General features: G+C 35.6%; 2 protein-coding genes and 3 non-coding genes across 5 annotated transcripts; 2 read left to right on the forward strand and 3 right to left on the reverse strand.

Annotated features, from left to right (window-relative positions):
* Window positions 1-19,169: 19,169 nt before the first annotated feature.
* LOC148943770 (small nucleolar RNA U3) lies at window positions 19,170-19,379 on the forward strand. Its single transcript, XR_016143017.1, has one exon. It is a non-coding gene; the product is annotated as a small nucleolar RNA U3 (small nucleolar RNA).
* A 12,641-nt stretch (window positions 19,380-32,020) lies between these two features.
* Window positions 32,021-32,230, forward strand: LOC148943771 (small nucleolar RNA U3). Its single transcript, XR_016143024.1, has one exon. It is a non-coding gene; the product is annotated as a small nucleolar RNA U3 (small nucleolar RNA).
* A 44,633-nt stretch (window positions 32,231-76,863) lies between these two features.
* LOC148943772 (uncharacterized) lies at window positions 76,864-77,283 on the reverse strand. Its single transcript, XM_089101234.1, has one exon. It carries the CDS (start codon window positions 77,281-77,283, stop codon window positions 76,864-76,866), a length of 420 nt encoding a protein of 139 aa, XP_088957360.1.
* Window positions 77,284-80,344: 3,061 nt separating this feature from the next.
* On the reverse strand, window positions 80,345-229,590 carry LOC148943773 (adenine DNA glycosylase-like). Its single transcript, XM_089101235.1, has 13 exons — window positions 229,333-229,590; window positions 228,608-229,026; window positions 226,559-226,821; window positions 120,035-120,220; window positions 119,220-119,407; window positions 108,098-108,286; window positions 96,965-97,074; window positions 96,145-96,260; window positions 93,815-93,863; window positions 91,562-91,683; window positions 86,821-86,990; window positions 83,862-83,975; window positions 80,345-80,510 (listed from the first exon to the last, which is right to left on the reverse strand). Exons 1-13 carry the CDS (start codon window positions 229,588-229,590, stop codon window positions 80,382-80,384), a joined length of 2,313 nt encoding a protein of 770 aa, XP_088957361.1. The 3' UTR covers window positions 80,345-80,381.
* LOC148943774 (small nucleolar RNA U3) lies at window positions 204,497-204,710 on the reverse strand. Its single transcript, XR_016143029.1, has one exon. It is a non-coding gene; the product is annotated as a small nucleolar RNA U3 (small nucleolar RNA).
* Window positions 229,591-252,025: the final 22,435 nt, after the last annotated feature.

Raw genomic sequence — 252,025 nt, forward strand, 5'->3', positions numbered from 1 at the left:
TTAAAATCGAATGAGCCCTTTTTGAAGTTTTTACGACAACACGTTCAGTAAAAACCTTATAGGCCCCCAGGGCATAACTTACAACCCTTACCCTGTGGGCTGTGGGGGACTGTCTTCCTCAAATACATAATTTATATCTGGAAATCCACAACACTCAACATAATGGCTATCTAAAAATTTTTCTTGGATGTGTTTGGGGAAAAGGTTGGTGGGAGACGGGGGATAGTGTCCCTCAAATCACTTTTGACTATTAAAAAGGGCACTAGACCTTTGAATTTCCAATCGAATGAGCCCTTTTTAAAGTTTCTACGACAAAGATTTAAATAAAAACTTATATTTCCCCAGGGCATAACTTATAACCCTTGCTCTGAAGACTTTGTGGGGAGTGTCCTGCTTAAAGGTATAATGTGCTGAACTTTAACTGCGTGAAACAAAATGGCTATCTCAAAATTTTGATTGGATGTGTTTGGGGAAATGGTGGCCGTGGAAGGGGTGTTAGTTGCCTTCCAATTACTTTCGACTATTAAAAAGGGCACAAGCCATTTAAATTTCTAATCGAATGAGCCCTTTTTGAAGTTTCTACGACAACGCGCTCTATAAAAACTTTATATGTCGCCAGGGTGTAACTTAGAACCCTTGTCCTGAGGGCTGTGAGGGGGTTGTCATCCTCAAAGACCTAATTTCCAAAACTTAAACTTTGTTGGACAAAATGGTTATCTCAAGGTTTTGATTGGATGTGTTTGGGGAAAAGGTGGGCGTGAGAGAGGGGTAAGTTACCGTCCAATCACTTTCAAATAGTAAAAAGGGCACTAGCCCTTTGAATTTCAAATCGAATGAGCCTTTTTTGAAGTTTTTACGACAATGCCTTCTATAAAAACCTTATATGCCCCCAGGGCATAACTTAAAACCCTTGGCCTCTGGGTTGTGGGGGAGTGTCCTCATAAATGATATTTTCTATCTGGAAATCACCTACGCTGAACACAAGGGCTATCTAAAAATTTTATTCGTTTTCTTGGGGGGAATGTGGGGCGGGGGGGGGCGGGTAGTTGCCCTCCAATTTCTTCTGACTATTAAAAAGGGCACAAGCCATTTCAATTTCTAATCGAGTGAGCCCTTTTTGAAGTTTCTACGACAACGCGTTCTATAAAACTTTATATACTGCCAGGCCATAACTTACAACCCTTGTCCTGAGGGCTGTGAGGGGGTTGTCATCCTCAAAGACCTACTTTTCAGAACCTAAAACTATTTTGAACAAAATGGCAATCCCAAAATTTTGATTGGATGTTTTTTGGGGAATGATGGGCAAAGGGGGGGGGGGCTAGTTGCCCTCCATTAATTTTCGACTATCAAGAAGGGCACTAGCCCTTTGGACTTCCAATCGAATGAGCCCTTCTTGAAGTTTCGACGACAATGCCTTCTATAAAAATCTTATAGGCCCCCATGTCATAACTGACAACCCTTGCCCTGAGCGTTGTAGGGGCGTGTCCTCCTCAAAAGATATTTTATATCTGGAAATCAACTACGCTGAACAAAATGGCTATCTTAAAATTTTGATTGGATATGTTTGGGGGAATGATGGGGTTGGGGGAAGGGGGGGGGTTGTAGTTGCCCTCCACTCACTTGCGACTATTAAAAGGGCAGGAGCCCTTTTAATTTACAAACGAATGAGCCTTTTTTGAAGTTTCTACGACAACACCTTCTATAAAAACCTTTATGCCCCCTGGGCATAACTTAAAACGCTTGCCCCGATGGTTGTAGGGGAGTGTCCTCCGCAAAAACATATTTTCTATCTGGAAATCAATTACACTGAACATAATGGCTATCTCAAAATTTTGATTAGATGAGTTTGGGGAAATAATGTTCGTGGGGGGCCTAGTTGCCCTCCAATCACTTTCGACTATTAAAAAGGGTACTAGCCACTCCAATTTCCAATCCAATCGAATTGGATGTGTTTGGGGAAATGATATTCGTGGGGAGGCCTAGTTGCCCTCCAATCACTTTCGACTATTAAAAAGGGCACTAGCCACTCCAATTTCCAATCGAATGAGCCCTTTTCAAAGTTTCTACGACAACTCCTTCGATACGAAGTGCCCGGGTATGGAGAAAAAAAACACATTGTGCCAACATCGTTCTTTACTTAGGCAGCGCTAGCGCGCTGCCTAAGTGAGCCCCAATGAAATGAATTTTGAAATTTCTACAACAACTTTCTATATAAACCCTATATGCCCCTAGGGCATAACTTACAACCCTTGCACTGAAAATCATCCTAAAAGACCTAATTTCCAGAACTTTTGACTACGTTGAACAAAATCAATATCTCAAAATTTTGTTTGGATGTGTTTGGGAAATGGTGGGCGCGAGAGGGGGTTTAGTTGCCCTTCAATCACTTTCGACTATTAAAAGGGCACTAGTCTTTTCAATTTTCAATTGAATGAGCCCTTTTGGATGGTTTTACAACATCGTTTTCTATAAAAACCTTACACGCTCCCAGGGCATAACTTAAAACCCTTGCCCTGAGGGTTGTGGTGGGGGGATGGGTTGTCATCCTTAAAGACCTAATTTCCAAAACTTTCAACTACGTTGAATAAAATGGCTCTAAAAATGTTGATTGGATGTGTTTGGGGAAAAGGTGGGTAAGAGAGGGGGGTTTATTGCCCCCAAATCACTTTCGACTATTAAAAAGGGCACTAGTCCTTTGAATTTCCAATTGAATGAGCCGTTTTTCAAGTTTCTACGACAAACCTTTCAATACAAACCTTATATGCCCCCAAGGTATAAACTATAACCCTTGCCCTGAAGACGTTGGGGGGAGTGTCCTGATCAAAGCTATAATTTCCTGAAATTTATACTGCGTGGAACAAAATGGCTATCTAAACATTTTGATTCGTTAATGTTTGGAGAAATGGTGGTCGTGGAAGGGGTGTTAGTTGCCGTCCAATCACTTTCGACTATTAAAAAAGGCACTAGCCATTTTAATATACAATCAAATGAGCCCTTTTTGAAGCTTCTGCGATGACGCGTTCAGTAAAAACCTTATATGCCCCCAGGGCATAACGTACAACCCCTGGAGTGTCCTCATCAAAAACATAATTTCTATCTGTAAATCAACAACACTGAACAAAATGTCTATCTAAAAATGTTGATTGGATGAGTTTGGGGAAAAGGTGGGCGAGAGAGGGGGGCTAGTTGCCCTCAAATCACTTTCGACTATAAAAAAGGGCACTAGACCTTTGAATTTCCAATTGAATGAACCCCTTTTCAAGTTTCTACGACAAAGATTTTAATAAAAACTGATGTGCCCCCAGGGCATAACTTATAACCGTTGCTATGAAGACTGTGGGGGAGAGTCCTGCTGAAAGGTATAATTTCCTGAACTTTAACTGCGTGGAACAAAATGGATATCTCAAAATTTTGATTGTATGTGTGTTGGGGAAATGGTGGGCGTGGAAGGGGTGTTAGTTGTCTTCCAATTACTTTCGACTATTAAAAAGGGCACAAGCCATTTCAATGTCTGTTTGAATGAGCCCTTTTTGAAGTTTCTACAACAACGCGTTCTATAAAAACTTTATATGCCGCCAGGGTATAACTTAAAACCCTTGTCCTGAGGGCTTTGGGGGGTTGTCACCCTCAAAGACCTAATTTACAGAACTTAAAACTACGTTGAACAAAATGGCTTGCTCAAAATTTTGATTGGATGTGTTCGGGGAAAAGGTGGACATGAGAGGGGGGTTAGTTACCGTCCCATCACTTTCGACTATTAAAAAGGGCACTAGCCCTTTGAATTTCCAATCCAATGTGCCTTTTTTGACGTTTCTACGACAACACTTTCTATAAAAACCGTATATGCCCCCAGGGCATAACTTACAACCCTTGCCCCGAGGGTTGTGGGGGAGTGTCCTCCTCAAAAAAATATTTTCTATCGAGAAATCAACTACGCTGAACAAAATGGCTATGTCAAAATTTTGATTGGATGTGTTTCGGGGAATGATGGGCGTGGGGGCGGGGTAGTTGTCCTCCAATCACTTTCGACTATTACAAAGGGCACAAACCCCTCGTATTTTCAATCGAATGAGCCTCGTTTGAAGTTTCTACTACAACTTTATATAAGCCTTATATGCCCCTAGGGCATAACTTAAAACCCTTGCACTGAAAGCTCTGATGGGGTTATCATCCTAAAAGACCTAATTTCCAGAACTTTCGACTACGTTGAACAAAATAAATATCTCAAAATTTTGATTGGATGAGTTTGGTGAAATGGTGGGCGTGAGAGGGGGGTTAGTTGCCCTTCAATCATTTTCAACTATTTAAAGGGCACTATCCCTTTCAATTTTCAATTGAATGAACCCTTTTGGATGTTTTTTACAACATCACTTTCAATTAAAACCTTACATGCTCCCAGGATATAACTTAAAACCCTTGCCCTGAGGGTTGTGGCGAGGATGGGCTGTCATCCTTAAAGACCTAATTTCCACAACTTTCAACTGCGTTGAATAAAATTGCTATCTAAAAATTTTGATTGGATGTTTTTGGGAAAAGGTGGGCGTGAGAGAGGGGTTAGTTGCCCCCAAATTACTTTTGACTATTAAAAAGGGCACTAGCCCTTTGAATTTCCAATCGAATGAGCCGTTTTTCAAGTTTCTACGACAAACCTTTCAATACAAACCTTATATGCCCCCAAGGTATAACTTATAACCCTTGCCCTGAAGACTTTGGGGGGAGTGTCCTGATCAAAGGTATAATTTCCTGAACTTTAAACTTCGTGGAACAAAATGGCTATCAAAACATTTTTATTGGTTAATGTTTGGAGAAATGGTGGTCGTGGAAGGGGTGTTAGTTGCCGTCCAATCACTTTCGACTATTAAAAAGGGCACTAGCCATTTCAATTTAAAATCGAATGAGCCCTTTTTGAAGTTTTTACGACAACACGTTCAGTAAAAACCTTATAGGCCCCCAGGGCATAACTTACAACCCTTACCCTGTGGGCTGTGGGGGACTGTCTTCCTCAAATACATAATTTATATCTGGAAATCCACAACACTGAACATACTGGCTATCTAAAAATTTTTCTTGGATGTGTTTGGGGAAAAGGTTGGTGGGAGACGGGGGATAGTGTCCCTCAAATCACTTTTGACTATTAAAAAGGGCACTAGACCTTTGAATTTCCAATCGAATGAGCCCTTTTTAAAGTTTCTACGACAAAGATTTAAATAAAAACTTATATTTCCCCAGGGCATAACTTATAACCCTTGCTCTGAAGACTTTGTGGGGAGTGTCCTGCTTAAAGGTATAATTTGCTGAACTTTAACTGCGTGGAACAAAATGGCTATCTCAAAATTTTGATTGGATGTGTTTGGGGAAATGGTGGCCGTGGAAGGGGTGTTAGTTGCCTTCCATTTACTTTCGACTATTAAAAAGGGCACAAGCCATTTAAATTTCTAATCGAATGAGCCCTTTTTGAAGTTTCTACGACAACGCGCTCTATAAAAACTTTATATGTCGCCAGGGTGTAACTTAGAACCCTTGTCCTGAGGGCTGTGAGGGGGTTGTCATCCTCAAAGACCTAATTTCCAAAACTTAAACTTTGTTGGACAAAATGGTTATCTCAAGGTTTTGATTGGATGTGTATAGGGAAAAGGTGGGCGTGAGAGAGGGGTAAGTTACCGTCCAATCACTTTCAAATAGTAAAAAGGGCAGTAGCCCTTTGAATTTCCAATCGAATGAGCCTTTTTTGAAGTTTTTACGACAATGCCTTCTATAAAAACCTTATATGCCCCCAGGGCATAACTTAAACCCTTGGCCTCTGGGTTGTGGGGGAGTGTCCTCCTAAAAGATATTTTCTATCTGGAAATCACCTACGCTGAACAAAATGGCTATCTCAAAATTTGATTCGATTTCTTGGGGGGAAGGAGGGGCATGGGGGGGAGGGTAGTTGCCCTCCAATTTCTTCCGACTATTAAAAAGGGCACAAGCCATTTCAATTTCTAATCGAGTGAGCCCTTTTTGAAGTTTCTACGACAACGCGTTCGATAAAACTTTATATACTGCCAGGCCATAACTTACAACCCTTGTCCTGAGGGCTGTGAGGGGGTTGTCATCCTCAAAGACCTACTTTTCAGAACCTAAAACTATTTTGAACAAAATGGCTATCTCAAAATTTTGATTGGATGTTTTTTGGGGAATGATGGGCAAAGGGGGGGGGGGCTAGTTGCCCTCCAATCACTTTCGACTATTAAAAGGGGCACTAGCCCTTTGAATTTCCAATCAAATAAGCTTGTTTTGAAGTTTCTCCGACAACGCCTTCTATAAAAGCCTTATATGTCCCAAGGGCATAACTTAAAACCATTGCCCCGAGGGTTGTAGGGGAGTGTCCTCCTCAAAAGATATTTTCTATCTGGAAATCCACTACGCTGAACAAAATGGCTATCTTAAAACTTTGATTGGATATGTTAGGGGGAATGATGGGTTTGGGGGAAAGGGGGGGGGGGGTTGTAGTTGCCCTCCAATCACTTTCGACTATTAAAAGGGCAGTATCCTTTTGAATTTCCAATCGAATGAGCCTTTTTTGATGTTTCTACGACAACACCTTCTATAAAAACCTTTTTGCCCCCTGGGCATAACTTAAAACCCTTGCCCCGAAGGTTGTAGGGGAGTGTCTTCCGCAAAACCATATTTTCTATCTGGAAATCAATTACACTGAACATAATGGCTATCTCAAAATTTTGATTAGATGAGTTTGGGGAAATAATGTTCGTGGGGGGCCTAGTTGCCCTCCAATCACTTTCGACTATTAAAAAGGGTACTAGCCACTCCAATTTCCAATCCAATCGAATTGGATGTGTTTGGGGAAATGATATTCGTGGGGGGGCCTAGTTGCCCTCCAATCACTTTCGACTATTAAAAAGGGCACTAGCCACTCCAATTTCCAATCGAATGAGCCCTTTTCGAAGTTTCTACGACAACTCCTTCGATACGAAGTGCCCGGGTATGGAGAAAAAAAACACATTGTGCCAACATCGTTCTTTACTTAGGCAGCGCTAGCGCGCTGCCTAAGTGAGCCCCAATGAAATGAATTTTGAAATTTCTAAAACAACTTTCTATATAAACCCTATATGCCCCTAGGGCATAACTTACAACCCTTGCACTGAAAATCATCCTAAAAGACCTAATTTCCAGAACTTTTGACTACGTTGAACAAAATGGATATCTCAAAATTTTGTTTGGATGTGTTTGGGGAAATGATGGGCGCGAGAGGGGGGTTAGTTGCCCTTCAATCAATTTCGACTATTAAAAGGGCACTAGTCTTTTCAATTTTCAGTTGAATGAGCCCTTCTGGATGTTTTTACAACATCGTTTTCAATAAAAACCTTACACGCTCCCAGGGCAGAACTTAAAACCCTTGCCCTGAGGGTTGTGGGGGGGGATGGGTTGTCATCCTTAAAGACCTAATTTCCAAAACTTTCAACTGCGTTGAATAAAATGGCTATCTAAAAATTTTGATTGGATGTGTTTGGGGAAAAGGTGGGCGTGAGAGGGGGGTTTATTGCCCCCAAATCACTTTCGACTATGAAAAGGGCACTAGTCCTTTGAATTTCCAATTGAATGAGCCGTTTTTCAAGTTTCTACGACAAACCTTTCAATACAAACCTTATATGCCCTCAGGGTATAAGTTATAACCCTTGCCGTGAAGACTGTAGGGGGAGTGTCCTGCTCAAAGGTATAATTTCCTAAACTTTAAACTTCGTGGAACAAAATGGCTATCAAAAAATTTTTATTGGATATGTTTGGGGAAATGGTGGGCGTGGAAGGGGTGTTTGTTGCCTTCCAATCACTTTCGACTATTAAAAAGGGCACTAGACATTTTAATATACAATAAAATGAGCCCTTTTTGAAGCTTCTGCGATGACGCGTTCAGTAAAAACCTTATATACCCCCAGGGCATAACGTACAACCCCTGGAGTGTCCTCATCAAAAACATAATTTCTATCTGGAAATCCACAACACTGAACAAAATGTCTATCTAAAAATGTTGATTGGATGAGTTTGGGGAAAAGGTGGGCGAGAGAGGGGGGCTAGTTGCCCTCAAATCACTTTCGACTATAAAAAAGGGCACTAGACCTTTGAATTTCCAATTGAATGAACCCCTTTTCAAGTTTCTACGACAAAGATTTTAATAAAAACTGATGTGCCCCCAGGGCATAACTTATAACCATTGCTATGAAGACTGTGGGGGAGAGTCCTGCTGAAAGGTATAATTTCCTGAACTTTAACTGCGTGGAACAAAATGGCTATCTCAAAATTTTGATTGGATGTGTTTGGGGAAACGGTGGGTGTGGAAGGGGTGTTAGTTGCCTTCCAATTACTTTCGACTATTAAAAAGGGCACTAGCCATTTCAATTTCTAATCGAATGAGCCCTTTTTTAAGTTTCTACGACAAAGTGTTTTATAAAAACTCTATATGCCCCCAGGGCTTAACTTACAACCCTTGTCCTGAGGTCTGTGAGAGGGTTGTCATCCTCCAAGAACTAATGTCCAGAACTTTAAACTACGTTGAACAAAATGGCTATCTCAAAATTTTGATTGGATGTGTTTGGAGAAAAGGTAGGCGTGAGAAGGGGGTTAGTTACCGTCCAGTCACTTTCAACTATCAAAGAGGGCACTATCCCTTTGAATTTCCAATCGAAAGAGCCTTTTTTTGAAGTTTCTACGACAACACCTTCTATAAAAACCTTATATGCCCCCACGGCATAACTTAAAACTCTTGCCCCGCGGGTTTTGGGGAAGTATCCTCCCCAAAACATATTTTCTATCTGGAAATCAACTACGCTGAACAAAATGGCTATCTCAAAATTTTGATTGGACGTGTTTAGGGAAACGATGGGCGTGGGAGGGGGGTTAGTTGCCCTCCATTCAATTTCGATTGTTAGAAAAGGCACTAGCCCTTTGAATTTCCAATCGAACGATCCTTTTCTGAAGTTTCTAAGATAACTCTTTCTATAAAAAACCTTATATGCCCCAGGTCAAAACTTAAAACCCTGGCCCCGAGGGTTTTGGGGGAGTTTCCTCCTCAAAAAATATTTTCTACGGGGAAATAAACTACGCTGAACAGAATGGCTATCTCTAAATATTGTGTGGATGTGTGTTGGGAACTGATTTTCGTGGGGGGGGGCCTAGTTGCCCTCCAATCACTTTCGACTATCAAAAAGGTCACTAGTCACTCCACTTTCCAATCGAAGAGCCCTTTTCGAAGTTTTTAATACAACTCCTTAGGGTTGCCATCGTCGGTAGGATTTTACTAGATCTTGAGAGGATCTAGTAAATTTTCCGAAATCTAGTAAAAAGTTATCATTTGTAGTAGACAAAACTTTTGTTATTTTACATGAATTCAGGGGGAAAATTAGGGTCCATTCCTTTCAAAATCTGATTTTGATTACGTTAGATATTATGGCTACTATTGCTCTCATTTTTGCGATTTTGCACCAACCATAGCGCTTAAAAATCTCTACTTTTCTCTCGGCTCCTTCTTGATACTCGCTTTGAAAGGCAAACTATTTAAAATCAGGACTGGTATACCGGCTTAATTGGTTTTCATAAATTTTTCCAGACTCTCATAACAGCTGCTAAGTTTGTTAGTTAGCCTTCTCCCTTATTAAAGACGCTTCTGGAAACTAACGTTTTCCATAATTGCCCAAGTTCTTTCTGACTCTCTGCAGCTTGCCCTATTCAAGTGCTGGAGCAGAAAGACAGTTCTTGGTTTTGTCGGTTATCCAAACTAAACACCGGAATAGGTTAAATGTCTCGAGGGTTTCTTCCCCGATGAAAACAAAGCAACTTGTCCTCAGGTCTTCAAGTGGAGTACATGACTGAGTGATCCTCAGCAATTTGACTCGGGCTATCAAGAAATAGAAACAAGTAGATCCCTTCAGTCAGAATTCGACACTAGTGGATACTCTAAATTCGGGTGAGGCCGAGGACGATTAAAACCTTTTAAATCCAATTTTTGTTATTGTGACTTCATAGTTTTCTTCTTACTTTTCAATTTGTATGATTTGCCTGACCTGAAGAATATTGACACAATGTAATCTTTTAAAAACTAATTATTGTATGTTATATAAGTTTTCTATTTCTTGGCAGCCCTAGTCCAATTTGAGGTGCACTTTTTAATTTACTTATTTTTACAACTAAATCGGTAGCCGATTACGTCATTTGCGTTTTGAAGTGACATAGATTTTACTGATTTTTGATTCCCTTGAATGCGAACGAGAGAATCCAGAAAAAATCAGTTCAAAAAAAAAAAAATCCTAAATTAATTGCTTGTAAATTCGCCAGAAATCCATGTAAGGAGCTTATCCTTTATTTAAAGACCAGCCCAATTAATGTTTTAAAATTGGCAAAATTCCTCTTAAAAATGCAAAATTTAAGGGTTTAGGTTTCAAAGCTAAAAACGGAAACTAGAAGACAATTTTCAAATGCCGTCACTTTCAAACACACCTCATATTCTAAGCACTCCCTCGCCCGCATTACTTCGTGAATATGAGTTGTAGCTGTTTTTCTTCGTTGATTGTTTTAAATTTTCAATATATCTGAATTTTATGACCTGAAGACCATTGATAAATTAAAAGCCGGGCTTTACCAGCAGAATTTCCAGAATCTAAGATTCCAGACTATTGTTTGACGTCTTGGATACACCGCATGTGGAATATGAAGCCTATCTATTAGTACATCAAAATAATAAAAAAAAAGGATTTTTGAACTTACAGATTTATAGATTTTCAATCATACTCTGAAAACGAAAGAAAAGAGGAAAAGGGAAAAACAAGAAGATAAAAGGAAAAAAGATTGTGGAAATCCTAATGATTATTCTCCTATAGTAAAAATCTATGCTTGATGGTGCGTGGGCGGCGTTAGCCGCACGTGGTAAAATTGTTCGAGCATTTAATAAAAAGAGATACGATTTAGCAAATTTGTCCTCTCAGATTTGGTAAATTTCTTCTGGCCAGGGTGGCAAGTAATTACTTTATATAATGACAATTTTTACAACCAACATGATTTCATTATAACGAACTTCTCTCAGGGTTGCCACCAGACCAAAAAATTTCGTAACGTCCAACTCTTAAAAACGTAACTTTTTCGTGACTTTTGATAGGAAAGTCCCTTTTCAAGGCAGGGTGCCTTAATTTTACTATCAAGAGCCGTACTTAAAAGGGAGAGGGGAGATTTGTTGCCTGTATAATTTGAAAAATATATTTTTACGTGATCTCATTAAAAATCCTCCCTCCAATTTTTAAAAGGTTTTTAAAAAGTATATAATAATAACAGTTCGTGCTTCTTTACTTTCAGGAAATTCCTATTTATTCAACTGTAAATGCTGCTTCCAGTTTACCTGCACGACAGAAAGACACCCCTCCTCCCGATGCGTGTATATAACCCCAGGCTACTGTTTTACTTAATTTTTTGTTGTTGTTTTTAATTGTCGTTATTGGTGTTTTAAAACAAAAATTGATGAGTAATACGTACAAGATAAAAGGCAAATCAATAAATACAGGACAATTTACAGTTTTTTCAGAAAAGAAGATAACCAACTAGATTTTTTTTGTTAAATTTCAATAAAAACGATCATAATAAATCCAGCTTCTTAAAAACATCCAAAAAAACATTTTAATCGCTCCCTTTCCGTCTAATATTTTAGACTGGCTTGGTCTCAGTCTTACCTCCTCAAACTTCAAATTTGCAACACTCCAAAATTAATATTTGATTAATTCCGAGTGACAAAGTTTTTTTTTTTTTTTTATCGAAAAAAAAATATTTAAATAGTTGTTTTAATTTCGTATAAAAAAAAGAAGTTATTTTAAATATAATGCCTTTTGCGTTTGTAATTTTAATACTAACTACCAACCAAAAAAAAGTAAGAAATAAAAGAATTCACACAATTCAACCCCAAGAATGTTACCCTAAAGCTGTTTTGATGGGTCTCACTAGTCCTGGCACGTACAAAGAATAATTAGGGGAGGAAGTCAAACAATAAAAAAATTAAACTCATTTTCAAAATGAACTAAAAAGTAGAGAACCATTTTTTCTCAAGAATATATGATTATAATCGAACATGAGGGGCAGAAAAAGCATTGGATTTTAAGTAACATAAATACCAAATTTGCCTAAGTTTTAAATGCATAAATAGCAAAAGTCCATGAATTGAGGAAAACAAATAAAAAAGATCAAATTATGCGAAAAAGAATCGAGTTTTTGCCCCAAATTTTCACTTATATTTATAGATTCTGGAAAAAAATATTTTAAGTATTTTCCAATTAAAAAAAATATAGTGTCTCATCCTAGATTACACAGTCTCTAAGTTAACACAGCCTCGGGAAGTTCTCTTACCGTTGTGCTATAGCCTACAGATAAAAGTGGGAAGAAACTGAACATTCAGAAGTGGTTGAAAAATACTTCAAAAATTAAAAAATCGTGTGGCAAAGAAATTAATGGAATATGGAAAAAAAGATCAGTGCCTTAATAAAAATGAACTGGAAATGATTTAATTAATAAAAATTAGGGGGGATAATAAAAAACCTATAATTTCATAAAGAAATGCCGAGAAATTCGAAGAAATTTACATTTTCAGGGGGTTCGGGCTCCAGTCCAGCCTGCATGGTCCCTATGAATCAATTTTTAAGTAGCCTTTAAGCCTACCCTATACAGTTACAAGACTGTTTCTCTTCTTCATAAAAATGGGCATTAGACTAGTTGCCTTTTTCTAAAGCCAAATATTTAGTGATTGCCCTTTTCTGAAGAGAACATGCTAAACACAAAAGCAGTACCATTCAGTTATATGTGGGACCTCAGATGGGGAGGGGAGGGGGGTATAATGACAAAAAAGGGACCATGATATTTGGAAAAGGTCTAGCATAAAATCAAAAATTCCGGCTCAACTAACTCACCCCCCTCCTTGATGCTAATGCTTAGATATAACCAAAAAATGGCTCATTTTTACAGTTTCACACATTTTCTCAATATCCGCTGTTCATAATCCCATATAAAAAGATCAAGTTTTGTATATAACGTGATATAATGTCCAACCAATCAGAAGGGGTGGGGTGAGTTGTTATGCAAAGAATAATATATATATATATATATATATATATATATATATATATATATATATATATATATATATATATATATATATATCATCAGCACTTGTCAATTAGCTGGTACACACGCAAAATAGATGCTAAAGGAAACTAGTCAAACCGGTATCAGTCAATAGAGAATTGGGTCACAAAGCGTAATTTTGTCATTGCGTTTACAATAATTAAACTTATGTTTACTTGGGGTTTAGGGGGGAAAACACCTAGGCTAAATTCATATTTAACATATACCAGGGTTGCTGCCCTGGCCTAGAAGAATTTATTAAATCGGAGAGGAAAAATTTACTAGATCAAATCTGATTTTACTAAATGCTAAAAAAAAATTTTTGCGCGTGCGGCTATGCCGCACGCGCACCATCAAGCATCGATGTTTACTATAGGAGGATAATCAATACGATTTTCACAATCTTTTTTCCTTTTTTTCTCTTTTCCTTCTTTCTTTCGTTTTCATAGTATGCTTGAAAATTCCGGAAGCCTACAAGTTTAAAAATCCTTTTTTTTACATTTGTACTTACTTTTAATTTCTCTCCGCAGGCTACTTTCTGCTCAATAAAGATTTTCGAACTGTGGAGATTCACCTAATCACCTTGGGTGGTTGGCTTTTGTTTTGATTCCAATAGAGTCCCAATCATCACAAATCCAAGCGTCATTATAGTTTCATTTTCATTTGGTAAGGTTTGATACACAGAAAGCTGATTTTGTCAACCTTTAGACGCCGGAAGCGAAGTGTTTGTTTATGAAAATAGGTGACTGCTTGTCTTTCTCCGAGACAGACAAGCACAATTGAAAAATTGTAAAACAGACAAGCAAAAATTGTCATTTGTTTACGATAAATTTGTTCCCTGAATTCATGGAAAACAAAAAAAAAGTTTTGTTTACTATAAATCATGACTTTATACTAGATTTCGGGAAGTTTACTAGTTCCTCTAAATTTACTAGTATTTTTTTTTTTTTACTAGTTGTAGTAAAATCCTACAAAGTTGACAACCCTGAAATATGCTAAGTTTTTTAAACCGTAACAAAAACGTATTTCTACGGATAAAAGGCACCAAGAATAGTGAAAATGTAAACTCGGTCACAACACTGCTTCCCTTTCACTAATTATTATTTTTCAAGGAACAATCCACTGTTTAATCGTATATTAAGCTTCTTTACGAGAGTTGGTAGATGTCCATCTCCCATGTTAAGAAGCTTTACAAAAATTATTTACAATTTCAAATTCAACTTACTGTAAAGTTCCGTCACGAATATATAGGAAACAGTCAAAATTGATTCTTATTCATTTATCAACATACAGTAGCTCATTTTTAAGTTAAATGAGTTAGGAAAATTTTTTATTACGATTTTCTGTTTTTCCGAAATATTATTTATAAGCTTAAAATTGATTTTGCTACGTAGCTTAATAGAAATTAAGCTAATTATGATTTTTTGCCTAAACATTGATTCCTCTGCGAGGGACTAGAGACTCACAGAATAGAATTGCAAAATAGCCAATCAGTTATTCTACATGGTGACAAATAAACAGTGTCAATGAATGCAATTCGACTAGTGCTAGTATCAGGATAGCTCAGTAAAAACAGTCTTGACTGATGGATAGTCGGGGAGCCAAAGTTGAAAAAGTTGTCAAATAACAGTTTGTAAAAAACATTTTTGTACATGAGTTCTGACTTTTGGAAACGATATTTTCTGACATGCTGATTCCATTTATTTCGGGACTTGCGACCGCCAAAGTGCGCTTCATAGTTTAATATGAGGTCAAAGTTTCGACTTGATCATCTATGATCAAAATTTAAAACTTAACTTGTTCATTGTTAAGTAGATGATAATGCATCGTTCTCGTGGCTTTGTTAAGGTTATGTTTACTGCCATGTGCCAAGCTGGTGCAAATTGATGGTTAAAAAGTTAAAAAAGCTAATTAACTCTATTATTTGATCCTCAAAGGTTTGTCTTTACCATTATTTCACTTTTTATTGTTTCGCCTCGTCTTTCAGGAATCCTTGGTATATAAGTTTATAATGCATAGGCTAAAAATCTTATCTGTTTTGGGGTCAAAGGATAGTTAGAGGCTTACTTAAGTGGTTTAAAAGTAGGGTAAAGGTGCAGATTAGTCCCCCCTGATAAAAGAAACTTATTTCTTACTATTATTCAGTAAATTGCAGGGGTGTCCACGGGAGGCGTTTTACGAGGAGCTTGGCTCTTTTGTGAGCTAGCCTAGGTGGTACACGTTTTTTTTTTCAAGCATAGTCAAGCAAAGGCGGTACACTCTGACAATATTTGGCTGTCTTCTCTTTCCTTTTTTGTGTGTCAAGAGTCTCACTATTTACCATTGCTCCTCAAGTCACTAACTTTATAGCGCATCCAGACTATCCCCTTTCTGGAAAAATGGGATTGAAATCCGGGAAAAGGAATAGCCCTCCAGACTTGGCGGTTTTAAAAAAAATATCGGTACAAGTTTATCAGCCATCCTTATCAAATCTGTTTTTCTGAGCCGAAACCTATAGAAAAAAATTTTAGAGCCTCAGTTAGACAATTTACCTTTTTTCTATTTTAAACTACATCAGACGACTATTTTTATTTATTACTTATCATGTTTAATCGTCTCCTTTTCTGGCATTTTTTCCAGAAAAGCTGTCCACACTACAGTCTTCCGTCCTATTTTCCATTTTCTGACCCTCTGATCCTTCCTGCCCAGAGAACGGAAAAGTGGGATGGAAGACCTTTCTACATTTCTAGATTTTCCGTCCCATTTTTCCAGAAACCGGATAGTCTGGACGTGTTATTAGTTGGCAAAACAAAATTTTAGGCTAGGTGGAAGAAGGTGTGGTGGTACCTTCTTTTTGGTAAATACTATGCCGCAATGCCCAATACTATGCCACAAAGTTGTATTATTTAGGGTGGACTCAAATTGGTTGAGACTCAGGCCTCCATGGCCCATTGCCTCCAGAATGGAACATTAAGAATTGTCATTTTCCATCTTTTGAGGGACCATTACTGAATATGAGTATGCTTTACAGAGGCGAAAAAAATTGAAATTATCACTAAGAAGTGTCTTTTTTCTTCCATTTTGGACTTCTTATCACTGCTGGAGGGGGGGACATTAATTACTTTCTGGTTTGAAGATTTTTTTCACCAGGTCTTTCCACTACTTATAGGGTCCTATTATAGACTATAATAGTCTGTAGATAAAGGAAATGGATCGGTTATATATCATGAAGAAATTCTTGAATTTTTTTTCTAATGTTACCATTAGTACCGTACTAAATTTCTTCTCTATTTTGCAGGATAGTTTGGAATCATTTGCCAGAAAACAATTAGATGCTCTATATAGCCCCCCCCCCAAAAAAAAAAAAAATATATTATGCAAAGTTTTTAATCTGCCAAAAAAGAAGTTTCAAACCGATGTAAAATGACACCTTAACACTGTTAGTGGTATAAAACTTGTACTAGATATTCTATTTACCAGATGCAAGTGCAATGCTAAGTACTATGCTCTAAGAAAGGACTGTCAGCAACCAAACTTCTTATAAACAAGGCTGGTTTGGCATAGAACTTGTAGACAGAAAGTTTTTCTTGTGATCTCCATGGAGGTCTTCAGGAAGCAAATATGCCAGCTACACGTGCAAGACTTACTAGAACATTGGCAACAGAAGTGAGTTACTCATATGCTGACTGGTGCATCATTTGTGACAAAAAGGGGAGTACTAAGCGTAAAAGTGAGAATGTTCTTGCAATTAAAACGATAGAAAGGTAACAGAAGTTATCACAGCATGCTGAAAGACTTTTACGAGAAATGCTTGCTGTGTTTGCAATGTCCAAGGACAAAAATTTGATTCAGTTGAGTGCAAAATACCACCGAAAATGCATGCTTAGCTTCTTTAAAAAGAAGACTGAGGAAGAGACTAACTTTTTTGCCAGAGAGGCTATTGCAAAAAGTGTGGTGGATGAAATTGAGACTCGTCTTAAGGAAGGAAGGATATACTCGCTTAGTGAGCTAAGGCAGAAATTAAACAGTGGACTAGCTAGTTCAGGTCTGGCAGTAAAGGCCCATAATGTTAGGATGCTGAGAAAGCAAGTGAGTGTGAAGTATGGCAGAGCACTAGAATTGAGCTGATCTGATAATTTTTATAGAAGGGCTGTCTTACCTAGATTCTAAGGCCTGCTCTTTGCCAGTGTTTGATGTCAATTCGAAGCTATCTCTCATTCTGGACTTTATGCCGCTCTTAAGGACTATGACTCCGTCAAGGGATGAGACATTAACTGACTTTTTAAAAAGGTTGACGTGCGAGGTTTTTAGTCAGCTCCCGGAAAATCTATGCCAACTGCATGTGGTTTCTGACCGGAATGATGGAATTTATGGAATGAAGGACCCAACCGGCTCACCAGTGTGCTTAAAAGACAGTAGTGGCTACCATAGACGAAGGGGTGAGCAGAGTTTGAAGGTCAGTACCACATATAGTAACAGCATCAAACTCGGTGATTCCAGGCAATCAATTCTTAAAAGTTCTTTCTGCAAAGCTAACTTGGTGGCTTTTATTTATGAGTTTTGGAGCATTGCTGAAAGTAAAAGTAAGAACTTTGATATTGTACTTGCTGGAGGTTTCCATGATCGTCGACATGTTCGGATATTGCCTAGAAAAGGATCCCTGGAACCTTTGCCTCCTCTTAGTCTTGAGCTTGCAAGCACACATGAAGAAGCAGACAGGCGTGTAGGAGTCCATGTCGTTTCCAGCTTTAGGAATAGAAGTTATTCTGTCATTATTCGAGCCAATGACACAGATATTATGGCGATACTGTTGCAACACTCCTCTATGCTGTTAGATACGAAAGAGAACAAAAAGAAGGAGCTATTCCTCCAATTTCCTGACAGAATTTTCCCTGTGCACGAGCTAGCTATTTCTCTTCCACAGGACTTTATTGTCAGCATTGGACTTCTACACTGCCTTAGTGACACTGACACGACGAGCTTTGCATATTCTGTGGGGAAGAAGACATTTGTGAAAGCAGCTTTGAAATTTGATCTTGTTAGTTACATGGAGAAACTGACGAGAAAAGTCAAGATTGACCTCGTCAATATATCAAATTATATTGAGGAAGTGACGGAGGTGGCAAGAAAAGTAACAGTCGCAGCCTAAGGAAAGAATCCTACTGACTTTAACTCCTTGAATGACTTTTGAGTGCACTTATTCCATAGGAAAAAATCGTTAAAAAATCTTCCGCCCACTGAAAACAGCTTTAAATATCCCATCCTTCGAGTTGCATATCAGTGGAGAATCGTTTTACAGGCTATCGAGTCTGAACCAATAGTTTCAGACCCCCTAAATTTCGGATGGATATGCGGTGATGCTTTCGGGGCTTTTCCTCTGACAAATTCATTGTCGCAGTGGCCGATTTCTATAAGACGTATCGCATTTCATTGCAAGTGTAGAAATATGTGTAATTGAAATTGCTCCTGTGCTGGAATCCGCAAGTGCGACTTGCTTTGTGCTTGCGCTAGATCATGCGATCTTTCTGAAAGTAACGACGAGTTTGACCTATTAATAACTTAAAAAACATTGCTAAACATATTTAAATTATGTATATTCGATGTTAATAAAATTGTAAAAAGCAAAAGCTTGTAAAAGCAGTTTGAAGCATATTGAAGCTGTTGTGCTTGGAGCAGGATTATTTATTTTCTTTTCTGGTGTGGTAAATTAACGATCACCTAATGTTTTGGCTAGGTATGAAAGAGACAACTACAATATTCTAGTAGAAAGCTGGACTTAGTCTGAGTGAAATAGAAAATCAACGAACTTAGTTACAAAAAACCACCAAGCGCACCTTTGGCGCTTATATTCCCGATATATTCGTAATCAGCATGGTCGATTTAATCTAAAACCTCTCTCAAATCACTTGTCCCCCTCAGATTGCTATTTTGTCAGATTTTCAACTTTGGCTCCCCGACTAAAACAGTTATTGTAGGTTCATAAGACAGTAACAACCGATTTTGGCTATTTCTGTATGAACAAAAATAGGAAATTGTTTTACAATAAGATCATACTTCACAGGATTATTTCTGTAGTATGAATGCTTAGGTTTCGCTGGGATACTGACGTTTTCATAAACCATGATGATGAGTGGAAACGTCTATCTCTGAGCGGGAAACGGACCGGTTCTGGCTTACGCCGGCATCTGGTCATTGAGGACCGTTGTCAGCTGTTGTTAATACGGCTGGGATGGGGTAGATGTTATCCGAGTGGTTGTGGAAATACTTTGACACTATACTGGTAACTGTTCGTACCATTAATGAAAGCTAAGTATAATCACCTACGGAACAAGCGTTGGCAAAACCCTCCAAAAGTGATTTCAGAAGCAAAATGCTGTACTACGTTACTTCTCCAAGCCTATCTATTCTCCTAAGTTGTACTGAATTGTGTAACTACGGTATTTAGTTACCAGGTTCGCATAGGAATGGAATCGTCCCCGGAGACGCGGACAAAGGGGCGCTTTTTTTGTGTGGAGAGGATAGGTTTTGTCAGTACTTGTTCCGTGGGTGATTATTCTTTGGAAAAAGTTAATCTAAGATTTAAATGGAATAGAGATTGATCCAAGTAGAAAATTGCTAACTTTTAAACCGCTCTTGAGCATAAAATTTTGAAACGAAAATGTGATGTAATTTTAAATAAGAAAAAAACCTTCAATGATAGACCCACAAGCTAAAGTGTGTTACAAAAAGGTGTATAAAATTCTCCCTCTACAGGACAGCGATCTCTAAAATTCTTTGGGTTATGAATTCGAAACCTTGCAAAATAGATCTTATGCTTAAAGGAAGCACAAGAAAAGTATATTGTCACAGCTTTGCTTATTCTCAATTTATGAGGTTCCAAAGATGTTTTCTAAATAAATAAAAAAAAACTCATGGATATGGCTTAAAATTCTACTCAAATGATAGGAATTGCATTTTCAAAACTAAATGCAGAGAATAAAAATTAAAGTATGTTGATTTGTCAAAATAATACAGTACAGAATTAACATAGCATATTGGTAATACATTCCCAAACAATGTTTTTGGCCCTGGATTCATTACTGAAAGTTTCATATCCGACCCTCTTTTCGAGATAGGAAAAAGTAGTTTCTCTAGAATTTTACCACAATAAGAAAAATTTAGCTAATTGTTAAAAATAGAGTGGTAATAAGTGTATGATTTCAGTTCCTGACAGAAAAGTGGTTACGGAGCTAGAAATAATGCCGCAACAAGTGTTGCAGTATGCAAGATGGTGTTGAGAGTTATTTCTGTTCACTTTAGTGCTAGTTTCTGTTCTTGTAAGTTACCCACGCTGTTTGGTGTAATATAACATCTGTTTTACTAATACCGTTTCCATGGGGGAATGGGTACTGTGCTCCTTTTTTTAAATATTTTGCGGATCGCATTGAGTTTCCGAAATGGCACTAGTTTAATCATTGGGCTATATACATTGGTTGGACAGCAGTTTGAAAGAATTATCAAATGCTTTCATAGGATGTATCCTCCCGGATTGATTCGTACAATCGTACAGAGTTGTTCCTTGAGTGTTCTTGCCTATTCGAACCGGCCTTCGATCAATCAGTGCGAGATGTTGCCGTGGCAAGCGTTAGCAGAAGGGAAAAAAGGACGTATAATCATTGACTTGTTAAAGTCATGCTGGTTTATGTATCATTATTTAATTTTCATTCATTTGTGCAGGTAAGCTGCGTGGTATGCAGGAGTCGAAGACTGTGGCCACTCTTCCACCTTTTGTAGTCAATGGCCACGCTATTTGTCGAAGAGTTTATGAAGCTGCAAATGTCTCTTCTATTCCTTCTTCGGATCATTTAATATTCAGGTATGGGATAAGAATTAAAATTAAGTCTTTCTTTTAAATATAGGGATTATAATTGCCAATTATGACCAATTTCGGCTCTTAAATATATTTGTCTGAGGGGAAATGAATGACAAATAGCTTGAAATGTATTAATTTTTTATAATAACACAATTTACTTCTTTTTACTGTGAAATAGGATAATTTCATTGGAACACTTTTAAACTATTTCTTCTAAAAACATGAACGCCGATTTTTATAGTTTGTAGTTTTGCTCACTTCTCAAACGGAAAAATTTCGTTGCACTTTGTTTCCCAACAAAAAGTGTCATTTTTAGGTAACAGACAAGCCATTTCTAAAAATAAGTTGGGGCAGCTGCATTTTTGTATTGTTTTTTTTCTCTTTGTTCTCTTTTGTAATCGAAAGTAATTTGGGTTCAAACTGGCTAAACACAAGAAAGTGTTTCTTTAGTGTTTGAAATACTGTGTGTTGAAATGTAATGTTTGAAAAAGTAAAATTAGGGCTTTTATTTTAATATTTACCTGTGGCTGTTTATCTGTTTACCCTCGTGTTGAGTGCGTAAATTTGCGTTGATAACAAGCGTGCAAAAAAAAAAGATTCCAGAGATTGGGACAAAGGTTAAAAAAAAAATCTGTTCGTGAATATGATGTATGTTCTTAGTATTTCACTAAGTTTGACTTTTTAAGTTTTTTTGCCTTGTACGAATGGGTTGGGGGAGGAGCTTTCCCCTTTCAAGGTCTGGACTCTCCTATTTATTCAATGTTTACAATAAAAGGGCAGTAATTCCAATAGAAGAGCAAGTAATTTATTTTTTTGGTCGAGCACAATTAATTATTGGGCTGATGTCGTTCAAAACGTTGTGTTGAAATAAAGCATGTAAAAAATAGGGATAAAGATAAAGGTTTGTAATGTAGGGTTTTTTTTTGGGGGAAATAATAATTTTTTGGAATGTCTTAATCTGTGTGGATTTTATTTTTTTTTTTGTCTTTGAGGGGGTGGGGGTGGCAACATATAGCCCTTTGAATTTGAATAACTTCAATAGAAGGAAAATATTTACAAGAGAGGGGTAAAGTTAGTAGAACAACATTAATGTTTTGAATAAAGATTATACACTTTTGTCTTAGTAACGCTAAAAACGATGGGCTTAAAACCGATGTACAAAATGTCAGGGATTTGGATAAAGGTTTCAGAATAAGATTTTTATTCAGTTAAATATCATGTTTTTCCAAATAGTTCAATAATTTAGGTTTTTCCTTATATTTCGTTTAGTGCGTGTGTAAAGGGTTTATTCCTCTAAATATTTCGTTTATAACTAAAATTGAGAAGTAATGCTGGGTGTCATGGGACGCCCATTTCAATATCGGATAAATACCATCTTTCCTTGTATGTAACTTTGCTTTTACCCATTTCTATTGTTTTTTAAGATATCTAACAGTTCGTTCACGTTTCGTGAAATATCGCACAATTTCATGTTTTTCATGGAAAATATAGGAAGATACCAAATATATTTTTATGTCAAGAAACTGAGGCTCTCGCAGAAAAAACTGCAAACCTGCCTAGATTTATACAAAGGGCAATATTTGTGTTTCGAAAAATCGATAATTTCTAAGACTATCGAGCAATTGCCTGGATATGGACAATGACCTGTAATGTTACATTAAAAAACAGTTTTAATTTGTTAAAATTTTAGCTGGCGAAAATTGTGCCATTATGACAGATCCTGCTTGACATTTTGCAGTGAGTACTATGTGTATCCAGACAGTCAAAAATACTTAAGTATAATATCTCAGGAACGGCTTAGGTTATTAAGTTGAAATTTCAAGGAAATAGTTAGGAAGAATTTTGAACTAGAGCAAAGGCACTATGTGCATCCTAGTTGTCAAAAGAGCCTACTTGCTGTACCCAAGCAATGGCTGAGGATTTCAGGTTGAATTCTTAGGTAATGCTGGGGGATGTTGAACTAAATCAAAAGACAGAGTATGCATCAAGTAGTCGAAAAGGTGGACGTGTAATATATCAGGAATGGCTAAGGGTGTTTAGTTCAAATTTTGAGTTTATATTTAGCTAATGTTGGATCGGAAGAAGCTATTTTCATCCAGGTCATCAAAAGGGCAAATCTGCTCTCTAGGACCTTCTAAACGTAGTCAGTTGAAACATGGGGAATAGAGATGATGCTGTGAAAAAAAAAATCAAAAGACAGCATGTGTTTCAGGGTCATCAAAGTAATGCATATGTCCTACCTATGGAATTACTAAGGGTATTTAGTGGATTTTTTTTGGAAATATGGATGGGGATATGGAATTAAATCACAAGACATTAAGTGCGCCAAGGCTGTAAAATGACATATTGACCGTACCTCAGGAGCAGCTAGAGGTATTAATTTTGAATTTTCGGTGAAAGTCAAGGATCATGCTGAATTAAATATCTACAAGACAGTATATGCATCTGGGCTGTCACAAGGGTGTATCTGCAATATCTAAGAAACGCCTTACTTATGTAGTTTAAATTTTCAAGGAAAGTTGAAGGGGATAGTGAAATAAATCAAAAGACAGTAAATGCGCCATGATTGTCAGAATAGATTACATTTGATAACTCAGAAGCAGTTAAGGGTATTAAATTGAAACTTCCAGGGAAAGTTGAGAGAGATACTGGACTAATTCAACTGACGCTTGTATATCTGGATTCTCAAAGGGGCATATTTGCAAAATCTCAGGAACAACTAAGTGTATTAAGTTTAAACTTGTCAAACTTGTCAAATTACAATGAATGGGGTAGTCAAACTGAAAACAAACATAAATTGCTACAAATATAAGTTTGACTAAACGCCCTTTACGCAGTCTGAAGACCAGACCGTCATTTGTGTCTTGGTGAAAACAAAATACGTTTTAAACGTTTTCTCTATTATAACGTTACAACATCCAAAATTACTAAGATACCCACCATTTAAATATCTATTTATTAAACGGCCAATCTGCATTCATTATTTCTTTTTAGTAATCTTTTTTCTATGGTGATTGTTTGTTTTTTTTGTGGGTATGACAAATCAAACACATTTCGAAATAAACCTTTTTTTTATTGATAGTGATTTGTGCCAGTTTTTTAGATAGGTGATACTAAATTTGATTAATAAAAATCTTCTTCATATTATAAAGTACGAATTTTATAATTATGGTATTTTTTTGTAATTTGTATATAGCCTAGGGTTATAGTTAGCCCAATAAGGGGAATGGGCCTATTGTCCGGCTAGTGACCATTATATTTGAAAAGAGTATTTAATGGGGAATCAGATGGCACTACTCTTTTTATAATATAAGGCTTCGTTCTGAACGGATATCTTGGCGCACCATTTCCCTTGTTAAAATTAAGTTTCAAATAAAATTCAACCAATATTAAATTAAAAAAGTCTAAAAACGTCAGATCGACAAAACTAAACTGATCAGCTTGCCTCGAACGGATAAAAGGAGCTTATGAAAAGAAGCGATTAGAATGCTATAGTGAGCACTTGCGACAGCTGGAATAGCAGCCCATTGTTTTCGTGTATAAATAGTTGCAATTGAAAGGGAGAGTGTTTTTTTGATTGTGGTCCGTTATAGATTGCCTTATTGTAGTAGCCCATTAGTAGCAAATTGTTTTATCATATACTGATCAATAGCGACGGATGAAAGTGTTGAACTGAGTGTTTTTTGTATGAAAGTTTAATGTTTTTGATGCCGATTACGACACCCACATTTCAAAGGTTTTAGCCCATGCAAGGGGCCCTGCCCTGTGTCTTACTCTTAGTTTGACGCTCGTAATAATAGTTCATATAGTTCCACTTAAAATTCGTCCGTTAACGCAGTTCTTCCGCACGACGAACTATGTCTCAAGGCTATTAGTTGAAGTACCAAGGACTGTGAAAATTTAATGTTGTTGAGAAGTAGAAACTTGTGTAACAGAAAATAACTGAAAAATCAGAGAAACGTGGGATTTCAATTTTAATGAAATAGATCTCTATTTGCAGTTGAGGAGTTTTGGTAGTAACAAGTGCGAAATTTAAAAAAAAAAAATACAGAAAAGAATGAACAGATGGTATCATACAGTTTAAAGGGATGTAGTTGTCTTAGGGGATGAATTGATTGTTCTTGTTTGAATTTTTTGGATGTAAAGCGTTTTAAAGCTTAACTTATTAGCGTATTTATTTTCACGTTCATTGTGGCAATACCAACGAAAATATGGTACTACTCTAAAATTTTCATTATTTGAAATAATCCAACAAAGATTCATGGAAATCGCAATTTCAAGCTATGGACTCGGGTGTGATTCTCTGGCCTAAGTTGGGTTCAGTTAGCAAAAAATGAAAAAATGAAATGAAAACGTCACAAATTTTGTTCTTTTCTTGTGTAAATCTTGCGTTCTAGGCTTTTTTTGTTATTTCTTTTTTCTTTTATTTTCTAAAATTTTGTGTGATAAACTGTCTTCTGCTTGGTCAGACATTCTTCCTCTGTGTTTATAAAACAGTCCATTATGCTTTAATTGAAATTGAGTGTGGGATTCAAGCTCAAATCATTTTTTCGTACGTATCTATCGATTTTGGGAGTACTACAACTCTCAGTTGACCCATTATTCACCATATACTGACTTGTTTCACCCTTTCCGGTTCTCCTTTTTATTTTACCTCTGCCTTTGGTACTACAAAACACTATTTTCTAGATTCTTCCTGTTGGTATGACCATTTGCGACTTTCCTGTTGTAAGCTCTCTTCCGCGTGGTCAGACAAAGACTGCTTTAGCTGGGATTGATTTTGGGGATTCAACTCAAGCCACTGTTTTTGAAGTTTCTATTGGTGGTAGGATTCTAAAAGTCTCAATAAAGCCCCCTATTGGTGAAACTATAAGAGCAGTTACTATGTTGGAAACATATTTCTTATCACAACAAGGAAAGCCACGATATAAATATTAAAACCAATCAAAAGCCTTAAAAAAGGTTTACATAACTAGATATCAAAATTTTTAGATAGCCATTTTGTTCAACGTAGTTTAAAGTTCTGGAAATTAGGTCTTTGAGGATGACAACCCCCTCATAGCCCTCAGGACAAGGATTGTAAGTTATGCCCTGGGGGCATATAAAGTTTATATAGAAAGCGTTGTCGTAGAAACTTCAAAAAGGGCTCATTCGATTAGAAATTGAAATGGCTTGTGCCCTTTTTAATATTCGAAAGTAATTTGAAGGCAACTAACACCCCTTCCATCCCCACCATTTCCCCTAACACGTCCAATCAAAATTTTGAAATATCCATTTTGTTCCACGCTGTTAAAGTTTAGGAAATTATTCCTTTGAGCAGGACACTCCCCTCACAGTCTTCAGAACAAGTGTTATAAGTTATGCCCTGGGGGCATATAAGTTTTTATTGAAATCTTTATCATAGTAACTTGAAAAAGGGCTCATTCGATTGGAAATTCAAAGGTCTAGTGCCGTTTTGAATAGTCGAAAGTGATTTGAGGGCAACTAGCCCCCCTTTCTCGCCCACCTTTTCCTCAAACACATCCAATCAAAATTTTTAGATTGCCATTTTGTTCTGTGTTATAGATTTCCAGGTAGAAATTATGTTTTTGAGGAGGACAAACCCCCACAGCCCTCAGGGCAAGGGTTGTAAGCTATGCCCTGGGGGCATATAAAGTTTTTACTGAACGTGGCGTCGTAGAAACTTTAAAAAGGGCTCATTCGATTGGAAATTGAAATGGCTAGTGTCCTTTTTAATAGTCTAAAGTGATTGGAAGACAACTAACACCCCTTCCACGCCCACCATTTCCCCAAACATATCCATTCAAAATTTTTAGATAATCATTTTGTTCCACGCAGTTTAAAGTTTAGGAAATTATACCTTTGAGCAGGAGACTCCTTCCACAGTCTTCAGGGCCAGGGTTATAAGTTATGCCCTAGGGGCATATAAGGTTTTTATTGAAATATTTGTCGTAGAAACTTGAAAAAGGAATCATTCGATTTGAAATTCAAAGGACTAGTGCCGTTTTCAATAGTCGAAATTGATTTGAGGGCAACTAACCCCCCTCTCACGCCCCCCATTTCCCCCAACACAGACAATCAAAAATTTTAGATAGCCATTTTGTTCAACGCAGTTGAAAGTTTTGGAAATTAGGTCTTTCAGGATGACAACCCATCCCCCCACAATCCTCAGGGCAAGGGTTTTAAGTTATGCCCTGGGAGCATGTAAGATTTTTATTGAAATTGATGTTGTAAAAACATCCAAAAGGGCTCATTCAATTGAAAATTGAAAGGGCTATTGCTTCTAATAGTCGAAAGTGATTGAAGGGCAACTAACCCCCCTCTCACGCCCACCATTTCCCCAAGCACATCCAATCAAAATTTTGAGACATCCATTTTGTTCAACGTATTCGAAAGTTCTGGAAATTAGGTATTTTAGGATGATAACCCCCTCAGAGCTTTCAGTGCAAGGGTTGTAAGTTATGCCCTGGGGGAATGTAAGGTTTATATAGAAAGTTGTTGTAGAAATTTCAAAGGGGGCTCATTTGATTGGAAATTGAAATTGCCCTTTTTAATAGTCGAAAGTGAGTGGAGAGTAATTAACCCCCACTCTTACGCCCTCCATTTCCCCAAACACATTCAATCAAAGTTTGGAGATAGCCATTTTGTTCCACGGTGTTTAAAGTTCTGGAAATTATGTTTTTTAGGATGAAAACCCCCCCCCCCCCCAGAGTCCCCAGGGCGAAGGTTGTAAGTTATGCCCTGGGGGCATATAAGGTTTTTAATGATAGAGACTCTAAGGTAAAAACTTTAAAAGGGGCTCATTCAATTGGAAATTGAGAGGGCTAGTGCGCTTTTTAATAGTTGAAAGTGATTGGACGGTAACTAACGCCCACCATTCCCCCAAACACATCCAATCAAAATTTTCAAATAGCCTTTTTGTTCAACGTAGTAGAAAGTTCTCGAAATTAGGTCTGTGAGGATGACAACCCCCCCCTCCCGACCACACGGCGCGGGGTGTAAGTTATCCCCGGGGTGCAAATAAGGTTTTTATTGAAAGCGCTGTCGTAGAAACTTAAAATGGGCTCATTTGATTGGAAATTGAAAGGGCTAGTGCCTTTTTTTTATAGTTGAAAGTGATTGGAGAAAGACTAACGCCCCTCTCACGCCCACCATTTTACCAGACACAATCAATCAAAATTTTCAAAACGAGCCGAAATTAACATAAGTTGGGCTCAAAACCTCTATGCCTTCCCAAGGCCAGAACATAATTTGCACTTTACTGAAAAAAATACAAATGAATGTGCATTGTCAGTTTAATATACATATACTGATATTTAGTAATCAAAATCTTAATATTATTTGATTTATTAAAATTATAGAATTAAAAACATTTATTTTGTTTCAGTAAAGGGCAAATTCTGTTCTGGCCTTGGGAAGGCATAGAGGTTTTGAGCCCAACTTATGTTAATTTCTGCTCGTTTTGAGTATGACTTGGTTATTTATTGTAATTTCTGTTCGTTTTGAGTTCTAATTTTCGACTTATTTTCGAGTCGGTCAAAAATTTCGGGGGGGGGGTTCAAACCCCCCCCCCTTGGATACGGCCTTGATGCCACGGGGACTAGTTGTCCCACAGAATCGACAATTATAATAATACTCTGATCAAGTACAATACAATACGTAACTTAAACACTTACTATCTTCCAAGGTATTCCCAAAAATAAACAGACAGGGGTAAGTCCGACAAATAGATTAGTACGACCCTCGGTCCCAAAAATTGAAATTTTTATGCTAAAAATCAACCACATCAATCCGGCCAGTTGTCGTACTTAGCCATGAAAACGGTCAGTTCTCAATTTCCTTTCCAAGCCTCACATAAAGGATGTTTTAGTCTATCTTAGTAAAAAAAAGTGGTATTTCGAAACTTAACAATTTGTATTTTGCGTTATAGATATTTCATTTCATATTAAATTATTTCTGCTTAATTGGGTAGGTTATCACGGGTGTATCCCATTTGAGCGCTTTCCCATTTGAGCGCCATGGCGCGCAAATGGGAATTTCCTATTTGCGCGCCGTATTTTAATTAGTTCAGTTGTGTCCCATTTGAGCGCCAGATAATATTTTGCGTTTCCTCTTCATGTTGAAAATCGCTCTTCTCTTATCCAAGTCCGAAATTGAACTGAACTGAGCTAACAATCTTGCACCCTCTTATAACATTTACTTCGAGCGCCCATTAATCCTAATTTACGATGCAAGGTCAGGTGACCTAATTGCGTAAGCGATTGCACAACCGTTTACCCACAAAATGCAATAGGATTTAGTGTGGGAGCATATTTTTTTACCCTCTTATAACAAGTATTTAATGATGCCAGGAACAATATTTCTGGTTAGTATTAATAAGTCAGTTTGACAATGAAGAGCTCCAAGAATAAACAACTGCTAGAACACGACGGTTTCGTCTACAGATTCGATAAGCCGATTTCTGGAGGAAGAAAGAAGAGCTGGAGATGCATGAAGAAGGGATGTCTCGGGCGGTTACACACTGATTCCAGCGACGGCTCACCAGTTTCAGTTGGTACGCACGACCACAGCGCTGATCCTCTGCAGACCCAGCAGTACAAATTCCGGTCAGACCTTCGAAGCGAGTCAGCCCGTACTACTCGTCCGATTCCCGCTATCTACGACGGCCAGGTCGCAAGTGCTGCTGCCAGTGGGCTGAGTGCTTTGCCTCAGTTACCCTATAAGCACGTGAAGTCGTCCATGTACAGATCACGAAACAAGCTGATACCACCACTGCCCGCTGATACTATATTCGTACCGACGCCCTTGCCCCAGGCTTTCAGTGAGACGTCTGCAAACCAGAGATTCCTCCTCTTTCAGCTTCAAAATAACGCTGCGATTTGCTTTGCAACCGACGAGTCGTTAAGTCTGCTTGAACGAAGCCCGGAATGGTATATGGACGGCACCTTCGACTCAGCTCCTTCCCCATTCGGCCAGTTGTTCACCGTTCACGTTTTCTTCGGCGACAAGCAACTTCCCGCTGTCTTCGTGCTGAAAGGAGTGACACTTCGCCCGACGACCGTCGTCTCTGATTTTGAGACCGGTCTGCTGACATCCGTGAAGCAAGTTTTTCCGGCCGCCAAGCACCGTGGGTGTTACTTCCACTTTTGCCAAGCAGTAATCAGAAACTTGGGGCGTCACTCAGTCCGTGAGCTGTACATGACCGAAGCAGACTTCAACCTCTACGTTCGAAAGCTTCTGGCTCTGGCGTTCCTACCTCCAGCGATCGTCAGAATCAATTCTGGTCCAATCATTTCTCACATCGTTCGTACCTGGCCTTCGGCTCGTCCGTTTGTCACTTACTTCAGCCGTCAGTGGTTCGACCAATGTCCTCCTCATTTCTGGTCAGTCTACGGCATCCAGCGAAGGACAAACAACGACCTCGAATCATGGCACATGCGGTTTAACCGAAGAGTCGGTCGCTACCACCCGAACTTGTGGCAGTTTATCTCTTTCCTGAAGGAATAACAAGCAGTCGTCGATTCTGCAAGGACACAGCTACTCCAGGGTCATGTCATCCATCGGACGAACAAGAAGTATGCAAGGCTGAACGAACGACTCGAAAAGCTGTCGACGGAGTACAGGGCTGGAACTCGAACAGCAGACGAGCTTCTCTTGGGTGTCGCACATAACATTTCGCCGGATGTGTGATATTAGCAGTTTTTGTTTGTATTTTTACCAATATATTAATTTGAATTATCCGTTTTTGGCACGATTTTTGGGTGATTTCGTTCCATTTCTAAACGATCGTTGTGAAATAACTCTAAAAAAAGAGCCGAATATTTAGACTTGACCAGCAAGCCTTCTTCAGCGGCAATCAGTTCTTACCCTATGAACGTGCGTAAAATCTTCACTTATATTCTTCACAAGCTTAACAAACGTTTAGCTTCTTAACTCTCAGTACAGAGTTATTTCACAACCATTGACCCAATAAAATCCTCAGTTTTGTTCGTTGTCTTCGTGGCAATAAATATTTCTACAGATCAATGTGGCAGCAAACCACGCTTCATCCACCGCAAAATCACAATTTTGGGTTTGGCGCTCAAATGGTACTCCGTGGCGCTCAAATGGGAACAAAATTCCGTGGCGCTCAAATGGAACAAAATTCCGTGGCGCTCAAATGGGAAAGCGCTCAAATGGGAACACCCCGGTTATCACATATCCACAAAAAAAAGACGGAAGAAAATGGTTTGAGATAGCTTAGTTTTATTTTATAATCTTTTTGGTGCCTTCTAAGTAAAAGGTCGCTAGCCGAGCGTCCAAAAATAATCTTTGTCTACCGCTAGTTTAAATTAATTGCTGTATACTAAAAAAAAAAGATGTATAAAAACAGCTAACTTTTGGAAAAGTAATTTCGTCATTTTCTTGTTGGAATGATGTTACCTGCGGGTTTTTGCAAATTATAACAATTATCTGTTTTTATATCTTCACTAAATGACGTGGATGATTTTGCTTTCCTTGCTGCTTATCGCCTTCAAGTCCGTATCTGCAAGGGGGGGGGGGAGTACCCCTCCCCCAAACAAAAATCCTTGATGCGCCTTCATAGCCATAAAAGATTAATTGAAACGTGGTGGATTTTTTCCTATTCTTTTCTATAATTTAGTGTCATCCCCACTTTGCATTCGAAATTAATAGATACATCCAGCAATTAAGACTATTTTTACTAAGGTATCCTGACACTAGCACTATTCATATTGCGTTCATTAACAATATTTATGTGTCAGTAGATAGAATAATCGATTGTTTAGTTTGCAATTATATTCTGGTAAGTCTCTAGTCCCTCGTAAGGAATCAATTTTTTGGGCAAAAAATCATATTTAGCATTATTCCTATTAAGCCTCAATTTGAAACCTATTTTAATCTTATAATTAATATTTTAGAAGAATGGAAGTATATTATAAGAACTTTTTGGGCTCGAGTTGCTAATGAAACAGTTATTGTAGGTTCATAAGACAGTAACAACCGATTTTGGCTATTTTTGTATAAAGAAAAATAGGAAATTGTTTATCATTACTTCACAGGATTATTTCTGTAGTATGTTTAACTAGGTTTCGCTGGGATACGGACGCTTTCACAAACCATGATGATGAGTGGAAACGTTTATCTCTGAGCGGGAAACGGACTGGTCCTGGCTTACGCCGGCATCTGGTCATTGAGGATCGTTTTCAGCTGTTGTTACTAGGGCTGGGATGGGGTAGATGTTATCCGAGTGGTTGTGGAAATACTTTATGACACCATACTGGTAACTGTTCTTATTATTAATGAAAGCTAAGTAGAATCACCTACGGAACAAGCGTTGACAAAAACCTCCAAAAGTGACTTCAGAAGCAAAGTGCTTTACTACTCAACTTCTCCAAGCCAATCTATTCTCCTAAGTTGTACTGAATTGTGTAACTACGGTATTTAGTTACCAGGTTCACATAGGAAAGGCATCGTCCCCGGAGACGCGGACAAAGGGGCGCTTTTTTTGTGTGGAGAGAATAGGTTTTGTCAGTACTTGTTCCGTAGGTGATTATTCTTTGGAAAAAGTTAATCTAAGATTTAAATGGAATAGAGATTGATCCAAGTAGAAAATTGCTAACTTTTAAACCGCTCTTGAGCATAAAATTTTGAAATGAAAATGTGATGTAATTTTAAATAAGAAAAAAACCTTCAATGATAGACCCACAAGCTAAAGTGTGTTACAAAAAGGTGTATAAAATTCTCCCTCTACAGGACGGTGATCTCTAAAATTCTTTGGGTTATGAATTCGAAACCTTGCAAAATAGATCTTACGCTTAAAGGAAGCACAAGAAAAGTATATTGTCACAGCTTTGCTCATTCTCAATTTATGAGGTTCCAAAGATGTTTTCTAAATAAATAAAAAAAAACTCATGGATATGGCTTAGAATTCTACTCAAATGATAGGAATTGCATTTTCAAAACTAAATACAGAGAGTAAAAATTAAAGTATGTTGATTCATCAAAATAATACAGTACAGAATTAACATAGCATATTGGTAATACATTCCCAAACAATGTTTTTGGCCCTGGATTCATTACTGAAAGTTTCATATCCGACCCTCTTTTCGAGATAGGAAAAAGTAGCTTCTCTAGAATTTTACCATAATAAGAAAAATTTAGTTAATTGTTAAAAATAGAGTGGTAATAAGTGTATGATCTCAGTTCCTGACAGAAAAATTGTTACGGAGCTATAAATAATGCCGCAACAAGTGTTGCAGTATGCAAGATGGCCTTGAGAGTTATTTCTGTTCACGTTAGTTCTAGTTTCTATTCTTGTAGATTACCCCCGCTGTTTGGTGTAATATAACATCTGATTTTACTAATACCGTTTCCATTAGGGGAATGGGTGCTGTGCTCTGTTTTTTTTACATATTTTGCGGATCGCATTGAGTTTCCGAAAAGGCACTGGTTTAATCATTGGGCTGTATACATTGGTTGGACAGCATCTTGAAAGAATTATCAAATGCTTTCATAGGATGTATCCTCACGGATTGATTCGTAGAATCATACAGAGTTGTTCCTTGAGTGTTCTTGCCTATTCGAACCGGCCTTCGATCAATCAGTGCGAGATGTTGCCGTGGCAAGCGTTAGCAGAAGGGAAAAAAGGACGTATAATCATTTAGTTGTTAAAGTCATGCTGGTTTATGTATCATTATTTAATTTTCATTCATTTGTGCAGGTAAGCTGCGTGGTATGCAGGAGTCGAAGACTGTGGCCACTCTTCCACCTTTTGTAGTCAATGGCCACGCTATTTGTCGAAGAGTTTATGAAACTGCAAATGTCTCTTCTATTCCTTCTTCGGATCATTTAATATTCAGGTATGGGATAATAACTAAAATTAGGTCTTTCTTTTAAATATAGGGATTATAATTGCCAATTATGACCAATTTCGGCTCTTAAATATATTTGTCTGAGGGGAAATGAATGACAAATAGCTTGAAATGTATTAATTTTTTATAATAACACAATTTACTTCTTTTTACTGTGAAATAGGATAATTTCATTGGAACAATTTTAAACTATTTCTTCTAAAAACATGAACGGCGATTTTTATAGTTTGTAGTTTTGCTCACTTCTCAAACGGAAAAATTTCGTTGCACTTTGTTTCCCAACAAAAAGTGTCATATATATATATATATATATATATATATATATATATATATATATATATATATATATATATATATATATATATATATATATATATATTTTAAAATACTGATTCTAAAGTTTCGCCGAAAGTCAATTAATTGTAATTTAAATCAATCCGTAATGCTTTGCTTTAGATCTCGGCTGTTCTATGTCAAAATCTAGTTTCTGCACAAACAAGTGGATTTTGAGTAAAAGATGCCATTACTACTACTAACAGCTCACTGTAGCACCAGGCCACCTGAGGCCGAGACAGCTTCGAATGCTCATCCTCCTATTTTTCTACGTAAATATCCTATAGTTACTCTAGAATCTTGTGTCATATTATAAAATAAATCAAAATATTCAAAATAAAGCTGTTAAACTCAAAATATTAATGAATGTTACATTAAGAATCAACTTCTTGATAATTCAAAAGCTAGAGATTATCAAGTTAGTATTTTCACTTAGCTTATAATATTTAATAATATACCATTCCCGGTACATCCAGGAATATACCATTGCCTTATTTCCTCTTGGAAGTCCTGGAGTTTTTTTGGGTTTTGCTTGGTCCTGAAATTTCTTAGCGTATTTGTCGTAGCTTAGGTTAATATGGCAACCTCGCATTACTTTTTTCTCGTTTTAAATGTGGAAGGTCAGTTGGATAGTGATGAAGGGGGTCTGATTTGGCTTGCAGAATTGTGTGAACTATAAAATAACACGTTAAAACTTGGCATCACAAAGTTCATCCACCTTTGATGTGTAGATTGATCCTAAAAAGAGTCCTATACAATAGGCTCCAATATATACTTTATCTGCCTTTGATATGTAGATTGCTCCTAAAAAGGGTCCTATACATTAGTCTCCAATATGTACTTAATCCTTGCTAATTAGTATATTAATTTTAGTATTTGTATTTTAATTTTATTAAGTTTAGTAATTATAGTATTAGTATTTGCTAATTAGTATACTCTAATTTTTCCAAATCAAATGAAAATGAAAACGGAAAAATGAACCATATTGTATCATAAAGGCAAAAATATACTAAACAAAACTGACCCGTTTCTGTGGATGCTTGAATTATGTAGGCTTATCATATTTTCGACAATATTTTTCAAGAAACTAGATTTCATCTGGGGGTGGATCTGGAGTCTGGGGGGACTGGGGGCTGGGGGGGGCAACTGCCATCACTATCCCATAGCAAATTACGCCCCTGATTGAGGGATTTTTACATATCATAGGCAGCGCTATTGCGCTGCCTAAGTAAAGAACGATGCTGGCACAATCTATTATTATTTTTACATTCCCGGGCACTTCGTATCGAAGGAGTTGTCGTAGAAAGTTCGAAAAGGACTCATTCGATTGGAAATTGAAATGGCTAGTGCCCTTTTTTCATAGCTGAAAGAGATTGGAGGGAAACTAGCCCTCCCCAACGCCCATCATTCCCCCAAACACATCCAATCAAAATTTTGAGATAGCCATTTTGTTCAGCTTAGTTGATTTCCAGATAGAAAATATGTTTTTGAGGAGGACGCTCCCCCACAACCCCCGGGGCAAGGGTTTTAAGTTATGCCCTGAGGGCATATGAAAACGATATTGGCACAATGTATTATTTATTTTTTTTTCTTTGGAGAAGAGCACTTCGTATCGAAGAAGTTGTCGTAGAAACTTCGAAAAGGGCTCATGCAATTGGAAATTGGAGTGGATTCTGCCCTTTTTAATAGTCGAAAGTGATTGGAAGGCAACTAACACCCCTTCCACGCCCACCATTTCCCCAAACACATCCAATCAAAATTTTTAGATAGCCATTTTGTTCAGTGTAATTGATTTCCAAATAGAAATTACTTTTTTGAGGAGGACACTCCCCCACAGCCCTCAGGAGAAGGGTTGTAAGTTATGCCCTGAGGCCCCACAAGGATTTAAAGAAGGAGTTGTCGTAGAAACTTCAAAAAAGGTTCATTCGATTGGACATTCAAAGGGCTAGTGCCATTTTTAATAGTCGAAAGTGATTGGAGGGCAACTAGCCTCCCCTCCCACGCCCGCCATTCCCCTAAACACATCCAATCAAAATTATGAGATAGCCATTTTGTTCAGTGTAGTTGATTTCCAGATAGAAAATACGTTTTTGAGGAGAACACTCCGCAACAGCCCTCAGGGCGAGGGTTGTGAGTTATGCCCTGGGGGCATATAGGGTTTTTATAGAAGGTACTGTCGTACAAACTTCAAAAAGGGCTCATTCGATTGGAAATTCAAAGGGCTAGTGCCCTTTTTAATAGTCGAAAGTGAATTGAGGGCAACTAACCCCCCTCTCACGCCCATGTTTTCCCCAAACACATCCAATCAATATTTTAGATGGCCATTTTATTCAACCTTGTTGCAAGTTTTGGAAATTAGGTCCTTAAGGATGAAAACCCCTCTCCCCCCCCCCAAAGCCCTCGGGGCAAGGGTGTAAGTTATGCCCTGGGGGCATATAAGGTTTTTATTGAAAGTGTAGAAACTTCAAAAGGGCTCATTTAGTGCCTTTTTTAATAGTTGAAAGTGATTGGAGAGCGACTAAAGCCCCTCTCACGTCCACCATTTTCCCAAACACATCCAATCAAAATTTTCAGATATCCATTTTGTTCAACGTAGTTGAAAGTTCTTGAAATTAGTTCTTGAAATTGGGTCTTTTAGGATGATAACCACCTCAGAGCCCTCAGTGCAAGGGTTGTAATTTGTGCCCTGGGGGCATATAAGGTGTTCATAGAAAGCGTTATCATTTCAAAAAGGGCTCATTCGATTGGAGATCGAAAGGCCTAGTGCCCTTTTTAATAGTCAAAAGTGATTGGAAGGCTTGACATTTTCATATGCAGCGCGCTAGCGCTGCCTAAGTAAAGAACGATGTGGGCACAATGTGTTTTTTTCTCCATATCCGGGCACTTCGTATCGAAGTAGTTGTCGCAGAAAGTTCGAAAAGGGCTCATTCGATTGCAAATTGGAGTGGCTAGTGCCCTTTTTAGTAATCGAAAGTGATTCTAGGGCAAATAGCCACCCCCCGCGCCCATCATTCCCCCAAACACATCCAATCAAAAATTTGAGATAACCATTTTGGTCAGCGGAGTAGATTTCCAGATAGAAAATATCTTTTTGAGGAGGACACTCCCCCACAACCCTCGGGGCAAGGTTTTTAAGTTATGCCCTAGGGGCATATAAGGTTTTTATAGAAGGTTTTGTCGTAGAAACTTCAAAAAAGGCTCATTCAATTGGAAATTCAAAGGGCTAGTGCCCTTTTTAATAGTCGAAAGTGATTGGAGGGCAACTAGCCACCCCCACGCCCATCATTCCCCCAAAAACATCCAATCAAAAATATTGAGATAGCCATTTTGTTCAGCGTAGTTGATTTCTCGATAGAAAATATCTTTTTGAGGAGGAGTATCCCCCACAACCCTCGGGGCAAGGGTTTTAAGTTATGCCCTGGGGGCATATAAGGTTTTTATAGAAGGCGTTGTCGTAGAAACTTCAAAAAGGCTCGTTCGATTGGAAATTCAAGGGGCTAGTGCCCGTTTCAATAGTCGGAAGTGATCGGAGGGCAACTAGCCCCCCTCCCCCTGCGCCCACGATTCCCCAACGCATCCAATCAAAATTTTGAGATAGCCATTTTGTTCAGCGTAGTTGATTTCCTGATAGAAAATATGCTTTTTAGGAGGACACTCCCCTACAACCCTCGATGCAAGGGTTCTAAGTTATGCCGTGGGGGCATATATGGTTTTTATAGAAGGCGTTCTCATAAAAACTTCAATAAAGGCTCATTTGATTGGAAATTCAACGGGCTAGTGCGGTTTTTAATAGTCAAAAGTGATTGGAGGGCAACTAGGCCCCCCCACGCCCATCATTCCCCCAAAGACATCCAATCAAAATTTTGAGATAGCCATTTTGTTCAGCGTAGTTGATTTCCAGGCAGAAAATATGTTTTTGAGGGGGACACTCCGCCACAACCCTCGGGGCATGGGTTGTAAGCTATGCCCTGGGGGCATCTAAGGTTTTTATAGAAGGCGTTGTCATGGAAGCTTCAAAAAAGGCTCATTCAATTTAAAATTCAAAGGGCTAGAGCCCTTTTTAATAGTCGAAAGTGATTTGACGGTAACTAGCCCTCCTCTCACGCCACCCTTATCCCAAAACACATCCAATCAAAATTTTTATATACCCTTTTTATTCAACGAAGTTATAATTTCTAGAAATAAGGTCTTTGAGGATGATAACCCTCTCATAGCCCTCAGGAAAAGGATTGTAATTTATGCCCTGGGGAAACATAAAGTTTATATAGAAAGCTTTGTCGTAGAAACTTCGAAAAGGGTTCATTCGATTAAAAAGTAAAATGGCTTGTGCCCTTTTTAATAGTAGAAAGTAATTGGAAGGCAACTAACACCGCTTCCACGCCCACCATTTCCCCAAACACATCCAATCAAATTTTTGGAATAGCCATTTTTTTCCACGCAGTTAAAGTTCAGGAAATTATACCTTTGAGCAGGACACTCTTCTCACCGTCTTCCGAGCAAGGGTTATAAGTTATGCCCTGGGGACATATAAGTTTTTTTGAAATCTGTGTCGTAAAAACTTGAAAAAGGGCTCATTCGATTGGAAATTCAAAGGTCTAGTGCCCTTTTTAATAGACGAAAGTGATTTGAGGGCAACTAGCCCCCCTCTCTCGCCCAACTTTTTCTCAAACACAACCAATCAAAATTTTTAGATTGCCATTTTGTTCAGTGCTGTAGATTTCCAGATAGAAATTATGTTTTTGAGGAGGACAAACCCTCAGGGCAAGGGTTGTAAGCTATGCCCTGGGGGCATATAAAGTTTTTACTGAACGCGGAGTCGTAGAAACTTTAAAAAGGGCTCATTCGATTGGAAATTGAAATGGCTAGTGTCCTTTATAATAGTCAAAAGTGATTGGAAGACAACAGTAGAGAGGGGGATCCGACTCCTGACAGGACTCCATATATGGGCATAGAGTCCCTAGGGAGAACACCTGTGCTGTCAGTCCCGATCCCACACCATATATGGGCATAGCCTCCCTAGGGGAAATGGATTTCTAAGAGATTGATGGCGTAATCGAAGGGGAGGTGTTTCTGAGAAATTGATTGTTGTTGTTCGTCTAGGTGTACGCTAGGGGGGATGTATTGATCTAGGGGAACTAAATTTCTAAGGTCAATTTGTTTTCTTGGATGTCAACAAGAGTTCACATCAACAATTGCTGGATTATCGAGTCTAACGGGGACAGGGTCAATGACACCTGATTGTCAAGGTCAATCAGGGGATGTTTCTAAGTGTATTGACCCACGAAGGGGACATATTTCTGAGAACTTGATTACATAATCGACGGGGAATTATTGATCAACGAAGGGGAATTAAGAAACAATATGGCTTCTCTGATCTTTAGGTCTGAGAGATAAATTAATATTCTATTTTTAAATATGGCTTCTCTGAACTTTAGGTCTGAGAGATAAATTAATATTCTTTCGAAACCTTAAGATTGAATATATTTTACACGGGAAATGGTTTCCTAGGAATTTCAAATGTGACAGCGCAGGGATGCCGAAACAAAGGAACACGCAGGAATTACTTTTAGGGGATTATTTGGGCGAAACCATTTTAGACATTTTAGGGAATTATTTGGGCGAAACAGTTTGAGACATTTTAGAGTATGATTTGGGGTGAAACTCTTTGGTCGTTATAATACACAAGTTCTATTTGAACAGTGTTGTGAGGTCCTCTACCCCAGCCCCAAAGGGCTCCGATCCCCTTACCCCAACCCCGAAGGAAGCCCCCGGCCCCAAAGGTCCCCCGGGCTCCCAAAGGACCACCCGACCCCCCCCCCCAAGGGCCCCCCGGACCCCTAAAGGCCCCCCGGGCCCCCAAAGAGTCCCCTCCCCATTTTTTAAATACTTTTTTTGTGCACTTGAGACACAGAAGGACTCCCACATTTCAAAAGGCTTTATTATATCTTTTCAGAACAAGTTCCTTTCTTAATGTCATTCCTAAACCCATTTTAGAAGTTGAAGTACCCATCCTTTTCACCCACAACTTTACTTTACAGCTTTTTGAATGCCCCAACACCAAGCAGTACTTTTCAAAAGGCATTTCAGAACAAGTTCTTTTCTTAATGTCCCTCCTAAACCCATTTTACAAGTTGAAGTACCCATCCTTTTCCCCATAACTTTACTTTACTACTTTTTGCACACCCCAACATCAAGCAATACTTTTCAATGTCATTTCAGAATGATTTACTTTCACAATATCCCTTTTAATTACATATTAGAGCTTGAAGTACCTATGTTTTTCACCAGAACTTTACTTTACAACTTTTTGTATGACCCAACATTAAGCAATACTTTTCAATGGCTCTATTGAATCTTTTAAGAAAAAGTTATTTACGTAATGTTCTTCCTAAATCAATTTTACAAGTTGAAGTACTCATCTTTCCCCCCACAATTTTACTATAAGGCTTTTCGAATACCCCAACATCAAGCAATACTTTTCAAAAGGCTTTATTATATCTTTTTAAAACAAGTTCTTTAGATAATTATCTTCCTAAAACCATTTTAAAAGTTGAAGCAGTTATCTTTTTCCCCACAACTTTACTTTAAGACACTTTTGCACACCCAAACATCAAGCAATACTTTCCAAAAGGCTTTATTATATCTTTTCAGAACAAGTTTTTTTCTTAATGTCCTTCCTAAACCAATTTTACAAGTTGAAGTAGTATTTTTTTTCACCACAACTTTACTTTACGACTTTTTTGCACACCCAAACATCAAGCAATACTTTCCAAAAGGCTTTATTATATCTTTTCAGAACAAGTTCTTTTCTTAATATCCTTCTTAAACCAATTTTACATATTCTAAATTTTTCCTTAGTAGATAGAAAAAGCTATATCGTAGTTTTGAATATTTTCTCGAAAGATAAGCAGTTCTATTTAAATTTTAAATTTTCTCAATGAAGTGAAGAAAAGTTCAAGTTCTCTTCTGAATTTTCTCAATGAAAAAGAAATTAGTCATTGATCATTTCTATTTTTCCAAATAATATAAAAATTTTCCACTTTAGTTCAGATCTGTCTCGAAGAGATGAAAAATTTAAAATACTGTTCCAAATTTTTCTCAGAAGATAAATAAGTTCAAGTTCTCTTCTGAATTTTACCAAAGAACACAATTCAATTCTAATTTCTCCAGTGAAAACAAAAATCTTCCACTTCAGTTCTTTATTTCACAAAGACATAAAGAAATTTAAAGTTCAATTCTAAATTTTTCTGTAGTAAATAGAAAAGAAAAGTTCAAGTTCTATTCTGAATTTTCTCAATGAAAAAGAAATTAGTTATTGATCATTTCTATTTTTCCAAATAATATAAAAATTTTCCACTTTAGTTCAGATCTGTCTCGAAGAGATGAAAAATTTAAAATACTGTTCCAAATTTTTCACAGAAGATAAAAAGTTCTAGTTCAATTTTTAATTTTCTCAACGAAGTGAAGAAAAGTTCAAGTTCTATTCTGAATTTTCTCAATGAATAAGAAATTAGTTATTGATCATTTCTATTTTTCCAAATAATATAAATATTTTACACTTCAGTTCAGATCTGTCTGGAAGAGATGAAAAATTTTAAATACTGTTCCAAATTTTTCACAGAAGATAAAAAAGTTCAAGTTCTCTTCTGAATTTTAACAAAGAACACAATTCAATTCTAATTTTTCCAGAGAAAGCAAAAATCTTCAACTTCAGTTCTCTATTTCACAGACATAAAGAAATTTAAATTTCAATTCTAAATTTTTCAGTGGAAGATAGAAAAAGTAATACCATACTTGTGAATATTTTCACGGAAGATAAAAAGTTCTAGTTCAATTTTTAATTTTCTCGATGAAGTGAAGAAAAGTTCAAGTTCTGTTCTGAATTTTCTCAATGAAAAAGAAATTTGTTATTGATCAATTCTATTTTTCTAAATAATATAAAAATTTTCCACTTCAGTTCAGATCTGTCTCAAAGAGATGAAAAATTAAAAATACAGTTCTAATTTTTTCACAGAATATAAAAAAGTTAAAGTTCTCTTCTGAATTTTACCAAAGAACACACTTCAATTTTAATTTCTCCAGAGAAAAAAAAATCTTCCACTTCAGTTCTTTATTTCACAAAGTCATAAAGGAATTTACAGTTCTATTCTAATTTTTTCGAAGGAAGATAGAGAGATTAATACCATATTTGTGAATATTTCCCCTAAATATAAAAAATTCTACTTCAATTTTAAATTTTCTCAACAAAGTGAAGAAAAGTTCAACTTCTCTTCTGAATTTTCTCTATGGAAAAGAAATGTTATTGATTAACTCTATTTTTCTAGGGAAAATAAAAATTTTCCACTTCAGTTCTTTATTGCACAAAGACTTAAAGAAATTTAAAGTTCTTATTCTAAATTTTTATATGTAAAATAGAAATAGTAATACTATGATTGTGACTATTTTTCATGAAGGTCAAAAGTTTCATTTTATTTCTAATTTTTCTTATATTCAGTTCCAATTTTTCTCAAAGAGATAAAGAATTTAAAGTTCTGTTCCAAATTTTTCATAGAAGATAGAAAAAGTTATACATTGATTGTGAATATTCGACATGAAGATAAGGAGCTCCACTTTATTTCTGAGTTTTCTCGAAGAAGTGTAAAATGTTCAAGTTCTCTTCCGAATTTTCTTAAAGAAGAGAAAAAAGTTAGCTCAATTCTGAATTTTTCTAGGGAAAATAAAAATTTTCCACTTCAGTTCTTTATTTCTCAAAGACATAAAAAATTTAAAGTTCAGTTCTAAATTTTTCTGTAGAAGATAGAAAAAGTAATACTTTGATTGTGATTATTTTCCACTAAAGATAAAAAGTTTCGCTTTAATTCTAATTTTTCTTAAATTCACTTCCGATTTTTTTCAAAGAGATTAAAAATTTAAAGTTCTATTCCAAATTGTTCATAGAAGATAGAAAAAGTTATACATTGATCGTGAATATTCGACATGAAGATAAAGAGCTCCACTTTAATTGAGTTTTCTCGAAGAAGTGCAAAATGTTCAAGTTCTCTTCTGAATTTCCTTAAAGAAGAGAAAAAAGTTAGCTCAATTCTGAATTTTACCAATGAAAATGAAAAAACCTTCCACTTCAGTTCATAATCTCTCAAAGACATAAAAAATTTAAAGCTCAGTTCTAAATTTTTTCGTAGATGATGGGACAAGCTATACCATGATTTTGATTATTTTCCAGTGAAGATAAAAAGTTTCACTTTAATTCTAAATTTTCTTAAATACAGTTCCGATTTTTCTCAAAGAGATGAAAAAATTTAAAGTTCTGTTCCAACTTTTTCATAGAAGATAGAAAAAGTTGTACATTGATCGTGAATATTCACCATGAAGATAAAAATTTCCACTTTAATTCTAAATTTTCTCAAAGAAGTACAAAATGTTCAAGTTCTCTTTTAATTTTTCCAAGAAAATAAAAAGGTTCCAATTCAGTTCTGTTTTTTTTCTCAAAGAGATGAAAAATTTACAGTTCTGTTCTAATTTTAAATTAAATTTTAGCTGCTTTGTCTTATGGATTTACCCCTCAAATCTTTAAATTAGAAAATGAGTGACTCGTTCTATTATTAAAGACAATCGTTCAAACTCGTTCATCTAACCTCCAAAACAATAGGTTAGGTTAGGTATAAATAAATATTAATAAATTAATAGAAACATTTCTACATGTTTAAGTTAGGTTAGGTTAACTTATCATGAGCGCTCATGATAAGTTAACCTAACCTTTTCTGGCGAGTATGTTAGGTTAGATTAGGCTAGATTAAGTTAGCTTAGATTAGGTTAGGTTAGGTTAGCCTACGTACGCTTCACTTAGGTTAGGTGGGAGACTAGGTTAGGTTAGGATAGGTTAGGTAGGTTAGGTGGTTAAGTTAGGTTAGGTTAGGTTAGATAGGTTAGGTCGGAAAATATTCACAAGTATGGTATTACTTTTTCTATCTTCCACCGAAAAATTTAGAATTGAACTTTAAATTTCTTTGTCTTTGTGAAATAAAGAACTGAAGTGGAAGGTTTTTATTTTCTCTGGAGAAATTAGAATTTAATTGTGTTCTTTGGTAAAATTCAGAAGAGAACATGAACTTTTTTATCTTCTGTGAAAAATTTAGAACATTATTTTATATTTTTCATCTCTTCGAGACAGATCTGAACTGAAGTGGAAAATTTTGATATTATTTGGAAAAATAGAAATGATCAAGAACTAATTTCTTTTTTAAAGATTACTTTTACTCACAATGCGATCCAGCGGAGCTATTCCAGTATCATTATAAAGATCAGAGGAAGGGTAAAGCCGAGGGAGAAGAAAAGTAGCCTTCACTGCCCTATTTTGGGCTCTTTGAAGTGAGCAGAGAAGATGTTTATTAGTATTACCCCAGACAGAGCAGCAATAAGAAAGGTAAGGAAAAATAAAAGCATAATAAAGAGAAAGCATAACATCTGGGGGAAGAAATGAGTTAAACCGGTGCAACATTGAAGACTGGCGGAAGATGAGGGAACGGGTGTGAGTTATATGAGGCTTAAAAGAGAGAAAACAGTCAAGATAAACACCAAGAAATTTCACCATAGCAGCTTGCGGTATAACATCATTCCCATAAGTCAAGATGAATGGCTCCCTTACATCTCTCATACGATAAGGGGTCCTGAAGTGTACAATGGCACTTTTTTGGCTGTTGAGAGTCATACCATTTGACCAGCACCAATCTTTTACTTTATCAAGAAGACCTTGAGCTAGGGAAGTGGCAGATGGCAAGTCCACTGCAGCAATCAAAAAGTTGCTGTCATCAGCAAAAAGAATAGGGTGCACAAGGGGATGAAGACCATCAACGAGATCCTTAATGTAAATTAAAAACAAAAGTGGTCCAAGCACAGAGCCCTGTGGGACACCCTTCAATATAGGCAAAGTAGTGGAAGAATTACCATTAACTGAAACATACTGAGATCTTCCCGACAGATAAGACCTTAACCATTCTAGTGGTACTCCATGTACTCCACATAAAGATAGTTTAGACAAAAGAACAGAGTGGTCAACCATATCAAAGGCCTTTGAAAAGTCAAGAAATAGACCCAAAACACACAATCCCTTGTCGAGATTAACACGCACAAACTCTGTTGCATCTGATAGTGCATGCGAGGTAGGGAAAGTGGGACGAAAACCATCGGTAGATGGTTAGTTATTAGAGAATGTCCTGCAGTCGTGTTAGTACTAAAGACAAATAAAGAAAGTCTACAATACAGTACTCTTTCAACAACCTTGGAGATGACAGGAAGAAAAGAAATGGGTCAATAATTTGAAATTAGAGATGAATAATCTTTTTTATGTAAAGTGAAAACATTTGCAAATTTAAATAAATGAGGGAAAACACCAGAAGAAAGAGAGAGGTTAGTTATGTGTGAGATAGGGTTAGAAACAAACTGACCAATTTTTTAAAGAACATTGTTGCTCAAACCAAAACCATCAACTGAACGGCTACTTGGAAGCCGGGAGATAATACTATAAATCTCAATATCACTACATGGGGAAAGGAAAAATGACTTTTCTGCTATGGGAAAACTACTTACCCTATTTTTGGGTTGAATGGGAACTGAAGGTAGAGTGGTGAAATACAAATTGAAGGCGTTTGCTGAAGAATTTTTATCCACAATAGATCCATCAGAATTCCTGTAATGACATGGGGGGGGGACTGTTTGAGTTTCTTGCGAGAAATAGCTTCATTAACTACATTCCAAACCTTTCTCAAGTTCCCCTTACACTCATCAATTCGGCGCGAAAAATAGAGCTTTTTGGCTGCACGTACTGAAGTCGTAAGTACATTTTTATAATGTTTATACTTCAAAAGATCATCCTGTGTTTTACTTTTACATGCAACCTTGAACAGAGACGCCTTCATATGTGTAGCATTAATCAGACCTATGGACATCCATGGGCATTTGGGTGTAGAAGTTCTTGGTCTCTTCCTCAGAGGAAAATGCTTATCCAACAGAGCTCCCATACGACACACAAATAGAGTTGTTGCACATACAACATCATTAGCTTCCAGAACACTAGACCAATCATTACTCTGAAGACTAAAAATTAAATTAGAAATTTCTTAGAATTAAATAAAAACTAAATGTCGCCTTTAGATTAAATCAAAATACACTGTGTTAATGCTAATTCCCAATAAGGCATCTCAGCAGTGTCCCAAGATCGGCTGAAGGTATTATGTTCAAACTTTCGGGGCTACTTCTGCTCTTAAAATTTAACCAAATCAAAATAGCGTAAATGTATCCAAGCTATCTAAGAAAGTAAACAGATTTTTTTGCGAATGGTATCAAGTTTTCCATTTCAGGTCAACTAGAGGAGGTATGAAACTAAATTAAACAGTACTATTTGTGTCCAGAATTTTAAAAGGGTGTATATTGTTAAAAAATGCTGAAAATTTTTCTCCAGCATGCAAATAGCAGGCCAACCCATAAAGTCTTAAAAAAACGAAAAGGTTTAAAGTAGTATTTTGTTTTTCCCTGAAAAGACTATGTCAATATAAAATGAACAGAAATTAATTAAAAAAACTTTTTCCACAAAATAAGTTTTTCAAAGAAAAGTAAAGAACTCCATTAAACAAAAAATGAGCAAAAATAAAATAATCTACCAAGCTTTAAACTACCACAAATCAGCATCGATAAATATATGAACTATGTAAACTATGTATTGTCAGTATATTAAACTGACAATACATGTTTTTTTTTAGTAAAGTGCAGATTATGTTCTGTTCTTGAGAAGACATGGTCTTATCAGCCCAACTCCTTTTAATTTTTGCTCGTTTTGAGTTTGACTGGGTTATCTATTGTGATTTCTGTTCGTTTTGAGTTTCATTTATTTATTAATGGTGATTTGTAATAGTTTTACACTTGGAAGATAAGAAAAACAAACTCGTAGAATTTGACAACGCTTTCGTCCGTAAAATCTTAAACAATAAGAAGTTGTTTGTTCCCAAAGCGAACTATCCTTTCAAAGGAAATCTGAACCTTCTTAAACTTTTTGATGTCATATGTTTTTAGCTTAATCTTAATGATTGTTTGCCCACATTTATTTTTCTTCTTCAATTTTTTTTAATTTGGTGCCCACTGCTGCCAAAAATTGCAGAAGTTTAAATGGAAGTCTTTTCAGCAAAAATGGACTTGCGTTTTTTTTTCTTGGTTTTTCAGAGACTTATGTTGCGTGAATTCCTCCTTTTCCCATTCCTTAGCACTTTTCAACGAAACTAAAAAAAGCTCAAATAAAATTCTCAAATTTGGAAACCTTATTTTCCACAGGGGGAGGGGAGGGGGTATTTTTCGTGGTGGAGATTTCCGTGGGGGGGGGTTGTAAACGCATAGAATCATTTTTCTCTTGATTTTTGTCCTAGAAGCAACATTAACCAATTTATAATGTAAGTCACAAGTTAGATGGAAAAACAAAGATGTGCACCATTCAATGCTGTTTTTAAAAACAACATATCACTACTGTTGCTAATTGCATCCCAAATCAGTCCCCTAATTGCACTGAATATAATTCAAGTACATGCAAGTTTATTGATTGTTTTTTTTCAGATTTGTTTTATTATGCTTTGTAAACTAACTATGGATGATAAATATGGACACAAAATGATACAAACCCATAAAGTCTGCAAACTTTAGTATATAGCCTAGGGCTATAGGCAACCCCATTAGAGAGGCGAGGCTGAGACATAATTGTAAGGGCAGTTAGTCTTATAAATGGAAAGAGCATAAGGGGATTTAATGGCACTTTGTTTACTATCTGATTTCTGTTGTACAAGATATGTTGATTCAGCCCCATTAGGACGAGGTAGGGGGGGGGGGGGAGCACAATTGCGATAGCAGTGATTCTTATATATGAAAAGAGCATTAAAAGAAAATTTATCTTTATTTTTATTTCATTTTCTGATTGTCAATAAGGTATGTCTTAAAAATAAAAGTGCCAGTCTTAAATGTGCAATAGAAAGCAAAGCTGCCTTATAAAACGGACTGTGGTCTATATTTACTAAAAAGCAAGTAAATTGAAAACTGACCATCCTGATAATGTTCTTATCACCTCATCTTTATAAACTAACATAATAATTGCATATAAATTACAGTTCATGATTGACCTTCATTTAATAAAGATATTTATAATCAAAGTAAAGAAAATCGAGGAATTTGAATGTTATTACAGAACTAAGAGTGGAATAATCTGAATTAAAGACTAAGACCACTGATCATACTCTCTCTCTTCTTTTAGCCTGAATTCCTGGGCCCGAATTGTAAAAAAATTGTAATTTTGTTCCAACTTAAGATCCATTTTGTATTGGACCTATATCCAAAATTTAGACTCGGAGGTTCAACCTAACAGAGTGCCTTCAATATTTCCCTGCTGGTTAGGTTTGAAAGGTTAGGTCTAAGGTTTGGATAAAATTTTGATTAGCCAACATCATACTCCTTCATGATAAAATTTAGCTAAATTTCAGAGTTGGCTAGAGACTGTTTAAAAGTTCAATTAATTTTATTGCTTAGTCAATGATAGCCCATTGAAAAATTCAATTTGGTTTTAATTTTTAGTTAATAATAGCCAAGTAGAAAGCTTTATTTTCAGTTTTTAGCTGTATAGAAAAGAAAAGTAGGCTTTGGAATTTAAACTTAAACTCTGACCAACACCATACACCCTTTCTATCATATTAAACAAGATAGGTGTTGTAAACATCTTTGAAAGTTTGTGAATATAACCTAAGCATATACTTGGGCTATGTGTGCAATAGCTGCCATCAGCAAAATACACTACAAAACAAATAAAAAGAAAAACAAACTTTCTAAATAACCTCATTATTAAAAAAAATTTTAAAATAAATTGTGAAATAGTCTCAGCCTCCTAATCTCAAATAAGTTCCGCCAAGACTCTATGTTGCTCGTCAGTTGCTCGTACAGTCCGTTTATATATATATATATATATATATATATATATCGTACAGTATATATATATATATATATATATATATATATATATATATATATATTCTGATATTTATTCGTTATAGTCTTAATACATATTTATTCTTTATTTATTAAAATCAAAAAAGTAAAAACATATAAAATGTATTTAGTTTTCAGTAAAGTGCAAATTATGTTCTGGTCTTGAGAAGGTGTGGGGGCATATAGTGCAAATACATAACCCTAATTATATATTTCCCATCTATTCTGTCACTTGTCTTGTCTCACGCTAAGCCGAAAGAAACTAACAAAGAAACCGGTTTGTTCTCGAGTTTTACAAAGCGTAAACTCGAGTAATTGGCGTATAAAAAACAAGTACCAAAATGTCTTCCCCCTTATTGAAAATAAAAAAACAAAACTCAAATAAAATTCTGAAATTTGGAAAACCTTATTTTCCATTGGGGGATTTTCCGGGGGCATATTTCCTGTGGGGGGAAGGGCGGGGGGGGGGCGGTAAACGCCAGCTACCGAGAAAAATATACTCATTAGATTACCTAATCAATGCTGTTTTAAATAGAGTAATCATTTCCATTATAATTACATCCCAGCCCTTAGTTGTACCAGATATAGCCTTAGCCAGTTAGCCTATATAAAAGGTTTTACTTTTTTCAAACTAGCTGTGATTAATATTACAAACCCATCACTGATGAGAAAAAAAATACCAAATAATGGTAAGTTCACAAAAAAGGCAAAGGTTCATATATGGCCAAGGGTGTCATAGAAAAACTAATGAAATTTTTGAGAGGTTTCTTGCTCTATTAGAAATTTCTACTTATTTGATTTAAAGATAACAATTAGCTATTAAGACTAAGAAAAATAATAATTATCATTCCTGAATCAACAGCCAAATGGCAACTTTTTCTCACTAGATAGTTTCTTTTAGGAACATATTTTTAAACTTTTGGTTACCATTGATTGTTTTACCTGTTGGGGCCCCATTAAGGGTTAAAAATGGAATTTACCAAAGAAACAATCATTGAACTATGAAGGAGCATAAGAAAAGGCATCAAATGAATGTATTCACTTTCATCAGAGTTAAATTATGTTGACAACTGTAAATTTACACATAAATTAACACTCTAAAAAATGTGTCTCTTTTTTTCTATTAATTTAAAAAACTTTTTCCACAAAACAAGTTTATCAAAGAAAAGTAAAAAGCTCAATTAAACCAAAAATGAGCAGAAATAAAGTAAACTAATCTTCCAAAAATAAAACATACAGAAAATCATCATCAATAATTAAATGAAACCAAAACCGAAAAGAAATTACAATACAAAACCAAGTCAAACTCAAAATGAGCAAAAATTAACATGAGTAGTAGGCCTGACAACCATGCCTTCTCAAGACCAGGACATAATTTGCACATCACTGAGACAAAAAATAAATGACCATGGATTGTCAGTTTAATAAACATACATTCCTTAAAGTTTTAATATTTTTTTTAGTCCAGAAAGTTTTAATATTTCTTGTTTTTTTAAAGTAAAAAAAGTGAAAATATTTAAAATGCGTTTTTTTCAGTAAAGTTCAAATTATGTTCTGGTCTTGAGGAGACATGGGGGTTGTCACCCATACTCATGTTAATTTAATCAAAGCCATACTCAAACATATCCAATCAAAATTTTGAGATAGCTATTTTTTTAAGCCTAGTTAAAAGGTCCAGTAATTATGTCTTTGAGGATGACAACCCCCAAATCACTCAGGGCAAATATTATAAGATATGCATCAGGGGCATATAAGGTTTTTATGGAGAGGGGGGTTGTATAAAGTTGGGAGGGGGCTCATCGTATTGAAAATCTGAAGTTCCAGTGCCCTTTTTCAGAGCTAAAGTGATCAGAGAGCAACCAGCCCCCCCCTCATGTCCCGTTTTTTCCAAGATGCATCCAATCGAAATTTGAGATAGCCATTTGTTCAAAGAATAGTCAAAAGATCACATAAGAAGGCTTTCAGGCTTGAAACAACCCCTAGGATCTGGGGGTAAGGCTTGTAATTTATGCCCCTTGGGCATAAAAGGTTTTTATGGACGAGGTGGATGTGCGAACTTTAGAGGAGGCTTGTTTGATTGGAAATGTAAAGTTCTAGTTACCTTTTAAGAGTCAAAAGTGATGGAGGGCAACAACCCCCCACCCCCTTCCTGGCACTCTCTTTTCCCAAACTGCATCAGATCAAAGTTGTGAGATAGCCATTCTGTTTAAAATAGTCCAAAGAACATATAACAATGCCTTCAGGGTGGACATTACTCCCCAAGGGCAAGGGTTGTAAGTTAAGCCCAAGGGCATATTAGGTTCTTATGGAATGGGTAGTTGTATAAACTTCAGATAGGATGGGGCTCAATTGATTAGAAATTCTGGTGCCCTTTTTAAGAGTCAAGAGTGAATGGAGGCCAACCAGCCCCCTGCCCTACCCTATCATTCCCCAGAATACATCCAATCAAAATTTTAAGAGATATTTTTTCAGCTTTGTCTAGTAACTATGTCTTTGGGGATGTTTGTTTCCCCACAGTCCACAGGGCTGTAAATTAAGCAGTTTGTTCATTGTTTAAATAAATTATGTTATTAAGAAAGGTGTGAATGTTTGAACTTTATTTTCCTAAAAGACAAAGACCATTCAGGTGAGCCTTTCCGAAAATGTTGGGGAGAGTGTTGAACTAAATTAAAAAAAAAAATTATGTGTATTTGAACTGTCCAAAGGTTGTAACTCAGGATTGACTGAGTAAATTAATTTGCAACTTTCAGAAAATGATAAGGGAGATGATCAAAAAGGCAATATTTGCATGCTGCTACTACTACAAGTATCACCACTACTTCTACTACACTATTCCATTTACAATATTAAGGGAAATTTTGAACTAAATCAAAAGATGATGTGTGCATGTACATTGTCAAAAGAGCATATCTCAAGAATTGATATGGGTTTAAGATGGAACTTTCAGAGAAAGCTTAAATAGGAAGATTATCTGACCAAAAGGCAATATGTGCATGCTACTACTAACACTACTATCACTGCTGCTACTACTACTACTTCTAATGCAACTACTTGTAAGGTTATACAAGCATTGAGATAAAAATTTCAAGAGCTATATGAACATGCAGGTTATCAGGAGGATATTACCTTAAATGACAGTTTGGGGCGAATTTACAGATTGTCCTCCTTGAAATGCTCCATTATGACTTTTGTAGGTTGTTTGCTAAATCTGGGTTGAGGATTCGGCAGCTTCCCAGTTCTACAGGAACTCTTGCTGTAGCCATTCTTTGTCAAGATTTTGCTTGAATGCACCTGCTGAATCAGCAGCCACTGTATCTTTGGAGAGTTGATTCCACAAGTTTGTTACTCACTGGCTGAAGAAATGGCTTTTTTCTCAGAAAAGGAATGTTTCTTGAAGATTTTCTTGGAATACCCTCTAGTCACAGAACATTCTGGGAGACTAGGGAGAATATTTTTGGAAATAATTTTATGGGTCATTATCATGTTGCCATATTTCCTCCAGTAGGCCTATGCAAGAGTAGGAAGCTTCAAGTGACATAAACGTTCTTTGTATGGCATTTGTTTGAGGCCTTCAACCATTCTGGTTGCTCTTTGCTGGACTCCTTCTAGCATTTCTTTGTCCTTCTTGAAATAGGGCCACACCAGGGACATTCTAACCTCTAGGCGCAGGCAAACTACTGCCTTGTAGAGATTCATAAACACACTTGGGTGTCTGCTAGAGATAGTTCTTTTGATCATTCCAAAAGATTGGATGGCAGACAACAATACAGATTTGCATGGGTGCTGAACTTAAGTTGATGATCAACAATGACTCCAAGATCTCTTTCTTCAGAGACTGCAAAAAGGGGGTTACCTTGGAGATGGTACTGGTGATGTGCATTATGATTGCCAAAGGGGATTACATGGCATTTGTCAGCAATGAACGAGAGAAGCCATGTATGAGCCCAAGTCCCAAGAATATCAAGGTCCTTTTGGATAGATTGCAGCTCAGAGGTTGTGGCTGCTTTACCAACAAGTTTTGAATCATCAGTATTAAGAATGAGGAGGTTTGAGAGAAGATTGGGTCTATCATTTTTATATAAGTTGAAGAGACTTGGTCAAAGAATGGTCACCTGGGGAACACTGCTTAAAACAGTTGTAGACAAGGATATATCAGTAATTTCACAGCAATGGCTTAATGTATTTAGTTGGAACTTCCAGGACTCTACAAAAGGAATGTTCAACTGACCAAAAGGCAATATGTTAATACTACTGCTGCTATTAATATACTGCATACTATTACTGCATAATATGGGGAATAAACCTAGTTAACACATTTTGCAGGGGGAGAACCTTTATCTTCAGTTCTTTCACTGTTGTATATTTTTTTTAATAAAATTCTGAAAAATAACCATGGCTTTGACTGCATTTGTCTGTTTTCAAATAATATATATATGTAATTAAACACCATCAGCGCCATCTAATTATATCTCACAAAAACATATCAATAGGCAAAAAGTGATAAATTAGGTTAGGTTTGGGTAAAATTCTAGTTTAGCTACTTTTTTCTATCTTGGGAAGAGGTTATGTTAGGAAAATGAAACTTACAGTAAATGAATCCAGGGCCAAAACATACTCTGGGAATGTATTGCAAAACTTCTATGCTAACCCTCTTCTGATTTCTAAGTCCAAGGAATTTGCCTACTTGACAAGTCTATACCTATAACTTACACCAACTATTACACTGACTATTCCGGAAAACTTGGTGGAGACCAACTTACTTGAAACTTACAATATCATCACTGACCTTTTGGAGAGGGGAGTACCTGTTGACCTTATTTTGATTGACCTTCCCAAACTGTTCAACAAGGTGCACCACAGATACCTTAGGCCCAAAGTATTTGCAGTTGCCACACAAACTGATGTAGTAGGATGGGTGATGAATTTCCTAACAGACCAAGAGCAGCAGGTTCAACTTTTCACCAATAATGGTGATAAAGTATTCTCTGAACCATTTGATGTCATCAGTGGAGTTCCTCAGGGTACTGTCCTAGGCCTCACCCTCTTCCTCCTTTACATAAATGATATGACAAAGAAAGCCATAAATAACATCATGCCTTATGCTGATAAGTTCAAGCTTTTTGGACCAGCCATTTAACAAAGCCTGCAATCAGACCTCCAGAGAGTCCAGAAGTGGAGCAGTGAATGGCTGCTCAAGTTCAACATCAATAAATACAGTGTCCGCCATTTTGGCTATAAGAATCCTCACCACCAGTATACCATGCATGACCAGAAGTTGCAGTATGATATTCAGCTACAAACCAGTCATGAAGATTGAGACTTGGGAGTACTTGCTGATGAGCAACTGAAGTTCCACAGGCATTGGCAACAAGTGGTGTCAAAAGCTAACTCAAGTCTAGGCCTGCTAAAATACACTATCACCAGTCACTCCTGTACTGTCTTCCTGAGACTTTACAAGGCTGTTGTTAGGCTGTTCTTGGACTCCAGGACATGTCTGACCCCCCCCTCCTACAAGAACAACACTAGAATAACTGAAGGAGTTCAAAGATATGTCAACCAATACATCACAGGTCTGCAAAATATGGTGTATGATAAGAGACTGGAGCACCTAAAACTACCAACACTGGCCTTCAGACATCACAGATGTGATATGATGCTGACCTACAAATATAATAGTCAACTAAACAACACCCTCCTCACAAAACTTACAGGTCAACACAACACTAGAGGATATTGCAGAAGCTAGCAAAGCAAAGAGTGAAAACCAGAGTGAGCCAAAACTTTTTTACCAAGCATATTCCCAACAACTGGAATAACCTTCAAGACAAAATCATGACTGTACCCACTAGTGCCTCCTTCAAGTCTAGACTTGACAAAGAATGGAACAGCAAGCCATGGGAATTGTTGTATGCTTACCTTTGTTATGATATGCTTGTGCCGACTGTAATGCTCTCATTGTATTGCTTGCTGTGTGCTTATGCTTGTTGTGTTGTGTTGCAGGTCGGTTAGCTTCAATAAACTGATTCAATCAAACGTCTCTCATTGAATACAACATGGTGTCAGAAAAATAGTCAAGATGGACAACTCTACGCCTTCACCTCGTTTTGACTGGGAAGCAGCCAGTCATGAGTCATGGAAAAAATTCGAACAACATGTGCGGCTAATGTTCACAGGCCCTTTAAGTGGAAAAACTGAAAAGCAACAGTGTGCATATCTACTTCTGTGGCTTGGTGAAAAAGATCGAGATGTATACAGTACTTGGACATTGCAGGCAGAAGAGACAGATAAAATTGCTTGCTACCTAGAAAAGTTCAAGGAACATATTTCACCATCTGTCAACCCAGTCTTTACCCAGTACAAGTTTCACAAGCAAGACCAAAGTGTGCATGAATCAGTGGAATAGTATATAACAGCCATACACGTGTTTGTTAAGGACTGTGATTACCCAGTAACAACCATTAATGATATGGTGAGAGACAGAATTGTTTGTGGAATCTTATCAGCAAAAATTCGGGAGAAACTTTTGTCAGAAGGTGGTACATTAGTACTTTCAAAAGCCATAGAAGTCGCTAGAGCCCATGAGACAACCCAGGCACAGCTCTCAACAATGACAGATGTTTCAAAAGATGTGAAGATCAAACAGGAGATCGATAGTCTACATAAAAGGAAGCAACACCAGTCAGCATATGCTTCACAGCCTAAGCAGTGCTAATTCTGTGGAGGGCAATATGATCCAAATCACAGGTGCCCAGCAAAAGGAAAAATTTGTTCAAGTTGTGGACGCTCAAATCACTTTGCCAGAGTTTGCAGAAGCAAACCAGTGCATGCTGTTGAAAGTGGAAATGCAGCTCAGATCGACCAAGTATTCATCAATACACTCTTTGTGGGATCCGTTGAGAAATATAAAAGGAAGCCAACCGACTGCAGAAATCATCGTGAACAAACAGGAATCGAAGATTAAGTTCAAAATGGATACTGGAGCAGAAGCCAATGTCATTCCAGTAGATCTGTTTCAGAAAATTGTCCCTAGACCTGAATTGAAAGAGACCAAGCAGATTCTTTTTGCATACGGAGGTACGAGAATCCCATTAATCGGGATATGTATGCTGCCATGCACATACAACAAGGTTACCACAGGTAGATAAGAATTCTTTGTTGTAAAAACCAAAGCCATGCCAATACTTGGCTATGAAGCATGCGTCGACATGGGTCTTGTGAAAGTGGCAGGAACTGTTGAGCAAAATCATGAAACGCTGTTCATCCAGAAGGTAAAAAAGACTTTGCTGACGTCTTCACTGGCATAGGCGAACTGCAGGGTGAGTGCACCATACATCTGAAGCCAGATGCTGTGCCAACTGTACATCCAGTGAGACGTATACCATTCGCCCTTAATGACAAGCTAAAAAGCGAGTTAGAACAGCTGGAAAAACAGGGTACTATACAGAAAGTTACAACTCCTACTGAGTAGGTAAACTCAATTGTCACCGTTGAAAAACAAGATGGGTCTCTGCGTTTGTGTTTAGATCCAAGGGATCTAAATAATGCTATACAACGACCCTGTTACCCCATGCCAACTTTTGAAGACATAGCTGCACGGCTTCATGGTCATAACAGGTTTACTAAGCTAGATACCAAATCTGGGTATTGGATGCTCAAACTGTCAGAACCATCATCATTGATGACAACTTTCAATACACCCTTTGGAAGATATCGATACATGAGAATGCCTTTTGGGATTGTGTGTGCTCAGGACATATTCCAACAGAAAATGGAGGAAACGTTCAACAATCTAGAAGGTCTAGGTGTGATTGTGGATGACATAATAGCATCTGGTAAAGATGACGAGCATGATAGAAACCTTTTATGCGTGCTAGAGAGGGCCAGAAAAGAAGGAGTAAAATTCAACCCTGAGAAATGTATATTTGATGCTCACAGTATCCCTTATTTTGGCCACGTCATCACAGCTGAAGGCATAAAGCCGGATCCAAGGAAGGTTCAGGCTATAAAGGAAATGCCGTGTCCTACAAGCAAGGAGGAGCTCTTGACGTTTTTAAGAATGGTCAATTTCCTATCTCGTTACATTCCAAATCTCTCGACTTTGAACCACTCATTAAGAGAGTTAGGAGAGCAGGATACATTCCAGTGGACAGATGTTCACGAATCAGAGATGGAGAAGATCAAGGTTTCTATTTGTCAGAACCTAGCTGCATTCGATGCTCAAAGTAAGGAAGTAGAGTTGAAAACAGATGCATCAAAACATGGCCTCGGGGCAGAGCTTTTAACTCACGGACAGATTGTAGCATTTGCCTCAAAAGCATTGAATGAGACAGAACAGCGCTACTCACAGATCGAGAAGGAGCTGTATGCAATCATGTTTGGCTGTCGGAAATTTCACCAATACATTTATGGCCGAAAAGTCGAGCTGTACACAGATCACAAACCTTTGGAAACCATTCTGACAAAGCCTTTGTCTCAGGCACCACCAAGGCTGCAAAGGATGATGCTTCAGATACAGCCGTACGATTTGGAGGTTCACTACATTAGAGGCAAAGATATCCCAGTAGCTGATGCCCTGTCAAGACTGCACCCATCTGAAGAAAACGACGATTTTCAAAATGAGATCGAATTTCATGTAAACTCGTTTGTTAAGCACATACCTGTTAGTGATACAAAAATGGAGAAAATCCGAAAAGAAAATCAGCGAGATCCAGTCATGCAAACCCTCATCAAAGTGATCCAGGAAGGGTGGCCTGTCGTCAGAAAGTCTTGTCCAAGACCTGTTATCCCATACTGGAATTTCAGAGAAGAGCTAGCGGTTGTCGATGACATCATCTTGAAGGCTGACCGAATTGTCATTCCTTTAGCCATCCAGCCAAACATTTTCAGCAACTGCATGCATCCCACATGGACATGGAAAAAACCAAACAGAGAGCGCGAACTGTGGTTTTCTGGCCTGGAATGAACCATGAAATAGAAGAGTTTGTAAAGAGCTGCGAATCGTGTGGGAAATATTCACCAAACAACCCCAGAGAGTCTTTGCTTTCTACTCCACTACCCCAATGCCCATGTGAAGCTATCGGTGTAGACCTTTGTCAATTGGAGGGCAGAAATTACCTCATTACCAGTGACTACTATAGCCGGTTCATCGAGATTGACAAGTTGAACTGCACAACTTCGTCGGAAATCTTCACCAAACTCGTCACATTTTGCTAGATATGGCATACCGTTGAAGATTCAGTCAGATAATGGGCCACATTTCTCATCCAGTGAGTTCCTTAGTTTTCTGCAACTGTACGACATCCAGCTCTGTACATCAAGCCCAAACTTCTAACAATCGAATGGACATATAGAAAAGGCAGTAGACATTGCGAAAAGAATCATGCAGAAAGCAGTTGACTCCAATTCGGATCCTTATCTTGGTCTTCTCGAGTACAGGAGTACTCCAATCAGTGGATCTGCATCACCGGCTCAACTGCTCATGAGCAGGACTCCGAGGACGATTCTACCAACTATCCAGCTGCGTCCCAAGGTAATACCTAGAAAAGAGAACATCAGGGTTCACGAAAGTAGCCAGGGTAGGCAGAAAACCCACTATGACCGGCATGCGAAAGACTTAGCTATGCTGAGTCCAAACGAAACAGTTTGGATGAAACTGTCAAAAGAAGATAAGCAGTGGAAGAAAGGGATAGTTCTGTCAATGCCAGAGCCAAGATCTTATCTAGTACAAACAAATAAACGGAAATACTTACAGACGAAATCGCGTGCATTTGAAGCCTAGATTTACTGCGCCGGGGGAAACCGAAATTAACTTTCCACACGAACTTGTAGACTCAGATGAGAGCCAGTCCATTGCGCCGGGTCCATTACTTGAGGGTACTGAGTCCCCTGAAAAACTAGACGCTACCAGTCCGACTATTACTACTCCACCAAGGTTTAGAGTTGATGAAAATGCTGATGTTCCAACCACACCGTATGCAACTCCGAATCCGGTTCCAGTGAACAGTAATAGGAATTCTAATACGAACGGGACTCAATTTGGGCCACGCGTGTCAAGATATGGAAGGCCCATAAAACCAAGACAGATTTTTGATCTGTGAATAATTAAATGGAACTATGGTTATTTATGATAGTGATTATGATGCTTCAGAAGAGTTTTGTTTTGTTATTTGTTTTTGTATGTGAAGGAAGATGTTGTATGCTTACCTTTGTTATGATATGCTTGTGCCGCCTTAATGCTCTCATTGTATTGCTTGCTGTGTGCTTATGCTTGTTGTGTTCTGTTGCAGGCTGGTTGGCTTCAATAAACTGATTCAATCAAACGTCTCTCATTGAATACAACAGGAATATAAGTGGGACAGTCTGTCCCTCTTAGCTATCAACTAATGCAACATCCCTGGGCCCATATCACAGTGACATTCCAAATTACCATCATTCATGCAGATCATAACAGATCCAGCATGGACCTTATTTCACTACAAAATGCAAATGAAGGTAATTAATTAAGGTAATATCTATTGAAATTTTGACAAAACAACATTTTACCTTAATTTTTAGTTATTGCTCTCTTTTTCTCTGGTTTTAGTTCTGAAAATGTCATTTTTGTTATTTGAGTAGATCTGTAAGCCATTTCAATGAGCTTTTCTCTAAATTTAGGATGTATTTGTAGATATATGTAATCTCATAAATTGGGATTGAGCAAAGCCGTGAAGCTGAAAACAGTGTACTTCATTTAAGCAGAAGATTTCTTTTGCAAGGTTTAACTTTTATAAAACAAAGAATTTTAAAGGTCATCAAAGGTCACTACCCTCTAGAGGGTGACGGTATTTTAAAATACCTTCCTAGGACATAATTTAGTCTGTAGACCCATCCCTGTAAGTTTCATTTCCCTAACCTAACCCCTTTCCAAGATAGCAAAAGTAGCTAAACTAGAAGTTTACCTTTGGTTAGATTAGATGGTGTTTGGGCATTTGTTTATAAATGATTTTCAAGACTTAGAGAATAGACACAAATATTAAGAAATGTGATAGAAATACAGAAAATGCAAGGAAAAAATGAAGATAAAGGTCCCCCAACTGTAAAATGTGTTAACTAGGATTATTCTGTATATTATGAAGCAAGAATTGTTTTCTTAACATGTCTCCTTATGTACTGCTGAAATCCTAGGCTTATTATGATATCAAAGTAGGCCTATGGGGTCTTTGTGGGGAAATGATTACAAGCTTCTAATGTTTCACATGGAATAGGGCATTTTGTGAAACATACTATCGATATTGGTTGTATCAAAGACAGAATTGACTACCAAATTAGACTATTGAAAGCTTCATTTACCTAGCTTAACCACTTTCTTATAATGTCAAAGAAGGTTTGGCTTGAAAGCTATTGTTTATATCTAACTTATTTGAGAATATTGCGTTTTGTTTACTTCTTCAAGCTAATTTGTTAATAAAGAAATATTTGCTATAGAAACTATCAATATTATTCATTGATGATGATGAGATTCTTCGCAACGTCTTGTATATTTAAAATTTCTGCTCAAATCTTTACGCTCGTGTAGAAGACCTTCGACAAAAAGTTACTGAAAAGTTACTAAAAGTAAATTTTTCCGTTCCAGCTGACATTATTTAATAGCTGGAACGACAAAAAAGTTACTTCAAAGTTACTTTTTCAGTAACTTTTATTAAAGATATGGGTGTGTTCCAGCTTCGATAGTTACCGATAGTTACCAGCTTCGATAGTTACCGATTCAAACTTACTTTTTCAGTATAAATCCATTTTGTTAAAGTTATACAATCAGCAAGCAATGATTTGTCTCAACTGAGTTGGATAAAAAATTCAAAACAATTTCTTCATTTTTCCATCTGCCATGTTTCTTCTGACAGGTTTGATATTTTTTTACATATAGGTGAAACAGCATTTTTTAAGTGGCCTAATAGAATAGGAAAAAACATGACAGATTTGTTTTTATTTTTTTTTTATTCAACTTAATCTTGGCAAATCAATTTGTAAAATATACGACTTTTAAAAAATGGATTTGTAATGAAATAGTAAGTTTGAAACAAATATTATAAACCATTTTTATTTCCAAGAAATATTTAATGAAATTTTTTTTTCAAGGGTCCTAAAATAGCTTGAAATTGAATTTGCAAGAAAATCAGTTATTGTGTTCAGAAAGAGTATAAAAATGTATATTAAAACCTACTGTGGCAGAGGCAATCTTGCAAATGAACACAGATGCCAATAAGCATCACAACCAATGTATTTTGCAGCAGGACTTAGCATTGGAAAAAAAACACTGCACTTGAATTGCTTCAAAAGATCATTGAAAAATTTTAATTAGTTATTTTAATTTTTTCTTAATGAATATAAAGAATAAATGAACTTAAATAGATTAACCTTTTTAATGTTTTCTGAACAAGGAATAGTAAACAATTACAGCATAGGAATTTTATTTGAGTTTATTTTTTATTACATACCCAGGACAGCAAAAATAAAGTCTTACTGTTACTGTTCTGTTACTGTTAAAGTAACAAGGAAAGTGAGAACAAAATCTCACTGTTACTGTACTATTACTGAAATGTACTGTTACTATTAAAGTACCGAGGACAGCAAAATCAAAATCTTACTGTTACTGTACTGTTACTAAAATGTGCTGTCAGTATTAAAGCACCAAGGACAGCAAAAACAAAATCTTACTGTTACTGTTAGTGTACTGTTAAAGTAACAAGGACAATAAGAACAAAATCTCACTGTTACTGTACTGTTACTATCAAAGTACTAAGGACAGCAAAAACAAACCCATATCTAGTTCCCAGAGTGAGAAACCCCTTGTTTATACAGCATCTCATATAAGAACCAGGTAATGGCTATCTGATCTTTGCAGTACAGTTCTTGCTTGGGTTTTCTGGATTCTAAACAAGTATCAGTTATCTTAATATTCCACTTAATGGTCAGTATAATTGTTTTTAAAATTTCTTCTGTTTTAAGTCATTTTAGTGAAATTCTAAGCCAACCATGGACATATTGCTGTCACAAATGATTTTGCTCAGATGAGCTGGTGGAAAACATATAAATTTTCTTTTTTATTATTTCAAGACTAGAATATCACAAAGCTAAACATTCACAGTGTTTGATTGTATCTTAAGTAAATACAATCCCTGATGGAGTTTTGTTGATACCTGTCTTAAAATTAATTTATCTAAATAATATATATTGTTTCTGGGACAGTAGTGAAAATGGCAGCAACTGTGATTTGAGTTGTTAATTTTTCAATGTTTTCTTTTTTCAAATAATTGCTGTTCTCTGGTCACATTGGTGGTCCTGGCAAAGTGGTTGACACTCTGGGTTGGGAATCCTTTGTCCATGGGGCACAGGTTTAATTCCTGACACTCCTAGTTTATTTTGTTTGGGATAGGAATCAGTGATGTGACTCTGCAAGCTCAGCCAGAGTTGGCCCAGCTTTAAATGGGTAACCAGAGAAATCTGGAGAAGATAAGCAAAAAGGGCATGCTAAAGCATGGGATGTCTGTCTTCTAGCTTCCTGTTTCACTTCCTGGCTAAAGGAGCACAAAATGGAGACCAGTACTGCCAGTTTGGACCTTGAAAGTCTAGTGCCACTATACTAACTTACATATTGGACTTCAGTTTGCACACATCATTTTATCTTCAGTGATTTTTAAAAGCATTTAGACAATTAGCCAACCAGGTCTCAAAGCATGATTAGTATTAAGTAATTTTTCGGGCCATTCTCACTTTGCATTTAAAACAAATGTATTTTGCTGTGTTTAGAGAAGAAATTTTAAAGCTATTAAGTATTGAGAAGCACTTTATCCTGTTTTGCCAATTTTTTAGGCAAGAAACATTTTAATCACCTTAAAATATTTTTTGGGCTCTTTTCCAGTGGTTGTCCTTTCTAATACACTTAACAATGATAGAAATATATTGTGATCACTAAAAATTCTGAAAATCTTACCTATTTTACCAGCTTAAGATTGTTCAAAAAGGCGTAAGAAAATATTTAAGTAGGCCTACTGACTTAGCTACAAGAACCTTCTTTTAAATCCAATAAATGAAAGCAGATTGAAGAAATACAAGTAAGAAGGTCCTTCCTATTGCCTGAATTGTTGATATATGGACATGAATGTGGTTCATGAAAGATATTGAATGTAATGAGGGGTGAATTTTTTGCAAGATTTTAAAATTTAAGACAATTGCTCAGGTTGGTAACTTAGCACAGAAGTAGAATATTGTGATTTGTTTTTCTTTGTTTCTGTTATACTTACGTAAAGTCAAGTTTTTAAAAGTTAATTTTTTTTTTCTTTTTTTTTTTAATTGCCATGACCCCAGGGCTTCAGTGCAATAAGACCTACCTATGTACATTCATTTTCATAAGCAGCGCGCTAGCGCTGCCTAAGTAAAGAATGATGTGGGCACATTGTGTTTTTCTTTTTTTGGTTCTCCATACCCAGTCACTTTGTATCAAAGGAGTTGTCGTAGAAACTTTGAAAAGGGTTCATTCGATTGGAAATTGGACTGGCTAGTGCCCTTTGTAATAGTCAAAAGTGATTGGAAGGCAACTAGCCCCCCCCCCCCACACCCATCCTTCCCCCAAACACATCCAATTAAAATTTTGAGATAGCCATTTTGTTCAGCATAGTTGATTTCCGGATAGAAAATATGTTTTGAAGATGACAATCCCCCACAGCCCTCAGGGCAAGGGTTTTAAGTGATGCCCTGGGGGCATGTAAGGTTTTTAAATTAGGTGTTGTTGTAGAAACTTCAAAGAAAGCTCATTTGATTGGAAAATCAAAGGGCTAGTGCCTTTTTTAATAGTCAAAATGATTGGAGGGCAACTAGCCCCCCCCCCCCGCCCACACCTATCATTCTCCCAAACACATCCAATAAAAATTTTGAGATAGCCATTTTGTTCAGCGTAGTTGATTTCCAGATAGAAAACGTTTTTGAGGAGGACACTCCCCCAGTGTTTTATTGAAATCTTTGTTGTAGAAACTTGAAAAAGGGCTAATTTGATTTGAAATTCAAAGGGCTAGTACCCTTTTAAATAGTCAAAAGTGATTTGGGGGCAACAAACCCTCCTAACCTAACATAGACCAGAGACAACACACACACAGAGACAACCCACACATAGAGACAACACACACAGAGACGACACACACACAGACAACAAACACACAGAGACAACACACACACAGAGACGACACACACATAGACAACAAACACACAAAGACGACACACACAGAGAGACAACACATACACAGAGACGACACACACATAGATAGACACAGAGATAAGGTTTTTACTGAAATTTTGGTCATAGAAACTTGAAAAGGGCTCATTCGATTTGAAATTCAAAGGGCTAGTACCCTTTTTAATAGTCAAAAGTCATTTGAGGGCAACTAACCCTCTCTCGTGCCCACCTTTTCCCCAGACACTCCCCCACAACCCTCAGTGCAAGGATTATAAGTTATGCCCTGGGGGCATATAAGGTTTTTATTGAAATCTTTATCATACAAACTTGAAAAAGGGCTCATTTGATTTGAAATTCAATGGGCTAGTACCCTTTTTAATAGCCAAAAGTGATTTGAGGGCAACTACCCCCCCTCCCTCTTCACTGCCACCTTTTCCCCCAAACACATCCAATCAAAATTTTTAGATAGCCATTTTATTCAATGTAGTTTAAAAATTGGAAATTAGGTCTTTAAGGATGACAGACCCTCCCCCCACAGCCCTCAGGGCAAGGGTTGTAAGTTATGTCCTGGGGGCATATAAAGTTTTTGTCATAGAATATTGAAAGCATTGTCATAGAAACTTCAAAAGGGCTCATTCAGTTGGAAATTAAAAGGGCTAGTGCCTTTTTTAATAGTTGAAAGTGATGGGATAGCAACTAACACCCCTCTCATGCCCACCATTTTCCCAAACACATCCAATCAAAATTTTGAGATATCCATGTTGTTCAACATAGTTGAAAGTTCTGGAAATTAGGTCTTTTAGGATGATAATTTCCTCAGAGCCCTTAGTGCAAGGGTTGTAAGTTATGCCCTTGGGCATTAAAGTTTATATCGAAAGTTGTTATAGAAATTTCAAAAAGGACTCATTTGATTGGAAATTGAAATTGCCCTTTTTAATGGTCGAAAGTGAGTGGAGAGTAATTAACCCCCCTCTTACGCCCACAATTTCCCCAAGAACATTCAATCATAGTTTAGAGATAGCCATTTTGTTCAACGTAGTAGAAAATTCTGGAAATTGGGTCTTTGGTAATGACCTTAGGGTAAGGGTTGTAATTTATGCCCTGGGGGCATATAAGGTGTTTATAGAAAGCGATGTCGTTTCCGAAAGTGCTCGTTTGATTGGAAATTGAAAAGGCCTAGTGCCCTTTTTAACAGTCGAAAGTGATTGGAAGGCTTGGCATTTTTATATTAAAGATTGATGTGGGTATAATGTATTATTTTTTGTCATTGTTGTTTAGACCAGGGCACTTTGTATCGAAGTAGTTGTCATGGGAACTTCGAAAAGGGCTCATTCGATTGAAAATAGAAAGGGCTGATGCCCTTTTTAATAGTCAAAAGTGATTGGAGGGCAATTAGTCCCCCTTCCACTCCCACCCTCCCATTTGCCCATTATGTTTAAAAACTAAATGTTGCCTTAAGATTAAATCAAAATGCACTGTGATAATGTTGATTCCCAATAAGGCATCTCAGCAGTATCCCAAGAACAACTGAGGGCATTATGTTCAAACTTTTGGGGCTACTTCTGCTCTTAAAATTTAACCAAATCAAAATAGCGTAAGTGTATCCAAGCTATCAAAGAAAGTAAACAGATTTTTTTGCAAATGGTATCAAGTTTTCCATTTCAGGTCAACTAGAGGAGGTATGAAACTAAATTAAACAGTACTATCTGTGTCCAGATTTTTAAAACGGCGTATGTTGTTAAAAATTGCTGAAAATTTTTCTCCAGCATACAAATAGTAGGCCAAACTATAAAGTCTTAAAAAACGAAAAGATTTAAAGTATTATTTTCTTTTTCATTGAAAAGACTGTCAATATAAAACGAACAGAAATTAATTAAAAGAACTTTTTCTACAAAATAAGTTTTTCAAAGAAAAGTAAAGAACTCTATTAAACAAAAAAAAGAGCAAAAATAAAATCAAATAATCTACCAAGCGTGAAACTACCACAAATCAGCATTGATAAATAAATGAAACCCAAAACAAACAGAAATTACAATAAATAACCAAGTCAAACTCAAAACGAGCAGAAATTAACTGAAGTTGGGGTGCAAAACCCCTAAGGCCAGAACAAAATTTGCACTTTACTGAAAAAATATAAATGTTTTTCCTCTTATATCTGTAATAAATCAAATAATATTAACATTTTGATTACTAAATATCAGTATATGTATATTAAACTGACAATGCACATTCATTTGTATTTTTTCAGTAAAGTGTAAATTTTGTTCTGGCCTTGGGAAGGCATTGGGGTTTTGTGCCCAACTTATGTTATTCTCTGCTCGTTTCTAGTTTGACTGGGTTATTTATTGTAATTTCTGTTCGTTTTGGGTTTCATTTATTTATCAATGCTGATTTGTGGTAGTTTCACGCTTGGTAGATTATTTGATTTTATTTTTGCTCTTTTTTTGTTTAATGGAGTTCTTTACTTTTCTTTGAAAAACTTATTTTGTAGAAAGTTTTTTTAATTAATCTTTAGAAAAACAGGAGTTCTATGTTTTCTTGCTTCAATAAATTTAAATGTTATTTTGAGACCAGGGATTCCAATGTAGGTCAAAAACTTCCAAATGGACCTCTAGTATGAATAAGTAATTTGTAAGAAATGTATATCAATTTAAAGATTAAAAAAAACTTGTAGAAAACAAACAAGACAAATGAATAAATAAAAGTACACTTTTACAACTATTTAATGAAGTGTCACAAACATAGGTCACCCTTAAGACTGAAATGTACAAAGCTACAGTTATGTATCCATTTTCTTTCAACAGACTGAAGGGGCAAACCTCAAAGCTTTGACAAATTCAATCTCACTTTTGGGCTCTTTCCTTTTCAAATGGGACTTTCTTTTGAGTTTTTCCATTCAACTGAAAATAGTAGGGACAGCATCAGGTACAAGTGACCTTCCACTTAGCCTAAATACCCTGGGGAAAATCATGCAGCTCTCTACTATAATTTACCCCTAACCATTTATTTATTGAGAGGGGGGCAAAGGGGTGATTATATATAAAATAAAACATGATCATACTGGTACTATTATCTACATTTAATTTACTGAAAGTTCAGTAGTTACTCATATCCAGGGGATGGTAACCCTTTGTTGATTGAGAGGGAGGTAAGGAGGAGTGATCATATATAAATAAAACATAACTATAGGGTCAAATTCTATTTTAGCTACTTTTGGCTATCTTGGAAAGGGGTTAGATTAGAAAATTTGAACTTTCAGGGATGGGTCTACAGGCTAAAGTATTTCCCAGGAAAACAAAAATATTTCAGCTTCACAAATTTGGTCAATCTGAATTAATAAGTTTTTAAGGATATGCAAACACATTTCCTAAATTTTGGAAAAATCATTGATAATGCTTAAAATTCTACTCAAATAACAGCTATTGCATTTTTCAGAACTAAAGCCAGAGAAAAATAAACTGAAAATTAATGTAAAATGATAATTTGTCAAAATTTCAATAGCCTAGGTACAGACCTGTCATGTAGAAAAATTTCAATTTATAAAGCTCAATCCCAATTTATAATGTTTTAGAGACATGCAAATACATTTCCTAAATTTTGAAAAAAAAAAACATTGATATGGCTTAAAATTTTACTCAAATAACAGGAATTGCATTTTCAGAACCCAAGCCAGAGAAAACAAAATTGGTAACTGAAAATAAAGGTAAAATGTTGTTTTGTCAAAATTGACCTGTCATGTAGGCAAATTTCAAGACCCTCTAGAGAGAGGAGTGGAGCTAGGTACTTCAAAAAACCTTTGCAGGACATACTTTAGCCTATAGACCAATCCCTGAAAGTTTCATTTTCCTAACCTAACCCCTTTCCAGGATAGCCAAAAGTAGCCAAGCTAAAGTAGGATTTTACCAAATCTTTATGTCTTGAAGGAATAAATACAACTACTAAAGACAAATTACACTCCATTTGACATCCTTCCCTTTAATAGCCTACAAAATTTCCTACTGCCACAATATAATGGGGATAGCTAGACCTCATTAACCCACAAAGCAGCCTATCAAGTTTAGCAGTAGAATTCTACTTTGGCTAACTTGGAAAGGGGTTAGGTTAGGGAAATGAAACTTTCAGGGATAGGTCTACAGGCTAAAGTATGTCCTGGGAAGGCATTTGGAAGTACCTACCTCCACTCCTCTCTCTAATTGTCCTGAAATTTAAAAATCTGTTTGATATAAAAGTGAAACCTAGCAAAATAGATTTTCTGCTTAAATGAAGCACAACAAAATTTTTTTCAGCTTCACAACTTTGCTCAATCCCAATTTTTAAGGTTTTAAATAATTGCAAATAAATTTCCTAAATTAAAAAAAAAATCATTGATATGGCCTAAAGTTCTACTTGAATAACAGAAATTGCATTTTCACAACTAAAGCCACATAAAAAGAAACCAATAACTGAAAATTAAGGTAAAATATTGTTTTGTTAAAATTTCAATAGGTAGCCTAAAGACCTGTCATGTAGGCAAATTTCATATTTATATATATATCCAAAAAAAGGATTTTTGAACATGTAGGTTTCCGGAATTTTCAATCATACTGTGAAAACGAAAGAAAAGAGGAAAAGAGAAAAAAAAGTATAAAAAAGGAAAAGAGATTGTGAAAAACGAAATAAAAGAGGAAAAGAGAAAAAAAAGAATAAAAAAGGAAAAGATATTGTGAAAATCGTATTGATTATCCTCCTATAGTAAAAATCAATGCTTGATGGTGCGCGTGCAGCGTAGCCGAACGCGCAAAAATTTTTTTTTTGAGCATTTAGTAAAAACAGATGCGATCTAGTAAATTTTTCCTCTCCGATTTAGTAAATTCTTCCATGTCGGGGTTGGGTTAAGGCATAGCATATATTAAACATGTATCCTAACCTCGGTACCTTCCCGCCCCCCTAAACCCCAAAAGCAATAGTTTAAATATTGTAAGCGCAATGAGAAACCACGCTTTGCGATCCATTCATCAATTGCAAATACCGGTTTGACTGGATTGGTGTAGTATTTCGCTCTAAAGTCTATAGCGGTGTGTGACATAAAATTCATAAGTACCGATTATTTTATTCTTTTTTTGTTAAATGGAAATTTTTTTTGGAATTTTTTTGTTTAAGTAATTGACAAATACACATCCCTCAATCAAGATTGTTTTTACTTAGCTATCCTGATACTACGTAGCACTAGTCAAATTGCATTCATTGACAATGTTTATTTTTCAGGATGTACAATAACTGATTGGCTATTTTACAATCTGGTGAGTCTCTAGTCCCTGGCAGGGAAATCAATTTTGAGATTAAATATCATATTTAGCTTTATTTCTATTGAGCTACGATACAAAGTCAATTTTAAGCTTATGATTAATATTTTTGAAAAATGGAAAATATTATAATAGGAATTCTTGTATTTGAAATAACTTAAAAAACAGCTCCTGTATGTTGATAAATAAATAAGAATTTACATTGACTCTTTTCTTATAACTCCATGACAGAGTACTTAGATATCATACTCTCAAAACATTTTTGATAATTTAATTATCTAATTTTGGAAAAGCTTCAAACGGTGAGAAGTGGATATCTCCCATTTCTTGTTCAGAAGCTTAGTTCTGATTGGCAGGGATGGTCAAGGGTCATTACAGTGTCTCCTAGATACATTACTTCCTATTGTTTCAATCCTACTAATTATTGGGTAGTGTGGTATATTTCAATGATTTAGTACTTATATTTAAAATCTTTCATCTATAAATATTTTTTCTCACCCCAATCTGTTCGGTATAGTCAATACAAATGATGGGGTTTCAAACTGGTCACATTTTATGTCAAAACGCAGGATTGCCATCTTGCCCTGAAAAAATTTACTAGATCGCATCTGTTTATACTAAATGCTGAAAAAAAATTTTCAGCATTTATATATATAGGTATATATATATATATATATATATATATATATATATATATATATATATATATATATATATATATATATATATATAAAAAAATATATATATATATATATATATATATATATATATATATATATATATATATATATATATATATATATATATATATATATATATATATATATATATATATATATATATATATATATATATATATATATATATATATATACTTAAAATAATGACTTATATATTTACTAAATAATGAATATATAAAAATTTACTAAATGGGAGAGAAAAAATTTACTAGATCGCATCTGTTTATACTAAATGCTGAAAAAAAATTTTCAGCATTTATATATATAGGTATATATATATATATATATATATATATATATATATATATATATATATATATATATATATATATATATATATATATATATATATATATATATATATATATATATATATATATATATATATATATATATATATATATATATATATATATATATATATATATATATATATATATATATATATATATATATATATATATATATATATATATATATATATATATATATATATATATATATATATATATATATATATATATATATATATATATATATATATATATATATATATATATATATATATATATATCGGCGCTTACGAACAGCTCCTCACATTTGATCTGCCATCAGCGGTCCAATTACCCTGGAAAACGTATTTTGGCAGAAACTTTTTCAAAATGCCTTGGAAACCAACTTGAGACTTCGAAACCTATTTTTAATTCCTAAAAACATCTAAAAATAACATTGCACTACTAATTAACGATTTTCATGTATGTATTGGAATAAATCAATTTAAAATTAGTTTCTTCAAAATTAGTGTTCCAATGTTGAAGCCAAGTTTCGCGTTCAAGAGAAATCTGACTTGTCTACCCGTGAAAAGATCTAATGCCGCTTATGTTTCTACGTTCTTCGGAGCACTTGCACCTCGGGTCGGGTTTTTATAAGGGGTGAGATAAGGAAGGATCATACTGCTAATTCTATAAACTGTGGATTTGACAAACAGAAAGCTGATTTTGTCGACCTTTAGACGCCGGAAGTGAAGTGTTTGTTTATGAAAATAGGTGACTGCTTGTCTGTCTCTGAGACGGACAAGCAAAATTGTAAATTGTAAAACAAACAAGCAAAATTTGTAAACTGTCATATGTTTACGATAATTTTTTTTTCCTAAATTCAAGGAAAATAAAAAAAAAGTTTTGTTTATTATAAATCATGACTTTTTACTAGTTTTACTAGAATTCGGGAAATTTACTAGATCCTCTAAATTTACTAGATTTTTTTTTTACTAGATCTAGTAAAATCCTTCTGACGGTGGCAACCCTGTCCAAAGGACATATTTTTCTGTCAAGGGACATAATGACATAATAGGGTAAAAGAGGAACATATTTTCCAAATTTATGACATAAAATAGAATATTTCCTCGCTGAATTCATATTTTTGTAAAAAAAAAGTTATTTTTTACCAAATCAGTATTAAAACTACTTGTCTAGCACTAGATTTACTTAACTACTTATTTTCTGCTAATTTTTACAAACGTTATTTTTTTTGGAGTTGCTTGCTCTTTCCCGCAGACAGCTATTTGCAAAATACACTTGAAATTAATTACAAGTTTGTATTCTTTCATCTGTAAACGATTTTATTTCTCCTTGCTTTTACGCTACAGTCAAGATAATAGGCAAGCAGGCCCCTTTATAGTTGATTAAATACAAAAAAAAAACAAGTTATCTTAACTGAAAGTAAGGAGCGACATTAAAACTCAAAACGAACAGAAATTATTCCGTATATGAAAGGGGCTGTCCCCTCCTCAACGCCTCGCTCTTTAGGCTAAAGTTTTTTATTGTTTTAAAAAATAAAGTTGTGTGACAGAGTCAAACTTTAGCGTAAAGAGCGAGGCGTTGTGGAGGGGACAGCGTAAAGAGCGAGGCGAGGGGACAGCGTAAGAGAACCCCACTGTAGAGGTTCCAAGCTCCTATCTATAAAAATGAAATTTTAAAGTGTTTGCCAGAAGAAGCATCACGGATTCGTGTTTATCTGTTGTTGTTGCTTTTTCCAGGGGTGATCATATCGAACCAATAATACTAGAATTTTGCAAGAGGGCTCGTTCAAACGAAAATTAAAAGATCTAGTGTCCTTTTTAGGTGACCAAAAAGTTGGAGGACAACTCGCCCTCGTCCCAAGCCTTTTTTTCCTGAAAGTCGTCTGATCAACATTTTGAGATAGCCATTTTGTTCAGTATTGTTGAAAGGTACAATAGATATGTCTTCGGAGATGACATGACCCTCAGAACCACCAGAGGAAAAGCCGCAAGTTAAGAAATTTGCCCATTGTTTACATATAGTATTTGTTATAGGGAAGTATACTGACATTTTCCATCGGAGGAAAGAGATCTTCTGAGGATGGATTTTCTGTGGGGAGAATTTCCCAGTGGGATGGAAGTTTCTGAGGGTGAACTTTTCAGGGGAAATTTTACATGGGGAGAATTTACCAGAATTTGTATAAATAATGTTTGTTCTTTGTTTTTTTTCTCGTTGTTGATCCCATTGTACATGTAGAGACACTCTGAGGGAACTCTCAGGGGGAATTTTTCAGCAGAGTTAGAATTCTCTTTGGATCTTTTTTTTCGGGAGAGGGGATTTTCCACGGGAGAAATTTCCATGGGGATATTATCATCACGAGAAATTCTCCATGGAAAATTTCTGGGGGATAAAGTTTCCAGGGGGGTATTTTCCAAACAGGGATATTCCCCAATGACCTTAAAAAGGATCAGAAACGGAATAAATACAAGTCATTTTTCTAACAAAGGTGTAGTAACGCGTATTTTTCAGGTAGAATCGTAGGCGTAACATTTTCTGGGAAGGATTCGCAGCAGGGATGCAATTGTCCGGGGGTAATTTCCCGGCGGAAGAATTTTACATGGGAGGAACTTTATATAGAGGAATTTTCTGTGGGGAAATCTTCCACAGAGGGGATGGATTTCCTGGGATTATCTGAAAAACGATCGGAAATAAATACAAAAACTAATTTTTTCTACCGAAAGTGAGGAGTGACATTAAAACTTAAAACGTACAGAAATTATTCCGTATATGACGGGGGCTACTCCCTCCTCAATACCTCCCTCTCTACGCTAAAGTTCAACCTTTTGTTTAATGTTTTCAAGAACGATTCTTGAAACACAAGGGCCGTGCCACACTTGGAGTAAGCACACACCCCCTCCACCCTTGGTGAAGAGGGGCGGAGCCACCCCCCTCCACACACGTATTGTTTTCCCTAGATGCATCCAACGGAAATTTTGAGATAGAAATTTTGTTAAAAATGGTCCAAAGAAAATATAAAAATACCCTCAGCGTTTACACAACCCATAAGAGCCCTGGGACAAGGGTTGTAAGTTATGCCCCAGGGGCATATAAGGTTTTATGGAATGGGTAGTCGTATATACTTCAGATGGGGCTCATTTGATTGAAGTTTAGTGTCCTTTATAAGAGTCAAAAGTGATGTGAGGGCAATCCCCCCCCGTGCCTATCAGTTCCAGTAATTATGCCTTTGGGGATGTCCCCCCCCCCCCCCTGATTGAAGGGCAACCCAGCTTACCTAGCGCTCCGCAACGTCACTTGACATCTGGAATGTTCCTTATGACATGCGCAAGAAATACTCTGATTGGCAAAAAGCTACCAAAAGAAGTGAAAATGCTGACCCTCATGCCGACCATACCTGTAAAGCGCAACTCTCGTAGGAACGTGAGCCTCAAGCTCCCACAATTAGTTTTTACTGTTTACATGCTTTTATGACTTGTGCTTTCACACTAGTTCATTTTTTATGGATGAACTAAATTAACCTTTTTTGTTTTCATCATATTGGATGTTAACTGACCACTTTGAAAGAGGTTTACAAGTCTTAAAAAAAACTAGTTTCTAAAATTTCAATATGGACATATTATGGACATATCATAGACAGAATGTGGACGTGATTTGGACGAAAATGACACATTTTTGGATACTCAAGGGACATATTCATTGACCAAAAAGTTGGCAACCCTGCAGGCAAGCAGTCATCAATTTTCCTTTTTTCGTAAACATACACTTGTCTTCCGGCGTCCAAAGGTCGACAAAAACATTTTTCTGTGTATCAAGCAGGGCTTCCACTCTCGAATCTTAAAACTCGGGGACAAGTCTTCAATTATGCTCTGGTGTATGTCCAAGAGAGAGGAAAAACCCTAATCCTTAAAACCCAATCCTATGAGTATCCGAAAAAAAAATTATCTCTGCTTGGATTCTGTCATCTTTGTCGGTTTTATTCACATTTTATATAAATAGGCAGTAATTTTACCGCAGATGATTTCTAGCTCTTCATTCTCGGTGCGAACAAAAAGCTCCTCCCACTTATTTTTGCGCTTATGGGTTAGTCTGTATGCGTCAATCAATAAGAAATGGTTACAAAGTGCATTATTCGTAATAGCAAAAGCAGAAAAAAACTTGGTGAGCCGGCCAAGTGGTTTGCAAGTGTCCCATCTCACAGGTATGACTTAATTTATATACAAATTATAACTTAATCTATTATTTATATACAGTGGACTCAACTGATTGGCCTATGTAGGATTTTATAAAAAAAGGGGGAGGGGGGTTGATGAAATTTGTGAAAATATGGAATTTTTTTTTCTTCTAATAACTGGTGGAATAGGTGTGATGGTTTCAGGGGCGGATCCAGGATTTTTTAGGGGGGGGGGCAAAATAGGTTGATCCGATAAACTTACGTTAGGAGCAAGTTTAATTAATGCAGACTTGCGTTAATTAGGTAAATTATACTACTTTAGACTACTTTAGGGGGGGGGCACCCCCCAGCCCCCCCCCCCCTCTGGATCCGCCACTGGATGGTTTATCATTTCTTTTTACGTCGTAATATTTATTTTCTACGGTATTTATTTTCTAGATAAGACTAGTTTCGTTTTCAATCAATGTTTTCGTATGAAATGGGCAGACCTTTCCTGAACTTTAAACAATAAACACCTCTGTTTGAAAATCTTTGCACTTTGTGAATTTAGATAGCGAAAAGGGTTCCTGATTGAGACCAATTTTAGGACTTGGGTTCTAATTATTGGTTGTTGTGGTAAAATTTGCCACAATAGCCCTATCCAAAAAAATACCAAACGTCTGTTAAGAAGGGTTTTTCGTAAAATTCTTTGGGAGTTTTCAGAAAATTGAAGGACATCGCACATTTTAGTGGCAGATCCAAAATTTTAAAGAATACAAATTTTTACTCTTTAATAATAATTTCTGGTCGTTTTGAGTTTGAGTTATTGTAGACTTCTATTTCTACTGATCTTAAGTTTAATATGGCATTTACTTTTCTTTAAATATATATATATATATATATATATATATATATATATATATATATATATATATATATATTGACGCGTACAACAAACCGCTCCTCTCATTTGATCTGCCATTAGCGGTCCAATTACCCTGGAACACGTATTTTGGCAGAAACTTTCTCAAAATGCCTTTGAAACCAACTTGAGACTTCGAAACCTATTTTTAATTCCTAAAAACATCTAATAATAACATTGCACTACTAATTACCGATTTTCATGTATGTATTGGAATAAATTAATTTAAAATTAGCTTCTTCAAAATTTTATTTGAGTTTTATTTTTTTAATTTCCGTAGGGGGAAGGAATTTTGGTACTTGTGTAATATGCGCCAGTCACTCAAGTTTACGCTGTGTAAAATTCACAGTTTATATAATTAGGCAGTAAAGTTCACCGCAGATGATTTCTGGCTCTTCATTTTCGGTGCGAACAAAAAGCTCTTCCCACTTATTTCTGTACTTATGGGTTAGTGTGTATGCGTCAAAATGTGTATGCGTCAGTGAGAAATGGTTACAAAGTGCATTATTCATGATTGCGAAAGCAGAAAAAAACTTGGTGAGCCGGCCAAGTGGTTTGAAAGTTTCCCATCTCACAGGTAATTTTTTTGCACGATACAACTGAAACATGAGACGCTGAAATTCGTCGTTTAAGCTGTTCGAGGAGAAGTTTTCGGGTGTGACGGATAGACGAACCTATGAATAAACCTAGATGAATGAGGTGATCCACTGGCTGGACAAAGCTAGAACCAAGGGCAATGGTAGGAACTCATAAATCAGTTTTCCAATTGAATAGGACGATTTCCGATTTTGAAGAGTTGAACTGAAGTCCAGCTTTAAGATATTCGGCTTCAAGGATTTTGAAGATATCAATTGCCCGCTGAAGGGTTCGGCAAAGATTCAGGATGTCATCCGCGTAACATACCAAAGACAAGTTAGCAGATGACAGAATCAGCGAAGATGGACATTGATCGTGTGCATCGAAGACACAGTTATTGAAGAGGTTAGGCGATGTGTTTGCTTCTTGAAACGCTCCCTTCTTGGACGGAACTAGTTGGATGTGTAAAATGGGAGTCAAACTCTAGTCGATTGACAGTTTCGGTCAGATCTGTAATCTAGAATATACAGTCTTGACAGAAGGAATGAGAGCTAGATTCAACCCACGTTTACCGGCCTTCAAAAGCATCGCATAATGGATAAGAGAGCTAAATGCACATCTAATGTTATTTCTTGTCAAAGTAAGGGTTTCTCCTGAAGATTCCGTATTTATCAAGACATTAGCAATGACTGTTAAGCCATCAGCACATCCAGTTCCTCGCCTGAAGCCGAACTGAATCGGAGGAATGTATAATACTTTTTTGAGTTCCTGTATAAACTGTAACTCGAAGAGCTTGCTCAGTGACGTAGCTACAGTTATCGGACGGAATGCTGTACATTGAGTTGCAGATTTTACCTTTTTAGAAATGGGAGTCAGATCACCGATGCAGAAAGAGGCAGGAACAATCCCTTGAGAGAAAATCATCTGCATAAGCAGAGAGAGATGTGCCGCGAGGAGTTTGCCTATGTGTTTCAAGTGGATCGCACTGACTTCGTCAATGCCCGATGAGCCTTTCTATTTGAGTCTACTGATGGCATCTTCAACAGAGCGGGTACTGACGATAAAATCTTCATCGGGATGAGAAGATAGAAACTGATCCAAAGCAGCCTCGTAAGGTTGTTCGATGGAGAGGTCAGGAGCTGAGAACTCCGATTCGTAATGGGCATACCATTCATCTTCAGGGATGTCGGCTGGGGATGGTGAAGAAGAATTTTTTGCAGAACAAGAGACAAACTTGAAGATCATATTTCTATCTTGTTTGGCACGGGCAGAATAATGATTGACTAGATTTTTCCGATGCCGAGCCAGGGCCTTAATCCGTATGCTGTTCACAAGACCCATATTCGGGCGTCCACACTCTTTCCATACTGAAAACTAAAATTTTGCTTGACTACATTAAACGACGAGATCTGGATTTGACGACCACCCGGAAATGATTCCCTTACGAATTCTTTGCAAAGGAACAGCTTGTTTTTCTGCGAAGCGGAGAGCATGGCAGATTTCTGCGCAATATATATCTAGACAAATCGAAACCTCTTTTTGAGGTAACTGGAGTGACTTCTGAAGGAGATGAAATGGGACGCTGACTTTATTCAGGACTGAATCTACCAACTCGATGAATAAGGCTTGATCAATTTTCGACCAGTTACAACGGTGTCGAGGTGCTGAAGGAGCAAGAGCTGTGGTTTGGTGACCAGAAGATGGCATACCGACAGAGCAAGTTATGGGAAGATGATCAGACAACTAATAATCAAACACAGCCTTTATTATATCCGCTCACAGATCTGACGATACTACAACATGGTCCAGGCTGGAAGTTAGCGAGGACGTGTGAATATACGTAAAATCAGACGATTTATCTAAAACACGCAAAGAATCATTAAATAAGCCTTTAACTAGTTTTGTACACGGTGAAGCTTGAAAATTCGGCTCTGACAGATTATAATTAAAGTCACCGGCTATAATGCAAGGTAAACCTAGGCGCCGAATTTTGTCTATACATGAACCTGGTTTTTCACAAGATAGCACAAATTTACGTTCAGACTGGCCATTATTGTAGTCTGTGGGAAGATACACACTAATACACACAGAACAATTCACTCTCACAGCTAGATAATAATCATTTGCTTCGAAGATACTAGAACGGAGAGCTGATTTCACAAAAGTAATAAGTCCACCCGAGGGTCGGCCTCTATTGTTCAGCTGTCTAGCGGTAACATATTAAGTTGACATATCCTCAATCTAAAGTATGTTCGGATCATGTTTAGTAAAAAAAAATGTTCCTGGAGACAAATCATACTAAACTCAGAACGGAGGCTTTCCAGAACCGGAAGTTTATTAATAAAAGAGCCGTTTATATTTCACTATAAAAAAGTTGGTGACGAGCTCATTAATTCGAGGGTTTATGGATTTTCGGACACATAACACTATAAACAGTGATACCCAGTTTCTTCCAACCAAAGCAAAAGGCTGCCTTCTAACACGGGGTATTGGACGTAGATTTGTGATCGGCGGAGCCACATTTGGAACATAATGAACCGTTCTTACAATCTGCGGCTAGGTGACTGATTACGCGGCAATTAAAGCAGCACCGAGGTAAGAACACGAACTCTTCAGCTGGGAGGCGTTCATATCCGATTTTCACTGAAACTTTGAGAAAGGTATCGAGGTCATTTCGTGTCAGAAAGTTGACTTTAAATGTTCGAGACTTGCCAAACTGTAGGGTTTTATTACACTTGGGGATTAGCTGTTTAAGAGACCGTTCGTCTAGATCCTCCATCACTCGCATGATCGCAACTGAAGAATCAGGTCCTTTGAGGAAGACGCTGAGCGACGGTTTTGCACGCTTAGCTGCATTCAATATCCGGCTCGCGGTTTGCTTGGAACGAACCACGAGTTTCCACTCGGTATTAGAGCGGCGTAACTCGGTTATATCACCGTCTGGACAGGGGCACAGTATGTCGATAAATGCTTTGCGTTCGCTTGGGCATTTTAAGTCTGTTGGAGGGTCTTTTAGTATCACAGAGTAAAGCGGCCTCGGGGGTGCGGCTTTGGACGATTGAGATTTATCTGGAAGGGTGACTGTAGAGCGGCTAGTATTTAGCATAAATCCATCCAATTTTCTGGAGAGTTCGTTTACTTTGGACACCATTGTAGCGTGAACTACCTCACCGATGGCAGGTACTTCACACGGACTAAATATCACAAATCTCGAGATCTCGATATTTTGTTTTGCTGTAAAAAATAATGACTTGCACATGTCAGTAATGATGCTCAAGTTCTAACATTTCGCATACGAAATCATCCGCCTTCTAATGTCCCAAATCACTGTGAAGGGTCTGCTTAGCTTGCATGATTGTATCAAGCTTGAAATAGTTTACTGCGCTTTTCAAAATCTGATCGAATTTCACCCCTTCAGTGAGTGATCTGCTCAAAAATTTCAGAACTGGGTTGAGTACCAGCTTTTCAGTCATCACTTTTACACAAAAACAGCCGAAGTCCACTGAATCACACAATACTAGGAACAAGGGAAGCGTCGGGACCCGCTCACCAATTCCTCGTAATTTAAGGGTAACTAAATACCGGTAGGTACATACGGCGCTTGTGGCTGGAACCTTCCCCTCTTCTGCTTATCGCCTAATATATGTTATCAGTATCGCTGCTATACACAAAGAGTGCAGTCCTCTAAGGTAATTAAATCTTTCTGTCTGGATCTCAGTACTTACTAAGTCAGTAAATCCCAAGGGAATTTAAATTCAAGCAGCAAAACTGTCAATATATATATATATATATATATATATATATATATATATATATATATATATATATATATGTATATGTACGCATACTGGCCTTATAGACAGCGCATATCTCTTCAATACTTCCACACAGTGAATAAGAAGGAAAGATGCACATAAAGTGGAAAAAATAACAGCCCCTATTCCCTGAGTTCTAGCAAGGGATAAAACTTGAATTGTAAAGAGCGTCAGTTATAAAATTTACTTACAAATTTATAAAAGAATTTATTTAGTCTCAAAAAAACAGTTTATTGAAGGTTGTCTCTTCTTCTCGCTTCCATTTATTTTTGAGTCAGCTTTTCTTTTGCGCTTTATTTCTGGCTTTATAGTCTTCTCTAATTTGTTCTTCCACTCCTAATAAAAAAAAATAACCAACAATCAAGTTCCAAAACAGACGAAAAACAAGAAATGTGACCATATGCGCCGATAAATCAAGACATTCTGAACCTACCGTCACTGTTACAGCTTGAGGTTCCATTTAGAATTTCCACAATTATGAGAAAATTACCAAAAAGGGTGCCCATAACAGGGAAGGCGCTAGCCACCCCCCCCCCCAGGCTGGATGATGCTACCTTATATTTGTATTAATTTAAAAAACTTTTTCCACAAAATAAGCCTTTCAAAAAAAAAGGAAAGAGCTCCATTAAGCAAAAAATGGGCAGAAATAAAGTCAAATAATCTTCCAAGCGTAAAAGTACCACAAATCACTATAAAAAAATAAATGAAACTCAAAACAAACAGAAATTAGGATGAATAGCCGAATCAAATTCCAAACGAGCAAAAATTAACATTACTAGGGCTGACAACCCCCATACCTTCTCAAGACCAGACAATAATTTAGGCTTTAGAGAAAAACAAAAAAAATGACCATGGATTGTCAGTTTAATACACCTATACTGATATTTATTCCTTAAAGTCTTAAATTTTTTGCATTTATTTAAGTAAAAAAATTGAAAACACTCAAATGTATTTTGTTTTTAGTAAAGTGCAAATGATGTTCTGGTCTTGAGAAGGCATGGGGGTTATCAGCCCTACTAACGTTAATTTTTGCTCGTTTCGGATTTGACTCGGCTATTTATTCTATTATCTGTTCATTTGAGCTTGATTTATTCATTGATAGTGATTTGTGGTACTCTTACGGTTGAACGATCAGTTGATTTTATTTCCTTTCTTTTTTGACTTAACGGAGCTCTTTGCCTTTCTTTGAAAAACTTGTTTTGAAGTAAAAAATTTTTTAATTAATTTCTGTTCGTTTTTTATTGACATAGTCATTTTCATGAAAAAAAAATTTATATCTTTTCTGGTTTTTTCTATAAGAACCCATACTTTGGCTTGCTATTCGTATGTTGGGAGAAACTTCGGCCTAATTGCATAATTGTGTGGGGTTGACATTTCCAATATCCCTACAGACATACTTGCTGGACCGTTTTACTATACTGAACAAAATAGTTGTCTCAAAATTTCGACTAAATGTGTTCGGGAAATAAATCGGCTTGAGAGACGGGATGATTGCCCTCCAATCTCTTTTTACTCATAGAAAGGATACTAGAACTATTAATTTTCAATCGAATTAGCTTCTTTAAATGTTTCAATGATATTTCCAGCTATTATAGAGTGGTACTGCCTATGATATTGCTTATATGCCTATTTGAAAACCTGCATGTATACAGTTTTTTTCGTTTAATTGGAACTCTCCCTGAACGCTTCCCAAAACTTTCACCTTAATTCTCTTAGCGTCATTAGTTATAGTAACTGTAGTGATAGTATCAAGAATATATACATGGTGCTTTCTGGCTAGTTCAAAATCCCCCACAACTTACTCTTAAAGGTCTAACTTAATAATATAAGTTGCTCTTGAGATATTGCTTTGTCACCTTTTTGAAAGTCCACATGCTCATAGTTTGTTTTGATTTAGTTCAACATCCGCCAAAATATTTCTTAGATTTGATTACTGAAGACATTGTTATATTTTCTTTAGACTATTCGTTACAAAATGGCTGTCTCACAATTTCAATCGAACGTGTTTGGGGAAAAGAGGATACCAGGGAGGGGGGATATTTTCTCTCTGTCACGCTTTACTCTGAAAATGGAACTAGAACTATACATTTCCAATCAAACGAGCCTCCTTTAAAGTTCACAAGACCACCCCTTCATAGAAACCTTACATGTCCCCCGGGCATAGCTTACAACCCTTACCTCCATAATCTGGGGGCTTGTGTCAACCCCAAAGGCCGGGTTATGATATCTTTGGACTATTTTTGAAGAAATGGCTATCTCAAAATTTCAATCGGAAATGTATTTGCCCTCTGATCACTTTGACTCTTAAAAATAGCACTATAACTTCTGATTACCAATCCAATGAGCCCTCTCCAGAGTTCATACGACCACCATGACTATAAAAACCTTATATGCAACCAGAGCGTAACATACGGCCCTTACCCTGAGGGCTAAGGGGAGGGGGAGGGTTCATCCTCAAAGTTACAATTTCTGGACCTTTCAACTAATTTGAACAAAATGGCTATCTAAAAAATTCTGACTGGATGTGTTTGGGCAAATGATTGGTGTAGGGGGGGGGGGGTGATTGACCTCCAATCCCTTTTGACTGTATGGTTATAAATTTTTTTTTCTTTGTTTCTTTTTTTTATTATTGGAGTCCAGATTGAGGAGTTGTATAATTATGCAAGATCCCTTCAAACTTAATTTCGCTTCAACTGTTTTAAATAATAAATTGAATATTTATTTTTATATATACATCTCTATTACAATTCACAGACTGTTTAAACGAGTCGTAAAAACATTTTCTTCTTTTTCAATTCTATCTACTTTTTTCCCCTTCTCTTTCTTTTCCTTTGCTCCTTATTATATACAACTTTTATCTTGAAACTTTTTTTGTTCTATTCCTTTTTACAAACATACTCAACGGATATCAGATTCACTTTTTATTTTTTTAAAACAATAATATGAAAAACTTAACTAGAAAAACAAACTAAGAAGCTGTCAGTACAAAGTAGTTAGAAAGATCAGTTATTAAAACAAGAAATATACATTTCAAAAAAATTGAACAACAGCAACTCATAATTGCGAAGATTTTGAAGAGGTTCACTTAGGATCTTAGGATTATATTTGGTCCATACCGGGATGTTGGGTGCAGTACCTCACTGTATTTTATTCTTAAATTTATGATATAAATACAAAGACTACAGCACATGTCCCAAAAATGTATAATTCTACGTATCCCGAAATGAAAAATATTAAAACAAAGATAAAAAGAGCCCTAAAAACCCAATGTCACATAAATCATATCCTTAACCCAGGATATAACAAAGAAACTTAAAATCTTTAACAGGAAAAGACAACAAGTTTTGGATAAAAGTTTTAGTGGGTCCGAAGTTACGTTAAAGAAGGCAAAAAAAAAAAACGTTTAATAAAATTTCGTAAAAGAAAACGAAATTTAACTTTTATATGAATAAGTTTTTGATAGTTACACGGGCCTTTGTTACACATAATCCTCAAAAAATTGTACGTAAATTAATTATATCTCAACTACTTACATCTAATTATGCCAGATATTTCTTCCTCTCCCCTCCCTTTCTTCAACAAAAAGCTCCTTTTTTATGTGCCACCTGATATCTTTGTTTGTTAAATATGATCTTTTGTCGTTCTTTATTGCAATAAATGCCTTTCAAAGTGTCATCCTAAACATACCTGAAAAACTTTCTTCATCGCGGTCGAAGCAACAGACGACTTAATCTTTTCTTCAGTTAACCACTCCATGTTTTGGTGACTAGATGGAAGCAATATTTGAAGGTCTCCCTCAACCTGAAAACCTCGAAATTTAATTCAAATATCTTTGAAAGAGGTAGCTAAAAGCAGCTACCTATAAAAATACGTAGCAAAAGTCGACGTAAAATTTTTTGTCACGGATTTACGACTAAATGTCTTAGCAACATTGATTTGCGAGCCATAAAGGTCTAATTTGAACTTTTGCCCTTCCTCATTCCAAAAAAAATTCGTGAAAGCTTCGAATCAATCCCTCAGTCAAAGACAAAACAAGGTATACGTACTAAAATGATATTCTGAATTTTTCACCTTTTAATGGAAGCGTTTAATGAAAAGGTGCATAAATTGTTATGCACAACCAATGAAGTGCATCACTGTGGACAAAACTACAGTCACCAACAAGAATCTACAGGACTTTGTTACACACAATACAAGGAACTTCTTCCATATCCTTTCCATTCCAGATAGTTTCTTGTCTACAGATCCTGAGACCTGGGTGGATAATGAATCCCATATGAAGGCTGAAGCAATTGTCAGAGAACTACAAGTAGTGAATGACACAGCCAAACATGGAGTTGCCTTTATGCAAGACTACAATTTGCTGTTAACAAAAAAAATGAAGGCTGTTTCTCTGGAAGAGCCTGAGTTTCTTAGAGTATACTGGAGATTTCCAGATTGGTAGAACTGTATGAAACGCTGCGTTGGCTAGGGCTATTCTGGTGCGCAGCTGTTTTTCGGAGTCCCTACTGGAAGCTACTGTGCTTCCTAAATACTTGGAGTATGTCCTCTGTTCCATGTCTTCTCCTCTTAACTCGATTCCCTATCCATACGCCTACGTATTTCCCACTATACCGAAAATCATAGTTGAAAATGAGAAAAATCATTAGAGTTAAACAATCTTGCATATCCGTAGATCCAAAATAAAAAATTCCTTCGAAGAAGCTAGTAGTTATTTTTTTCTTCCTGAAGAAAAAGTTTTAATTCACTGAAATATAACTTTGTTATGATCCTTGGTTCTTGATCGTAACAATAAGATCCCTTAGCACAAATTAGGAACAGAACTCAGTCTTGCAAGCAAGACTGATATATTATCCTAATTTACGAAATAAAATTTTAAGCACTATCGTGACAAAAGCCTTTCTAAAGTATATAAATACTGAAAGTACCAATACAATTTTTTCGAGAGCACTATTAATGATACAGACTTTATGCAATACCTATAATGAAAAGCACTTGCTTGCCTTCGAGCTTCAAGAGCCCATTCTATTGCATCAAGTGATTTTTCCAAGAGCTGAAGACTATCAAACAGCTGGTAGTTAGGGAAATTTACCGGATACATAAAGTAAGATGTTTTCCTAACAAAAATATGATTGACCAAAATAACATCGAAGCTACGATACAGTATTGAAAAAGAAGTTTATCCTGGCCATTTATGGCGCATACGGCTTTGATTGATGTATCGTTGGAATTTATTTAACTGACAGGTCCCACTCAACCGTCAGGAAACGGAATATCCTGAATTAAAAAGAGGTTGAAGTACTGACGTACAACTAGCCTATGTTTCAATTTGTCACACAATTTTTGCTTATTTCATACAGTTTTCTCTTCTGTTTTTACATTAGGTACAGTGCATTTTGGTCACAGTACTTAAAAAGATTTTATATGATATTTTCTCTGAAGCAACAATTTAATGTCCAGTTGATTAAACTCAGCTGATGAAATAGGCAAAATTGAGTCTTGTGAATACCTACAAATATTACTTCAGAATTTTATAAAGTAAAATATATTGCATTTTATTGATATGTAGCCTACTGTACAATCAGTACTTCAACCTCTTTTTAATTCAGGATATTCCGTCACCTGACGGTTGAGTGGGACCTGTCAGTTAAATAAATTCCAACGATACATCAATCAAAGCCGTATGGCCTTATAAAAGATAGACGTCATAAAGAAAGATTTAAAGGAAATAGGAGATTGCTGGGAGGGTGTAAAAGGGAAGGCCTTGAATAGATTGGGATGGAGAAGGACCGTATGTAGCTGTGTTGGCCTTAGGCAGCTTGGTGCTGCGGTGAGTTGTTAGTAGTAGTAGTATGAAATTTATCTAAATCAGCTTTGAAATGAATTTTTTTTCCCAATATCTCATTTCTTTTCAAAATTTCAGATTTCAAAATCACACAAAAGGTTTTCAAAAACAAGTCAGTGAGAAAAAAGAAACCAAAAGTAAAGCTTCATCTCTTTTGTAACTATTTAGCCGTCATTTTCTCAAATCATTTACCTAGTTATTTCTAAAAATAGATAATAAAGGATTGATGAACAAATAAAGAAAAAATTAAATAAAACATGTGTTTTTAGAGGTTCAGTTTAAGCGAAATATTTAGTTATCTTGATTACCCCCCCCCCCTCTTCTCTTATAATTTAAAAACCATTGAAGATGGTGCCTTTTTAACATTATTGATATTATCATTCAGAGAGAAGTTCTGTTATAATTCTGGGCTTCTTCAACTGTTTTATGAGCTGTGAGTGTAAAAAAGGATAATCTGAATAATATAAAGGTATTATAATAGATTTTGGAATAAATAGACTGCTAAAAGGTTGGCAATTCACGCTTGGCACAAAACACACGAGAATCATTTAGAAGACTGTTATTTTTACAGTTTCCTTTTTTGCTTTTTTAAGTTTAATTTCCTTCTTTTGAGAAGCTGTATTTACAGAAGGTATCCTCATCCAAAGAATAAACCAGATGAGAAGGATCAGCCAGAAATTCCTGCTTCCAGGCAAAAGCAGCCCGTGTTTAAAACTGTAGAAAAAAAGGTCCTTTCGACAGAGCATCGGTATTAGAAAAATAAAATAAAACATACAGCCTAGTAAGAAATGAAATAAATACCTTCAATTCGTTTACTATATAATATTGATTAATGTGAGACAGTTTATGGAAAGTTTCACCACATTTGATGGCTGTGCTCGTTTTTATCCCAATTGTCTCCAAAAATATTGAGTCCTTCATTTCTTCATCAGCTTCTATGCATGGAAATTCCCATAGGTTGGCAAACAATCCTGTTAAGAGTAAGTTCGCTTTTATTAAAAATAGTCTAAAATCAAAAGGCTTGAAAGGTTGGTGGTACTAGCGCTCCCCTAATTAGCAGTGATTCCACTAGCCACAATTTTTGGGGGGTTTTCTGAGAGATTCCCTGACATGAAAATGAATTCCCTAAATCTCCTTAAAAATTAATGTTGCTTATAATTAATAATTCGTATTTCGTAGTAACTTTGGTATATCTACGAGCATTGTTTTTCGGGAATGTTTCAGAGCACCCAATTTTCTTTCGGGGAAATTCCAAGAAATTCAGAGATATTGGAAGTACTAGCAATGAGCGTAAAAGATGAATGACTCCGCACAATCTTTGACTCCGAAACTTTTAATTCCGGACATTCTAGCAAATTCATCTGCTGCATTGTGACTAATTATAATGGTACTAATTAATTTTAAAGACATTTTCACAAAAGAAGCTATTTAAAAGAAGTTATTAAACCTACGACGAGCGGAAACAAAGTCAACAAATAGATCAGGTGCAAAATGAACACGAATCACAATCAATTAACGACTGAAACCCAAAACAAACAGAAATCAAAATATATAATCAAGCTAAATTTAAAAAGAACAGAAACTACCGCAAAGATGGGTAGGACTAACACACCCTATGTCCTGTAAAGACCAAAATGTCATTTGTACTAGACTGAAAACAATTCATATTTCGAGATACGAGTTTTGTTTGACATCAACAACAATAAAAGAAGATGATCATATTAACACAGGTGCATTTTCCAGTCTTAATTTTCAAAGATATTCCGGAGCGCCCAAATTTTCTTTCGAGTAAATCCCAGAAAATTCAGGGATAATAGCATTAGTGGTAATTGAGGTTAAGAGACAGGTGTTTGTGAATCATAAATTTTTGCTCCAGAGTTTTTACCCATTTTATTTGCTGCATTGCCGTTGCATTGTGAATGTTATGATAACGATAAATATGATGAATACAACGGATTATAGAAAACAGAATTATAGGTGGTAATTATTGATGAATTTTTTTTTTATTTTATATCCTGACTATTATTGTGACTATTATAATAATGACTATAATTAATACAATGGATTATACTGGTAATGATTAGCATTGTAGGTGATAATTATCGTTGAATAGTTTATCTTTATTTTATATTTCTTAAGCCTTTTCGCAGCTGGATCTTCCCTACATCACTTCTATAATTAAAAAAGCTATATAAAAAAAAGAATACATTTAACTACTTCTACGAGACACGCAGTGACGAAAGCAGGAACTTAGTTTTTTAACTAAGAAACTTAGTTTTTTTTTGGATAGGGTCGAAAAGACACAAAATCATGTAAATGATAGAAGCAACTTGAAAAGTTTTGGGGGAACAGTCAGAGCCATGAGGTAAAAAAAAAAAAAAAAAAAAAAAAATCAAAATTCAGTTTAACAAGTGTAAAAAAAAAATCAAAGCTACCTACTATTAATCACAGTTTATATAATTATCCAGTAAGTTTACCGCAGATGATTTCTGGCTCCTCATTCTCGGTGCGAACAAAAAGCTCCTCCCACTTATTTGTGCACTTATTGGTTGAGCCGGCCAAGCAGTTTTGTCAGTACTTGTTCCGTAGGTGATTATTCTTTGTCTACCCGTGAAAAGATCTAATGCCGCTTATGTTTATAGGTTCTCTGGAGCACTCGCACCTCGGTCCGGGTTTTTATAATGGGTGAGATAGGGAAAGATCATACTGCTAATTATATAAACTGTGCTTTTAATAGATAAAAAAGAGACAAGAGGAAATTGAATATTAGCTCATGTTTAAAAACATAACATAAATTATTATCTGCAAACTATTGGTACCGCATATAATATAGCAGTAAAACGCAGAAACGAAAAAAAAAAGAAGCCTACAAAAAAATACCAAATGAAGCTACTGTCTACTAAAGCTGCTAACTATTGCCATCTACTGCAGCTGCCTATAAAGTGTAAAATTTATGCAGTATCAGATGGCGTTTATTCTTTTCCTTTTCATGGAAAAAGCTGTTACTTAGTAACGACTAAACCACAGGCCATGGTAACTAGAAACTACAAATATGTTTTCCAATAAATTTTCAAATTATACAACATTCAACACAGATACGGACAGGGAGGATACAGCATTTTTATTTGAGAGAGGGGGGGACTCCCCCATTTCTATGTTTCGCCCCTGTATTCTGTGTAACTAAGGGGGGTTCCCCCTTTGCTGTTTTGCTCCTGTATTTTGTTTAACTTTCGACCTTATGGGGGAGGCGGAGCGATGGTAAACGAAGGTAAAAGACGTATAATGGTAAGTCGTAAATTTTGGTTCCAGCCCCTTTAGCCAAATCTTCTGCTGCATTGTGACTATTATAATAATGATGCCTATAATGAATACACTGCATTACAATGGTAATGATTATCATTGTAGGTGATAATTATTGATGACCAGTAATGGCCTACGCTATTACTGAAGAGGATTTCCAGCTTATAACCACTTATTTGAACAGGGTGGTGGTCAGCTTATCAGACAGGTAAATCTTACCCCCTTATGCTCCCACGATATTCTCTTATTATATTAGTCTTTAGGGCGATTCTTTACCTTAAAGAATCACCCTAGCTCCTCCTATTTGGAGGATACAGCTATCTCCTATTTGGAATTAATTTGGCGGTCTTGACATAGCTAGTAGAACTTGAAGATTCGAAACAATGAAGATTCGATAAAACTGCATTTCCAAGCCAAAGTGCCTGGTTCATTCACTTGAAGTAATTTTTTTATGTTAATCTAAGTACAATTTTAGATCCCCCCCCCCGATACATGCTGGTTTATGTGTATAAGACGGCTATAAGAACCATGGCCAAAAACATGGGGCAAAATAAAAACAAACTAAATTTGCTTTAATTGTAAAAGCCTAGGTATTTGATTTGAAAATTACAATTTTGGTATCTGTGCATACGGAAATGGCTCCAAGAAAAGTTCTAGGAGGTACCATCAAATGATTTTATGAGAGAGTGGTGTATTTTAGCTAAAGTCTTGACATAGAACTTGAAGATTTGAAAACCTGACACAAAACTAATGTCGACGCCTTCTTTCCCAAAAAATCTTAGAAAAACCATTTAACGTCTCTTGTTTTCAGGACATAGAAATACTCAGTTTTAACGAAAGTTACCTCATTAGAAAATGTGAATTTTGTTTTTCGATTAAACGGAGCAGAATTTTTTTTTTTTTTTTTTTTTGGAGTTCAGGGAAGAGCAGTCCCTAAAAAACTTTGTGCATAATTGCTAGGAAACATTAAAAAACAGGATAATATCGTTAGCGCAATTTGTGGCTTCTGGAGTTCCCTGTTGTACTACAAGCTTTAATAATACTAATGAACAAGGGCTATATTTAAATTAAACAAACAAATTTATCAATCACCAAAGCGAGCTGACTTAGGCTTAACACCCTTTCAAAGAAAAACATCTAATAATTGCACTGCTGTCAAACAGAAAAAGAAAAAGAAGGAAGAAGAAGAAGGAGAAAAAGGAGGAGAAAGAGGAAAATAGCGCGGGTCGACCTCACTGAACTTAGAATTATACAAAAATCACTAAAGAAAACAGCCTGAAAAATATCCGTTATCTCACTACCACCCAGTAAATAAAAAAAAAAAAAAAAAAAAAAAATGAGAGATCACTCGGGAGAAAAAAACCCTTGCCGATTGATGGGACGTAAAATTTCATTGCCTTTTCAATCGAATTCATCGTCAAACTCTCCATAGCTCTCGTTGGTGGCTAGTCCCCCGGGAGAATTTACTAATGGAACCTTTGTCTTTGAGATAGTCAGCCGACGCTGAGGCTCGTATAATGATTTAAGGTATCGAATAAATCACATATATAAGGTTTTATTGCACAAATATTATCAAAACATCACGATGCCTACTATTGTAGACAACTAGACATCCCTTGCGCACATGCCATGACATAAGCCATACCAGAAAATATCATAATGAGTATATAAGCTTGGATCTACCTACCTGCTACGACTACTACTATAAATAACTCACTGCAGCAACAAGCCGCCTGAGGTCAACAAAGCTACGTATGCTCCTCATCCGTCCCAATCTATTCAAGACCTCTCTCTTTATACCCTCCCGAAAAATTCCCATTACCCTTAAATCTTTCCTCGCGACATCCCCCCACTCCATTCGGAGACGATCTGCTTTTCGTTCGGGCCTAGAAGATTGACCAACAAGGACAATCTTTGGCAATCTGCCATCCTACATCGCAGAATCTGTCCTAGTCGTCTCATCCTTTCTCAGCCATTCCATCAATATCTACTTATCCTTGGTAAAAAAAAAAAGATGTAATCAATTGAATCCTCTCCTAATCACAAGACCTACAGTAAAAAATCAGGTAATCTCTAAAGGAACGTTCAAATGAGGCAAGCAGAGCAAACAGAAACACCTCTTACCTCTAGAGGGAAGAGTCATGTGGGTACTGAACGCGGCCAAAAGATAAAATTATTCTAGTAATACTTCTTTTATAATAATCGTCAGTCATTAGAATAGTGAAATAAAGAAACTAAGCACCTTCAGAAGGGCGCTGGAACACCAAAAATTCCTTTTCCTTTTTGTGCACAATGTATACAAAATATTTTTGTTCTCTTGCGGCAATTTTCTTCTTCTTCCGAGGGTAGTTTTGGACACCATCACTGCAATAAAGAAAAATTACGATAAATGCATCCTTAAATAAACATTTCAGCCTAAAAAAAGAAAATAAATCTTAGAAAATCAAAAATAGAAAAATAAAATTGTTCTATGGGGACGACGTTAGGCAGATAATAGTTTTTCCTCATCTAATTTACTAGAGAACATTATGCCAATACGGCCATCTCTAATAACACCCGAATAGTAATTTTCCAAGCATCGTCAAAAACTAGAGATGTCTAATGGGAAGACAGAAGCTTTACTGGAGAAACAGTCTTGTGATTCTTTGACCAGACAAACATTGCAATGAAGCATCCCTAGCTTGACAACGCATAGTATAGGCAATTGACGACGACGCCATTAATGTCATGCGATGAGCATGAGGACGAAGCTAAAAGCAGTCTGTCTGAGCCAACACCTTTTTAAATTTTTCTTTAAAGGGCTAGGGCAAATTTGATAAAAGGTCAGCTTAAAATTTCCTCTTTGAAGCAAAAATAATCCAGACCACTAAGGTGGGTTGGAAAAAAAATTCGAACGTTTCGGTAGTCACAAATTTCATCAGACAGAGAATATAAGTTGGCGATGCCGAATTGTTTTGATAACCTAATGTTTGAAAATATTTTTATGAAACTACTTTGCCTAAAGAGTCACAAATACAAAGTCTTAAGAAGGAATTTGAAGATGGGCTATACATCCTATCTAGTTTTCAATTTTTTTTTATTATTTTAGCAATCAGCATCACTTTTAACACTGAACTGGCGAATCATTACCAAAACTGAAAATACAAAATCAAACATGAGGAACCTCCAAGATTTCTAAATATATAGCAACAGAATAAGGCCAATAATATTAAAAGAAATGGTTGTTTATCTCAGGCACTGAAAAAAGACAGTGGGAAAAAAACAAATAGCCTAGCGACTTAAGGAAATGAATACTAAAGACTCCATGAAAAGCCTAAAAACATATAAAATCTACAATGACTGAATCTCAAAATTGAAAGTAGATACGAATTAACCCCCTCCTAAAATCAAAGCTATAAATACATACTATCATATTTCAAAGCCAACTAAATCGGGTTAATTAAAAATAAAAACCTACTATTATAATTTTATTATTCGAATATTTACGTCAGCATTTTTTAGATTTTGTTCCTGCTGGGGCAGTCTAACAAGTTTTTACTATTATAAGTGCAATTTATTTTACCTTCCTCGAGGAGTTTTTCATAGATAAAAACTTTTCAGACTTATTCCAAACTTTTCAAACGCTAAATTTTGAATTTTGTTCCAATTCTCTAAGAATGACTCCTGAAAATCAAGGACCGTTTAATTAGAGCAATAAGAAGCTTATTCAAAAGCATTAAAAATCTTTAGTGTGGAGAGCGAGGTATTAAGGAGGGAGCAACAACCCTCCTATAAGCAATAATTTCTGTTCGTTTTAAGTTTTAACTCCTTACTTTCAGTCGAAAAACTCGTTTTGTTTCTTAATTTAACAAGAGACACTTAAAGAAAAGACAAATTAACGAGCTCAGAGGAAAAAAAAATCTCGCTGCCGAGAAATCTGCTTGTATAATGAAAATTATAAAGAATAAAACGAAAAATAAAACAAAGAAAGTTTACAAAATAAATATAAAATAAAGGAAGCATAGAGAGAAAACTGCTTCTCAATGAGCACAAGATAACAGAATCTTACATGTCTTAGCTTAGTTACGTTTACGTTTCTTGTGTAAGACTTCATATGTTACTGTTCAATGTAAGACGACAATTTTGCTTTCATTCAATATCTGAGACTCGGCTTAATTCTTTACAGAATTAAATTTTTGAAATTTGCTCTGCAGTATTTTTTGTTTTGTTTTTTTTTTAATTGAAAAAGTTTTTGAAGCAAGTGAATATAGAAAATTGTCATTCTTTTTTTTAGTTCGAGTTCAAGTTCAGTTAATGAGTATTTATTTTTCTTTTTATATCCTTAGACAGGCTATTAGGCTAGTTCCTTTAAAAGTTGAAAAAAAAACTCCTCTGTTTTTAAGCTTTTGACGGACACTGGTAAAAAAGATCTGTCATCTCTCCTCCTGGTCCGTATAGTCTCTGCAAATATACCAGATCCTTACTACATACACAAGAATTAATAGTTTGAACTCACGCGGTGACAAATGGATTTTCTCTCGGAAGGCATAAATGGCAATCTTCAACTGCAAAAAAAAAACGATCCCAATTAGGTCACTCGTATAAATAAAAAAATTGAAAGATATCCCATGTATTCCACATATTTAGGACGTCATTTGAAGATAACAATTCAATATGATACAAAGAATTTCCAAGTAAAAAAAGAGAGCCTTCTTGGGAATGCAACTCCTGGGGAAAGGTGAGGCATGAGGCACAGCATTTTAAGGAGGAGGCTAAGGTTCAAATATTTTCTTTAAAAATTGAATGTTGTAAAATTCAGCATTGTAAATACATTTTTAGGTTCTGTCCCTTGCGAGTATCCCTGGTTAGAGGGCAACACAAAACTTCAGGAATGATATCTGATAAGTCCAGCCAAATCTTTAAATTCTGGCATTTGACAAAACAGATACAGCTAGGGTTGCTGTGTTTCATATTTAACAAATAAGCCCCTTATAACAAAGCATTATTTGGGCATTTTGTAAACTTTATTTTTTTTTGCATTTAGCTCCATAGGCCTCCATTTTTCTATTGTAAAAATTCTTTACTCTAGAAGTTCTTTAAGTTTTATTTCGAAAATTCCACGGCTTTACTACTACTACGATATAGCCATATAGGGTACCCACCTTATTTCGGATCAACGAGCAAGTCATGAATAAGTCCGTATACATTTTTGATTTTTTATGGGGGTGGGGATGGCGTGATTACAAACGTCTTCTTCCCTCTGTGGGTGCCCTTTGTGAGAAGATCACCTTTATAAGTTCGTCCGAATCTATGAATTCTAGCGTTCTACCAAACAGGTGCTACAAGACCTAACAATTTTTAATATATTTTTTTCTTTCAACAAATACGCATCTTGTAAGATAGGTGTGTTTAAGTATTTTCCAAAGTTAATTTTTTGGAAGGGGGCTTTCAAGGCAATAACCAAGGAATAAAAAGTTAAGGCAGCAGTTTTGTTTTAATCTTAAAAATTCATTACCCTAGGAGTAATTAATCCAGTAAGGCTTTTTGGATATTTCCACTGCTTTACTAATATAGTGAAACCAAACAGGATCCATCAACATATATTTGATAAAGTGAAAACAATTAAAATTGTTAACGTGTAAATCATAGACAAGTTCTATTTTGCTTTCTATAGAACTATCTTTGAACATTATCGAGATTCTTGTATGTTGACAAAAAAAAAATCGAAAATTTACCACACACTCAATTCAGAACTACAAGTAGAAAATAATTTAGAAATGAAAAATTCTCAAGGATTTAATTTTCGTTGGCTAGGCATGTTATGTCTTTAAAATTATTGCAGGATCTTTGAAAAATTACTTAGTGCTAAGAAAAATTTGATATTTCGAATCAGTAAAACTATAAGTTATGTCGTATTACTGATACTATAATAATAATAATAGAAAGACAATACAAAAATTTCTTCTTAAAAAGATAAATTAATACAAAAATGTAATAGAATTAAATTATTTCAATACAATAAAACCAAGACTATATATGAACTATACAAAACTACATTTCAAACAATAAAGTCATACTAAATTCAGCTTCTATAGAAAGGGTGACCCAAAAGTAGGTTTACAGTTATTAAACTATCTTTTAAATAGTTGAAATTAGATTATTAAATAATTTACGTTACTGAAAGTTATAATGCTCATGGTGAGTTTCTCTTAATCCTAAGATTCTCTTGTTGGTAGTGTTTCTTTGTCTTTATGTCATTTGTTTTCCGCTGAGTAATTACAAGCTCAAAAATTGAAAATTGCGCTGGGTACTTACAAGCTCAAGCTTAAGTCAAGTTTCTTAAATTTGAGTTTCTTAAAAAAAACAAGTTTACTAAGCTTTGAGTTTACCAACGTGCAAGGGAAACGGAATAAATAGGTATTTCAGGTCGTTGGGAGGGGGCAGGGTTGCCAAACCACCACCCCTTCTCAACAAGGCTCAATTGCATTATATGTGCCAAAAAATGGAAAACATTTCTGATCCAAGGATAAACATAAGTTGTCTGTCATTTTCTATCCTCGCCATCCCCTCTAGCCTTTTCCTTCCCCTCCCCCACCTGTCCTTTTCTCTCTCTCTCTCTCTCTCTGGCAGTCTACTTGGATTTAAAAAAATTTACAAAAAACTCAATTCCTGTCATTGAATAGTAATTTAAGATCTTATATTTACAATATTTGGACACGAAAAAGTATTGTTTCTTAATTACAGTTAACATGCTTTGCATTGGAGGATTAATGAAAACATTTCCAAGAATAAATAGGCAATATTGAGCCACAGAAACTTTTTCTTATTGTGTCTAAAATTCCTTACTGTCGTCCACAGAATTGTCTTTTTCTTTTCTGTTTTTGTTCTTCGGTTTTGAAACTCTGCTCCTCTCAAAAGCTTTGCAAATACTAGAGATTGGGCATGCAGCACAGAGAGGGTTCCTAAAAGAAAAAAAATTAAAATAAGGAAACTAATAGAAGCTGAAATAACCAGGGTGATGTAAATTTAGTAATTGACTTCCTGGAGGTTAAATTTCAGAGCTAAATAATTCATAAATGGCTATAATAGCTTTTTACTATTAAAATATATCAATTATACGTAATCGAATTAATTTGGCTGATTCAAAATGTGTAACCGTAATTTTTCTCATGAGTGCGACTGGATTTCTACTTTTCATTTTCTCTTTTAGGAGGGGCGTTTATGCACCACCATATATTTTTTTTTTTTTTTTTTTTTTTGCCTCCTTCCGTATTTTGAAAAATACCTTTCGTTTTGGTATTTTCCTTGAAAACAACCATTTTCATTGAAAAAATAGAACAAAAATTGCCCCCACCCATGGGCGCCCATAAGCTGAATTCCAGGGGGGGGGGCAAAACTCGTCTAATTGGAACTTTTAATGCTATATAATAGAAATCTCAGAACAAAAATATAAAAATAAGGCAGCATCATTCAGCCAGCAGGGCGGGCGCCAACCCCCCCCCCCCTTTATGGGCGCCCATGCACTCACCTCTCCCCTAAATTATTATGAAATGACAAGAGTGTTGTGGTAGCTTAAACTAATCCAGCTACCAGCAATTTACGGAAAAAGTTGGGTTCTCAAAAGAATTTACCAAAAAATATGCAAGTGTTTTATTTTTTGTTTTACCTTGGCAAGCATACTGAGGCTCCCAGCTCCATTATAGCTTGATTAAAATCCCCCGGTCTATCTTGGTCAACGACCTGGTCTGCCAGAGTCCATATATGCTCTACTGTTTCCTATAAGAGATAAGAACCTATAATACATTAGTTTAACAGTACCACTAAGCATTACTAATTGAAAATTTTCGAGTAGTAAAATTTGAACATTACTAAACAACATTTCAAAGTCTTACTTCAATTAAATGCTATAAAATGGTTAGTATATTATTCTAATATGGATATTGCACCAAGATAAGATATATTCAATAAACGAAATACTTAAGATAATACCTTCTGCTTGGCTAAGGGAAGACCAGTAGCGGTTTTAACCTTCACAATATGGGGCGGGGGGGCAAGGTATACAATACGACTGTAAAAATATAAAATAAAAGGAACTTAAATGTCAAAAGTCAGAAAAATTGGGAGGGGGCCCAGGCTTAGAACCACCACTGGGAAAGAACCTTCCAATAGAAAAGAAGATATGATAATCTGAACGAGTAACCACATCAATAGTAGCCAAAACTCTAAAAATACTAAATCTTGATAAAAGTATGCGTCCCATGAACCTGTTTTTTATAAAACTAATGCATGATAAACATAAAATTCGTAAATGTAAAATCGAATAGGCTATGTTTAATAAACAAAAGTTGTAACTAGAATATGGCATTTTACTGATCACTTCAAAAAAGACGAAACACCCTCAAAAAGTGCTTGATGTAATTTATACCATTAGATTCACTATGTCTAAGAATCCTGGAACAAATAGTTCAAATTTTCTCTTGAGTTACAAATGCGTGTTTACCTGCTTTTAATGTTCTCCTCTGCCCACCCCCAAACCCTCACAGAGGGGTGGTAGTGGTATTGAACAAAGTCATAAGACATTAAGAGAGGCTCATTTCAATGGAAATTTAGCTTCTAGTGCCCTTTTTATGCGTAAAAAGAGGGACTTGTCTTAGTGAGGTGCTATTTGAGTGGCGAAAATATATTTTTACCTAAAGTAGCGCCACTATGAGGCAGCAATGCTATTGTTGTCACAGCAGTAGGTTTTGCTGATCCTTAAGCCTACCTCCTTCCCCATCAGCCAACAAATACTATGCAGTTAAGCTACCATGGACTTTGGACTGTCCCTGGACTCTTATATTTACTTTTAGCTGAACCAGGACAGACTTTGCTGGATCATGGGCCTATGGGCTGATTATTTCTAGCAAGCCAGGGTCCTAATGGTAGTTGTGACGACAGAAGCCACTCTAGCTACACAAAGGAAAAATCTCCATATAAACACACGGACAGCCGTTCCAAAAAATTAAAAATAATAATTTTGACTCACAGTTCAAGTCAGTAAAACTTCAACAATTTACAGAATTTTACCACACGTGAAACAACCTTAACTCATTCAGAAAATCTTTCCAAATTATAGTCCTAGCACGTCAATTCCTAGATCTTGACCTAGTATCAAATGAGAACTTCAAGTTCGATAATGGTAAAGAGACAATGAAATAGCAAAAAGCAAAAAAAGGAGGCAATGTTTTGTAATGATGAGCATGCACAAATAAAACACCATTAAATGTACAAGCTCCCGCAAAAGAAGTTTGCTTTAATGATGTCTTACAGTAGGCTACTGATTAATTCCGGTTACTACTAGTCAGAACTCCCAAGAGAAATAATGGAACGTGTTGTTTGACAAAGACAAATAGCAGTGTAACAGATACAGAGGCGCTATAAACAAATTACATTCTCAGTACATTACGAAGGAAAATAACCTTCAGTTTTCTTATAATATTAACATTCTTAGCTGAATTACTACTTACACATGCGATACAATCATCATAACTCATGATTCATCAACAATAACTTCCAGATAACGAGCATTAACCCTAAATTTAATTATCTTTAATTTGTTCTTCTTTCATACATCATCTAACAAGATCTATTGTGGTCCAATTTTAATTTATTTAACCACATCCACTCTTCAATACATTGAATTGTCTTTGACATAACATTTAACAATTCAACTTTGCTTCTGGAACCAACAGTCAGATAAAAATTATATATGAAACACGACAATATCGTTCTAACGTTATTACTATCATCAATCAAATCCAAAGGTACAGTACTAGATATACTAGATTATGAGTGAAATTTTTTTTTCTTTTACTTCGTGTTCTTGCTGAGTGAGAATCTTATCGTTGGCCTTGGTAAATTTTGTCTTGCTTCTTTTTTTACTCCTCTAGCGTGTATTTTTGTATACAGAGGGCACAAATAAATTATTATTATTATTATTATACTACAAAGATCATATATATACACCAGAAACAATAATGGACCCAAAGTCAACCATTAAAAAAACACTTTTATGCATAAGAAAAACATCGGAAAGGCTTCTACTCCATTCAGGAGGGACATTCAGATCTAGGAAACCTACTTGAATTTTAGTTAAAAGCTTTCAAAATGAAATTATCCCTATCAACCGAGTAAAACATTATTCTTCGTTCCTTTATCCAAAGCATCGTCAACAAAAGAGTAAGTACTAAAACAGCCTAGTCATATCGAAGAACCCCTTCTAAAACCAAACTGATGCAAACTAAAAAATTTCCAATGTCCGGGAACTTCAAAAGTATAATATTAATGAGCTTGACCTAAAATCTATTTTTCTTTTCGACTATCTTAGTAATAACTGGTAGAAAAAAGACATCTTTAATCAGCGAAAAAAATCTTTTAGTCTCCTTTAAACGACAGAATTCCATTCGTACATTTTAAAAATCTAATACAACATGCACCAAACATACAGAAATATACAAGAAACACTATTGCCAATATTCGCAAACAATCACACATCCGGCTAAAGACACCATCTTGAAGATTTATCATGTCTGGACACACCTTCAATGATATTTAAGGGAACCATAGTAATTTAGGCTAATAGCCAACTTAATTACCTTCCAAGATTTACTAGGGTTCCCATAAATATCATTAAATTTGTTTTTATAGTAGTGTTGCTTTTCTCGGCAAAGAACTACATTTTACCAATTTTTGTAATTCTTGTGCAATTCCTTAAAATATAGATTATTATCACGTGCCGACAACTTACAGAAGTACCGCTTCTGAGCAATACATGGAATAAGATTCTTGGACTTCTAAGGCTTCGTCAGTAATAATTTTCCCGCACGGGTTGTCACTGGCATACAATATTCCCAATAGCCTTATGAAATTAAAATACCTAGGCTAAAATAACTGATGAACATGACTCTTGACGTAAATACATAAAATTAACAGATCCTAACCCATCCTTAGATTTAGTGAGCTATTCGACCTATCAGAAGGCATGTTTAGTCCAGCAGAAATACAATAACTATTGATCCGTTTAAGAGAACGAGGAATAATCACCGAAATATAAAAAGAATACGAAACACGGTTCAATATAAGTTACATGAGTACGAATATTAACCGTAGTATGCATTCCATATTTCAAGATAAAATTCAGAATTGTCAGGCCTTAGGGTTCAAAGCTACTGCATTCGAGTCATATAAAGCATGGCATATTTGTACACGTTAAGGAAATTCTATACCTTAGAGCAGTGGTTCTCAAAGTTATTTAAACATTGTACCCTTTTTTACCCACAAAACATTTTAGGTACCCCTTCTCAGTTACCGGTACTAAGTAAACTATAGCTAAAATACAAATAAAATTGCCAGTCCTAGAGTTAAAGGGTTGTTTTATTTTTTGTTGGCCGACCGCGTACCCCCTAAAGTTTTGTGTGTACCCCCAAGGGGTAGGCGTACCACAGTTTAAGAACCACTGCCTTAGAGGATCACACTACCTCGCACGGTATAAACTTTCTTAGTTTGTGTGGCCAAACTATTTAGAATTGATTGGGTCTTGCAATAACTTGCAGAGCTTGGGTGAGAGATCCGAATAAACGACAGAAAACTAAAAGCCGACGCCTTCTTTACCGGAACTCAGAAAAGTAAATGAACTTACCCCGTTTTGAGCCAGAGATAGACATATTCAGGTTTAATGAAATTTACATCATTAGAAGTGTGAATTTTGTTTTTTCGATTAAACGAAGTAGGATTTCCTTGTAGAAGTTCAGAAAGATCAGTCTCTAAAACTGTAAACTCTGCTAGGAAAACGCAAATAATCAGCTTAAATGACATATCATTTGAACTCTTTGGCAGCTTTAGGAGTTCAATGGGGTGCCACCCGCTTTGATTCAAAACCTTGATGATACAGGAGACTTAAAAATCGCATCGTCTTTATTATCAAATTTCATAGTCACACCAAAGATTCGTAATAGCTTTCAATGGTGGCTAGTCCACTGGGATAATTCACTAATGGGCCCTTTTTCCTTTAGACAGTCAGTCGTTTTGAGGCTCAAAAAGGGATTTTAAGGTATTGAATTCCCTTAAACAGGTCCAAAGGTTGATATATACCCTGACTAGCTTTCTATTAATAACATGAAGAATGGAAAGCATTTATGAAAAATTTACTACTAAGCTTTTCATGATTTTACTTTTATAACTTTAATAAATCAAATAATATTAACATTTTGATTAATAAATATCAGTATATGTATATTAAATTGACAATGAACATTCATTTGTATTTTTTTCAGTAAAGTGCAAATTTTGTTCTGGCCTTGGGAAGGCATAGGGGTTTTGCGGCCAACTTATGTTAATTTCTACTCGTTTTGAGTTTGACTCTGTTAATTATTGTAATTTCTGTTGGTTTTGGGTTTCATTTATTTATCGATGCTGATTTGTGGTAGTTTCACGGTTGGTAGATTATTTGATTTTATTTTTGCTCATTTTTTGTTTAATGGAGTTCTTTACTTTTCTTCGAAAAACTTATTTTGTGGAAAAAGTTTTTTTAACTAATTTCTGTTCGTTTTATATTGACATAGTCTTTTCAGAGAAAAAGAAAATAAAATACTTTAAATCTTTTCGTTTTTTAAGACTTTATAGTTTGGGCTGTTATTTGTATGCTGAAAAAAAGTTTTCAGCAATTTTTAACAACATACACCCTTTTAAAAATCTGGACACAAATAGTACTGTTTAATTTAGTGTCATACCTCCTCTAGTTGACCTGAAACGGAAAACTTGATACCATTCGAAAAAAAATCTGTTTACTTTCTTTGATAGCTTGTATACACTTACGCTATTTTGATTTGGTTAAATTTTAAGAGCAGAAATGGGAGGGTTTGTGCGGGAGGGTGGGACTGAAAGAGGGATTAGTTGCCTTACAATCACTTTCGAATATTAAGAAGGGAATCATCCCTTTCCATTTTCAACCGACGAAACCCTAATCGAAGTTTCCACGACAACTCCTTCGATACGAAATGCCTTGGTCTAAACAACAACAACAACAAAAAATAATACATTATACCCACTTCGATCTTTACTATACAAATGTCAAGCCTTCCAATCACTTTTGACTATCAAAAAGGGCACTAGGCCTTTCGATTTCCAATCGAATGAGCCCTTTTGGAAACGAAGACGCTTTCTATAAACTCTTATATGCCCTCAGGGCATAACTTATAACCCTTACCCAAAGGTCTGTTAGGGTGGTTGTCATCCTCTATGACCCTGAATTTCCAGAGCTTTCAACTACGTTAAACAACATCGCTATCACAAAATTTTGATTAGATATGTTTGGGGAAATAGTGGGTGTGAGAGGGGCGGTAGTCACTCTCCAATCCCTTTCAACTAGTTAAAATGGCCCTAGCCCATTCAGTTTCCAATCAAAAGAGCCCTTTTTAAGTTTCTACGACAAAACTTTCGATAAAAATCTTATATGCCCCTGGGGCATAACTTACAACCCTTGCCCTGAGGGCTGGGGGGTATCATTCTCAAAGACCTAATTTCCAGAACTTTCTACTACGTCGAAAAAAATGGCTATCTGGAAATTTTGATTGGATGTGTTTGGAGGAATGGTGGGCGTCAGAGGGGGGTTAGTTACCCTCCTATCACTTTCGACTATTAAAAAGGGCTCTAGCCCTCTCAATTTCGAAATGAAGGAGCCCCTTTTGAAGTTTCACAACAACTCTATCTATAAAAATCTTATATGCCCCCAGGGCAGAACTTACAACCTTTGCCCTTGGGGCTCAGTGGCGCTTGTCATCTTAAAATACATAATTTCCAGAACTTTCAACTACGTTGAACAAAATGGCTATCTCTAAACTTTGATTGAATATTTAACTACTCTCCACTCACTTTCGACTATTAAAAAGGGCAATTTCAATTTCCAATCAAATGAGCCCTTTTTGAAATTTCGATAACAACTTTCTATATAAACTTTATATGCCCCCGGGGCATAACTTACAACCCTTGCACTGAGGTTTCTGAGGGGGTTATCATCCTAAAAGACCTAATTTCAAAAACTTTCAACTACGTTGAAAAAAATCCATATTTCAAAATTTTTTATTGGAAGTGTTTGGGAAAATGGTGGGCGTTTAAATTCTCAATTGAATGAGCCCTTTTGAAGTTTCTACACTTTCAATAAAAACCTAATACGCCCCCAGGGCATAACTTACAACCCTTGCCCTGAGGGCTGTGGGGGGGGGGGGGAGGGGTTGTCACCCTTAAAGACCTAATTTCAAAAACTTTCAACTACGTTGAATAAAATGGCTATCTAAAATATTGATTGGATGTGTTTGGAGAAAAGATGGGCGTGAGAGGCGGGTTAGTTGCCTTCAAATCATTTTTGACAATTAAAAAGGGCACTAGACCTTTGAATTTCCAATCGAATAAGCACTTTTTCAAGTTTCTACAACAAACTACTACTACTAACAACTCACCGCAGCACCAGGCCGCCTGAGAACACAGCTACGCACGCTCCTCCTCCACCCCAATCTATTCAAAGCCTCCCTTTTTACACCCGCCCACGAAGTTCCCATCTGCTTTAAATCTTTCTTTATGACGTCCTACCACCCCAGACGGAGACGACCTGCTTTCCGTTTAGCCCTAGACGGTAGGCTAAAAAGAACAATCTTCGGCAATCTGTCATCCTTCATCCGCACAACGTGCCCTAGCCACCTCAACCTTTCTTTCATTATAGCCCTAGAGAGCGGTATTGAACCACATTTTTCGTAGAGCCTATTGTTTGACATACGGTCAGTCAGCCGCTTACCCAGAACAATCCTTAAGCAATTTCTCTGGAAAACATCTAACAAATCTTCATCCGCTTTTCGGGGCGCCCCTGCTTCTGAATCACATTTGACCTCTGTCATCACTGTAGCTTCTAATACTCTAATCTTGTTTTGTAGACATATTTTCCTGGTCATGCAGACTTTTTTTTTAACTGTGAAAAAAAAACACCCTGAGCCTTGGCTATTCTACTTTTAATACCTTTACTGCTCCCACCATCTTTACTAATAATACTACCAAGGTAAGTGAAGCTGCCCACCTGATCAATCTTTTCATTACCCAACTTCACCTTTTCATCTTCACTTATTCCTAGACTTAGTGACTTAGTCTTCCTAACATTAATTTTCATACCAATCCTAGCCCTCTGAACTCACAAAACCTCTAAAAAACTTCATTCAGTTTGCTCACACTTTCTTCTATGATGCTTAAATCATCAGCATAATCCATGTCCAGGAGACTTTTTCCTCCCCATTTGATTCCGTGATCTCCCATTGCCTTTCCTGTGCTCCTTAAAACAAAGTCTATCAAAATAATCCATATAAAGGGGGATAGAACACAACCCTGCTTAACTCCAGATTTAATACAAAACCAACTGCTAACCTCATTTCCTACCTTAACAGCGGCGGTGTTATTCTCGTACATAGCACTAATCACTTTAATGTATTTGTCTGGCCATAACTTATAACCCTTGCCCTGAAGACTGTTGAGGAAGTGTCCTGCTCAAAGGCATAATTTCTTGAACTTTGAACTGCGTGGAACAAAATGACTATATAGAATTCTGTATTTGATGTGTTTGGGGAAACGGTGGGCGTAGAAGGGATTTTAGTTGCTTTCCAATAAATTTTGACGATTAAATAGGACACTAGCCATTTCAGTTTCCAATCGAATGAGCCCTTTTTGAAGTTTCCGCGACAACGCGTTATATAAAAATCTTATATGGCCCCTGGGCATAATTTACAACCCTTGTCCTGAGGGCTGTGGGGGGGTTGTCATCCTCAAAGACCTATGGCTATCTCAAAGTTTTGACTATATGTGTTTGGGGAAAAGGTGGGCGTAAGAGGCGGGTTAGTTGCCCTCTAAACACTACTTTTGACTATTAAAAAGGCCACAGGCCAAGTGAATTTCGCATTTACAGCGCCTTTTTTAAAGTCCCTGTTGCAACACTATAAATAAAAAACCTTATGTGCCCCAGAGTGTAACTCGCCATCCTTGATGTGAGGGCTGTGTTGGACTATCGTCCAAAATATAATTTATACCTGCCAATTCACCACAAAGCACAACATGTCTGTCTCAAAATAGTGATTGGATGTGTTTAGGGAAATGGCGGGCGTGGAAGGGGTGTAAGTCACCTTCCAATCACTTTCGACTATTAAAAAGGGCACAAGCTACTCCAATTTCCAATTGAATGAGCGCTTTTCGATGTTTCTACAACAACTTCTTTGATACGAAGCGTCCTGCTCTAAAGAAAAAAATTAATAAATAATACTTTGTGCCAACATCGTTCTTATATGCCCCCAGGGCATAACTTAAAACCCTTACCCTGAGGGTTGTGCGGAGTGTCCTCCTCTTTACTTAGTCTCCGTTTCTTGTCCCCTTCTCGAGTGTCCCCGTTCTTTACTTAGGCAGCGCGATCGCGCTGCCAATGATTATTGCATCAAATTTGTACAAAAGCCTTATATGTCCCCAGGGTAAAGCTTATAACCCTTGATCCGAGGCGTCTGAGTGGGTTATTATTCTCAAAGACCTAATTTCTAGAATGTTCGACTATGTTGAACAAAACTGATATCTCAAAATTTTGATTGGATGTGTTTCGGAAAATAGTGGGCGTGAGAGGAGCGTTAGCTGCTATCCAATCACTTTAAACTATTAAAAAAGTCACTAGCCCTTTCAATTTTCAATTGAATGAGCCCTTTTGAAGTTTCTACGACAACGCTTTCAATAAAAACTTTATACGCCCCAGGGAATAACTTACAACCCTTGCACTGAGGGCTCTGAGGGGGTTATCCTAAAAGACCTAATTTCCAGAACTTTCAACAACGTTACACAAAATGGATATTTCAAAATTTTTATTGGATGTGTTTGGAAAAATTGTGGGCGTGAGAGGGCCGTTAGTCGATCCAATCATTTTCAACTATTAAAAAGGCACTAGCCCTTTCAATTTCTAATTGAATGAGCCCTTTTGAAGTTTCTATGACGACGCTTTAAATAAAAACTTTATATGCCCCCAGGGCATAACTTACAACTGTGGGGGGAGCTGTGGGGGGAGGGGTTGTCATCCTTAAAGACCTAATTTTCCAAAACTTTCAACTACGTTGAATAAAATGGCTATCTAAAAATTTTGATTGGATGTTTGGGGAAAAGGTGGGTGTGAGAGGGGGGTTAGTTGCTCTCAAATCACTTTTGACTATTAAAAAGGGTACTAGCCCTTTGAGTTTCAAATCGAATGAGCCCTTTTTCAAGTTTCTACGACAAATATTTCAATAAAAACCTTATATGCCCCCAGAGCATAACTTATAATCCTTGCCCTGAGGGTTGTGGGGGAGTGTCCTCCTTAAAAATGTATTCTCTATCTGGAAATCAACTACACTGAACAAAATGGCTAGCTCAAAATTTTTATTGGATGTGTTTGGGGGAATGATGGGCGTGGGGAGGCTAGTTGCCCTCCACTCACTTTCGACTGTAAAAAAGGGCACTAGCCCTATGAATTTCCAATTGAATGAGCTTTTTTAGAAGTTTATACGACAACGCCTTCTTTCAAAACCTTATATGCCCACAGGGCATAACTTAAAACCCGTGCCCTGAGGGTTGTGGGGGAGTGTCCTCCTCAAAAACATATTTTTTATTTGGAAATCAACTACGCTGAGCAAAATGGCTATCTCAAAATTTTGATTGGGTGTGTTTGGGAAAATGATGGATGCAGGGGGGGGGGGGCTAGTTGCCCTCAAATCATGTTCGACTATTAAAGAGGGCACTAGCCCTTTGAATTTCCAATCTAATGAGCCTTTTTTGAAGTTTCTACGATAACGCCCTCTATAAAAACCTTATGTTCCCCCAGGGCATAACTTAAAACTCTTGCCCTGAGGGTTGTGGGGGAGTGTCCTCCTCAAAAACATATTTTCTATGTGAAAATCGACTACGCTGAACAAAGTGGCTATCCCAAAATTTTGATGGGATGTGTTTGGGGGAATGGTGGGCGTGGGGGGAGGGCTAGTTGCCCTCCAATCACTTTCGACTATTCAAAAGGGCACTAAAAACTCTCAATTTCCAATCGAATGAGCCCCTTTTGAAGTTTCTACGACGACCCCTTCCCTATGAAGTGCCCTGCTCTAAAGGAAAAAATAATACATAGTAAATTGTTCCAACATCGTTCTTATATACCCTCAGGGCATAACTTAAAACCCTTGTCCCGAGGGTTGTGGAGGAGTGTCCTCCTCAAAAACATATTTTCTATCTGGAAATCAACTACGCTGAACAAAATGGCTATCTAAAAATTTTGATTGGATATGTTTGGGGGAATGTTGGGTGTGGGGGGGGGGGCTAGTTGCCCTCCAATCACTTTCGACTAATAAAAAGAACACTAGCAACTCCAACTTCCAACCGTATGAGCCGTTTCCGAAGTTTCTATGACGACTCCTTCGATATGAAGTGCCGGGGTATGAAGAAAAAAAAACACATTGTGCCCCCGTCGTTCTTTACTTAGGCAGCGGTAGTGCGCTGCCTATGATTAAAATTCTAACTGCTTTAGGTTGTTTTTTACTTACCGTTTTTCACCGTGAGCGGTTTTTTTTTTTTTTTTTTGCATAATTAACGCACTCTATACATCTCATAAACAAATTGGTTTATCCTTAAAACAAAAAAAAAAAAAAAAAAGAGCTGCACCCTTTGGTTCTTAGTTTCTATTATTACGGTGATCTCTTTACTTCTGTAAATAAAATGAATCAATTCTAAATGACAATACCTGACTGGTCACATCAGATCCAACTAATCGCAGCCTTGACATGACCCTTAGGACGTTACCATCAACGACACCTTTCCTCTCACCATATGCAATTGAAGCCACTGCGCATGCGGTATAGCGACCAATTCCTGGTATTTTAATTAACTCAGAAGAGCTTCGGGGTACTTGACCATTCATCTGCTCCTCAATCTAGAAAAAGACTTTAATTCCAAAAATCCGGTGAATCATTTCAGGGCGCAATCAAATTATGTAAAATGAAAGTAATATGCAAAGTAACGTGTTCTGCATTCTAATACGAATTTTAAAATACCAATTCGGGAATTTTAATTAACTGAGAAGAGTTTCGGGGCACTTATCCATTTGAATGGTCCTCGATTTGGAAAAAACTTCGATTCTAAAAATGAGTTAAATCATTTAAGGGCGCAAAAAATTAAATAAGATAAAAATTTTACATTGCGTATAGAGTTCTCCAATCTAATGCAAATTTTTCATCATTTTTAAATTAAGCAATTATCAAGCATTGGTTCCAATGCCCAATATGTTTATTTTAATAAAAAATAAATTTAATACTGAGCTTAAGGACTTTGGATTTAGATCAGTGTTTCCACTTTTGAAGTTTAAATCTCTTTTTAAAGTTTTCTGACATCTTTTGAGGATTGGATTTCAGACTAGATGTTGTTATTTTATAAACCTGCAAAAATATAGAGTCAACCTGACAATTATAAACCCAAAGCACTGGTTGCTTACTTGTAATTATAAAATTTAAAAAACTTTTTCCACAAAACAAGTTTTTTAAAGAAAAGTAAAGAGCTCCATTAAGCCGAGAATGAGCAAAAATAAAGTCAAATAAACTTCCAAGCGTAAAACTACCGCAAATCACTATAAATAAATAAATGAAAGTCAAAACGAAAAGAAATTACAATAAATAGCCGAGTCAAACTCAAAACGAGCAAAAATTAACATGGGTAGGGCTGATAACACCCTTGCCTTTTCAAGACCAGAAAACAATCGGCGCTTTACTGAAAAACAAAAAATATACATATACAAAAGAGTACACATATAGTGCTTTCTGGCTAGTTCAAAATCCCCCCCAACTTCCCTTAAAGGTCTAAATTAATAATATAAGTTGACAATGTGGGGAGGTTGATATCCCCAAAGAAATAATTACTGGGCCTTTCAATAATGCTGAACAAAATAGTTAAATTTCAATTGGATCTGTTTTTTGGCAATAAAGGATTGTGGGAGGAGACTGGTTGTCCTCCTTTCACTTTTAACTCTTAAAAAGGGCACAAGACTTCTGACTTCTAATTAAATGAGCCCCATCCGATCCGAAGTTCATACGACCATCCGTTCCATAAGAACCTTACATGCCCGGGCTACAACTTACAACACTTGCACCTGGGCTCTGGAGGGTTGCGTCCACCTTGACGACATTGTTATATAGTCTTTGGACTGTTGTGAAGAAAATGTTTATCTCGCAATTTTGATTGGACGCGTTTGGAGAAAACGGATTGTCAGGGAGAGGGGGAGGCTAGTTTCCCTACATCAATTTTGGCTCTTAAAAGCGAACTAGAGCTATACGTTGCCAATCATATGAGCTTCCTCTAAAGTTCAAACAACACCATCTTCCATAAAAAGCATATATACCCCCAGGGCATAACTTATAACCCTAGCCCCCAGACTCTGGGGAGTTGTGTCAACCCCAAAGGCCTTGCTGTGTGATCTTTGGACTGCTTTTGAACAAATGGCTATCTCAATATTTCAGTAATATAGCACATCGAAAAATATAAATTTCTTATTATAATAGCTTAATAGCTATAATACCTATAATATATAATTATCAGTTATTAATCTTATTTTAGAACAAATTTATCTTGTCTAGTGTATTTTTAAACAAAAATATCTGTTTCATTTTCCCGTTGAAGACTCATAAGCCATTCTAATCCTTTCCTCCTACAACATTACACGACAAAATATGTTACAAAATATTTTAACTTTTGTAACTTTAATAAATAAAAAAATTATTAAAAATTTACGGAATACATATCTGTAAATGTATATTAAAGTGACAATCCACAGCCATTTTTATTTTCAGTAAAGCGCAAATTATGTTCTGGTCTTGAGAATGTATGGGGGTTGTTAAAGACATAATTTCCAGGCCTTTCAACTACGCTGAACAAAATGGCTATCTAAAAATTTGATTAGATGTGTTTTGAGAATTTATGGACGTGAGGGGGGGGGGCTTGTTACCCTCCAATCACTTTTGACTAATAAAAAGGGCACTAGCCATTTCAATTTCCAATCAAATGAGCCTTTTTCGAAGTTCAAAGCAACAAATGGTAATCTCAAAAATTTATATCAGATACATTTCGGGAAAATACGAGGTGTGTGAGGGGGGGATATCCACCCTTCGATCACTCTCAATCTTAAAAAGGACACTAGAACTTCTGATTACAAATCCAATGAACTCCATCCGAAATTTATAAAATTACCTTTTCTATACAAACCTTATATGCCCCAAGGACATAATTTAAAACCCTTGCCCTGAGGGCTGTGGGGTGTGTCATCCTCAAAAACATACTTTCTGAGCCTTTTAATTCCGTTGAACAAAATGGCTTCCGATCACTTTCAGCTAAGGGCACTAGCCCTTTCAAATCCCAATCGAATGAGCTATTTTTGAAGTTTCTACGACAACAAATGGCCATCTCAAAATTTCAATCACATACATTTTGGGTAAACGCAAGGTGTGGGTGGGAGGGGGTATCCACCCTCCGATCACTCTGAATCTTAAAAAGGGCACTAGAACTTCTGATTACCAATCCAATGAGCCCCTTCCAAAGTTAATTTTATACGCACCCTTTCTATATATACCTTATATGCCCCCAGGGCATAACTTACAACACTCGTCCTGAAGGCTGTGGAGGGAAGGGGGGTGTCATCCTCAAAGACATAATTTCCAGACCTTTCAATTACGTTCAACAAAATGGCCATCTTAAAATTTTTATTGGATGTGTTTGGGAAAATGGTGGGCGTGGGAGGGGGGTTTGTTGTCCTCCAATCACTGTCAACTATTAAAAATGACACTAGCCCTTTCAATTTCTAATCGAATGAGCCTTTCTCCAAGTTTCTCTGACAACAAATGGTCATCTCAAAATTTCTATCAGATACATTTGTAGAAAATACGAGGTGGGTGAGGTATCCACCTTCCATAGCTCTGAATCTCAAAAAGAGCACTAAAACTTCTGATTAGGAATCCAATGAGCCCCCTTTAAAGTTTATACGACCACCCTTTCAATACAAACCTTATATGCTCCCAGGGTATAGCTTACAACCCTTGCCTTGAGGGCTGAGATTTGTTTAGGGAAATCGTTGGCGGGGGAGGGGAGTTAGTTGCCCTCCAATCACTTTCAACTATTAAAAAGGGCACTAACCCTTTCAATTTCCAATCGAATGAGCCCTTTTCGAGGTTTCTACGACAACTCCTTTGGTAGGAAGTGCCCTCGTCTAAAACCCCCAAAAAAAATTATAAAAATAAATAAACAAATAATACATTGTGCCCACATCGCTCTTTACTTAGGCAGCATTATTGCGCTGCTAATGATAGCAGAGAATCAGGCTTTTCGAGACTCGTTTGGTCTACGCTACAAGATCAGCTGCCAGCTATTCCACGAATGAGAGCCGCTTGGATGTGTCGATTAAGAAATCTACCAAGTGCCGTCTATGCAAAAATAACGGTGCGATGCGATTGCGATTTGGTTTAATACTATAAAATACTGTGTCAGCCTTTCATTTTGTTACAATAACTTTTATATAGATGTTTCTTGTATTTTTATGCTCTACCAGCGTGTCTTACTCAATTTATCTCCACAGCCTTCTGTTGGTGAGTTGGGTAAAATATAGTTTCATCTAGAATCTAGCTTTATCTTTAGAAATGTAGCGTTTATAATATTGGCCTGATCGGTAATTTTGATAAGTGCGATTATCTAGCCCTTAATTATAGTGACAGTTCTTTTAAGTCTAATTCTTTTGAAGCTCCAAGGATTACAGCTTAAAAATGAATTGGGATTGATTTGTGTAATAGCAATGCTAAGCTAGCTTTCATTTAGTAGAAGATTACGATGACAAATTAAGAGTTGCTATGCAAGAAAAAAATCTGTCAGGGGTTATAATTACCATACAGATAGCAAATATTCTTCTAGCTACTTATCCTGACCATGCTAGATTCCATTAATGGCTTAGAAACCAAGTGGAGTATCTATTTTTTTTTTTTTTTTTTCAATAATGCACGTCTGAAGGCAACACAAACCATTTATTTCATGTATGAGAAGTTTTAAATCGAAATCCAAATCAGCTTCCAATCTCAATATACTAAATCAATCATTTCTAAATAATTGAGAAGTTTACTTACTTTTTAAATCGTTGTCACTTAATTTGGATTAACTCTTTTAAAGTTACTACCTTGGGCCGAGCCATTGCAGGTGGGAAATACCCGCTAGAAACTCGCTGCCGCCCTAGACAGTAGACAGATACTCAAAAGTGAAATTAAGTCCTAACAGACAACGGTTTAACCCCCCCCCCCCATCCATAGTCGGCTAGTTAATATACAATTTGCCAAATTTGCAATCCGCACATGAAACCATGTCAAACTTCTCTCGACATCTCAATGATTGTCAAAAATTACAGAGGTAAACCAACGTTCGTTGTGATTTGATATCGTTCACACGAAAGCACTGAAAGCAGTGTAGCCATCTATATTACAACCGTTAACACATGTCATAACCCTCTCATTGCAAAAAGGGTTCTTTCCATCAATCCTGAGGAAAGCTTGAATAGCACTTCTCCATAAAGGTGGTCTTTAAGACCCCCCTTTACCTTTCGGTCCATCTCAATCCTTTCGGTGTTTTCCAAAGTCTTTGAACAATCTATGAAGAATCAACTTTATTCTTTTTTGAAATAAAGGTATTCCTTAACTATCAACAACTTGGTTTCAGACCAAGACATACGACAGAAGATACGCTGACACCATTGAGCTTATTTATCAACAAAGCACTCAACCTGGGATTTGTTGCAGCTGTTATTTTTCTGGACATTAAAAGGCAAAAAATAGTACGGATCATGGAATTCTACTAGATAAATTAGAACACATCCGAGTCAGAGGAAAGGTAGCGGAATAGTTCCGGCCCTACCTTAGTAATCAGCACATTTTCACAAGAAAAAATCCATTGATCGATATAGTGGTAAACTTAGGTGTAGCACAAGGATTGATCCTAGGTCCGCCGTTATTTCTAATTCATGTGCATGACCTGAATCATGTTCTGACACCAAATTTTAGGACCTTGCTGTACTGCAAACTATGCTGGCGAGAAGGCACTTCGAATACTGACAACGACAATGACGTGCTGCTGGCATTCACAGACGACACTAAGATGACCTTCTGTGACTCAGGCATGGAAAACGCCAAAAAAACTAAAGACGAAATTCATGTTTGGATTGATGCAAATTGTCTTATATTAAACATCGAGAACTCATGTGGCCTTATCCAGCTTTTTATAAAAAAAAATAACTGTAAGCACGACTTCCAGAACGATAAACCTTAATCCAAAAATAACCGGAATTAGGACTTTAAGAGGAACGATAAAACAACCAGAAATGGGTTATGTGATGTATGAGTATATTCTTGGACAAAAACATATATTTTCTACATAACATCCAGGCTTTGGAACAGAAATTCTCTCACAATTTCCGCATTATAAAGAAACTAAAGCACGTATTTCCTCCAAAAAACTTTTTGGGTCTACTTTACAATGGAATTCCGAAAACTCAGCTGCAGTATTGTGCCCTAATTCAGCATTCAACTTTCAAATCCCACCTGAAGAGACTTAATTCAATCCACAAGCGTGCACTGAAAACTATTTGAAACCTAGACTATCTCCCCCTCGGTTCGCTTTACTGTCAGTCGTACTCGACTTGTGTTTTCCACTGTCTGTTTCGGTTGATATCAGAAAACAATGGTCGATATGTGATCTGCTTTTGACTTTCAGGCAAGACGAACTCCGACAGTTCGTTCTGATTCCCCTGGATGTCACATGTGTTAAAGTGAGAAACATACTTCCACAGCAGCTGAGATACAGAAGCTCCCTTAGGTCTTTCGAAAATATTTAAGGAACTATTTATTCAATTGTTATCAAATTAACACTAATTGAAATTAAATGAACTTTCACATTATTATTTTCTTCTTTCACTTTGGATATTTTTATTTTTACTGTATGCAGGTGAGGTTGATGTACGTCTATGGAGAAAAGAAGGAGCCCTAGTGTTAAGGTAATCATTTCCATTATTGAAGAGGCGTGTGGTTGCGTTAAAGAGTGGAGAGGGAGCTGTATTGCATGTTAGTAAAAAACATTTTGTGTTTACGGGTCTCAATGTGCCTTTTGGCACAGACCAGTGTTTTAAAAGTTTGTTTATCTCTTATTTTTGACTAAATAAACCCAGCTGAACGATTGAGAAACATTTCAATGCATCAAATATTAAAGTATCTAGAGACTAAACAGAAGCATTGAAAATATATAAGCGTCGTTAGAACTTTAGGAAGTTAGAAAGAAATTACCACTAAAATGAACACACTATCACTGAACACCGTCAAAAGCTTGGTTATCTCCTTTAAATTCACAGGGGCGTCAGAAATATTTGTTGTTTACTCCATCCCGGGTTTGGCTGATCAAACCAAAATGCTAGGCCTAGTAGCATGCTGGCCCCCTTTTGCAAAACCTGGCAACATGAGTACGGTTCAAAAAGGAACCTTCAAGGAGTCCCTCCACCCTCCCCCTTACTCCCATTGAATCTTACAACTTAAGGATTATTTGAACTACTTGAGGATTATTTAGTGGTTCTTGTTGTTTCAAGTTGATGTTTCTTTAACTTTTTTTTAACCTAGGTTTGAGTTTTTCTCTGGTTGTAACTGACAACCTTACAACAAAAATTCACCACAGAAAAAAGATAAGAGCATATCTTCAATCCTTAGTATTGCTGGGCACATCAGTATTGAGCATTCGCTTATATGATGAGATATTCAAAATAATCATCAATGTCTTCAGTTCAAATCTCAGATTTGAATTTATATTCTCAGTAAATTATTGATGCAAGTAGTAGCAAAAAAGTTCAGTAATAGACAATGAAGCCAACTTTAGGCATAATATTTTTATACGATATATGTCAATACTGGGACATTGCTGAAAAGCTGTACATTTCAGAGCAATCATGAACGTTCATGCAGCTGTTGAATGTGTTTCAGCGGCTGCGTCAAAATAGTTTCCCCTTTTGAGATTGTGCAGGCTGGAATATGGAGAAAAAATCTATTTATGGTTTGACGTTGTTAGTTGTTGTTATTCACTGGTATTGCTTTTCAAATAATGGTTCTACAAGAACCAGGAGAATACTGAGGCAATCTCTTTAGGTTTCTCTGAGAAAAAAACCGAAACGCTCCAAAAGGACTAAAAAAGAACTTGAATATAGAATCAAATCCCCTCTTTTGTTAGTTTTTGTTTTAGGTTTTTACCAACTTATGTAATGTAAACTCGCTTATAATAAGAAAATAAATATTTTGTTTTATAAACTCACCATAAAAACTTATCAGATTCAATTAGAAGCCTATATATACGGTCTTACAAATTTTTGCTAGTTTTGTCTAGCTATACAGAAACGTAATAGATTCTATTGTAGCATTTTAGTTATTCTACAATATAGGTCCATCTTTTCTAAAAACAGATTTCAATTCTGAAAACACATTTCAATTCTGAAACTTCTAATTTTAAAAATATATTAAAATGTTTAAAAGTAAAATATAGATTGATCTTTAAAACCAAATTAGCTAACATACATAGCCCAAAAGCACTAATTTATTTTGTTTTAAGATATTTTGTTTGACCTTCTTTTTCAGAATTTTTGGTTCTCTGTATTTGAAAACCTATATAGCCTATTTTTATATTTGGAGTAAAATATATAACAAATATTTACCTTGATTAATCTGTATAAGCAAAACATTCTGATTTATTGTACATTTGCATATTTAAGCATTTTTTTCTTAAAACAATAGCTTCACTACTGTATTTGTCCCTCATTATAATATATTAAAAATACTGATGTATTCGCCATTTTTTGAAAATAATTATTTTGAAAACCTAATTTGCATTCTCACGTTACTATTTTTTCCTGACATTACATTTCGGTTTTGATATATTTTCTTCGCATTTATTTAAATAGAGGTGATCTTTCCAGGATTACCTGTGAAATACTTCCAATTTATTGACTTCAATTCAAATTTGATTTAGCTGTGAAACACTGAACATACTAAGCAGACAAACACATAATATGTGTATAAGATGCATGCGTATCTTTGAATTATATAAATCCTAAATATATTTGAAGTATATTTTGGAAGTATACATAATTTGGAAGTATATATTATAGGAAAATAGCGAGTAAGAGGCAAACTTTATTTCTTTCGTAATCTCTACTGTATGTGATGTGTACCCCAGGGACTACACCCTACACAAAGTTTTCCATCGTGTCAATAGCCATCACAAATACTGTGCAACCCACTTTAAAACAATAAAAGAAGTTGGCTACAGAGACAAAAAAGTTCTACTGAAAAATTCATCAAAACAAATAAAATACTTGGCCGAAAAAAAAAAAAAAAAACACTTTCAAAAATCCACGTTCTTGTAGTTTGAAAATTTAGCACCTAAGATGTCTTCTGCTGTTGGTCTACTTACCTTAACTGACTTTCTTGAATAAGGTTTGTTTATATAAGGAAGTCCCAAGGAGAGTTAGGGCTATTACTAGGGCCAAAGGAACGCCCTGCCACTTGTAGCGAGCGACTGAAGCGAGTACAGAGGCGAAGCAATTCAGTGGGCGCCAAAGGCGTGACTAAACAAGGTCTCTCTCGTAACGTTTGAGGACCTGTGCATAGCCATAGCAATAAGTTGGCCGAAGCACTGAGACTCGCCAGGGCAAAGCAAGTACCCTTTGCAAGGGCAGAAGCCCTATGTTAAAAACTTTTTCCAGGAAGAAGGGGGAACAAAAGACCGCAAATTGGGCCTTTTTGCCTAATTAATTATAAAAGTTACAAAAGAGCTGGTTTACTATATCCCAATTTCGAAATTTTGGGGAAAAGTTTTTACCTTCCCTAAGAATCTTCTTTAGTCATTAGTAGCAACTAGAGAAAGAGTACAAATAACGTTAACCCCCCCCCCTGGAAGATAAGAGACAATAAATATTTAGTACCATAACAATATAAACCGGACAAAACAATTTATAACAACTGGATAACAAGACATCCAATTATTATTGGATATAACAAGTTTATAAAAAAATTTCCATAGCAATTCGACATTGTCCAATTTCCATAGCAATTGGACAAAAATTTTCCTCTAAGCTGGAAACATTTATGTGGATTTCATTACCTTCAATGTATTTACAAGAAAATCATCTTAATATTGACATTATCTAAAGGTGTCTAAAATAACTTCCTTTTCATACATATAGGCCTAGAACTATTTTGCACCAACCTAATTTCCTACATCATAAAAGTGTCTTCAGTTGCTAAGCTTCCTGCTTTCATGAATATAAAGTTTGTGTTCCCACTGCAATTCTGAGTAATTCTCAAATAACTCTTAATATTCCAAAGCCCTTAAGTTACCTAGAGAATCAAACAGTTCGTGGCATAAATATGCCAAATGCTCAAAGACATAAATATGTCTTGCCATTTACCCGTGCCCCAGCCATTTATACATTTGCCTCTCAATTACTTGGACTATCTGTCTTGGCTTTTCTCTGTCTACAATTAGCCATACCTTGATGCAACCTATGCAACCTACTGCAAAATAATTGATAACTTCAATTCAAAATCAACGGACTCCGTTGATTTTGAATTGAAGTTATCAAGTATTTTGCAGTAGGTTGCATAGGTTGCATCAAGATATGGCTAATTGTAGACAGAGAAAAGCCAAGACAGATAGTTCAAGTAATTGAGAGGCAAATGTTTAAATGGCTGGGGCACACGTAAATGGCAGGAGTATGCATGACTCTCTGCCCCAGCCATTGCGTGGGAGGATCTTTCCATAGAGAATGTTTCCTTGGGGAAAGGGACCTTTCTATGAAGAGGGCGCCGGATTTCCCAGCATTATTTAAAAAAAGATCAGAAATTACATACAAAAATACAAGTTTTTTTAGCTAAAAGTAGGGAGCAACATTAAAACTTAAAACGAACAGAAATGACTACGTATATGAGGGGGTTCACCCTCTAGTCAATACCTCACTCTTTATTCTAAAGTTTTTTTAGTACTTTCAAAAAAGCTATCTATTCTAAGTGTCTTATAAAGTTTGTGTTCCCACTTCAATTCTGAGTAATTCTCAAACGACTCTTAATATTCCAAAGCCCTTAAGTTAACTAGAGAATTAAGAATTAAAAGCCATTGGACCAAATAGTTAACTAGCGGTTTCAATAGAGGGCGGGGTCTTTGCCATTTTAGATATTCCACGCCCTGAATTTTGAAAAATAAGTTTTTGGTAATTGTAATGAAAAATTTCTTGCCCTCTCCCCTGGATTAAAATAATATATTTCCCCCCCCCTACATTTTAGTCAATTGATATCGTTAAAGCTACTCTCATCAATATTCCTATCCATGAAAATTAGTCAGGATGAGTAAATTATCAGCGCAAAATGGTAAGAAGATATTTTCAATAAATAATGAATAATTTTTATAATAAGTCTGCAATCCATTTATACGTTTCTAATACTGGCATGCTTTTCTGTCTTTTCAGGACTGAAACCCACTATTAGTTACCATCACATACAAAGACTCGAGTTACCTTTAAAATATTCAACCAACACGCGCCAAAAGAGATATCTATTGATACTAAAGGGGAAAGCTGGCTGGAATTAATATAGGACGAATTAAGTGAAATAGAAAAATAATTGAATAAAAAAGCACCCATAAAAATGTTTTTTTGCAGGAGAATCAGTTATGTTTTTTTCTCATTCAAGAACTTTTTTGAATTTTGAAATAGTGTATATTGTAGGTCCAATTATCAAACAAAGTATTCGGAAACATCTAAAGCAAACCTTTTTAGCCCCTTCAAGAAGCCTTGTTCCTCTTGAATAATAGCCTAGGCCAGCCCATAGCATATGCACGTCTTCCAGTGTTCCCTGAGACAATGTCTTGACAGTTGGAAATTTTTCCATCCACCTGTTGTAATAGCTTATCACTGTTGCCACTTGAGTCTGCTGAAGCATGATTTCTGACACCCAAACTAAAAGTTTTTACATAATTAAATAGAACTCGAGGAACTCAAAATATTAAACTTAATCATTGATACAGAAATGAATAAAACACAAAAATCAAAATTGCTGGAAATGAAAAACTTCACTGCGCTGACGAGCAACATAGAAAAAGTGGCAAACTTCACAGCCAATTTCAAATGAGAGGGGAGGTAGAATAGCAACAAAAGGAGGAAAAGTTAACTTCAGGGGTCATAATGAATGTGTTTCAATCTTGTAATAAAAAGACTTTTGTTGATAAATTACGAACTGGGCAGCCAAGTCTGGACCAATCAAAAAGCAAACTAGAAACCATTTTATAAAACTCCCTTTTTTCTCATTTTGCCAGCAAAAAAATACCAGTTTAAAAATATTGGGAGTATTATATAAAGCCTCAATGTTCTAGAGTTCTGGCAAGTATAATAAATAGAACTAACTACTTATTTAAATTAATCAATGGGTATTTTCCATCCCTGCCCTTCTCCTATTCATTAGAGAAAACAAGAACAAAACTAGAGTACTGCCTTGGCAATATACAAGTAAATGGAATAAAATTAATGATAAAAATTAATGCTCTAAAACAAACATAATTGAATAGAATTGCAGGGGCAAAGATATACCACAATATCCACGTTTATTTTCATCTTCTTCAACGTCAGCTATTTTTCTCCATGGCAACTTTCTCTTGTTCTTACTGTACCATGCAAGAAGACAAGTTTGAAAGACATTGATTTCTTCAGTGCTGAAAGAATGCAATTCATGGGTGCAGCCTTTCACTATTTTTCCAGCTTTTCTGGTCATTGTACCTGAAAAATGGTAATGAAAGAAACATATTCCTAACTAAAAAAAAAAGTCTGATGCAACAGCCATTATCAGTAAAAAATACAATATCAAACAAATAGGAAAAAACTTATTCAAACAATCTTATCAACAAAATCCAATTTTTAAACTAAAATCATAAAATGAATTTTTAATGAGTCTCAGCAACTCTGATGTCATATATGTTCAGCCAAGAGTCTTGGCTGAACATATTTGAGATTAGGAGGCTGAGACTATTTCACAATTTATTTTAAGATTTTAGTTTTAAAATTGTATTCAATAATGAGATTATTTAGAAAGTTTGTTTTTCTTTTTATTTGTTTTGTAGGGTATTTTGTTGACGGCAGCTATTGCACACATAGCCCAAGTATATGCTTAGGTTATATTCACAAACTTCAAAGATGTTTACAACACCTATCTTGTTTAATATGATAGAAAGGGTGTATGGTGTTGGTCAGAGTTTAAGTTTAAATTCCAAAGCCTACTTTTCTTTTCTATACAGCTAAAAACTGAAAATAAAGCTTTCTACTTGGCTATTATTAACTAAAAATTAAAACCAAATTGAATTTTTCAATGGGCTATCATTGACTAAGCATTAAAATTAATTTAACTTTTAAACAGTCTCTAGCCAACTCTGAAATTTAGCTAAATTTTATCATGAAGCAGTATGATGTTGGCTAATCAAAATTTTATTCAACCTTAGACCTATCTATTCAAATCTAACCAGCAGGGAAATATTGAAGGCACTCTGTTAGGTAACATAGTGTTAGGTACAAAATAGATCTTAAGTTGGAACAAAATTAGAATTTTTCTACAATTCGGGCCAAGGAATTCAGGCTAAAAGAAGAGAGAGAGTATGATCAGTGGTCTTAGTCTCGAATTCAGATTATACCACTCATAGTTTTGTAATAACATTCAAATTCCTTAATTTTCTTTACTTTGATTATAAATATCTTTATTAAATGAAGATCAATCAAGAACTGTAATTTATATGCAATCATTATGTTAGTTTATAAAGATGAGCTGATAAGGACATTATCCGGATGGTCAGTTTTCAATTTACTGTCTTTTTTAGTAAATATAGGCCACAGTACGTTTTATAAGGCAGCTTTGCTTTCTATTGCACATTTAAGACTGGCACTTTTATTTTTAAGACATACCTTATTGACAATCAGAAAATGAAATAAAAATAAAGATAAATTTTCTTTTAATGCTCTTTTCAGATATAAGAATCACTGCTATCGCAATTGTGCCCCCCCCCCAACCTCGTCCTAATGGGGCTGAATCATATCTTGTACAACAGAAATCAGATAGTAAAAAAAAGTGCCATTAGATTCCCTTATACTCTTTCCATTTATAAGACTAACTGTCCTTACAATTATGTCTCAGCCTCCCCTCTTCCTAATGGGGTTGCCTATAACCCTAGGCTATATACTAAAGTTTGCAGACTTAATGGGTTTGCATCATTTTGTGTCGATATTTATCATCCATAGTTAGTTTACAAAGCATAATAAAGCAAATCTGAAAAAAAAACAATCAATAAACTTTCATGTACTTGAATTATATTCAGTGCAATTAGGGGACTGAGTTGGGATGTAATTAGCAATGGTAGTGATATGTTGTTTTTAGAAACAGCATTGAATGGTGCACATCTTTGTTTTTCCATCTAACTTGTGACTTACATTATAAATTGGGTAATGCTGCTTCTAGGACAGAAATCAAGAGAAAAAAGGTTCTATGCGTTTACAACCCCGCCCACGGAAAATCCCCACCACGGAAAATACCCCCTGCCCTCCCCCTGTGGAAAATAAGGTTTCCAAATTTGAGAATTTTATTTGAGTATTTTTTTAGTTTCGTTGAAAAGTGCTAAGGAACGGGAAAAGGAGGAATTCACGCAACATAAGTCTCTTAAAAACTGAGAAAAAAAACGCAAATCCATTTTTGCTGAAGACTTCCATTTGATCTTCTGCAAATTTTTGGCAGTAGTGAACACCAAATTAAAAAAAAAAATTGAAGAAGAAAAATAAATGTGGGCAAACAATCATTAAGATTAAGCTAAAAACATATGACATCAAAAAGTTTAAGAAGGTTCAGATTTCCTTTGAAAGGATAGTTCGCTTTGGGAACAAACAACTTCTTATTGTTTAAGTTTTTACGGACGAAGGCTTCGTCAGATTCTATGAATTTACTTTTCTTATCTTCCAAGTGTAAAACTACCACAAATCACCATTAATAAATAAATTAAACTCAAAACGAACAGAAATTACAATAGATAACCGAGTCAAACTAAAAACGAGCAAAAATTAAAAGGAGTTGGGCTGATAAGACCCATGTCTTCTCAAGAACAGAACATAATCTGCACTTTAAATGCCGGCCACCGAGAAAAATATACTCATTAGATTACCTAATCAATGCTGTTTTAAATAGAATAATCATTTCCATTACAATTACATCCCAGCCCCTAGTTGGACCAGATATAGCCCTAGCCTATATAAAAGGTTGGTACTTTTTTCAGACTAGCTGTGATTAATATTACAATCCCATCACTGATGAGGAAAAAAAACACCAAATAATGGTAAGTTCACAAAAAAAGCAAAGGTTCATATATGGCCAAGGGTGTCATAGAAAAACTAATAAAATTTTTGGGAGGTTTCTTGCTCTATTAAAAATTTCTACTTATTTGACTTAAAAATAACAATTAGCTATTAAGACTAAGAAAAATAATAATTATCATTCCTGAATCAACAGCCAAATGGCAACTTTTTCTCACTAGATAGTTTCTTTAAGGAACATATTTTTAAACTTTTGATTACCATTGATTGTTTTACCTGTTGGGGTAAAAAAAAATGGAATTTCCCAAAGAAACAATCATTGAACTATGAAGGAGCATAAGAAAATGCATCAAATGAATGTATTCACTTTCATCAGAGTTAAATTATGTTGACAACTGTAAATTTACACATAAATTAACACTCTAAAAAATGTGTCTCTTTTTTTCTATTAATTTAAAAAACTTTTTCCACAAAACAAGTTTATCAAAGAAAAGTAAAAAGCTCAATTAAACCAAAAATGAGCAGAAATAAAGTCAACTAATCTTCCAAAAATAAAACATACCAAAAATCACCATCAATAATTAAATGAAACCAAAACCGATAAGAAATTACAATACATAACCAAGTCAAACTCAAAATGACCAAAAATTAACATGAGTAGTAGGCCTGACAACCATGCCTTCTCAAGGCCAGAACATAATTTGCACATCATAGAGACAAAAAATAAATGACCATGGACTGTCAGTTTAATAAATATACATTCCTTAAAGTTTTAATATTTTTTTAGTCCTTAAAGTTTTAATATTTCTTTTTTTTTAAAGTAAAAAAAGTGAAAATATTTAAAAAGCATTTTTTTCAGTAAAGTTCAAATTATGTTCTGGTCTTGAGAACCCATGGGGGTTGTCCCCCATACTCATGTTAATTTACTCAAAGCCATACTCCAACATATCCAATCAAAATTTTGAGATAGCTATTTTGTTAAGCCTAGTTAAAAGGTCCAGTAATTATGTCTTAGAGGATGACAACCCCCAAATCACTCAGGGCAAGTATTGTAAGATATGCACCAGGGGCATATAAGGTTTTTATGGAGAGGGGGGTTGTATAAAGTTGGGAGCGGGCTCATGGTATTGAAAATCTGAAGTTCCAGGGCCCTTTTTCAGAGTCAAAGTGATCAGAGGGCAACCAGCCCCCCCTCATGTCCTGTTTTTCCCAAGATGCATCCAATCGAAATTTGAGATAGCCAGTTGTTCAAAGAATAGTCAAAAGATCACATAAAAAGGCTTTCAGGCTTGACACAACCCCCAGAATCTGGGGGCAAGGCTTGTAAGTTATGCTCCTTGGGAATAAATGGTTTTTATGGAGGAGGTGGATGTGCGAACTTTAGAGGAGGCTTGTTTATTGGAAATGTAAAGTTCTAGTTACCTTTTAAGAGTCAAAAGTGATGGAGGGCAACAACCCCCCACCCTCTTCCTGGCACCTTCTTTTCCCAAACTGCATCAGATCAAAGTTGTGAGATAGCCATTCTGTTTAAAATAGTCCAAAGAACATATAACAATGCCTTCAGGTTGGACATTACTCCCCAAGGGCAAGGGTTGTAAGTTAAGCCCAAGGGCATATTAAGTTCCTATGGATAGGGTAGTTGTGTAAACCTCAGATTGGATGGGGCTCAATTGATTGGAAGTTCTGGTACCCTTTTTAAGAGTTAAAAGTGAATGGAGGGCAACCAGCCCCCTCCCTTAGCCTATCATTCCAACAGAATACATCCAATCAAAATTTTAAGAGATATTTTTTCAGCTTTGTTGAAAGGTCTAGTAACTATGTCTTTGGGGATGTTTGTTTCCCCACAGTCCACAGGGCTGTAAATTAAGCAGTTTGTTCATTGTTTAAATAAATTATGTTATTAAGAAAGGTGTGAATGTTTGAACTTTATTTTCCTAAAAGACAAAGACCATTCAGGTGAGCCTTTCAGAAAATGTTGAGGAGAGTGTTGAACTAGAAAAAAAAAAAACAACATCATGTGTATTTGAACTGTCAAAAGGTTGTAACTCAGGATTGACTGAGTAAATTAATTTGGAACTTTCAGAAAATGATAAAGGAGATGATCAAAAAGACAATATTTGCATGCTACCACTACTACTACAAGTATCACCGCTACTTCTACCACACTACTCCATTTACAATATTGAGGGAAATTTTTAACTAAATAAAAAGATGATGTGTGCATGTACATTGTCAAAAGAGCATATCTCAAAAATTGATATGGGTTTAAGTTGGAACTTTCAGAGAAAGCTTAAATGGGAAGATTACCTGACCAAAAGGCAATATGTGCATGCTACTACTAACACTACTATCACTGCTACTACTACTACTGCTTCTAATGCAACTACTTGTAAGGTTATACAAGCATTAAGATGAAAATTTCAAGAGGTATATGAACATGCAGGTTATCAGGAGGATATTACCTTAAATCACAGCTTGGGGCGAATTTACAGATTTTCCTCCTTGAAATGCTCCATTATGACTTTGTCAAGATTTTGCTTGAATTCACCTGTTGAATCAGCAGCCACTGTATCTTTGGAGAGTTGATTCCACAAGTTTGTTACTCACTGGCAGAAGAAATGGCTTCTTTCTCAGAAAAGGAAGGTTTCTTGAAGATTTTCTTGGAATACCCTCTAGTCACAGAACATTCTGGGAGACTAGGGAGAACATTTTTGAAAATAATTTTGTGGGTCATTATCATGTTGCCATGTTTCCTCCAGTAGGCCTATGCAAGAGTAGGAAGCTTAAAGTGACATAAACGCTCTTTGTATGGCATTTGTTTGAGGCCTTCAATCATTTTGGTTGTTCTTTGCTGGACTCTTTCTAGCATTTCTTTGCCCTTCTTGAAATAGGGCCACACCAGGGACATTCTAACCTCTAGGCACAGGCAAACTAGTGCCTTGTAGAGCTTCATAAACACACTTGGGTGTCTGCTAGAGATAGTTCTTTTGATCATTCCAAGAGATTGGATGGCAGACAACAATACAGATTTGCATGGGTGCTGAACTTAAGTTGATGATCAACAATGACTCCAAGATCTCTTTCTTCAGAGACTGCAAAAAGGGGATTACCTTGGAGATGGTACTGCTGATGTGTATTATGATTGCCAAGGTGGATTACAATGCATTTATCAGCAATCAAAGAGAGGAGCCATGTATCAGCCCAAGTCCCAAGAATGTCAAGGTCCTTTTGGATAGATTGCAGTTCACAGGGTATGGCTGCTTTAACAACAAGTTTTCAATCATCAGTATTAAGAGTGAGGAGGTTTGAGAGAAGATTGGGTCTATCATTTTTATATAAGTTGAAGAGACTTGGTCAAAGAATGGTCATCTGGGGAACACTGCTTAAAACAGTTGTAGACAAGGATATATCAGTAATTTCATTGCAATGGCTTAATGTATTCAGTTGGAACTTCCAGGACTCTACAAAAGGAATGTTCAACTGACCAAAAGGCAATATGTTAATACTACTGCTGCTATTGATATACTGCATAATATGGGGAATAATCCTAGTTAACACATTTTGCAGGGGGAGAACCTTTATCTTCACTTTTTTCACTGTTGTATAACTTTTTTTTAACAAAATTCTGAAAAATAAACATGGATTTGACTGCCTTTGTCTGTTTTCAAATAATCTATGTACATAATTAAACACCATCAGTGCCATCTAATTATTTCTCACAAAAACATATCAATAGACAAAGTGATAAATTAGGCTAGGTTTGGGTAAAATTCTAGTTTAGTAACTTTTTCTATCTTGGGAAGAGGTTAGGTTAGGAAAATGAAACCTAAACTAAATGAATTCAGGGCCAAAACATACTCTGGGAATATATTGCCAAACTTCTATGCTAACCCTCTTCTGATTTCTAAGTCCAAGGAATTTGCCTACTTGACAAGTCTATACCTGTAACTTACACCAACTATTACACTGACTATTCTGGAAAAGTTGGTGGAGACCAACTTACTTGAAACTTACAATATCATCACTGACCTTTTGGAGAGGGGAGTACCTGTTGACCTCATTTTGCTTGACCTTCCTAAAGTGTTCAACAAGGTGCACCACAGATACCTTAGGCCCAAAGTATTGGCAATTGCCATACAAACTGATGTAGCAGGATGGGTGATGAATTTCCTGACAGACCAAGAGTAGCAGGTCCAATTTTTTACCAATAATGGTGATAAAGTATTCTCTAAACCATGTGATGTCATCAGTGGAGTTCCTCAGGGTACTGTCCTAGGCCCCACCCTCTTCCTCCTTTACATAAATGATATGACAAAGGAAGCTACAAATAATATCATGCTTTATGCTGATGACTTCAAGCTTTTTGGACCAGCCATTCAACAAAGCCTGCAATCAGACCTCCAGAGAATCCAGTAGTGGACCAGTGAATGGCTGGTCAAGTTCAACATCAATAAATACAGTGTATTAGTAAATTAATAAATTGATTGATTGACAGTGTCCTCCATTATGGCAACAACAATCATCATCACCATCATACCATTCATGATCAGATGTTGCAGTATGATATTCAGCTACAAATCAGTCATGAAGAATGAGACTTGGGAGTACTTGCTGATGAACAACTGAAGTTCCACAGGCACTGGCAACAAGTTGTGTCAAAAGCCAATTCAAGTGTAGGCCTGCTGAAATGCACTATCACCAGTCACTCCTGTACTGTCTTCCTGAGACTTTACAAAGCTATTGTTAGGCTTTTCTTGGACTCCAGGACATGTCTGACCTCCCCCTCCTACAAGCACAACACCAGAATAACTGAAGGAGCTCAAAGATATGCCAACCAATGCATCACAGGCCTGCAAAATATGCTGTATGATAAGAGACTGGAGCACCTAAAACTATCAACACTGGTCTTCAGACTTCACAGATGTGATATGATGCTGACCTACAAATATAATAGTCAACCAAAAAACACCCTCCTCACAAAACTTTCATGTCAACACAACACTAGAGGACACTTGCAGAAGCTAGCAAAGCAAAGAGTGAAGACCAGAATGTGCCAAAACTTTTTTACCAAGCATATTCCCAGCAACTGGAATAACCTTCAAGACAAAATCATGACTGTACCCACTAGTGCCTCCTTCAAGTCAAAACTTAACAAAGAGTGGAACAACAAGCCATGGGAATATAAGTGGGACAGTCTGTCCTTCTTAGCTATCAACTAATGCAACATCACTGGGCCCATATCACAGTGACATTTCAAATTAGGCCTACCATCATTCATGCAGAGCATAACAGATCCAGCATGGACCTTATTTCACTCCAAAGTGCAAATTGAAAGTGCTCTTGAAATTTTAACAAAGCAACATTTTACATTAATTTTCGTTATTGCTCTCTTTTTCTCTGGTTTTAGTTCTGAAAATGCCATTCCTGTTATTTGAGTAGATTTGTAAGCCATATCAATGAGCTTTTTTCTAAATTTAGGAAATGTATTTGTAGATATATGCAATCTCATAAATTGGGATTGAGCAAAGCTGTGAAACTGAAAACAGTTTTGCTGTACTTCATTGAAGCAGAAGATTTATTTTGCAAGGTTTAACTTTTATAAAACAAAGATTTTTAAAGGTCACTACCCTCTAGAGGGTGAAGGTATTTCAAATTACCTTCCTAGGACATAATTTAGTCTGTAGACCCATCCCTGAAAGTTTCATTTCCCTACCTAACCCCTTTTCAAGATAGCAAAAGTGGCTAAACTAGAAGATTATCTTTGGTTAGATTAGATAGTGTTTGGGCATTTGTTGGTATTTATTTAGCCTTAGGACACCTCATAAGGAGACATGATAAGAAGAGAATTCTTATTTTAAAATATGTATAATGATCCTAGTTCTTATATTATCAAAGAGGAGAACCTTTATCACCAAGTCTTTCCTCTAAAAATCCTTCTTTTTTAAGCTTAAAATGAAATGTTTCCAAACCCCATGCTAAAAGTACCACGTTGCTTAAGTCTTTTGAAAATGCTGCGGTAAACTGCCACAAAATAAGTTGTTTTATAACAACTTTATAGATAGCGTTTAGCATGTGTGTCAAAAAACGTGTTTAAAGAAAAAGAAGTGGTAAATTGAAATTATAGAAATTGTGAATCAAAATGAAATTTTCGCCACTGCTCATTAAAAAAAACAGTATTTTTGCCAGTGCTCATTAAAAAAAAAAACTCATTAAAAAAAATTCCGTGCATCTTTTGTAACCTAACCTAACTTTTTTTCAACTTTTTTTTATATTATTTCATTTCTTTTCAATGCCGTGCATATTTTGTATTTTCGGTTTTCGCCGAAAATAAAACATTTTGATTTTCACCACTGCTATTAATATTTTGTATTTACGCCACTGCTATTCGCCCTTCGCCACTGCTCTTTTAAAAAAAAATATTAAAAAGACCGGCATGAACGCTATCTATAATTAGCGGCAATTTAGAGCGGCAAATTAATAAGACTTAAGCATGGAATTAAAAACGTGGTGATATTTGGAAACTTTTTCTCTTTTGAGGATTTTTAGAGGAAAGACTTGATGATAAAGGTTCTCCCGTTGGATAATATAAGAACTAGGATCATTATACATATTTTAAAGTAAGAACTGTCTCCTTATCAGGTGTCCCAAGGCTAAATAAATACCCATTTGTTTATAAATGATTAGACCAGACCAGTGTTACCAACACCTCAAAACAAAATGTACCACAAATTGAGTGAAAAATGTACCAAAGACAAAAAAAAATTAACCATATCCCAAATTTTTTTCTTTCGTATGTTACGCTTCGCGTAACTCGCGGATTATCGGTGACGTAAAGTACTATCTATGAAAATTTTGCATAAGACATTTTTATTCACCTTCTTTCTCCATTCCTTTGTTTTTCCTTCTCTTTTAATACAGTACATTAGTCCTGACAGTGCTTGAAGAAATTGTTCGGAGTAAAATATATCACAACAGAAACATTTTACTACAGGCCAACAGATTTCGTTATTTTTGGCCATTTATGACCATTTATAATCTTGGCAAACGTTAGCAAACTTTTTCAACTTCAAAACGAGCAGAAATTAACATGAGTTGGGTTTAAAAACCCCCATGCCTTCCCAAGGTAAGAACATAACTTTCACTTTACTAAAAAAATATTAATGTTTTTACTTTTATAACTTTAATATATCAAATAATATTAACATTCTGATTATTAAGTATCAGTATATCTATACTAAACTGACAATGCACATTCATTTGTATTTTTTTTCAGTAAAGTGTGATATACGTTCTGGCATTGGGATTGCATAGGGGTTTTGAGCCCTTTTCGTGTTATGCTCGTTTTGAGTTTGACTAGGCTATTTATTGTAATTTCTATTCGTTTTGGGTTTCATTTATTTATCTATGCTGATTTGTGGTAGTTTCATGCTTGGTAGATAATTTGATTTTATTTTTGCTCATTTTTTGTTTAATGGAGTTCTTTACTTTTCTTTGAAAAGCCTATTTTGTGGGAAAAGTTTTTTTAATTAATTTCTGTTTGTTTTATATTGACATAGTCTTTTCTGGAAAAAAGAAAATAACAGTTTAAATCTTTTCGTTTTTTTAATGACTTTATTAGTTTGGCCTGTTATTTGTATGCCGGAGAAAAGTTTTCAGCAATTTTTAACAACATACACCCTTTTAAAAATCTGGACACAAATAGTAATGTTTAATTTAGCTTCATAACTCCTCTAGTTGACCTGAATTAGAAAACTTGATACCATTCGCAAAAAAATTTTGCTTACTTTCCTTGATAGCTTGGATACACTCACGCTATTTTGATTTGGTTAAATTTTAAGAGCACAAGTAGCCCCGAAAGTTTGAACGTAAAACCCTCAGTCGTTCTTGGAATACTGCTGAGATGCCTTATTGGGAATTAGCATTACACAGTTCATTTTGATTTAATCTAAAGGCAAAATTTAGTTTTGAACATAATGGACAAATGGGAGGGTGGGTGTGGGAGGGTGATTAGTCGCCCTCCAATCACTTTCCACTATTAAAAAGGGCATTAGCCATTCCAATTTTTAATCGAAAGAGCCATTTTCCAAGTTTCTACGACAACTCCGTCGATACGAAGTGCTCTGGTCTAAAGGAAAAAAAGATAAAACATTGTGCCAACATCGTTCTTTACTTAGGCAGCACGATTGCGCTGTCTATGATAATTTCTCTTCGTTTTAAGTTTTAATGTTGCTCCTTACTTTCAGTTGAAAACACTTGTTTTTTTTTAAGTTTAATCACTGATACAGGTACAGCCCAATATTTACATGAGTCTGCAATTTGCCTGAAATAGGACACCTTTCCTGTTGCAGAATCTGAATAATCAAATTTAGACTGAAACCATATATTATCTCATTCAGAAGAGAAGAGGCACTCAAGTTCACAACATTCACCTAACACAGTGGTCAGCAGCCATTTTAGTTAAGAGACTCAAATATAAAGAATGGGACGATTATTCAATATCTGACAACAATATATGTTTGTTAATGTATCAAATCTATACCCTAGCTTTAGACCTTGACTCAATTTCGAGTGAATTTTTTCGAGTAGAAATTTTGAATTTCTACTTACTTTTAATTTCTCTCAGCAGGCTCCTTTGTCATTAATAAACATTTTCAAACTGAGGATATTCACCTTGGATGGTTGGCTTTTTTTTATTCCACTAGATTCCCAACCATCATGTCCAAGTGTCATTATAGCTTCATATTCAATCGGTAAGACTAGATACACAGAAAGATGTTTTTGTCGACCTTTGGACGCCAGAAGTTAAACGTCTGTTGACGAAAAAAGGAAAATAGGTGACTGCTTGTCCGTCTCTTTTCTTGACTATGCTGAACAGATCAAAGGTGAAATAAAATATTTGTAGATGAAAAAATACAAACATAGGTACAAAAATACTGCATTGTACCACATTGTACCATAATTTTGTAAAATTTACCATATTTTGTAGGATTGTGCTAAATTGTACCAGTAGAGATGAAATGTAACAAAATTGTACAATTGTACCACGTTTGGCATCACTGGACCAGACCTATTCATATAAGATCTAGTCGAATTCTTGAGAAAGACATGTTTATTGATAAAATTAGAATATTTGAGAAAGAACTTTTAAGAAACTTAGCTATTATGCCTAAGGCCAGCCAATCAAAGAGTCTTATTTTCCGTCCTGAATTAGCGAATAAACTAAATCTTACTCAGAATAGGCCTAATGCTAGCTAAAAATTCTTGGGCAACTTTCGGTTTTAGGTGAATCTCGACCTTAAATAAATCGCATTACATTGTAGTCCAGCCCGGTGCAGAATTTTGGCTCTCTACACATTTTCTATTGATTTTGCTGTGTAGATTATGAACTAAAAAACCTTGATGTAAAGGATGATTATGGTTTTAAGGTTTGTAGGTAGTCGTTACCCCTTTTTCGTGGATTCCCTGAGACAGGGAATCCAGAAATAAGGTAGTTTGTTATATCTGCTGCTGAGATTGAATGTACCAAAGCTAGTAATGACTGCCAAAACCGCATTCAGGAGTCAATCCTTATGAAAACTAAAAATTCTGACCTTTCCGCAAGAATAGATCCCTTGAGAAGCAATCTTAGGTAAGAGAAAGAAGGTTTCTTACTAGTGCTGGTTCTGGAGATCAAATGTAATATGCAGCTAATAATTTGTGACTGTCCCCTTCCCTTGAGGGATGAGAGCTGCTTTTCCAGGCAGTTTTGGCAGGTTGAGTTTTTGGGATGGATGAAAACAGTCGTGAACAATTTAACATTACCAAGGAATGCTTGGTATACCTAGGTCGGCTTTTCAAGAATGATTAAACATAGGCAACCTCTATTCTAACTATCAAACCCGACAGGATAACAGTAGCCCAGCGTATAATATTGGTATCACATTACCACTTTATCACCCAAGCTAAGTGGCTCACGCTACGGAGCCTAAGTTATCTGCTTTCAAATAACCCTTTCTATGACACTGATGATTCTAAGACCTCCGTAGTGTAAGTTTTTGCGTGCATTATGTAAGTCTTAAAGCAAATATGAAGAATCTCTCTTCAGCCATTTTTAATTCCAAGGTATATTTAATAATCTTAAATCATGCTACCATTCCAATATAAAGCTAGCTAATCTTCTTATTCTGTCAAGATTCCCCCAGCCTAACAAAAGCTTAGAATCCTATTTTAAAAGTCCATATTCAGCACTATCCAGAAAATTTAAAATATGCGGGAATACTTTTTCCCTACAAAGATTTGTATTTACTACTTAAATATTTTTGAAGTATTCAAACACAGACATGTTTTAGAACGAGATAAAATGTTTGTTTTTTTACTCAATACCATGAACACATTATCTTCAGCTAATTTTAGTTTTTAGCAGAGCAATGAGAAAATGCTGAAAAAGTGGACCGAAATTCCAAACCGGGTTCCAAAGGTGGAGCTATGAGGCCAAAAAATCTTTAGAGAGCTTGACACCAAACGCAGATGGATCATCATTGAAAGATCAAAACATCGAATTTACTACTGGTTTTAAATCTTCCGTTTAGATTTCTTTGTTATTTTCTATGTTAAACATTGGTATGATAGTGTTAGCTGACTTGAATTTCGTGGCTACTCTATCAGATGACGTTTTGATTTCCAGATTGAATCTTGTAGCCTACTGACGCTGGCGATACATTTCCGTAAAAAAGATAAAGTGCAGCCGATGAGTCATTATAATGACAGAAAGAGATAGTTGAATGGTCTATTGCTCTCTTCTATGGGCTATACATTTTCCGTTGGTACAAAACTGTTTTATCATTATCTACATCCTGTATTAGTGAACAAAATCGAGGGTAAGGATACAAACTTTGAGCATATTCCTCTGTAACCCCCTCCTCCTCCCCTATATTGTGAAAATATATTTTTCAGAAGACTTTCATTGAAAATTCCTTTTTTTGGGGGGGGGGATTTTCATTGAAAAAACTGAACCAACGACATAAATGCCCTCTGATTGGTACTAATTGCCGTGGGCAAGAACATGTGTGCAAATCCCTCCCTTACCCTTTTTCATTTAGAATATCACTCTTTACTTCCTCCCGTCAATTTCTCACTTCCTGTAAATCTTTTCTTGTAAGCTCTTCCCTCAACCCATTCTAAAACCTACTGTTTTATTTTCGGTCCCAGCTAGATTGTAAGGAAGCACAATTTAGGGCAACCAGCCATGCTTAAAAGTCTAAAAAGGGCCAAGGGATAGGGTGTTCTTTTCCCACAGTTGAAAACACAGCAGTGACAGTGGCCAGTTATGGTTCTCAAAAATGGGCGCTTCGAAGGCTGTGTAAATTTTTTTTAATATTTTATAAAGAACTTGTCTAAGAATAATTTTAATTGCTCGTTTGACTGATCCTATATTAAACAATGCGCTATAGTGAAATAGGGGTCGATATGATTTTCTAAAACTATAATAAATAAAAGGTTATGATGGTTGGACCGCATAAACCAATGTAATTATCCGATCTCTAAAAGATTTTTTTCTAGGAGATTAGTGTTCACAATTTCTTGCAACATCAATACAGAGAGGTTAAATAACGTCTGAGGATGGGAGTACTCTTCAAAAAAGGTGTTTAGTTTTCTATGTTACAGCAGCGATAAAGACACTGAAGCTATTCCCACACAATAATAATCGAATGGTCCATACAAAAAATAACTACACAATTTATGTGGAGAATAATACTCGAAAGTTCCGGCATGAAAGAGTCTTATCAAATCTGACAGAAATCACCAAATCGGTTCTCTACTTTTCGTATTCGAACACAGAGTCATACAGAATATTTTCTTAGATTAGTGATGTTACGACACAAAAGTGGATCAGATTGAAGAAGAAAGTATTGAAGCTGTCCTGGTCACAAAATTTCGACTAAGGACGAAAGACGCGGCTTGCGCAAACATGTCTCTACAAACAATCATACAAAGCTTTAAAATTCCTTAAACTTATATGTAACTCCTCCACCCTGTGATGAAGAAGACAAATCCAGAAGAAAAAAAAATGAAAAACATCAGTTTATATGAAACAAATTTTTTCCTTTATTTTTATGTTTAAGAAGCAACATTTTTGTAATAAGGTTAGACACTATGTTTTCGAAGGCTGTCAACCCTTCGAGAAAAAAGATAACTTAAAGCACAGTCGGTTTTATTCTGGATTTAGTTAGTGTGTTTATTTGTTTTTCATTTGTTCAAACGGTGCTTTCATTCTGTTAGTGAGTTAGAAATGAATTTTTATTATTATCAGGTAATATTCTATTCAGAGCTTTCGTTAAGATTAGGTAGAATTCGACCTGCCTTTCACCACAGTAAATGCCAAAATACAACTGATTAGCTTGTTCGTTAAATCTGGGGAAAAGAACGAAAATAAAATGGTAGTGTTTTTAAGTCCAAAAATGTATGATCCTCTCCTTAGTAGAGAGGGGGGTGCTACTCCGGACCCCACCACGTGGTTTATGGTTTTCTCAGTGAGAATGAAAAAACAGGAATTTTCTCACTTGGAAAAACAGGAATTTTCTCACTTTTATGTCTGTTTTCATGGATGGTTATGTGTGTTGGTCAATTTATTTGATGTTTTTATGGATGTCAACATCAAATTATTGATGTTTTATGGTTTTTGTCAGTGAGAATTTGAAAAACATGAACTTTCTCACATTTATGTCTGTTTTCAAGGATGGTTATGTGTGTTGTTCGATTTATTTGATGTTTTTCATGTCTGTTATATGGATGATTTATGTCTGTAACTTGATTTACATAATCGCTAGGGGAATTGATTTACATAATCAGCGGGGAAATTATTGATTCACGAAGGGGAAATTAAGAAACACTCTGGCTTCTTTAATCTTAGGTCTGAGGGATAAACGTTCTTTAGGTCAGAGAGAAAAATTAATATTCTATTTTTAAATAGGGCTTCATTGATCTTTAGTGGCAGGAATTATAAATGACATCACTTGTTATCTTGGAATTATGCGGGAGTCTAAAGAGATAGAAATTCTATTTTTAAATACGGCTTCACGGAGCTTTAAGTCGGAGAGATAAATTGATATTCTAACGAAACCCTAATAGTTTAGCTAGGAAAATTTATGAGATGAAGAGATTAACGTAGGAAAGGGTTTCCTAGAAATTTGAAATGCGTTAGCGCAGAGATGCCAAACAAAAGGAACACGCTGAAATTACGTTTAGGGATTATTTGGGCGAAACCGTTTTATCCATTTTATGGGATTATTTCGGCGAAACAGTTAGAGACATTTTGAAAGAAGATTTTAGGAAAGGTTTTAGAAGAGAATTTGAGGGTGAAACTCTGTGGTCGTTATAATACACAAGTTCCATTTGAACAGTGTTGTGAGGTCCTCTACCCCAACCCCAAAGGGTTCCGATCCCCCACCCCAACCACCGAAGGAAGCCCCCGGTCCGCAAAGGTCCCCCCAGCTCCCATAGAGCCCCCCCCCCCCCCACGCCCTCCGCCGCCCCGCCAAGGCCCTCCTCGGGGCCGCCAAGGGCCCCCCGCCCCCCCAAGCGCCCCCCCCCGGACCCCAGAGGCCCTACCCCCGGTCCTCAAAGGTCCCCCGGGCCCGAGAAGCGCCGCGGGGCAGGAATGCGCAGCATGGGGATGCGCCGCAGGGGGATGCGCCGCGGGACGGGGGGAGCGCCGCAGGGATGCGCCACAGGGATGCGCCTCAGGGATGCGCCGCAGGGATGCGCCGCAGGGATGTGCCGCAGGGATGCGCCGCAGGGATGCGCCGCAAGGATGCGCCGCTTTTTGTTAGAGTTCTAGTTTACTTTAATTTTAGTTAAGAGTTTGATGTTTTACCTTTGAGTTTCAGTTAGAGTTCTTGTTTAGTTTTAGTTAAGAGTTTAGAGTTTTTAGCTTAGAGTTTTTGTCGAAGTTCTAGTTTAGTTTAGTTTTAGTTAATATTTTAGAGTTTTAGCTTAGAGTCTTAGCTTAGAGTTTTTGTTAGAGTTCTAGTTTAGTTTAATTTTAGTTAAGAGTTTGATGTTTTACCTTTGAGTTTCAGTTAGAGTTCTAGTTTAGTTTAGTTTTAGTTAAGAATTTAGAGTTTTTAGCTTAGATTATTAGCTTAGAGTTTTTGTTGAAGTTCTAGTTTAGTTTAGTTTTAGTTAATAGTTTAGAGATTTAGCTTAGAGTCGTAGCTTAGAGTTTTTGTTAGAGTTCTAGTTTATTTTAATTTTATTTAGAGTTTAGAGTTTTAGCTTAGTCTTAGCTTAGATTTTTTTTGTTAGAGTTCTAGTTTAGTTTAATTTTAGTTAAGAGTTTGATTTTTTTACCTTTGAGTTTCAGTTAGAGTTTTAGTTTAGTTTTAGTTAAGAGTTTGGTGTTTTACCTTAGAGTCTTAGCTTAGAGTTTTAATTTGAGTTCTAGTTTAGTTTAGTTTTAGTTAAGATTTTAGAATTTTAGCTTAGAGTTTTTTTTTGTTAGAGTTCTAGTTTAGTTTAATTTTAGCTAAGAGTTTGATTTTTTTACCTATGATTTTCATTTAGAGTTATAGTTTAGTTTTAGTTAATAGTTTAGAGTTTTTAGCTTAGAGTTTTATATTGAAGTTTTAGTTTAGTTTAGTTTTAGTTAATAGTTTAGAGTTTTAGCTTAGAGTCTTAGCTTCGAGTTTTTGTTAGAGTTCTAGTTTAGTTTAATTTTAGTTAAGAGTTTGATGTTTTACCTTTAAGTTTCAGTTAGAGTTCTAGTTTAGTTTAGTTTTAGCTAAGAATTTAGAGTTTTTAGCTTAGAGTCTTAGCTTAGAGTTTTTTTGTGTGTGTGTGTGTGTAAGTTTTTGTGTGTGTGCGAGTTTTTTTGTCTGTGCACATATCAATTCTACTTTTCTAAAATAATATAAAATTTTAGTGTGTGTATGTGTGTTTAATAAGTTTTTGTGTGTGTGTAAGTTTTTGTGTGTGTTTAAGTTTTTGTGTGTGTAAGTTTTAATGTGTGTGTAAGTTTTTTTTGTGATTGTGTAATTTTTTGTGTGTGTGTAAGTTTTTTTTTTTTATGAAATTTTTTTGTGTGTGTAAGTTTTTTGTGTGTATTTAATTTTTTTTTTTTATTTAATTTTTTTTTTTTTTGTAATTTTTTTTGTTTGTTTTTATTTTTTTTTGTTTTGGTTATTTTTTTTTTGTGTGTGTTTAATTTTTTTTTTTTTTGTATGTTTTGTTTTTTTGTTAAGTTTTTGTGTGTTTGTGTATGTTTGTTTTTGTGTGTTTTTTTGTTTGTGTGTTTTATTTTGTTTGTTTTTTTGATTTTTCGTGTGTGTGTGTAAGTTTTTGTGTGTGTGTAAGTTTTTGTGTGTGTGTAAGTGTGTGTGTAATAAGTTTTTGTGTGTGTGTAAGTTTTTGTGTGTGTTTAAGTTTTTGTGTGTGTAATTTTTTGTGTGTGTGTTAGTTTTTTTGTGCGTGTTTTAGTTTTTTTGTGTTTTTTTTTTTTTTTTTTGTTTGTAATTTTTTTTTGTTTTTATGTGTGTTTGTTTTTTTTTTGTGTGTTTTTTATTTTTTTTGTTTTTATGTTTTTTGTGTGTGTGTAATCTTTTTTGTTCTTGTTTTAGTTTTTGTGTGTGTGTAATTTTTTTTTTTGTTTATTCTTTTTTTTTTTTTTTAATTATTTTTTTTGTTTTTTATTTTTTGTGTTTATTTTTTTTTTTGTGTGTGTGTAATAGTGTTTTTTTTTGTAATTTTTTGTGTGTGTGTAAGTTTTTTTTTTGTGTGTGTGTAAGTTTTTGTGTGTGTGTATTTAGTTGTGTGTGTGTGTATTATTGATTTTTTGTTTTTTGTTTTGTGTGTGTGTGTTAGTTTTTGTGTGCGTTTTATTTTTTTTATGTGTGTCATTTTTCGTGTGTTTGTTATTTTTTTTGTGTGTGTAATTTTTTTTGTTTGCGTTAGTTTTTTTGTGTGTTTGTTATTTTTTGTGTGTGTGTTTGTATTTTTTTTATTGTTTGTTTAGTTTTTTGTTTGTGTTTTTGTGTCTTTGTGTGTGTGTTTTTTTATGTGTGTGTGTGTGTGTGTAAGTGTGTCTGTGTCTGTTTTTTTATGTGTGTATGTGTTTTTGTGTGTGTTTTATTTTTTGTGTGTTTATTTTTTTTTTAGTGTGTTTTAGTTTTTGTGTGTGTAATTTTTGTGGGTGTTCGTTATTTTTTGTGTGTGTGTAATTTTTTTTGTGTGTTTTATTTTCTGTGTGTGTTTTAGTTTTTTTGTGTGTGTAAGTTTTTTTGTTTTTGTGTAATTTTTTCTGTGTTTTTAAGTTTTTGTGTGTTTGTATGTTTTTTTGTGTGTGTATTTTTTTGTTTTTGTATTATTGTTATTTTTTGTGTTAGATTTTGTGTTTATAATTTTTTATGTGTGTGTCAGTTTTTGTGTGTGTGTAAGATTGTGTGTTTTTGTTATTTTTTGTGTGTGTGTAATTTTTTGTGTTTGTATTATTGTTTATGTGTGTAATTTTTTTTTTTTGTGTAAGTTTTTTTTTGTGCGTTTGTTCTATTTTGTGTGTGTGTAATTTTTTCTGTGTGTGTAATTTTTTGTGTGTGTGTGTAATCTTTTGTGTGCGTTTAATTTTTTTTTTGTGTGTGTAAGTTTTTGTGTGTGTTTAAGTTTTTTTTGTGTGTGTTTAAGTTTTTGTGTTTTTGTAAGTTTTTGTGTTTGTGTTAGTTTTTATGTGTGTTTGATTTTTTTTGTGTGTTTTATTTTTTGTGTGTGTGTAAGTTTTTGTGTGTGTGTAATTGTTTGTGTTTTTGTAAGTTTGTGTTTGTGTGTTTAATTTTTTGTGTGTGTGTTAGTTTTTGTGTGTGTGCAAGTTTGTGTGTGCGTGTAAGTTTATGTGTGTGTGTAAGTTTTTGTGTGTGTTTTAGTTTTTTTTGTGTGTGTAAGTTTAGGTGTGTGAATGTCTAATCTTTTGTGTGTGTGTGAGTTTTTGTGTGTGTACACATATAAATTCTATTTTCCTATAATAATATAAAAATTTCCACTTCAATTCAGATTTTTCTCAAACAGATGAAAGAATTTAAAATACTGTTCTAAATTTTTCATAGAAGATAGAAAAGTTCAAGTTCTCTTCTGAATTTTACCTAAGAACATAATTCAATTCTAATTTCTCCAGAGAAAATAAAAAGCTTCCACTTCAGTTTTAAGTTCACCAAGACATGAAAAATTTAAAGTTCACTTCTAAATTTTTCCGTAGAAGATAAGAAAAGTTATACTATGATTGTGATTATTCTCCATGAAGATAAAAAGTTTCACTTTAATTCTTAATTTTCTTAAATTCAATTCCGACCTTCCTCAAAGAGATGAAAAAATTTAAAGTTCTGTTCCAAATATTTTCCCGGAAGAAGAAAAGTTCAACTTCGATTCTGAATTTTCTCAATGAAAATGAAATAAGTTATTGATCAATTCTATTTTCCTAAAATAATATAAAATTTTACACTTCAATTCAGATTTTTCTCAGAGATGAAAAAATTTAAAATGCTGTTCCAAATTTTTCTTACAAGATAGAAAAGTTCAAGTTCTCATCTGAATTGTTTTTGGTGGTTAGATGAATGAACTGAATTTAAGAAAAATTAGAAATAAAGTGAAACTTTTTATCTTCATGGTAAATAATCACAATCATAGTATAGCCATTCCTATCTTCTAAGGAAAAATTTAGAATTGAACTTTATATGTTTTATGTCTTTGAGAAATTGGTAACTGAAATGGAAGCTTTTTTATTTTCAAAGTTAAATTTAAGAATTGAGTTAACTTTTTTTCTCTTCTCTAAGAAAATTCAGAAGAGAACTTATAAATTTTGCACTTCTTCGAGAAAACTCAGAATTAAAGTGGAGTTCCATATCTTCATGAAGAATATTCACAATCAAAGTATAACTTTTCCTATCTTCTATGAAAAATTTGGAACAAAGTTTTAAATTTTTTCATCGCTGACAAAAATCTGAACAGGAGGTGAAACTTTTATAATATTTTAGGATAGTATAATTGATAAATAATTTATTTCCTTTTAATTGAGAAAATTCAGAATTAAAATTGAACTTTTCTTCTTCCGGAAAAATATTTGGAACATAACTTTAAATTTTTTCATCTCTTTGAGAAAGGTCGGAATCGAATTTAAGAAAATTTAGAATTAAAGTGAAACTTTTTATCTTCATGAAAATAATCAAAATCATAGTATAACTTTTCTTATCTTCTATGGAAAAATTTAGAACTGAACTTTAAATTTTTTATGTCTTGGTGAACTTAAAACTGACGTGGAAGCTTTTTATTTTCTCTGGAGAAATTAGAATTGAATCATGTTCTTTGGTAAAATTCAGAAGAGAACTTGAACTTTTCTATCTTCTATGAAAAAATTTGGAACTGTATTTAAAATTTTTTCATCTGTTTGAGAAAAATCTGAACTGAAGTGGAAATTTTTTATATTATTTTGGGGAAATAGAATTGATCAATAACTTATTTCATTTTCATTGAGAAAATTCAGAATCGAAGTTGAACTTTTCTTCACTTCTTTGAGAAAATTTAAAATTGAAGTGAAACTTTTTATCTTCGTAGAAAATAATCACAATCATAGTATAACTTTTCCTATCTTCTATGGAAAATTTTTTTTATCTTCATGGAAAATAATCTGTGGAAGCTTTTTATTTTCTCTGGAGAAATTAGAATTGAAGTGTGTTCTTTGGTAAAATTCAGAAGAGAACTTGAACTTTTCTATCTTCTATGAAAAATTAGAATAGTATTTAAAAATTTTTCATCTCTTTGAGAAAAATCTGAACTGAAGTGGAACCTTTTTATATTATTTTGGGAAAATAGAATTGATCAATAACTTATTTCATTTTCATTGAGAAAATTCAGAATCGAAGTTGAACTTTTCTTCTTCCGGGAAAATATTTGGAACTGAACTTTAAATTTTTTCATCTCAATGAGAAAAGTCGGAATTGAATTTAAGAAAATTTAAAATTAAAGTGAAACTTTTTATCTTCATAGAAAATAATCATAATCATAGGATAACTTTTCATATCTTCTACGGAAAAATTTAGAACTGAACTTTAAATTTTTTATGTCTTGGTGAACTTAAAACTGAAGTGGAATCTTCTTATTTTCTCTGGAGAAATTAGAATTGAATTATGTTCTTTGGTAAAATTCAGAAGAGAACTTGAATATTCACGATCAAAGTATAAATTTTCCTATCTTCAATGAAAAATTTGGAACAGAACTTTAAATTTTTTCATCTCTATGTGAAAAGCCAGAAATGAATTTGAGAAAATTTAGAATTAAAGTTAAAATTTTCATCTTCACGGAAAATAATCAAAATCATAGTATAACTTTTCATATCTTCTACGGAAAAATTTAGAACTGAAATTAAAATTTTTTATGTCTTGGTGAACATAAAACTGACGTGGAAGCTTTTTATTTTATCTGGAGAAATTAGAATTGAATTATGTTCTTTGGTAAAATTCAGATGAGAACTTGAACTTTTCTATCTTGCAAGAAAAATTTGGAACAGTATTTTAAATTTTTTCATCTCTGAGAAAAATCTGAATTGAAGTGTAAAATTTTATATTATTTTAGGAAAATAGAATTGATCAATAACTTATTTCATTTTCATTGAGAAAATTCAGAATCGAAGTTGAACTTTTCTTCTTCCTGGAAAATATTTTGAACAGAACTTTAAATTTTTTCATCTCTTTCGGAAAGGTCGGAATAGAATTTAAGAAAATTTATAATTAAAGTGAAACTTTTTATCTTCATGGAAAATAATCTGTTGAAGCTTTTTATATTATCTTGAGAAGTTAGAAATTAAATGTGTTATTTTTTAAAATTCATAAGAGAACTTGAACTTATATATCCTAAATGAAAAATTTTTAACAGCATTTAAATTTTTTTCATATATTTTATAAAAATCTGAACTGGAGTGTAAAATTCTTATATTATTTTTGGTAAATATAATTTATAAATAACTTATTTCATTTTAATTGAGAAAATTCAGAATCGAAGTTGAAATTTTCTTCTTCCGGGAAAATATTTGGAACAGAACTTTAAATTTTTTAATCTCTTTGAGAAAGTTTGGAATTGAATTTAAAAAAATTTAGAATTAAAGTGAAACTTTTTATCTTCATGGAAAATAATCAGAATCATAGTATAACTTTTCCTATCTTCTACTGAAAAATTTAGAAGGGAACTTTAAATTTTTCATGTCTTGGTGAACTTAAAACTGAAGTGGAAGCTTTTTATTTTCTCTGGAGAAATTAGAATTGAATTATGTTCTTAGGTAAAATTCAGAAGAGAACTTGAACTTTTCTATCTTCTATGAAAAATTTAGAACAGTATTTTAAATTCTTTCATCTGTTTGAGAAAAATCTTAATTGAAATGGAAATTTTTATATTATTTTAGGAAAATAGAATTGATATGGGTACATACACAAAAACTCACACACACACAAAAGCTTACACACACACACAAAAAAACTTAAACACACAAAAAAAACTTACAAACACAAAAAAACTTACACACACACAAAAACTTACACGCACACACAAACTTACACACACACAAAAACTTAAACACACAAAAAAAATTACACACACACAAAAAAAATAACAAACAAACAAAAACTTAAACAAAAAAAAAAACTTACACACACACAAAAACTTAAACAAACAAAAAAAAATTACAAAAACACAAAAAATTAAAAAAAAAAAAAAAATTAAACACAAAAAAAAAAAAAAAACAACACAAAAAAACTTACACACACACAAAAAAATACACACACAAAAAAAACTTACACACACACACAAAAGCTTACACACACACACAAAAACTTACACACACAGAAAAACTTACACACACACACAAAATCTTACACACACACAAAAAAAAACTTACACACAAACAAAAACTTACACACACACAAAAACTAACACACACACACAAAAAATTACACACACACAAAAACTAACACAAAAAAAAAAACTTACACACAAACAATAAATTAAACACAAACAAAAACTTGCACACAAAAAAACTTACACACACACAAAAGATTAAAAACACACACAAACATACACACACACAAAAAACTTACACACACACAAAAACTTACACACACACACAAAAACTTAAAAAAAAACACACAAACTAAAAAACAAACAACAAAAACAACAAACACAAAAACTTAAACCCACACAAAAACTTACACACAAACACAAACATACACACACAAACAAAACTAACACACACAAAAAAAAAAACACACACAAAAAATCTTAAACACACACAAAAACTAACACACACACAAAAACTTACACACCCAAAAACTAACACACACAAAATGACTAACAAACACACACACACACACACACACATAAAATAAAAAACACACAAAGAAAATTAAACACACACAAAAACTAACAAAAACAAAATACAACAAAAAAAGACAAAAACAATATTAAAAACCACAAAACTAAAAAACTCAAAAAAACACACATACACACACAAAATAACTTACACACACACGAAAAATTACACACACAAAAAAACTTACACTCACACAAAAACTTACACACACACAAAAACTTACACACACATACAAAAACTTACACACACACACACAAAGACTTACACACACACAAAAAATTACACACATACAAAAAATTACACACACACTAAAACTAAAACACACACAAAAACATACTAACACACAAAAACTTACATACACACAAAAACTTACATAGACACAAAAAACTTACACACAAAAAAAACTTATATACAAAAAAAAAACTTACACACACAAAAAAACTTACACACACACAAAAACTTACACACACACAAAAAAAATAAACACACAAAAAAAAAAACACACAAAAAAAACAAATAAAAAAAACACAAAAATCAAAAACAAAACACACAAACAAAACATACAAACACACACAAAAACTTACACACGCACAAAAGAACTACACACACACAAAAACTTACACACAAAAAAACTTAAACACAAACAAAAACTTACACACACCCAAAAACTTATAAAAACACAAAATACACACACACAAAAACTAAAAAAACCATAAAAACTTAAAAAAAACAACGAACTATAAAAAGAAACTCCCAGAATCAAAACACACAAAAACAAACAAAAAAAAAAAAAATTAAACACACAAAAAAAAACTAACACACACACAAAAAATAACACACACAAAAAAACTTACACACACACAAAAAAAAAACTTAAACACACAAAAAAATAAACACACACACAAAAAATTAAAAACACAAAAAAACTTACAAACACAAAAAAACTTACAAAAAAACAAAAAAATAACACACACAAAAAAATTAAAAACACACAAAAAACTTACACACATAAAAAAACTTAAACAAGCACAAAAAAAACTTACACACACACAAAAAATTAAACACACAAAAAAACTTACACACACACAAAAACTTATTACACACACATACACACACGAGAATTTTATATTATTTTAGGAAAATAGAATTGATATGTGCACATACAAAAAAACTCACACACACACAAAAACTTACACACACACACAAACAAAACTCTAAGCTAAGACTCTAAGCTAAAATTCTAAATTCTTAACTAAAACTAAACTAAACTAGAACTCTAACTGAAACTCAAAGGTAAAACATCAAACTCTTAACTAAAATTAAACTAAACTAGAACTCTAACAAAAACTCTAAGCTAAGACTCTAAGCTACAACTCTAAACTATTAACTAAAACTAAACTAAACTAAAACTTCAATATAAAACTCTAAGCTAAAAAATATAAACTATTAAATAAAAATAAAATATAAATATAAATTAATATAATATTTAAGAAAATAGAAATATTATATAAAATTAAACTAAACTAGAACTAAAAAAAAAAAAACTCTAAGCTAAAATTCTAAAATCTTAACTAAAACTAAACTAAACTAGAACTCAAATTAAAACTCTAAGCTAAGACTCTAAGGTAAAACACCAAACTCTTAACTAAAACTAAACTAAAACTATAACTTAAACTAAAAGTTAAAAAAATCAAACTCTTAACTAAAATTAAACTAAACTAGAACTCTAACAAAAAAACTCTAAGCTAAGACTAAGCTAAAACTCGAAACTCTAAATTAAATTAAAATAAACTATAACTCTAAAAAAAACTCTAAGCTACGACTCTAATCTAAATCTCTAAACTATTAACTAAAACTAAACTAAACTAGAACTTCAACAAAAACTATAAGATAAGACTGTAATCTAAAAAATATAAATTATTAACTAAAACTAAACTAAACTAGAACTCTAACTGAAACTCAAAGGTAAGACATCAAACTCTTAACTAAAATTAAACTAAACTAGAACTCTAACAAAAACTCTAAGCTAAGACTATAAGCTAAAACTCTAAACTATTAACTAAAACTAAACTAAACTAGAACTTCAACAAAAACTCTAAGCTCAAAACTCTAAACTCTTAACTAAAACTAAACAAGAACTCTAACTGAAACTCAAAGGTAAAACATCAAACTCTTAACTAAAATTAAATTAAACTAGAACTCTAACAAAAAGCGGCGCATCCCTGCGGCGCATTCCTGCGGCGCATTCCTGCGGTACTTCCCCCCACCCGCGGCGCATCCCCATGCGGCGCATCCCCATGCGGCGCATTCCTGGCCCGCGGCGCTTCTCGGGCCCGGGGGACCTTTGAGGACCGGGGGGAGGGCCTCTGGGGTCCGGGGGGGCCCTTTGGGGGTCCGGGGGCCCTTTGAGGACCAGGGGAGGGCCTTTGAGGGTCTGAGGAGGGCGTTTGGGGGGCTGGGGCTCTTTGGGAGCTTGGGGGACCTTTGAGTACCGGGGGCTTCCTTTGGGGGTGGGGGGGGGTATCGGAACCCTTTGGGGTTGGGGTAGAGGACCTCACAACACTGTTCAAATGGAACTTGTGTATTATAACGACCACAGAGTTTCACCCTCAAATTCTCATCTAAAACCTTTCCTAAAATCTCCTTTCAAAATGTCTCTAACTGTTTCGCCGAAATAATCCCATAAAATGGATAAAACGGTTTCACCCAAATAATCCCTAAACGTAATTTCAGCGTGTTCCTTTTGTTTGGCATCTCTGCGCTAACGCATTTCAAATTTCTAGGAAACCCTTTCCTATGTTAATCTCTTCATCTCATAAATTTTCCTAGCTAAACTATTAGGGTTTCGTTAGAATATCAATTTATCTCTCCGACTTAAAGCTCCGTGAAGCCGTATTTAAAAATAGAATTTCTATCTCTTTAGACTCCCGCATAATTCCAAGATAACAAGTGATGTCATTTATAATTCCTGCCACTAAAGATCAATGAAGCCCTATTTAAAAATAGAATATTAATTTTTCTCTCTGACCTAAAGAACGTTTATCCCTCAGACCTAAGATTAAAGAAGCCAGAGTGTTTCTTAATTTCCCCTTCGTGAATCAATAATTTCCCCGCTGATTATGTAAATCAATTCCCCTAGCGATTATGTAAATCAAGTTACAGACATAAATCATCCATATATCAGACATGAAAAACATCAATTAACTCGACCAACACACACAACCATACATAAAAACAGACATAAATGTGAAAAGTCCATGTTTATCTAATTCTCACTGACAAAAACAATAACCCATCAATAATTTGATGTTGACAACCATGAAAAAAATCAATTAAATCGACCAATACACATAACCATCCAAGAAAACAGACATAAAAGTGAGAAAATTCCTGTTTTTCCAAGTGAGAAAATTCCTGTTTTTTCATTCTCACTGAGAAAACCATAAACCACGTGGTGGGGTCCGGAGTAGCACCCCCATCTCTACTCTCCTTCCGGTCTGGCAACAGTACATCTACCTAATCATGGCTATTACGGCCCTTAATTTGCAGTTTCTGACACAAGTCAGAGCTAATCCGTTTCCTGCTCAGAGAAAGAAGTTTTCAATGTCCATGTTTTCTATTTCATTGCTAAGCTTTGGAATACCAAGCTACTCTTATTCGAAATTAAAAATGCCGATTACTTAACTCACTTCCCATTACTAATAAGGGGCTATCTCGAGATACAACACTATAAAATTTTGAGATAGCGATTTTCTTCAAAGTAGTTGAAAGTTCAGGAAATTAGGTCTTTGAGGATTACAACCCCTCCCCCCAGCCCTCAGGGCAAGGGTTGTAAGTTATGCCCTGGGGACTTATAAGGTTTTTATTGAAAATATTGTCGTAAAAACTTCAAAGGGGCTCATTCGATTGGAAATTGAAAGGGCTAGTGTCCTCTTTTAATAGTCCAAAGTGATTGGAAAGCAACTAACACCCCTCTCACACCCACCATTTTCCCAAACACATAGAATAAAAATTTCGAGATAGCTATTTTGTTCGACGTAGTTAAAAAGTCCAGAAATTATATTTTTGAGGATGACACTCCCCACACAGCTCCCCCCACAGCCCTCAGGGCAAGGGTTGTAAGTTATACCCTGGGGGCATATAAGGTTTTTTTTTTTATAGAAAGCGTTGTCGTAGAAAATTCAAAAAGGGATCATTCGATTGGAAATTTAAACGGCTAGTGCCCCTTTTAACACTCAAAAGTGATTGGAGGGCAAGTAAACCCCCCTCTCATGCCCACCATTTCTCCAAACACATCCAGTCAAAATTTTTAGATAACCATTTTGTTCAACGTAGTTGAAAGGTCCGGAAATTATGTCTTTGAGGATGACAACCCCCTCACAGCTCTCATGGCAAGGGCGGTAAGTTATGCCCTGGACATATCAGGTTTTTATAGAAAGCGTTGTCGTAGAAACTTCAAAAAGGGCTTCAAAAAGTGATTGGAAATTGAAAGGGTCAGAACATAATTTGCACTTTACTTTACAATACAAATGAATGTGCATTGTCAGTTTAATATACATATACTGATATTTTGTAATCAAAACGTTAATATTACTTGATTTATTAAAATTATAAAAGTAAAAAATTTAAATTTTTCAGTAAAGTGCAAATTATGTTCTGGCCTTGGGAAGGCATAGGGGTTTTGAGCCCTACTCATGCTAATTTCTGCTCGTTTTGTGTTTGACTCGGTTATTTATTGTAAATTTATCTTCGCTTTGGGTTTCATTTATTTATCGATGCTGATTCGTGGCAGTTTCACGATTGGTAGATTATTTTATTTTATTTTTGCTCATTTTTGGTTTAATGGAGTTTTTTACTTTTTTTGAAAAATTTATTTTGTGGATTTTTTTTAATTAATCTGAAAAAGAAAGTATAGCAGCAGCTACTGACTGGTTCACAGATATTATGATAATGGAGCCATCTGGTCCAAGTCTTTCCAACATTGAATCATAATGACCCCTGCACTCATGATTTTGAATATGATGAAACAGTTTTTTGGCAATAACTGTTCTACTGCCTAATGTCAACAATTTAGGCCTACTGGTTTCACTTAGACCTTCAACACCTAAAGCCAAAACTCATAACGAGCAGAAATTAACCCCTATGCCTTCCCAGGGCCAGAACATAATCTGCACTTTACTGAAAAAATAATAAATGTTTTTACTTTTATAACTTTAATAAATCAAATGATAATAAAATTTTGATTACTAAATATCAGTAAATGTATATTAAACTGACTATGCACATTCATTTTATATTTTTTTCAGTAAAGCGCAAATTATGTTCTGGCCTTGGGAAGGCATAGGGATTTCAAACCCTACTCGTGTTATTTTCTGCTCGTTTTGAGTTTGACTCGGTTATTTATTGCAATTTCTGTTCGTTTTGGGTTTCTGTTATTTATCGATGCGAATTTGTGGTAATTTCACGCTTGGTAGATTATTTGATTTCATTTTTGCTCATTTTTTGTTTAATGGAGTTCTTTGCTTTTCTTTGAAAAATGTAATTTGTGGAAAAACTTTTTTTAATTAATTTCTATTCGTTTTATATTGACCTAGTCTTTTCAGGAAAAGAGAAAATAATTCTTTAAATCTTTTCGTTTTTTAAGACTTTATATTTTGGCCTGGTATTTGTATGCCGGAGAAACTTTTTCAGCAATTTTTAACAACATACATCCTTTTAAAAATCTAGACGCAAATAGTAGTGTTTAATTTAGTGTCATATCTCCTCTAGTTGACCTGAAATAGAAAACTTGATACCATTCGCAAAAAAAATATGTTTACTTTCTTTGATAGCCTAGATACACTTACGCTATTTTGATTTGATTAAATTTTAAGAGCAGAAGTAGCCCCAAAAGTTCGAACATAATACCCTCGGTCGTTCTTGGGATAGTGTTGAGATGCCTTATTGGGAATTAACATTAACACGGTGCATTTTGATGTAATCTTAAGGCAACATTTAGTTTTTAAACATAATGGGCAAATGGGAGGGTGGCCATTTCAATTTCCAAACAAATGAGCCCTTTTTGAAATTTTTATAACAACTTTCTATATAAACCTTATATACCCCCGGGGCATAACTTACAACCCTTGAACTGAAGGCTCTGAGGGGGGTTATCATCCTAAAAGACGTAATTTCCAGAACTTTCAACTACGTTGAACAAAATGTATATCTCAAAATTTTGATTGGATGGGGTTGGGGAAATGGTGAGAGTTAGAGGGGGTTAGTTGCCCTTAAATCCCTTTTGACTGTTAATCACATTCACATTCAACTCACATTCACATTCAAGTTTCAATTGAATGAGCCATTTTTGATGTATTTACAACCTCGCTTTCCATAAAAACCTTGCCGGCGCCCAGGGCATAACTTACACCCCGTGTCCAGCGGGATGTGGGGGAAGTGGGTTGTCATCCACAAATACCAAAGTTCCAAAACTTTAGAAAATTTAAAATGGGACAATGCCCTTTGACTTTTAAATCGAATGATCCCCTTTTCAAGTTTCTACTACAAAGATTTCAATAAAAAACCTTATATGCCCCCAGGGCATAACTTGTAACCGTTGCCCTGAAGACTGTAGGGGGAGTGTCCTGCTCAAAGGTATAATTTCCTGAACTTTAAAATGCTTGGAAAAAAATAGCTATCTCAAAATTTTGATTGGCTGTGTTTGGGGAAATGGTGGGCATGGAAAGGGTGTTGTCCTTCCGACATTTTTCCTTGTATATCTGGTGTTTTGACATCACTGATTAATGATTGCTTCCATCAAGGAAGGTTTCCAGATTGTTTAAAAAATGCAACAGTGACACCATTTTATAAAGATGATGATAGAAATGATTTGGGTAATTATCGCCCAATATCAGTCTTGCCAGTTATTTCTTGTCTTATTGAAAAATGTCTTAGTAATCGGTTGACCTATTTTTTAGAGAAGTTTAAATTTTTGAATAATAATCAGTTAGGTTTCATAAAAGATATGAAGACAGAGGATGCATTGATATTTTTGACTAGTATAATTAACATATCTTTAGATGAAGGATTTAAGGTTGGTGCAGTGTTTCTAGACTTACAGAAGGCTTTTGATACAGTTGACCATGGCCTACTCCTGGAAAAATGCGAGGTCTATGTGATCCGAGGTAAAGCTCTTGACTCTATACGGAGTTTCCTTAGTAACCGGTACCAGTTTGTAGAGATGACTTGTATACAATCAGGCGCCCGCCCAGTGACTAGTGGTGTCCCGCAGGGGTCAGTTCTTGGTCCGATTCTTTCTTTATTGTATATTAATGATATGTCTGATTGTATCCCAAGTTGTTGTTTTAATATTAGTGATATGGCCAAAAATCCCAGGAATGAGACGGTGTCATTATTTGCTGATGACACAGTTGCTGTTATTACCGCGAAGACAGAAGAATTACTTCAGACATCGATGAAATATGCTATTGAAAGGTTATATTCCTGGTTGAGGGTAAATAGATTAAAGATTAATCTGGGTAAGACTAATTTTGTTATTTTTTCCCGTTCACCAGATTTTTATCCATGGTTTCAGGATATTGCAACACAGTATGGAGCTTTAAAGCGGGTGTGTTGTTATAAGTACCTGGGGGTTTATATTGATGATGTTTTATTATTCAAGCGCCATGTACATTATGTTTGTAAAACCGTGTCTCGTAACCTGGGTATAATGAGAAAACTTAAGCATTTTTTTCCTTCTTTTGTTATGCGCCTTCTTTATTATTCCCTTATCCATCCATATATATTGTATTGTAGTAGCGTTTGGCTTTGAACATTTCCTTCTATTGCTCGGCCAATACGAGTTCTACAAAACAACGCTGTTCGGCTGTTAGATGGCCTACAACCTCGGGATTCGGTACGAAACGTGTATGAGCGTGTAAAGATACTGCCAGCTTCTGGATTAAGGGAGTTGTATACACTTCTATTCATTTTTAGGATTCAGAGGGGTATAAAACTCCCGTGTTTTGATAGCTTGGCTAACCTGAGATCTTCTGTCCATGATTATGATACTAGGTCATCTGCAGAGATTAATATTCCACTGCTAGTTTCGGCCCGATCGATGTTTACTTTGCTTCACAAGGGGATCAGAAGTTGGAACCATCTTGATCAAAATACAAAAAATATAGGTGATATTTCTTCGTTTAAGATAGTAATTAAAGGGATGCTTTTTAGTAAGTATGAATTTTAGGGTTTTTTTTTAATAATGATATTGGTAATTTTTTATGGCTCCTGGGGGTGATGATTATGAATATGATTGCAAATTTAATGAAAATGTTAAGGTTTAAGGTTTTTGGTGCTGTTTGGGGACTGTGATATAGATAGGTTATTATTTTTTTTGTTTTTTTTTATTGTTTTGTTATGTTAGTGTATTTTTGACACCCCCTTTGACAATTTTTTAATTCTTGGGGTGGGCGCTAAACTTATTTTAAATTGTTTGTTTGTTTAGAATAAATCTCTCTCTCTCTCTCTCTCTCTCTCTCTCTCTCTCTCTCCAATCACTTTCGACTAGAGGGAAAATACCCAGTAACGCTCAGGTCTATTGATATTTTTGAAAGGGCCAATGTCCATTTAAATATCGGCGTTACTGTGGTTCAGTATGAAACAGAATTTGAGGATGGGGTTCGCTCTAATATGAAGGGAGTGATGTTCCCAGTAAGGGTCCCATCAATGGAATTGGTTAAGCACTGGGTTTGTTTTTTGTATACACCACCTAGTGACCCCAATGCAATTGGCCAGTTCAATCATATTACAGACATCAGTAGACTTTTGGGGGAGGTTAAAAGTAATATGGGGGTATGTTTCTACTGTCCAACATGCCTGTCTCGATTTCATAGCGATTTAAAACTACGGAATCATATGAGGCGTTGTAGACAGCATGGCTATCAGTCAGTGGAAACAGTTTCAGGTGATAGGGCCATTTTACGCTTTAAAAATTTTCAAAATACCCTCCTCCAAAGCAATAAAATCTGGATTGTGAAGTGAAGCTAGTGGGAGTGAACGATCCTCGATTTCCGAATCAAATCAAAGAACATCGAGCCATTGCAGTTTCCTACCTCCACGCACAAAGAGACAGTTCTAACACTATGCAGTTGTTAGAAATAGTTGAAACGTTGGATGAGGGTGAGTGCATGGTCAAGGCACTGACCAAATTAATTGGCACCGCTAATGGAGCAATTTCTCGTTTGAGAAATACCCATTACCCAATGTTGTTGTCTTCAGAGGATCGTCTGGCGATTGAAAATCAAAAAATATGCTGGGTTTGTATGGGGGAGTTTGAAGAGGGGAATAAGGGGAAGGGGACTAGGGGTAAAAGAGGGGGGAAGGGGAAAGTTAGAGATCATGATTACTTTTAGCAGGGAATATCATCAGGGGGTAGTAATTTTAGAGGGGTAGCACATCAATCATGCAATGTGAATGTAAACCAGCAGTTTTTTATACCAGTTTTCATTCACAACGCAAATTATGATTTAAAATTTATTTTACCGGCTTTGGTACGTATTCACAGGAAGGGAGGGGGAGTAGATAGTCCATGGGTAAACAATTCATTTACCTATGACGTCATCCCCAAATCAGCTGAGAAGTTGGTGCTTCTCGAGTTGAGATGGCAGGTAGTGAATAACGGTCATGCGTGCCTGAATAAAATCAGGTTTTTAGATTCTTTTAGTTTTTTTCCAAGGCATTGATTCAAATTGATTCAAGGTCAATTTATTCAAGTGCAGAAAAGTGACAATTTTGATAGTTTTCCTCTTCTTGAACAACATTGTTCAGACAGTTAAATATATGACCTGTTGAGCTATAAAGGTGTATATGCAAATGAATACTACTGTTCTGGCACTCGGTTATGCGAGTAGAAAATACCTCCAATTGAAGCTTTCTTTAATTCACTCATCAACGGTGAATGCACAGCCAGGGAATATGAATTTGCGAAGAGGTTGTTGGATAGGGGTAATTGTAAAAAAGGATGGAATTATTGTAGACTGTACGTGGCCAGTGATGTTTTAACTCTATTACATATTGTCTGCGAAAACACAGAACAGATTTATTCAGAGTTTGGATTGGATTTAGGCTATCATTTTTCAACACAACATTTGGTGACGGACTTGATCTTAAAAATTATTAGGGAAGAAATAGGGTTGATCACTGATGTAGATCAACACCTTTTTGTAGAAAGGTCAATGAGGGGTGGGTATTTTTTTCATGGAGATCACGTTTTGACAACAGATCCAAGCGGACAAGACGCTGGTGTAAAGTCAAATGCAGTTTTCCTTGACATGAACTCGTTGTATCCTTCGGAAATGTCTCACTACTCTTTGTCTGGTGGAAACTATAAATGGCTTGAGAATCCTTGTGAGGTCCCCGACATTAACACCGTCGAGGACAATGGGCCACAAGGTTGGTTCTTTGAAATTGGCGGACACATTCCATTGCCGCTTCATGATTCAGTCAAAGATTTTGTTTTCTCCTGTATTAGTCGACCAGTGACCAAGAACTCACTGAGTCCATACAATCGATCATTGATTGAGGGTATGGGGATGCACTGGACCCCCTCTAAGCATAAACTGATTGTGGATCTGGACCCTAAACATAATATCGTTGTTCACCATGTGGTTTTGCACTGGATGGTGAACAATGGTTTCAAGATCACGAAAATACATAGGGTCCTGCAATTCAATCAAAAACCTTATTTGAAGACGTTTATCGATACTTTTGTCGATAAACGCTCTCGTGCAAACAGTAAAGTAGAAAAGGAAATGTACAAGCTAATTCTAAATTCAGCGTTTGGCAAAATGTGTGAAAGCGTAAAGAACAGATGTCGTTGTAATGTCGTGACTGACCCCCAAGAGTGTGATCGAATTAGCACAAACACCAATTTTATATCGTTTTTGACCAGAGACAAGCATGGTACTTCTACACAGGAAAAGAGAAATGTGGTGCTGAACAAGAATATAGCAGAAAGTAGCTATGTACTTGAAATTTCCAAAACGCTCATGTTGTCGTTTTTTTTAAAAATTGTGCAAGGTACAACGGCCCAGAGAGGGGGAGGTTCAAGTCTAATATGGGGATACAGATTATCTGCTGTTAAAAGTAAAAACCGGGGATTTATTGGGAGATTTAGAAAATGGGGAACACATCAGCTTGCGGATAGATTTCACTAACTGGAATCCATCTCTTTAACCCAAGTTTATGAAACGTCACGCCCCCAATCACCAACTTTCTTCAAAATCAGAGACCGGGGAAGAATTTGATATCCAGTAGGGTTTTCCTAACTTCTAAGCTTTATTATGTTAAAACTCACCAGAGGGATGTAAAGCAGGCGTGTAAAGGGGAGCCTACACATTTTGTAAAGAACAATTTCAACATAAGTGTCTACAGAGACTGTGTAGAGAGTAGTCTAGTGCCGATAGCACAAGTGCTTGAAATTCGGTCTTTACAGTATAAAAATTATACTGTTAGAGTGGAAAAGAATGCAATGTCATGTATATCCGATAAAGTCTTTGTGCTCGAGAATAGTGTAAATGTACTCCCCCACGGCCACTATAGAATTTCAGACCGGAATGAATGTGTAGACTATCACAATCAACTTGGTCTGGATAAATTAACCTAACCTAACCTGATAAATTAAATGCTCTAACCTAACCTAACCTTTCATGAATTAACTTAAATGCTCTAACCTAACCTTTCAGGAATTAACTTAAATGCTCAAACTTGACCTAACCTGCAGCAGCAGCAGCAGTGACGTCGACTATTGTAGTCCCGCCCGCGGCCGGTCTTCGACCGGTGATTCCCAGGAGGGTATTCCTTTTATATTCATAGTGTTCGACTGTGCTATTTTAAGTTGTTTCTATGTCAATATATTGTTGTACAAATAGTGCTGTTGTACAAAAATGTTTGTGTGTACAAACAGTGTTGGTGTTCTTGCTGGAAAAACAGTGTTTTTTATGATAATAAATGCTATTGTTGTACAAATAGTTTTGGTGTTCTTGCTGGACAAAAAGTATTTTTCTTATGACAATAAATACTATTTTTGTTCAAATAGTGTGTGTGTTCTTGTTGAACAAAAAGATGTTTTTTGATAATAAATATTGTTCTTGTTGAACAAAAAAAGTTAAAAAAATTTTGTTGTTAATAAATGTTGTTCTTTTTGAACAGAAGTGTTTTCATGTTAATAAATGTTGTTCTTGTTTGAACAGAAGTGTTTTTATGACAATAAATGTTGTTCTTGTTGAACAAAAGAGTGAAAAACTGTTGTACAAATAGAGTTGTTGTTCTTGTTGAACAAATTTTTTTGTTAAATAAATAATGTTCTTGTTGAACTGAAAAGTGTTTTTATGTTAATATATGAATGAAATATTGTTTTTGTTGTTCTTGGTAACGTACTAGATAGATCTATGGGAAAATTATTGCTACTTATTCATTGGACCAGTATGGTTTACAGTTAGTTGTAGTCCGACTGTTGTCAGCAGCAGCAGCACTATGTATCAATTTAAAACACCATTCAGGTCGTTTTTGAGTGGCCCATCAATGTTTGGGAAAATGACACTTTTAGCTAAAATAATTCAAAATTGTAATAAAATGTTTTTGGAAAAACAAAAGAAAATTTATTATTGCTATAGTATTTGGCAGGAGTCCTATGATCAAATAAAAGCTATTGCCACAACCATACCAATACAATTCATACGAGGACTTGATGTTTTCAATAGTATTGAACCAAACTCGTGGCTGATTATTGATGATTTGGCTGAATCAATTGAACCGTTCTCATAGGAAATGCTAAAGCTGTTTACCATTCGTTCTCATCATGAACACATTTCCATAACACTAGGTCTACACAATCTGTGTCATCAGAGCAAATGTATGAGAACCCCTGCTTTGAATTGCACCATCTATATCATCTACCGAGTTGTTCGTGATTCTAGCTCGCTAATAACTCTCAATAAGCAAATATACCCCGTCGCTCCCAAATTTCTGCTGTCAGCGCACACTCAGGCAACAAATAAGCCCTACGGGTACATTTTGCTAGATCTTAATTAGAGCACACCCGAGGATTTACGTGTAGTCACAGATATTTTCGACAAAGAAATAACTGTGTATCTTCCGGTGAACAGTAGAGAAAGCTATTAGTTGCCATCATGACACTGAAGAAACTACACGAACAACGGCATTTATTTTCCGTTTTAGGCACTTCAAGACCTTCACTCAGGAAGGCCATACTCAAACATGGTGTTGACAATAATTTCATTAATCTCATATCTGAACTTTGTTTAAATATAACTGAGGGTAATGTACACTTGCCAGAAGGTTTTAGACAACAGACAAAGCAGTATCGTTCCACTTTACGTGCCATGGCTTGCAAAAACAAGGGAAAAATTTTCAAAAGAAAACGTCTCATTCAAGCGGGCGGTAGCTTTTTTACCTTTTTACTGCCAATAATTGCAGAACTTGTAAACAGTATTCTCTAGAGAATGGCTAACCCCTATAAATTAACGCCATTTGAACTTGTCCTCTCGCCCGTGGAACATTTTGAAGACAATCTAAGCAAATTCATTAATGATGAGAATATTGCTGATGATAAAAAGCTAGTTTTACTTCAAGATGCATTGCACGGTGTGGACAAACATAGACCTTATCGTGAGTGACCCGCTGTCACAGATCCCCCTAAACAGGAAATATCTCAACATTCAGCTGTGCAATCAAAGGAGAAGGAATTGAATTCCATATTGACAACAATTGGAAACCTATTGCCAGTGACCTATCGAGAACAGAGTAAAAGAGTATTAGCATATCTCATATTGGAAAGTGGTGGTGATCAAGTTCAGGTCGATAGCATAGGGAAAGGAATTATAATTCAGGGAAAAAGTTATAATCTAGTTGATTTGATTTGCGATTTGGTGACGAATCTTAAAGGACTTTTATCATTTGACAATAATCTATATACCTTTCTAAATGTATCAAACTTCCCCAAAAGTCTTATTGGCAATAAGAAAATTCTAAAGAAACTAAAAGAATATGGTCCTCCAGAAACACCAACACCACCACCATTTAAAAAAGAAGAAGATTCAATATAGGAGAATACTAGCAGCAGCAGCAATGATTTTATAACACCAGTGGCTGCTAGTCAAAAGTGAAGACAGATTGATTCACCCTCCAGTATGCAAAATGGGAGTGGACATTACACTACGTGTTTGCGTTCAAAATAATCAGAAGCATGAACATGGCGAGGAGAAGTGTGATCCATTTTGCTCCTCGAATAGTTTATACCTAGCTACCTGTAACTTCCACGGTAAGCAACATTTATTAGATAGTTTTCAAGTTTATAACACATTCACAATTTCGCTTTGCAAATTCCTTTTTTAAACAACATGCATATCATTTAACTTTTACATTCGGTTCAGAGATGGCATACATGTACTAAATTTAAAAAATAATACTATAAACCGAGTCAGCGCGCCACTTAGCCTAATCAAATGCAGATCAAGGTGCAACAAACTTAGCACATGAAAAACCCACCTTTGGTTCGTATATTCTTCCAAGGAATAAGGGCCTTCTCCGAAAATTTTGTGGTTAATAATTTCTAATCAGCTAATTTTATGCGTACGTTTGTATTTACTCAAGGGGTAATTATTGAAGAAAAGAGAGTTTGGAGGGGTTGGGTAATAAAAAAACTTAATCAGATAGTGCCTTAGCTTTGATATATGACTTTAGGTATTTATTTAGTAGCTGGTAAACATCTGACTAGAGACGAAATGCTTTACGAAAAAGACGTTTGGTTTGTAACTAATTTATAATCAGCTACTTATATGCGCGCGTGTGTATTTACTCAAGGGCATAATTATTGAAGAAAAAAGAGTGTGGAAGGTTGGGGTACAAAAAACCTTAACCAGAAAGTGCCTTAACTTAGATACATGACTTTAGGTATTTATTTAGTAGCTGGTTAACATCTGACTAGACACGAAATGATTTACGAAAAAGACATTTGCTTTGTTAATAATTTCTAATCAGCTACTTTTATGCTCGCTTGTGTATTTACCCAAGGGGCTGATTATTGAAGAAAAAAGAGCTGGGAGGGTTGGGGTTAAAAAAACCTCAATCAGATAGTGCCTTAACTTTGATACATAACTTTAGGTATTTATGTAGTAGCTGGTTAACATCTGACTAGAGACGAAATGATTTACGAAAAAGACGTTTGCTCTGTTAATAATTTCTAATCAGCTACTTGTATGCGCGCGTGTGTATTTACTCAAGGGGCTAATTATTGAAGAAAAAAGAGTGCTGAGGGGTGGGGTAAAAAAAACCTTAATCAGATAGTGCCTTAACTTAGATATATGACTTTAGGTATTTATTTAGTAGCAATTCGGGCCGATGGAATATCCTATGAAAATTGTATATTACATAATCTATTTCGTCAAATTAGTGTCTACATCAATGGCACGCTGGTGAGCACAAGCAATAATCTCTCAAATTATACAAGCTATATGCAATTCATGCTGATGACACCCAAGTCATACAAGGAATTGAGAGGCACCTCCAATGGATATGAACATATTACTAATAGTGATATTACAGATTCACTTAAAAATATATATAAGAGATATATAAGAATAATAAGAATAACGATCACATAACTGCAAATTTGGATTTTTTTTTTTTTTTTTAGTCACATAAAAAAATTATGTTTTTGTTTAAATTTTTTATCCTCTTTTTATTTTTAGGAGCTTTTTCTTACATTTTTTATGATTTAGCAATGACCCTCTAATTTTATGAGTTTAATTTGTTTTTGTTTTTATGATTTTTAAGTATTTGACATTGATAATTTTCAATGCCAAATATCCTTTTATAATTTTCTCTTGTTGTTTGTTTGTTTTGGGTTCTTTTTTTTCGTTTTATTGACGGTAAAGTGCGAATTCAACCCATTTGGGCCGCTTTTCAGCAGTAAATCTTATCTTATCTTATATAACACAAAGTTGACATTACTTAGTTAGGGCTTTTATTGCGCCACATAGGTAGAATAATAATAAATACTCAATCTATATTTAACAACAATTATTTTTATAGCGCTAACTATTATCAACCCAAATTTAGGTCCCTCACAAAAAAGTAACTTTTTCGTAACTTTTGATTGAAGAGCCACTTTTCAAGGTAGGGTACTTTAATTTCGCTATCAAGAACGGTACTTAAAGAGGGGAGGGGACATTTGTTGCCTGTATAATTTGATAAATATATTTTTACCTCCCTCCAACTTTTAAAAGATGCCTAAAAAGTATACAATAATAACAATTCATGCTTCTTTACCTTCATTAAATTATTTTTCATTCATGTGTAAGTGCTGCTTCCATTTTACTTGTACAACAACAAGACACCCCCCCCCCGATGCGTGTATAAAACCCCTGGCTACTATTTTGCTTATCCTGTTGTTGTTGCTTTTAATTGGCCATTATTGGTGTTTTACACCAGAAGTTGATGAGTAATACGTACAAAATAAAAGGCAAATCAATAAACACAGGACACTTTAGAGTTTTGAAGAAAAGAAGAAAAACTAACTAGATTTTTTTTTATTTATTGTTAAATTTCAATATAAACGATCTTAATAAATCCAGCTTCTTAAAAGGACCTAAAAAATCATTTTAATCGCTCCCTTCCCGCCTAATATTTTAGATTGGCTCAGTCTCAGTCTCACCTCCTCTAGCTCCAAATTTGCATCGCTCCAACATGAAGATTTAAGCAGTTCCGAGTGACAGATTTTTTGTTTCGTTTTTATTTTATTGAACAGAAATATTTCAATCGTTGTCTTTAGTTCCTATACGAAACAACAGTTATTTTGTATAATATGCATTTTTCCGTTTGTAATTTGAATCGTAACTCCCAACCAAAAGAAAGTAAGAAACAAAAGAAGAGTTAGCACAATTCAGCCCCAAAAATGTTACCCTAAAGCTTTTTAGTTGGGTCTCACAAGTCCAGGCACTTACGAATAATTTTTTGGGAAGGAGGTCCAAAAGTAAAAAAAAAAAAAAAAAAAATTAAACTCATTTCAAAATGAACCAAAAATTAGATAATTTTTTTCTCAATAATATATGAATATAATTGAACATGAGGGGCACAAAAGCATTGGGTTTTACATAACATAAACACCAAATTTATCTAGGTTTTAAATGCATAAACGAAAAAAGTCAATGAGTTGAGGAAAACAAATAAAAAAGATCCAATTATGCAAAAACAAATCGTTTTTTTGGGCCAAATTTTCACTTATATTTAATATTTTCAAATTTTTAATTTTCCAAGATTACAACCTAAGTTAACACAGCCTCGGGATGTGCTCTTACCGTTGTGCTATACCAGGGACGTATACAGGGGGGGTTTCCGGGACCAGCCCCCCCCCCCCCCCCGAAATCTCACGATTTCTTTCATTTTCCCATAATTTTCTGATTTTTCTCGCAGAATAATGGGTTTGAAGGATTTGGCCCCCCCGTAACAAATTCCCCCCCCCCGAAACAAATTCCTGCGTACGTGCCTGTGCTATACTAATGAAAGTGGGAAGTAACTGAACATTCGGAAGTGGTTGAAAAATAGTTCACAAATTAAAAAAACAAATTTTGTGACAAAGAAATAAAAGGAAGATGGAACCAAAAGATCAGTGAGTCAATAAATTTGAACTGGAAATGATTTAATTAAAAAAAGAAAGGGGAGTAATAAAAAAACCTATAATTTAATAAAAGAAATACCAAAAAATTTACGTTTTCAGGGGGTTGGGGCCCAGTCCAGCCTGTATGGTCCCTATAAATCATTTTTTAAGTAAACTGTAAGCCTACCCTATACAAATACAAGACTGTTTTCTAAAGCCAAATATTTAGTGATTGTCCTTTTCTGAAGAAAACATGCTGGACAAACAATCAGTAACTTTATATTATTTTTATTATAATATTACCAAATATAATGTATTATTGTATGAAACAGCACCCCCCCCCCTAATTGTCTATGATCTAGCAATAGGTAAATATTAAAAATAAAAAAAAACAAAAAAATTCTTACTGTGCTTAAATCACTACAACGACAAAATATGACGAAACTTAATTTCATCACAAGGTTCGACACAACGATAAAATGTATTTATACAGTTATATATGGGACCGCAGATGGGGAGGGGGGTCTAATGTCAAAAAAGTGACCATGATATTTGGAAAAACTTTAACAAAAAATTGAAAATTCCGGCTCAACTAACCCCCCCCCCCCTCAATGCTTAGATATAACAAAAAAATGGCTCATTTTTACAGTTTCATATATTTTGTCAATACCAGTTGTTCACAATCCCATATAAAAAGAGCAACTTTTTTATATAACCTGATATTATGTAAAACCAAACAAAAAGGGGGGGGGGGTGAGGTTGTTACGGAAAGAATAATCCATAAATACCCGGTACTACTCAATTAGCTGATATACACGCAAGATAGATGCTAAAGGAAACTAGTAAAATGGTCATCAGTCAATAGAGAATTGGATCGAAAAGTATGGTTTGTCATTGTCTTTACAATATTTAAACTATTGTTTTTTGGGGTTTATGGTGTAAAAAATACCTAGATTAGGTTACGTATTTAATATATACTATGCTTTACCCCTCACCCTAATGTGCAAATATATAGCTCAAATTTGGTTCTAAACTTTTATATTTTCATCATATTTTGTTTTATTTCATTAGAATTAGCTAGACTAATGAAACTAGCTCCTCCATATAATTTTAGTATTACTGTTGACGGAACAAGATTTAAAGTCAACTACTGAAATTGAAAGTTGGTGAGGTGACTAACTGACTATTGTCACTTGTCACTAAACAAATGATAATCGTATGCTCATGAGAGGAATGTTATCTTAACTTACTATGCGAGTAAGGCAAGTGGGTTTTTTCTCATCCTAATAACTGAGTGATTGTTTGATAAGATTAAATGACCGCAATGTGAAAAAATGTCGATACTCATGTCAGTGTAATCAAAATGGGAACAGCGGATTTTTTCACGGGGGAAAAATATATTATTACTCAAAAAATGCGGAACTTCCTCAATATTCTAAAGCGTAACATAATTGTAACATAAATTCAAAAACATAAGAAAAATGTAACGTTTTTAGGACCGTAACGTAAAACGTACCGAAAATGGTACGAACATAACCTCGGTGGCAATAACTTTATTGGTTCTAGGCGTTTACCCCTCCGGCGATTACCCCCCGGAAAATACCCCCTGCGGAAAATATCCCCCCGTAAAATACCCCTTGCGGAAAATAGACCCCGCTGAAAATACCCCCCACACATAAAAAATACCTCCCTGAAAATACCCTCCACGAAAAATACCCCCCCCCACGGAAAATACCACATTTTTATTTGTGGTGTAGTTGCATATGTGGCAAATAGCCCAAAAAGACAGGATGAACTAAAAATCTACCAAAATTTCTGTCATATAGAAAACCATATGCTTTTGCCGACTTCAAGTACGCCATGGCTCACCCTTGAAGCTTCCTTAGAACGGATCTTTGCGCAGTGGCACCTGCTCCTTTTATTCTTTACCAACCATGAAGAAGTTGACTCCACTGGAGATAGAGGACCCAAAGAAAAGGCTAATAAAATTTTTGCTTTTATGCGTGATTCATCTGTGATATTTAGTTGCACAAAAGGTGGGGGGTTGGTTTAAGGCATAGCATATATTAAATACGTAACCTACCCTCGGACCCTGACTCCCCCCCCCCACTAAACCCCAACAGCAATATTTTAAATATTGGAAACGCAATGAGAAACCACGCTTTGCGATCCATTTATCAATTGCAAATACCCGTTTGACTGGTTTCGTGTAGTATTTCCCTCTACAGTCTATAGCGGTGTGTGACATAAAATGCATAAGTACCGATTATTTTATTCTTTTTTTTGTTCAATGGAGTTGTTTACTTTTTTCTGAAAAACTATTTTGTGGAAAAATCTTTTTTTAAGTAATTGACAAATACACACCCCTCAATCAAGATTGTTTTTACTTAGCTATCCTGATACTACGTAGCACTAGTCAAATTGCATTCATTGACAAATGTTTATTTTTCAGGATGTACAATAACTGATTGGCTATTTTACAATCTGGTGAGTCTCTAGTCCCTCGCAGGGGAATCCATTTTTAGACTAAATATCATATTTAGCTTTTTTTCTATTGAGCTACGTTATAAAATCAATTTTAGGCGTATGAATAATATTTTTTGAAATATGGAAAATTATAATAGAAATTTTTTCATTTGAAATAACATTAAAAACAGCTCCTCTATGATGATAAATAAATAAGAATTTACTTTGACTGTTTCCTACAAACTCATGACAGAATATAATATACGTATATGTTAAAACTTTATGAAAATTTAATCATAATAGACAATTTTTGAAAAGCTTCAAGTGATGAGGAGTAGACACCTCCTATTTCTCGTCTAGAAGCTTATTCGGCACTGACGGACGACCGAACGCTTTAGGTTTATTAGGTATTCACTGTCTCAATCTAACTAATAGTGTAGCATAGTGGTGGGCGATAATTCGATCAAATGATAAATCGATTATTTTAATTTCGATATTCGATCAGTTTTTATTCACATTAACTCTTGGCTTTGCAAATTTAAAAAAAAAATTAGGTACTTATCTGTTAGCCATTACACACTCGTGAATCTGAATCTATAAAATCATACAACAACCGGGATATTGCTGTTTGAATACGATTCAGTGGAAAACTACCTATGTTTTAATAAATTTTTAGTTGGTATTTTGGTTTGTTTAGGTTAGGTTACTTATTGCATGCAGCACCGCTGTACTTAATCCCTTCCCCCTAGTGTGCAAATATACAGCCCAAATTATATACATGATTGATGATTTTATATGATTTTTTTACGTATGAAAAAGATGATTGGTATCGAATCTACACGGGCCACAATTAATCCTTCTCTCCTTTGGTGTTTTCTGTCCTCTAAAAGCGATGAATCTTTATCCGCATCTGCTATCCCTGATTCTGAATGGTACGCATATTCAATATATATTATTATATTATTATTATATCCTATCTATTTCCCAAGCATAGCGGTTGTTTCTACCCCGTACCTGTAGATCCAAATTCTCGAATGTGTACTGGCTGATAGAAAAGTACTAACAATTATAATAAAAGTGTATTTTGCACAATTTTTTTAAACTTTGAATAATAGAAAATCAAGCAATAAAAACAAACTTTGATTACAAGAGTGAATATCATAGAAATCTAGACTTGAAATTACTCGGGCTCAGGGTAAAGAAAGATGACCTACTGACTACCTTTGGCTATTCAAACTCAGCAACATGTCGATGTTTTTTCCCTGAGCATTTGTTCTACCTTTCAGTGATTAAATAAAAAAAAGAAAACAGGTTTTTTCAACTGAAAGTAAGGTTCAGCATTAAAACTTAAAACGAACAGAAATTATTCCGTATTTTAAAAACAAGCTTCTTATTCTAATTAAATAGCCCTTGTGTTTCAGGAGTTGTTTTTAAATAATTGGAACTCTTTAAAGGAGGGGGTAACTCCCCTCGCATACGGTAGGATTTCTTTTTGTTTCAAGTTTCATTATGTCTCCCTAGTTTCCGTTGAAATTTTTTTTTTTTTTATTTAATTTTTGGTTGTTTTCATTTAATACCAGGAAATCATCACTACAAATCCGTCCCTGCTGAAAATTCCATCCAGATATTTTCTTGTGGACAATTTTGCCTAGAAATTTCTCTTACTCCTATTTTCATTTGAAAAAAAAGACTTGTCTTTCATTTAATTTTTGATCTTTTACAAATCATGCCGGAAAACCCATTCAACAGGAAATTTTTCATTGAAATCCCACCCTCCGAATGGAAAGTTTCTTCCACGGAAAATCCTCTGATGAAGAATTTCTCCCACAAAAAAAATCTCCCAGGCAATTATAACCTCTCTGAAAATTTACCCCGGATAATATCCCCGGAACATCTCTAGATGTTAAATTGAATCGGCAAAGAGAAAGTAAAATAAATTTGATATGAGTTCTGGCAAATTCTCCCGTGTAATATATCTCCTTATAAGTTCATCTTCGGAAACTTCCCTGCCCATGGAAAATTCTCTCCGTGGAAAATCCCCTTGCGCAAAATTTCCCTCCCTAAAAACGTCTGTTTACTTCCAAATAACAGAAACTATATGTAAACAGCAGACAAAATTCATAACTTATAGACTTTCCCCCGGGTACCATGGGGGATCATGACAATTTCCTCGGAACATCTCTACATCAAAAATTTAATCGGCAGAGAAACATTATGACGAATTTCGTATAGGAGTTATGACAAATTCTCCGGTGTAAAATTCCCCCTTGTTAGTTTAGCCCCGGAAACTTCCCTGCCCATGGGAAATTCTACCTGTCGAAAATCCCCCCACAGAAAATTCCCCTCCCCTAAAAAAGCCTGTTTACTTACAAATAAAAAATACTATACGTAAACAATAGGTAAATTCATAACTTAAAGCCCTTTCCTCAGGTTGCGGGGAGTCAGGTTATCTCCGGGGAACATTTTTTCGATCTTTCAACTATGGTGAATAAAATGAATATCTCAAAATTGGGATCGGGTGTTTTCAGGGAAAAAGTGTGTGGGAGAGGGCTATTGGCTCTCCAATATCTCGGGTCACTTTAAAAGGGAACTAGAACTGTTATTTTTTTTCGAACGAGCGCTTTCCCAACTTTCTTGGGCCTTTGAATTGATGCGATCACGCTGGCGAAAGAAAGAGGAATAAATAAACATGCATCCGTGATTTTTATTCTGACAAAAAATAAAAAATTCTACATTTACGCTGACGGGAGGTTAAAATCTTTACAAGTAGGGTTCCATGATATGCTGAATCTGATGGTACGCTTTTCTTTAAGATTCTTTGACTTTTTGGGGGGTTTCTCCCCTTTCTCAAAAATCACGCAAATTTTCTCAGGCTCGTATCTTTTGATGGGAACACTAAACTGAATGAATCCTATATATTTGGATTCAGCATAGAAAGCCAATTTTCTTTTATATGAGCAAGGCCTATCAGCTTAGAAGGCATTAATACAGCCAAGGCCTTTTGGAGGTTCTCAGCAACATTTGGAAGTCCTCCTGACTAAACGTATTTTGAGTTTGAGAACAAGCTATGCCAACTTATGATACTGGTATGTATGCTGTGTATCAACATGTATAAGTCAATGGATTAAGTACATTTTCGTTGTTCTTCTCGGCCATTTCCGAAAAAATAACGATTTTTTATATTGGATCTTTTCCGCGGGACATTTACCGGTAGATAGCAGAAAAGGCCGAAAATAGTCAAATATGTTCAAATATCGTTTTCGATATCGACATTTTTGTTTCGATATTTGCTCTGATATATCGATATATCAATATCGATATTGAATATCGCCCAACACTAGTGTAGCAGGGTTGCCACCGTCAGTAGGATTTTACTAGATCTAGTAAAAAAAAATCTAGTAAATTTCCCGAAATCTATTAAAAAGTCATGACTTATAGTAAGCAAAACTTTTTTTTTATTTTCCATGAATTCAGGGAAAAAAATTATCGTAAACATATGACAATTTACAATTTTTGCTTGTCTGTTTTACAATTTAGTTTGTATGTCTCAGAGACAAACAAGCAGTCACCTATTTTCATAAACAGACCCTTCACTTCCGGCGTCTAAAGGTCGACAAATCAGCGTTCTGTGTATCAAATCTTACCAACTAAAAAATGAAGCTATAATGACACTTGGGTTTGTGATGATTGGGAATCTATTGGAATCAAAACAAAAGCCAACCACCCAAGGTGATCAGGTGAATCTCCTCAGTTGGAAAATTCTTATTGAGTAAAATGGAGCCTGCTGAGAGAAATCAAAACTAAGTAGAAATGTAACATTATATATATATATATATATATATATATATATATATATATATATATATATATATATATATATATATATATATATATATATATATATATATATATATATATATATATATATATATATATATATATATATATATATATATATATATATATATATATATATATATATATATATATATATATATGTGTATATATATATATATATATATATATATATATATATATATATATATTATGTTTAAGAGGTAATTACTTTGAAAAAAAAAAAAAAAAAAAAAAAAAAAAAAAAAAAAAAAACTGTCGTCCTAATCCAGCAATTGAGACAAATATGCACTTGAACGAGGCTCTCACCTTACACATCCATCCAACTACCTAGGACCAAACAGTATACCCAAACCATCAACCAAATAGAAAAGTCCAAATCCATGCAAAGTTGTCATCAATAAATGTAAGTCGTTGTAAAATTACCAGCAAAAGCACCTTAAATCTAGCAAAATATTTCCAAGTAAAACCTTCCATTTAGGACTCATCAGAAGAAATACCACCGGCCTTAACGGGTTTCGAGGCTTTACATTCTTTACCCAGCACGGGGGCGCCTCTACCATAAGATCTATATGGTAACCCTATGTCAGGTAAAACCTGTGAAATACATGCATACTAGTCAAGCTATTAAAAATTACATACAAAAAGTGTTTCAATGTTTCCATAATAAAATCCCAGAGGTCACTGAAAGAGACCATTCTGGAACAAATGAAGACATGTCCAGATGTATCTTTTATTGGTATCTGGAACCAATTACCAATTTAAAGATCCTCAAGCTTGTTTGAAAACCCTAGAAACTCAAACATCCAAAGAAAAAGAAAAGCGCACGAGAAATTATATTAAAATATCATTCAGTATTTCTTTATAATTTTTTGTATATTTACTGAAGAGTTCATGATACATGAAACTAAATTTTTTGAATTGCCAACTAATTTTTTTGGCTGAAAAACCTCTTGAGATCAGTTTTTCGCTCAGCTTTTTACATCTATTTTTAAAATCTGTGTAATTACTGCATATTTTTGCATACCTAAATAATTGGGAATAATAAGCCGAATAAGTAATATTTGAATGTATATTACTTTCAAGATATGGAAAATTAATTACTTCAAAATTAAAATCATCCGTTTTATTATATAATTTAAAAACTAATTTATTATTATTTGAAATATTAATATTTAAAAATAAGAAATGGTCGGAGTGTCCCATCCCATAGCTAGGCTCAAGAATTAACTCTTGTGGATAAATATTTTTTGAAATCTCAATAAACTCTGAACAATTTATTACCAAGAGATCGTCCAGATATCTTTTATTATTTGAAAGGTTATATTTTAAGTTGCTTGGGCTGTTTTTATTTATCATGTATTCATATTCTAATTGACTTAAAAACAGGTCTGCTATGAATGGACTTGCATTCCCACCCATAGGAATACCTACAGTTTGTTTATATAAATTCCCATTAAATCTTATAAATGTATTAAATAGAACAAATTCCAATAAATCGCATATCATATCCAAGCTATAAAATCTTGAATTAATAGTACTTCTAAAGAAATTCGTCCATCTGGATTTTTTATTAAAATTATAAATTTTAAAAAATCCTATTTTATAAAAAATAAAATTTTTATTTATAACCGCTTTAAATTTTTTTAATAATAATTTTTTTTACAATTTTTTATAAAATTTTTTAAAATAAATTGAATCGACTCTTTTACCTGAAACATTCGCAAAAGAATCTATTATTTGTAACGAGTTATTAACACTCCAATATCGGTTAAAGTTAGAAATATTTTTAATTCCGGAGCAATATGCTTTAAATTTATTTCTAATTTCTCCTAAACTTAAAGATAGATCAGTAGCCGCAATTCTGGTTGGACACCTTGCTGCCCCAGCAATAAAACGTGGTTTTGGTGGATTTTTGTGAAATTTTATCGTCCAATATAAGAAAGGAAACTGTTTGTCATTATCATTTATTTTGATATTGAAATTTTTCAAAATTCTTTCTTCTATATTTTCAATTAAACTATTCTCCTCCATATGGGCCTTTTCGTATGTATTTGTTGTTTGTAACTCTTTTGATAAAATATCACAATAGAGTTTCTGACAAATTATAGAAAAATTATTGCTAGCTTTATCAACTGGTACAATTATAAATTCATTCTGTAAATTAGCAATTGCTTGTTTCATATTGGCATTATAAAATATTGATTTTTTCAAAGAATCTGTAGGATTAATTCTATACATGCTATTTCTTACACTAGTCAAAATCAAATTTATCCAATTCTGAAATCTATCTTTAGTAATTTTCTCCTTCTTGCACCAATTATCAATAAATACGTTTAAATCATTCTTTAATCCCCTAAGAATATCTGCTGGCCTTATGTGGTAAGAAAGACGGAACTTAGCCCCCATTTTTATTATCTTTTGAAGATCACGATGCTTTATAATGGACAAATCCCCCGTTACAACATGCTTATAAGTTTGATCCACAATTCGGTAAAAAGTGCTCACAATTACAAACCGGTTTCCAATTACTCCCCCTGTCCAGTTTTTTAAGTATTGAATTATAGTTAAAAATCATTTGACCAATTTTTTTTGATAATTTCTATGTTAAAATTGGACTACCATTATACACCAAATTACATGGAAGGGCATTCTTTACTCTCCGCTGGTTTAAGATTCTTGACAAATTAATATCTTCTATTTGTTTAGAACAAAAATTAATAGACAAATATAATCTATTATCCTTGTTTACAATTTTTTCAGATGTAATATATTTTGAGATAAATTTTGATTTAGCTAAAATACAAACTGTATCATAAATTAATTTATCTTTTTAGTTACATGTTGCACTATTTTTTGCAATCCAGAAAACTTTTGTTAAATTATTCCTTAATAACTTATTTAGAGACTGTATTAAACTAACCATTTCATTGGTCTCAAATATGTGACCTAAATCTATTAAAAATGCACTTAAATCTAAATATTTATTTTTATTATTTTCCCTAAGTCCTCTTGATCGGTTTTTACGTTTAGTGGGGCAATTAAAAGAAGGGTGCTCAGTTAACCCATTGATACAATTAGCAACTACATTTGACATGTCTCCGTATTTCGCAACTCGATCATTTAGCCCAAAAGGATACGCAGTACAGGGTCAGGGTCCAGGTCAGGGTGGCAACCCTGTTGTGTGGTAGCGTGGTATAATTTTGATTTTGTACCACCCCATTGTAGAAGTTCCAAGCTCCTATATTTAAGAATGAAATTGAAAGTGTTTGCCAGAAGAAGCATCACAGATTCGTGTTTATTTGTTATTGTTGATTTTTTCATGGGTGATCATATGAAACCATTGGTACTAGAATTTCGCAAGAGGGCTCGTTTAAACAAAAATTAAAAGATCTAATGTCCTTTTTAAGTGATCAAAGAATTGGAGAACAACTAGCCCCCATCCCACGCATTTTTTTTCCTGAAAGTGCTCTGATCAAATTTTGCGATAACCATTTTATTCAGTATTTTGAAAGGTACATTATATATGTCTTTGGAGATGTCATGGCCCCTCAGAACCACAGAGGAAGGGTCGTAACTTATTAGATTAGCCCAGAGTTTAAATATAGTATTTGTTATAGTGAAATAGACCAATATTTTCCAAGGGAGGAAGATCTTCGGGATAGAGATATTCTATGGCGAGAACCTCCCGTTGAGTTGGAACTTTCTGTGGGTGAACTTTTCAGTGGAAATTTTACATGGGGAGAATTTACCAGACTTTGTAAACAAAATGTTTGTTATTTGTCTTTTTTCTCGTTGTTGATCCCATTGTACATGTATAGACACTCTGAGGGAACTCTCAGGGGGAAGTTTTCAGCGGAGTTAGAATTCTCTTTGGATCTTTTTTTTGGGGAGAGGGGATTTTCCACGGGAAAAATTTCAATGGGGAAATTATCACCACGAGAAATTCTCCATGGAAAATTTCTGGGGGATAAAGTTTCTAGGGGGGGGGGTGTTTTCCGAACAGGGATATTCCCCAATGACCTTAAAATGGATCAGAAACGAAATGAAAACAAAAAATTCTTCAAATAAAAGTGTGCTAAGGCGTATTTTTCGGGTAAAATCGTAAGCAAAAAAATGTCTGGGAAGAAGTCGTAACTGAGATGCAATTGTCCGGGGGTAATTTCCGGGCTGAAAAATTGTATATGACAGGAACTTTATATAAAGGAACTTTTTGTGCGGGTATTTTCCACAGAGGGGATGAATTTCCTGGGATTATCTGAAAAACGATCGGAAATAAATACAAAAACTAGTTTTTTCTACTTAAGGCAAGGGGTGACATTTAAACTTAAAACGAACAGAAATTATTCTGTATATGAGGGGAGCTACCCCCTCCTCAATACCCCCCTCTCTAAGCTAATGTTCGACCGTTTGTCTAATTTTTTCATGAAAGATTCTTGACACACAAGGGCCGTGCCACACTTAGGGTAAGCACACACCCCTCCACCCTTGGTGAAGAGGGGCGGAGCCACCCCCCCTCCACACACGTATTGTTTTCCCCAGTTGCATCCAACGGAAATTTTGATATAGAAATGTTGTTAAAAATGGTCCACAGAACACAAAAATACCCTCAGAATTTACACAACCCATAAGAGCCCTGGGACAAGGGTTGTAAGTTATGCCCCAGGGGCATATAAGGTTTTATGGACTGGGTAGTCGTATATACTTTAGATGGGGCTCATTTGATTGAAGTTTAGTGTCCTTTATAAGAGACAAAAGTGATTTGAGGGCAACCCCCCCCCCCCTGCCTATCAGTTCCGAAAACAGGCATCCTATCAGAATTTGTAGACATCTATTTTGCTCCACATTGTTCAAAAGTCCATTAATTATGCCTTTGGGGATGTCAACCCCCTGGTTCAAGGGCAGTCCAGCTTACCTAGCGCTCCGCAACGTCAGTTAACTCCTGGCTTGTACCTTATGACCTGCGCAAGAAATACTCTGATTGGCAAAAAGCTACCAACAGAAGTGGAGATGCTGACCCTCATGCCCACCATACCTGTCAAGCGGAACTCTCGTAGGAAGATGAGCCTTAAACTCCGACAATTAGTTTCTTACTGTTTATATGTTTTCATGACTTTTGTGCTTTCACACTAGTTCATTTTTTATGGATGAACTAAATGAATCTTTTTCGTTTTCATTGTATTCGATGTTAACTGACCACTTTGAAAGAGGTTTAAAAATCGGAAAAAAAACTAGTTTCTGAGATTTCAAGATGGACAATATTATAGACAAAATATGGACATAATTTGACTGAAAAGGACACATTTTTGTGTGCTCAAGGGACATATTCATTGACCAAAAAGTTGGAAACCCTGCCCATGTTAATACTGATAATTTTATGTACTGTTTGATGTAACGCAAAGTATAAACACATACTGACAAAATTCTCCAAAAGTGACCCCGCGTACCTCAGCGGCTCTAGAGGGGAAATGTTGTACTACTTAATTACTCGAAGCCAATAAATTAAATTTAATACAGCTTTTACGGAACAAGTATAATCACCTACAGAACTTGTGATTGTGTCCCCCAGGAGTAGAAAGGCCTTATTGAGTCGTGACGGGAGTCCATATATGGACAGAGTCATTAGGGAGATGGTTTTTCTCAGTGAGAATGAAAAAACATAATTTTTCGCACTTGAAAAAACAGGAATTTTCTCACATTTATGGTTGTTTTCATGGACGGTTATGAGTGCGGGTTAATTTATTTGATTTTTTTCATGGTTGTCAACATCAAATTATGGATGTTTTATGGTTTTTGTCAGTGAGAATGAAAAAACAGGAACTTTCTCACATTTATGTCTGTTTTTATGGTTTTTGTCAGTGAGAATGGAAAAACAGGAACTTTGTCACTCCCTTCTTGTTGTTGTTCGATGCAGATGTTATGAGTTTCCGGGAAACAATATTTGTTATTGTTGTTCAAGCCAAATGTTATGAGTTTCCAAGGTAACAGTTAGATCATGTGTTTCCTTCTCAGCCAATCAGAGGGCTTTGTTTACATAGCAATTTGACCTTGAGATTTCGTATATAACGGGCATGCAATGTGATTCAATTATCAGAAAGTATTGTGAGACAATGGATAGAACAATTAACATAATTGATGAGCTTGAGGCCTTGGCAGCCGCAATTAGCAATGTAAGTGCATTTTTATTTTCAAACCAATTTTCCTTGGTCACCCTCCAGAATATTCAGGTAGCCCCCCCCCACCATTGTTTTACAATCAAATTCTCGCAAAAAGAAATAATTATCCTTTAGTTAAATTCCTTCCCTCTATAATTCAAGCTAAAGCGATCACTGACTTCTGTCAATTTTTAATGAAAATGCCGCTCTGTTTTGATACAAGACTCCAATGGGAGGCCTATAATTAGCTATCACCCTTTCCGGTTTACAAACACGGTCAACGGAACTATTCTTCCGTCAAATTAAAACACAATGATGCAATAATTAAGCTAGGCCTACACAACCTGTATGGAAGTAGAGAAACAAGTTATTTTCGAATTAGGGTCTAACAATATCCCCCCCCCTCCCCCATTGTCTTACAATCCCAAATTCTCGCAAAAAGAAATAATTATCCTTTCGTTAAATTCCTTCCTTCTATATTTCCAGCTAAAGTGATCACTGACTTTTGTCAATTTTTAATGAAAATGCCGCTCTGTTTTGACACAAGACTCAAATTTGAGGCCTATAATTAGCTATCACCCTTTTAGGCTTACAAACGCGGTCAATGGAACTGTTCTTCCGTTAAATTAAAACACAATGCTGCTATAATTAAGCTAGGCCTACACAGCCTGTGTGGAAGTAGAGAAACAAGTTGTTTCCGAATTCGGGTCTAACAATACCCCCCCCCCTCCCCCATTGTCTTACAATCCCAAATTCTCGCAAAAAGAAATACCATTTCCATAAATTCCTTCCCTATATATTTCCAGCTAAATCCCTCGCCAGCTAAATCGGTCTAGCCAAAGGGTTTGTTTTGGTTGTCAAATTAAAACGATTTTAGACAATAATTAAGCTAGGCCTATGCAACCTGTATAGAAGTAGAGAAATGCATTCTAAACAAAATAATTGCTAACAATATATTTAAGCCATTATGTAAAAGGGAGGAGGGGGCACGGTCTCTCTTCTAACAGCTTCGTTGTAAGTAAATTATGTAAAAAGGGAGGGCAAGGCCTTCAATTCTATCGCCATCAGTGTAAAATGAAAACAAAATATTTCTTCGCATTAAAAGTAAGGGGGGATTCGGTTTTTATAAATTTACACCCATTGAAAATAAAAAAAATTTGTAAATATATGAATTGCGTCTATAGACATTTTTTTAATTTTTTTCAATCTTTCAATAAAGTTTATTTTATATTCCCTGGAGTTAATAAAGTATATTTTTTTGAGGAGTGTGTTAGAACTTTTAATAGTGACAAAATAGAAAAGATAATTGTTTATTACCTTAATTGCTTCTTAGTCATTTAGTGATTTTAGCTATAACATTTGAATAAAAGGTAGTAAGATATGACTTTCGCTTTAATAAAACACATGATTAAATCAATGAGATGGTATACTTAGGGTGGGTTAATTTTCCTAAATTTAGGGGGGGGAGAATATGTTTTTTGCTGTACTAAAATTAGATAAATACTTTTCTAAACAAAATTATGTTTAATAACTTTCTTTCTGTAAAAAGGGAGAAATTATTTTAATACTAATTTTTTTTTCTCTTCTTTAAGTCAAATTATGAAGAATTTGTGGACCCTACATCAAAGAAACCTTTGGCTGGCACATATAGCGAAGAATGCTCCTCGCCGCCACCTACTAAGAAGCGAGGGCTAATAATGCACCCCCTGCGAGGGTTACTGCCATGCAATATGGTCGCTGGCCGAAGCCTCCTAAGCAAGTGATGCATGTCCAAGTGCAGCCATCCATATAAGCCCCTCTTAATCAAGCATCAATGCTGCCTCGTCAAGTTGCAGCCTCGGCTGCACGAGCCCAGTATATCACAAGTCCGACTGCGAAAGATAGTGATGGACATAATATGATCCATTTGAAACCCAGTCATACAGCAGGGCTTTCAGGACAAGATACAATGCCTGGTCCTTCGGGTACCCAAGCCCAGATGGATTATGCAAATGTAAGCATTTTTCCTACCTATCTATTTCTTCCAATGTTTTTTCTTTTTCACTATTTTTCAATATAAACTTATCTCAGCGAGATATTAACCCCACACCCCCACTATTAAATATCTAAATGTAATTTTTTACAATGAAACCACTCTTTTCTCTGCTCCCCCCTCCCTCAGAGATATCTAAATATAATGTAATTTTTTTGCAAAGAAACCGCTCTTTTCTAATCTTTGCTATCGCTTCGATATCTCATAGGCGAATATTTTTAGGTAATTTCTATTAATAATCACCGCCTTTGAAACTCAAAATGCTGTTTTTTCTAATCTTTACTATTTTCTCTGTTGCTATCACATATATTTGTAGATGCCTTTGAAACTGAATGCTCTTTTTCACGTAAATTTGAGGGAGAGAGTATCCCATCTGTCACATATTGACGTTCTAATTTGCATTAAATACTTCTATCGAACCGAACATTTTAGCGTGGGGAAACTAAGTTAACGGTTTCCGGAATTTTGAAGTTCAAACTTGCTCATCTACGCTCCATAATTAAACTCAGGTGTTCACTAAATCTGTATGGTCTTAGAAATATTTCAACTTTTTAAGAGCCGTATGTACAGGGGACTGGGACGAGCCGTGGGAGGCGTTGCATGAAGCGCCACAGGCCCGAAAGGTGCCGTAGGCCAGGGAAGTGTCGTAGGATGCGCTGTGGGCCCGGGAAGCACCACAGGATGCGCCGTGGGCCAGGAAAGCGTCGCAGGATGCGCTTCTATGTCATATCTTAGATTATCTTAAGTTGAATTTTCTTTAAGTTGAATTAACCAAATGTTATTATGCAATAATTCAAATTTTAAAAACAGTAGGGGTGATTTGAACACTTTGAAAATAAGCTATTTTTTCATTTATAGATTGGTGCATTGGTCCCATATTCGCCGTCCAGTGAAGAAGGGGAGGAACCACCAGCGGAGTTTCAAGACAATGAAACATGGGACGATATCATTGAAGTACCTTTTAATATTGACGACTATTTAAATGATTTTTTTAATGTAGAAGCTAGCACAGTTGAGCTGGTAGACTTGAGCCAAAATACAATACAGCTTTTAAATGATTTCACAAACGAATTAACTGGGAACCCTTCTCCTCCTCCTCCAGCCTCCGATACCCTAACGAGTCCACTTCAAACAACTGAAGTGGAGCATTCCCCCGATATTGTTGAACACCTGGGGGGAGGGGATAATATACCCGAGGGGGCGGGGGGTACAACTTTTCCCGATTTTCAATTGACCAACAGAATTTTAAATGCAATAGTTGTTGACACGGCGACCTTTGGAGGCCCCTTTAATACACTTATGGGAGGAAAATTTGTTTTTGACCCAATAGAAATTGTAAATACCTAGGTAGATAAAATTCGTGCACTACTGGAGAATCAAATTCAGATCTGGGGGAGGGATTCAATTGAGGTTTCTATTGTTTTAAAAGTGTTCGATTTAAATGAGGGGAAAAGTGAAGTTTATTATCATTATGTACATTCCGAGATGTGTTTGGTTTATTCGAATTTAGAAAATTTTGAGAGTGCTTTCACAGATTGGCTAGATGAAATTATAACGCATCTTGAGAACTTTAATGAAAACGGTAGTAGGTCTTTTGTTCTTTTTGTTGAAAATTTAAGTGTAAATATTTGTAAATTTAAGAAAGATTTTATTTTAAGAGGGGGGGCATAGGGATGAGGGTATAGTTTTAAATTATAATCCAGATCTAGAAGGCTTTAAAGGTGTCCAGCGGATCTGTTTTGAAACAGGTCAAAAGTGTTTCAGATATACTTTCCTCATTCGAGCCTCTAGCACGGGACGCTACCAAGACGAATTTAGAAAATTGGGCTGTACATGGGAAGGACGGGTCCGATTTTCCCATTGTAGATTTCTCATATTTAGAGGGGAAATACCCAGTAACGCTTCGATCTATCGATATTTTTGAAGGGGCTAATGCCCATTTAAATATCGGCGTTACTATGGTTTAGTATAAAACTGAATTTGAAGATGGGGTTCGTTTGAAAAATAAGGGGGTGGTCTTCCCTGTAAGGGGTCCGTCAATTGATTTGGTCAGACATTGGATTTGGTTATTATACACACCTCCTAGTGAGCCGAAGACAATTGGCCACTTTAATCCTATTACCGACATTAGTAGAGTTCTGGGGGAGGGTAAGCATAGGGGGGAATGTTTCTACTGTCCAACATGCCTCTCTAGATTCCGTAGTGATATAAAACTACAGAATCATATGAAGCATTGTAGCCGACATGGCTACCAGACAGTGGAAACGGTTTCAGGGGATAGGGCCATTCTACGATTCAAAAATTTCCAAAACAAACTTCGCCAGAGCAACAAAATATCTTTAGACTGTGAATCTAAGCTTATGGAGGTGAATGACCCTCAATTTCTAAACCGAGTCAAAGAACATCAGGCTATCGCAGTTTCCTATGCTCACGCGCACAGAGACAGTTCTAACACCATGCGGATGTTAGAAATAGTGGAAAGATTGGATGAGAGGGAGTGCATGATCAAGGCACTGACTAAACTAAGTGGCACGGCTAATGGTGCTATTTCTTGTTTGAGAAATACACATTATCCAATGGTGTTGTCCGCCGAGGATCATATCGCGATTAAAACTACAAACATATAGTGGGTGGGGATGTGGGTGTTGGTCGCGGGGGGAAAGGGGACTAACGGGACAATAGGTGGTGGTGGGAGGTAGACAGTGAGAGATCATAGTCACTTGTGGCAGGACTTCTCCTCGGGGGGTAGTAATTTTAGGGGGGATGAGCAACCATCGTGTAATTTAAATGTTAGCCAGCAGTTTTTTATCCCTGTTTTTATTCACAACTCTAATTATGAATTAAAATTTATTTTACTGGCACTGGCACGTATGCACAGAGAGGGAGGGGGAGTAGATAGTCCATGGGTAAATAGTTCATTTACCTATAACATTATCCCCAAATCGGCCGAGAAGTTGTTGCTTCTCGAACTGAAATGGCAGGCAGTGGATAATGGGCATACGTGCTGGAATAAAATCAGGTTCTTAGATTTATTTAGTTTTTTTCCCAAGACATTGAGTCAATTGATTCAAGTGCAAAAAAGCGACAATTTTGATAGCTTTCCCTTGCTTAAACAGCACTTTCCAGACAGTGAAATGTATGACCTGTTGACCTGCAAAGGTATACATGCATACGACTATTACTGTTCTGGTGCTCGCTTAAGTGAGGAGAAACTACCTACAATTGAAGCTTTTTACAATTCACTGACCAATAGTGAATGCACAGCCGAAGAGTATGAGTGTGCCAAGAAGGTTTGGTCTCAGAGAAGCTGTGTACGGGGGTGGGATTATTGTAGACTGTACTTGGACAGTGAAGTTTTTACTCTGTTGAATATTGTCTGTCAGAATACAAGTCAGATCTATTCAGACTTCGGATTAGATTTAGGTTACAATTTTTCTACACCCCAGGTGGCAATGGATTTAATTTAAAAAATTAGCAGGGAGGAAATAGGTCTAATCACCGATGTAGATCAACACCTTTTTGTAGAGTGTTCAATGAGGGGAGGATATGTTTTTCATGGGGACCGCGTCTTATCAACCGATCCGTGCGGACAAAGCACCGGTGTAAAGTCAAATGCAGTGTTCTTGGACATGAGCTCATTGTACCCCTCGGCAATGTCTCACTACTCTTTGCTGTGTGGGAACTATCAATGGCTTGAGAATCCTTGTGAGTTCCCCGACATTACCATCGTCGAGGACACTGGGCCACAAGGATGGTTCTTTGAAGTTGACGGTCACATTCCGCTGGCGCTTCACGACTCAGTCAAAGATTTTGTCTTCTCCTGTATCCATCGACCGTTGAGCAAGGGATTGCAAAGTCCCTACATTCGATCCGCGATGTGAGATATAAGGATTCGCTGGACTCCCTCTACACAGAAACGGATTGCTGATTCGGAGCCTAAAGAAACTTTTCTTGTTTACCATGTGCTTTTGCATTGGATGGTGAGAAATGGTTTCAAAATCACCAAAATACACAGGGTCCTGCAGTTCAATCAGCGACCATATTTGAAAACGTTTATCGACACCTTTGTCGATAAACAATCTAGGGCAAATTCAAAGGTGGAGAAGGAAATGTACAAGCTCATCCTAAATTCAGCGTTTGGCAAAATGTGTGAAAGCGTTCGTAATAGATCTCGCTGCGACGTCGTGACTGACCCTCTAGAGTGTGCACGAATTATTGCCGATCCCAATTTTACATCGTTCACGAGCATAGACTGGCATGGTTCTTCTACACAGGCGAAAGCGAAATGTGGTACTGAACAAGAATATTGCAGGCGGTAGTTCAGTACTGGAAATTTCCAAAAAGCTCATGTTGTCGTTCTTTTACAATGTGTGCAAGGTGCAATGGCCACGGGAGGTTCAAGTTTACTATGGGGATACAGATTCTCTGCTGTTAAAGGTAAATGGGACTGAAGATTTATTGGGTGATTTAGAAAAGGGGGAACACATCTGCTCGCGGATGGATTTCACCAACTGGAATCCATCCCTCTACCCCGAGTTGGTGAAACGTCAAGCCCCCAACCAACTATTAATGTTAAAATCAGAGACGGGGAGTGATTTGATATCCAGGGGGGTGTTCCCGGGACCCAAAGTCTATTGCGTTGAAACTCATAGTGGGGATGAAAAGAAGACGTGTAAAGGGGTGCCTACACATTTTGTGAAGAGCAATTTCAACATTAGCGTGTACAGAGACTGTGTAGAGAGTAGCCTAGTGCCGAGAGCACAAGTGCTTGCAATTCGCTCTCTACACTATAAAAATTATACTGTGAGAGTGGAAAACAATGCAATGTCATGTATATCCGACAAAGTCTATGTGCTCGAGAATGGTGTGAGTGTCCTACCTCATGGCCAATACCATATTTCAGACCGAGTTGAATGCATAGACTATCGCAATCAACTTGGTCTGGATAAATTAACCTAACCCAACCACTTACCAACTAACCACCACCACCACCAACCCATTCATAAATTAAATGCTCCAACCTGTACATAAATTAACTAACCCAATCTAACCACCTTAACTCAACCTCATCTAACCCAATCTAACCACCACTAACCCAACCTAAACCTAACCTGTAGCAGCAGCAGTGACCGGACAACTATTGTGTACAATCCATTTTCCCCCCGCGGTTACCGGGGGGTGGGGGGGGGTCCCGTCCCGCGGCCGCCCAGGGGAGTGGGGGGGTCCCACCTTTAAATTCACTGTAATGTTCAACTGTGCTAGTTCCAAGTGTATTTTCAAGTGTTTTCTGTTTTGTTGTTGTTGTATAGAAAAGTGTTTTTTTTTTGTACAGAAAAGTGTTTAAAGACAATAATTGCTGTTGTTGTTGATGGATAGAAAAGTGTTGTACAGAAAAGTGTTTTTAAAGACAATAAGTGCTGATGATGGACAAAAGTGTTTTTTTATTGTACATAGAGTGTTATCATTGCCGAGTTCATGTTGAACAAATAGAGTTTTCATGTTGACCATGAAATTTCGTCAACTGTTCTTGTTGAACAAGTGTTATTTTTATCGTTACAGTTCATGTTGAACAAATATTTGTTTTCATACACTGCCGAAATAAATGCTGCCATGAAATATTGTTTTTTGTTGTTGTTGAATAGATTGATCTATGGGGAAATTACTACTTATTCATTGGACACGTATGATTTACAGTTAGTTGTAGTCCGACTGTTGTCAACAGCAGCATGTATCAATTCAAAACACCCTTCAAATCATTTCTGTGTGGGCCCTCAATGTCGGGGGAAACAACACTTTTAGCTAAAATAATTAAAAATTGAGATAAAATGTTTTTGCAAAAGCCGAAAAAATTCTACTATTACTATAGTATTTGGCAGGAGTCCTATGTTCAAATAAAAGCTATTGACACAACCATACCAATACAATTCATACGGGGACTTGATGTTTTCAATAGTAGTGAATCGAACTCGTGGTTGATTATTGATGATTTGGCTGAATCCATTGAACAATTCTCACAGGAAATGCTACAACTGTTCACCGTTCGCTCCCATCATGAACACATTTCCGTTACTCTGGTTCTACACAATCTGTTTCATCAGAGCAAATGTATACGAACAATTGCTTTGAATTGCACCGTCTATATTATCTATCGAGTTGTTCGTGATTCTAGCTCACTCATAACTCTCAATAAGCAGATATACCCCGGCGCTCCAAAATTTCTTTTGTCAGCGTACACTCAGGCGACTAGCAAGCCCTACGGTTACATTTTGATGGATCTTAATCAGAGCACGCCCGAGGATCTACGTGTAGATGAAATTACAGTATATCTTCCGGTGAACAGTAGAAAAGGCTATTAGTTGCCATTATGACACTGAAGAAACTACACAAACAACGGCATTTATTTTCCGTTTTAAGCACTTCAAAACCTCGGCTTAGGAAGGCTATACTTAAACATGGGGTTGACAATGATGTCATTAATCTAATATCTGAACTTTGTTTAAATTTAACTGAGGGCAATGTTCAACTGCCAGAAGGTTTTAGAAAACATACAAAGCAACATGGTTCCACTGTCCGAGAATTGGATTTTAAAAACATGGGGAAAAAATTTAAAAGAACATGGCTCCTTCAAGCAAGCGTTAGTTTTTTCACACTTTTACTCCCAATAATGGCAGGACATATAAACGGTTTTCTCTAGTGAAAATGGCAAAACTATATAAATTGACACCAATTGAACTTGTCCTCTCGCCCGTCGAACAGTTTGAAGACAATTTAAGCAAATTCATTAACGATGAGAATATTGCCGATGACAAAAAACTGATTTTACTTCAAGATGCATTGCAACGTGTGGACAAACATAAACCTTCTCGCGAGAGACCCGCCGCCGCCACCGCCGTCGCTGATCCCTCCCAACAAGGAACATCTCCTCAAGATTCTGCAGCAGCATCAAAGGAGAAGGAATTGAATTCAATTGTATTAAAAATTGGAAACCTATTGCCACTGACCTATCGAGAACAGAGTAAAAGAGTATTATTTTATCTCATGTTGGAAACTGCTGATGAACATCAAGTTCAAGTCGATAGCACAGGGAAACGAGCTATAATTCAAGGAAAAAGTTATAATCTAGTTGATTTAATTCGTGATATGGTGACGAATCGTAAAGGACTTTTATCCTTTGACAATAATCTATACACCTTTCTAAGTGTATCAAACTTTCACAAAAGTCTTATTGGCAATAAGCAAATTCTAAAGAAACTAAGAGAATATAGTCCTCCTCCAACACCAACATCATTTAAAAAAGAAGAAGAAGATTCAATATTTGAAGATACTATCAGCGCCACTGATTTTACAACACCTGTGGCTGCTAGTCAAAAGCGAAGACGAATTGATTCATCCTCCAGTGTGCAAAAGGGGAGTTGACATTACACTACGTGTTTACGCTCAAAATGGATGAAGTTCTGAGATGGGTCTATGAAAATATTGGTGAAGCGGGAAGTTTAAGTTCTCCCAACATGGTTTCTAAAGCTGTCCCCGGCACCCCCACATTGAAAAAAGCAAAAGAATATCTAGAGAATGAACCGAGCTACATACTGCATCGGAATCACAGGCTTCGCGGAAAAAAATATCGACAAACTAAAGCCTTTTTCCCTCTGCATTTAATGCAAACGGATCTTTTAACTATAGACACACTTCAACAACGTCAAAATGCACCCTACAAATATATTCTGGTGGCAATCAGTGTAAGTCATTATGCCTATGCAATTCCATGGCGATCAAAGAGAAGTATTGAAGTTGTTCGGACCATTGAAAGTATTCTTGAGCACGATTCATATAGAAAAATTCAATCGGATCGTGGCAGTGAATTTATTAATCTCCATGTGCAAAAAGTTCTTTTGAAATATAATACAACACTTTATCATAGTCACAGCCCGATAAAGGCTGCATTGGCTGAACAATTAATAAGAACGATTCGTCTATTAATTTCAAGATATTGTACCCTGAAAAATACACCAGCTTTTATTCATGATTTAGATAAAATCATGCAGATATACAACCATCGACCTCCTCGATCTCTGTCCAACTCAAGCCCCCGGTATGTTCACTACAATGAAAATACATTTGATACTTTTCTAAAGTAATACTCCAATGTGTGAAAAAGAGAAGAAAAATAAATTCAATGTTGGTGATACTGTTCGAATTAATAGAACCACCAATATTTTTGAAAAGGGGAATTATTTATGGAGCACTGAACTTTTTAAAGTGTCCAAAATCCTGGACACCAAACCCATAACTTATCGACTGCGAGACACCAAAGATGATGAGATTCTCTACGGTTTTTATGAGAATGAACTAAAAAAAGTTATAAACACTAGCGAAATTTATCAAATTGAAAATATATTAAAAAGTCGTATTCGTAGGGGCAAGAGACACTTGCTTGTGCGCTAGCTAGGATACATCTCGGATTTTGATTTTTGCGTCAATGTTGAAGACATTAACAATGCCCAATGATTTCTATGTGACTTTTATGTCCAATATTTCTGATCCTCTTTACAATGACTTGAATAGAACATATGATTTTTGGACACAACTCTCCCCCGCCATCAAATTCAATGGCGTGTATGAAGTTGCTCTTATCGACTGTTTTCACAAAAATATCTACTACATCCTGAGAAAAGATCGTAAATATGATATATGAATTAAACCCTATGATTGGCCGCCACCACACTCAAGTGATCAAGAACAAATTCAAAAAATTAATTAGATGGATTATACATATATTGAATTACCCTACGAGGAACTCACCTGTATGAACGATTTATGTCGTTCTATTAATAAAAGAATTTCCGCTCGTAAAAAAGGAGCTTTTCATTTCAACTATTCAAAGGAGGAGGGTAAGATCTACATTAGTTCACCTATTGCCAGTGAAAAGGTTATTCTCAGTGATAATCGAAAGGATGTTCTTGGCTTTAAGCTCAATATAATCAATGGTAAAAGTGTCGGAAACACTAATTTCATTTTTGCTGACTATCCGCCTGCCTTCCCCACGGGCACCTTTATATTTCTCTATGCTTCATTTACGGAAATATCTTGGGTTGGCAATTCAAATGTTCCCCTCCAGCGATTTCTTGAACGAAAAACCAATCGAGAGTACATTCACCACTACAATATAAAGCATCTATAATATATTCCTGTAAACACTTCCTTTTTGTAAATCTTTCAGTTAACACTAAGAACCGAATTGGGTGATCCCCTAGCAATTTCAAAGTGTTTGGCTGTGATTAAATGCCATTTTCGACCCATCGTTCAACAGCACGATGTCTAATAAAAAAGTGTTATTCACTTGTCCTGATATTGACTGCTATGTTAATACTCTTGGCCCAAGACAACAGGGCAATGGAATGGACTATTACAAAGGACGCTCGTCAATGTCTGGCTACGGTCTTGGCAGTTGGTTTGCTAAGCTCTTTCGCTCTTCACTACCTCTGGCTAGAAAATATCTTGTACCGGCTGCGACAGATTTTGCATCCTCTACACTGTACGATTGAGGCTCTGGTAAGAATTTTAAAAAAAGTGCTACGGAAAATCTTAGGTCCAGTGCGCGAACCCTTGGCTAGAGATTAAAACAAAATGGTAAAGGCTTAAAAAGGTCAAGAAACAATGCATCACTCATCAGTCTCCACTCAGGTCTGAAACGAAAGATATCATCCCTCTTGTCAAAGAAAAGAAGGAAAAAGCCGACACGTTCTGTAAACAGAAGAAGAAGTCCCAGGAAGAAAATTGTTAGATCGAAACTAGATTTCTTCTCCTAAAATGTCCTACCTACCGCATAAGGATTCTCAACCTTCAATCACCACCTCATTGAATCTATTCAATGCTGAAAATGTTGATGTGAGTGTCAAGCATGGATGCTATGAACAATTTTATCCACAACAACCCCTCTCCGATAATATCCACTTTCAAATTTATTCTAATGAAGACTACTTCATGGACATGTCTTCAACATTTATAGATTTGCAAATGAAAGTCCGGAAATCCGATAATACAATGCCGATTCGGGGCGATGGAATATCTTATGAATATTGTATATTACATAATTTATTTCGTCAAATTAGTGTCTACATCAATGACACGCTGTTTAGCACAAGCAACAATCTCTCAAATTATACAATCTATATGCAATTAATGCTGATGACACCAAAGTCATACAAGGAAATGAGAGTCATCTCCAATGGATATAAATATATTACTAATACTGATAGTACAGATGCACTTAAAAATGCTACAACTAGTGAATTACTTCTAGTTGGAAAAATATATCATGAAATATTTAATATACCCCAAGGGCTACCACCTAATATTAAAAGTGGATATAAAACTAACGCTTGCATCCTCCAATGTCATATTGCGAAAAGAACTTGCTGTCAATCCGGATTTAAGTCTCTCCCTCACTTCGGCACTGATTCATGTACGCAAACAACAGGTTATGAGTTCTGTTGCTTTGGCCGTGGAAAAACTGAGAGCCAGTGGCAATAATATTAAACTACTTGTACCTCATACAATCACCAATAGGCGTCATATTGCAAGGGGATCACGCACCTTCACTGACTCATCCTTTATCATTGGCTAAATTACGTCAAAGCTCGATTTGGTTTTTTTAAAGAGCGCAAGTGCACTAAGATCGAGGACTGAATGTCCACATAAATTCGAAATGTCTGGAATTTCATCTCTTGTGTGCAAAGTAAACGGCATCCCACTCTACAATCTATCTTTTGATAAATCCTATAGAACATTGTACGAGTTGACCATGCAAACCCTAGATCATGACTCTCAACTATTTGAAAATGGTATAACCGAAGATATGTTTGCTAAAACACATGGTATCATTGTTCTGGATTTGTCAGGTACACAGGATATGAGTATAGTACGTATGGGGACTTTGCGTTTAGAGTGTACATTTGCCGACCCATTGGCTGAGAGTATTGCACTAATCTCACTAAATCAATATGAAACCTATTGGGAAATCACTCCCGAAGGCAGTGTTCTACTAGACTTGGCGCCATGAACACCGGTCAAATAATCAATGTATTTAATATGGACCCCTACATGTCCCAGTAAAAATCCTATAGTCTGCCCTCGGACTATCTTGGAAAAATTAAAAGCGTCAACAATACTTTGATTATTATTAATAGCATTCCGTTGACTGTGCTGACGGGTCATTGGATGTGCATCTTTCAAACAATGAAGACGATTGAATTTTTTTACCCTCTTGGTCTACCCTATACATTCTACACACCCCACATCAGCAACTATATTGAGAGCAGTGGGAAAACTATTATTCAAAATCGGGAGAGGGTGCAGGATCTAAAAACTAAAAGATGTGGCTTCCATGCACTACTATATTTTGTATTCCGATGTCGCGGCTATACTTACAAGCAGTTTCTCCACATTTATGTTGACAATCCACGTCTGAATAACTGACTAGTGGAAAATATCCTCTCAGACCTATACAGTATTGATTTCAGTGTCCTAATAGTAAAGTGTTTAAAAAATGTTTGTGAATTCGTTTATTAATAAAATGCATATATATACAACAATGTCTTTAAATCTTCACTTTAGATTCCTTGTTCGATGTATAGGTAACTGTCGTGAACAACTAATGCCGGTAAATCATTTGAATTCACTGTATATTGATCTTGATTCACTGCAAAGTCAGGGTCGCATTTTCTACAGTACAATGTAACTTCACTCTTGTCATTTTTCTTTGTTTAGTCAATGATACTATTTGCATTCATATTATGAAATTCACGAGTTTCAATCTGTCTATTTGAAGCAATATCACGTACAGTGTTTTCATGTGGTGAATCACATTCTGTAACTGCTAAATAAAAACTACTTGGCTTATAGTCACAGTAGGCAGTGTCGTCACAGCGATGACGTAGTAACCAAATTGTCTTGTTAGCCCAACAGTTGAATCGTAGACCAGATTCCTCTTCCCAAAAATATTTAAATCTACAACGATACCAATCTCGTAGAAATAAACTAAAATCATGTTTAGGATTCTTTCCAATCATAGCAGGGTAAGTATTCTCCCACTGATCACATTTATTATAGTGACAATTAGAGCACAGGTGCCCTCTAGAATCAGAGTCACACACCTCCTCAAGATGTGAATTACATCCTTTAATTTGTTCAGCATAGCCTCTATGTAATTTACAAGGATTACATAATTTACACTTTTCACTATAGTCATCAATAACTGTACAATTCTCACATTGAGTCCAACTGCCTAGAGTGTACATGCACAATGGACATATATAGAACATTTTTCGATTTCCGATGTCAACTCACTCACAGCTAAAACGAAACTGAGCGTCCTCGCTCCATAAATTCAAGGTGGAGGAATGGGGGAGAGGAGTAGCTCTGTGACGTTACCTCTTTCGAATGACGGGGGAGCCATCTACATTGAATCCATTGGCAATGTTTTCAAAAGTATATCCACAATATGATTCTGCTTTGTTCCAATTAATATATCAATAAATTGACTATAAGCATTTGAATCACATTTTAAAAGTTTCATACAATAGTTCAATGGGGGGGGAATCACTCCTCATTATATTGTCAAGTGTTCCCTGACAAGAGAATATCCTGCGTTGAAGAGATAACTCGAGAAAATCGTCATCCAAAATCAAATGTTTTTCCATAAACACTAGATTTGATCTAATTCTCTCTTTCTCAAATTAATTCATTTTTCAATACTTTAACTCCGTCTGCTGACTCTAGACTGACGAGAAAAGAAAGGGAACATTTTCGATTGCGAAATAATTTTATTTAACAATTACAACAACACCAATAATACTATGCATGTACAAGTAGCGATAGAATTTATTGTCTTCGATTTGTTTCACTAATGCACTTAAAGCACATAGAAGTCTATTTACATGTGCTATATCAACTTTTGCGGCGAAACATAATTGATCCTCCATTTGAAATGTGCTCAAGGATATCACATATCTTGCATATACTGCATCCCATTCCAGACAAAGCCGCGATCCTTTCGTAATTTCCACCGCAATGTTTGGTGCTCTTGTATTATTACCATCAACTCCACTATCAACTTCTAATAGAGTAAACATTCCACTCATCGCCATCAACACAAATATATATCCAAATGAGTAAAGTCAAAACTGTTCTTCTCACTCCTTTGAATTCTATTCACAGACTAATAAAAATATAACAAAAATCCTTTCTTTATATTCACTCCGCCGCTACTATGTAACCAGCTCTCTGATTGGCTGAGAAGGAAACGTGATCTAACTGTTTCCTGGAAACTCATAACATCTGCCTCGAGCAACAACATGAAGGAAGTGTCATTGACCTGCCCCCATTAGACTCAATAATCCATTAGAGTGAGAAAGTTCCTGTTTTTCCATTCTCACTGACAAAAACCATAAAAACAGACATAAATGTGAGAAAGTTCCTGTTTTTTCATTCTCACTGACAAAAACCATAAAACATCCATAATTTGATGTTGACAACCATGAAAAACATCAAATAAATCGACCAACACACATAACCATCCATGGAAACATCCATAAAAGTGAGAGAATTCCTGTTTTTTCAAGTGCGAAAAATTCTGTTTTTTCATTCTCACTGACAAAAACCATCTCCCTAATGACTCTGCCCATATATGGACTCCCGTCACGACTCAATAAGGCCTTTCTACTCCCAGGTTCGCATAGGTATGGAATCGTCTCCGGAGACGCGGACAAAGGGTCACTTTTTTTGTGTGGAGAGGATAGGTTTTGTCCAGTGCTTCCACTTTTCGATTTCAAATTTTCCCTATTTTTATATCAATTTTTCCTTAAATTCTTTATGTTTACGTCTGAATTCTCCCTATTTTTCTCCCTAGAAAGAAGGGATATTTGCTTTACATTTCTACACAACCAACATAATTGCATGATTTGATGCTGCACAGCGCAGCATCAAACTGTTATTTTTCACTTCAGATATATATATAAATATATATATATATATATATATATATATATATATATATATATATATATATATATATATATATATATATATATATATATATATATATATATATATATATATATATATATATATATATATATATATATATATATATATATATATATATATATATATATATATATGTGTGTGTAATCTCAAGCATTTCATCACACTTGGTGTTAGGTTTCGTCTTGAAGCCAGTGATAGGTATGCTGACAGTTGATGAAGTTTTATCTTTGTTTTTCAACCAGTAATTGACCCGAACAAGTGATACTAGTGTGGAATTCTCGATTCTATTTCGGATATCTGTTTTGATTAATTTCAGGGGACTAAACAAACTCTCAGTTTGTATAATGCCAAGAGACAAAGAAAAGATCAGTGATATGCGTTTCCGCAATTCTGGATACTTGATTTCGCCACTGCGAGTATCCAGACAAAATATCTTAATCCACTACTTCTCAACTGACAGGTCTTCAACCTGGGCATCTCCCAAATGAAGCTCAGTGACATCAGTCATTGTCTATGACCTCCATTCTACGTCCATTTCTTGGAGGCAACACTTTTCTCTTAGAACAAGAAATCTCACAAACAGTGGCCTTAGAGATTTTGGTTTAAAATTTTGTGCATTCCTTGTTTCAACCAAAGCGTCTTATAAGGGTCTTGGGTGTGCTTGGTTAGAACTAAATAGTATTTTCAGCAAGACTGGTAAAAGAGATCAATATTATCACTTGGCCCTTGAGCTTCTACGAGTCCTTGCATTGAATTGGATGCAGCTATTCCAACATATGTCTGGTTTAAAGGCAGGTACTCACTTGAAAGGTAAGGATCCAGTTCGGTAAACAAAGCAATACTGGAAATATAGTTAGACGTTAGACGCTACATCATTCACAAGTTTGCTGACATATGCCTTTAGGGACTGAAAAACTGGAAGCTCAGATTGAAAAACTTTGTTGAATTCGTTGGAGAGGCCAAGAGAGTAGTCCATGAATTCAAGTTATGGCTATGTCAACTTGATTTGTAATGTTGACAAGATAAGGTTATTGGTCGCAGTTGGGTTGTCAAACGTGGTTTCTATGAAATACTGAGTAATAGCAACCCGATGCACAATAAACCTCTTTATGCATGCCTGAAGGAACAACTAACGGGTTTATCCTGGTGCAAGAAATGAAAGTGCTTTTGACTGAAAAAACTCCTGAAATTCAGCATACTTATCTCGTTTGGAAGCGCTTTTGGAAAAGTGGGCATAGATAATTCACGCCTAGTCTTCCCGTGTCTTGGGAAGTGACAAGCATGCATAGGATGAACATAAGTGAATAAGATGGCATGAGCATTTCACGTTCAATATGTGGGACACCTTGGCTTTCATTAGTGTTGAAACAGATCTATTGGCTCCAAACCTGACGTTGGTAGTATTTATACAAAATCCAACAATTTTTTTGCTAGGGAATTGAGTTTTTTTCAATGACTTTTTGGATGCACCCTCAGCCAATCCATCACTAAATTCATTTTAAAGATGGTAAAGTTCAGGGGATAAAGTTCATTTTAGACGCAAATGCATGTTAAATTTTGATTCAGGATGCAATTCTGACTATAGAGGTAAGTTTATATCTTAGCCACCTGAATAATCCGTCAATATAAACCTTGCCCACAATTGCTGCATAGCCTAACCAATACTCCCTTATGTCGGCAGTTTAAGCAAATCAAAGCCATTGCATAAAAAATAAATAAATACTAGGCTACCTAAATAATATTCCAGGGTTCAGCTTTTTGAAATTTCGACAATTACAACACCGTAAGCCAGTGTTGCTACATAAGCCTTTTTAAAAACCGAGCATACGCAATCTTTGAGAATTTTTCAGTCTGTTTGAAAAAGAAAATTTCCCCTTAAAATCCTTACTTTACTCCAGATTTCCCTAAAAACCATTACTTTACCCAAATTTCCCTCTGTCCCTAGATTCAAAATAAGTGTCCCTAAAAGAAGTGATTTCTCCCAAGAAGTGGAAGCCCTGGTTTTGTCAGTACTTGTTGTATGTTTTTATACTTTGATGCAGGGTTGCCACCGTCAGTAGGATTTTACTAGATCTAGTAAAAAAAAATCTATTAAATTTAGAGCATCTAGTAAATTTTCCGTAATCTAGTAAAAACTAGTAAAAGGTCATGATTTATAGTAAACCGAATTTTTTTCTATATTTCCTGAATTCAGGGAACAAAATTATCGTAAACATATGACAATTTTTGCGTGTCTGGTTTACAATTTACAATTTTGCTTGTCTGTCTCAGGGACAGACAAGCACTCACCTATTTTCATAAACAGACACTTCACTTCCGGCGTCTAAAGGTCGACAAAATCAGCTTTCTGTGTATCAAATCTTACCAACTAAAAATGACACTATAATGACACTTGGATTTGTGATGATTGGGAATCTATTGGAATCAAAACAAAAGCCAACCACCCATGGTGATTAGGTGAATCTCGTCAATTTTAAAAATTTTATTGAGGAAAAGGGAGCCTGCTTAGAGAAATTAAAATTAAGTAGAAATGTAACATTATATATATGGCAATAGTAATATATATAACATTATATATATATATATATATATATATATATATATATATATATATATATATATATATATATATATATATATATATATATATATATATATATATATATATATATATATATATATCTGGCACACAAATGGATGGAGTGGTATGTAGATCCAAGAACAAATAGGTTTGGTAAATCCAGCAAAAGCTTTGCTTGCACACCACCTTGTACTCCCATCATCACAGATGCATTATCTGATGCAAAACCCATCAGATTCTGCTTTGGCACTCCAATTTCTTTAAACAGAAGTTTTGTTAACACTGTATATATACCTTTAGCTGTGCACTGCTGTACTTCAACCAATTGCAAGAATGAGTCCTTCACAACTTTCTTCCATCCACCATTCTTAGCTTCCTTTACTTCATCGACATGACGAATAACAACAACTAGGCTTTTTGAATTACTCACATCAGTACTTTCATCAATGATTACCGAAAAACAGTTCTTTCTCATAAGGTTGCACAAGTCCACATAAGCTACTTGTCCAATTATTTTATTCATCACATGCGTAGAATTTTTGTGGCCACACTGAACACCCTTTGCAATTTCCGAGTCGGGAAATGCTGTTTTCGAGATTTCGGGAAGCTCTTTCATAATATAGATTGCCAACTCATGCCTTGCCAGAAATCCACTTAAAATCAGTTCGGCCTGTCTGATTTTCTGACTTTTTAGAAGCCTGTCATTCGTTTCTATACTATTTATTGAGAACTGGACCATGGGAGCAGTACTAAGTGTTGCAGACACCTTTTTTAAATAAGTAGGATTGCTCAGGTGGTTCCTAATTTGAAAACTACTACCTGATAAGTTGGTATTACACAAAATACAGTGAGGCTGTCCTGTGTGCCCTTTGCCGATGTAATGTTTACCCTCAATGTCAATATTCCAGTTTGGGGTAAGTTTTGTTTTTTCATTCTGCTTCCTTGTAGTAGCTTTCTTAGCTCCAGCAGCCGTCACGTGTGATTCTGCTTCATCAGTAACTGAAGGCGTTTTGTCATCTTCTAAACATCTTCTAACAGCAGTTGAGCTGTCAGACTGAATTTCCTCTTTCCCTGCTACAGCAGTGCTCGCAGACCGGCTCAACTCTGAATCTGCAATACACTCCCAAAAGCCAGATTGCTTCTTATATTTTTGTCTCGATCTAAAACTTCCACGTCAGAATACTGTTCTCAAATATTGGTCAAAATAGATGAGTATGTATGAGATTCTTCTTCACTGTTTTTATTACTAACTATGTCCATGCTTTATCTTTTTCTCAGTGTTTCTGAAGCTCTCCTAACTAGACAAAAATTAACGTTCTAGGAATTCGTTGTTGGTTTTTGTATACAAGAATTCTCAATTATATGTCTTGTATGACTTGGATACTGATCCTTGTCAATGCATAAAATTTTATTCTGAGGCGTCTGTCTTCCAATAGGCTTGAAAAAACTGTCAATAGACGGCTGATCTTTAATAATCTGAAAAAGAAATTCGATTATTTGTCTAAGTCTGTATTGTATAGTACATTAAATCTTACTCTATTCTTTATCAAGTTATCGATCATTACATTTATGCTCCTCAAGGTTTTAAAACTAATCTTAACAGTTTTTGCCATGACCAAATTTGTTTCCTGCAATATTTTCAGTCATTATACACTGTAAAACATAACAAAATGATAAAGCTATGTTGCACTTGTTGACTTTCCACATATTTGGTAATAAAATAAACCGGATAAACGAAGGCTTGAATGGATAAATTTGAAGACTGACTTCTACCAGATGTTCTAAAATAAGGTCATTAATTAGTGGGGAACAACAGTCAACCCAGCAGCTCAAACAATGAAGTTGTACGCTCATAAAAGTCAGACCATTTCCGTTTTAAGATGCTGTTTTCACTGAAAGTATTAGAACTCTTTTTTTTAGGAGGAACTTTGAATCATGATAATCATAAGGGCACCATAATAAGTAAATTCCTACAGGGAATCTATGGAACTTTAGACCTGTATAACAATTAGGTGTATAACAATAACAATTAGGTGTATAACAACAGGGTGCGTGGGAGGGGGCTAGGCCCCCTCCCACGCACCTTTTTCCCAAAATCGTCTGATCAAAATTGTGAGATAGGTATTTGGTTAATCATAGTTAAAAGGCCCAATAAACATGGGTTCAGGTTTAAGATTCCCCCCCCCCCACCGCCCCAGGGGAGCGGTCTTTAGGTTATAAATTTGGCGAGTGTTTGGGCAGAGTGTTTGTTGTTGCGATGTATGCATACATTATAGGGTGGGGGGGACAAATTTTCTGCTGGGAGGTTTTCCACGGGTAAATTTTCCATGGAGTGAAATTTTCAGGGGAAATTATGCACCGGGGGAATTTGCCAGAATTCTTATACAAAGTTTTTTTTTATGTCTTGCTTTCTCTTTTCCGTCTCGATTTTACGCGTGCAGTTGTTAAGAGTAATTGTCCGGAGTAAATTTTCACCGGGATCGAATTGTCTAGAGGATATTTCCGTGGGGAGCGGATTTCTCCGTGGAGGTGGGGCCAGATTTCCTGGCATTATTTAAAAACGATCTGAAATTTATGATACACAAAAAGTTATTTCATATAAATGTGAGGAGCAGCATTAAAACTTAAAAAAGAAAGAAATTATTACGTGTATAAATGGGGTTACTCCTTCCTGATCATCTCGCTCGTTACGCTAAAGTTTGAATTTTGTTCCAATTCTGTTAGAATGACTCCTTAAACACAAGGACCGTTTAATTAGAACAATAGGCTAAGATGCATTTTTAAAAGTACTAAAAAACTTGAGCGTAAAGAGCAAGGTGTTGAGCGGTGGTAAAGGAGCGCATATATTAAATACGTAACCTAATCTAACATAGCCTAAGTACCTTCACCCCCCCCCCCTAAACCCAAAAAAACAGTTTAAATATCGTAAACGCAATTAAAACCACGCTTTGCATTGCATTTCTCTATAGCGGTCTCTTACAGTTAACCCGTCTGGCGGGTTTTTCGTGACTGGTTTCCTAATGTTATATATAATAATATAGGTACTACTTCGTTATACCTACTCTTTTATAAATGTCAAACTGTAGACGCGACGAAAAACCCGTTTTTACGGGATGATCCAAGACACCGCTGTAGAGAAATACAATGTATAGCGTGGTATATATATATATATATATATATATATATATATATATATATATATATATATATATATATATATATATATATATATATATATATATATATATATATATATATATATATATATATATATATATATATATATATATATATATATATATATATATATATATATATATATATATATATATATATATATATATATATATATATATATAGTATGACGAAATATATATATATATATATATATATATATATATATATATATATATATATAAAGTATGACGAAATATATATATATATATATATATATATATATATATATATATATATATATATATATATATATATATATATATATATATATATATATATATATATATATATATTTCGTCTTACTTTTACTTTCTCTCAGCAGGGTCCTTCTTCTTAATAAAAATTTTCAAACTGAGCAGATTCACCTTGGGTGGTTGGCTTTTGCTTTTATTTCACTAGATTCTCAACCATCACGAATCCATGCGTCATTATAGCTTCAGTTTCAATCGGTAAGACTTGATGTTGATACACAGAAGGTTTTTGTCGACGTTTGGACACCAGAAGTTAAGTGTCTGTTTTCGGAAAAAGGTAAATAGTGACTGACTGCTTGTCTGTCTCTTATCTTGACTATGCCGAACAGATCAGGATGAAATAAAATATTTGTAGATCAAAGAATACAGGCATAGGTTCAAAAATACTGAATTGTACCACATTGTACCATAATTTTGTAAAATGTACCATATTTTATGGTATTGTACTAAATTGTACCAGTAGAGGTGAAATGTTCCACAATAGTACAATTATACCACGTTTGGCATTACTATTAAATTATGTAGGAAACAGTCAAAGTTGACTCTTATGAATTAATCCTTTAATTGTTGGCATCCATAATACAACTTATACATTAATACATCAAGATAATTTGGTCAAACTTCCATCTGAACATGAGCCAAGCTTCTTGACAAGAGGTGGCAGATATCCACCTCTAGATAATTGAAGCTTTACAAAAATTATTGACCGATCACGGTCTCTTTCTAAGCAACAAGTACAATATCACTGTTGAAGTATATAGGAAATACTTAAAATTGACTCTAATGCATTTATCAAGATACAGTGGCTGTTTCTTGAATAATTCGAGCTAACAGAATGCTTATTATAATTTTTAATTTTTTCTAAAATATTAGTTATAAGCTTAAAATTGATTTTGCTATGTAGCATAATAAAAATTAAGCTAAATATGATTTTTTGCGCAAAAACGGATTCCTCCATGAGGGACTAGAGACTCACCAGAATAGAATTGCAAAATAGCTTATCAGTTATAGTGAAAAATAAACATTGTCAATGAATGAATTACACTAATGCTAGTATCAGGATAGCCAAGTAAAAACAGTCTTGATTGATGGGTGTGTATCTGTTAATCAAAAAAAGCTTTTCCACAAAATAAGTTTTCCAGAAAAAAGTAAATAACTCCATTAAACCAAAAATGAACAAAAAAGAGTAAACTAGTCGTTACTTATGCATTATATGTTACACACCGCTATAGACTGTACAGGAAAATACTACAGGAAACCAGATAAACAGCTATTTGCAATTGATAAATTAATCGCAAAGCGTAGCTTCACATTGCGTTTACAATAGTTAAACTATTGTTTTAGGGGGTTTTGGGAAGGGGGGAAAGGTACCTAGGTTAGGTTACGTATTTAATATATGCTATGCTTTACCCCCCCCCACCCCCCTAATGTTTAAATACATAGCCCAAATTTGTTTCTAAAGTGTTATATTTTCATACTATTTTATTTTATTTAAGAATTATTAAACAAACTTGACTTCTTTCGTGTGTAGCATATAATGCATAAGTACCAAACAATCTACCAAGCATACAACTACCACAAATCAGTATCAATAATAAATGAAACCCAAAACAAACAGAAGTTAAAATAAATAAAAGAGTCAAACTCTAAACGAGCAGAAATTAATATGAGTAAGGTTTTAAACCCCTATACTTATTAAAAGCCAGAATATAATTTCTACTTTACTGAAAAAAATTAAGATAAATTTACTGAAAAGTTTGCATTGTCAGTTTAATACAAGGGAACCCATAACCTTAATTGTAGGGGGGAGCTTACCTGGTGTAATCGGCACTCCCAATTGTGTATATAGATCCCGATGCCACGCTGGCGCATGCTACAAATTCTGCTGACGAGAGACCCGGGCGACCGCCATCGAAATGGTGTAACGCCGCCAGCGTCAGCTGAGGTGGTAGTGTTCCGCTGACTGTGAATAATGTTAGCCTTTTCTTTATTGCGTCAATTGCAATGTTGGAGCATTTTTTCTCGCGTGGCTAAGACTTTCGATTTTACTGCTAAGAAATCAAGTGCGATTTTCAAAATTAAACAAATAAGTGCGCGCACAGATAGTTTTCCAGAATTGCTTGTGCTTCTAGGGTGAGTTTTTATTCAGCACTAGTTCTTGTAGCACATCCATTGAATAGATAATTGTCTTTCGAATACTCCAGATTAAATTCCAGGTAGGAACTTGACATTTAAGGACCTATCTATTTCAAGACACCTTGGTATAGTAAAGAATCAGTATTTCTTGAGTACTTGCCATAGGCAGTTGTTTGTAAATACTGAGGTTTTAATTCCGTGACATAGCAGCGTTACTTAGCAGCGTGAAATGGTAGCTTCCGAAAATTCTTAAGTTCCTAACTCTTAAATTCTCAATTTAACATCGAGGACAATAAATGTGTTTCCTTATTTGTCATAAAACCACTGGAGGTCCCTAATCACCATCTCAATAGTTATATCTATAATACCACCTGGAAAAATAGTTTCCAATTAATCTCCAATTGAAATATTTCAACCATACATAATTAACTATATTTCAACCATATAATATTTCAACCATACATAAGTAACTATTTCAAATTTACTGACAGCTAGTAGTAAGGCCTAATTACAATTGCAAATTTTTAGCTGGAATCTAATCTTAGAAAATAGGCTACTGCCCTTCTTGAAAAAAGCAATCTTGAACAAAGGATCTTAAAATTGAAGTATCTCAATCATGGACAGATTCAATCACTGACACGTGTTGTAAAAAAGAGCAATCATATTTAAAAAAGCTTGGCTACAAGATTGTAGTCAGCCAATCCTAAATATCTGCATCACGTCCAAGATTAAAAATCTGCTGTTCTTGTTTAGGGAAGATATATTTTAGTCAAACATTTGTACAAGATCACACACTGTCAAAATACAGGGGGTTCTTACCCTAACTCCTCTTTCATGTAATAGATATGATCTGGCTGTTGTAGCCGCCTTCACACATTACCTCTCCCATCACTCATAGTCGCCACACTGACCTGGCTTGGTTTTCTGTTTATTTTATGAAATAAACCTAAACCTACATTTTCGTTAATGACCCTCATAGATGACTTTTACAAAATTGCAACCCAAATTAAAACTAAGTTCTAATTCCTTTTCACTATCTTACCCATGAGAGATTTGAGAGTAACTAATCCCCTTCCCACGCCCATCCTCCCATTTGCACAATTTTTGGGGAAATAGTAATTTTGAGAGAGGGTTAGTTACCCTTCAATTATTTTTTACTATTAAACAGGGCACTAACCCTTAGAATACCCAATCTAATGCACATCGCTTTCTATTAAAAGCTTATATGCCCCCAGGGCATAATTTACAACCCTTGCCATGAATGCTGTTGGAGGAGTGTCCTTCTAAAGGATATAATTTCCAGATCTGTCAACTATGTTGATTGAATGTGTTTGGGGAAATTGTGGGTATGAAAGGGAGTGTCAGCTGCCTTCCAATTACTTTCGGCTATTAAAAAGGGCACAAGCCCTTCCAGTTTCCAATCGAATGAGCCTTTTTCGAAGTATGTACGACAACTCCTTCGACACAAAGTACCCTGATCTAAAAGAAAGATACGAAGAAAAATCAAAAACTACATAATACTTTGTGCCAACATCGTTCTTTGCTTAGGCAGCGCTAATGCGCTATTAAATTAGCAGACTAAATTATGGGCTAAAAATAAAAATGAAAATGGCTAGATTCAGTGATGACAAGCGTGGTACAATTGTACTATTTTGGTACATTTCACCTCTACTGGTACAATTTAGTACAATCACACAAAATATGGTACATATTACAAAATGATGGTACAATGTGGTACAATTTAGTTTGTACCTATGTTTGTATTCTTTCACCTACAAATATTTTATTTCACCCTGATCTGTTCAGCATAGTCAAGATAAGAGACAAGCAATCAGTCACCTATTTTCCTTTCTTCGTAAACAGACACTTCACTTCTGGCCTCCAAAGGTCGACAAAAACATATTTCTGTGTATCAAGCATGGGCGTAGGCAACATCTTGTGTAGAGGGGGGTAGCCGCTTCTGTGATAGAGGGGTCTTACTAATACTTCCCGAGGTCCTTTGAATACAGGTCGTTAGAAACTAGTCATTCTATGTTTCGCTAAAAATCGACCCTTAACATTTTCTATGTTCTACTTTTCCTGCAACAGTGCAATATAAGAGACCCACTTCCTATTTCCAGAAAACATAAACACCACAAAAGCGATTTGACACAAATCAAATTATGGTTAGATAATATCTTCTTCTAAGAATTCAGTTCAAAAGTTTATAGGTGGGCAAAATTCATAGGGGAGACCGGCCCACGTTTAGCCAAAGCAAACGGTTTCAATATAAGAACCTATGGGGCTTCGGGTGGATTTTAAAAGCTTTGACAGATGGCAGTGTATGTTTTTAAAATGTCTGACCTTAATTAATACTTTTACCAAAAATATTAGATTGGATCTGGTTTTATGGTGATTAACTCTGGAATTTTGTTCAATTTTGTCTGAAAGCTTACGCCTAATTACGAATACTAGAAAACTCGCGTTGTAAACTCACATTGAATTCTCTTATTATTTGCCTGTTTTTGGCAGCTTCCGAGACGTGCCATATTCACCAGTTTGCTGTTGTGAAATGAAGTTCGATTTTTTTCTGTTAAATATCATTCAAGATAAAATACTTAAACTTAAAACAGAAGAAAAAGAAAGAAAGGTGGCTGTAATCCAGAATAAAACAAAACAGCAGTTATTTCTCCTTTATTCTACAAGAAGTCTGTTGGATTATATAAAACTGCCATGGTTGTCCCTAGAGGAACGCTGCAAGACTACATAAAAAAAAGTTGAGAAGCTGAATATCCCTCTAAAAAGTCTGGACCTAAGTTTCCTTACACCCTGTTACGACACATGATAAATATTTACAGAGGAATAAGATAAAAGACTAAAAACTTGCTTGAAATAGTAAATACTGAAAAGCCCACCTGCTGTGAAATAGAAGAAGAAGAAGAAAAAGAAAACGATAGCTGATCGTTTTTGATAAATTGGATGCACGTACTGCATTTTCATTTAGTATAACATACCCCTCAACATTCTCAAAAGTTTTTCCTAAATATCTTTTCGGATACACCAAGAATCGAATATTTTCCCATTTCCTAATGATAAATCCTTCATATAAACAATGGACAAATTGTATAATTTACAATCCTTGGACCAGGGCTATGTAAAGATTGTTGCTAGGCTTACGCAAGTTAGATATAAGTGTATTTCTTGTATTTAGTGTTTTATTACGTTAAGGGTATATTTTTGGTTTGCTTGTGGTAGATTTATAGGCGCTGGTGCTAAGCAAAATTTTGACTTGTGTCCTATTTCACCACAGTGGATACACGTTGTAGGTTCCTTACATTCAGATTGTCTGTGTGGGCCCGTACATTTCCAACATTTTATACGAGCGTTAATTCTACCACTAAAATTATTCCTGAAATAATTACACTAGTTGATCTTGACATAAAGGGAGTTCAGCTTTGTTACATATCATGGTTGATGTTTTGACCGCTGACTGCTGCAGTTAAAAGTTCCTTAGGACTTCAAAATGTTAAATCTATTGTTTTAAATTCAGTAGCTAATTCTAGTAGTTCATCATTATTGCAATCTTGTGATATTTGTTCCATTACTTGGCACACGATATTAGTTTTTAAGCCACTTTAAAAATATTTGATATGCGACTACTGGCGTCGTTTTTGTTGGCTGACTTGCAATAATCCTTTGCCTTACCAACTATTCTAGAATAAAATTGAGAGACTAATTCGTTCTCTTTCTGTTTTTCACTAACTAATTCTTGTAGTTTTTGTCCTACACTTTTTTCTGGGCAAAAGGCTATTTTAAGGGTTCTTTCGAGGTCTGAAAGATTTTTGATACTGTCCGGATCAGCATTATACAGAAATCTCTGAATCTTCCCCCCTGGTGTAACAGATAGCCTGAGACACCATTAAGGCGTCCCCCTTCCACTGACTCTTTTGTATTTGTTTTAGAGTTAAAATCCATGAATAAATATCGGCTGGATTCGAAAGTATAGGGATTGGTGGACATAGTTCTATATAATAATTAACAGGCATAGGAGGAGTTGGTTGGTAAATATCAGAACTAACTCTCTGCGATGACAGACGAGCCTCTGCATTTGCTAGCCTAGCTTCGAGGTCTTTAACATGGGCCTCTAAGTCGGCCGGCATGGTTTTAAATTTAAGGCTAGGAAATAGAGACAGCTTAATGAATTATTAGAAAGGAGTTTCTAAAGAGTAGTCAACAACACCGTGAGTAGCTGCCACCAATGTGAAGTATGGTGTATTTCTCTCAAGAGATATCGTCTTATTGGTCCCCAGTGGGGGGTGATCAAGCCTCCACGAGGAAAAGACCTTGGGTAGCGTGGTAGGCAGGATTCGTATCTACTCAAGATGTTGCTAAAACTACTTTAATAAACTAATAGGCAAAATACAATACTAGAGTACACTCGTGAACAGTCTTCTTGAAGCCGTAGAGAATCCGAGCTATAGTCAACTTGCACCGGCTGGCACAGTTGATTTGGAGGTAGCTGCTGCACTTTCCTTGCTCGCCGTCTATAGTTGGCTAGTGGAGGTTACTGGAACTCTCCGACGGCAGTTGATGTGGAGGTTATTGTTAAACTCTCCCAGCGCACCGTATTTTATAGAAAGGTGGAGGTTGCTCGAACTCTCCCAGCGGTGTTCCTCTAACCACTTGTTACTGTTGGTTCTCAAAGCTGAAGTGTTCACAAGTTGTCCTTACCCCCTTCTTATTTTCCAAGGCACAAGCATAGAATTCTGGTTCCATGACCACCAAATTAGCATCTCATTTGCTGGTAGGTTTTTGGTCATGGTGATTCACTTCCTTGAATACAAAAGAAGTCAGAAAAAAGTACTTAAAACAACACATACCAACTATACCCTTGAAATGGAACATGCACTAAATACCAAAAATATACCCTTAACGTAATAAAACACTAAATACAAGAAATACACTTATATCTAACTTGCGTAAGCCTAGCAACAATCTTTACAGCTACGGGGGCATGGCATCCCTGGAAGCATAGCTACCTCAAAATTTTGATCTAGTGTATTTGAGTAAAGATGGGCGTGAAAGGGGGGGGGGCTGGTTGACCTTCGCCTAGTTTTGACTGTTAACAAGGGCACTAGAACTTCCGATACTAATTGAACAATCTCCCTCGGAAGTTTATACAGCCACCTCTTCTGCATGAAGTTCCTCAGTTACAAAAATAAAACACTGAAGGGTTATAGCTCTTTACTAGCGGTGCCTCTGAAAAGTGAAACCAAAAGAAGTTTATTCTTACCAGTAACTATCCATTAGCCGTTTTACGGCTTAGAAGTAAGTTGGAATACGATAACAAATACGTACATTTTGGTAATCAATCAGGTGAAAACTTTTGAAAGGGGCCTTTCCTACATTCTATAATTTATTTTCGGCCGATAATTTCTTGCTTGAAAATTTAAGAGTAAAATTTGAACTTCAACCTGTTCTCGAATTCAAAGGAAAAAAGGGAAACTGTGATGTTTGAACTGACAACAATACATAATGCCCACGCTCAGTTCATAAAGTGTTTCAATTGCGTGCTATACAGCAATTGTTGGAGCTATAGTATACAAAAAAAAAAATTACCGCAACATGCTACTTCTCGGTTTAAGTTTATTTCGATTCCTTGTTAGGTTAATTTCTTTTATTTAAAGGAATAAAATTGTATCAACCGCTGAATAGGAAAATTTGCACTAATACATTTTCCCTTGTTTATATATATTCAGATTTTTGCCCTGGCGGTGCTATTGCTAGACACTACGCAATTCATTTTATTTCCCCTTCGCCACTTCCTTCTTTTTTGAATTATGTGTCACACTATAATCAGATCTTATTAAAAATCAATTATTGCCTTAGCATCCAACAAAGACATTCAAAATTACGTAATAACAATAGGTTTCAACAAATCACAACAACTACTCGGAATACATCTACTTCTTGCAAGCTCACAAGAAAGTCAGTCAGGAACAATGAACAATCCTAAATGACCAGGCTTCGACATTTTGACGTAAGCCAAAACCGGTCCTTTTCACGCTCATAACTAGACGTTTTTACTCATCATCGTGGTTTGTGGAAGCGTCGGTTTCCCAACGACACCTAAGCAATCATACGACATCAGCGTTGTCACTCTGGCGATTTGGGATTTGGACGAAAACAATTTACTAGATTGGCTTCCGTTTTACTAGATGTTGCCAAAAAAGAGCACGTGTCGCGGTATGGTCCGCGACACGCGCATTGGCGTGAGAAAGCTAGTAAATACTTTTTATCATCAAAATGAAAACAAAAATAAAAAGTTACTAGTGCGCATTTTGGTTCTGCTTGTGCAGCATCTTAATATGATTTCTTTTGGTCATTCGGCTTATTTGCCTTCAAATATGTAGGAAATGTGTTCGCAGTTATTCATTAGGTTCAAACAGTTTCTTTCAGCCCCCTAATTTTCGACAGACTCGGCCTTACTCCATAGTTTAACCAACTTTTCCGAAAGTTTATAGTTTCAGTATATACTTACGACTAGTCTTCACAAAATTTTCAGGTACACATAAAAACCAAACAAACGACCACGAAAAATGAAATTCAAAGAAAAAAAATAATAATAAAGTCCGATTTGAAAGAACAAATTTGACTTTTTCAAAGCTTAACCGCCTGTCTTGCACTCTCTTCTGTTTCCCAGGGACCAGGTTTGTTCGCCTTCGTCTTTCAATTTCTGCATCTATCAATCATAGCGGACGGAATCTCCCACTCCTAAACGCATTTTGTGTCCGAGGCAGAGTTGCTTGGAGTGCATGAGAGGTCCAACTGTGTCAATATTTAATCGGTTTTGCCCAGTCGTCTTGATAATATTTAAACTGGAGAACTGCCACTCTGCACTGGCTGAAGCATGGGGCAAAGCCCAGAGGGTCAACATAAACTTGGGGAGCACTCGGAAAATGGCTTTCCCTCTACCATCTTTCAGTTTGGTAAGCCTCTTCCAGAATGTGGGAGGATACTCTAAATCTAATTCTGATACTATTTCTGAGATAAATCCGCTTCGGATTTCATTTTCTTCATACTCACTATTAAGGTTCTCTAGCACCTTCATCCTCTCCCCTTCCGTTCTGCAGTCTCTAACAGCAACATGTTTAAACCTCTGTAGAAGAGGGAAAAGTGACATAGTTTTGTTGCTCATAGCTTTCAGTGGATCGAGGGGTTCTAAAGATGTAAAAACAGGGTGATTCAGCCTTATCCTATTACGGATCGGCTTAGCAAGTTCAATAAGATAAGCAAGGCAGGCTTTTCGAATGGCTTGCAACCAGTGACGTCGGTCTTCCACTGACAGCCTTTCAAGGCGCAACTCGATATTCATCCAAAATTTGACATTTTCAAGCTTCAAAAAGTTTTCAGGACTGCAGAGTAGACAAGCAAAGCTCAGGGGAACGTCTCAGAATGCAATGAATCCTTGTTCCATGCAACTGGAACTCAAGGTTGAACTTGTTAATCTTTGCCAATATATACGAGAGGAAGTACAAGTAGACCATTTTAACGCCGAAATGCATCACACTTAGCGGCTTTTTGACTTTATCCATTGTAGAGCTGTCCGACGATGTTAGGGACAAGTCTGTCAGATACAAATGCAAGTCTAGTCACTGTTCAAATAATCTGTTAATTCCAGCTTCAAGAGACAACCAGTGTTTGCCGCTAATCTGCAGAAGTCTGTGGTTGGCAATTTCACAAAACTCCTGGAAAACCTTTAGTTCCAACTATTTCTTAGGGTTTGTGCTTATGATTTTGTTGAGTTCCTTCACGAAAGATACGACTTAAGCAGGTAATTGCTTCGCTGCAGCCGAAGTACACAATGTAGCAGCATGGTAAGTGTAACCAAGGACAAACAGCTGCGGATTTTCACACAACAGCTGGGCTGCGAGGCCGTTTTCACTCCCCATATAGACCGACGCATTATCAAGACCAAGCCCAATCATGTTTTCTAATGGAACGTTAACTTTCTTAAAGTGCTTCGTCAGAAGAATCTTTTGCCCACTTGTCGTTGTGTCATTCACCTTTAGTTTTGCCAGGAATTCTTCCAACATGGTATTCTCACTGTCTACATACATCAGAATAACAACTAAGGACTTTGTATTTGATCTACCCGTGCTTTCGTCGGCGATTATTGAAAACAGATTCTAAAGTGTCCTCGCCATGAGATCCTATAATATTTTTAACAATGCCAGTCAATTTAGTTTGCTTTAGCTGAATCCCGAAAAGACTTTTTCAAAACGGGAACGAGAGTATCAGTTTTTCTCAAAGGAATATCTTCAGCTGCAACCCACGCTGCAAGGCGTAATTCAGTAGCTGACACCATCCTATCACTTCTGGTTTTCCTTCCTTGCTCATTTCCGACCGTTTTTGCTCTATTCCGACTGCACTCTTAACTATCAGTTGTCCCTATGCTGCTTTTACATTCTTCTTACGAAGCTCATTAGTCGAAAGTAAAGAGTGAATTTGAATCTTCAAATGAGCAAAAATTATTGCTTCAAAGTCTGAGTGGTGCAAATTAAACCAACAAAGGGTTATGCAAAACTACTGCTTTGCTGAGAACACAAAACAATTAAGTATTTTTATTGAATGGAAGGCATGAAGAGAGTTTGATGATAGTTTACATGATCAAAAACCTTTCACATGAAATTTACAATCCCTTTCTTGGACGCAGCCCTCCACCACCTTTGAAAAAGGATACCATTATCAGCTGATAAAGAAATGAATCCTGTAGCAATTATTTAGTAGTTTGATAAGTCATCAGGTGACGACGGTATTTTATGTAATTAATTAAAAAAAGTTTTTGTTGATGAAAGTAAAGAACGAAAATGCCTCTTTGGTATCCCTTCCCACCACCCTTCAAAAGCGGTGACACAATAATCGTGTTTAATTGGTTTTAGTTTTGTGTTTCGAGTAATGTGCCAGTTTTGCATTATCCTAAAATCACACAAAAATCATAAGTTGGTTTATTGTATTAATATATCGATGTTAAATAGGCTGTGAAAAAATAAGTTTGGGTCGTTTTAATTTTCGATTTCGTGGTTTACTTCTAGCAGAAGACATTTGTTTTTTCAATTAATATGACAACAGAATCAGCTCTGTAGCATTTAACGAATTTTACGAAATCTAGCACAATAAAATTTTACACACCACAGCCACAGGTAAAATGTAACATTAAAGTGCTAAAACCGAAGAAAAAATCTCAGCCTTGGCTAACTGGCTGAGAATTTGGATAGAAATTGTTGCGATGTTATTTTTCTTGCATTGTTTCATAACACTGTATTCATTAATGTGTTTGGTTTGCAAATGTGACAGCAAATGCAATGTAAGACAATGTCACAGCCAAACTACAGCCACAGCCAAAATGTAGCAACGTAATTAAGTCTAGAACACAATAAATTTATTTCATTTAAGAAAATTCTTTGTCCTCACCATCTGTGCAATGGTTTTACTACCCCTCGTTTAGATTATCTCTTCTGCCTTGGTTTTTCTATTTCTAAAGGTGTCCCAAGTTCAGGTCAAGCGGAATCTCAAGTATCATTAAGGGCATAAAATTAGGAAAGGCTAAGGCTGTTTCTAATAAAGTAAGGTTTCCACACGTCCCAGTACACTGGGACCTGTCACCAGCTTGAAAATTCTACCCCAATCGTCCTTGGTGATCTAAAAGACGTCCTGCTATTTCAATTGCAACGCGTAAAGTACGCACAATGCAGACCGGTAAGAAAGTACAATGAGTAGCCATACCGTCTGCGCACCGGCTTCATTTTTACTACCACCTGCCAGTCAGTATCATCCAATACTTCTTTATTTCTTATGCAGAAATTGACAAACCAAATCGTCAGCAAATGATAAGAATAAAGGAAAGGATGCAAAAGACTGTTTAAAACGCGAAAGCTTAAGTGTCATATATTTCAGATGATTGCACAAAAGAGTGGTCGCTTATATAGAAAGACAGAAATGACTTTGAAGCGCTTTGCCTAACACGTAATTTGCAAATTTAAGCAAGTCATAGTGTCAAGATTTTGACGCCCGACCATATTAAATCTAATTGACAAAATTCTAACATATCGATAGCTTCTACTTTACGAAATAATTTATCAGATATGCTGAGAGGAAACACACCAGAAGATGCTTTAGTGTGTATAGCAGAATTAACAATGACTTGCAAATCTACTAATCACCATCAGACTTTTTAATTCTTGGGACTGGAACCCTACATTGAACGCTATCCTTTTTACGGATTCAAAAATTGCTGTGAAACAGTTAACTGCAAAAACCAAGGCTAGAGCAATAATAAAAACATATTGGCACCACATTCTTTATAAAAGATTATACATGGACTTTAGAAAATTTATTACTACGGAATTCTGATCGATACACGGAATCATAACGCTGAAAATTATACCACTCGAAAATAGAGTCAGATTAAAAAGAAAGTAAACCATTGGAATTGCCATCTTTACTGACCAGAATAAAGTTTCTTAGCGAGAAGTGTGAGACATCCTCCTCTCATATTTTAAAATTTTCCAATATTCGCTTTTATAAGCTAATGTAAAAATAAGTTAACTGTCACGAATTTATAGGAAACAGTCAAAATTAATTCTTAAACATTTATCAACATACAGGAGCTGTTTTTTAAGTTATTCCAAACAAAAAAAATTCCTATTTTAATTTTCCATTATTCCAAAATATTAATCATATAACTAAAATTGATTTTGTATCGTAGATCAATAGAAATAAAGCTAAATATGATATTTTGCATAAAAATTCATTCCTCCGCGAGGGACTGGAGACTCGCCAGAATAGAATTGCAAATTAGCCAATCAGTTATTCTACATCCTGAAAAATAAACATTGTCAATGAATGCAATTTGACTAGTGCTAGTATCGGGATAGCTAAGTAAAAACTATCTTGATTGAGGGATGTGTATTTGTCAATTACTTAAAAAAAGCTTTTTCCAAAAAATGGTTTTTCAGAAAAAATTAAACAACTCCATTATACAAAAAAAAAAAAAATAAAATAATCGGTACTTATGCATTTATTCCACACACCGCTATAGACTGTAGAGGGAAATGCTACACGAAACCAGTCATATATATATATATATATATATATATATATATATATATATATATATATATATATATATATATATATATATATATATATATATATATATATATATATATATATATATATATATATATATATATATATATATATATATATATATATATATATATATATATATATATATATATATATATATATATATATATATATATATATATATATATATATATATACTTTCTCAAACTGAGAAAGTTTGACTTTCTCACAACTCTTTTTTTTTAAACAATAAAAACTTTAGCGTAAAGAGCGAGGCGTTGAGGAGGGCACAGCCCCTTTCATATACGTAATAATTTCTTTTCTTTTCAATTTTTAATGTCGCTCCTTACTTTCAGTTTAAAAAACTTTTTTTTTTTTTTATTTAAAGGCCGCAAAAGGGGGAGTTTTGGGGGGCGGTAGCCCCCCAACTTTATCTCCTAATCCCTGTACGTTTTAAGGTTTAAACTTTTGACTCAGCCTCTTTAACTCTTTAGAAAACGTAGTTTTTTTTCAAATAATAATGCATAAGTAACGACTATTTTACTCTCTTTTTTTGTTCATTTTTGGTTTAATGGAGTTATTTACTTTTTTCTGGAAAACTTATTCTGGAAAGCATTAGTGTAATTCATTCATTGAGAATGTTTATTTTTCACTATGCAGAATAACTGATAAGCTATTTAGCAATTCTATTCTGGTCAGTCTCTAGTCCCTCACGGAGGAATCAGTTTTTACGCAAAAATCATATTCAGCTTTATTTTTATTATGCTACTAAGTAAGTTCAATTTTAAGCTTATAACTAATATTTTAGAAAAAATTGAAAATAATAATAAGTATTTTTTTAGCTCGAATTATTCAAGAAACAGCCACTGTATGTTGATAAATGCATAACAGTCAATTTTGAGTGTTTCCTATTAAAATCAACAGTAACAGAATTTAAGGTATCTAGAATGAGACCATTGTCTTTAAATTTTTGAAAAGCTTCAAGTATTTAGAGGCGGATATCTGCCACTTCTTGTCATGAAGCTTAATTCGTTTTTAGAGGCAAGTATAAACGAACCTAATGATGTAATAACATAGGGTTCCAGTCCCAAGAATTAAAATTTCTGATGGTGATCAGTAGATTTGCAAGTCATTGTTAATTCTGCTATACACACTAAAGCATCTTCTGGTGTGTTTCCTCTCAGCATTCCTGATAAATTATTTCGTAAAGTAGAAGCTATCGATATGTTAGAATTTTGTCAATTAGATTTAATATGGTCGGGCGTCAAAATCTTGACACTATGACTTACACTTACATTTACAAATTACGTGTTAGGCAAAGCGCTTCAAAGTCATTTCTGTCTTTCTATATAAGCGACCACTCTTTTGTGCAATCATCTGAAATATATGACACTTAAGCTTTCGCGTTTTAAACAGTCTTTTGCATCCTTTCCTTTATTCTTATCATTTGCTGACGATTTGGTTTGTCAATTTCTGCATAAGAAATAAAGAAGTATTGGATGATACTGACTGGCAGGTGGTAGTAAGCGCAAAGCCGGTGCGCAGACGGCATGGCTACTCATTGTACTTTCTTACCGGTCTGCATTGTGCGTACTTTACGCGTTGCAATTGAAATAGCAGGACGTCTTTTTCCATGTTACAAAAGCGGTAAAGACACTGAAGCCAATCCCATACAAGAATCCACAATAATAATCGAATGATCCATACAAATAATAATTATACAACTTATGTGGAGAATAATACTCGGAAGTTCACGCATGAAAGAATCTTAGCAGAAATCGGTTCTCTACTTTTCGCATTGGAAGACAGTCTACTAGCAGACAAATCCAGAAGAAAAAAAATGAAAATCATCAGTTTATATGAAACGTATAGATTCCTTTATTTTTATGTTTAAGAAGCAAAATTTTTGTAATATGGTAAGACACTATGTTTTGAAGGCTGTCAACCCTTCGAGAAAAAAGATAACTTAAAGTACAGTCGGTGTTATTCTGGATTTAGTTAGGGTCTTTATTTGTTTTTAATTTTTTAAAACGGTGCTTTCATTCTGTTAGTGAGTTAAAAATGAATTTTTATTATTATCAGATAATATTCTATTCAGAGCCTTCGTTAAGATTAATGAGAATTTGACCTGCCTTTCATCACAGTAAATGCCAAAATACAACTTATTAGCTTGTTCTTAAAATCTGGGGAAAAGAACGAAAATAAAATGGTAGTATTTTTAAGTCCAAAAATGTATGATCCCCTCCTTTCGGTCTGGCAACAGTACATCTACCTAATCATGGCTATTACGGCCCTTAATTTGCAGTTTCTGACACAAGTCAGAGCCAATCCGTTTCCTGCTCAGAGAAAGAAGTTTTCACTGTCCATATTTTCTATTTCATTGCTAAGCTTTGGAATACCAAGCTACTCTGATTCGAAATTAAAAATGCCGATTACTTAACTTACTTCCCATTACTAATAAATGGTTATCTCAAGATAAGTAAGTAAGTAAGTATGACGGCACTAGACTCTTAAGGTCCAAACCGGCGGGGCTGATCTCCGTTTTGTTGCCCTTCAGCCAGGAAGTGCAATGGGGGGCTGGGGACCAGTCATCCTGTGCTTTCTCACACCCTTCCTGCGTACCTTCCCCAGATTTCTCCAGGTACCCATTTAGAGCTGGGTTGACTCTGGCTAAACTTACAGGGTCACACCACTGATCCGCGTCCCAAACCAAGGAACTGGCCACGCTAGGGATTGAACCCGTTCCCCTTGGACAAAGAACTCTCAACCCAGCGCACGTCAACTTAGCCAGGACGGCTTCTCGAGATACAACACTATAAAATTAGATTTTCATATCCAGTTAACTTCCGACATTTATTGGGTCTAATGTCCAGTATTGACTGCTTGAAAACAATTTATGAGTTCCTTAGCTTCAATAAGGGTTGTATTTGATTTTTCTATTTTATTTACTGTTTTTATCAAATAAAAACCATTGGATAACTAAAAACAGTTTATTAGATGTTTTAACAAGTCTTCCCCTCCCCCGACTTCAAAACCAAATTTCTTGAAATTTAAATTATTGTACCCATTTAAAAAAGATGTATTATATTGTTATTAGTTACAAATAATTTAAAAGTGGTATTTTCCTCATATTTAACGGCAAATAAATCCCAGATATTTTTAGAGTAGAAAAAAGTTAAAGCCATATAAAGAAAAAGATAATTTCTTTTTTTCCCTTCATGATGAATTGACCTTCTTGAGTATCTATTATGTTATCGTAGTAGAAAGGGGGGTACCAGTCCCACGCCCACCACGTGGTTTATGGTTTTTCTTACTGAGAATGAAAAACAAGATTTTTCTCACATTGATGGATGTATCTTGGACGGTTATGTGTGTCGGTCAATTTATTTGTTGTTTTTTATGGATGTCAACAGCAATTTATGTCTGTTTTATGGTTTTTGTCAGTGAGAATGGAAAACAGGATTTTTCTCACTTTGATGGATGTTTTCTGGATTATTGAGTCTAACGGGAACAGAGTCAATGACACTTCTTTCAAGATCTTGTTTTGTCGTTGTTGTTGCTTGACCAAGTGCACGCTAGGGGCGAATGTTAAGATCCAGGAATAGGAAACAGGATCACGTGTCTCCTTCTAAACCAATCAGCGAGTCGGTTATATCTCCTTCTAGACCAATCAGAGGCTCGCTGACATATTAGTGGTGGAGGTTTGCAGAGAATATAAGGAAAGGGTTTTTGCTATAGTTTTATTAGTCTGTGAATAGAATTCAAAGGAGTGAGAAGAACAGTTTTGACTTTACTCATTTGGATATATATTTGTGACGACGAGTGGAATGTTTACCCTATTAAAAGTTGATAGTGGAGTTGATGGTAATAATACAAGAGCACCAAACATTGCGGTGGAAATCACGAAAGGATCACGGCTTTGTCTGGAATGGGATGTAGTATATGCAAGATATGTGATATCCTTGAGCAAATTTTAAATGGAGGATCAATTATGTTTCGCTGCAAAAGTTGATATAGCACATGTGAATAGACTTCAATGTGCTTTAAGTGCATTAGTGAAACATATCGAAGACAATAAACTCTATCGCTAATTGCACATGCTTAGTATTATTGTTGTTGTAATTATTCAATAAAATTGTTTCGAAATCGAAAATGTTCCCTTTCTTTTCTGGTTAGGTTAGGTTAGGGCTAACGAATCAGGGTCAGTCTAGAGTCAGTAGTCAGAGTGAAAGGATTGAAAAATGAATAAATTTGAGAAAGAGAGAATTAGATCAAATCTAGTGTTTATGGAAAAACATTTGATTTTGGATGACAATTTTCTCGAGTTATCTCTTCAACGCAGGATATTCTCTCGGGGAACACTTGACAATATAATGAAAACTGATTCTCCCCCATTGGACTATTGTATGAAACTTTTAAGATGTGATTCAAATGCTTATAGTCAATTTATTGATATATTAAGTGGAACAAAGCAGAATAATATCGTGGATATACTTTTGAAAACATTGCCAATGGATTCAGTGTAGATGGCTCCATCATTCGAAAGAGGTAACTTCACAGAGTTACTCCTCTCCCCATTCCCCTCACTGAATTTATCCGTCGGCGAGGACGATCAGTTTCGTTTTAGCTGTGAGAGAGAGTTGACATCGGAAACCAAAAAATGTTCTATACATGTCCAATGTGCACGTGCACTCTTGGGAGTGGGACTCAATGTGAGAATTGCACAATTATTGATGACTATAGTGAAAAGTGTAAATTATGTAATTCTTGTAAATTACATAGAGGCTAGGCAGTACAAATTAAAGGATTTAATTCATGTCTTGAAGAGGTGTGTGACTCTCACCCTAGAGGACATCTGTGCTCCAATTGTCACTATGATAAATGTGATCAGTGGGAGAATACTTACCCCGCTATGATTGGAAAGAATCCCAAACGTGATTTTAGTTTATTTCTATGAGATTGGTATCGTCATGGATTCAAATTATTCTGAGAAGAGGAGCCAGGTCTACGATTAAACTGTTGGGGTAATAAGACAATTTGGTTTCTTTGTCATCGCTGTGATAACAATGCCTATTATGACCAAAAACAAAGAGATTTTTATTTTGCAGTTACCGAATGTGATTCACCATTGGAAAACACTGTATGTGATATTGCTTCAAATAGACAGATTGAAACTCGCGAATTTCATAATATGAATGCAAATAGTATTATTGACTATACAAAGAGATATGACAAGAGTGAATTTACATTGTACTGTAGAAAATGTGACCCTAACTTTGCAGTCAATCAAGATCAATATACAGTGAATCTTAATGATTTACCAGCATTAGTGGTTTACGACAGTTGCCTATACACCGAAGAAGATGAAATCTAAAGTGAAGATTTAAAGACATTGTTGTATATATATGCATTTTATTAATAAGCAAATTCACAAACATTTTTTAAGCACTTTACTCGTAGGGCACTGAAATCCATTCTGTATAGGTATGAGAAGATATTTTCCACTAGAAAGTCGTTCATACGTGTATTGTCACCATAAATGTTGAGAAATTGATTGTAAGTAGAGCTGCGATATCGGAACACAAAATATAGTAGTTCATGGAACCCAAAGCTTTTAGTCGTTAGATCTTGATCCCTCTTTCAATTTTGAATAATAGTTTTCTCACTGCTCTAAATATAGTTGTTAATGTGAGGCGTGTAGAATGTATAGGGTAGACCAAGAGGATCAAAAAATAATCGTCTTCATTGTTTGAAATATGCACAGCCAATGACCCGTCAGCACAGTCGACGGACTGCTATTAACAATAATCAACCTATTGTTGACACTTTGAATTTTTCCTAGAAAGTCCGAGGGCAGACAATAGGATTTGTACTGGGACATGTAGGGATCCATATTAAATACATTGATTATTTGACTGGTGTTCATGGTGCCAAGTCTAGTAGAACACTGCCTTCGGGAGTGATTTGTGCAATAATCTCAGCCAATGGGTCGGCAAATGTACACTCTAAACGCACACTCCCCGTACGTACTATACTCATATCCTGTGTGCCAGACAAATCCAGTACAATGATACCATGTGTTTTCGCAAACATATCTTCGGTTATACCATTTTAAAATAGTTGTGAATCATGATATAGGGTTTGCATGTTCAACTTAAACAATGTTTTATAGGATTTATCAAAAGATAGATTGTAGAGTGGGATGCCGTTTACTTTGCACACAAGAGATGAAAGTCCAAACATCTCGAATTTATGTGGGCATCCAGTCCACGATCCTATTGCATTGGCGCTTTTTACAAATGCCAAAGCGAGTTTTGACGGAATTTCGCCATTGATAAAGGATGAATCGGTGAAAGTGCGTGACCCCATGGCAATATGACGTTGATTGGTGATTGTATGAGGAACAAGTAGTTTAATATTATTTCCATTGGCTCTCAGTTTTTCCACGGCCAAAGCAACAGAACTCATAACCTGTTGTTTGCGTGCATGAAGCATTGCCGAGGTGAGGGAGAGACTTACATCAGGATTGGCAACAAGTTCTTTTCTCAATATGAAATTGGATGGTGCAAGCGTCAGTTTTATATCCACTTTAAAATTGGGCGGCAGCCATTGGGGTATATTAAATATTTCATGGTATATTTTTCCAACTAGATGTAATTCACTAGTTGTAGCATTTTTAAGTGCATCTGTACTATCAGTATTAGTAATATATTCATATCCATTGGAGGCGCCTCTCAATTCCTTGTATGACTTGGGTGTCATCATCATGAATTGCATATAGCTAGTATAATTTGAGAGATTGTTACTTGTGCTCACCAGCGTGCCATTGACGTAGACACTGATTTGACGAAATAAATTGTGTAGTATACAATTTTCATAGGATACTCCATCGGCCCGAATTGGCATTGTATTATCGGATTTCCGGACTTTCATTTGCAAATCTATAAATGTCAAAGACATGTCCATAAAGTAGTCTTCATTGGAATAAATTTGAAAATGAATATTATTGCAGAGGGGTTGTTGGGGATAAAATTTTTCATAATATCCATGCTCGACACTCATATTAACATATTCAGCATTGAAGAGAATCGATGATGAAGGGATTAAAGGTTCAGAATCCTTATGCGGTAGGTAGGACATCTTAAGAGAAGAAATCTAGTTTCGATCTAACAATTTTCTTCCTAGGGCTTCTTCTTCTGTTTACAGTACGTGTCGGCTTTTTCCTTCTTTTCTTTGACAAGAGGGATGATGTCTTTCGTTCCCGACCTGAGTAGAGACTGATGAGTGATGCATTGTTTCTCGATCTTTTTAAACCTTTACCATTTTGTTTTAATCTCTCGCCAAGGGTTCGCGCACTGGACCTAAGATTTTTCGTAGCACTTTTATTAAAATCCTTGCCAGAGCCCCAATCATATAGTGTAGAGGATGCAAAATCTGTCGCAGCTGGTACAATATATTTTCTAGCAAGAGGTAGTGAAGAGCGAAACAGCTTAGCAAACCAGCTGCCAAGACCATAGCCAGACATTGACGAGCGGCCCTTGTAATACTCCATTCCATTGCCCTGTTGTCTTGGACCAAGAGTATTAACATAGCAGTCAATATCAGGACAAGTGAATACCACTTTGTTATTAGACATCTTGTTGTTGAACGATGGGACGGAAAGGCATGCAATCTCAGCAAAACCTTTTAAAATCACTATGGGATACCCCAATTTAGTTCTTAGTGTTAACTGACAGAGTTCGAAATAGGAAGTGTTTATGGAAAGATATCGAAGATGCTTTATATCGTAGCGCTGAATATGTTTTCTATTGGTTTTTCATTCATGAACTCGCAGCAGGGGAACATTTGAATTACCAACCCGAGATGTTTCCACAAATGAAGCGTAGAGAAATATACAAGTGTCCATGGAGAAGGCAGGCGGGTAGTCAGCAAAAATGAAATTAGTGTTTCCGGCACTTTTACGATTGATTATATTGAGCTTAAGGCCAAGAACATCCTTTAGGTTATCATTGAGAATAACGTTTTCACTGTCAATAGGTTAGCTACTGTAAATCTTACCCTTCTCTTTTGAACAGTTGAAATGAAAAGCTCCTTTTTTACGGGCGGAAATTCTTTTATTAATAGAACGAAATTAATCAATCGTACAGGTGAGTTCCTCGTAGGGTAATTCAATATATAGATAATCCATCCAATTGATTTTTTTAATCTGTTCTTGATCACTTGAGAGTGTTGGTGGCCGATCATAGGGTCTTATTTTTATTTCATATATACGATCCTTTTTCAGGATGTCATAGGTATTTTTGAGAATACAGTCGACAAGAGCTACTTCATACTTTCCATCAAATTTGATGGTGGGGGAGAGTTTCGTCCAAAAATAACTTGTTCTATTCAAGTCATTGTAGAGAGGATCAGAAACATTTGACATGAAAGTCACATAGAAATCATTGGGCATTGTTAATATCTTCAGCACTGACCCAAGAATCAAAATCCGAGTTGTATCCTAGCCAGCGAAGAAGCAACTGTCTCTTGCCCCTATGAGTACGACTCTATAATATCTTTTCAATTTCATAAATTTCACTAGTGTTTCTAACTTTTTGCACTTCATATTCATAAAAACCACCGAGAATCTCATCATCTTTGGTGTCTCCCAGTCGATATGTCGTGGTTTCGGTGTCCAGGATTTTCGACACTTTAAAAAGTTCGGTGCTCCATAAATAAGTCCCCTTTTCAAAAATATTGGTGGTTCTATTAATTCGAACAGTATCACCAACATTGAATTTCTTCTTCACATTTTTTTTTCTTTGTCACCATTGGAATATTGCTTTAGAAAAGCATCAACTATATTTTCACTGTAATGAAATTCCTGAGGGATTGATTTGGACAGAGATTAATGAGGTCGATGGTTGTATATCTGCATGATTTTATCTAAATCCTGAATAAAAGCAGATGTATTTTTCAGGGTACAATATCTTGAAATTAATAGACGAATCGTTCTTATCAATCGTTCGGCCAATGCAGGCTTTATCGGACTGTGACTGTGATATAGTGTTGTATTATATTTCAATAGAACCTTTTGTACATGGGGATTAACAAATTCACTACCACGATCCGATTGAATTTTTCTATAGCAATCCTGTTCAAAAATACTTTCAATGGCCCGAGCATCTTCAACACCTCTCTTCTATCGTAATGGAATGGCATAGGCATAAAGACTAAAGACACTGATTGCCACCAGAATATATTTGTAGGGTGCTTTGTGACGCCGTTGAACTGTGTCTAAAATTAAAAGATCCGTTTGCATTATATGCAGAGGGAAAAAGGCTTTAGTTTCTCAATATTGTTTGCCATGAAACCTGTGATTCTGGTGCAGTGTATAACTCGGTTCAGTCTCTAGATATTCTTTTTTTTTAAATATGCTGTCAGAGACAACTTTAGAAAGGATTTTAGGAGAACTGAAACTTCCTGCTTCACCAATATTTTCATAGACACCTTACAGAACTTCCTCTATTTTGAACGCAAACACGTAGTGTAATGTCAACTCCCTTTTGCACACTGGAGGGTGAATCAATTCGTCTTCGCTTTTGACTAGCAGCCACAGTTGTTGTAAAATCAATGCTGCTGCTGCTGGCGCTGCTGATAGTATTTTCAAATATCGAATCTTCTTCTTTTTTAAATGGTGGTGGTGTTGTTTGAGGACTATATTCTCTTAATTTTTTAATAATTCGCTAATTGCCAATAAGACTTTTGTGGAATTTTGATACATTTAGAAAGGTGTAAAGATTATTGTCAAATGATGAAATTCCTTAACGATTTATAACCATATCACAAATTAAATCAACTAGATTACAACTCTTTCCCTGAATTTTAATTCGTTTCCCTGTCCTGTCGACTTGCATTAGATGATCATCACCAGTTTTCAGAATGAAATAGGATAATATGCTTTTACTCTGTTCACGTTAGGTGACTGGCAATAGATTCCAAATTTTCGATACAATCGAATTCAATTCTTTCTCCTTTGATTGCACTGCTACTGCTGCAGAATATTGAGGAGATGATTCCTGTTTAGAGGGATCGGTGACGATGACAGTGGCGGTGGGTCTCTCCTTGTATGGCCAGGTCTTGTTACCATGTTACAAAACGTCTTGGAGCAGAATCAGTTTTTTGTCATCTGTAGTTTGCTTATCATCATAGAATATATCTAGATCGTGTATAAACAGTTCGGCAAGTAAGGAGACAAGTTCAGAAAGTGTCAATTTATATAGCTCAACCCGGCTCTCTCTCTCTAGAGAAAACTGTTTATAAGCCCAGTGAGTATTGGTCGTAACATTTTGATAAGGCTACCAGCTGTTTGAAGGAGACGTATTCTTTTAAAAAATTTTCCCACGTACTCAAATGGGAATGTGCGTTCCATGGAAAGATGCTGCTTTTTCTGTTTTCGAAAAACTTATGACAGTTGAACATTGCCCTCGGTTAAATTTTAAACAAAGTTCAGATATTAGATTAATGAAATCATTGTCAACACCATGTTTGAGTATGGCCTTCCTGAGTGGAGGTTCTGAAGTGCCTAAAACGGAAAATAAATGCCGTTGTTCGTGTAGTTTCTTCAGTGTCATAACGCCAACTAAGAGTTTTTTCTACTGTTCACCGGAAGATATACTGTAATTTCATTGTTGAAAATGTTGGTGACTGCACGTAGATCTTCGGGCTTGCTCTGATTAAGATCCATCAAAATGTACCCGTAGGGCTTACTAGTTGCCTGAGTGTACGCTGACAACAGAAATTTTGGGGCGCCGGGGTATATCTGTTTAATGAGAGTTATTAGTGAGCTAGAATCTCGTACAACTCGATAGATAATATAGATAGTGCAATTAAAAGCAAGGTTTCGCATACATTTGCTCTGATGAAACAGATTGTGTAGAACTAGGGTTATGGAAATTTGCTCATGGTGGGAGTGAACAGTGAATAGTTGTTATATTTCCTATAAGAACTGTTCAATAGATTCAGCCAAATCATCAATAATCAGCCACGAGTTCAATTCAGTACTATTGAAAACATCAAGTCCCCGTATGAATTGTATTGGTATGGTTGTGGCAATAGCTTTTATTTGATCGTAGGACTCCTGCAAAATACTATAGCAATAGCAGATTTTTTTCGGCTTTTCCAAAAACATTTTCTGACAATTTTAAATTATTTTAGCTAAAAGTGTTGTTTTCCCCGACATTGAGGGACCACACAGAAACGATCTGAAGGGTTTTTTAAATTGATACATGCTGTTGCTGCTGCTGCTGTTGAATACAGTCGGACTATAACTAACTGTAAATCATACGTGTTCAGTGAATAAGTAGTAGTAATAATTTTCCCATAGATCTATCTAGTACGTTAACAAGAACAACAAAAAAACAATATTTCATGGTAATTTATTTGCAACATGAAAACTATTTGTTCAACATGAACAATAACAATAACAAAATAAGAATGACACTTTATGTTCAATAAGAACCTGACAAAAACATTATTTCATTGTCCTTTATTTCGGCAAAAAGAAAAATCTATTTGTCCAACATGAACAACAACATAAGAATAACACTTTATGTGACCCAACATTTATTATAAAAACACTTTTTTGTCCATCAACAATAACACTATCTGTACAACACTTATTGTCTTTAAAAAAAAAACACTTTATATACATTAGCATAGAGTAGAAAACTTTTCTCTACAACAACAACAACACTTGAAAACACTTGAAAACCACAGAAAACACTTGGAACATGACACTTTACAGAAAATTCTGGATAGCAGAGTTGGACATTATGAATTCAAAATGGGGGACCCCCCCCCAGGGTCGCGGGGCCGAAGGCCGGCCGCGGGCGGGACCCCCCACCTCCGGGAGCCAGCCGCAGGAAGGGCCCCCCACACCCCCAGGGGCCGTGGGGGCGAAACAGTGCAAAAGTTGTCGTCACTGCTGCTGCTGCTGCTACAGGTTAGGTTGGGTTAGTTGGGTTAAGGTGAGATTGGGTTAGTTAATTTATGAAAGGGTTAGAGCATTTAATTTATGAAAGGTTGATGGTGGTGGTTAGGTTAGTTGGTTAGTTGGTTAGGTTAATTTATCCAGACCAAGTTGATTGCGATAGTCTATGCATTCAACTCGGTCTGAAATAAGGTAGTGGCCATGTGGCAGGACACTTACACCATTCTCGAGCACATAGACTTTGTCGGATATGCACGACATTGCATTCTTTTCCACTCTTACAGTATAATTTCTATACTGTAGAGAGCGAATTGCAAGCACTTGTTCTCTCGGCACTAGGCTACTTTCTACACAGTCTCTGTACACGCTCATGTTGAAATTGCTCTTTACAAAGTGTGTAGGCACCCTTTTACACGCCTGCTTTTCATCCCCACTATGTGTTTTAAAGAAATAAACTTTGGGACCTGGGAACACCCCCCTGGATATCAAATCACTCCCCGTCTCTGATTTTAACATTAATAGTTGGTTGGGGGCTTGAAGTTTCACCAACTCGGGGTAGAGGGATGGATTCCAGTTGGTGAAATCCTTCCGCGAGCTGATGTGTTCCCCATTTTCTAAATCACCCAATAAATCTTCGGTTTTTACTTTTAACAGCAGCGAATCTGTATCCCCATAGTAAACTTGAACCTCCCCCTCCCGTGGCCATTGCACCTTGCACACATTGTAAAAAAACAACAACATGAGCTTTTTGGAAATTTCAAGTACTGAACTACCTCCTGCTATATTCTTGTTCAGTACCAAATTTCACTTTCACCTGTGTAGAAGAACCATGCCAGCCTCTATGCTCGTGAACGATGTAAAATTGGGATCGGCAATAATTCGTGCACACTCTAGAGGGTCAGTCACGACATCTCAGCGAGACTTGCTACATACTTTTTCGCATATTTTGCCAAACGCAGAATTATGAATGAGTTTATATGTTTCCTTCTCTACTCTGAAGCTTGTACTTGAGCGTTTATAGAAATCGGTGGCGATAAACATTTTTAAATATGGTCGCTGATTGATCTGCAGGACCCTATGTATTTTGGTGATTTTAAACCATTGTTCACCATCCAGTGCAAAACCACATTGTGAACAACGGTATTCTCTATAGGGTCCAAATCAGCAATCAGTTTTTGCTTAGAGGGGGTCCAATGCATCCCCATATCCTCAACCAATGATCGATTGTAGGGGCTCAGTGATTCCCTGGTCACGGGTCGATTGATACAGGGAAAAACAAAATCTCTGACTGAGTCGTGAAGCACCAGTGGAATGTGCCCGTCAATTTCAAAGAACCATCCTTGCGGCCCATTGTCCTCGACGGTGGTAATTTCGGGGAACTCACAAGGATTCTCAAGCCATTGATAGTTCCCACACGGCAAAACTGATGAGGACGGCGACATGGAATATGGTACCAATGCAACCTATAAATGAAAAATAGCTTATTTTCAAAGTGTTCAAATCACCCTATTTTTAAAATTTGGATTATTATTTACGTGTGCTTAGCAGTAGCATATCGACACTAGTCAATCTTGGATATTCCACTGAAACAAAATCCAATCTAAAACACGGCTTTACATAGAAGAACAACATTTGATTTTGTTCAAACAACTCCACCCCTTCCCAATTTTCACTATTTAATGCTCCCCTCCGAGCCGGCCATCGCTGCGCTTTCTCGCGGCGCTTCCCCCGGCGCTTCTCGGCCCCACCGGCGCTTCCCGGCCGCCACGGCGCAAAAACTTATCTTTTTCTTAGAAATTCCCGGCCCCACAGCTTTTCACCAATTGTGAAGAAACAGTTTTGTTTTGTTTTTTTCACTTTACAATGAGGCGGTGATAGAATTGAGGCATATCCCCTTCCCCCCCCCACCTTTTTTACATAATATCCTAAAAAACCGTATTGTTAGGCGGCATAATTTTGGAAATAAGTCCTGGATCTCTACTTCCCGTACAGGTTCGGTAAACTCCAACTGAGCTCGCAATTATTGTACAACTCGTCTGTTCGATTTCCAAGCGTATTCTCTAGGAAATTGTACAATTAAATTCGAGAACCGTTAACTCTTATTCAGGAATGTCTCTCCATGCAAAATCTTGGCAAGTTGTAAGGCAACGAAAGTTTATCTAGACAATCGATTACGCAAATTAGAATTACGCCTATGCAGGTAAGAGATTGCAATGCTATAATCTCTGTCCAACTCAAATTGAGTGGGGAGGGAAAACATCTTTTAAAATATATGAAATTTAATTTTACAGTGTTGAAAAAAAAGCGAAAAGCGAAAAGATGGAAGAAAAGTTAGAAACTAATCAGCTTTGAAAAAAAAAACCGCGCGGTCTTTACTTGTTAGCCTCCTCATAGAAAATTGTGTTTAAATAAAAGCAGTTTATAACGTAAAGGCAGTTTTCTATGAGGAAATATGCCGTCAGAATATGGCTAGACCTTTTCGGCTTCACTACGAGAATTCAGCAGACTGCTGAATGTATACGATAATTGACCTGATCTAAAAGGGGGGGGGACAATGTCCTTTAATATCTCTGCAGCACACACTTTTACTGCGCGATTGTTGGAAGGCAATCCTTAAAACTATAATATTCTAGTGAAAAAAAACAGCATTTTGAGATAAAAAGGTTCTCTAACAGTAAACTAGAAATTAGCTAAAAAATATTATTATGAGAGATAGCAACAGTTTATGGCCTATAGTGGGGGGAACAGAGAAAATAGGAAAGAAAAAAAAGAGTGATTTAACAAAGCAAAAACAAAAAAAAATTATATTTATACATCTCTCAGGGAGGGGGGAGCAGAGAAATTTAAAACAATGGTTGGGGGGCGGGGGGGGGGTTAATATTTTAATATCTCTGAGACAAGTTTATATTAGGTTGAAAAATAGTTTTGTTTTTAGATATTTCTATAAGTTAGGTAAGAAAAAAAAAAGCTCACATTTGCAAATTCTGGTTGTATTTTAGTGTCCGAAGGCCCAGGCGAAGCATGCTGTACCATCGGCGGACCTTGAGTAGACGGGACAGGTCTTGAAAACTCAGGCAACGCATGTTGGAGGGCAAGCTCACAATCATGTTTAGGCGGTTCTTCGGCATTGAAAGCAGTCATCCTCTCTCTTTTTGGTGTTCGGCCTAGCTGTGTTGTTGCCTGTGCAGATGAAACTTGGGCAGGAAGCGCGGAGCTGGAGGGTTTCGGCCAACGGCCATATTGGGTTACTGTCGTCTTCGTAGGGGTTTTATCTTGGACCCTAGCTATCTTTCGGGGTGGTGGCGGGCATTTGTAGGAATAATCATTAAAAAAGAAGAAAACATTTATAATAAAAAAAAAACGATTCCACTTTTTACAGAAGAAAAACAGAAAGTATTTTCAGGCATTTTTGTCTCAAAGAAGTCCTCTCCCCCTAAGCCAAAAGCAAAGCAAAAGGTAAAATTTGCGAGAAATACCCCTATTTTTACCTTGCTGAGAACATTTTTTAAATGTTTCCCGTCTATAGGCTTTTAAAATAGAAAAAAATTGTTAGCCTAGCACCTCGTTTTCAGCAATGTCCTAAAAAATATTGTTAACATTTATTTTTGGGAAATAACTCGTTTCACTCCTCCAAATACAAGTTGCATAGGCCTAGCTTAATTAACAGTAATATCTTTCAACAGAGCGGCTTAATAACAACAGAGCGACGGATGTCAGTTGTCACTTTTGCTAGGATACAGAAAGGTACATTGAAAATGCAGACGGGTGAAAAAGTCACCTTTTTCGAGAAAGAGAATTATTTCTATTGCGAGAATTATCGTTGTAAAACAGTGAGGGGAGGGGTTAGGTTTTGAGGGTAAAAAGAACATATTTTATGTTTTCTAGCGAGTATAAAGATAGCATGGTGGAGTTTGGGGGGGGAGGGGATTTACCTAAATAGACTCGAGGGTGGCCAAGGAAAATAATTTAATTTTGAAAAAAAAAAATGAAACTGAACTAAAACAGAACTTACATGGTAAATTGAGGTTGCCAAGGTTTTAAGTTCATCAATAATTTCAGATGTTCTATTCATTGTGTCACAATACTTTCTGATAATTTAATCACAATGCATGTCCGTTATATACGAAATCTCAAGGGCGAATTGTTATGTAATGGGGAAAACCATATGTAAGCGAGCCTCTGATTGGTCTAGACGGAGATGTAACCGACTCGCTGATTGGTTAAGAAGGAAACACGTGATCCTGTTTCCTATTCCTGGATCATAACATTCTCCCCTAGCGTGCACTTGGCCAAACAACAACAACAAATACTGTTTCCTATTCCTGGATCTTAACATTCGCCCCTAGCGTGCACTTGGCCAAACAACAACAACAAATAAATCAACCTTGGAATGTCCAAGAAAGTGATAAAATACTGTTTTTTCATTCTCACTGACAAAAACCATAGGCTAAAAAAAGACATAAATTGATGTTGACATCCATCAAAGTGAGAAAAATCCTGTTTTTCCATTCTCACTGACAAAAACCATAAAACAGACATAAATTGCTGTTGACATCCATGAAAACATCAAATAAATTGACCAACACTCATAACCGTCCACGAAACATCCATCAATATGAGAAAAATCCTGTTTTTTTCAAGTGAGAAAACTTCTGTTTTTTAATTCTCATTGAGAAAAACCATAAACCACGTGGTGGGCGTGGGAGTCGGACCCCCCTTTCTACTCATCGTATTTATCAAACCAATTATTAGTTTTTACATTTAGAAGCAGAAATTATTCAAACTTAACCGAAAAAACCTCTTAGCTTGCAATTTGACCATCCTGGTAAAATGTTTTTGGAACAACATAATTAGACATTTCAATTGGCAAACACTGTTCAACCTTACCTCCTACAGTGCAGAAATTTCCAAATTGTTTTTCTGATGCCACCCTGAGTCCATTGCTTAAAGCTGTAATTTTCGACTCACTGGCACTACTATCTGGTGTAGAAAATATGGCAGGTGGTAAACCAACAACAGGCTCGCTTAATGACGTTTTGAGGCACAAATCCGAATCAAGCTTGACATCCGAAGTTGGAAATGGAGATCCTCTTTGCACCTTTGAAGAATATTGTCTGGTTTGATATTGATTAAGGCAACTTCTTTTGATCCTGAAATCATTAAAAAAAATCAGTCAATATTATTGCAAGCAGGAGAGAACTATGGGTTGCCAAGAGAAAACTTTATGTCCAGGTCAAATTAAGTTCCATATTGCCAAAAAATCCCTTCGAGTGCAACTGGGAATGATTTGCACAGAAACCTACACATTGTTGGTTTTAGATAACCCCCCTAAAAATTATGTCGTACCTTTGTTGTTGGCTAACAACATATTGTTTTGTTGGTTGACATATTGTTTTGTTTGCCAATCTTTCCCTTTTTTAATTCGTATTGTAAACATTTGCACAAGAAAAGTCAGATATGGGACTCATCTTCTCCTCCAGAAATTGGTGCACACAAACCCCACCACAAATTTACAATACTATTACTATTGCTACTACCACTAACGACTCACTGCAAATACCATACCGCCCAAGAGCAAAATAGTTATGCCCCCCCCCCCCTCCCCTTTTTCATCCCATTGCTCAGAGCTACACTCTTTAATCTGTCCCACAAAAACTGCTACGGCTTTTAAATCTGTTTCTCATGACTTTTTCCCATCCTAAATAAAAGCTTCCACCTTTTGCTTGACACCAGCTTCATTACCACATGTAAAATATTAAGAACTAATTGTATTAATTTTCTTTCATTGTTAATCAATACACTGTGAATTACACCCTTTTTTTGCTTAACTTAATATACTTTAGCTTAACTTATCAAAGACCACCTAAAATGGCTTACTTAGATTTAAATGGCATAGATATCTTTTTATCTCCTCCCTCCAATTGCTTGGGTCTTTGGCCCTTACAGTTGACACTTGCTTTGAATGAGAAGTGCTTGGGCCTTCAGCCCTTGAAGTTGGTCCTTACAGAAATAACCAAAGATTATAAAGCAAATCTAAGGTTATAGATGAACTTGGAAACCACACTTAATTAAGAAATAGGTTTTTTGATTACTTAAGTTATTAAAGTCACAAAAAACCTTCCTAATTACTCTTACATTAAGTAAAGCAAACTGTTCTTGAAAAAATTTAACAAATCTTCCTCTTTCTTTCAAAGCGCCCACACTTCAGACCCATACTTTTTCTATACTAGTTCATTTTGAATTGAAGTTATCAAGTATTTTGCAGTAGGTTGCATCAAGATATGGCTAATTGTAGACAGAGAAAAGCCAAAACAGATAGTCCAAGTAATTCAGAGGCAAATTTTTAAATGGCTGGGGCAGGGGTAAATGACGGGAGTATGCATGACTCTCTTATTGGACACATACTTGTTTGTTAAGGCATGCCTGCCTAGAGTCTCAGGCATGTTTCAGACCAATCTCAGGCAGAGTCTCAGAACTGTCACCAATTTTCTAATCTTTTGATGCAGATTTATTTCCAAATTCTTCCAGATCATTTTCAACTGATAAAAAGTCTATTTTCAAGCTTAAATAGTCTGCGGAAACCCACTTAGAACTCCACACCCTTCAGATAGTGCCTCACCAACCCTGTCTACATCCAATCCCATACTTTCGACAATTTTTCACCAGCAAGGATATCAAAACCTTGTCGAATGCCTTGCAAAAATCAATATAAATACAATCAAACTTTAGGCCTGAATCAGCCATCTTTTGAAAATCATTGATTACTTCCATTAACTGCATGTTACACAATCAATTTTTTTCAAAAACCATGCTGTGCCGTGCTCCACAATTTATTTTTTTCAAAATAATTTTGGATCCAATACACAATTACTTTTTCCATAATTCTCCAAAAAAATTGACATGTTCAAGATAGGGCGATAATTCGTAAAATCTGACCTTGGTCCACCCTTATGAAGGGGTTTTATGAACGCCTTTTTCCATGCAGCAGGGCACTTACCAGACTCCAAACAAAGATTAAAAAGAAATGCGAGTGAAACCGCTAAAGAAGAAGCCAGTTCTTGCTTAATAACATTTGAGATACCATCTATATCAGGGGCTTTATAAACAGAAAGCTCACGGGTAATTTTTTGGACAAGCTCAGGCGCTACATCAGAGTCATCATACTGTGACTCATTCTGTAACACAGAAGCTTCTGGTGCCAGTGATAAATTAGATATCTTATAGGTAGCAGGATTAACAAAAACAGATGAAAAGGTTTCGTTAAAAATAGCTGCTTTTCTTTTATCATCATCAACAGTTTCACCAGTGACTGGGTCATTGAAGACCGTGGACGATGGCGACTGCTCTTTTTGCCCCTATTCACATACTTCCAATACCTTTTGGACAACTTTGCGCGCAACTAATTATGGACAATTCCACTGACTCAGTGTGTGACCGCAGGATTATTGTCGCTCTATTTATCACCCTCTTGTAAGAGGGTGAGAAAGATTCATCAAAGATTCACTACAAGATTCATCGTCCCCAGCTGATAAATAAGCTCTCCAGTGTCTATTTTTTGCAGATATTGCTTCAAGGACAAAATTTGGCAGATTATTACGTTTTTTCAGACCCTCTCTAATAGTATACCTTGGAATAAACTTCTCACATCCTTCTACTACTACTTCACGGATAAACTCATAAGCTATATCTACATCTACAGAACTACAGTGAAGCTCATGAAGCTCAATAACAATATCAACATAACGTACAAAATCTCTAAATTTGTCATAACTACCTTTAGAATGTTCATATAACAACTTCGACTTCGGATTTAATAGACTGCTCTCATTAACATGGAAGGGCAACAACACATGGTCACTTTTAACTAGATGAGGCAGAAATTCTAAATTCTCTAGATCTGCTTGGGGCTTAGCTATCATAAAATCTTAGGTAGATGGATTTTTTCCATTTAAAAACCCAGTGGACTCAGTAACATGCTGATGAAGAAAGCTATCACCTAGTGTCTGTACTAGTTTATGCCCAAAACTCAAATCAGATAATGTTGTACTGTGTGATAAACAATCTATACCTGGAGCATTAAAGTCACCAACAATCACAATTTCAGACGAAACTGACAAAAGGTAAGTAAGGTAGCTGAGTAGGCCCTTGTCTTTAATAGTACTATCAATACTCTTAGACGGGCTCCAGTAAACCGCTACTATAAGCACAATTTGGGACCAAGTCAGATGTCTCAGCTCAAAACTAACTACCTCATGTCCTTGACTTGTAAACTCAGAATCAACTTCTTTATATTTTAAACTCAGGGAAGAACAAACATAAACACAAACTTTGTTCATAGTTAATATTATGCACAGAATTGTATCCACTTAATTGCCTAAAATGGACAAAGGGGTCACCCCAATTCTTGGGCAAAACTTTGGTCACAACAATTACATGGGGTTTCTGGCTTTGAACAAGTGCAACAAATTCATCACACTTTGACAATAAACAATCTGCATTTGTATATACCACAACTAACTTTTCACTATGACATCTCTGATTTGTTTTGGGGATGAAAAAGCCTCTCTTGGCACACTAGTTCTGGCCCATTTTTCCACGTTTTTATTTTCCAACCGGTTTCACCTGCAGCTACTTTCCCAGTAAGCTCCTTTTTAAGTTCATCAAACTTCTTCTTCTCAGCCATCTCTGCATTGCTTCTGTCATGTGCAACATGGAAGTTTGGTATGTTAGCCTGTTCACAAGGAAATAAGCTGCTATATCATGATCAAGGGGGGACTTGAAAATCACCTTTGCTGGTCTACTTCTACTCCCTTTTTTCGTCCTAGGTGTATAGAGAATACACACTTAGCTGGACACTCATTCAGCAGAACTTCATTGGCATACTTAAGAGCACTTTCATTCTGAGCTTTCTGGCTTATTGCCCTCGTCTCCTCCAAGCAAAACAAAATGAGGTTTTTCTCTTTTTGTACTAAGTCACCAAGTCTATGCTGAGTTACTTGACTCGCAACTACAGAAATCTGCTGGTCCAAAACTGAACAAATCTGGCTAGAAAGTTCGTTGAACAGGTCAGTTTTTGCTTTAGGGATAACTTGTGATACTGCTAAGGTAACCTTGTTCTTCAGATCTGACCAAAAACACTTTCCCTGTAGTTCAGTTTCCAAGACCTGAATTTTTTCACTTAGAGGTTTAAGAAGCACCTGAAATTGAGCATCCAATTCCTCCTTCAAGTCCGACTGGAATTTTGCAAAAGAGTCAGTAACAATTCTCTGAATATTTTCTGGCAAAGCAGCTGTTTCTTTTTGCTTACATAGAGGACAATACCAGGTTGATCCTAAGCAACAACTCACTTTTGTAAACAGTTTATATTTGGGGTCTGACATATTCAAACATTCAGTGCAAACCCACCTTTCGCAACCATCACATAGAAGTGCATAGCTTTCATCTTGCAGGCTAGCATCACAGGCTGAACAAAGCTTGACTCCTTTTTGGGGCGACTGGCAAAGTCTCTTCAAAGCAGGATTCATTTTTGGGCAAAAAAAATTTCAGTCCGATTTGGCTATATTGTGACAGCTTTGTAAAAACCAGTGTAGCAACACTGCATGTGTCTGACGGCAACCCTGTGCACAGGAGAAATTCTTTGGAGCTTTTATGTCAAGGAAAACAAGGGAAGCATAGCGCCCCGCTACCTATTCCCCACAGTTTAAGAGTCAAAGGACCCGGCAGGTACCTCTATGGCCATTGCAACAGGTGCCCTCCCCTATTCTGCTTATGAAGAGCCTCAAATCCTGCTAGTACAATAAAAGACCGGTTTGCTCCTTGACCTCTAGATGGCGCTCCAATGTAGGCCTTTGTAGGAGAGGTGTACCATAGGTGAATGAAACAGGAGTGATATCAATGGGGAAGAAAACTGCTGAAAGTTGTTATTGTTTGGCATTGTAGAGATACTGGAAATTTTTGTTAATAGTGGGGATTTTAATTTTAAACAACAGAGAACAGTGTCCTGAAGACGTTTCTTTACTCTAGTATCAGATCTTCACTTTAATTATAGGTAAATTTCACTATTCAAAGATTCTGTATATATATATATATATATATATATATATATATATATATATATATATATATATATATATATATATATATATATATATATATATATATATATATATATATATATATATATATATATATATATATATATATATATATATATATATATATATATATATATATATATATATATATATATATATATATATATATATATATATATATATATATATATATATATATATATATATATATATATATATATATATATATATATATATATATATATATATATATATATATATATATATATATATATATATATATATATATATATATATATATATATATATATATAGTGAGTGAGTGAGTGAGTGAGTGTGTGTGTGTTTGTGTGTGTGAGTGTGAGTGAGGGAGTGAGAGAGTGAGAGTGAGAGTGTGTGTGTGTATATATATATATATATATATATATATATATATATATATATATATATATATATATATATATATATATATATATATATATATATATATATATATATATATATATATATATATATATATATATATATATATATATATATATCATAAAATGAATGCAATCTAGAATCCGCTATTGAGAATTATTATAGATATCGCTGTTTTGCTTCGAAGTAAAGAGCATAAATTAGTAATAATGTTATAAGGCAACTCCAGTTAAATAATTCTATTTTTAATATAAATTATATGAGAAGAATTGAAAACTGTGTTTTCTTACTGTTCCTGGGATCATAGAATCCAAATCAAGCACAACCTTGGTTAAAAAATCAAACTATTTCCATATAAATTTGACTTATTTCAAACTTGGTATTTTATTTGCTTCCACTGATTAGAAAGTTACTATACATCCTAAATCCAAATTTAACATTCTTTTGCATTGGAAATTAACTTCACATCCACCCTCCCCCCCCCCCCCCAATGTAAAGATACATACCATAAGATGTACATATGCACTAAATTTTCAGTAAATTAATGTTTTCTTTAAATTAATTTAAGAGTTAGGGTAAAATTCTAGACACGCTACTTTTCACTATCTTGTAAAGGGGTTAGGTTAGGAAAATGAAACTTTCAGAGGTGGATCTACATACTAAAGTGTGTCCCAGGAAGGTTTTTTGAAGTATGCACCTCAACTCCTTCTTTTCTAGAGGGTACTGACCTTTAAAAATATTGTTGCTATAAAAGTGAAACCTGGCAAAATAGATCTTCTGCTTGAATGAAGTACAAGAAAACTTATTTGAGCTTCACAACTTTGCTTAAACAAAATTTATGAGGTTTCAAAGTTCCTAAATTAACAAAAAAAATGTTGACATGGCTTAAAATTCAACTTCAATAACATGAATTGCATAAACAAAACCAAAACCAGAGAAATAGAAACTGAAAATTAAGACATAGGCCCATGGCTGCCCATCAGTGGAATTTAAGAGGGGGCTTACCTAGTCTAATCAGCAATTCCAATGCTGTATAATAGAAATCTCAAAACAAAAATATAAAAATATAAGGCAGTACCATTCAGCCAGGGTAGGCGTGGAGCCCCCATCTGCCCCCCCCCCTTATACGGGTGCCCATGCATAGGACTAATGTTGTTTTGTCAAAATTACATGGTAAATTTGCAGGTGGCACAATAATTTAGTTAGGATGAAAGTGAAAACATCATTTTATGCCTTTTTTTATGCTCTTTCATAATTCAATGATAGCTTTTGTCACAAATTGCATCTTGAGCCCTTAAAGGGGTCCAAAAGGTATTTTATATGAATAATAAAAGAGCATAAAAAAAGCATCAAATGATGTTTTCAATTTCATCCTAACTAAATTATATGGTCCACTGCAAATTTACCATGAGCTTTACCCACCCCCACTCCCCAAAAGTGCAAAAATATAACCAGAAGTGTTGTCAGCAAATTTTTGAATTGTAAAAATAAGTGCTATTTTTCTCAATGGCATTTGAAAAACTTGAAACGTTAGGAAAATGGTTTATATTTGTGTTGCCCAATAAATGAGGTTTGAATTGTTATAAATAAGTATTCTTGGAATATACTACTCATGAACAACTTATTTATAAACTAGTGACATGTTTTAACAACATGTCACTAGTTTATAAATAAGTTGTTCAAGAGTAGTATATTCCAAGAATATCAATGACTTAATTGCTGTTGATGACTTCTTTATGTGGTTATAAAAATGAAATACCTTTGGAGCCCCTCTAAGGGCTCAATGCAATTTGCAACAGAAGCAATTATTGAATTAGCCTATGAAAGTGCATAAAAAAGGCATCAAATGATGTATTCACTTTCATCCTAGCTAAATTATTGTGCCACCTGCAAATTTACCAATTACACTAGGTAGACCTGTCAAGTAGGCAAATTTCTAAGACTTGGAAATCAGAAGAGGGTTAAAATAGACTAGAAGCTTGGCAATACCTTTCCAGAATATGTTTTTAGCCCTGAATTCACTACTGAGATTTTCATTTTCCTGGCCTAACCACTTCCCAAACTGTAGACTTACATAAACTTTTATTCTATAAGTGTAAACTTTTATTTATGTATACAAATCTTTAAATTAACTGGTAAAGTTCTACAAAATCATATTATTGAGTTAGGACTAAAGTGAATACACCATTTGATGCCTTTTTTTATGCTGATTACGAACAGGGTAAAGGTACCGATGATTTGACAGTTTTTGTAAAAAACCAGTTTTTCTACTCTAGAATTATTAATTTAAAGACTTTTGGTTTGAAAGGAGTTTCATCATGTAGTAAAAACATCTATGAATCTAACTGTTTGATGAAAAGTTTGAAGTTTTGTCTGGAAAGGGTACAAAACTCAAATTTTCCGAAATTAGAGTATTTTCACCTACAAATTCGACACAACAAAAAAGTTACCTGTTTTCAGCGCGTCGGATTCCAATTTGACACCCGTATTGGGCGTCGAACCGATGATTCGACAGTTTTTGTAAAAAACCAGTTTTCTACTCTAGAAGTCTTAATTTAAAGACTTTCGGTTTGAAAAGGGTTTCAGTATGTAGGAAAAACATCTAGGAATCTAACTGTTTGATGAGAAGTTTGAAGTTTTGTCTGGAAAGGTACAAAACTCCAATTTTCCAAAATTAAAGCATTTTTACCTAAAGCATAATTAAAGCATATTCGAGGTGCTGAACACCTGATGCAAATGTCCTTATCATCTCAGCAATTCTTCATGTTTGAAAACAACAGGTTAAGAGCTCTTTTGCATTGGCAGTGGAAAGATAAGAGCCAATGGTAACAACCTTAAACTTCTTGTCCCCCATACGATCACCAATCAACGTCACATTGCCACTGGTTCTCGCAGTTATAGCGATTCATCATTTATGAATGGAAAAATCCCATCAAAACTCGCTTTGGCTTTTGTGAAAAGTGCCAGTGCCGTTGGATCCTGGACTGCATCCCCCATGATTTTAATTTTTTTTTGATATATCTAGCCTTGTGTGCAAAGTGAATGGAATTCCACTGTACACTCTATCATTGGATCAGAAATCCTAGAGAACTTTGTTTGAGTTGACCATGCAATCCCTAGATCATAATTCGCAACTATTTGAAAATGGAATAACCGATTCAATGTTTTCAAAAAATCATGGTGTAATTGTTTTGGATCTGTCTGGTACCCAGGATATGAGCATAGTACGAACGGGGAATGTACGTTTTAAGTGCATATTTGCCAATGCTTTGACTGAGAGTATCACGCTAATATCATTGAGTCAATTTGAAACCTATTGGGAAATGACACCTGACGGCAGTGTTCTACTAGACCTAGTACCATTAGCACTAACCAAATAATCAGCGTATTTAATATGGATTTATACATGTCCCAGTACAAGTCCTATTGCATACCATCGGACTTCATTGAAAAAATTCCAAGTGTTAACAATACCCTAATCATTTATAATAGCAGTCCATCGACTCTGAAGAGGGGTCATTGGCTATGCATCTTTCAAACAGCGAAGAATAACGAATTTTTTGATATTCTTGGCCTATAATATAAATTCTAAACTCCACAAATCAACAACTTTACTGAGAGCAGTGGGAAAACTATGATTCAAAATCAGAGGAGAGTATAGGATTAAACGACTAAGACATGCGGCTTTCATACGTTACTTTTTTTCATGCTCAGATGTCGTGGCTATACCTACAAGCCCTTTCTCAGCATTTACGGTAACTTTCTTCGATTGAATGACTTCCTAGTGGAAAATATACTTTCGAACGAGTTTAATATTGATTTTAGTGCCCTCGAATAAAATGTTCTAAAAATGTACGTAAAGTTGTTTATTAATAAAAAAAATAGTGCATATACATGATAAAAACGACTTTTCTACTCTTTAGATTTCATCTTCTACTACGTATAGGTATTTGTCGAGAACAACTAATGCAGGTAGATTATCTGAGTTCACTTTATACTGATCCTGATGTGCTGCAATGTCAGGGTCACATTTTCTACAGTATAATGTAACTTCACACTTATCATATCTCAAGGTATAGTCAATGATACTATTTTTTTGCTTTTTGCAGAATTCACATGTTTCAAATTTCTTATTTGTTGTAATACCTCATACAGTGTCATCAAGTGGTGAAGTAAATTCTTTAAACGCAAATTAGAAATATGAAGGATCGGATTTATAGTTACCGTTGTTGTCACAATGAAGACGCCTAGACCAAATTGTTTCGTTGTAGCAACGCTCGAATCTTAGACCAGGATTCTCCTTCCAAAATAATCTTAAGCCACAACGATACCTATCTCTTAGCAATAAACTAAAATCACGTTTAGGATTCTTACCAATTACACCAGGATATGTATTCTCCCACTGATTACATTCATCATAGTGGCAATTAGAGCATAGGTACCCTCTAGGATGAAAGTCACACACCCATTCAAGACAGGAATTACAACCTTTAATTTGTAGGGCATATCCTCTATGAAATTTACACGGGTTGCATAATCTGCACTTTTCATCATACTCATCAATCATTGTACAATTCTCACCTGATGACCAGCTGCCCAGTGTATACATGCGTGGTGGACATGTATAGAACATTTTTTCATGTGTTCACACTCTCACCGCCAAAATGAAACTGAGCTACGATCAACAAACAGAGGGGGATAGAGAAGAGAGAGGAGTAAATCCTCTTTGAACAACATCTTTCTCGTGGAAAAGTCTTAAATTTCTAAGCTAGTGCGTGTTCTTGAGCAAATCCACAATGTCATTTTGTCTTGTCATGATTAATATGTCAATAAATTGTGTAAATGCCTTTGGACCACGACGTAAAAGCTTCATGCAATAGTCCTATGACGGAGAATCAGTTTTCATTATATCGATAAGCATTCCCCGAGAAAATATCTTCCTTTGAACAGATAACTCTAGAAAATCATCATCTAGAATCAAACGTTTTTTCCAGGATTTTTCTTTCTCAAATCTATCCATTTTTTAAGAGTCCTAAAACTCTCACAACCAACTTCAGACTAACCATGATTCTTTTTTTTCTACTTTAAAAATATACGCTAACCTACTATAGAAAAAAATATCTTCGATTTAGAAACAATTTTATCGAATATAATTACAACAATAATAATCACTGATTCAATTTATTTTCCTCGATATATTTCACTAGTGTATCTAATGCAGCTTGAAGTCTATTTATATGCACAATGTTCAGTTTTGCTGCAAGGCATAATTGCTCTTCGAATTTAAATCTGCTCAATGATATCACATATTTTGCATACATATCGTCCCATTCAAGACTTAGTCTACATCCTCGTGTAATTTCAATTGCCATGTTTGGTACTCCCTCCTTGTATCACTGCTGCTACCTGCCCCACCATCAAGCTCTAATAGTGTAAGCGTACCACTCATTTTCTTTGCTAATATCGTCTCAAATAATAATAAATTGTTCTCTCTCTGAATTCAATTCTCTTACTATTATGAATTAGAATGAAAATCACTCCTTATATTTGAATCCGATTGCTATACTAATCAAGTTATCGTATATGGAGTACCCTATGTATCCGCTCTCTCTGATTGGCCCAGAAAATAGGTGTTGCCTCAGAAACCAGTCTGCTAAGGCATGTACCGTTCGTAGTAATGGACCGTGGTAAAGGCATATTACACAATCACTGGCTGGATATATAGATACCTGCCCGTGGTAAGGCATATTACGCAATTAATGGTAGAATATATAGGTCCCTGCCCGTGGTAAGGCATATTACGCAATCACTCGTAGAATATATAGATGCCTGCCCGTGGTAAGGCATGTTACGCAATCACTCGTAGAATATATAGATGTATTACTACTAATGTCATCTATGAGGGCCATTAGGGAGAATGTAGAACCTACTACAGAGGTCAGTGTGGTGACTATGAGTGGTGGGAGAGGTAATGTTTGAAAGTAGCTGGGACAGCGAGATCATATCTACTGCATGAAAGAGGATTTAGGTTAAAAAAAAACAGCACTTGGACAGTGTGTGATCTTGTACAAATGGTTTGACTAAAGTGTATCTTCCCTAAACAAGGACAGCAGGTTCTTAATCTTGGACCTGATGCAGATATTTGGGATTTACTGACTACAATCTTGTAGCCAAGCTTATTTAAATATGATTGCTCTTTTTCATAACAAGAACAAGCAGGTTCCCTAAACAAGAACAGCAGGTTTTTAATCTTGGACGTGATGCAGATATTTAGGATTGGCTGACTACAATCTTGTAGCCAAGCTTTTTTAAATATGATTGCTCTTTTTTACAACACATGTCGGTGATTGAATCTGTCCATGATTGAGATACTTCAATTTTGAGATCCTTTGTTCAATATTGGGCAGTAGCCTATTTTCCGAGATTAGACTCCAGCTAAAACTTTGCAATTGCAATTAGGCCTCTGCTATTTGCTGTCTGTAAATTTAAAGTAATTACTATTATGTATAGGTGAATAAGTAATTTAACAATATATGGACCTCTACAAGGAAACCAGTCACGAAAAACCTGTTTTTGACGTGTTAACCGCTATAGATTAATAAATGATAGCATGGTTTTCATTGCGTATACGATATTTAAACTGTGGTGTTTTGGGGTTTAGAGGGGGGGGGGGTACCTAGGCTAGGTAAGGTTACGTATTTAATATATGCTATGCTTTACCCACCACCCCCAACCCTTAATGTGCAAATATATAGCCCAAATTGGCTTATAAACTATTATATATTCATCCTATTTTATTTTATTTCATTAGCATTAACCAAACTTACCTTTTTAGAAAGGCCTATATAATGCCAAAGTACCAGTGAAATATTCAAATGAATAAAATACTTATTTTAAAAAAATTAGACAGATTTAGTAGAGAAAAATTAATTTTCCAGGTGGTATAATAAATATAACTATTGAGATGGTGATTAGGGAGACCTACATTTGTAGTTTCATTTCCATTCATTTCTGTTGATGTCTGAAATAGGTCCCCGTCCTGTAATTAGATACCTAGTTATACACCCCTAGTGGTTTTATGACAAACAAGGGAACACATTACTTGTCGTTGATGTTAAATTCAGAATTGAAGAGTTAGGAACTTGAGAATTTTCAGACCCTACCGTTTTAAGTAACGAAGCTATGTCACGGAATCAAAACCTCAATATTTATAAACACCTGCCTATGGCAAGGACTGAGGAAATATTGATTATTTGCTATACCAAGGTATCTTGAAATAGAGAGGTCCTTAAATTTCAAGTTTCTACCTGAAATTTAATCTGGCGTCTATTCGAAAGACAATAGTGTATTCAATGGATGTACTACAAGAACTAGTGCTGAATTAAAACTTACCCTAGAAGCACAAGGAATTCTTGAAAACTATTTGTGTGCGCACTTCTTTGTTTAATTTTGAAAACCGTACTTGATTTCTAAGCAGCAAAATCGAAATCTTTAGCCACACCAGAAAAAAAAGCTCAAACGTAGCGGTTGACGCAATAAAGAATTGTCTCAAATTAATTCAAAGTCGGCGGAACACTACCACCTCATCCGACGGTGGCGCAAAGGCGGCGTTAAGACACTTCGGTGGCGGTCGACCGGGTCTTTCGTTAGCGGAGTTGGCAGCATGGGCCAGCGCGGCGCCGGGATCTATATACAACATTGGGAGTGCCGAAAAGACCAGGTAAGCCCCCCCCCTAAAAATTAGCTTATGGGCGCCCATGCATTAAACTGACAAAGCATACTTTTTTCAGTAAATTTATGTGAATTTTTTCAGTAACGTACAAATTGTATCAGGTTTGTATCCAGGATTTTTGTTCGGGGGGTTTTACCCGATTTTTTCCTGTGAACTTTGTCTAACATGCTCGAGCAACATTACGTTAGCTCGAAACCGTTACTCCGCCCCTTGCGAACGAGGACGCTTCCACTAGGCATACTTTCGTATCTTTAAGGAGCATTTTTTTTTTTTTTTTTTTTTTTTTTTTTTTTTTTTTAGTAACACAAAAACAAGACAAGTATTTACATACAGTTAAACACTACAGGCTAATTTTTTTGTTTTTGTTTGGAGACAGCAAAAACAGTTAACGCAAAAAAAAGCCAAATAGTAGAAGTAGTCTATATATTTTTTAGTTTTTGTTTTTTTTTTAGATAAAAGTTAGGGCAAATATCTATAAAACGAAATCCAGGCGACGCTGGGCATCCGTGAACAAGTGCTAAATTGGGAGAGGAATTGGGGACAATATTTGGGGGCGCCCACTCGCTCAGCGTCTCGGGCAAGTGACCCAAAAATTATGAAAAATTAAAATTTTCTCAGAATGTGGGGCTGAGCTTAGGCAACAAATAGGTACTATTTGAAAGATAAAGATGACTTTAAACGATTGTTTTCCTGTTATTTCAAGCAAATTAATGGTCCTATATCAATTCTATATTCTTGGTCAACCTTCTTAAGACCATAGGCGGGCGTGCCTTGTTTGCCTCTCATTACAGGCAATCTAACGGCCTTATCTCAATTTTAAATTCTTGGTCAACATGATGCCTGAGACTCCTAGGCAGGCATGCCTTTCCAAAAACTAACCTGACAAGTATGTGCCCAATAAAAGTCATGCATACTCCCGCCATTTACCCGTACAGTCCCAGCCATTTAAACATTTGCCTCTCAATTACTTGAACTATCTGTCTTGGCTTTTCTCTGTCTACAATTAGCCATTTCTTGATGCAACCATATGCAACCTACTGCAAAATACTTGATAACTTCAATTTAAAATTAACCCCCCCCCTGGATACGGCCTTGAATTATATTCTGGCTTTTAGAAGGCATAGGGGTTTAGAACCTTACTAATATTAATTTCTGCTCGTTTTCAGTTTGACTCTTTTATTTATTTTAATTTCTGTTTGTTTTGGGTTTTATTTATATTGGGTTTCACTGATTTGTGGTAGTTGTATGCTTGGTAGATTATTTGGTACTTACGCATTATATGTTACACACGAAATAATTCAAATTTGGTTAATGCTAATGAAATAAAATAAAATAGCATGAAAATATAATAGTTTAGAAACAAATTTGGGCTATGTATCAGCAGATTAGGCGGGGGGGGGGAGGGTGTAAAGCATAGCATATATTAAATACGTAACCTAACCAAGATACCTCCCCCTCCCTGAAACCCCCAAAAGCAATAGTTTAAATATTGTAAACGCGATGAGAAGCCACGCTTTGCGATCCATTTATCAATTATCAATTACCCGTTTGACTGGTTTCCTGTAGTATTTCCCTGTACAGTCCGTAGCGGTGTGTAACATATAATGCAGAAGTACCGATTATTTTATTCGTTTTTTGTTCATTTTTGGATTAATGGAGTTCTTTACTTTTTCTGAAAAACTTATTTTGTGGAAAAAGTTTTTTTTGATTAATCATCAGATACACGCACATCAGTCAAGACTGTTTTTACTTAGCTATCCTGATACTAGCACTAGTCGAATTGCATTCATTGACAATGTTTATTTGTCACCATGTAGAATAACTGATTGGCTATTTTGCAATTCTATTCTGTGAGTCTCTAGTCCCTCGCAGAGGAATCAATGTTTAGGCAAAAAATCATAATTAGCTTAATTTCTATTAAGCTACGTAGCAAAATCAATTTTAAGCTTATAAATAATATTTCGGAAAAACAGAAAATTGTAATAAAAAATTTTCCTAACTCATTAAGCTTAAAAATGAGCTACTGTATGTTGATAAATGAATAAGAATCAATTTTGATTGTTTCCTATATATTCGTGACGGAACTTTTTGCCTTATCTATGTAAATTGAACTAAAATGCTAAATAATTTTTGAAAAGCTTCAAGAAATGGGAGATGGATATCTACCAACTCTCGTCAAGAAGCTTGTTATTTGATTATACAGTCGATTGTTTATTGAATAAGAATCAGGAATAAGATTAGTGAATAAGAAGCAGGGTTGTGACCGAGGTTACATTCGTGTTATTCTTGGTGTCGTTTATCCAAAGCGGTATGTTGTTCGTTACGGTCTTAAAAGCATAGTATATTACAGGGTTGCCAAAGTCTATAGGATTTTACTATAACTAGTAAAAAAAAAATATCTAGTAAACTTCCCGAAATCTAGTAAAAAGTCATGATTTATAGTAAACAAAACTTTTATTTTCCATGAATTTAGGGAACAAATTTATCGTAAGCAAATGACAATTTACAATTTTTGCTTGTCTGTTTTACAATTTTTCAATTGTGCTTGTCTGTCTCGGAGAGACAGGCAGTCACCTATTTTCATAAACAAACACTTCGCTTCCGGCGTCTAAAGGTTGACAAAATCAGCTTTCTGTGTATCAAACCTTACCAAATGAAAATGAAACTATAATGACGCTTGGATTTGTGATGATTGGGAATCTATTGGAATCAAAACAAAAGCCAACCACCCAAGGTGATTAGGTGAATCTCCACAGTTCGAAAATCTTTATTGAGCAGAAAGGAGCCTGCGGAGAGAAATTAAAAGTAAGTACAAATGTAAAAAAAAGGATTTTTAAACTTGTAGGCTTCCGGAATTTTCAAGCATACTATGAAAACTAAAGAAAGAAGTAAAATAGAAAAAAAAGGAGAAAAAGATTGTGAAAATCGTATTGATTATCCTCCTATAGTAAAAATCGATGCTTGATGGTGCGCGTGCGGCATAGCCGCACGCGCAAATATTTTTTTTGAGCATTTAGTAAAATCAGATGTGATCTAGTAAATTTTTCATCTCCGATTTAATAAATTCTTCTAGGCCAGGGCAGCAACCCTGGTATATATTAAATATGAATGTAGCCTAGGTGTTTTTAACCCCAAGTAAACATAAGTTTAATTATTGTAAACGCAATGACAAATTACGCTTTGTGACCCAATTCTCTATTGACTGATACCCGTTTGACTAGTTTCCTTTAGCATCTATTTTGCGTGTGTACCAGCTAATTGACAAGTGCTGATGATATATATATATATATATATATATATATATATATATATAATATATATATATATATATATATATATATATATATATATATATATATATATATATATATATATATATATATATATATATATATATATATAGGTGTATCCCATTTGAGCGCTTTCCCATTTGAGCGCCATGGCGCGCAAATGGGAATTTCCCATTTGCGCGCCGTATTTTAATTAGTTCAGTTGTGTCCCATTTGAGCGCCAGATAATATTTTTTGTATGTTAGGTGATATAGCTAGGTGATCAGGTAAATTTTTCGCAAATCATATTATTGACTTACGAATAAAGTAAACACACCACTCGATGCCTTTTTGAGGCTCTTTCCAAATATAATAATCATTTTTGTCGGAAATGAATTTTACCCCCACCCCTAGGTATACCAATCCAGGGTATATATTTGCACATTAGGGGGGTGGGGGTAAATTTTTAACTTACCTCCCATTAACATCAGAAATAAAATTTACCCCCCCCTAATGTGCAAATATATACCCCTGAATTGGTATATATAGGGGTGGGGGTAAAATTCATATCAGAAAAAATGATTATTCTATTTGGAAAGAGCATAAAAAAGGTATCGAGTGGTATGTTTACTTTATTCTTATGTCAATAATATCAACTGCGAAAAATTTACCGACGGGTCTTCATGTCTGTTTTCCTCATACAGTATATAGCGGTGGATACCGCATAATGCATAAGTACCTGTATATACCTTTAGTAGTAAATATATATGGTATACATAAATACTATATATATTTACTTAGTTTATAATACTATAAATGGAAGTTATTTTCACAACCATAGACCCAATAAAATCCTCAGTTTTGTTCGTTGTCTTCGTGGCAATAAATATTTCTACAGGTCAATGTGGCAGCAAACCACGCTTCATCCACCGCAAAATCACAATTTTGGGTTTGGCGCTCAAATGGTACTCCGTGGCGCTCAAATGGGAACAAAATTCCATGGCGCTCAAATGGAACAAAATTCCGTGGCGCTCAAATGGGACAGCGCTCAAATGGGAACACCCCATATATATATATATATATATATATATATATATATATATATATATATATATATATATATATATATATATATATATATATATATATATATATATATATATATATATATATATATATATATATATATATATATATATATATATATATATATATATATATATATATATATATATATATATATATATATATATATATATATATATATATATATATATATATATATATATATATATATATATTATTTTTTGCATAACAACTCACCCCACCCCTTCTGATTGGTTGGACATAATATCACGTTATATACAAAACTTGATCTTTTTATATGGGATTATGAACAGCGGATATTGAGAAAATGTGTGAAACTGTAAAAATGAGCCATTTTTTGGTTATATCTAAGCATTAGCATCAAGGAGGGGTGTGAGTTAGTTGAGCTGGAATTTTTGATTTTACGCTAGACCTTTTCCAAATATCATGGTCCCTTTTTTGTCATTATACCCCCCTCCCCTCCCCATCTGAGGTCCCACATATAACTGTATAAATACATTTCATTGTTGTGTTAAATCTTTCGATGACATTCTTTCTTGTTGTATTGTTTCGTGTTCTTTCATATTATAAAGTAAGAATTTTATTGGTTGATCATTTTTTAATATATTCCTAGGGCTATATCGGACCATCAGGGGATGGGTGTGTTTTCAGAAAAGGGGTCATGACATTTGGAAATAGTATAAAATAAAGAATTTAATGGTACTGCTTTTGTGTTTAGCATGTTCTCTTCAGAAAAGGGCAATCACTAAATATTTGGCTTTAGAAAAAGGCAACTAGTCTAATGCCCATTTTTATGAAGAAGAGAAACAGTCTTGTAACTGTATAGGGTAGGCTTAAAGGCTACTTAAAAATTTATTCATAGGGACCATGCAGGCTGGACTGGAGCCCGAACGCCCTGAAAATGTAAATTTCTTCGAATTTCTCGGCATTTCTTTATCAAATTATAGGTTTTTTATTATCCCCCCTAATTTTTATTAATTAAATAATTTCCAGTTCATTTTTATCAACTCACTGATCTTTTTTTCCATCTTCCATTAATTTCTTTGCCACACGATTTTTTTTTTAATTTTTGAAGTATTTTTCAACCACTTCTGAATGTTCAGTTTCTTCCCACTTTTATCAGTAGGCTATAGCACAACGGTAAGAGCACTTCCCGAGGCTGTGTTAACTTAGAGACTGTGTAATCTTAGATGAGACACTATATTTTTTTTTATTGGAAAATACTTAAAACATTTTTTTCCAGAATCTATAAATACAAGTGAAAATTCGGGGCAAAAAATCGATTCGTTTTTGCATAATTTGATCTTTTTTATTGGTTTTCCTCAATTCATCGACTTTTGCTATTTATGCATTTAAAACTTAGGCAAATTTGGTATTTATGTTACTTAAAATCCAATGCTTTTTCTGCCCCTCATGTTCGATTATAATCATATATTCTTGAGAAAAAAATAGTTTTCTACTTTTTAGTTCATTTTGAAAATGAGTTTAATTTTTTTATTGTTTGACCTCCTCCCCTAAAAATTCTTTGTACGTGCCAGGACTAGTGAGACCCATCAAAACAGCTTTAGGGTAACATTCTTGGGGTTGAATTGTGTGAATTCTTTTATTTCTTACTTTATTTTGGTTGGTAGTTTGTATTAAAATTACAAACGCAAAAAGGCATTATATTTAATATAACTTCTTTTTTTTATACGAAATTAAGACAACTATTTAAATAATTTTTTTTCTATAAAAAAAAAAAAAACTCTGTCACTCGGAATTAATCAAATATTCATTTTGGAGTGTTGCAAATTTGAAGTTTGTGGAGGTAAGACTGAGACCAAGCCAGTCTAAAATATTAGACGGAAAGGGAGCGATTAAAATGATTTTTTGGATGTTTTTAAGAAGCTGGATTTATTATGATCGTTTTGATTGAAGTTTAACAAAAAAAAATCTAGTTGGTTATCTTCTTTTCTGAAAAAACTGTAAATTGTCCTGTGTTTATTGATTTGCCTTTTATCTTGTACGTATTACTCATCAATTTTTGTTTTAAAACACTAATAATGACAATTAAAAACAACAACAACAAATTAAGCAAAACAGTAGCCTGGGGTTATATACACGCATCGGGAGGAGGGGTGTCTTTCTGTTGTGCAGGTAAACTGGAAGCAGCATTTACAGTTGAATAAATAGGAATTTCCTGAAAGTAAAGAAGCACGAACTGTTATTATTATATACTTTTTAAAAACCTTTTAAAAATTGGAGGGAGGATTTTTAATGAGATCACGTAAAAATATATTTTTCAAATTATACAGGCAACAAATCTCCCCTCTCCCTTTTAAGTACGGCTCTTGATAGTAAAATTAAGGCACCCTGCCTTGAAAAGGGACTTTCCTATCAAAAGTCACGAAAAAGTTACGTTTTTAAGAGTTGGACGTTATGAAAATTTTTGGTCTGGTGGCAACCCTGAGAGAAGTTCGTTATAATGAAATCATGTTGGTTGTAAAAATTGTCATTATATAAAGTAATTACTTGCCACCCTGGCCAGAAGAAATTTACTAAATCTGAGAGGACAAATTTGCTAAATCGTATCTCTTTTTATTAAATGCTCGAAAAATTTTTTCCACGTGCGGCTAACGCCGCTCACGCACCATCAAGCATCGATTTTTACTATAGGAGAATAATCATTAGGATTTCCACAATCTTTTTTCCTTTTATCTTCTTGTTTTTCCCTTTTCCTCTTTTCTTTCGTTTTCATAGTATGATTGAAAATCTAAAAATCTGTAAGTTCAAAAATTCTTTTTTTTTATTATTTTGATGTACTACTAGATAGGCTTCATATTCCACATGCGGTGTATCCAAGACGTCAAACAATAGTCTGGAATCTTAGATTCTGGAAATCCTGCTGGTAAAGCCCGGCTTTTAATTTATCAATGGTCTTCAGGTCATAAAATTCAGATATATTAAAAAATTTAAAACAATCAACGAAGAAAAACAGCTACAACTCATATTCACGAAGTAATGCGGGCGAGGGAGTGCTTAGAATCTGAGGTGTGTTTGAAAGTGACGGCATTTGAAAATTGTCTTACAGTTTCCGTTTTTAGCTTTGAAACCTAAACCCTTAAATTTTGCATTTTTAAGAGGAATTTTGCCAATTTTAAAACATTAATTGGGCTGGTCTTTAAATAAAGGATAAGCTCCTTACAAGGATTTCTGGCGAATTTACAAGCAATTAATTTAGGATTTTTTTTTGAACTGATTTTTTCTGGATTCTCTCGTTCGCATTCAAGGGAATCAAAAATCAGTAAAATCTATGTCACTTCAAAACGCAAATGACGTAATCGGCTACCGATTTAGTTGTAAAAATAAGTAAATTAAAAAGTGCACCTCAAATTGGACTAGGGCTGCCAAGAAATAGAAAACTTATATAACATACAATAATTAGTTTTTAAAAGATTACATTGTGTCAATATTCTTCAGGTCAGGCAAATCATACAAATTGAAAAGTAAGAAGAAAACTATGAAGTCACAATAACAAAAATTGGATTTAAAAGGTTTTAATCGTCCTCGGCCTCACCCGAATTTAGAGTATCCACTAGTGTCGAATTCTGACTAAAGGGATCTACTTGTTTCTATTTCTTGATAGCCCGAGTCAAATCGCTGAGGATCACTCAGTCATGTACTCCACTTGAAGACCTGAGGACAAGTTGCTTTGTTTTCATCAGGGAAGAAACCCTCGAGACATTTAGCCTATTCTGGTTTTTAGTTTGGATAACCGACAAAACCAAGAACTGTCTTTCTGCTCCAGCACTTGAATAGGGCAAGCTGCAGAGAGTCAGAAAGAACTTGAGCAATTATGGAAAACGTTAGTTTCCAGAAGCGTCTTTAATAAGGGAGAAGGCTAACTAACAAACTTAGCAGCTGTTATGAGAGTCTGGAAAAATTTATGAAAACCAATTAAACCGGTATACCAGTCCTGATTTTAAATAGTTTGCCTTTCAAAGCGAGTATCAAGAAGGAGCCGAGAGAAAAGTAGAGATTTTTAAGCGCTATGGTTGGTGCAAAATCGCAAAAATGAGAGCAATAGTAGCCATAATATCTAACGTAATCAAAATCAGATTTTGAAAGGAATGGACCCTAATTTTTCCCCCTGAATTCATGTAAAATAACAAAAGTTTTGTCTACTACAAATGATAACTTTTTACTAGATTTCGGAAAATTTACTAGATCCTCTCAAGATCTAGTACAATCCTACCGACGATGGCAACCCTAAGGAGTAGTATTAAAAACTTCGAAAAGGGCTCTTCGATTGGAAATTGGAGTGACTAGTGACCTTTTTGATAGTCGAAAGTGATTGGAGGGCAACTAGGCCCCCCACACGAATATCTGTTCCCACAACACAGCCACTCAAGAGTGCAAGATAGCCATTCTGTTCAACGGAGTTGAATTCCACGTAGAAAATATTTTTTGAGGAGGAAACTCCCCCAAAACCCTCGGGGCAAGGGTTTTAAGTTTTGACCTGGGGCATATAAGGTTTTTTTTATAGAAGGCGTTATCGTAGAAACTTCAAAAAAGGATCATTCGATTGGAAATTCAAAGGGCTAGTGCCCTTTTTAATAGTCGAAAGTGAGTGGAGGGCAACTAGGCCACCCTCCACGCCCCTCGTTTCTCAAAACACATCCAATCAAAATTTTGAGATAGTCATTTTGTTCAGCGTAGTTGATTTCCAGATAGAAAATATGTTTTTGAGGAGGATACTTCCCCGAAACCCTCGGGGCAAGGGTTTTAAGTTATGCCCTGGGGGCATATAAGGTTTTTATAGAAGGTGTTGTCGTAGAAACTTCAAAAAAAGGCTCATTCGATTGGAAATTCAAAAGGATAGTGCCCTAATTTATAGTTGAAAGTGACTGGACGGTAACTAACCCCCTTCTCACGCCTACCTTTTCTCCAAACACACCCAATCAAAATTTTGAGATATCCATTTTGTTCAACGTAGTTTTAAGTTCTGGAAATTAGGTCTTTGAGGATGACAACCCTCTCACAGACCTCAGGACAAGGGTTGTAAGTTAAGCCCTGGGGGCATATAGAGTTTTTATAAAACACTTTGTCGTAGAAACTTCAAAAAGGGCTCATTCGATTAGAAATTGAAATGGCTTGTTCACTATTTAATAGTTGAAAGAAATTGGAAGGCAGCTAACACCCCTCCCACGCCCACCGTTTCTCCAAACACATCCAATCAAAATTTTTAGATAGCCATTGTATTCCACGCAGTTAATGTTCAGAAAATTATACCTTTCAGCAGTACTCTCCCCCACAGACTTCATAGCAATGGTTATAAGTTATGCCCTGGGGGCATATCAGTTTTTATTAAAATCTTTGTCGTAGAAACTTGAAAAGGGGTTCATTCAATTGGAAATTCAAAGGTCTAGTGCCCTTTTTTATAGTCGAAAGTTATTTGAGGGCAACTAGCCCCCCTCTCTCACCCACCTTTCCCCCAAACTCATCCAATCAACATTTTTAGATAGGTATTTTGTTCAGTGTTGTGGATTTCCAGATAGAAATTATGTTTTTGATGAGGACACTCCAAGGGTTGTACGTTATGCCCTGGGGGCATATAAGGTTTTTACTGAACGCGTCATCGCAGAAGCTTCAAAAAGGGCTCATTTGATTGTATATTAAAATGGCTAGTGCCCTTTTTAATAGTCGAAAGTGATTGGAAGGCAACAAACACCCCTGCCACGCCCACCATTTCCCCAAACACATCCAATCAAAATTTTTTGATAGCCATTTTATTCCACGAAGTTTAAATTTTGGGAAATTATACCTTTGAGCAGAACACTCCCCCTACCGTCTTCACGGCAAGGGTTATAACTTATACCCTGAGGGCATATAAGGTTTGTATTGAAAGGTTTGTCGTAGAAACTTGAAAAACGGCTCATTCAATTGGAAATTCAAAGGACTAGTGCCCTTTTTAATAGTCGAAAGTGATTTGGGGGCAACAAACCCCCCATCTCACGCCCACCTTTTTCCCAAACACATCCAATCAAATTTTGAAATAGTAATTTTATTCAAGGTTGATGAAAGTTTTGGAAATTAGGTCTTTAAGGATGACAACTCATCCCCCCCACAACCCTCAGGGCAAGGGTTTTAAGTTATGCCCTGGGAGCGTGTAAGGTTTTTATTGAAAACGATGTTGTAAAACCATCCAAAAGGGCTCATTCAATTGAAAATTGAAATGGCTAGTGCCCTTTTAATAGTCGAAAGTGATTGAAGGGCAACTAACCCCCCTCTCGCGCCCATCATTTCCCCAAACACATCCAAACAAAATTTTGAGATATCCATTTTGTTCAACGTAGTCAAAAGTTCTGGAAATTAGGTCTTTTAGGATGATTTTCAGTGCAAGGGTTGTAAGTTATGCCCTAGGGGCATATAGGGTTTATATAGAAAGTTGTTGTAGAAATTTCAAAAGGGGCTCATTTCATTGGGGCTCACTTAGGCAGCGCGATAGCGCTGCCTAAGTAAAGAACGATGTGTGCGTAATGTGTTTTTTTTCTCCATACCCGGGCACTCCGTATCAAAGGAGTCGTCATAGAAACTTTGAAAAGGGCTCATTTGAATGGAAGTTGGAGTGCCTAGTACCCTTCTTAATAGTCGAATTGGAGGGCAACTAGGCCTCCCCACGAATATCATTTCCCCAAACACATCCAATTCGATTGGATTGGAAATTGGAGTGACTAGTGCCCTTTTTAATAGTCGAAAGTGATTGGAGGGCAACTAGGCCCCCACGAACATTATTTCCCCAAACTCATCCAATCAAAATTTTGAGATAGCCATTGTGTTCAGTGTAATTGATTTCCAGATAGAAAATATGTTTTTGCGGAGGACACTCCCCCACAACCTTCGGGGCAAGCGTTTTAAGTTATGCCCAGGGGGCATATAAGGTTTTTATAGAAGGTGTTGTCGTAGAAACTTCAAAAAAGGCTCATTCGATTGGAAATTCAAAGGGATACTGCCCTTTTAATAGTCGAAAGTGATTGGAGGGCAACTACAACCCCCCCCCCCTTCCCCCAAACCCATCATTTCCCCTAACATATCCAATCAAAATTTTAAGATAGCCATTTTGTTCAGCGTAGTGGATTTCCAGATAGAAAATATCTTTTGAGGAGGACACTCCCCCACAACCCTCGGGGCAAGGGTTTTAAGTTATGCCCTTGGGGCCTATAAGATTTTTATAGAAGGCGTTGTCGTAGAAACTTCAAGAAAGGCTCATTCGATTGGAAATTCAAAGGGCTAGTGCCCTTTTTGATAGTCGAAAATGAATGGAGGGCAACTAGCCCCCCCCCTTTGCCCATCATTCCCCAAAAAACATCCAATCAAAATTTTGAGATAGCCATTTTGTTCAAAGTAGTTTTAGGTTCTGAAAAGTAGGTCTTTGAGGATGACAACCCCCTCACAGCCCTCAGGACAAGGGTTGTAAGTTATGGCCTGGCAGTATATAAAGTTTTATAGAACGCGTTGTCGTAGAAACTTCAAAAAGGGCTCACTCGATTAGAAATTGAAATGGCTTGTGCCCTTTTTAATAGTCGGAAGAAATTGGAGGGCAACTACCCTCCCCCCCCCCCACGCCCATCATTCCCCCAAAGAAATCGAATCGAAATTTTGAGATAGCCATTTTGTTCAGCGTAGGTGATTTCCAGATAGAAAATATCTTTTAGGAGGACACTCCCCCACAACCCAGAGGCCAAGGGTT

Source organism: Artemia sp. Qi Xiang Cuo, chromosome 15 (assembly GCF_049724085.1).
Source record: "Artemia sp. Qi Xiang Cuo chromosome 15, ASM4972408v1, whole genome shotgun sequence".
NCBI classification, from domain to species: Eukaryota; Metazoa; Arthropoda; class Branchiopoda; order Anostraca; family Artemiidae; genus Artemia; species Artemia sp. Qi Xiang Cuo.

Coding starts and splice junctions, on each gene's coding strand:
- LOC148943772 (XM_089101234.1), bottom strand. CDS start 77,283: ATGATTTTCTCTCAAGGGATTGTTCCTGCCTCTTTCTGCATCGGTGAT.
- LOC148943773 (XM_089101235.1), bottom strand. CDS start 229,590: ATGATAGCTAAGCCCCAAGCAGATCTAGAGAATTTAGAATTTCTGCCT. Junction 120,221..226,558: donor AAATTTCTGCACTGTAGGAG/GTAAGGTTGAAC, acceptor ACCATTTTTCAG/GTACAATGACCAGAAAAGCT. Junction 108,287..119,219: donor TTCTTGAAGGGGCTAAAAAG/GTTTGCTTTAGA, acceptor GTCTTTTTCTAG/ATTGAGGAGCAGATGAATGG.